General features: G+C 40.6%; 2 protein-coding genes, 1 long non-coding RNA gene and 1 pseudogene across 7 annotated transcripts; 3 read left to right on the top strand and 1 right to left on the bottom strand.

The window, feature by feature from the left end:
- The first annotated feature begins 1,019 nt into the window (after window positions 1-1,019).
- Window positions 1,020-152,022, top strand: PPP2R5E (protein phosphatase 2 regulatory subunit B'epsilon). 3 transcript variants are annotated; one of them, XM_086709587.1, is made up of 14 exons: window positions 1,020-1,153; window positions 3,386-3,549; window positions 84,390-84,586; window positions 108,294-108,395; window positions 114,974-115,066; window positions 130,125-130,255; window positions 130,374-130,433; window positions 131,416-131,524; window positions 132,942-132,995; window positions 133,098-133,148; window positions 134,936-135,055; window positions 139,699-139,826; window positions 141,866-141,967; window positions 147,179-152,022. In XM_086709587.1, the coding sequence occupies exons 2-14, from the start codon at window positions 3,393-3,395 to the stop codon at window positions 147,276-147,278; spliced, it is 1,404 nt and encodes a 467-aa protein (XP_086565713.1). In that variant the 5' UTR covers window positions 1,020-1,153; window positions 3,386-3,392; the 3' UTR covers window positions 147,279-152,022. The 3 variants fall into 3 exon arrangements, with proteins under 3 accessions (XP_086565713.1, XP_086565715.1, XP_086565714.1); XM_086709589.1 differs by having other exon boundaries at window positions 141,866-141,952; XM_086709588.1 differs by having other exon boundaries at window positions 3,389-3,549.
- A 13,344-nt stretch (window positions 152,023-165,366) lies between these two features.
- Window positions 165,367-192,526, top strand: LOC147579915 (uncharacterized). Of its 3 annotated transcripts, XR_015252318.1 has the most exons (4): window positions 165,367-171,128; window positions 175,125-175,813; window positions 186,669-186,829; window positions 191,293-192,526. It is a non-coding gene; the product is annotated as an uncharacterized LOC147579915 (long non-coding RNA). The 3 variants fall into 3 exon arrangements; XR_015252316.1 differs by lacking the exon at window positions 165,367-171,128 and having other exon boundaries at window positions 174,164-175,813; XR_015252317.1 differs by lacking the exon at window positions 165,367-171,128 and having other exon boundaries at window positions 174,164-175,813; window positions 186,672-186,829.
- A 5,282-nt stretch (window positions 192,527-197,808) lies between these two features.
- Window positions 197,809-203,100, top strand: GPHB5 (glycoprotein hormone subunit beta 5). The gene is made up of 2 exons (XM_025919508.2): window positions 197,809-198,015; window positions 202,790-203,100. The coding sequence occupies exons 1-2, from the start codon at window positions 197,812-197,814 to the stop codon at window positions 202,976-202,978; spliced, it is 393 nt and encodes a 130-aa protein (XP_025775293.1). The 5' UTR covers window positions 197,809-197,811; the 3' UTR covers window positions 202,979-203,100.
- On the bottom strand, window positions 201,220-201,715 carry LOC112855042 (large ribosomal subunit protein eL21 pseudogene; annotated as a pseudogene).
- Window positions 203,101-214,307: the final 11,207 nt, after the last annotated feature.

The following is a 214,307-nucleotide window of genomic DNA, read 5'->3' on the forward strand; positions in this document are numbered from 1 at the left end:
GCTTATTTCAGCGCTGGTTCCCGTCCTAAGTGGGGGTCCTCCACCCCAGCCCAGAAGGACCACCCTAGGCGCTGAAGGGCGCGGATTCCAGGCCCCGGGTTCCCCCACCCTTAGCCGACCCTTGCCCTTGGACTCCTCTGCTTGAAGTCGACCGCCGCCCAGAGAAGCCGCATTGCGTGGAACCCCCTCCCCCCCACCCCCAACCCATTGATCTATCAGTCGCACACCTCCCGGCTTTTCAGGAGCTCCGCACAGGCCTAGCGGCTGTCGTACCCCCCTACTTCACCCTACTCAACCGCCTAGCGGAAGCCGCAGCGGCGCGGCCGGAGCTCGCGGCTGCATCCGGGTCCTTCTCGCCTCAGCCCAATCCTCGGCCTCCTCTCTTCCCACCCTCCTGATTCTCCGCCCCCCCCGCCGCCAATCCCAGATCTGCTCTCAGTCGAACCTGCTGGCCTGGGAGTGAAGGCGGAGGCAGGCCAATGAGGACTCGCTTCCCGTTTGAAGCCTCCAGTGAGTGGGCGCCGGAGGCGGGCGCTGTTGGCCAGAAGGTTCGGTTGCGCGTGTGCCATGGACTCAGCCGCCCGGTGATATTGACAATAGGAGAGAGAAAGGGGCATTGACGGGGACCCACCGCGGGTACCAAAGGGCGGCTCTGGCAGCGGCGGCTCCAGCTCCAGCGGCTCCTCCTCCTTCTCCTTCCTTCTCCTGCTGCCGCTGCGGATCCAGTCTTCCTCCCTCCCTTCCCCCCCTCCCCACGTCGTCGCCGTCGCCGCCGGGTCCGGGGCAACGAGCAGAGGCGCCGCCCGCCGGGAATGTGAACGAGGAGCCACCGGCTGAGCCGCTACGGGGTCGGTGCCGATTTGATGGGACGGGCCCGCGGGGGAGGATCTTGAGGCCGCCGCCGCCGCCGCCGCCGCCGCCGCCGCCGCCGGAGCGCTGAGGTTCAGGTCCGGCCGTGAGGCCTAGAGGCGCCGCCGCCGCGGAACCGGAGGGACGCCGCGCCGGACAGCCGTCGCCCCGGGCTCCCTGCCGCTGTCCGGACCTCCCCCCGCACGTCCCGGTCCCGCCACCCGCCCCCGCTGCGGCCCTCTCGCAGGTCTCCCGCCCCTCGAAACCACAGATCATCTTCGGATTCTTCCCCAGAAGCTTCAAGGTAACTTCGTCCCTCCAGCACCTCGGCTCGCCGCTTCCTTTCCTCTTCCCTGTCCTGAGGAACCTGCAGGACACCGGTCTCTGGAAGGCCTGGCCGGGGCAGGCGAGGGGTGCGGTGGGGTGGGGTGCGGGAGAGGAAGCGCCCGTCCCACTTGTCCGATTTACCTGCAAATGCTTGTGATGATGCTTCCCATTCACTCTACCCTCCTCCCTCCTTTTCCCCTCACCTTCCGGCATTGGAGGCATATTCTTGTCCCCCTTTATCCACTGACGGGGGGCGGGGAAACACGGGGGGGGGGATTGATGTAGTGTGGAGGATTCAGTAACAGCTTATCTTCTCCAGGGCTTGGGCGGGTGGGGTGGGGTGGGGTGGGGTGGGATGGGAGCAAAGAGTAATTTAGCATCCCCACAAGGAAACCCATTCCCTGTCTTTCTCCTCCACCCTGGTACCCCCTTCCACACCGCCCCCCCCCCCCCCCAACGGCTTGGATTATCCTGAACCCTGGAAATGCCCCGTGCCCGCCGCTTAGATGACGATAAAGCTTCAGACGTCCTGGTCCAGGGCAAAACCTGTTTCCCCGGGCTTTGCACGGACCCACCGCTACTGCAAGTTCAGTTCTGCAGAGCTTTAGGGTTGAGATCCTTGACGTTTATTCTGGGCCGCGGGCAGAAGGGGCAGATGATAAAAAAAAAAAAAATACTAGCAATAAATCATCTTTAGAGATGGGAGGTGAGGAATAAAAACGAGACAAAAAGAGTGATGGAGGAACAGGATTTACTGAAATCTTGCATTGTTAGGGTTAAGTGAAATTTAAATAATTCACATACCAGATTGGAAAAGCTGCCCCTAAATTTACAACATACAAATGTGATGTGGAGCTTCTTGCTGATGTAGTCATTGTGAGAAATTTTAAGTAATCTTACTTCTATAGTCATTCATAGCTTGCAATTCCATTTTGAATCTGTCACATGTTTTTTATGGTTAAATTAGATAGATTTCTAAAAACTTTTTTAAGAAAGACAACCTAACGACTTCAAAAATTCCAAACCTCAAGATCCTGTGGTTTTATTTGTTTTCTGTTTATGTTTTTGTTATTTTTACCTTGTCGGAATCCATATAATCCAGATAACTTTTTGTTCTTACATGTTCAGGAAGAAACTCCCTTACTCTTTTATTTAGAGGTTAAAAAACACTTGTCTTATGTATTGGAATGACAGGTGAGTAATTACATTTCAGTATTTCCCCCATATGCATTACTTTTATTCAAGTCTGCCATTAATCTTGAATGGAGCCTCAGTGCCACGGAAATGATGGCATCTGTTTAAATTGGAATATGAAATTGAGCTTACGGCTTGTGACTTTTAGGAAATAGCCTTCATTTTAATAATTTGAGAGGTTTAAAATCTCAAAGAACTGTTCAGTTCTCTCAGTTTGATGGAACGAAAACTAGTATTTGATGATGAACTTAAAGGGAACTCAACTTGGTTGTGTAAGTAGGGTGTGAATTTATGTTTTCATTTCAACTTCGATGCACGACTTCATCATAATTTTGTGTATTAAGCTTTATTAACTTAAGATGGCTTCATTCAAAAAGAAGACTTCTTTGAAATGCTTTTAATTATGCCCTTTATGTGTTCTGTTTACAGTAATCTAACCTGTCCTTATTTGTGGTGTGGTTTAGTTTATCATAGCTAACACAGCACATTGCATTAAAAGTCATGCCTAGATAGTTTCAGTAGTTGTAAATTTCACTTTGCTGTGATACATTGGTGTAGACTCTTGAAGTACATTAAGGGTTTTAACTCCAGAACCCATTCATAATATTAAATATCTTGTGAAAATGTATCGATGGAAGTTTTCCAGTGGCAGAGTAGCTCTAAAATTACTTCAGGAATCTCAAGATGAGAAGAGCTTTGCAGTCAGAAGATGAATAGATGGCTGAGAAGAGTTCTTCAGGTATAAATGAGCATCTTTAATGCTCATTATCAGAGTGGCAGCAGCACAGCACATTAGAACTATAATATTGCTTATGTGGTACCTCTGTTACTTCTGTTTTTTCCAAAATTTCATGTCCCCCGTTGAACGTACGACTTTTCTTGATTGATTTTATTTGCTTTCTTCATCACATAATCCCGTTTTCATGAATATTGTATATGGGGGTTTTAGAATTTGTATAATTCACACGTATGCTTCCACCCTGGGGATATGTTTATGATGCCTCTTTCTCTTCAGTAGGGATATGTCCTCAGCACCAACTACTCCTCCATCAGTGGATAAAGTAGACGGATTTTCTCGGAAGTCCGTCAGAAAAGCCAGACAGAAGAGGTCGCAAAGTTCCTCACAGTTTAGGTCTCAAGGCAAGCCTATTGAGTTAACACCTCTGCCGCTGCTAAAAGGTAAGGCTCGTGACCAGGTGATGGATTCCTTTCCAGTTGATCTTTTTGTATCCATATATATAATTTTCTTTTCGTGGTATTTCATATTTGTTAAAGTTATGTGTTGCACATTGAAGGGATGGGAGATTTCAGACACGTTGAAGTTACAGCCTTTTTAAAGGGCTCAACTTAATATAAACAGCTGTGGACACATGAAAAGAAACTTATTATCAAGAGGATCTTTTACACTGATAAATAGAAAAACTGAATGCCAGAGAAACCCGAAGAGGCCTAGGTCTGTGTTTTTCATTTTTTCTTCTGTTGACCTTTAGATATATACATCATATGTGATAACAGCTACATATTGTACAGTTTTAGTCACAACAAGTAGACCTAGTAGAGGAGATGGTACCATTAACTTATGTATAGAAAATGATGTTTGAAAGAATTCGGTTTTAAAAATCAAGAAAAAAATGGTCAGTTAGTAATTGCTTACATGCATTCTTGTTTTCAGATAGTACAAATAGGAAACATGATGATCATTGTTCAATACTACTTTTCTCTTTCCTTTGGAATGAATTCATATTTTAATATGAAACTGCTTTTCCTGAATAGACTTTTCAATTTTTGTTTGGGTATGTGGATACTTTTTTTTTTGTTCCTTTTAATTTCCATCTGTTTGCTTGATGTTTATGAACAGGCGTGTTTGAAGAGCATCAGAACACAGCATTTATAGCATGGAAACTATCAGAATCTACCTCTGAAGGTTGATTTCTGTTTGCTGAACACTTGAGAGTGAGGAGAGAGGGAGCACGAACAACATAGTGAACTTTCGTGGCTCAGAGGAAGTCAGAAAACCTGGTGTGCTAGTTCATTAATGAACATTTACTTCTGTAACAAGTTTGTGAAATTAGAAGGTATTATAAGAAAAACTGGAGATCGATTAGAAAAGGTCCTCAAAATGTAGCCTAAGATATTTCAGGCTTCTGTTTTTCCCCATGTGAACTTTTTTTTTTTTTTTAAGTTTATTTATTTATTTTGAGAGAGACAAGAGAGAGTGAGTGGGGGAGGGGTAGAGAGAGAGGGAGAATCTCAAGCAGGCGCTGTGCTGTCAGCACAGACTCCTATGTGGAACTCTAACTTACGAAACTGTGAGAACATGACCTGAGCAGAGAAATCAAGAGTTCCACGCTCAACTGGCTAAGCCACCCAGGTGTCCCCTCCCCCCCCCCCCCCCCCCGTCTTTTTTCTTAAGGAGGGGAGAGTTGTAACTCAGATTCTCATGTTTGTACTTGAAACTGGTGGAGACTAAATGAATTCTGACGACTATAAAGATGATATATCTACTAGTTCCTAAAGATGAGCTCTTATGAGTCTGATGGGGGAGAAAATTTTAGCTAAAGGTTTTGCTAAAATGGAGAAGTCTTTCCGAGATTTTAGAAGAACAAGGAAAAATTGTAGAAATGAAACTAATCATGCTTGAAATACAAAGTTGAGAGGTGCATGGATTCCTTAGTAATTTATTTAATCTGAACTAGACATATAATAGCAATTAGCATCTTTATCTGGCAATGGACCTTTTTCTGAAGAAGTAGATTAAACTTTTTTAGGTTTAGAAAGAATTTTAAACTTTATTGTTATACTCATTTCTTGGGGCTTATGGTAAATATTTAAATTAGAACTGAATTGACCACTCGTTGGTTTTGTGGGTAGTGAAGAGGCATGCGTGAGAAGAATTTGACACATTTTAATATTTTGTTATTCCTTTTATTGTGGTAAAATACACCTAACAAAACATTGACCATCGTGGCTATTTTTAAGTATGCGTTAAGTGTGACAGTTAGTACATTCATGTTGTGTGCATCCATCACCACCATCCTTCTCCGGAACTTTTTTGTTTTCCCCAAATGAAGCTGTGTCCCTTAGGGGCACCTGGGTGGCTCAGTCGGTTAAACGTCCGACTTCAGCTCAGGTCGTGATCTCACAGCTCGTGAGTTCGAGCCCCGCGTTGGGCTCTGTGCTGACAGCTCAGAGCCTGGAGCCTGCTTCCGATTCTGTGTCTTCCTCTGTCTCTGCCTCTTCCCTGTTCAAGCTCTGTCTCTCTCTCTGTCTCAAAAATAAATAAAACATTAAAAAAGAAAAAAAAAGAAACTGTATTCATTAAACACTAACTCCCCATTCTCCCCTCCCCTCAGCCCCTTGGCGAGTAACCACCATTCTACTTTCTGTCTTTGTAAATTTGCCTACCCTAGGTAGCTCATATAAGTAGAATCATATAATATTTGTCTTTTTGTCACTGGCTTATTTTACTTAGCCTGCTGTCCTCAAGATTCACCCATGGTGTAGCACGTGTTAGAATTTCCTTCCTTTTAAGGCTGAATAATATTCCACTGTGTGTATATGCCGTCAATGGACACTTGGATCATTTCCATCTTTTGGTTGTTGTGAATGCTGCTATGGACATGGGTGTACAAGTGTTTTCTTGAGCCCATGCTTTCACTTGCTCTGGGTACATGCCCAGAAGTGGAATTGCTGGATCATATATTTAATTTTTGGAGGAATTGCCAGACTGTTTTCCACAGCAGCTGTACCATTTTACGTGCTTACCATCAATGCGCAAGAGTTGCAATTTCTCCGTATCCTCACCAGCATGTTATTTTTTGTTGTTTTTTTTGTTTTCGATAATAGCCATCATGATGTGTGTGAAGGGGCATTTCATTGTGGTTTTGATTTGCATTTCCTTTATGGCTAATGAATGATGTGGAACATCTTTTCGTGTGCTTATTGGCTATTTGTCTATCCTTGTCTCATTTTTAAAGTGAAGTCTGGTCATATTGAAAAATTTCCAAGAGCTCTGCTCTCCAAGAATGGAATTTTTGTGAACTTGTGTATTTTGCCAGTGTGGGAGAATTGGAGAGTAACAGGACCATACAGTATTAGATACAGCCACAGCTTACTTCCAGACGGACTAAAAGCGATTGTTGTGTAGTAATCACGTAATGGGGAAATATTCTGGAAAGCATCCCACAAATTAGATTTCCGTATCTATAGAACAACAAAGAAGTATAGTCAGATACAGACTTCAGAAATGTTCCTGATTTTTATAAAATGCTCCTGATTTTTATTACAAATTTGTTAAATGACATTTGATTGTCTTGTAATGGATTGAATTTTATTTGTGTGTTGTCTTCTCACCAACTTTAGGAAGTAATTTATGGAATGTAAAGAAAATACAGGAGGAATTTCTTTTTTTTTTTTTTTTTTTACCATTTCCTTAGGAGAAACCAGAGTAAATTATGTGTGCCTACCAAAGGATAGTTACTGATTTAATTCTGTAGTATTGCTTTGACCACATTGGAAGGTTTGAGTTAATTTTATTTGGTGGTATAATATAAATGGCAGTTGGATTTTGTGGGTTGCATTGTAGAATAAAGTAAAAATCATGTCCTCAAGATCTTTAATTTTAGGGGAGTTTGAAAATGGAAATTGTGTAATTTTGTTAGTCATCCTTTAAAAATGTAATTTTTGAGAACTCACACATTAGGCGTTCATTAATGATCACTTGTTTTGCATGTATGCATTATCAGAATGGTTATTATATGCATCGTATTTGACTGACTTGTAAGTAATACTGCCATTAACTCTTAGCGTTGTAATATTTATTTTTTGGGAGAGCTCAAGCAGGGGAGGGGCAGAGAGAGAGAGACAGAGGATCCAAAGTGGGTTCTGTGCTGACGGGCTGACAGCCGCAAGCCCGATGCGGGGCTCAAACTCCTGAACTGGGAGATCATGACCTGAGCCCAAGTCAGGTGCTTAACCAACTGAGCTACCCAGGTGCCCCAGCTCTTAGTGTTTTAAAAAAGTCTCTTCACTTGCAGAACTGTAACAAAGCGAAAGGAAAGTTTCATCTATTTTGCCTCTTTTCTAACAGGTGGGGTTTTCAAATTTATATCAATGATGTTATTTTCTACAGAAAGCAATGCCGGCATGTTTTTCTGTATATATGTGTGATAAGTTTCCCGGCTTTTCCTCCGCTGTTTGTAGTGACATTGTAGAATAAACCTTTGAAATAGAGACATTTGAATTTTCTCCCTCTTTACAGACTTCTGAAAGTGTCTGCAGAGAGTCCTAAAGTTTTTGAACTTGAAGGACCCTTACTCAAGGGAAATTCAGTGAAGGTTTTAGTGCCTTTGTGCTTGATAAGAAGGTAAAGACTTGGACGCTTTCCTTGTGCCTACACGGCATGACACGAAGCAAGCTTTGATGGTTATCTGTCTCAATAAGGACGGTTAAACTAAACAGGTTGGGGATAGACACGCACATTTACAATAATAATAATAGTAATAATAATTAGTAGTAGCAACAGTAGTGTACTATCTGGTTGGGTGATTTGTTCTCTCCCCACCCCATCCTCCTCCCGTGCCCTGTTTCCTTTTTTGACTTTAAAAGATTACATAAGTTTAGATTTGAGTGAAATGTTTTTGAACAGTACTGCCTCTTTGAAGATGGGGTTATGATGAGAATGACGTCATCATTTCTAGTCTCATAATTCGTTATACGTTTTTGAGGCATTTTGCTAATAGTTTGGACCTTCAGTATTAAACATTCCAAAAACTATAACGACTTGAACGTTTCAGCAGAAATTCTGCCTCTTGGTGTTAAAACTTTTACATCGGTAACATTGTGTTTCTACAACATTCTTTCTTTAGTTAAAATCTTTTTTTTTTTTTTTTTTAAGCTCTAGGCTTGTGATTCAGCTTACATTTTTATTTTTGAGGGTGACAGCCTGTGAGGACTTTATTCAAAAGTTTGTTTTATTTACTTAGAGAGTGCTTGTGTGGGTGTGTGAGTGGGGGAGGGGCAGAGAGTGAGGGAGAGAGAGAATCCCAAACAGGCTCCGTATTGTCTGTGCAGAGCCTGATGCGAGACTCAGTCTCACAAACCATGAGATCATGACCTGAGCCCAAATCAAGAGTCGGATGCTTAACTGACTGAGCCACCCAGGGTCCCTAAGGACTTTAAAAATCCCAATTTAAAACTAGTTTTTGTGGGGGCGCCTGGGTGGCTCAGTCGGTTGAACGTCTGACTTTGGCTCAGGTCATGATCTCACGGTCTGTGAGTTCGAGCCCCGCGTCAGGCTCTGTGCCGACAGCTCAGAGCCTAGAGCCTGTTTCAGATCCTGTGTCTCCCTCTCTCTCTCTGACCCTCCCCCGTTCATGCTCTGTCTCTCTCTGTCTCAAAAAACTAAATAAACGTTAAAAAAAAAAAAACAAAAAACTAGTTTTTGTGCTTTTCTAATTTTTGGATAGGCTGATTCTTTTTCATCCATATGTGCCTTGTGTAGTGTAAAGAAGGAATAGGCAGAAATAGTTCTCGATTTTTATAATGGGTTAGTGCCCTAAAGCGTATTTATAATGAGACTAGTTTCTTAAGGAATGGCGTCCTTTATTTTAGTGTTTACCATCTTCCTTGTACTGTGCAGTGTCCCGTGGGGAAAGTACTTGGGCTTTGCTACCTGCCAGAGTCCTAGCTCACTCACAACTTGTGTTGTCTGGGGCAAGTATGTCAACTCCTGAAGGCCTTGGTTTTCTTGTCAATCAAAGGGGGGTGATGATAATAATCAAGAGCTGTGGCAGTGCCATATTCAGTAAATACTAACTATTGTTATTTAACTGGGATTTGAGAAGTTAAAATGTGAATAGTGTGGAATTATTTCACTTTTTATATTTTTTCAGCAAAAAGTTGGATTGGAAATTTCTCAGAAAATTATGAAACAAGACCATAGTTTTGCAGTGATGAACCTTTTCCACGAAAAAATTGGAAGAAACAGTTTACCAATGTATTGAATTTGGTAGACTGGTTATTTTAAACACCTTTGGAGATTTTCACCTAATGCATTGGTATGCTGCTACATTTTTTAGCGTAATGCTTTTATTTTTAATGTATTCATTTATTGAATAGATAATACAGTTAACATGGTTCAACTCTCAAAAAATACACAAGGATGTATAGTGAAAAATCTTCTTCCTGATTTGGTTCTTCCACTCGCCCTTCCCTGGAGCAACCAGTCATGATATTCTTCTATAGAAGGTATAGACATTCTTAAACCCGTGATTGAATATGAAATGTGTTTTGCAGCCTGAAATTATATGCACATTTTGTATGAGTATGTCCATTGTTTAAATGGAAGGATTCTGTTATATTTTTCAGATTCTCAAAGGGGTTTTTGAATCAAAAAAGGTTAAGAACCATTGATCTAGTTTGTATCTTAGATTAATGATGCATGTTTTTAGACAACTAAATTGTCGTGTGTGTGTGTGTGTGTGTGTGTGTGGTTTAAAGAAATAATCATAAGCTTCCCTTTTAAAGTGGAAGCATGTCTGTAAGTTAATAGGTGTTAACATCCAGCTTCGCAGCCTTTGAGACAATGTGGCAATGTTTTTCTTTTGGGGAAGAAATTATAAGATCTTGCAGAAAACCGAGTGTCAGTTGCACTGTTTTCATGTGTGAAAGATGATATACTCAGTTGTAGTGAGGAGGTATTTCATTCACTCTTTAGGGAGAAATATTTTTTCTTTACCTGATAGTTTATAGCATAGAGAAAATTCCCGTACAGAGTTGTACGTGGGCCAAAAGATATTAACAGTAAGCAGGGGCACCGGCGTGGCTCAATTGGATAAGCATCCGACTTTAGCTTAGGTCATGATCTCATGGTTCATGAGTTCGAGCCCTGTGTCGGGATTTGTGCTGACGGCTCAGAGCCTGGAGCCTGTTTCAGATTCTGTGTCTCCCTCCCTCTCTGTCCCTCCCCCGCTCATGCTCTGTCTCTCTCATAAATAAACTTAAAAAAAATAAGCATACCTGATTTATTAATCATTGAAAAGTAGGATAGCAAGGTGCCTGGTTGGCTTAGTCGATTAAACATCCGACCTCAGCTCAGGTCATGATCTCACCGTCCGTGAGTTTGAGCCCTGCGTCAGGCTCTGTGCTGACAGCTCAGAGCCTGGAACCTGCTTCAGATTCTGTGTCTCCCTCTCTCTCTGCCCCTCCCCCACTCACACTCACTCTCTCTCTCTCTGCCTCTCAAAAATGAATAAACATTTAAAAAAATTGAAAAAAAGTAGGATAGCAAGTTACATTCATATCACATTCTTTTTGAGTGTGATAATTATTGTGTAGTTCTTAACCTTGGGTTCGTGGATTTCTGGTTGGGGATAGGATGTGTGCATCATGAATGGACTTTGGGGTTCTTTTTTTAATGTTTATTTTTGAGAGAGAGTGCATAAGCAGGGGAGGGGCAGAGAGAGAGGGGACAGAGGATCTGAAGTGGGTCTCTGTGCTGATAGCAGTGAGCCCAATGCGGGGCTCGAACTCATGAACCGTGAGATCATGACCTGAGCCAAAGTTGGACACTCAATTGACTGAGTCACCTGGGTGCTCTGGGCTTTAAGGTTCTAAGACCCTCCCAAAATTTTATGTAAAGTTTCTGTGAGTGTGCATTTTGTTTTAGAACATAGTTCACTGCTTTCCTCAGATTGTGGAAGATTTAGCCCTACCATTCTTGCTCTTTACTCATAGGTAAGAGCTTTGGAGTTAGACTAAAAGACTGGGAATTGTTAATATTTTCTGAGTATTACGTTAGCTGTACATGTAAACATATGCTTTATGCACTTAACACTAAACGTGATAAGCTATAAACAGAAGTCATCATAACGTGGATCTCTCCAGGATATAACCCAGCCCAGGCATAAAATATTGAGGTGCCAAATGAATCTTCTCATAAGCTGAAGCGGCCTTTTGTACCTAGAACTTTCTTCCCCCGACTTCGTGTCATTCTTCAAATTTCATCTCACATGGAACCATCTTAGGGATCATCCTTCCTGACTCTTAAGACTGATCTTCTTTGAAGTTGCTGTCAGTTTGTTGTTTCTTGTTTTATATTTATAATCTGAAATTATTTTTTGTTAGTTGGTTCACTTGTATGTTATCTGTTTCTCCTCCCGCATTAGAATAGAATCTTCAGTGTAGAAACCTTGTTTTTCTTATCTCCAGGGCTTAGATCTGTGCCTAGTACATAGCTGGCCTTTGATAAATATTTGTTAGCAAATTAATTAACATTGTTAGTTGACATTTCAGTTGTTAGTAATGGTAGCATAGGCATTTGTTTTTTCTTCCTTAAGTACTAAATTATTTTCCCTGCAAATCCAGCTCCTGCAGATTTTGTGTTAGCTTTTAATTTATACAAAGTCATAGACTTGTTTAATGAAGACTTTTTATTTTTAAAGGATCAAATTGCCGAGTGTTCTCTTAAAATCCTGAGTGAGGCTTTGTACTTTGATATTTATGCATGTTTCAGGTTAGGAACAGAAGTAGTATCTGGTGAAGGGAGGATGCAGTGGATTTTAATGTATGACATACTTTGAGTGGTTTCTTTTACTTGGAGGATTCATCACTTGCGTGTTACAGCAAATGTTAAATACAGTGGAATGCCTTTTTTCTGCTGATGTTTGAGGACTGAAGTATGGGCTAATCAAATCACCAGCCTTTCTTTCTTTACATAGTTTAAGAGGGAGTAGCATATCTGAATATCATAATGGATTTTCAGAGCAGGGTTTTATGGTTAAATTTCCTCATCGTTCAAACTTTTATTTATTTATTTATTTTTTAAACGTTTATTTATTTTTGGGACAGAGAGAGACAGAGCATGAACGGGGGAGGGGCAGAGAGAGAGGGAGACACAGAATTGGAAACAGGCTCCAGGCTCCGAGCCATCAGCCCAGAGCCTGACGTGGGGCTCGAACTCCCGGACCGCGAGATCGTGACCTGGCTGAAGTCGGACGCTTAACCGACTGCGCCACCCAGGCGCCCCTCAAACTTTTATTTTGTAATAATGTTAGCTCTTAATATCAGATGTTGTAGTGCTTACAAAAGAACAGTGAAGTTTCTAGATAGTTCTAAAATGCTGGCTAGGGTAGTTCTTTGGTTTGTTTGCAAATGACGTCATGATGTCCTTTTTCACTACTTAAAAATACTTGTCTGCCCATTGTATTTGAAGATTTTCTGAAAACAAATATGGGATCTTATTTTTATGTTACAGTAGAATTAAGCCTATGATGAACATATTGCTTGGACAATATGTTATTTTTGCCTAATATGTAGTAATATATTCCATATATATATATATATATATATATATATATATATATATATATATATATATATAACATATATTACCTAAGTGGGGACTTCTAAGTGTTTTCTTTTATCTTCAAAATTGGGAGAGTATTATAGCCTACCTCATAGAGTCAGATGAAGTGCTATAAAGCAGATAAAACATTTATCTCAGTGTTGGATACATGGTAGGGGTTGAAGAATATTAACTGTTAATATAACTGTATAATAACTACAGAAAATACAGAAAAACTGTATAATAGAAAAATGCTTCTTGGGGGGGCCTGGGTGGCTCAGTTGGTTAAGCATCTGACTTCAGCTCACAAGTTTGAGCCCCATGTCGGGCTCTGTGCTGACAGTTCAGAGCCTGGAGCCTGTTTCAGATTCTGTGTCTCCCTCTCTCTCTCCCTACCTGACTGGCCCTCTGTCTCTCTCTTTCAAAAATAAATAAACATTAAAAAAAAAAAAAAGGAGAGAGAAATGCTTGCTAGTGTTTTTCAGTTGATTTTTATTCTCTTAATATTTTACATGGATTATTTCCATTTAAGGAAGAAAAATATGGAGCATGTAGAACTGTGAGAATCAGACTTTTAAAACAAAAAGAGCTAGTTTCTTATGGAACATTCTCAGCATTACTATTTGGTTAACATCTGTTTCAAACTGGCTTCTCATTTCAGGAATAACATAAGGGGGGTGGGGTGCCTGGGTGGCTCAGTCGGTTAAATGTCCGACTCTTGATTTTGGCTCAGGTCATGATCTCATGATTCATGGGTTTGAGTCCCACATGGGGCTTTGTGCTGATAGTTCAAAGCCTGTGTGGAATTCTCTCTCCCTCTCTCTCTGCCCCTCTCCTGCTTGCACGAGCTCTCCGCTGTCTCCCCTCCCCCATCTCTCTCTCTCTCTCAAAATAAATAAATAAACATTAAAAAAAAAAAAAACGAACATAAAGTGGCTAATATAATTATTTCTAGAGGAAATTCCATTTGTAGGAAGTCACCAGGTAAAATTTTTGTCTGATGAACTTATTTTGGAAGTCATCTACTGGGACAGGATCTCCAAACTTTTTTTTGTAATTGTTTACTCATATCAGTAAAAATAACATATATATTTGTTTATACATGTATACATGTGCTCTTATACAAATATATAACATACATTAAGAAAATAAACAAGTACAGAAACTTAAAAAGCATGATAATGAAATATAAGATGTATAGATGTTTTAGTATTTAATTTTGGTACCTCCTTTTCCCTTACCCATACCCCCAACACCTGCACTGGCTCTGAGCACATCTTTGTTTTGAGATTTTGCTTTGAAGAGATAACCACTTCAGCTTCAGAGTCTCACAGCATTTTGTTTTAAGCCAGAGAGAGATGTGAAGGGTGGAACGAGAAAATCTTCTTTACATTCTTGAGGTTTTTGTCCAGGTTTCTGAATTTCTTGCACCTTAAAGAAACAAAATCTGAATTTTGCCAGTTTAAGAAGTATCATAGATCGTTCTTTGTCGAGGGCTCTTATCTTGCTGCTAATGGGTGGCTTTCAGAGGGCCCTTGACTCTCTTGAAATTCCAAGCTATATTTTGTGTCTCTGGGCAGATTGTCGTTTTTCTGGGCAAAGGGTTTAGATCTTTCATCAGATTCTGAAAGAAGTTTCCCCCAAGGCTGGGAGCCACTGCTTTGGGTGATGGGCATTTGGTTCCTCACTTAGAGCAGAGAGAGAGAATTTGTCATATAGTCCCTTTCTGTAGAAGGGAGATTAAAAAAAAATTTTTTTTTTAATGTTTATTTATTTTAGGGTGAGGGAAAAAGCGAGAGACAGAGCATGAGTGGTGGGGGGGCAGAGAGAGAGGAAAACACAGAATCCAAAGCAGGCTCCAGGCTCCGAGCTGTCAGCACGGAGCCCGACACGGGGTTCCCACTCACGGACCGTGAGATCATGACCTCAGCTGAAGTCAGACGCTTAACCGACTGAGCCACCCAGGCACTCCTAGAAGGGAGATCTTTCAACAAGAAGTTTCTTCTGTGCGTCTCTCCTAATTTTTAATTCTTTTCACTACCAAACAGAATTTTTAAAGGTATTTGAAGATAGAAGTTAATTACATGACTCGAGCCATTGTGGTTGTTTGGAGCTTTTTGATCCGTATCATTTGAAAAGTTAAGCTGAGTGAATGAATACTATCAATGGTAAACTTGAATGTGCCTGTCAAAAAGCATTTATTCTGGAGTAGCTGTGGACCTGGAAGAAGCCAGGAGGAGAGACCCAGATTTTCTTTGCTGGTAAAGAAATTGTTGAGCAACCAATGACAGAGAAGAGAAGCAATGTCTATAGTTGTGTACCAGGTGATGTATTATTTGGTGTCACCTTGAAGCTTCCCAAGAAACCAAGAACAAGGGATGTTTGTTGTTAATTGAGGGCTGTGTAACTTGCCTCCCCCTTTATACAGAGCCAGGGTCGGGACCCCGGGCCTGTCTGGTTCCAAAGCCAGTGTTTATGGGCACGAACGTGGGTGAGCCCCGGAGCTAACCACCATCTTGATCGTGCTGTGCTGGGATGATCTCCCCAGTGAGCCATTTTACTGCCTCTTGCAAAGAACCTTGAAAATTGTGAGGAGACTGAAGTGGTGAGAGAAGTGGAGAAGAGAAGGGGGCGAGCAGCCAGGCCAGCAGCAACACGGGGGGTGGCGGGTGATGATGGACGGAACCGTGGAAGAACAGCCGGCTTCGGAGTTGGCTCCTTTGAAAGGCCCGTCAGTGCTGCCAAGAGGCAGACAGGAAGGGTCACCGACACTTCATGATGGCAAGGGCTGGGGTGGGGAAGATGCCACTCTGGATCCTGCGGGGTTCGAACGCTGTCATGAAGAAGTCATGCCGGTCATGGAGTGGTTTGGGTTTGGTAAACTGGTGACCGTGTGGCAGTGGTTTTCTTTATCATCTGTCTTTACGTCTTTGGGAAGTAGCTTAAGTAGAGGAAAGGGTGTGGGTTCAGGTCTCGGTGATAATCCTGGCTTTGTGAACTGAGGTTAACTTATTTAACATCTCAGAGCTTTAATTTCTACTTTGGTAACATGGGGCTCACACTTGCCAAGGTGGTTGTGAGGAGTGTGATAATGCGGGGAGGCTGCCTAATGTGTGGTTTGTTGTGTGAGAAATAATTCCTTCCCTTCTCTTTCTGCCATCGATCTTTCTTTGAGTCACTCCAGAGGACCTGGATCTTGTTTCAGATCTTGTGAGGGTGGAGATCTGGCAAAAGTTCATCCATTTATGCAGGGCGTCATGACAGACTTTCACCTTATGGTGATGTTACATTTTTTGGATTTAATTAATTCATGGTTGCTGGTGCCTGGAACATTGTTCAAACATTAAAACACATGGAGAAAATGGGGACTTGGCAGCATTTCAGGAGAAGTACCATCTTTGAATAAGGTAGATATAGGCTTCGGATTAGCCTTTTACTGAAGCGCCTTCAGAAGACGATGTCTGGAAATGGAAGGAGATCACTCCTTTGCCGTACGTTGTAAGGAATTCAGAGTGGGTTCGGGCTCCTGAGGAGCTGTCTTATATTAGCAGGTGGGAAATCACAGCAGAAAACAGTTTTCTTTTCAAATGAATGAGTATTTTGAAATCAAGGACGTTTTGTAGCAGAAAGGAAGTTCCTTTTGAGAGTCAGAGGGCCTATTCAAGCTTTGTCTCATCAAGTTAATTTTTCAGAGTGATAGTGATGCATCCAGAGGTCTGGTGTTTTTCCCTGATTTGTGAGCAAAAGTCAAACTGACTTAAAATAAGATGTGTACAGAGGACTTTTTTTGTTTTGTTTTGTTTTGTTTTAAAGGTAGGCTCCCTGCCCAATGTAGGGCTCAAACTCACGACCCTGAGATCATGAGTCACGTGCTCTACTGACTGAGCCAACCAGGTGCCCCTATACAAAGGATTTTTGAAAATTAAAGGGAGGTTTTAGTACTCTGTTCTGCCCTGTCTTCATGCATCCTTCTACCTTTGCTTCTTTAACTCCGTCTACAACTGCTGTAACTGACTAGTATTCTTGATGGTAACCAGCCATCTAGAAATAATATTCATTTCACTTTAAGAAAACGTAAAGACATCATTTTAATCAAAAACAGTTGAGTTGAAGTTCTGAAACTCGGTAGTTGTGAAATTTGTCTGGCATGTGGCTGGATCTCAATGGGGGAGAGCATTGCAAGGTTTCAGGTAGGAGTAACTTCGATGGAACATTTGGCTGCTGAGGAGACTGTTTTACCACCTAGATTTTTTACCACCTAGGTAGGTTTTGGATAGAACTCTATTTTTGTTGTATTTAGATTTACATTGTCACATCATAAAAGGCATTTCAACTGATGGTGGAATTTATTTAGGCTTTTCTGGTTTAGTAGGATGTTCTAGAAATGGTATATACTTTAGACACCATTGGGCCTAGGAGTGGTAAGACTCTGTACTCACACCCCTGAGTTACGATGAGGCTTACATGAAATGAATTGTGTGCAAATGCTTTTCAAAGTGCGTGGGAAGCAAACGCATAGCTCTGAAAGGAGTCTATATATGACCTGGCTAAGTAGCCTCCTCCAAGGGCCTTATATTCTCGTTTTTGTAATTGGTCTGTGGGTTGTGTGGTTCAGTTCATTCACTCATCAGATTTCTACGAGCGGTATGATGCACCAGGCACTTCCCTGGCAACGCAGTGGTGAGCGAAAGAGGAAGGTTGATGCAGTTCTTCTCAAAAGGCCATTGTAGCTGGAGGTCAGAGATTGATGGGGCTACTTAGGTTGTTGGAACCAAAACCAAATCATTCTGGTTGGGTTAAAGTTTGTCCTTGATCCTCAGAGCATTTTTTCATATCTGTAAATATGTGATCACTGAATATATCAATCACCCATAAATTCCCTACTCAGTCATGAGGAATAATATTTTCCCTCATGTTTATATATTCTTGTGTTAGGTGTAATTTTGTTGTTTTTTTTTTTGGTCTATATGATACCCGACAGTATTATGATTACACCGAGATGGTCTTACTGTTGGAGTTGGAATTTTAAAAAGTTGTCTTGTTATGGTAACATTGTTATTTTATATAATACTGAGCCAAAACAACATAATCATTGCTTGCTTGAAAAAGAAAATATTACCAATTTACTTTTAGGCTATAAACATGAAATTGTACAAACTGTAAAAAGCATACCAAGTCCCTTTAAAAGTGAGTACGGTCCATCTGTGGGTTCTAGCTCTATGCTCTCTAGACGGCACTGTGTAATTAAAGTACACGATCTTAAGTCTTCCTGGGTTTTAATTCACTGTTTTATGAACTGCTGCTTAGGAGAGTGGGGGACATAATACAATAGATTTAATTCAGTAAGAGAATAAAAGTTGAGAAGATTAGAGCTAGAATTAGTGGCAGCGCCAATTGATGTTTATTAACTGAGAATACAAGCAACAGTAAAACCACAGTTAGGCAAAACAGTGAACACTGGTGGTGTTATGGTTACTGTGAACACTGGAAAAATAAATAATTGCAAGTATTTTAACTGTGGCAAATCGAATGAAGTTAAAAATTGAACCCCCCTCCTTGTCACTGGCTAATTTTAAAATTTCCCGAGCTATTGTGATTTAAATTATTGAGCCTTATCTGAGCCGCATTCTGTGGGCGGTAAAAATTGAGTGGAGTGTGCGCTTTTGGAACCAGTGCTGGAAGTAGAGCTGGATTTGTGATGGTTTACATAAGGAGGAAAGCATCATCTAGGATTATCTCAGACGCTGACCTGTGGGAGAGTCCAACAAAATAAAAAGACTGTATTTAGAGAGAGTTTGGAGTTCGTGATGGTCAGTACTTAAATGGCCACCCTTGTACCTTAACGGTTACTGAATTTCAGAATGATTTCAGAATCATTTCATGGTCAGTCAAACAATGTGCATTCCTACGAGTGCATATCTGTATTTAATATTGACAAAATCTGGGTGAAATCATATTTCTTTACAGTTTTACTTAATGGAGTATTATTTTTCTCTTCTATGTAGGGAGGACACTACACCTACATTTCTTGGCTAGAAAGACATTCTCTGACCCCTTTTTTGAGCCAGGCTGTTTGTAATATTGTACCGTTTATTAAGAGAATAATTTCTTCGCATTAGGGTATCATAGTTCATGACCAATATTCTTTTGTCTCCATAAATGCAAGGATAATTGAGTAGTTACTTGCTTCTTTCTTGGTGAGATGGTCATGAAGTTTTGCTTGACTCATTTGCAGATGAGAGATCAAGAACCTCTCTATAGAGTGGTTTTCACGACTGCATGATTTAATGTAGCTAATGGTTAGAGTGGGACCCAGATCAGAGTAAGTGTTATATACATGTTAACTACCTTTGTCATTGTTGTTGCTGTTATTGTTACGTATAAATGCTACTTAATCTGTATCTTATGACTTGGATCCTGTAAAGATGATCTGTTTTTGTGTACCCTGTTTAGGAAAATGGGTGAGTTTTAAAATCCATTAAGCCTATTCATAAATTAAATTGTTTACGTAAAAGAATATATCACTATCTATTACAGTTGCTAATGAGCTTTAAAAAGCATTTAGAAAGCGTTGCTGAGTGAAAGTAACATTTGGAAGCTGTCAGAGTCAGTACGTTTCAGAACCCAAGGACTAGTCTAGGCAAGTGTGAGTTGTGTTGCTTTATGACGGATGTTAGAGTGTTGTGTTCACCTGTCTCCCCCAGCTGGAGTGTGTGGTGCTGTGGGAGATGGGGGAGTTGGATGTGTGCGATGACTCTGAACGTTGTCACTGTGAGACATCGGGAAGGGCTATTGGTGGCCACTAAATGTATTTAAGAGGTTGCTACCTGGACAGATAGGACGTGGCCATTAACCTTACATCTTTGATTAAGTGGCAGCATTGAAAAATCTTTAAAAAAGAAAAACAATTTGCAGGAATTTCTAGGAGTCTGCAGAAGTATCTTTGGTGCAGGTGGCTTACAATATGAATTTCATGTGTGTTAGAAATTTTTTCTTCATCTGTGAGTTTTTTACCTAAAGCTATTTTTATCAACTCCAATTATGGATTTGTTGTGCGCCTGTAATTTTGATTGGCAGGGAAGCCTGCATTTACTCTTTATTCGGACCCAGAAAGGTTTTTTGTTTCCTTTTTGTCTCTCATGGGAAGTTAGTCCGAACCACTCATTTCTCATACTTAACCTCAAGATAATGAGTGTCGTCGATCTGTCTTCAGTTTCCATCGAGACAAGAAAATGTATTCAAGCCTAGTGCATTTTTTCTTTCATGATGAGTTTAAAAAAATAAGTGACTGAGTGAATATGTTTACAAAAGCAACATGTACACGTATTTGAAGTAGGTACGTAATGAGGGAAACCAAGGTCCCAAGAAATAACTGGCAGATCAGAGTTCAGTAAGTACAGTTGAATAGGAATGTCAGTCAGAATTCTCTCTTCCAAGTTATCTTCTTGAGCTGGTAGATGATGATGTTTCTGTCGTACCTTGAGTTCTTACATTTTATCCTAGAGATTTTAAATAAAGACTCAAAAGGCTGAACAGTGAAAGCTTCAGTCAAGGCAGGGCACTTTAGGTGTGTATACTGTTTGACGTTAGCTGTACTGAAGCAAGAGATATAGTCCCTTATGGTTATTATTTTTTTCCCCTTCCCATCATTTAGCGTTTTCTTTAAAATGAATTTTTGACATTTTTTTCTTCTCTCTGTATAGTAGCTCCTCTAAACTACAGATAGTAATTAACTCTCTATATATGTTTAAAATTTTTTTTTAAATGTTAATTTATTTTTGAGAGAGAGAGAGAGCATGAGCAGGGGAGGGCGGAGAGAGAGGGAGACACAGAATCCGAACCAGGCTCCAGGCTCCGAGCTGTCAGCACAGAGCCCGACCCAGGGCTCGAACTCACGAGCTGTGAGGTCATGACCTGAGCCAAAGTCGGAGGCTTAACCGACTGTTTTTTTTCGTATACCTGCACACCTATGGTTAAGTTTAATTCATAAATTGGATACAGTAACAGATTAACAGCAATAACATTTATGACAACATACCATAACGAAAGTTATGTGATTGTGGTCTGTCTCTCAAAATATCTTTGTACCGTGCCCCCCCCTTCTTGTGATGATGTGAGATGGTAAAGTGCCTACATAATTAGATCAAGTGAGGTGAATGACGTAGGCTTGTGATGTAGAGTTAGGCTGCCGTTGACCTCCTGATGATACGTTAGAGGGAGGATCATCTTCTTCTGGACCACGGTTAACTGTGGGTAACTGCGGAAGGGGAAACTGGGTAAGTGGGGACTGCCATACAGGTGGGTTTGCTTAGGGCCATTTAGAGCTGTGGCCAGGTCAGAAATACAGAGGTAGCATGGGAAGCTCGGGAGGCTGACGATTTAGACTCAAAAGAAGTTGCCTGTCCAGCAAGGTAGAGTTATGGAGAGAGGATAGGTTTGTCAGCGAGCTAGCCAGCCTTAGAATTCCAGCCAGTTTTCCTTGCAAGCTGGGTGACTTTGGAGAAATGATCTTCTTAGAACCTCAGTTTGCTTATCTGTAAAGTGATGATAATATCGTCTGCCTTGCAGGATTAGTTTGAGAGGCAATGTATGTGAAATGCCTAGACCAGTACTGACATGGCAGATACTTGGTAATTGATAGTTATCATAATATTTCTGTCCTTGAGGTCAGAGACCATGTCCATTCATGATTGTATTCCCATTGGGCAGGATTGTGTCCCCCCCCTCACATCTTTACGGCTCAGAGGGTACCTGCTGACTGAAACCATCCTTTCAGGTAGGAAGGGAATTCTTCATGTATATGAGGCACTGCTGACTCATAATATCACTTCCTAACTCAATCCTTTCTTTTCTGATTTATGTTGTCTTAAATATTCTTTTAAAGAATATATTTTTTTAAATGAAGAGAGTTTTGTAAAGTTTTTTTTTTTTTTAATTTTTAATTTGAGAGAGAGAGAGTGTGAGTGGGGGAGAGGGGCAGAGGAAGAGAGAGAATCTTGGCTGTACACTCAGCGCGGAGCCCGACACAGGGCTTGATCCCACGACCCTGGGATCATGACCTCAGCTGAAATCGAGTCGGATGCTGAAAAGACTGAGCCAGCCAGGTACCCCAAAGAGGAGAGTTTTTGTGTGATAAACCGAACATAGCTTTAAAGACAAAGGTTTATGATTATGGTCTGCATTGCCTAGCTGAAAAGGTGTTGCTTTGGACAGAAAACAGCCTCTGAAAGGCCCGTGATTATCAAAGGTTGCCAAGTGCTTTGAAAGGCTCTGGGCAAAAGTTTTCATTTCCGGTTTTATCCTCAGTCTCTTGTGCCGCGATGGAGAGCTGGCAGAGTCTGGAGTGAAGGAGACATGGAATGAGTGTTTACTGAGTGAATGGATTAATATGGTGATTATTCAGATCTCAAAATTCAGTGGGGTCTTTGTCGGGTAGTATTTATTTGATCAGCTTTGGAGGGCAGAAATAGTATACAAACGTTAAGTGGATTTTAGTGAGTCTTGACAATAACAGCAGCTGGGTTTGCTGTCACATCTCGGGTTTAGACCAGAGACTTACTAGTTCACAAGAATCGCAGCTGGCACTAACCTGGCACTTTGCTGCTCTCTCTTCGAGGTACATCATAGAAAACTTTTCACTGGGCGGGCACCCAGGATCCGAAAATCAGCATTAACTTTGTGTAAATCTCCTCTGGGGGGATTCGCGGGGGATGTGTAAGTAGAAGAGTAAGCTGCCGGAGAGAGTGAGATAGTCTAGTCCTTTCTCTTGCTCTGGCCCCCCTTGCCTCATGGGGATTTATGTCAGCTCAGAGGCAAGTGGTTTTGGCTCAGCACAATTAATCAAAGATGAGTGCTAAAAAAGTTACTACTTTGGTTCTCTGGGTAGTTTCTCGTTCTTCTTAGATGGGCTTTTCACCCAGTCTGTCTTTACTTATTTGTTTGATGTGTATTCAGGAGATTTAAAAAGCTTATTTTAAATCTAGCCTTCAGCAAACGTAATTAAAAAGGAAAAGTTTCTGTTTGCTGTTGCAGGAAGCCTGCTTCCCTTCCCCCTCACCCCTACAATTGGTACATTTCTTAATACTCAGGAAGAAGTGAATTTTAGGTTATCCGTGTTTCTATCCCTTCATTAGTGAGTATAATGAAGAGGTGCAAGGATTTGATGTGGTTTGCCAAATTTTTAGGGAACGCAAAAAGCACACACTTAGTGGTTCATATTTTTGAAAATCTTTGTACAGTATTTGGGAAGATTTTCTTTTACTAGAAACCTCATTTTCTGGGCTCTTCATTTTGCTATGCATAATTCGAGAAGACTATCTATCTATCTATCTATCTATCTATCTATCTATCTATCTTTGTCCTTGGTATTTGAGGGATATGCAGTATATATTCTGAATAGACCGTCATGACCCTGGGAGGCCTTTCTTTGGTTAAGTGTATCTTCAGAAACAGAGGTAATCAAGATCTGTCTCCAGGAATTTTCTTTCTTTTCGAAGCCTCATTTTCACATGTCAAATATAATAAAGGCCTATAAACTCTGGCGAGTGCTTTCATTTAACCATCCAAACAGTTTCTGTTTCAGTTCCAAAAAAGGTAATTTCTCCTCCTCCAATTAAATACTTAGGTTTCTTTCTTTCTTTCTTTCTTTCTTTCTTTCTTTCTTTCTTTCAGCAGAATGGAGTCATTCATTGCTCTTGAGTTCTCTTTGGTGTTAATAGATGGGGTGTTTCAGAAATCAATCCATTTAGCATATATAATAAATACCAGTGTTAGATTTTTATGGAGTTTGGAAAGCTCTTATAGAAACACATATAGGTAGGAGTCTACTTGATTTATTGGGGTGGCTTGAAAGAATTATAAATGTTTTGGTATTAAAAGTTGCCATGTCAGACATAAGACTTTGAAAAGACTCATAAAGAGATGCAAAGAACCTGTTAACGGTGGATATCTTTGGGCAATAAAAATAGGTTTCACTTTCTACCTTGACATTAAAAAAACTAATTAAAAAACAGAAGGGTAGTCATGTGTCTGTTTTCCAAACTAATGGAAGTAAGTAAACTGCTGGGAATAAAATGAGCCATTGACCATTGATGATCATTAGATTAAGCCTTTATGGAATCAGTTGGAACATGAGGAAATATACACAGGATTCTTTTCATACAGCATAAATGCTCAAAGTAACTAATAAAGTATTAGTTGACGTATGTATGTTTGTCCTTCTATCTTTCCATCTTCCGTTGACCCATCATTATTCTACCCATTTGTGATGCTCAAGGAAAAGAAATTTAGCTTGTCATCTCTTTAGTACAATTGGTTTCTTTTCGATAAGGAAAGAGCTTTAATTGCTCATCTATTCAGATAAGCTTGAAAAAGCATTATTTTTGATGTTCAGCAGGAGGGTAAAGTACTTAATTTTCAGAAATGGTATATGGGGTACTGAAAAGGTAAATTCTGTTGGTGTAAAGTCTTTTATTTTCACTGTTTTCTGAGATACAGTACTTATCTTCGTGATTTTATTGTGCAAAGAACTCCGCTTCTTGGCTGTCATACACCACACTTTAATGAGCTAGAGCTACACAATAATTTGTGACTTGCGCTATTTCCTTTTCTAATCAACTCATCAACTCATCAATATCATGCCCATTCTGCATCAGTTTACTCTGGAATTGACAAATTTTTTTTTTCTTTTTTTTTTGTATTGCCATAAGAGAACCAAGAGAGCTTAGTGGCTTGCATTCCGTTTGGGGGATAAAAAAATATTGAATTGGCTTTTGCTGCTTAAACCACTCCAAAACTCGGTGGCTTAAAACAACAGACAGCCATTTATTTAGCTCCGCATCCTGTGGTTTGGCAGTTTGGACTGGGTTCAGCTGTGTGAGGGTCTTGGTCTCTGCTGGACTCACTCGTGCACCTGCAGTCAGCTGGCGGCTGACGGTCTCATTCACACATCTGATCATTGGCTGACTGTTGGTTGGTTGTGGGTACCAGGGTGTCTGGGCCGTGAGAGTCTCCTCATCCAGCCCGGTAGCCTGCACCTTTTTACGTGGTGGGTTGTGGGGTTCTCTAGAGCAGTAAGAGAGGGCAAGCACAAATACTTTTCAGGTCTGTCCTTGCATTGTGTTTGCAGTTATCCCCTTGGCCAAAGCAAGTTACAAGCCGGTTGAAATTCTAAGAGTGGAGAAAGACTCCATCTCTTTGTGGGTGGAGCTCCAAAATTATACTGCCATGGCATGAATACAAGGAGGGGAAGAATTTGTGGCCGGTTCTGCAACCTGCCATGGATATTCTGAGGACTTCAGATCTTGGTTCAGTGGATATTGTCTCTGTTTTGAAATACATCTAACTACTCACTTTATCTTGTGCTGCCTTCTGAGTCCAAACCACTCAGTGTGTGCCTCCTTACAGGTTCCCTGCTTCCCACCCTTGCCCCCTGTGCTCCCCACGGCAGCCAGAGCAAACTTTTCAAATTAGAAGTCAGCATGTTCAAAACCTCCCATTGGCTTCCCATTTCATTCAGAATAAAATTTAAATTCCCTACTGAGGCTGCAAGACTACCTGACATGGCCCTTTCTTTGACCTCATCTCCCCGGACTCTCTCTCATCCTGTCCCAGCTGCTCTTCCCTCCTTGCTGTTAGTCAGACACGCCAAACCTCCTGCCTCAGGGCTTTGCATTGGCTGTTTTCTCAGCCAGAAGTTCAGCGGCTCCCTCCTTTCCTTCCTTGGGGTCTCTCTTTATAAATCACTTTCTCAGAGAGGCCTTAGTTGATATCCCTGCATAAAATAACATTCTTTCCTCCCAATTTCTCGCTTGCCTTGTTGTACTCCATGGCACGTATCACCACCTGACATTTGTTTATTTTCTATCTCTTCCATGAGGGGTGGTGACTTTGAGTGTTATCCCCAGTGCCTCCAACGGGGCCTGGCGCAGAGTTTATGTTCCCCAAGCCTCGGTGGAATGACTAGTTTATCACCTCGTCTTAGTGGTGGCTCTTCTCTAGAGCTGGTGAGGTCTGTGTTCCATCAGCCTTGGGCTAGAGGCAACCTGTTTTCCCTTTGCCCGATGCTCAGCTGGACTGGTGTAATGATGCTTAATGAGGTGTTCGTCCTACTCCTCTTTAAAAATTTTCAGCAATTTTAATTCGGTGATTTTGGGATCATTTTCCTTTATAGAATAGATTTAGAAGTATAATCATTCTACTATATGCTGATGGTTTGTGTAAATGCACAGCTATACATATGTATGGTTTTTTTTTTGCCCAAGAGTGGCACACAGCAAACCCTCAGGCTAGCCCTGGAGGCTCAGGTAGTTGTGGTCTTAACACCGTCTTCACGTACTCTTGAAATTCCTCAGTCCCCCAAGCCTCTTTTACTCAGACCTATGTACCAAATTGCTGAGGCCCCACTGGGCCTCTGACTTCCTCTGAGCAGCTCTGAAAGGTGCTATTCTTCAAGTGTAATTTGTGTCTCGGATGGCTTTCCTGTAGCTGCTTCTCAGGCTTGGAATCTGAGTTCTGTTAGTCCACGGGAGCTGACCATTGCGGGTATATGTTCGTAACAGATAGTCAAACCTCTAATTTGGAAAAATGAAATGGGACAGAAGTGAGTAGGAGGAAGGGCAGTCTAGCTTAGTAAAACCCCTGAATCACAGAATATTTAAAAATCAAGACAGTTCTATGATTTTTAAATTACAGTGCACATGATAGACTAATACATAACTGGGACATAATGAGCCATGTAAGCAGCAGCAATGGAAATATTTACAATTCACAATAGGCCTACTGAATAAGCTAAGAAATTTAAGCAGCAAAGTCTGGGTAAGGGTTATTTGACTCAGAATTTGAGGGCTAATCCAAAGAATGTGAGGAGTCAGTAACTTCTTGAATGCTTCGATTGCAAAGTGTTGTCGATTTTTATATTGCATTTTCCCAATTGGTAAGGACCTAAAAATGTGCAGGTGCGGACTGACTCGTGCTTGCCTAGAATCACGTTCTTCTAAGTTTAGAGTGGAAATATGGAAGAGGAGCTGAGACCTGCTTTGGCTTTTACCCTCTGGCTGTTGAGGTTAGCATTTCAGAAACATCTTCACCCATCCTAGAAAGTGGATGAGTATGTGTTCATTTTTGTTGTCCCGATGCTGATTGATTTAGAAAGCTGGGAGACAAAGCGATGGGGTTTCAAATAATTTAGTGGAAAGAGAATGCTGATAAGTAACAACAGGGATTGTGGGACCATTCTGGATTCTGGCCATCATGACAGGAAGGGCCGGGGTTAAGAACATGCACTTTGGAGGCAGACAGGCTAGGGTTTTGGTCTAGTTTTTGCCATTTACTATTTGAATGGTCTTAAATAAGTTATTTAACCTCTCTACATCTCAGCTTCCTTTGTGATAAAAAAGGTCCTGGGGGCCCCTGGCTGGTCAGTCGGTGGAGCATGCGACTCTTGATCTCTGGGTTGTGAGTTCAAGCCCCACTCTGGGCGTGGAGCCTACTTAATTAAAAAAAAAGGAGGGGATGCTGACAGAGCTTGTCTCTTAGATTTGTTGTAAGAAATAAAGGTTATGTATGTCAGAGGCTTAATACTAGAAAAGGCATACAGTAAATGCTCAGGAAATGTTTGCTGGAGAAGGCGTACTTTCTCAAGAATCTAGAAAAATGCTGGTACCAGAAGGGCTTAAATTGGCACCAGGGCATAGTCTTGTGTGGTGTTCTGGCCCCTATGAAAATACTGAATACATGCAGTCTGTGAGAGGGACAGGATGGGGGTGACTGGCAGAGGCCATAGCATTCCTAAGGACTATAGCTTGGCGGGGTGTGGGGAGGGTGGAGCTAGTGAGTGGGGTGGTTTGGTGAGGAATGGGCAGGGCCTTTCACATGTGCACAGCAGCTCCAAAGAGAGGAGCGTGAAGTGTGTGAGGAGGGAAAAGCATATACCTGGTAGCGGAGGCCAGAGCCACGGGAGCAGGAAGAGGACACTGGTGTGTACAGGAGAGTGTTGGGGACAGGGGTGCCTGGTGAGTGGAGTGAGGGCTTGCAGGCTTCAATTTGGCAATTACATTTGTTTCTAAGGCAATTAGGAGCCACTCAAGCTAAGCCTCTGCAGAGAGAAAGGATATCACCAAGGCTCTGGAAGAATAGGGTTCTTCCTGTTGGGTGTCTGACAGTTTCCTAAGATGATGCTCAAATTTATCCACTCAGGTATCCTTAGGAATAAGAGAATTGCCAAAATCCTGCAATTTCTTTGAAGTCTCGTATTTCTGCTTTAAAAATTCATAGATTTTTGCATTTCATAATATATTAGCTTCATTCTACAAGTTGGTGTTTTAGTAAACGTAATGGCTCTGTTTTTATCCCGTGGCTTCTGGAAGGTACTCACACTGCTGTCCTCCCGATTCATCCAGGAGCAAGATAATTAGCAGGTCGGGTATTTAGACTGCCAGGGCTGAAGGGCTTTAGTAGGTGCTTCCTACTCACAGCCGACAGACGGGCAGAAGGTGCCCCTTGTTACTCTTTGCCCAGTCCTTGTGGGCCCTAAATCCTTTCTTTCTGCAAGGCATCTTGGGAGTTTTTGACGGCCCCATTAACAACAGTCGTTTAGCGCTCACTGCTTCCTCATCTTATTTTTTCTCTTCCCCTGGCCTAAAATACCTAACTTCTTACTGTTTTTTGTTTAAACAATTTCATTGAGATATCATTTACACACCGTACCATTCTCCCATTTAAAGTGTTCAGTATATTTGCAGGGTTGTGCAACCATTACTGCTGTCTACTTTTAGAACATTTTTGTTCCTCCTAAAAGAAACTCTACTCGTTACTGGTTACTTCTCCTGCCTCCACCCCTGTCACTCCTAGCCCTAGGTGACCATAATGTACTTCCTGTGCACAGATTTGCCTATTCTGGACATTTCATATAGGTGGAATCATATACTGTGTGGCCCTTTGTGACTGATTTCTTTCACTTGGAATAATACTTTCCAGGTTCACCAATGGCGTAGCATGTATCATTCCTTTAAATTGTTGAACGAATAGTAATTGTGTTGTACCACATTTTGTTCATCCATTCATCAGCTGGTGAACATTCAGGTTGTTTCCACTTTTTGGCTATTATGAATAATGCTACTTTGCTTTTGTGTGGATGTGTTCTCCCTTCTTTTGGGTAATACTTCAGGAGTGGAATTGCTGGGTCATATGGTAATATGGGTCTATGTTTAACTTTTTGAGGAACTGCCGAGCTGTTTTTTTCCAAAGTAGCTACACCACTTTGCATTCCCACTTGCAATCTAAGGGATCCAATTTCTCTACATCCCTGCCAACACTTGTTATTTTTTGTCTTTTTGATCCTAGCCATTCAATTGGGTATGATTTGCATTTCCCTGGTGGCTCATGATGCTGAGCATCTTTTCATGTTTTCATTGGCCATTTGTGTATCTTTGGAGAAAAGTCTGTTCAAATCATTTGCCCATTTTTGGTTTGTTTTTTTGTTATCAAATCGTAAGAATTCTTGAATACAAGTCCCTTATCAGATATATGATTTATAAATATATAAATTTATATATATATTAAAAAAATTTTTTTTTACTGTTTTATTTTTTTTGTTGAGAGAGAGAGAGAGAGAGAGAGAGAGAGAGAGACCGAGCATGAGTGGGGGAGCAGCAGAGAGGGAGGGAGACACAGAATCCCAAGCAGGCTCCAGGCTCTGAGCTGTCAGCACAGAGCCTGACGTGGGGCCCAAACCCATAACGATGAGATCATGACCTAAGTGGAAGTCGGACACTTAACCGACTGAGCCACCCAGGCACCCCTATGTAAATTTATATGTATATAAGTATATATAAATCTGCCATTCAGCAGTTTGTCTTTTCACTTTCTCGATGGTGTCCTTAGAAGCAGAAATGTTTTTGGTCTTGATGAACTCCCGTTTATTTTTTTCTTTTATTGCTTGTGCCATTATTACTGCTTTTTAATCCCTAGCTATTCTGCAGAATATTGGGCTAGGAACCAGAGCACCTGGGCTTTGGTTTTGCCACTAATAAGCTGGTTGAAATTGGTCAAGTAACTGCTTGCCCTGCCTACACCATTTTTTCCCCCACAAAAGTGATCGTTTCCTAATAAATCCAAGTTGATCATATCACTTCCTTCTTCCTAAATGCTTATTGGTTTCCTGTTGTCCATAACTGATAAAATCTAAACAGTTATGTTTGACATTTAAAGCTCTCCCACAAGCTGGCTTGCTCTTTTTTTTAGCATATGCTCTCTGCACTCTACTCCAGACATGCTCACAATTTCACACACATAGAAATCTCTCATACCCCATTCTTAGTTCACAACTCTACATGTGCTTTTTTCTTGGGGAAGAATGCCTTCCCTACCCCCTACTCTGCTTTATGTCATAAGCTCCCCATTTAGTCTTTGAGAATCCAGGGCAAATGTTCATTGTTGTGTCCATGCGGTGCCTGGCAGATAGTATATGCTTAGCAAATCTTTGTTAGGTGAATGCACAGTTGAAGAAACACTGCCTTTTCTTGATAGCCTTGCTCGGCTTTTTATACAAAGTTGTCAGTTGCTCTCTTGGATTCCTACAGTATATACTTTCTCATACCTGTTACACTCCTGCTCTCTTTTGTAGTTTGCTTTACTGTCTTTATCCCCTGCCCAGTGATTCCTTGGGAGGCAGGTGCTATGTCCATTATGTTCCAGGCCTGAGCTTCTGGCAAGTGTAGTAGGGTGGTAAGTATAACTGTTGGCCTGTGAATGGATGAGTTTCTTTGGGGAGTTCTGGAAAGTGAAAGAGGCGATGCATCTAGTCTAGATTATTGGTTTTCAGCTTTCCTGAACCTGTTTAGATAAGATTGTAGAGTATATGCAGACGGACGTGAGGAGTTAACCTGAGGAGTTTCTGAGGAGTTCCTCAGAAAAAGAGATTTTCTAGGTGCAGTCTAAACTCTGACCGAGTGGAGATAGGCTGGCTCCATGACCTCTGCTTCCCTTGCCTGATGTTTTGAGTGTGGGGGGATGGTGTGGGGAGAGCTGATGAACGGTGAAGGATTGAGTGTGTGAGCAGGTTGTTCTTGCTTTTTTTTTTTTTCTTTTTTTTTTTTTCAACGTTTATTTATTTTTGGGACAGAGAGACAGAGCATGAATGGGGGAGGGGCAGAGAGAGAGGGAGACACAGAATCAGAAACAGGCTCCAGGCTCCGAGCCATCAGCCCAGAGCCTGACGCGGGGCTCCAACTCACGGACCGCGAGATCGTGACCTGGCTGAAGTCGGACGCTTAACCGACTGCGCCACCCAGGCGCCCCTGTTCTTGCTTTTTCATAATACCCACTGTCCATGTGGATTTCCTCAGTTTTAAAGTAGTTACCACCCTGTTTAATTCTCTTCTTAACCTTTGAGGTGCAAAGCTGCTTTTGGCCTCTTTGGAATTGTGCTTGTGAGTTACCAGATTACATGATTCCACTAATGCTTAATGCTGTAAGACTTCTTGCAGCTCTAAGATTTCATGGTTCAAGACGTTGTCTTCCCCATGAAATATTTCTTGATGACTTTAGTCCTCAGTGATTTCTCTTTTCTTATCGTAAGTCATGTAAGACATATTCATGTGTACTGCACCCTTTCATTCATTCATTCATTCATTCATTCATTCAGCAAACACTGTACTAGGAACCTGGAAATGCTGGAGTGACAAAGGTGACTATAATAGCATTCATTTGAGTGTTTAATGAACACATATTTTAGGCTCTGCCCTGCGGATTATAATGTGAAGAAGACATGTGGCAAAGTCTCTTGCATTTCGAAAGTTGCTGCTTTTCATGGGTGTTGGTTTTCTGTCCCCAATTAGACTATGTTTAGACTATGTAAGCTATGTTTTTTTTTTTTTTCAACGTTTATTTATTTTTGGGACAGAGAGAGACAGAGCATGAACGGGGGAGGGGCAGAGAGAGAGGGAGACACAGGCTCGGAAACAGGCTCCAGGCTCTGAGCCATCAGCCCAGAGCCTGACGCGGGGCTCGAACTCACGGACCACGAGATCGTGACCTGGCTGAAGTCGGACGCTTAACCGACTGCGCCACCCAGGCGCCCCTGTAAGCTATGTTTTTAATGTAATTTTAATTTTAATTTTTATGGGGGGCGGAGGGGCAGAGGGAGGGAGAGAGAGATGGAGAGAATCCCAAGTAGGCTCCATGCTCCGCACTCATTGGAGTCTGATGTGGGGCTGGATCTCATGACCAGAAGATCATGACCCAATCCAAAATTAAGAGTCAGACACCCAACTGACTGAGCCAACCAGGTGCCCCTAACCTATGTTTTTTATATTTCATTCCCCTGATCATTTTAATATGCCATATAAATAGTTCTCAAGAATTACTTGATTGACTTCTTGGATGGGGTTCTTTTGACTGCCAAGAAAAACCTCTGTTGTCAAGAAAATATGAGGCCTGTTTGGTGGAATCAGAACTCTGAAGTTTATAATCCATATAATATGTACAGGTCTCACAAGTGGTTACTTGAGGAAAGTGGTAGTGTGGCTGATTTCTTTTTTTTTTTTTTCCTTTTCCATTTGGAAGTAGATGGGAGAGTTATTTAGAACTAACTTCTCATACTCTCTATTCATTTCTGAGTAATGAACTTACATATTACAGTTTTGAACTTAGGATGCTGGCTTGTGATTTTTGGTACTGCATGCTTAATCAGAACTTCAAAGAGTTTTTCTATTTTGTTTTGTTTTTGGAATCAGGACTGTGCCCTTCCTCGTAAAGCAGAATTTTGTTTGTTTGTTTGAGTTGATAGGAGTTTTTTCCAAGTGGTTTTCTTCACATTCTGCCATCTGAGCCTTTGTAATAAAGGCGTTCAAAGCCCTCATGCAATTCTCATAGTTTTACTTCATGTAGAGGAGTCTACTTCATGTAGACTATGATATTTAGATGAGAAGCTCATTAAAATACGTAATACAGTAACATGATTTTGGAGAATGAGAGTAGTCAGGAGTATTAAAACAGTATCTTTTAAAACAGTTGTCTTCCTGGGGCGCCTTGGTGGCTCAGTCGATTTAAGCACCTGACTCTTGATATCGGCTCAGGTTATGATCTCACTGTTGGTGAGATCGAGCCCCGCGTCGGGCTCTCTGCTGACGGCATGGAGCCTGTTTGGGATTCTCTCCGTCTCTCTCTGCCCCTTTTCTGCTCATGCACACACTCTCTCTGTCTCTCAAAATAAATAAATAAACTTAAAAAAGAAATAAACTGTCTTCCTTGCAACATTTAAAATGTGACTTAAATGTACCGGGTTTTGCCCTTACTGCTTTCATTATGTTACTTCCTTGCTGGGGAACAGTTGTTTTCAAACTTCAGTGTGCCAAAGAACCACCTGAGGAGTTGGTTTGTCCTGTCACTTCTCCCCATCTCTCTCCAGTGGTTCTGATGAGATCTCTTCTGGACACCTGCAGGCCAGATGGTTCGGAGGCTGCGAGCCATGACTGGACAGTGGTTTGGAAGTGTCACAGTGTTCCTTTCTAACCTCTTATCACTCCTCCCACACAGGCCAGTTGGCCTGTCCTCAGCCTGCTGCCCCCTACCCCATGTTCTTTAATGGCCTCAGTGCCTTTGCCCTGTCATTATTACCCAAGTTGGAAATGCATCTCCTGTCTTTCTCTCTTTTTATTTTACATATGTATGTATGTATGTATGTATGTATGTATGTATGTATGTGTTTTTATTATTTTTTTAAAGACTGTATCTTTTTTTTTAAGTTTACTTATTTATTTTGGGAATGAGAGAGAGCAGGGGAGGGGCAGAGAGAGAGGGAGAGAGAGTCACTAGCAGGCTTCCCACTGCCAGTGCAGAGCCCCATGTGGGGCTTGAACCTATGAACTGTGAGATCATAACCTGAGCCGAAATCCAGAGTCAGATGCTTAACTTGACTAAGCCACCCAGGTGCTCCTCTCTTTTTTATTTTTAAAGATAGTATTTTAAGTAATGTCTACACCCAACGTGGGGTTTGAACTCACAACCCCCAGAGCATGAGTCGTATGGTTCACTGACTGAGCCTGCCAGGCACCCCCTCCTGTCTCCTTAGAGCTCAGCTTCTAAGCTGAGGTGGGCTTCCCGATAAGCTGTCTTTTCTAGTTTAGTCTACCCTAATGGTTCCTTCCTCTAAACTCCTGTGTAGATATGGTAGTTTTAAAAAAATTGCCAACATTTAGATATCAGGAACTACTTATAAAAAGTATTTTTAACTCTCATGGTAACGACTGGTTGGAGCTGATTTGCAACATTTGTTACTTTACAGTTTTTAAGTCTTGTCCCCTTACCTCCTTCATTTTGGACAAGGGTCATTTGTTGTTTACCTTCACATTTGTGCTGCTGCCTTATTTTCAATGAGCTGGTTTTACTCATAATCTTTCCTTATTTGGCTCTTGTGAATATTGAGTGTGTAATTCTTGATTTACGGTCCGTGTTGCTCATTAGACCATTCCTGGATATTTGCCTGCCTTACTTAGTATATCTTTCAGGGCTCCCATGTACAGCTTCACAGGTTGTACACTGCATGATAGTATGTGCTGGCCCTGTGTGTCTTTTAATGTAAAAATATTCTATTTCTCAAAATAAGATTTTAAATGCCTTGAAATAGGAATAATCCTAGGCTTCCATATTCTCCATAGCACACAGTAACTATATTTCAACTTACTTCTTCTAATGTTTGGTGTCAATTTCATATACTAGAAAAAATGGTGGTACTATTTTGTCTCTTATTTAGAAAGGAACTGTCATAAAAAATGATTTAAGATTAGCTACATAGTCTTAAACTTAATGAATGTTCTTTTTTAATTTTTAGAGTTATTTTTCTGCCACTGCTTTACGTTATAACTTACTAAGTTTGTGATAAGTAATATATATATTTTTAAAGTTTATTTATTTTGAGAGAGAGAGAGAGAGAGCGAGAGAGCGCACGCTCATGTGTGCATGTGAGGGGTGAGGGGCAGAGAGAGGAGAGAGATAATCCCAAGCAGGCTCCAGTGTAGAGTGTGACATGGAGCTTGATCTTACGAATTGTGAGATCATGACTTGAGCCAAAATCGAGTCAGATGCTTAACTGACTGAGCCATCCAGGCACCCCAGTAAGGAATATTTTAATTTAAAGTACTATTGATTGACTTGTCTTAAGGAATATACAGTTGCTAAAGGTGATTTTGATGTAAACATTCCATTTATTTTATTTTTCTTGAGAGTTTTATTTTTTTAACTCATATCCAAGTTCGTTAGCATATAGTGAAACAGTGATTTCAGGAGTAGATTCGTTAGTGCCCCTTACCCATTTAGCCCATCCCCCCTCCCACAGTCCCTCCAGTAACCCTGTTTGTTCTCCATATTTAAGAGTCTCTTCTGTTTTTCCCCTTCCCTGTTTTTATATTATTTTTGCTTCCCTTCCTTTGTGTTCATCTGTTCTGTGTCTTAAAGTCCTCATATGAGTGAAGTCATATGATATTTGTCTTTCTCTGACTAATTTCACTTAGCATAACACCCTCCAGTTCCATCCACATAGTTGCAAATGGCAAGGTTTCATTCTTTTTGATTGCCGAGTAATACTCCATTGTAGATATATACCACATCTTCTTTATCCCTTCATCCATTGATGGACATTTGGGCTCTTTCTGTACTTTGGCTATTGTTGATAGTGCTGTTATAAACGTTGGGGTGCATGTGTCCCTTTGAAACAGCACAGCTGTATCCCTTGGATAAATACCTAGTAGTGCAATTGCTGGGTCGTAGGGTAGTTCTATTTTTAATTTTTTGAGGAACCTCCACACTATTTTCCAGAGTGGCTGCACCAGCTTGCATTCCCACCAGCAGTGCAAAAGAGATCTCTTTCTCTGCATCCTTGCCAACATCTGTTGTTGCCTGAGTTGTCAATGTTAGCCATTCTGACAGGTGTAAGGTGGTATCTCATTGTGGTTTTGATTTGTATTTGCCTGATGATGAGTGATGTTGAGCATTTTTTCATGTGTCGGTTGGTCATCTGGATGTCTTCTTTGGAGAAGTGTCTATTCATGTCTTCTGCCCATTTCTTCACTGGATTATTTGTTTTTTGGGTGTTGAGTTTGATAAGTTCTTTATAGATTTTGGATACTAACCCTTTATCTGATATGTTGTTTGCAAATATCTTCTCCCATCCTATCAATTGACTTTTAGTTTTGTTGATTGTTTCTTTTGCTGTGCAGAAACTTTTTATTTTGATGAGGTCCCAGTAGTTCATTTTTGCTTTTGTTTCCCTTGCCTCTGGAGATGTGTTGAGTAAGAAGTTGCTGAGGCCAAGGTCAAAGAGGTTTTTGCCTGCTTTCTCCTTGAGGATTTGATGGTTTCCTGTCTCACATTTAGGTCTTTCATCCATTTTGAGTTTATTTTTGTGTATGGTATAAGAAAGTGGTCCAGGTTCATTCTTCTGCATGTCGCTGTCCAGTTTTCCCAGCACCACTTGCTGAAGAGACAGCCCTTTATTCCATTGGATATTCTTTCCTGCCTTGTCAAAGGTTAGTTGGCCATACGTTTGTGGGTCCATTTCTGGGTTCTCTATTCTGTTCCATTGATCTGTTTGTTTTTGTGCCATAAACATTCCATTTAGTAGCCTTGTAAACACACACACACACACACACACACACACACACACACACACAAATTGTTCATATGTGAATAGTTGAATGTGTTTTTGGTCTTTTTCCAAAAAAGAGGAAAGGAAACTTTTTCTTTTTTAAAATGTTTATTATTTTTGAGAGGGGGAGAGAGAGTGCGTGCGTGTGTATGCATGATGTGGGCTCGAACTCATGAACCACAGATCATGACTTGAGCCGAAGTCAGACATTTAACCAACCGCCTGAGCCAACCAGGTGCCCCAGGAAACTTTTGTAGTTATAAAAGTCATGCGTGTATTATCACAGTATATATAGATTAACATTATGAAAAGATTAAAAAAAAATCATCCCTACTCTCAGCTCCAGAGATATTTCAAACATTTTGGTGTGTATTATTTAAGTTTTTTTTAGGGCGGTAGGGGGTAGGGTTGGTGGCGGTGGCAGCTGTATTTGTATGATTCATAGTTTTGAAAATAATTCTGAATTTATTTGTTAATAGTCCAAATGACTTTCTTTTGGAAGGGTTTAGTTATTTCCTATCCCAGTATTATAACTAACCTGGTGAACGTTTTTTTTTTTTTTTTTTTTTTAACTTTTTTAATGTTTATTTTTGAGAGAGAGAGAGACTGGGGGAGGGGCAGAGAGAGAGGGACAGAATCTGAAGCAGGCTTCAGGCTCTGAGCTGTCAGCATAGAGCCTGACGTGGGGCTCAAACTCACAAACCATGAGATCATGACCTGAGCCGAAATGGGCCGCTTAACTGACTGAGCCGCCCAGGCGCCCCTGACCTGGTGAAAGTTTAGCAAGTTATCATTATGGATAATTTATATTAACTTGCCTTTTTATCATGTCAAATTGAGTAATTGGCTTCTCCAACTGATAGTACGTCTCCTGATTAGATTAGTGCCTGTTGAATCACAAGACTGAAATACAAAGAATACAAAGTCGTGCTCCTAGAGTATTGGGTGGTATGTGTTCCTGCTTCAATCAGCTGTGTATCTATTCAGTTTGGAGACCCACTGAGGTTTTTTTTGTTTATTTATTTATTTTTTCCCTTGTGAAAACTGAGCCCGAGCATTACTTGCTTGTAGTTTGAGGAAGGAGAGTGTTCATGTTCGGCTTCCCTGCGTTTTGAAGAATCATGATTTATGACACAATGTGTACTTTTCTGCGGTTCCCTTCTCATCCTTTCCAGCTTCCAGGTAGAAAGAATCAAAATAAGTGCTGGCTAGTGGCAATAAAAAGGTTTCTTGTGTTCATAGAAGAAGCATGATAGAGTGAGTGGAAGATCACAAGCTTTTGGGATATGCGGCTTTTTACCTGTGTGTGACCTTTAGCTTAACCCCTCTGAGTCACAGTTAGCTCACCTGTAAAATGGGAATAAAACTCGAAAGATTAATTTGGCGGATAAATGAGATAACTACTTTCTCCCTAAGTCTCTAGTCTTATCCTGCGCCATTCCCCGCTTCTTCTCCACACCCCACAACGGACATACCTCCTTTGTGATGGCCAACAGACATGAATCGTCCTGAACTTTGTGAACTTTCTGCCCTGTCTCTCATCTTGTGTGCATCTAAGTGTTTCCCATCTTATTTCAGTGGAGAAGGGGTTCAGTTCAGTAAATTCATTTTTCCGTCTGTGCTCTGGATTTATCTCCCCTCTTCTAGTCTTTGCTCCCTTTTGATCATTCCTTCTGTTATTCTGGCTCTTCTTCCTCCTCCTTTTCTTCTTGGTGGACTCTTCTCGATCTGACAAAGTGTAGCTCAGATGTCACCTGCAGGAAGCCTGTGACCTCCCTGGCCTCAAGGAGATACCCCCACTCTGTACTCTCACAGTGTCCTCAACGTTCTTAGAGCACTTGGCATTTGGGGTGTGTTTGCCTGGTTTCCTCATTACAGGGTAAGTAAGTGCCCTGAGGTTCACAACTGTATCTTACTTGCCTTGCGTAAGGGCCCCAGTGAATGAGTCGAATAAATGAGTCTCAAAAAATGTTAATCATTTTCGTTTTCAGAGTAGTGTCCGTACTGGGTTAGATTAGATTATGGACTCTGGGGCCAGCGTGCTTAAATCCATACTGCAGCTCAGCTACTTGTTAAGTGTGCACCTTGTGGCAGGTGCCTCGAATGGGGCTAATAATGGTAGTGTTTATCTTCTAGGCTTGTTGTGAGAATTAAGTGACGCAACAGATGAGTAGTGCTCTGAACATTGTGGCACACAGTGAGTGCTCACTAAGAATTAACTGTTTATTATTATTACGCTATTACTATGTTTCTTGAGCTCTCATGTGCCTTTTTTGGATAATTTTCTTGTAATCTTTCACTGATATTTTGATTTTATAAAATCTCAACATGGTAACATTTATTCTTCCTATAGGTGGCATTTGATTATTTTAGAAGCATTTTCATTACATCATGTTTCATTTGGTCCTTTTGGCAAATGAGGGAATGAGAATGAATATTATCAACCTCATTATTTACATAATTTATAGAAGGGAAGTTATGGGCGTAGGGCCAGGACTTCCTGCCTCTAAATCTGGTGTCTTCTACTCTATGCCGTTGTTGGTTTCATTAAAAAACAAAAAACAAAAAACTCAAAACTTAAAAAAAAAAAAAAAATTTATATTTAACGTTGCAAAAATGGAGAATTCAAACTGCTTTCCTAGCAAGTTACATTACTGTCATCTCCATTTTTTTTCCTATTGAGTGTGGTTCAGTTTTGAATATATCTCACCACCATTTTAAAAAAGCAACAACACAGCTTTATTGAGATATAATCATGTACCATGCAGTTTACCCATTTGAAGTGTACAATTCATTTGTTTCTAGTATATTCACAGATTTGTGTAGCCATCACTATAGTCTAATTTTAGAACATTTTTATCACCTCAGAAAGAAACCCTATACTCATTAGAAGTCATTGCGCATTTCTCTCTCTGCCCCTCCAGCACCCCCCCGCCCCCGCCGTCCTCCTCCTTCAACCTCAGGTAACCACTAATCTTTGGGTTTGCCTCTTCTGGACATTCGTGTAGAATTTACACCATCTTTATATCTTGTTAGCGTTTTCTATGCAGACTCTGGAGCTCCACTGCCTGGGTTGAAATCCTGGCTCTCTGATGGTGCACTTGTGATTTAATTTGTCTCTTTCTTGGTTTCCTAGTTTGTAAAGTGGGGATAATAGTATCTGCATAGGGGGTTGTAAGAAGTAAATGAATTATCATGTGGAAAGCACTTAAAGCTGTATCTTTCCCCAATAAGTACTCTGTAAATTTTAACTGTTGTTATTTTGTGATGATCATATTTCTAATTAATTCATTGTGTAGTTTTCCATATGGGTATTTACTGTCTTTGCTTTGTCAACAACTAACCTTATACGTACATAAAAATTATTTAGGTCCATTTTAGTATTGTGTCCTAAATCTTGAGCTTAGAATTTAGTCATTATAAACTTTCTCCTGTCATAAAGACTTAGTTGGTGAAAAATAGCATTTGGCAGTGTAATTGTGCATCTCATTTGGCACCTTGGTGTATTTATTTGAATGGGAGATGATACACCCAATCTGATTTAGTTCAAGTAGAAATAAATCTAGGGCATTGGCTTCTGAAAACCAAGTCGTACTTTCATTAACGTAAGTTTGTTTCTTGAAAAGTTGCACTTGACACTGACTTTTTAAAACACATTTATTTGTCTTAGACTTCCAAGATCAAAGAGGAGATACGTTCCTGTAAGAAAAATTCATAGCACCCAAAATATATCCACCACCACCTCCATAGATGGGAAAACTCTGAGGATCTGTTTAAATGATCTGCAGGATAGTAAAATGAAGTGTGAGAAATGTCTGTTCAAAATAGCTAGCACCGTCAAAATAATTTTCGACATAAATGCGAATCCCATCTAGATTAGGACACAGGAGAGGCATTGTGAAATACCAGGTAAGACACTGGAGATGCTGGGCTGGGAACCGGAAGTTGGGGCTCCTGGACTTCCGACCTGTCAGCCGAATGCCCTCCAGCAGCACGCAGCTCCAATTCTTTGGCCTTCCGTTTCCTCACTCGTAAGATGAGGCAGTGGCACTGGGCCAGACAAATGGTCTCTGGGGGCCTTCCCAGAGTGGAAATTCTTTGGTTTATTTCTCAGAACCACAAACAAGATCTACTGAACATCAGTCAGTTCTCTCTGCGCATTAGTGAGGGAAGGATATGGAAGAGAAGTCTCTACATTTGTATTCTTACTGCTCTTTTTCCTGTTCTTTCATTACTGCCAGGACCCTTCTGGTTTCTCAGTGAGATTGCTGTTTTACTGTTTGTACTTTTGCATTTCTGCCACGTGTATTCGTCTCTTGCAGGCCACTCTGACCTGTGGTACCTCCAAAATCTTACCAAGATTTTAGTTACAGATGCTCCGGCCGAGCTCGAGACTAAAATCAGCCTTCCCTCCGTAGTGGTGGAAATGGAAGCTGCATGTCCTGTGTTCTCGTGTGTCCCGAGGCCTTTTTATGAGTAATTGCATTTTTTTTTAAATGTTATTTTTTTTTAACTTTATTTTTTATTTTTAAAAATTTACTTCCAAATTAGTTAGCATCTAGTGCAACAATGATTTCAGGAGTAGATTCCTTAGTGCCCCTTACCCGTTTAGCCCATTCCCCCTCCCACACCCCCTCCAGCAACCCTCAGTTTGTTCTCCATATTTATGAGTCTCTTCTGTTTTGTCCCCCTCCCTGTTTTTAGATTATTTTTGTTTCCCTTCCCTTATGTTCATCTGTTTTGTCTCTTAAAGTCCTCCTATGAGTGAATTCATATGATTTTTGTCTTTCTCTGACTAATTTTGCTTAGCATAATACCCTCCAGTTCCATCCACGTAGCTGCAAATGGCAAGATGTCATTCTTTTTGATTGCCGAGTAATACTCCAGTGTGTGTGTGTGTGTGTGTGTGTGTGTGTACACACACACACACCACATCTTCTTTATACATTCATCCATCGATGGACATTTGGACTCTTTCCATACTTTGGCTATTGTTGATAGTGCTGCTATAGACGTGGGGGTGCATGTGTCCCTTCGAAACAGCACATCTGTATCCCTTGGATAAATGCCTAGTAGTGCAATTGCTGGGTCGTAGGGTAGTTCTATTTTTAGTTTTTTGAGGAACCTCCATACTGTTTTCCAGAGTGGTTGCGTCAGCTTACATTCCCAAGTAATCGCATTTCTTAAAAATTGTCTATGAGGGAAATGTTTGTGTATAAATGATTTTTGTGACTAATTTTGATTTTAAATTTGGCATTGTAGTTTCATAGGGGAAAACATAATGGCATCTGACATAATAGATTTTCACTTAAGATTCCAAGTATTAAACAAACAAAAAAAAAAGATTCCAAGTATTATTTTAAAGAACCTTTCTCTTTGTTAACTAGGCAGTTTTATATTTCATGTTCTTTGCCACTGGCTCTCAATTGTGGGCTCTGAAACTTGGAGAGGTATATACAGTTATTGTAAGATGTTTAGTCATCTACACGAACCCCTCACACTGCAGACTAGATAAAAAATAGACCTGGGGCATAAATATACTATTGTTTTTCAAATGTATGTAGATGCTTGTGGTTAATAAAGCACAGATTTATTTAAAAGCACTTAACTAAATTCCTGAAAATTTATTGTCGCTGTATTTTCTTTAATGTTATCAGTGATAATCTAGCATGTAATCTAAGAACACTTAAAAACTTTCCAAAGGCTTGTATGTATGAAGCTTAGAAACATTCTTCTTTACAACTATGTCAAGAAGGTAGTGAAATGGTCAGAGGAGCCACCTGATGTTAATACATTTGTTTAGAAGCATGTCTATATTAAGTAGTTTCTGTTTTGAGTAAAACTTAAGGAGTTTAAGCAATCTCTGCTCTTTTCACTTAATAAAAACCGCATTATTTTTCTCTTTAATGAATTTAGGGCATTGGGTTTCAAGGCAAAATGAGTCCAAAAGCCCTCAAGATTTGGTTGATCTTGAAGCAATCGAACTCACAAGGAAAGGATAATTGACTTTATTTCTGATAAGATGATTAGTTTGGCTGACTGACTTGTCATCCTGCTTAAAATAAGACAGAAGCTACAGAAACGGAATTCAGCTTATTGCCAGTTCACCCAATACATTACCTTCTCCTATGTGGATAAGAAAAAGAGATTTATTGATATTTGTGACAAGAGAAATACTGAGCAACAGAAGTGTGTGGTATACCAGGTGGTGCCACTAACTCGAGTGTGTTCCTGGCCAGGAAAGGAATAGTGTTCCGTGACAGCTCGCAGTGGTCATTGATCTACCTTTTAAGATTCTGGGTAAACTTTGAACAGGCTCGTGTGTTCATACCCAGTTCCTTACTCTGTATACTATTAGTTGGGCAGTTTGGAAGGGCAAGGGGTGTGGTTTATTCAGGCATGGTGCTTGTCAAGAAAGAAAAGCATTGTGGCCTTTTGATGTGGAGCCAAGTTTTCTGAAATCCCGCGGAGACAGGCTTCAGATCCAGGGTTCTAATTGAATAAAGACCTTCAAGGTTCTTTTGTTGTATTGTTCCTTCAAAGGAAAGGAAGTACTATCACATTCACATTTATGTATCCCTGTATAAAGTGTTTGGAAATAGTTACATATGGATATTGTATATTTGTGATAACTGCCTTTGTAGAGGTTAAAATGTCATGGAAAAATGGGGAAACTGAAGCAGGAGGAAATAGATAAAGTTTATTTTTAGTAATTTAGAGTGTTCTGTTTAAAAGCAGCTCCACAGGCTGGAGCTGTGGGCAGGGGGAGGGGTGCTAGGGTAGTTTAAAGGCCATCGCTATTATGGTGAGTGTCTGACATTTTGTTTTGAAGTATGTCTGCTCATTTATTTTAGAACCAGGGAAATTTTTTGGAAAATTGCCTTTTTCACTGCACACCCTGATAAAATAGTTATTCCAAATGTAGAATTGAGAGTGTAATTTTTATTAATTGTCAGCTCTGTCATTCTTCCAGATGTTTGACTTCTTTGGTTATTCATTCAAGATTTCAGTGGGAGAGGAAAACCCACATCAGTAAGTTGTGATCATTTAGATCAATAAGTCAGTAAGTTGTGATCATTTAGATCAATAAGTTGAAAAGGAGAATCAGAATCCTTTAAATATGACTGTATATGATCAGATTCGGCTGAATTAAACAATAAACATATTAAATATTTCTTAAAAGTAAGCATTCTACTTACTAAAACTACTGCTCTCGGAATATGTTCTTAAGTCGTTGATTGGTCATGCTTCAAGAGGGCAGCTAGGTAAGGTTTCCTAACTGTCTGAAATTGTTTGGCAAATTGAATTAAGTCTTACGTGATTCATTTGAAGGCTCACCAGTGTCAGTGTAATTAATCTTGGTGGAAAAGTGGTGAACACCAACTGTTACATCCCAATATATGGTATGAAATTATCCACAAACCTGGATTTATAGAAGTGACATTTATAAAAGAAAGCTTTTAACCCTTAAATTTGAGAATTGAAGATAGCCAAAGTCCACTTTTAAATCCATGTCTTGAAAAATATTGTTAACTGCTTAAGAAAAACACATACTTGTCAAAAGAATGAAAACAAATTGGTGTGTATTCCTTTAGACTTTTTTGTCTACATCTACATATGTTATGTATATATTTTTAAACAAAAATGGGACCTTATTCTCTCTCACTATATCTTTATCTTTGAACATTTATTTCTCACTTTTTTTGTTATATTGTTGCTTTTTTAACAGCTATACAGTCTTCCAAGGTGTGAATGGATAGTAACTTATTTAAAACCATTTCCTTATTAATAACGTTTGAAGTATTTCCAGTTTATTGCCATTATAAATGTGCTGTGGGACCTGTTTAATACATACCTCTCCTTGTGCATAAGTGAGTCTGTCTGTGGGACTGATTCCTGCAAGTGGAATTTTTAGTACAAAATAAAGTCTGGTGGATGCTGCCGAATCGTTTTACGAGGAACAACTTAAGTTCCTGGCAAGGGTATCTGAGAGTACCTGTTTTCTCACAGTCCCTGAAAGTTCTCAGTCCTGTTAATCTCTGCTAATTATATAGGTCAGAAAGTGGTATCTTATTTTTATTTTAAAACTCTATTTCTTTAAAAAAAAATTTTTTTTTCTTAATGTTTTTATTTATTTTTGAGACAGAGAGAGACAGAGCATGAGCAGGGAAGGGGCAGAGAGAGAGGGGGAGACACAGAATTGGAAGTAGGCTCCAGGCTCTGAGCCATCAGCACAGAGCCTGATGCGGGGCTTGAACTCACAGACTGTGAGATCATGACCTGAGCTGAAGTTGGATGCTCAACCGACTGAGCCACCCAGGCGCCCCTAGAACTCTGTTTCTTAAAAATAACAATCTGAGTTTGGGAGTTGTAACCTCCTGTCTTCTGAGCAGTTGATCCGATCATTACTGGTTAATCTGCTGGGGGGGAAAAATGTTAACCAACTAAATTAGTACTGAGCCAGGAAGCTTTGCTTCTACTGGAGTTGAAGAATCTTGTGCCCCAAGACATTCGGCTGGTTCAGTATCCCTAGAATACTTCATTATGTTGTTACCTATATTGTTCGAAAATATCAGAAAGTTTGTGAGAAATGTTTCTTATCAGGTGTGCAACCAACTGCTTGAATACAACTTGCTACCCTGGATACAGTGTGCCTTTGCCTTGGCTTGCTGCTTGCAAGTTTTTTCAGGTGTTTTTTGCTCTGAATACCATTGATTCTCAACCTGGGGCAGTTTTGCCCCCTCCAAGGGGCATTTGGCAATGTCTGGAGACCTTTTTGGTTGTCAGAACTCTAGGGGTGGGATTGGGTGCAGGAAGAGAGGTTGTTACTACCTGTGTCTAGTGGTAGGGAGGCCAAGCATGCTGCTAAGTCTCGTGTAATTCCCAGCACATCTGCCCACAGTAAAAATTGTCTGGGCCAAAATATCAGTAGTGCTGAGGTTGAGAAACCTGTCTCTACACAAAGAAAATTAGGGTGGTCAGCCTTACGACTTTCTCATTCCTTCACTTACACTGATTCTTCCCCATTTCTTGGAGCCACATGCCAGCCTTATCTGCGGTATGTCAGGATTCCTTACCTAGAGTGACTGGCAGGTGACTGTGGCTACCCTTGATTACCTTGGGGACTTTGTTGTTAGAATTTCTAGCTTTTCTCACATTTTGCTCAAGGGTAGAGACAGACAGAGTTAGATAGGGCTTGGCAAGGAAGGCCTGGTATAAAGACTCAACTTCTGAAATCTGGTAAGGATTCTGGTAATTTCTGGGCCAGAAAAAGTGGCTATTACTATTTTGCTAGTAAGTACCTTTCCACTTAAATGGAGAAGTCAAACAAACACTTAACCTCCTTCCCTCCAAAACAAACACCCACTCACCCACCCACCACCCAACCAAAACAACAACAACAACAACAAAAACAAACCCCCAAAAAACCCCAACCCAACAAACAAAAACAAAATATCTGATGAACAAGAAGAACCTAAAGTAATTTGCCTTATTCCGCATTTCAAGTTTGTACTTGACCTGGGCTAGCATAAAGAAAACTAACTGGTATGACTGTCCTGAGTGCATTTCCAGTGAAGAGCTGGGAGAGTCCAAAAGAATGTTTTGAGTCATCAGATCCTTTTAAAATGCCAGATTCTTTCCGTGGGGTTAATTTAAACCTGTTGTAACCCTTTAAAAATCTTCACAAGAGGCCTCAGGAGCCATAATGACATGGAATACTGCTTGTGTAGTGGAAATCTTTCTAAAGGGCACCTTTATATTTGGCCATAACTTTTATATCATCAGCCATCATGTAAGAGAAAAACAGATAGGAATTTTTGGGTCCTTAACAGGAAAGAATAGCTGCTTGGGGCAAGAGATTCTCGTGAAGTCATTTCCTTCTGAATTAGAAGGAAAGCTCTCCCGTTGGAAAATAAGGTATATTCTAATTTCTTTTTCCTGAGAATTTAGGTTTGGGCTAAGCATATGAATTGTATATTAAGGTGCAAAAAATTCAGCGTGCTATTTATTTAAGATCTGCCTGTAATTCTTGTTCAGAGGTAGTAAGTTGTAAGTCAGGTGATGGAGGAATAAAGGATGATGATTGGGTTTCTTGTATGACCACAGAGTGAGCTATTCCAGGGCCCAGCAAACAGGAAGTGTCCCCTTTGTTTTTGTTGTCATCCTTTGCTCCCTTTGTTTCTTTGTTGTTATAGTTTAGTGCTCATCCTCAAAAATGTGATGCAAGCCACCTATATAATTTGAGGTTTTCTAGTAGCTAGATTTAAAAAAAGTAGAAACAGATGAAAATAATTTTAAAGTTTTCCTTAACTCAGTATATCTAAAATACCATAATTTCAATATGTAACCAATATAAAAATGAGTTATTTTATATTCTCTTTCTCTCATACTGAGTCTTTGGTTTAAAAAAAAATTTTTTTAATGTTTATTTTTGAGAGAGAGAGAGAGACAGAGCGTGAGCAGGGGAGGAGCAGAGAGAGAGGGAGACACAGAATCCAGAGCAGGCTCCAGGCTCTGAGCTGTCAGCACAGAATCCGACGTGCGGTTTGAATTCAGGAATTGTGAGATCATGACCTGAGTTGTAGTCAGACACTTAACTGACTGAGCCACCCAGGCGCCCTTCTCATACTAAGTCTTTGAAATCTTATGTGTATCCCAGTTAGGATTAGTCATATTCCAAGTGCTCAATAGTCATATGTGTGTTAGTGGTTGCCATATTGATGTATGACTGACAAATAAATATTGCGTATATTTAAAGTTTACAGGAGCTCCTGAGTGGCTCAGTCAGTTAAGTATCCAGCTCTTGGTTTCAGCTCAGGTCATGATCTCGGTGGTTCGTGAGATCCAGCCCTCCGTTGGGGTCTGCACTGACAGTGCGGAGCCAGCTTGGGATTCTCTGTCTCCCTCTCTCTGCCCCTCCCATGCTCATGCCCTGTCTCTCTCTCCTTCTTTCAAAATAAATAAATAAACATGAAAAAAAAAGTTTACAACACGTTTTAATATATGTATGTATACAATCGAGCTAATTAATGTATCTGTCATCTCACATTGTTACCATTTGTGTGTGTGTGTGATGAGAACATTTGAGATCTACTTACCAGATTTCAAGTATGTGATACATTATTTTTAACTATAGTCTGTATTCTCTATATCAGGTCTTCAGAACTTACTCATTTTATAGCTGAAACTTTGTTCTCTTTGACCAACATCTTGCTATTTCTACCACCCTTCCATACAGCACAGTCTTGTACATTAAAAAAAAAAAAATTTTTTTTTTTAAACATTTATTCATTTTTGAGAGAGACAGAGTGTGGGCAGGGCAGAGAGAAAAGGAGACACAGGATTGGAAGCAGGCTCCAGGTTCTGAGCTGTCAGCACAGAGCCTGATGCGGGGCTCAAACCCACGAACCATGAGATCACGACCTGAGCTGAAGTCTGAAGCTTAACCAGCTGAGCCACCCAGGTGCCCCTCGTACAGCACAGTCTTAATTGGTCTGTTTTAATTCTGCAATAATTGTTACTACTGATGAGTTACAGGACATTCAGACTAAGGTGTTTGTATACTAACATATAATAATTTAAGAAACAAATTGTACTTGGTAACTTCAACCACTCTTGTTTGTTATTTTTTTAATTTTACTGGTTTTTGAGAGAGAGAGAGACAGAGACAGAGAGAGACAGAGCGTGTGTGGGGGTGGGGGACAGAGAGAGAGAGAGTGAGAGAGAGAGAGAGAGAGAGGGAGAGAATCTGAAGAAGGCTCCAGGTTCCTGTCTGTCAGCACAGAGCCTGATGTGGGGCTCAAACTCACAAACTGAGAGATAGTGACCTGAGCTGAAGTAGGATGCTTAATCAACTGAACCACCCAGGCACCCGTCAGCTACTCTTGTTTAAAATCAAAATATGTCATGTTTCAGCATTGTAGTTGATGGCATAGATTGGCCCTAACTTCATTGTATTTGTGGCTGCTCACATGCCAATTTTCTAGTGACATGTATTCTTTGAAAACAGGCTTATAGCTGAGAGAAGTGTCATCCAATGAAAAAGAAAATGACTTTCACTTGCATTAAGTTGTAGTGTATTCTGATAGAAGCATTCTAAACCTAAGTGCCATCAGGAAGCTTGTTGATAATTGACGTTAAGAATTTTGGTATTTGGTGACCAACATTGAGTGAGGTGCTATATGAACCCCATGAAGAAGAAAATGGGCTTTATCTTTATTAAAAATTGACAAATTGAAGAGGACTAAATGGGATGTAAACTAAAACTACAGTAAATGAAACTCAGTTTTGAGAAATACAGTTTCTATTGGGTGAGGGTATATGAGAGACTGTGACACTTCAAAAGTGAATCAACAGGGGTACTTGGCAGGCTCAGTTGACTCTTGCTCTCGGGGTTGTGAATTTGAGTTCACACCATGTTGGGTGCAGAGAGATCACTTAAAGATAAAATAGTCACTGCTATTTCTTAAAAAATAAATATAAGTGAATCAATATTTTATGCTCACTTTTTAACTTTTCAAATGTTTGCCAGTGAGCCTGTATTTTTGTAATCAGAAATAAACTACCCCCCCAAAAAAAAATTAAAGAAAAAAAGAAACTAAAGGAAAAAGGAAGCCCAAAACCAACAAGCCAAACTCACCAGTAGTACACAAAAGTGAAGAGATTTGAAGATCTGGATTCTAATCCTGGTTCTGTCATTAACCATCTATATGACTTTGGGCAAGTCAGTTAACCTCTACAGATTTCTTCATCTGTAGAACCTGAGATTACAATTGATTAGGTTCTTTGGGTCTTTTGATCATATGGCAATGCAATTCCATGATAGTTTTCACGTGAGACTTTTGGAGAAGTTTTCAGAAGGAATACATAGCTTGCAGAGAGTCTAGGATCTTCTCCTGAAATCATACACTGAATGAATATTTTATAAGATGCCGCCTAAGAGTCCAGCAGTGTCCCTTAGCTCTAAAGAATTTGAAAGAAATTGTCCTAAGAAGGGGTGGGGGTTGAAGTGGGGATGGAAAAAAGGAATGAAGCAAAAAGATGAGAATGAATAATAGAAATAAAGTGAGTCTGTACATAGTATGGTATAATTTAAAAGGTGCTTTCCTGTTTAGTATCTCATTTAACACCATTTAATATTTTGGAGACATGAGGGAAGTATATAAGGAAGCAGTTGGGATGACGTGAAAGATAAATAAGGAAGAGGAAATTAACGAAGCCTTGAGAATACTATAATAAAGCGGTATTTAGAAGAATGTGAGAAAAGGATATTTGGACTAATTCTGAAAGTACTTAAGAAAATGTGATTGGGTTGCAGTGACATTGTGAATATGGAACCCCAAAATTAAGCCTGAGTGTTAGAAACAACAGGAAGGATTCTTTGACATAGTAAATACACAGAGGGTATACAGTTGAATTTGTTGCTGGGTTTAAAGATGTTTTGAAAGCGGAGTGACCAGTTTTTAAAAATTATTTATTTTATTTTGAGAGAGAGAGAGAGACAGACAGACAGACACGGGACGGAGAGAGAGGGAGACAGAGGATCTGAAGTAGGCTCTGCACTGACAGCAGACAGTCCGATATGGGGCTCGAACTCTGGAACTGTGAGATCATGACCTGAGCCAAAGTCGGATGCTTAACTGACCCACACGCCCCGCAGAGTGACCAATTTGTAAAGTAGAAAAGATTACAAGTTTGATAAGACCTTCCAAACACAGCTATTCCTCCTAGGTTTATGTTGCAGTCTCTGAAATGTTTTTCAGAAGCCATTGGATTGATTTTCAAATGCTCCCATCATTGGCCCTGACCCTATTTCTCCGCACTTATTCCTGTCCTTCCCTTCTGCTTTTGAACAATTTTCAAGCTCCTTTTCAAGTTCCTTCTCCAAATGACTAAGCTGAAGGAGAAAAAACATCTGTTGGCTCTGGAGAAAGACCAAACAGAAGAGTTTAAAAGAAAGGCAGGATAAATTGTTGTAATTGTTTAATTCTTTTATTTTTTAAATCTGATTTCCTAGTAAAATGTATCATTTTTCTGTTATTTTAAAATGTCTTAACAACTTGAGCTAATATTTGTTTTCACTTCAAGTAATGTGTTTAGTTGATGGAAACCCAGGCATTGTGTTAAAATACTCAGAGACTGGTTTCGTATTACTTTTTTGGACGAATGACTTCCTCTGATTCTTTGTAAGGTAGGAACTGTGCTTGTTAAAGGGCCTGAGTACAGGTGGGGCTTTATGGGCAGCTGTATTTCTATTAAGTTATTTGTTAGAGAAACATGTGGGTTTGAGACAGCTCAGCTGTATTCATGTTATGTGTTGGTCTGTGAGGTGCTACAGGAATACAAATATAATTAATTTTTTTTTTCAACGGTTTTTATTTATTTTTGGGACAGAGAGAAACAGAGCATGAATGGGGGAGGGGCAGAGAGAGAGAGGGAGACACAGAATCGGAAACAGGCTCCAGGCTCTGAGCCATCAGCCCAGAGCCTGACGCGGGGCTCGAACTCATGGACCGCGAGATCGTGACCTGGCTGAAGTCGGACGCTTAACCGACTGCGCCACCCAGGCGCCCCCAAATATAATTAAATATAACTCCAGGAGGGCAGATATTATTGGGTCATGTAATCTAGTTAAGTGTGTAAGAGAGGAATAAGCAAGGGACCCTTGCAGCTCACAGGTAGGGAGAGATCACATCAGGCCGCGAGGGTCACCAGGAAACGCTTCATGAAAGAAGTACCATTTGAGAGGGACCTCTAAGGATGGCTGGAGGTAGAGGCTGGAGGGGGAAGGGGCATCTGAGAGGACCAGAGCAGGGAGAATGAAGGCTTGCATAGATCATTTAGCTGAGCCACGGGTAGCAGTTTGAGTGGGGCTTAGAGTCTGAAAGAAGGAGGCAGGAAAGCAAATAGGCTAGGAAAGAAAATGGACAGAGAGGGAAATGGGGGAGTACCGTGGATCTCCTTCTTCTTGAGTTTTATATCCTGGTGTGACCCAAGTGATGGTGTTGCTAAATACTTTGTGATGAGACCGTGTGCAATTTAGCGTACATTTCAAAGTAAGAATATTGGCATATGTACATAATAGATCCTTATGTATGAGCGTGTGTAATTTATTCTGGAAAAGAGTGTTTCTTTTGGGATTTGTGGAGAACCCGTCATTTGTGCAAATGTTTCCTCTTGTGAACATCGTGGAAAAAAAGAATCCTTCCTGGTGGAAGAATCTGTGTGCACGTATGTGTGTGAAACGGAACTAGAGGGGAGGAGAGGAAAGTTGGGAGAGGCAAGGAGGAGAGGGGAGGAGAAGAGAAAAGTGAAAAGCGGTGGGGAGAGCAGAGCTAGAACTATATGTAATCAGGGCACATGTTTGAGAGGAAATGCCTTTGGGGAGGCTTCTCCATCACAAATGTACAACCGTGCAGATTGCAACAAACAATTCCAAGTTATATTTTACTAAAAATGAAAATGCCTGTAGATTTTTATGTCTTTTTTTCTTCCTTAAAAAAAGTAAGAAAAACATGGAAGAGGGCATACATATTTCATAGTTCATCTTGTTGCTAGTATGTTTTTATTCGAATACCGTAACAGTACTCGCTCTTCTGTGAATTAGAGAGAGCTCAGCCCAGAAATCTACAAAAGGAATTGATGCTTCATTTGGATAGAACATTTACTTTTGTAAAAACAAAGCAGGTGAAAAGGCTATTTAAAGAAACAAACTGTTGAGTGAAGATATAATTGCTTCGGGAGAAAGTTTTTCTTTTCCTTTTTCTTAAAGTGCCCAAACGTTATTTATTTTTAAAATGAGAAGCACTGTCACATTGTTGCTTCCTATTGGGAGTTGTCAAAAGTGCACCCTCCGAGGAGAAATGAGCAAACTTGCCCAGTTTGCTGGGAATAGCTTTTCTTTGCTTCCTTGGCCTTCTGCAAATTTATTTATTTATTTATTTATTTATTTATTTATTTATTTATGTTGATTTTTTTTTTCAACGTTTATTTATTTTTGGGACAGAGAGAGACAGAGCATGAACGGGGGAGGGGCAGAGAGAGAGGGAGACACAGAATCGGAAACAGGCTCCAGGCTCCGAGCCATCAGCCCAGAGCCTGACGCGGGGCTCGAACCCACGGACCGCGAGATCGTGACTTGGCTGAAGTCGGACGCTTAACCGACTGCGCCACCCAGGCGCCCCGCAAATTTATTTATTTATTTATTTATTTATTTATTTATGTTAATTTTTTTTTTTCAACGTTTATTTATTTTTGGGACAGAGAGAGACAGAGCATGAACGGGGGAGGGGCAGAGAGAGAGGGAGACACAGAATCGGAAACAGGCTCCAGGCTCTGAGCCATCAGCCCAGAGCCTGACGCGGGGCTCGAACCCACGGACCGCGAGATCGTGACTTGGCTGAAGTCGGACGCTTAACCGACTGTGCCACCCAGGTGCCCCAAGCCTTCTGCAAATTTAAAAGAAATGATTGGCTTATATGTTTTCGTTGTGAATTATTGAAATACTAGGCTGTAAAAATTGAACTCTGTGGTGGCCTGGTCATGTTTTTGAACTTCTCTTGTATCTTTTACTACCCTGAGAAAATTCTGAAGGACTTAGCAAATATACTTGGCCTAGGTTTAGAACCTTTTTTGTGCCTGGCCTTCCTGATCTTTTTTAATGGGTTCTGAGTACTTCTGTTTGGTTTGAATTATACCATTGTTTCTTGTGGTTCTGAAAACTATCTGTAATAGCCTCATTCTTGTCATTGGCTCATTTTTAGGAGCTGCTTTTTGCTTTTGGGCAATCGTGGGCATTTGATGCAGTGCATGTTTGGGACATATGAAAAATATTAATCATAGTGTTGATGCAAGCTAGTTCTTTCTGAAAAGGGGAATGATTAGAAATCCTCAGTGGTCTTTTTTATACTTGATATCGTGTGTGTGTGTGTGTGTGTGTGTGTGTGTGTGTGTGTTTGTGTGTGTTTGAGTGTAAGAAAGAGAAAGGGAGAGAGAGAGAGGGAGAGAAGGAGAGAAAAGGATCACCTATTCTGGTGTCTTCCACTCTCTCTGAGTACTCAGTCTTTATTTCCAGGCTAGCATTTTCTCCAGTCCAGACCTGCGTTTCTGGCTACCCCTTGGTTGCTCTCACAGGCACTTCAAATTCCATGTGCCCGAGATCTCTCTAGAATCTCTTCTTTTTGAGTTTCCCCATTTTAGTGAGTGGCACCATCCCCTCCTTTGCGGCCCAGGCCCTGTCTGTTGGAGCTCCGACAGAAAGCTGGAGTCTTTCTACCTCCAGCTGCTTAATAGCTTTTTGAGTCTGTCCTGCCTTCTCCTTTCCCCATCGCTGCTTTGCTCTTTGGTTTCTTGCCTGGTTTCTTGTGAAGTCACCTTTTAGAGTTACCTGCGTGAGCTCTGTGTATCACAGCTCTGTGGTAGAGAGCTCCATTGGCTACCCTCCTCCCGCATAGAACATGGAAACCTTCTGATTGGACCCCTGCCTGCCTCTCTCCTGGCTGCCTCCTCCCCCTTAACATTCCTAGGCTCCATCCAGGGGACGCTGCCTCTTCCCAATGTTCTGGGCCTTTGGTCTTCTGGGTGCCCTCACACGTGCTGTTCTCTGGGCGTGGAGAGCTCTTAGTCCTTTGTGCCTCTGGTCAGCTTCTCTTATTCTTTTAACCATTGGCTCAGATGTCACCTCCTCCAGGAGGCAAAATTAAGTCCCTCCTCCTCCACATTCTCAGGGAAGCTTGATCAAATCTTATGTGGTACTTATCCCCTTGATGTCATAATCATGTAAATGGCTATCTTCTGGCCCCTCTTTGTGTCCCTTTCCTTGCTTTGCTTTTTCTTTTTCCTATTGCTGCTTAACCTCTTTTAACATACCATATAATGCTCTTATTTATAATATTCCCTATGCCCCCATGCTGGAATTCCACTGGGGTAGGGATTGTTGTCTCTCTTGCCTGATACATAGAAAATATTGAGAAATATTTGGTGAAGGAATGTGTACTTGTATGTCAGCGCCCAGCTCACAGCAGGCAGTGGATAAATTAAACTGTTGATGAGCAGTTTATTCCATTAGACTTTCTAGGGGGTGTGATGCTTTGTACCTTTGTCTGGTACTTAGATGTAAATTTAATTAAATACTTTTTAGGATTTTCATGTGTTCAAATAAATGTGTCCTTTTGTAAAGGGTTGGCTTACTCTGTGTATCAGTTTCAGATATCCTAGTCAGCTAGATGTCTTTTGTGCCCCACTTATATCACTGCCTTTTCTTAGATAAGCCAACACTCAACAACTGAACAACTGAAAATATTTCATCAGAGTTTAAGCTTTCAGAATACCGTCCTTGTAGAGTCCAAAATCATACATGCCCCAAGGCAGCAGTTTCGAACATTTTTACTCATATAAGCTCGAAAGAACTTTGTAAGACAATGAATTTTTGCACTGATTCGAGAAGTTTTTCTGGTATGTTTAGATAATTGCATAGCATGTAACTTCCAGGATATGGTAGATACTGGCATTTAGAGAATGTCAGAGAAGCTGGGTGGTGCATTCAGAGAAGGTACGTGGGGGTTCATTATACTGGTCTTTCTACATTTGAATGTATTTTAATATTTACATAACAAAAAGTAAAACAAGACAAAGCAAACATACTTTGTAGAAAGGGTTCCCACGTGTTTTCTGATTTGAGGCCACTGTCCTTTGATGCTACTAATAACATTAGTCTTAGTGCTTTTAGCGAAATAAGGCATGCTTTTATGTAGAATCAAGTGAAATTTCCAGTATTTGACCATCTTTAACCTGTAAAAATGACAGTTTCATATGATTCAACCTAATAATATTTGATTGGATGTATTGGTTTTTCCCTTTGCATCAGTTTCGTTTCACTCATTGGAACAGAGCTTGGTGGTTCAAGGAGAATTTTTTCAGGCTCTTTAATCCTCAAACACTATCTTTTTTAGTTTTGTCAAAAAGCATTTTCATTTGCTGTCAGTACAGTGTTGGGTGCCATTAAGACCGAGTTAAACATGCAGCCACTTCTTCCTTTATTGTATCAAAGACTTAAGTTGCATTTTGTTCAGCTCTTTATTCCTAAGTGTGGGCAAACAGACCGGTCAGTTAATGTAGTGACGTGTTGAGTGAACAGAAGAGAATGTTGGGGCCAGACAGATGGAGCTGTCACCTGAGTAGTACCTGACAAGTTGACTTTAGAGAGAAATTAATCTTCTAAAGAGCTCAGAATATGTCTCTGTGTTTTTGTCTTTGTTGCGAAGTATCGGAATGACAGACTGGGGACAGATACTTAATGTTTTTTTTTTTAGCAGAAAGAGGTTGGGATCTAGAGAAGTTAAGTGATTTAATCTGCTGTCATGGTAAGTCAGTGTAGAGTCGGGTTCTCGTGAATTCTCGTTCATGCCACATACCCTAGACTAGTCGTTCTCAAAATGTGTTGCCCTGGCTGGCTTGGCCGTTGTCACCCAGAGTTTTCTGTCCCTCTAGTTACATGTGTTGATTTTATATTTGTTAATTTAATAGAGAATATTAAGCATTTAATGTACTTTTTGCTGAGTGAGGCATCACCCACCATAAATTGCAACAAAACTCTGGCTCCTGTGTTAAATAGATCTAACCTCTGAATGTTCTTTTTGGAGAGCTCAATGAAGAGTTTGTCCAGGGTACAGTATGCTTTGATACTTCACCCTCACTATAGAGAACCTCATATATATGTTCTACAATTATTTTATGGTGACTCACAAAGTAATTATGATGTTTGGAAATGGTCTTGAATTCATAGTAATTTTTTTGTTTTGAGTGGGAAGAGAAAAGCTGCCATGGTTTATCACTACTAAGTTGTGTGATTTTAGTTTCACCTGAGTTTGGTAGGAAGACTTTCTTGGTGCAGTTCTGGATGTATGTGTCAAGCTATGGGTTTCATGTAGGTACCATACCAATAGATACAATTAAGGCTGGGCAAAGATTTTTCTCTTTTCATGATTTTTGATACAGATATATGTACATCTCAGATCCCATTTAGTTAACATACCTTTATTTCACCTTTAAGGAAATATGCAAGATCACATTACAGTAAGACTGTCCTGGAAAATCTAGGATGCTGTTTTTCTGATTGGTGCTACTTGCAGTAAATTCATTTTACATCCTGACTCCCAACACACACACACACAATTGCAAGGGTGTACATGTAACTAGTATTAAAGTTAAATGAAGTAGAACATAATTGTACTTATTATGTTAGATGCACTTGTTTCTTTTATGTTGTATTCTCTCCTACTTCATTAAAAAAAAAAAAATAATGGCGTTAAAAAATAAAAAAAAATATGGTGTTGTAGCTCCCTGAATTGAGTTTGAAAAAACAATGAAACAGGACATATTGTTATTGTACGTATGGCATAAGTGCCTTCTAGAAGGAATTTTGGCAAACTGTTGAATATCATTTCTTCTGCTGATTAATTCTGTATAATCTCTCCTTTGTTCTTCCCTTCCTCTGGTATTTAAGGGCTAGTCTGTGCCAGGCCCTGTACTCAGTGCCTAAGGCAGATACAGTCCCTACCCCCTAGGAGATTGTATTCATAATCATGACAATGATAACTGTCACCTACGGAGCCACCCACAAGGAGATTATAGTAACAATACCAATAGCTACCACTTATTAAGTGCCTATTACTTGCTAAGTGTCGCACATTCTGTTTTATTTGTCACCAACGCTTGCTAGGAGGGTGGTATAATTCTCCCATTGGTGAGGAAAGGAGGCAGCATTTAATCAGTGAGGGAACCAGGATTCTCCTCCAAGTATGTCAGATTCCAGTATGCTTTTTGCTTTCCACTGGACTGTTCTGCTTCCTTGTTGAATTTCTCTGGGTTTCAATTTCCCTGTTCTCACAAAAAGAAAGATTGGGTGTTGGATATTAGGTTGCTAAGGACTAGAGGTGGTCATTTGACAGGCTGTTGTTTAACAGGTTGTTTGAAAACAGTAGTCTCCATGTTCAGTGCTACAGGGTAGGTATCTACATCATAAAAAAAAAAAAAAATCAGTTTGCCCTTCTTTGGTCTCCTTATTAGATGACCAAGTATCAAATGAACCAAGTATTGAATGAAACTGAGTCATGTCTTGTTTTTTGTCGCTATTATTTCCACATTTGAGGCAGGAAAACCGCTTAAAATGCGTATCAGCTAAATCATAATGATTCATTTGCCCTTGTTTTGCTTAAGAGCAATCCTAATTGAAATTTATCGTTTGTCTTACATAGATTTTTTTTTGGTTTTTAACTGTAGCGTATGTGTTTATGGAGCACTTTTTCAGTAGGATCCATAGTAGTGGATAGGTTAGAGACTCCTGGCCTGCCTTAAAATGAAGATTTGCGTTTATTTGGCATTTGATTTTTACAGATAGATAATGTGTTAACTTCTCTTTCCCTCTTTTTCCTTATTTCTTCTTCTCTGATCCCATGTCCTTTTCCTGTCACCTCATTTTTTTTTTTTTAAACATAAATGAATCCGTAAAATGATAGAAAAATATATAAACACAAAGACTATAACACAAACCTTTGGGCAGCTGTCATTTAACTTGCTCACTCTTTCCAAAAGCTTTGAGTTTCTTTTTCTTTTGGAAGTATTGCCTGTTGATCTATTTCCTGCCCTCTTCCCGGTTTTCTTTTGCTCTCCTCATTCTGTTTTCCACCGTTTTCATTTTACTGGATTGTTGTGAAGATCGAATAATACCGGTAGTAACTACCAGTATTTATGGAGTGTTTATCATGTGCCAGCCGTTGTTCTGAGCGCTTTACTTAAATTAGCCCATTTCCACCCGCAAACGGTGAAGAAAGGCTGGTGCTGGGTTTCTCCCTAGCTGCCACTGTGACTTTGGGCAGAATAGTTGGTCTCTGTAGTTCCTTCACTTGTAAAGTGTGGTGTTGTGAGATAACTTCTGTAAACCACATAGAACATTGCCCGACTCACCATCCAGGCTCAATAAATGCAAGCAGCCGTTATGTTTTTTGTTGTTACTGTTGAAGCAGGTTGGCAGTTCCTGGAATGTATTGAATGCTCAGTACGTGGTAGTTATTCATATTATTTAATAATACTGCACTGCATATTTGCTTTTAGAGGATGTATTGAGTTTGGCTGAGACAGATGTGAAGTAGTAATATTCTTATAAGCTGTCTTAATTTCTAATGAGAATGGTTTTCTTTTTTATGAAGTGATACTGATGCTGATATTCCATGGCTGTGATCCAAATACTTAGTAGATATTGTGGACTTTCATAAAGGATGCTTGAGAACAGCCCATTGTATTAAATGAGGAGTGGGGAGAAGATTTGGTGCTTACAAATAAGCATTTTCTTTCTTTATTTCTTAAATATTTTATTTTTATTTATTTATTTATTTTTAAAAATTTTTTTTTTCCAACGTTTATTTATTTTTGGGACAGAGAGAGACAGAGCATGAACGGGGGAGGGGCAGAGAGAGAGGGAGACACAGAATCGGAAACAGGCTCCAGGCTCTGAGCCATCAGCCCAGAGCCTGACGCGGGGCTCGAACTCACGGACCGCGAGATCGTGACCTGGCTGAAGTCGGACGCTTAACCAACTGCGCCACCCAGGCGCCCCTTAAATATTTTATTTTTAATGGGGCACCTGAGTGGCTCAGTCAGTTAAGCGTCCGACTTCGGCTCAGGTCATGATCTTGCAGTCTGTGGGTTCGAGCCCCGCGTCAGGCTCTGTGCTGACAGCTCAGCTGGAGACTGCTTCAGATTCTGTGTCTCCCTCTCTCTCTGCCCCGACCCCACTCACGCTCTCTCTCTCTCTCTCTCTCAAAAATAAATAAACGTTAAAAAAAAAATTTTTTTTTAATATTTTATTTTTAAGTAATCTCTATACTAAAATGTAGGTCTTGAACTCACAATCCTGAGATCAAGAGTCACATGCTTTACCAACTGAGCCAGCCAGGCACTCTGAATAAGCATTTTATTTTTTTAATTAAAAAAAAAAAAAAGCTGACTTATTTTTTTTGAGAGAGGGGTGCTTGGGTGGCTCAGTCCCTTAAGCGTCTGACTTCAGTTCAGGTCATGATCTCATGGTTCATGGGTTTGAGCCCAGTGTTGGGCTCTATGCTGGCAGTGAGGAGTTTACTTGGGAATCTCTCTGTCTCCCTCTCTTTCTGCTGCTCCCCAATTCATACACTCTTTCTCTCTCAAAATAAATAAACTTAAAAAAATAAGTATTTATTTTGAGAGAGAGCTTGTGCACACAAGTGGGGGAGGGGCAGAGAGAGAGGGAGAGAATCCCAAGCAGACTATGTGCTGTCAGCACAGAGCCTGATTCGGGGGCTCTATCCCACAAAATGTAAGATCATGACCTGAACTGTAATCAAAAGTTGGACACTTGACTGGTTGAGCCACCCTTGCGCACCCCTCTAAATAGGCATTTTAAAATGGAGGTGTATTAGGGGCACCTGGGTGGTTCAGTCGGTTAAGGGTCTGATTACGATCGGCTCAGGTCCTGATCTCACGGTTTGTGAGTTCGAGCCCCACATCGGGCTCTGTGTCGACAGCTCAGAGCCTGGAGCCCGCTTCAGATTCTGTGTCTCCTGCTCTCTGCCCCTCCCCCACTGTGTGTGCATGCTCTCTCTCATGCTCTCTCTGTCTCTCAAAAATAACTGAAAACATTAAATTTTTTTATAAATTCTGTTTTAAAATCATTTTTTATGTTTAAAAGTGTTTAATACTTCGCAGTCTGAATCCATTCATCTTGTTCTTTAATGTATCATAGAGTATCTTTTTACTCAGGTTAGTGTTAAATATAGGATCTTATTTATGAATGTCATGAATAGGTAACTTATACATTGCCTTATGGCTACTAATTGTCAGTAGGTTTGACATCCATGGAACTTCTGAGATATGATGGAAACACAGTGACCACTAGCAGCCTTATAATGGGATCTGTGTACTCATTAAGGAAAATACTACAGTGACATAATGAATGAAATGTCAAAATTGGTTTTCTAGTAATATATCAGTATAGTAGGACATCAGGTGCCTTAGAATTGGTAATCATAGTATGATTAATATTAATATAACTTGAGTGAATAGTTGAGTCTGTTTTAAAGGTCCAAATGTGGTATGTGATGTTTGAACCAATTCCAGCAGGGATTTGAAACCCCTTTATCAAAGGCTGTATTAATATAAATGTTAGTGGAAGGAGCAGCGGACTTCTTTTAGTGCCTAAGACCTAGATTTGAATGTGGTCGTCGTGACTCTATGTATGATTTTGTGCAAATCACGCATCTTTGGCGCAGTTCAGGTTCCTCGGTTGCAAAATGAGTGTCGGACTTAGCCAGCCTCACTCATAGGTTTGTTGGGATTGTTGAGTGAAATAATACCTTTCGAGAATGCTGGAGAAACTTAGGAGTACTCTACAGATGTAAATTAGCATCAGTTCTACCTTCAAACGTAAGGGCATTGTTTGCGGAGTGCTCTGTCTCCAGCTTGTGTTTATGGTTTTACTTTTTTTTGTTTGGGTTCATCAATGGTAAGTACAAGCTTTAAGAATCATAATCATCTATTTTTTTGACCACTAATTGAAGTGAATAATGTATGCATTTGTGTCTAGCTGTGTAGACATAGGCATATGATAACAGTGCTGTTCATGACACTACGGTCAAGCATTTGTCAGAGTTTCCACTGTAAACTTCCTTCTGGATGTTTTTTCATTTTAGCTTGGCTTTCCTGTGGGATAAAATTACAGGGCCTGAATGTTTTGGGATGGAAACTTTTTTTCTTTTTTTAATAAGGAATGAATGCATGCTACTAAAAACTATGTGCGTTTTCTTGCATTTTATAACATTTTATCATAAAAGTCTTAAAAGTACTGATATGTATTTTTTCTTTCTTTTTTTTTTTTTTTTTTTTTTTTTTCAACGTTTATTTTTATTTTTATTTTTTTTTTAAATTTTTTTTTTTCAACATTTATTTATTTTTGGGACAGAGAGAGACAGAGCATGAACGGGGGAGGGGCAGAGAGAGAGGGAGACACAGAATCGGAAACAGGCTCCAGGCTCTGAGCCATCAGCCCAGAGCCTGACGCGGGGCTCGAACTCACGGGTCGCGAGATCGTGACCTGGCTGAAGTCGGACGCTTAACCGACTGCGCCACCCAGGCGCCCCTCAACGTTTATTTATTTTTGGGACAGAGAGAGACAGAGCATGAACAGGGGAGGGGCAGAGAGAGAGGGAGACACAGAATCGGAAACAGGCTCCAGGCTCTGAGCCATCAGCCCAGAGCCCGACGCGGGGCTCGAACTCACGGACCGCGAGATCGTGACCTGGCTGAAGTCGGACGCTTAACCGACTGCGCCACCCAGGCGCCCCGTATTTTTTCTTTCTTTAGTGATTAAAAATGTATTAGATGTTGTGACTCCATACTCATAAAGTTTTTCTTTGGTGTTGGAGTTTCTCCTCTTAAAATGACCACTGTCTTCAATGTATTTATCCAAGTTAAAAGGATGTAAATCATTTTATGAGCTACTGGAAGATACAAAGAGCAATGATATCTTGAATGAACATATGGATACCTATACCAAGTTAAGAAAAAATGAACTGCTTATAATTTATACGCTTAATCCTTAGACCTTCATTAGTAAATGTATTCATTGGTCTTTGTTTTAAATTTTAGTAAAGTGTTTTTGGAGACAGGCCAAGACTTAGAAGACCCCTCATATCCACTGACCGTCTTCTAATGGATGACTGGTTTCTTGTCTCTGGTCTCAGATGACTGGACTGAGTGGCCACTTGACCCAAGACGATCCGATCAATAGGCAGGCCTTTGGTTTTGGCAGTAATCTGGCCCAGAGACTCTAGTCAGCAGAGATGAGAGTGACTTGATGTACCAATCAGAACACTAAGTTTGACCTTGGCATAGAGCCATTGAAGGAAGGAATAGAAGCTGAAGACACAAGAAAAAAGAGGGTGTGTTAATGCTGGGGTCATAGCATAGGATTCCGCAAATTCTTGCTGTTATGTGGTTCTGCTTTTACCAATGCTTTACTGAAGTGACTCTTATCAAGGTCACCTCCAAATCTGATGGACTTATGTCTGTTAGCAGCATTTGATACTTATCTGCATTCTCTTTGTGGAAACCTACTCTTCTTTGGCTTCTGTGATACTACTTAGGTTTTCTTTCTACATCTGGTGGTTTCTTCTCATTCTCTTTGATAGTTCTTTCTCCTCTCTCAACTTGTATGGGTTGGATTTTTTTGGGGGGGAGGGCTCCCTGTGCTTCATTTTCTGCACTCTCACCATGGGTGATCTCATTTATCCCGTTGGCTTTAAGGCCATTTATATACCGTTGGCTCTCATACTTCTGCCTTTAGCTTTGACCTTACTTACTTCAAACTTTGGTCTTATATATGCAATTACTGACTGGACATCTTTAGGTATATGTTTCCCAGACATCTCCAACTTAACACATTCTCAGTGGAACACTTGATTTCCCCACCAAACTATCTCTTCTTTTACTTGATAACTCCTCTATTCACCTAGCTGTTCAAACCAGACAGCTGAGTCATCTTTGAGTCCTCTGTGTGTCTTGCCTTCTATTCACCGTCATACTTTGCCCCAGAATCATTACTGTCAGCAAGTACTGTTGCTTCTGCCTCCAGTAGTTATCTCTAATTTGTCCACTTTGCCGTTATTGTGACTCTGTAGCAGTAGTCCCCAACTGGTTTCCCTGCTTCCCTTGAATGAATTGAGTTCATTCAGTTCATAGCAAGCAGAGTGATCTTTTTAAAAACACAAATCATATGCTGTGTCTCTCCCTCAGGTTTTAATGCTACCATGTTTTTTCACTGCATCTACAGTTAAACCCAAACTCCTGACCTTTTAATATTCTCTTCATCTTGGCTTTTTTCACACAATTTTCCTGACATTGCTAATTAAAATTTAATATTAAAATCAAATGCGTATGGGTTTATACTTCTGAGTTTCCAAAAACTTGAATGGACTTGGTTTTTCCCCCTTTTATCTTTTCTCCTTTTTCTTCTTATTCTTTCTCCTAATTTAATAAAATCACACCTTCCTTGGGGCACCTGGCTGGCTCAGTCAGTAGAGCATGTGACTCTCGATCTCAGGGTTGTGAGTTCAAGCCCCACATTGGGTGTGGCGCCTGCCTACATACATACATACATACATACATACATACATACAAAAGTTACACCAAAAGTGAATCACAACTAGCTCTTAGCTGCCCAAGTCTTTGAACTGATTAGGTATCTCTCAGACCTCCTTGATAACTGGATTGTTTCATTAGTGTCAGGGGAATTTCTTCAAGGCTACTGGAGAAGTTTTTCTGATTAAATAGGTCATACACTATTATCATTGGAAGAAGCATGGAACTGTGTGTGTGTGTGTGTGTGTGTGTGTGTGTGTGTGTGTGTGTGTGTGTCTTTAAGTAGGTTCCATGTCCAGTGTGGAGCCCAACGTGGGGCCCAAACTCATGACCCCAAGATCAAAACCTGAGCTGAGATCTAGAGTTGGATGCCCAACTGACTGAACCACCCATGTGTCCCTACTTTTTGTTTTTGGTGACCATTCATTCACCTTCTTGGTTCTGTGTCCCATTACACACTGAGCTTTCTGCCTCATTGTCAGGTTTTCTTCATTTTGTCTCTAACTGTCCCACGGTTCCATTAAAAATTTTATTTTTTTAATGTTTATTCGTCTTTTGAGAGAAAGAGAGAGTACAAGTTGGGGAGGAGCAGAGAGAGAGGAAGGAGCAGAGAGAGGGAGACACAATCTGAAGCAGGCTTCAGGCTCTGAGCTGTCAGCACAGAGCCCTACGTAGGACTCAAACCCACGACGGCGAGATCATGACCTGAGCTGAAGTCTGATGCTTAACCAACTGAGCCACCCAAGCACCCCCACCATGGTCCCATTTTTAACCTTCTGTTCTTTGTTGTCCATTTGGTCTGTTATTGTTGTATCTGTTATTTGCTCTATTCCTTTGACTTTCACCTTACTAGGAAAACTCTAAAATCTCTACTCTCAGAGGCGCGTGGTGGCTCAGTTGATTAAGCATCTGACTTTGGCTCAGGTCATGATCTCACAGTTTGTGAGTTTGAGCCCGCATCAGGCTCTGTGCTGACAGCTCAGAGCCTGGATCCTGCTTCGGATTCTCTGTCTCCCTCTCTGCCTCTTCCCTGCTTATTCTCTCTCTCTCTCTCTCTCTCTCTCTCTGTCTTTCTCTCAAAAATAAATAATAAAATATTTAAAAGAAAGAAAGAAAGAAAGAAAGAAAGAAAGAAAGAAAGAAAGAAAGAAAAAGAAAAAGTAAATCTCTCCTCCCTAGGTTATAGCCCCATGTTGCCAAAACTATCTTGCACTAATCTGCACAAACTGTCTTGTTAAACTGACTTCTCTGTCATGGGCTTCCATTTTTACTAGCGTATCATCCTCCAAACCTGGAAGCATTAGTAATTTTTGACTGCCTTTCCTTTTCGTTACATCTGATATGACAAAATATCCTCTTGCTTTCATCTTTTAAAGGTATCTCAGACTTCCTTTTCTAGTGTTCATCCACTGCCATCAGCTTAGGATAGGCCCTTGTAATTCTTCACGCTTGGCTTTGGTGACAGTGTTTTCGCACATTTGACTGCCTCCCTCTGAAGCTCCCTACAGCACTTACTTACTACTAGCCCAACATATCTCTGTGGTCACTACATGAAACCTAGATTAGTCCGCATTTTTTAAGGTCCTTCATGGCCGGGTTTGTTTGAATTCTTCACTCTTGTTTCCTCTTACCCCCAGTCCACTGTCTCCTCTGCCTAGGCATGCATATCTTCTCACATTTCACCTTGTAATGTGCTCGCTCTTAACCTCCAAGCTCTTCCTGCCTAAGATGTCTTCTTACATGTCCTGTGTTTATCCGTTGTCCTAGTCATGCTTCCCTTCAGTCCCATTACTGTCTGGGAGCAGTTCAACCTACTGCATGTCTTCTTGACCTTAGGCTGTGCCAGTGACAACAGTGGGTTGTTATCAGAATGTAGAGGGGATCAACAGATATCAAGTGTTCCAGAACAGTTAAACAGCTAAACCTCTGTGTCCTTACATTTCCTTTAAGTAAATTAAATCCAAACAGAAAGAATGTTGAAGTCTTTACATAAAGTAAGGCAGGTTAGGCGCAAAGGAAAATGTTGGAAGGCCATAGAAGACTTAAAGTCATCAAGTGTTTGAGAGACTTACCACCGCCAAAAGTATTAACAGAAGTAACAAGCCAGCTAGAGCATCTGTATAACCCCTAGTAGCTGCATTTTACTTGGTGCAAAGTGGAGGGAGATGACTGAACTCATGTCTGATTCTGTTTGTATCATAGGCTCTATTAGGAAGATTAACCTTTCCAGATGGTCCCTCTAGTGTATGTTGTAGGTATTAAATGAAAAAACAGCAGTGGTTAGTGATAAGCAAACTCATGTTACCCTTTAGCAGAGGTGATAGAGTTGTACAAGTTGCAGATCGCCTGGGTCTGAGGCTCAGCAGGGCCCCTTTCTAGCTATGTGAAAGTCACGAAATACCTCCAGGACTCAATATACGACACGTAAAGTAAGGATGATAATAAATCCCACTTCGCGGCACTGTGGAGAGGATTAAATGAGTTAATACACGTAAACTGCTTAGAACAATGACTGTCTCAGAGTACGTGCTTATTAAGTTTTTACTATTATTACGTATAGATGATATGACTGGGAAAAGATGACTCATTCCAGATTTTCAGAAAGGACTATTTGTTGTGAAACAGGAAATGGCTCTTCCGAATGTGTGTCTTTTTTTCATGCCTGATCTGTCCTTGGTGCCCCTTGTTTATTTTGACTTATTCATTCATTAACAAATATCTTGTAACATTGTTTATAGTGTTGCAGATCCTTAAAAGAGCAGGTTGTAGAAGGTCGTGGTATTTTCAAAGAGGACAGATGCTGAAAAAGACTGTAGTGAGGGTTGTGTGAATGAGGGTGTTCTGGTCCAACTGGAACCCCCCCCCCCCCCCCCCCCCCCGCTAATATCTGTTGATAAAGGTGCCTTATGATCCTGTGAAAGTAGATTAGTTGTCGCTTGAGGGGCTGTAAGTAATTTGCCCATTTTATGTCTGAAATTCCCATGGTTAAAATTTGGCCATCAGATGAAGCTATTTTGTTATTGTTTCTGTGAAGTCTTTGCAAAATTATAAATACGTTTCTTTGGAGGGATAAATGCATTGTCCTTTTAGCAGCCAAGGTAGTCAGCCAGTCATATTTTCAGAAAGCAAGTGCAGATTTTTGTAGGTGTGGAAAGGACATGAGCACAGGTGTGATTGTGGTGGAAATACTGGGTGCCTTGTGGGGGAAGGGGGTTGGAGGTGGGCTGTAAAAAGGGAGGTAGAGGAGGGGGACATTCATTGCTCTGACGCCCACATGCCTACTGCCACCTGTGTCTGTCTAAATCAATGTCAAAGAACTATTTTATTTGATGTAAAATTTACTGTACTTTCTGGTTCTATGTGATGCAGCTGCTCTACACCATTGCTAATAAAACTAAATCCCATGCCGCCTCAGTTTTTATATCTGTAAAATGAGAATATTAATGCCTACCTTGCGGGATTTTTATAGGGCTCCAGAACACTGTAGGTCCTCGCCAAGAGCTTTTTCCTTTCCTGTCTCTCAACTTGGTCCGTGAAATTTAGATACTTAATAGCATTTTCTTGCTCTTATTTATATTATATATGTTAATCTTACTGCCCACCAGACTGTAAATTTCATTGTGGATAAGTACCTTTTCTTCCCCCTCCATTCTGTGTCTCATGTGCTCTTATAGTGCCTTTTACTTTTTTTTTTTTTTCCATTTATTTTCCTTTCATTCTTTCATTCCTTTTTTCTGTTTTACAGTAATTTATATGACTATTTAATTAGATTTTCTTCCTTTTTGGTCTGTAAGCTTCCTGAAGGCTAGTATCTTATTTGATTTTGCTGAGAAATGTAAATTACGGCCTAGACCCATGCCTGGCATGCAAAAAGTGTTCTGTAAATATTTGTGGAATAAATGAACGGATGATTGATCATTAAGTTAAACATAGTAGGTTCTAAGCAAATACTTGTTCTGGGAAGGTTGAAACTACGTATCATACTCCTTCCAGACGTAGCCTGAAGCCTTGTAAGAGGCTGTAAAAATTTTGCAGAATTTTAGCTAATGCCTTAGATCTTTAAATAACAGGGTGTGTGGAAAAGAGAAAAGGTTTACAGAATACTTTGAAGTGGTTTAGTACTTCATGATATTTTAGTGGGAGGTCAATAATGTTTGTTATGAATATGTTGTTATTATAAGAAACTCTTAAGTGTAAATTACTATTATTTTAGTTAAGATTTAGAAGTATTTTTTTTTTTTAATTTTTTTTTTTTCAACGTTTATTTATTTTTGGGACAGAGAGAGACAGAGCATGAACGGGGGAGGGGCAGAGAGAGAGGGAGACACAGAATCGGAAACAGGCTCCAGGCTCTGAGCCATCAGCCCAGAGCCCGACGCGGGGCTCGAACTCACGGACCGCGAGATCGCGACCTGGCTGAAGTCGGACGCTTAACCGACTGCGCCACCCAGGCGCCCCCCAAGATTTAGAAGTATTAACATCTTTGAATGCTAATATGAAAATTTAGATTCGAAGGACAAAGCTGTCAAACATTGTTTTGTTTCCTTTGCAAACTTTGCATCAGCCTGATTATATCTTTAAAAAGTTAAAAAATATTTTTTTAATGTTTTTAATTTTTTTTTGAGAGAGAGAGGGAGAGAGAAAGAGAGAGAATATGCAAACGGAGCAGAGAGAGAGGGAGACAGAGAATCCGAAGCAGGCTCCAGGCTCTGAACTGTCAGCACAGAGCCTGACGCGGGGCTCGAACTCCATAACTGCAAGATCATGACCTGAGCCGAAGTCGTACACTTAACCGACTGAGTCACCCAGGCACCCCTGAAAAAGTTTATTCTGAAAGAGAGAGAGAGAGCATGCATATGCACGAGTGGTAGAGGGACAGAGAGAGGGGGGGTGAGAATCCCAGGCAGGCTCTGTGCTGTTAGCAAGGAGCTGTACACAGGGCTTGATCTCATGAACCGCGAGATCATGACCTGAGCCAAAATCCAGGGTTGAACGCTTGACCTGCTGAGCCATTCAAACGCCCCCAAACCCGATTACATCTGAAGTGAGGTTTGAGGATGTCTGAGAACCGGGTGTGACCTGATCTTGGCAGTGCTTCTCCAGACTGTTGAATTCTTCATAAATGTTTGCTTTTCTGTTCCGAAGACTCTGTTAGTCTGTCATTCATTCATCCAAATGCTACGTCCCTTCGTCCTCCAGGACTCTGGCACATTGCTGGTGCATGTCCTGGCGCCCGAATTACCCACACATCAAACTGAGTCAGTGCCTTCACCTTTCCTACAGTCACATTACCGTTTTACTTGGAAGTAATCGCACTGGATATTAGTAGGATGAGCCCAATCTTTTTTTTTTTTTTTTTAATGTTTGTTTATTTTCGAGAGGGAGAGAGCGAGAGAGAGAGAGAGAGAGACAGAAAAGGAGAGAGAGGAGAGTGTGGGGGAGGGGCAGAGAGAGAGAGACACACACAGAATCCAAAGCAGGCTCCAGGCTTTGAGCTGTCAGCACAGAGCCTGATGTGGGACTGGTTCTCTCATGAACCATGAGATCATCACCTGAGCTGAAGTTGGACACTTAACCAGCCGAGCCACCCAGGTGCCCAGGTTGAGATCAGTCTTATTTTTTTTTTCAATATGGCTTGCACAACTGGATATATATACAAAAGAAGGGAAGAAGCCCTATATGCATCAGCACTTGCTGTTGTTTGTTTGATAAGTGTTTTTTTTTTAACCTGACATTTATTGAACATTTTCATGTACCAGGCACTGTGTAGAACATTTTATGTATGTATTATCTCATGAAATTCTCAAGCTATGTCTGTGACAGAGCTACTATTCTTAGACTCATTTTGTAAAGGACACAAAGGCTCAGCCGTGCTTTTTAACAACAATTTACTAACTGAAATTTATTGAGCACCTAATGCGTTCTGAATGTTATTCCATGTGTTTTTATTTTTATTCACTCACTTAACCCTTAAGTCAACCAAATGAGGTAGGTACTGTTATTATGCCCTCATTTATACACGAGCAAACTGAGGCACAGAGATTCACCTATGGTTTCCCAGAAGGAAGTGGCAAAGCCAGGCTTGGAATCCAGGCAGTCTGCTTTTGTAGCCCATTGTCTTTCACTGTCACACCACGTGCCCCAAATTGTCTGGCTGGTACATGGTAGAGAGTGTTTCCAGCCCAGGCTCCCTGACTTTAAAGTGTGGGTGTGTGTGACCGTAAGAAGAGCTTCAGCCGTCTGGAAGAATGCAGAATGGGTTTACATTTTTTTTCAAGTTTCCCAGTTGTGCTAAAAGAAATTGACCTAAGTTGTAAATGTTTCTGTGTTTCTCCAGGATAACAACGGACAGACTTTTGAGATAGTGGACTTCGTTGCCCAGCTTAGTTTGCGTTTTATTACTCTTAATAATGCCAGATCTTATTTTTTATATTTGGTCTGGCTTCTTAAGGAGGAGATACAGTTATTGAATATGTTTTCTGAAAGGGAAAGTCATGGTGCAACTGAAGAGAAAATGTTTGGGGCGCCTGGGTGGCGCAGTTGGTTAAGCGTCCGACTTCAGCCAGGTCACGATCTCGCGGTCCGTGAGTTCGAGCCCTGCGTCGGGCTCTGGGCTGATGGCTCAGAGCCTGGAGCCTGTTTCCGATTCTGTGTCTCCCTCTCTCTCTGCCCCTCCCCCGTTCATGCTCTGTCTCTCTCTGTCCCAAAAATAAATAAACGTTGAAAAAAAAAAATTTGAAGAGAAAATGTTTGTACTATCTGGTGGCATGTTTAGCTAAGCCCTAGAGTACCACATTGGGCATAGAATGCGGACTTACATCAGGCTTCAGAAAAAAGGCTTGTGTTTGGAATCGCCTGATTAGCATGCAGATCTTTAGATTTCAGTGACTTTTTCTACCCTTGCTGACAGCCGGTTTGTGGCCAGGAAGGCAGTAGCAAAGAAAGGACTTAAGTTGTGGACATGCTGGCTTACACTGGTATCCTGTCTTACCATTCAGTGTTTTAAAATGCTTCTTTGCTCTGAAAGTGTTAAGCTTTCCAGACACATATTCTTTGTCTTTTATAAAATGTTTGTATTACTGTTGTTTAAGTTTCAGTTTTGAAGTCATACACTCACAATTGTGCATACCTGTATAACACATCCATAAATACATACTTGTAAGTCTCCACCTTTCTACCGCTATTATTTTTATACACCCTGGAAAAATAAGGTTTTAAAATGGACTTCATTTTTCTTAGTATGATGTTTCAAATGTGAATTTTGGATTTCGTCAATGCTTATATGTGGGCTACGTTTATGTTTAATTTATATTGTAGTATGCCTTGTATGAAGCATACACGAATTCCACAGTAAGTGGTGTCTCCTACATGCTGTCCCTGGGTTTTATTGCCCAGATTATGACTTTAATTATAAATGTACACTCTTTATTACTCTTGGGATTAGAGGTCATTCCATCAGTGTAGTCCCTCAGTCCTGTCACTCTCAGGAGCTTAAGGGCTCATATTTAAAACTCCCAACGGAGGTTCAGAAATAGCATCTCTAAGCTGGCATTGCAGCATTGGATTGACTCTTTTTTATGCTTTAAATCTTTTTTTTTTAAGTTTAAAGATTTTGTTGGTGTCAACTTACGTTGTGAAATAATAGGCAGTGGGCTTAATTGATGTTAATGTGATATCTGTTTCTCTATGCATCTATCTAATTTGTTTTTAAACCTTGTATCATATTGTTAAAGTAGCTGCAGGTTCATCCCATCCTGAACTGATTCACATTGATGTTAATCCTCAAAACAAATGGAAAGTACACAGGCCATTTTTTATCCCTTGTAGAAGTAATCTCTGGGGGAGGGGAAGCCCTCAAGTACCTGAAGTACTTGAAAATAATGTGATCTTTTATTTTATTTTTCTCTCTTTCTTTATTCCTTCCTTCCTTCCTTCCTTCCTTCCTTCCTTCCTTCCTTCCTTCCTTCCTTCCTTCCTTCCTTCCTTCCTTCCTTCCTTCCTTCAGCGGGAGTGCTTGCCGAACATTTGTAATTCCATTAATTTATTTCTTTACCTTATAACCACAACATAAGTAAAAATAGTCTTTTTGAAGGTTTTTTTGGCTCATACTTTGGAACTCAGCTAGAACAACAATGTTGACTCTTGTGTACATCTTGGGAGTTTGTTCTATTAAGTTCATTTTTTAAAAAGTTTTTTTATTAAAAAAAATTTTTTTAATGTTTATTCATTTTTGAAAGATGGAGACAGAGCACAAGTAGGGGTGGGCAGAGAGAGAGGGGACACAGAATCTGAAGCAGACTCCGGGCTCCGAGCTGTCAGCCCAGAGCCCGACGCGGGGCTCGAACCCACGAACCGTGAGATCATGACCTGAGCCGAAGTCGGATGCTCAACTGACTGAACCACCCCAGGCGCCCCCTGTTAATTTCTTTTTATCAGATTATGATTTTATGACTTTCTCCTGGTCTCAAAAGCCAAGTGCGGAAGAGAAGATGAATTATGGTGTGTGAGGGTTTTAAATACTATAGATGGCCTTTGTTTGATTAAAGTTTGATATTATTAGAATAAAATTTCAACAAAAATTTAATATTTCTAGAAGTGCTTCAGAATTTATTAAGTGGTTTAAAAATAATTTTAAAGCTATGCCAAAAATGCTAAATATATTTCTATACAGAAAATAGTTTTAATGAGAACTATGAAACAAGGAATTGATTCTATGCTGTATGTTATAGGTACTTGATAGATGTGTGTCAAATGAGTGACAACTTTGTGAACAGCATTTTCCATCCTACAAATGGCTTTTTCACTTAATCCTCACTCAACCCTGTGAGGTACATTTCCTCAATTTTATGGATGAGGAAACTAAGGCTCAGAGAAATAAGTGGCTTGTCCAGTGTCACCTAGTAAACAGTAAAGATACGATTCCAGCTCAGGACCAGCGTCGAGGCCAAAGTCTAAAAGCGATTCACAAGGCCCAAGATGACCTACGCTACTCATACCTCACTCTTCTGATCCATCTCCCCCACTTTTCACTTTTCATGTGGATCCAGCCACGTTTGCTTCTTTGCAGATGCTCAGATTCACCAGCTCGCTCCCTGCTGCAGAGTTCCTTTGCACTTTCTACCCCCGTTGTTGGGCCCGTTTTCCCCCAGATGCCCTTTGGGCTGACTGCCTCACCTCCTTCAAGTGTTTGCTCAGATGCTGTCTTCCAGGTGAATACTGTCCACCCTCAGCATACCACTGCTCAGCATACTGGTTTCCCCCATAGTGTATACCATATAATGTATTCATTCGTTCATTCATTCATTTATCCGTTCATTTTTTTTAAGTTTCTTTATTTTGAGAGAGAGAGTATGAGCAGGGAAAGGGCAGAGAGAGAGAGAGAATCCCCAGCAGGCTCTGCACTGTTAGCACAGAGCCTGATGTGGGGCTCAAACTCATGAACCAGGAGATCGTGACCTGAGCTGAAACCAAGAGTCAGACACTTAACAGACTGAGCCACCCAGGCACCCCGTATTTATTTTTTTACTTGCAGTTATTTGTCTTCTTGTGCTAGAATGTAAAATTCTTTGAGGGAAGGAATTTTAGTGTCTTCGTTATGTTATCCCAGCAGTGCTTGGCCCTTCGTGGGATTTCATTGAATATTTGGTGAATGAATGAGTAAGTGAATGCAAAGCCTATGCCATTTGCACTAAACCTTCCAACTTTTCTTTTTTCTTTTTTTACTATTTATTTATTTTTGAGAGAGTGTGAATGAGGGAGGGTCAGAGAGAGACGGGGACAGAGGATCCGAAACAGGCTCTGTGCAGAGAGCCTGATGCAGGGCTTGAACTCATGAACCATGAGATCATAACCTGAGCCGAAGTCAGATGCTCAGCTGACTGAGCCACCCAGGCACCCCTAAACCTTCCTCCTTTTCATTTATTAATGGCACACTTGGCAAAATTATCAGGTTATTTTTGCTGTGGAGGGCATTCCAGATTATACCGTTTCATTAATGTTGTACATTCATCTTCATTTTGAGTCTTTTTCTCTCATCCTTGAGTAAAAGCTATCCTGTTTATTTTAGAAATCAACTAAATTAAAAAAAATTTTTTTTAATGTTTATTTTTGAGAAAGAGACAGACACAGCATGAGCAGGGGAGGGACACACACACACACACACACACACACACACACACACACAGAATCTGGAGCAGGCTCCAGGCTCCGAGCTGGCAGCACAGAGCCCGATGTGGGGCTTGAACCCATAAATTGTGAGATCATGACCTGAGCCGAAATCGGATGCTTAACTGACTGAGCCACCCAGACGCCCCTCAACTAAATTTTTTTAAAAGAAATTTTGCCGACACTTTGCCTTTTTTTAAAAAAAATTATTTATTTATTTTGACATAGAGAAAGCCTGAGTCAGGGAGGGGCAGAAAGAGAGGGAAAGAGAAGGGGAGGGAGAGAATCCCAAGCAGGCTCCGCACTGTCAGCACAGAGCCTGACAAGGGGCTCAAAGCCATGAATTGTGAGATCATGACCTGAGCTGAAGTTGGGTGCTCAACCGACTGAGCATCCCAGGCGCCCCCCAACTAGATTTTTTTTAATGAAGTGTTAGAAAAGAAGACATTATTTTATTAGATTGGTAGGGGGAGGTGATATTTTCAAGAAACTAAGGACCTGCCTTTTTTAGCTAGTTTTTTGTCAAGGAACCTGGCCTATTATTTCCTTTTTATGCTCATAAATATTGTATCATTAAAAACCATCCTTGTCTGTCTGTCTTTTCTTCCTTCTCTCATTCCTTCCACCTTTTTGGAAACGTAACTGCCATGTAACATTGTATAAGGTGTGTAAGCATGTGGCTAACACTTCCATCTGGTCACATAATTACTATTTCTTTCTTGTGGTGAGAATGTTTAAGATCTCTCTACCTTTCAAGTGTATATTATATACATAGATCCTGAAACTTACTCATTTTATAATTGGAAGCTTGTTCCTCTTTGACTAACATCTCTCCATTTCCCTCACCCTCGAGGCCCTGGTAACCACCATTCTGGTCTCTGTTTCTGAGAGTTCGGCTTGTTTACATTTCACATATAAGTGAAATCATATAGTATCTGTCCTTCTCTGATTTACTTTGCTTAGTCCATCTTTCCTTAGGTGTTTTTTTGTTTGTTTTGTTTTGTTTTGTTTTGTTTTTTGAGAGAGTGCGGGGGCATGAGTAGGGGAGGAGCAGAGGAAGAGGGAGAGACGGTCCTAAGTGACAGGAGGCTCAGTCTCAATCTCAGGACCATGAGTTCGTGACCTGAGCCAAAATCAAGAGTTGGGTGCCTGACCTAGAGTGAGCCACCCAGGCACTGCCATTCTTACCCGGGTGCCCCCATTCTTATTTTTTAATTTTCATTTTATGACTTGGTATTAAAATATTGGAATAATTCATTTTATTTAATATTCATATTGAACCTCTCCCTCTATCCTGCAGTATAATTTTATTTCTAGAGGAATAAAGTTCTAATTTACAATTAGAAACATGGAGAAAGAAGATTCAATATGTAGAATTTATTGATTAAACCTGTGTCTGTTGTGTACTTACCATATTCTAGAAACTCCTCCTTGGATCTGGGTATTTAAAGATAAACAAGACACGTGTTTGATTCACTGGTTTAAAAAAAAAAAAAGTACCAGTATAATGTGGCAAGTTCTTGACTGGAGGCGTGTATAAAATTTTGTGGAAATTTTTATCTTACGTAGTTTCTAAGGACTACATGGCTGCCGTAAAATGAAAAGCTCTACTATTGTGGGTATGTGTTATCTTCTCGGCTTTTCTGGTCATCTAAACACAGTTGAAATTGGTATGTCAGTATGGCTAGAACTCTGTTATCCATGCTACAGACAGGTGTTGGAACAAAGTGGCGATACGGCCCAAAGGTCCCCAGATACAGGCTGTGGGAAAGTTGTTCCTGGTGCCCGGCAAAGTGAGCACTAAGTAGAGGGAAGGAAGGGCGAGGCAGAGAACACACGATGATCTGTGCCTGGGCACGTGCCACCGTCCGTTTTGAGGAAGGATTGTCTTTTATTCTGAGATTGCCCTTCTTTTATTATTCAAAAGAGCTTTCTGTTTATGAAATTGTAGTGAAAATATGGTGGCTGCTTACTGTTTTCATGACTTTATCTGAAAAACAATGTCAGCTTGGTCTTTTTTGTAATTTTATTGATATAGAAAAATCGTCAAAAAAGGGAATCATTGACAAAGATACTTTTGAACGCTGTGTCCTGCAGCCCTTTTTTGGGGGTGGGGGGTGAAATAGCCCAGCATGCTACAGGAGTTTCTTGTGTTCAGAGGCCCTGGTTCCATCTCTGGAAATAAGCCCTTAGGTGATGAATTAATAATAGACTTATGGGGTGTCTGGGTGGCTCAGATGGTTAAGCATCCAACTCTTGATTTTGGCTCAGGTCATGAGCTTGCTGTTCATGAGTTCGAGCCCAGCATCTGGCTCTGTGCTAACGGTGTGGAGTCTGCATTAGCCAGAGGCTTTGGTGGCTTTGGTCCTGTGGGTGATTTTGGTGGCAGGAAAGTAATCTACACCTATAATTAGGAATTGATCAATTTTTTTTTTAATTTTTTTTTTTAATTTTTTTTTTCAACGTTTATTTATTTTTGGGACAGAGAGAGACAGAGCATGAACGGGGGAGGGGCAGAGAGAGAGGGAGACACAGAATCGGAGACAGGCTCCAGGCTCTGAGCCATCAGCCCAGAGCCCGACGCGGGGCTCGAACTCACGGACCGCGAGATCCTGACCTGGCTGAAGTCGGACGCTTAACCGACTGCGCCACCCAGGCGCCCCGGAATTGATCAATTTTTAAATGTTTTATTTCTTGTCCTGACAAGTTTCAGTGACTGCCTTGGCATTAGAAGGTAAAACATGAGGGATAGCTAATATGAAGGGTTGGAAACAGAAATATTTATTAGAAGTTGTGTTCAGGGGCGCGTGGGTGGCTCAGTTGGTTGAGTGTCTGGCTTCAGCTCAGGTCATCATCTCACACTCCGTGAGTTCGAGCCCTGTGTCGGGCTCTGTGCTGACAGCTCAGAGCCTGGAGCCTGGTTCAGATTCTGTGTCTCCCCCTGTCTCTGCCCCACCCCCCCACTCATGCTCTGTCTCTCTCTGTCTCAAAAATAAATAAAAACATTAAAAAAAATTAAAAAAAAAGTTGTGTGCGTATGCATGTTTTGTATGTGTGGACATGTGTGTGTGCATGTATGTTTTTCTCTCTTCTGATTGGAACATAGTGTCAAAATAATATGAGAGCCTTGAATCCTGTAATTTTGCTGCTGCAGCCACTGGTTTGCATCAGTGGTGACCTTTGGGTTTTGCTTATAAGTGGAGAGCAGGTATTTGTCAGCTTTTGGGAAAGGAAAACTGGAGAGATCCACGGAAGAATAATAACAAATACATGTTGATTGTCCAAGCTGAGCAGAATAATTAATATATTGTCATTTAGAACGTTAAGTTACCTATCTACCATTGATCACTAGTTCGGTTCTGATTTTATGCTGTTTACGTTTTAAAATACCTAAATGCTTGTAGAAAAGTCCATCAGATTTTCCTTTGCTTTTTTTAGATTACAGCTCCTCTTAAACAAATGTCTAACCGTGACAGCTTATCCGTAGAGCTCCAGTGGCGGTGGTGGTATTGATCACAGTCACCATCACCACCATCGTCGTCGTTACTGGTGTGGGCTCTGGGGTAAGACGACCTGGATTCGCATCCCAGCTGCAGCCCTTAGTAGTGGGTAATGTGCAAGTGATTTAGCTGTTCTGGTCCCCAGTCCTTTCTTCTGAAGAACTGGGATATTAATAGTGGCCACTCATAAGGTGTTCTGAGGATTAAAGGGGGATGATTCCTGTAAGGAGCTTAGTATAGTGCTTTGCACTAGTCTGTGTTCATTATCATTGTCATTCTTTTTACCTTGAAGCATCAGTACTGGCCTTTTCTGCTTTTCAGTTTATTGCTTAAACTTGTTTAATACTCACACCCTGGTCTCATTTTTTGGATACTGGATACTGTTTCATCTGTGTAGCCATTCTATGAGATGTACTTTTTACTTATTTTGTTTTTTAAAGTTTATTTATTGATTCATTTTTTTGAGAGAGAGAGAGAGAGAGAGAGAGAGAGAGAGAACGTGGGGGAGGGGCAGGCAGAGAGAAAAGGGAGAGAGAGAATCCTAAGCAGGCTCTGTGCTGTGGGGCTCCCTCTCACGTGAGATCATGAGACGTGTTTTGAACCTGTGGGAAAAGCACATGCTAGTAATCAGCCAAGTGTTTCCTATCTTATTAATAAATTGGAAGGAGTTCTAAAAGCAGCCAACTGTTCATTCACTTCTTTACGGCCCAGGAGAGGAAGGAATGCTTTCACTGTTGTAGATATTTCCAGGGACCTTCCTTTTCTTGGAAATGGCAAGTTTTCACAGTTAGTTTTTTTGTTTTTTAATTGCTGTTTTTATCTTTTTTTTTTTTTTTTTTTTTTTTGGAGAGGGAGAGAGTGAGTGGGGGAGAGGGAAGAGAATTTAAGCTGGCTCCACGTTCAGCCCAACATGGGGCTTGATCCTATGACCCTGGGATCATGGCCTGAGCCGAAATCAAGAGTGAGATGGCTGAACCGACTAGTCACCCAGGTGCCCCTCACGGTTAGTTTTCAGTGAACTAAAAAGAGAAATAATTTCAAAGGTGAAGAAGATGAGAGAAGGATTTTGTAGTTATTACTTTAAAAACTGGCCTCACATTGAAATCACTTGGGATGCTTTTAAAAAATACAGATATATAGTAGTGGAAATACCACACCACCACCACGGTCATCAATAGCAGAACACACGTTTTTGAACCCACTGCTTTGAATACAGTAATAAAGTAATTGGAATGGTGAAGTCTTCACTACTTTAACTACTGTGTTAGTTTCTTTATGTTGAAGTAGCTTGTGCAATCAACATGTTACAGACTAGTTCATAAGACATGAAGCCTCATATTATTACTTGGTTCATTAGAAAGACTTAGAGTTTTCTCTCCCCGTTTTGATGAAATATAGCTGGTTATATCTGCAATTTTGGGGGTGTCAAAAACAATTCCTAATTTAAGCATAGTTCACTAATAAAATAGAATTCCATTTAGTTTTACCAAAATATGTGCTACGAGAGGAGAATGCCTCTCGTATCTGTGTTTAGAAGTAAACTAGGTGGCAAGGGTTTGGACAAAGCACATGGACAGTCAGGCAGGCATTTTACTGCTGGTACTAACATGCCATGCTTCAGTTCATCAAGGACTAGTTTTCTGTAAATGCAGTTTCATATGCTTTATGCAAATGAAAGTCTCGTTGACTTTATTGAAGTTTTAGAGAGTTGTATGTGACAGGGGTGGAGATTTACATACTTTAGGGAAAGTTGTAAGGGTTGAGGTGGGAGCTGGGATCAAAGACCATGTTTATATCCTCTATGTTGGTAACTTGATTTTTTGTGAGAGTGGGAGAACTGGATGTAAAAGGGCTGAGGAATGGCTTAGGACATTTTCAGGTGAAAAGCATTCTTAATTCTTAGTAGGATTTTATTGCAGATCTTTTGAATTAACATAATTGGTCATAAATATTTTTCATCAGGAGCTCAAATAATGTTACTGCTGAAGCTTCCAATGCAAACATCATTTTAGAGAAATGTTTTTTCATTATATTTCCACATTCATTTTTTTTTTTTTATAAATTTTTTTTTTTCAACGTTTATTTATTTTTGGGACAGAGAGAGACAGAGCATGAACGGGGGAGGGGCAGAGAGAGAGGGAGACACAGAATCGGAAACAGGCTCCAGGCTCTGAGCCATCAGCCCAGAGCCCGACGCGGGGCTCGAACTCACGGACCGCGAGATCGTGACCTGGCTGAAGTCGGACGCTTAACCGACTGCGCCACCCAGGCGCCCCTCCACATTCATTTTAATAGCCTATGTGTGAGTAAGTTACCAGCCCATGTCTTTTTTTAAAATGAATTTGCATTTTTTTCTGTGATGATATGACTAATAAATGTTATAATGATGTAAACCTTCTTTATTTGTTTGATTGGCCTGTTTGCAAAGTGTGAATTTAATGTTCTGATTTTCACCAGCTTCAGTTGAATGGAGTCTTAGAGCACTAAACCCAAAGGACACCTAGTTTATGTTTTATTTCTTGTACTTTTGCTTTTTTTTTTTTTTTTTTGCTTTGCAAAGTCCTGAGTCAGGCCCTGCGGGAAGATGGGCCGATATTGGATCCATGATCCTGTGCCCCAAACATTAGTTGGGATGGAATAATGGAAGCTTGTTGACTAGGGAGGAATGAGTTTATTTTGCTAATTACAGACAAACACTAATAAACCGTCAGCTCTTGAAATCATAGTAAGGGTGAGGGGAGGTTCATGTGTGTGTATGTGTGCCCGTGCACGTGTGCAGGTAATGCGGAGGTGGGAGGTTGGGCTGTGTGGCTAAAGTGTATTTACACTCCTGTTGACTGTTCTTTGGACACAAGGAGAATCTTTGTCTCTTAATTTGAGCTTGCATCCTCCCTCTACTGTGGAATTCTATGTTCGTTTTCCCATTCCTTCTTGTTACTTGTCGATTTTAAAATTATTTGGGTATGAACACCTTGGAAGTGGGAATAGTCCTTTTCCCTAGCTTATTGATGAAAATTGGTAGGAGGATGCTGGGAGATGCAATAGAAAAGGCATATGGGAGAAAATGAATGCTAAAAGAAAAAGAGGGACAGTACAGGGAATAATGTAACTGCCAAGTTGATTGACCACTTAGCTGGTCACTAAATTATTTTCTTGGGTGAGAAACATATTCTGGAAAGCAACATAATTTTGAGAGTTGTTCCAGAGCAGTAGAATCTGATTTTATGAATCTTATCCAAAACTATGAGAATTGATTCGGTTATCTCCTTTTTAAAGAAATACTAACATTGGTTGGATGGGTTGTTGTGCTCATGACCTTCATGGTATTATATAACCGCTTATTGATTCCTCATTATTTATGGTTATGATTCTGTGGAATTCTTCTCCTGGGGGCAGGGACAGCCTGTGTAGACCAGAGGTGTCCATTAGAAGAGAGACGACACAAGCATCCATCCACTGCCTGGTCTGCTTTGGGATTCTAAGATGACCTTTAATTTTTCTAATTTACATTTATTTCTGAATGTCTGTAATTTGTAATTTGTTTGTTTTCCTTCAATCTGAGTTATTTCAGAAGTGGTTAGATTCTCAGGTGGCTTGCATTTGGGAGGTGGGTGACTTTGAACTGTTAAAATCTAGTGTTCTTACATTATGGTTAGAATGCATTGCCTATGTGATTTCTGCTTTTTGTCATTTATGATCTTCTTTTTCCGACCTAGTACCTGATACTTTTGATTAACGTTTCTTTAAAAGATATTTGTTATCTGCTTCTGGGACCGGTTCCATAAGACATTAAACTTACATCATTGAAACCTTCTGGGCTACTCAGAGTGTTTCTTTTCCGATACTGGCTTGTTCTACCTTTTCACATTACCCGTTTTCATAGCCCCCTGGGATTAGGGAGATGAGGGCAAGGAGGTTGAGAGCAGCACAGCTATTTGAGGCAGTCGGAGGACCAGACAGTACAAGAGCCCTTTGCTCAGGCTGATTTAGGTCCTCCTTCAGTGAGAAGGAAAAGAAAATTTTTTTCAATTGTTGCTGTAATCGAATTGTCTCTTTCAGGAATTATTGCTGTGTGTGTTAATCTCGGGAATGGGCTAGAGGGAGGATAGAGAAGGGGTTCAGCCTGATCCTTTATGAATGGGGCATGTTGGAGATTACTTGTTGATTTCTCTCTGTGTTCTTCCTTTTCTTATCTCTTTGCACACACCCCGTTTTATGAAGTCTGATATTCCTCTTGTCTTTTATCGAGTTTCGTGGTTGCACGATGATGAACAGTCCTTGCTCTGGAGCCAGTGTGCCTGGGTTTGAATCCTGTCTTTCTGCTTGTTGGCTGTAGGATTCTGGGCAAGTCACTGAATTTCCTTGTGTCTTGAATTTTTCATTTGTTAAATTGGAAATAGTACCTACTGCATAGAACTGTTGTGGTATTATGTGAGATATAATACTTGAAAATGCTTAGAATAGTACACAATAAATGTACCCAATAGTGCTTAGTAAATGAAAGCGATTATTATTCCATTAGGCAGATGGATAGCCTGCTTCACATTTGTCTATGACATTACGTCAATTTGGATTAAGAATAAATTTCAACTGCCTAACATAAAAAAAAAGACCAAATGTTAATTGCCTGAATTTTAAAAGTAGCCAAATATATGAATCTCTTGAGGTTTTTTTGCAGCGACCACAATGATTAATCACTGTTGTCACTACTTAAATGATGGTTTACTTTTTGGAGGAAAGGCTGTCACTTATAGATGCTTTCATAATTCGTATGTGCTGAGTTATGCAGTTCTCCATGTAAATGGTCTGGTTTTCAAGCCTTATTAAAGTTACTGTATCAAAAATAGGATTAATTAAAATCTCCTTTAAAGATTTTAACCTTAATGTTACATTAATAAGATTGTTTTGTTCCCTGTGCAGCATCAAAACTTCCATTCAGCTTTGAGGTATGAGGTCTGACTTAGAACTTGCAGGACTATAGTACTTAACCATCATGGTCCTATGCATGTAACTAGTCATTGGCTATGGATATATAGCCATTTTCATAAGCTGCTTAGTTTTGTTTACTTATTAATTAATTTTGAATGCTAAAAGCAGGTAGCAATTCAAGAGAAATTAAACTGATTAAACTCAGTTCTTATAGTCTTTAGACTAGTTTTAATGGTATTTATTTATTTATTTATTTATTTATTTATTTATTTATTTTTGAAGGAGAGAGAGAGACAGAGCATGGGCGGGGGAGGAGCAGGGAGAGAGGGGGACATAGAATTTGAAGCAGGCTCCAGGCTCTAAGCTGTCAGCACAGAGCCCGATGCGGGGGCTCGAACTCACGAACTGTGAGATCATGACCTGAGCCGAAGTCGGACGCTCAACTGACTGAGCCACCCAGGCGCCCCAGTCTTTAGACTAGTTTTAGACTAGATTTAGACTAGACTAGTTTCAGCTAGATTTTTTTTTTTTTTTTTTGAATGTGATTAAGTCTAGGGACATAGAATAAGATATCTCACAGCTTAAATCCCAAAGTCTTTGTAATACATTAGGCTTTTAGGGACCCATGGGGGTGGTGGCAGGGGAGGAAACTTACAGGTTAAGAATAATTTCTAAATTTATAACTTGTTTTCACTAAGAATAGCAGTGATGCTCTACATACCTTCAAAAATACTGACTACTTCTTGTTCCTTTGTATCTGGTAGGAAAATCCTGTGTTTTCAGGTGTCCTGCCCACTCTCATCTAGGCTTACCTGAAAGTTGATGTCAGCAGGCATTGTTTTGGGAGAATTATCTCTGAGGTCCCGGGTACTTGGACTAGCACTTGGGTTGTGGGGTGTGAGCAGGGGAAGAGGGTTGTGGAGAGGAGTCACGTGGACCCTTTAAATAGGAGCCTGCCCTCACTGCCTTCTGCTAGGGCCGCTGGTGTTGTCAGGTGAGTGCTGCTAACTGTCGCACTTACCTCAGAGAATAGGTGGCCTGTGCTTTACGGCTGCTGGAAAGCATTTACTGGGAAGCTGGCAACTGAAGGTGCTTGCAAGTGAGTGGCCAAACATTGTTAAAGTCCTTCTTGAGTGGTACAAAGGGAGTGTGGAAATGTGGTGGGAGACCTGGGCGCTGGGCCCAGCTCCGTAACTTAATTCATTGTGGGACGACCTCAGTGATAGTCTCTAATTTTCTTTTTGGGAAAATAATATCATGCCACCTGCTTACCTTTAAGAGTGTTTTGAGGATTAATGAGTTACGTACCTTGGATGAAGGCAGGAGCCTGGTCATAATTTCATTGCCTTTTTAGAGAAGATCCAGTTTGGGGAATAAAGTAGTGAAAATAAAGGAATGGAATGGGCTGTCTACAACTTGATGTGTTTCACGTCCAGCTGTAAATCAGGTTTTCATTCTCACTGAGGAATTTTAACTTGAAATTTTTATATATTTTTTAGAAATGACACCAAACCAAATGTCTGACCTGCTGTTTGTGGGAAAAGAACAGATGTTTATTCTGAGAACATACTAATGAAGATGTTAGTGGTTTTCTCGCACTGTTAAGGGAATAAGATGGGTCATAAGAGAGAGCATAGATTGAAGTATAGTTTGCTCTTATTGTCCCATCACTGGTGTGTTCTTTTTGAGAGAATTGATATTACTTCATTTTGTTGGTTTTCCAAGTTTCTTTGACAAAGAAACTTCATAGATGTCAAGCCAAAACAAAACAAAAAATATAAACACACATACAACAGTTGCTTTAAATACCAAGGATGTCAGCGTGAAATTAAAATGAATTTACTGACATTTCTGCTTTGAAATTTTTTTAGTAAAACTAATTTAAACCAAGTGAAAACTTGTGGCTTTACCTTATAATGGGAAGTTTGACCTTTTTCAGTGCTTTTGGCTCAGGGGTTTTGACATGGGATGTTTTTGGTTAAAATTTGCTTCAACTTTCTAATGGCTCTTGGGATTTTGGTCTATCTTTGGTTGGAATAGATATTTGGAATAGCAAATGCTGTCTATTGTGTTGGTACCACGTAGCTTTCAAAGACAAGGTCTCCTAAGTAGTGGCTATGGTATCCCCTCCCGCCCGTGTGTAATTGTTAAAAAGAACACTGTTGTCATGTGAATTCTTATTTTTTTGAGCTTGCCTTTGAAGTAACTTTCACAGAGAATTCCTGTTACCTAGAAATTGATGACAGACTTACACCATTTCCTTTTTTTTTCTTAGACGTTCCGTCCTCAGAGCAGCCTGAACTGTTCCTAAAGAAACTTCAGCAGTGCTGTGTCATTTTTGACTTCATGGACACGCTATCTGATCTTAAAATGAAAGAATACAAGCGCTCCACTCTTAATGAACTGGTGGACTACATTACAATAAGCAGAGGCTGTTTGACAGAGCAGACTTACCCTGAAGTAGTTAGAATGGTGAGTTTCTTTGTTTCGCCGCGGACACTTTTAAGCACCTTCCATAGCGACGTACAGGTGTAATTATTGCAGAGTCAGGTCACTGGAGGTCACCTCCACAAATGAGAACCAACCTTCTGAGAGCTAAGCTAAAGTAGTCGGAACAATACTAGAATTTGAAGAGTATGATTTCATGAGAATGAAATCCACAACTTTTCACCTACAACAGTACTGGAGGAACCAGCGACTTCAGAGTATGAAGCCAGGATTGCCAGGGTGTTCTTGGATTTCTGGCGTTGGGAAAAGAAAAGACACAGGAGAATCAACACAAGTTTTAGATCTGTGTTTGAAAAATACTCAAGCCTGTTGGATGTCTTGATTTTTTTTTTTCCCCTCCCTGTTCACTGTGGTAATTTAGAAATGGCTTTAACCTCAATAAAATTGTGATTTGTAGAATCTAGTTAAAGCCTCTCCTGGCTTTATAAACTAATCATTCCCATTATAATCTTGAAATCTGGGGTGATGTCTTTCATTATTTTTGAACAGTGTCTTGCACTTTGTGTGGTCATTAGGAGTTAAGAGAAGAAACATTATTAGCATAATAGAAGTAATTATGTTCTTTTTGGGTCAGTAATTATATTCGTTGTTTTTTTTTTTTAAAGCTGAGCCAAAATATGGTTTTCTGTTGGATTTCTATGGGAAGCTTGCCTTCCTTGGCATCCCAGAAGATGTTGGATCTAGAGAGTATGTGCTCTTTTGGGGAGGTGGGGCTCTTCCACTAATTGGTGAAATTATGCTGCAGAAATCCAGAAGGGTCAGTGCAACCACTGGGAAGCCCCTTGGAGAATCTGGCCCATTCTCTCTGTACTGCTGAAAACTGTCTAGCTTTTCAGTTCAACTTTTATCATTTGTATTCAACAAATACAGAAAAGAGACCTCTGTGATGAAGTAGATGTAGTTAAAAATGAATAGTTCAGATTTGGCAAGGGATGTGAATGATCATAACTTGAGAAACTGTGACTGATGTCTGAAGATCATTTCAAAACAATGTCCAGTGTATCCCTCAGATATGTGTTTGAGTTTATGTTGCATTTGTTTTTAATTTACGAGAATATACTAGTAGAATGTTTCGTAGGTGAACTATTAACATTGTAGCTCTTGAGCAGTGGTTCTCAACTAGGGGTGGTTTTGCTTCCCAGGGCACTTTGGCAATGTCTAGAGACGATTTGGCAGTCACACCCAGGGGTGGGGAGGGGCGTGCTACCAGCATCTACTGGAGAGAGGTCGAATTGCAGCTAAACATCTCATGATGCACAGGACAGCCCCCTAACAAAGAATTATCTGGCCCTAAATGCCAACAGTACTGTTGTTGAGAAATCCTGCTCTCGAGTTTGCATGCTATCTGAACCTCTTAACCTGACACCTAAGGTTTTCTCTAGGCCATCTGCCTTCTGCAAGTTTTGGTTTTAACCTACCCATTGGTTTTAACCTACCCCTTGGTTTTAACCTACCCATCTCCTCAGCCAACAGAGGTATCCACCGTGTATAACTTCCTTCTATATCTCATTCCATGGATTGTCCGTTAATATGTAAGCACATATAAGCATATAGATATAAATACACAAGTCGTGGCATACTATACACACTTATCTGCACCTTGCGTTTTTCACTTAGCAATATAGACTGTATATCAGTGCACATAAAGCTGTCTCATTCAGTCTTACAGGTGTGTAATACTTCATTGTGTGGGTGAACCATAATTCATTTAACCACTATCCTATGAATATCCTTATATACCCGTCAGTTTACCTTTGTGTGAGAACCTTTGTATGTTTACTGGTTTGTTTTTTTTAAATAGCCTTTCTTTCCCCCTGTTTCTGGACCTTCATGTGTTTCTTGGGTCCCATCTCTGATTCTCCCCTTCCTTTCAAGACTTGGCGTCAGGTGCTACTGCTGTTTCCTGAAAAGCTCAGAGTTGTCCCATACCTTCTTTTCCGTCATCTCTTGGCAATTCATCCTTTTGGAATTTGTTCACTTGCTGCTCTTTAATTTTTCACACCTTTATTTGATTTTTCTAATTAGACTATAAGCACGTCTAGGCAGGAACTATGTCCTGCACATCTCTGTGGCCTCCAGAATACCTCCTAGTGCAGGTCTATCAGGAGTTCGTTGAACGAGTGAATGAATTCCCTCTTAAATGTGAGTGTTTCAGGCTCTCAAATTATCTCAAATTAAGATATTGAATGTCATTGGGTTATATTTAGTTTTTAAACCCAGTATTTGGCATAATCAAAAAATTCTTTTATTCCTGTGAAACCAGCTTGGTTCTGAATGAGCTTTGGTCTCTTAACGGAGACTATTTTCCCTTCTCCCCTACCCTCCCCCAACCCCCTTCCAAAAATTGTTTTTAAAAGTCTCCCGTCAGGTGAGTTGTGTATGAATGTGCATTTTAAAATATACTGGAGGCCTACCTTAGGAGATGTTAAATCTGTAGCACGCGTACTGTTCTAGGGCATTAGAAAATTAACTTTCCAGATGGTGGTTTAGGGTTCTCAGGGGCGTAGTTTATTTTTCAGATCTCATGATTTGTGAAATTGTAACCATTAATTTTACATGGTTCTTAGGCAGTCTGGGGCATTTACAGAGAAGGAGTTAGTGTGGGAGAGTCTGAGAGAGAAGAGACTTTGGAGCCACACAGACCTGGGCTCAAGTGCCAGCTCTGGCCGCACTTACTTGTTTCATCACCTTGGATGGAGCCCTTCCTCTGGGGCCTCAGTTTTTGTGTGGTGCTAAGAGGCACATGGGATCAGGCGAAGGGTGACCATAGTCCTACCTCCGCTGCTCCATGAATACTCTGCCTAAGTAAAGTGCTCTGCACGTAAAGTCCTCACCTCCTCAGATACAATCTTGCAATACAGTCTAGCAAGCTGGCCGCTTAACCACTCCGTAAGAAGGGTTGGAACCCAGTCCCCACTTGTTGCCCTCTATTCCCTTCCATTTTGCCACCTCGGAGGCCCCTTCTATATAGAAATTCTGGTGCTGCCGCTGCCCACCTTCCTCATCTGTATCACACCTGCCTTTTTCTGGCCTTTGTGAGGATTGGCAATATCTGTGTACAAAGCTCTTGGAATAGTCCCTAACATATGGCAAGCATTAGTTCAATAGTGCTATGCTTGGACGATTCTGTTATTATATACTTGATTTTACAATCATTGGTGGAACCCAGCATTCCTTTTGTGGACTTGAGGTGTTGTCAGCTGGATGTGTCGTATTCCATTGCCTCGATGGTTCTCGAATTCTGTAACTCCAAGATGATCCTGCCTGTTGAACAAACGTCACTGTCCCCACCTATTCTTTCTTGTTATTGTAAAATGCAACCACTTTCACTAGGATTAGTGAAGGAAATGGTGGTGCTTTTAGTGAAATATCAGTAAGTGATAGCCAGGTTTTATAAACGAGGATGAGTGATGACTTACAGCGACAGGTTCTGGTGTTAGCACTATTACCAAAAGCCTTTGATCCAACCTGAATCTGTTAGGGGAAGGAAAGAGTGACCAATAAAAGTAATCTGTGAGTTGTGGAAGCCATTTTTAGCATTTAAATGAAGTCTAGATACCACCTCCAGGCTGCTGGAATTAAGAAAGCAAAGCAGCTCTTGATGTGTAAACAGGATAAAACAATGTAGTGTGTACCTTCCCTGCGGGAGAGTTGTGTGGGCTGGTGGAGAGAGCCCGAGACCGAGAATGTGGAGGTCACCGTCCACTTGATTGATGGTGAGGTCTCGGGCAAATAATTAATTTCCTCTCAAGCCCCGGTTTCTCCTGTGTATAAATGGAGGGGATCGGTGACGATTGCTCCCACCTTCCAGCTCTGAAAACCACTGGCTCTTTCAGTCAACACAGTCTAAGAAATTGAGAATGGGTTCTGCTTCCAAAATAGTAGCTTAGGTAAGTGGTTTGTTTTCATGTATTTCACCTGAGGGCAAATCTGATGGAAAAAACGAGAATCAGGACTTGTAGTTCCTTGAGGCTTTGGCTCATTCTGCTTTGTATCATCTCAAGTGTCAGGCTTCTGTCCTTGAGTCAGTATTTTTACCACATTATGCTAATGTTTTTTCTCTTTGGTTCTGTTGCCATGCATCCATTTGAAAGACTTCTTAGAATTTCTGGCTCTCCCAGTAATCTTGTGCTGGTTTTTTTTTTTTTTTAACCCAAACTCGAGCTTTTTGTATTTTATGCTCTTTATATGTGCACATCTTCCTTTTCAAAAACGTCACTTTTGGGTATAGTTCGAATGTGAGATGGTATCTCATTGGTGAAGATGTTATTTTAGCCAACTCCAGGTAAAGTTTACTGAATGACTTAGAACCACACTTTTACATTTTGATAATAAAAAAAGGCTGGGTCCTGCCCTGTCAGCAAACTTAAAATCAGGTAGAAGGGATACTCATGAACAAATATAAGAAAATGTCATACGTGTATTAATAGAGGTGTATATACAAGGCAAGAAAGGAGTACAGAGGGTGAGTAGTCTGAGGTTAAGTAGAGATGGTTAAGGAAGGCTTTTTACAAAGGAAGTAAAGCCTCAGTAGGTGTTAAAAGGTGAATGCGTGTTTTCTAAGTGGCTGAACTAGTGTTGAAATGAAGAAGAGAATTACATGATGCAAAGGGATTTCCCAACCCCATGATAGATTCAGAGAAGCACAAGTAGTGTTGTCACAGCATTGTGTGTGTGTGTGTGTGTGTGTGTGTGTGTGTGTGTGCGCGCGCGCGCACGTTATTGGGGAGTTCGAGGAGGTGAATGGTGGCAGTTGAAGCTGCAGGTGTGGGCCCGTTCTTGAAAGAACCTCACAGACAGTGGATAAACATTGGAAAGTTTTAAGCAGTTGAGTGACATGGTCAGATTTGTATTGCGCTGGCAGTGGGCCAGATAGATTGGAGGGCGCCAAAATTGAAGGCGGAGAGGAATCAATTAGGGAAGGGGTGTTTTAGAGAAGCTGTGAAAGCCCTAAGGCAAACACAGGTATGAAAGTAGAGAAGGAGAAGAAAGGATGGCATTTGAGACTCACATAATATTGAAGCCACTTGGCATTTGTGTGGATGTTTGCAGTGTGAGAGAGAGGAAGGGGTGGTGAGGATAGCTTTGGGAATTAGGTGGTTTGTTATGCCACTGTTTGAGAAAGGTATAGCTGGAGGGCGAGTGGGTTTTGCGTGGAAACCGAGCAGTGGACTTTTGGTGTGTTAACTTGGAGGTTATGGGAGACCTAGATGTGGAAAGGTGAAGACGGAGATTGGGAATTGTCGGTGTGGGAGGAGAACAGGAGAAAAAAAGAACGATGATGGAATTGCCGGTGGTACAGGGAACCACTGTGCTTTCGAGCAGTGGTGCAGGTGGGAGCTGGGGGGTTGAGGAGCGCTCAAAGTATAAGGAAGTTGAGATGATGCCTGTAGATGGTGATTGCACGTACACTGATGGAATCTTGGGCATACTGCCTTCGTTAGAATACAGTCTTATGCCTTCTCTTGCAGACATTATACCTTGTTGCTGTGGTTGTTTGCCGTTATTTATTTTCATATTTTGTCTTTATGTCTTTACTTTTATTGGTTTCAAAGTCTGCCCTGCTCCTAATCTGTGGTTAAATTTCTGTATACCTCCCATTGTAGAATATGTGATTTTTCCAAAGGTGATATAGTTTTAAGATAAAATATTTAGAACATTTTTTTTTCTTTTCTCTTGAAGTCTTTCCTTGAGTCCTAATTATTGTTTCTTGGCCACCATTAGCTTTGTTTTTCCTATTCTCAAATTATACCCTGTCATTTGGTTATCTGTGTGTTGTATCTTTTATATATCCTTTGATTTAACGGGAGATCACAGCTCTGGTTTGCCTCTTAATAGAAAAATACGGTTCTGTAGAAAATAATGAAGTTGCAATTAAAGGTCTCAGAGTCTGCCTACACAGACTTATAGGAATGCTTTGTTAATTTCACTACATGCTTTATTGGCTGAAGGACAGACAGAGTTTCTTTTCATAAAAGAACAACTATCTAAAAGTGCCTTGGGAATGATAAGTACCAGGGGGAAATGTGAAATTTCCATTTTTCATCTTCTGGCATCTGATAAGGAATGTAACCATACATCCTGGCCAGGATTTGCCTTCGAGGTGACTCTTGAGACTGGAAGGAGATAAGATCTGACCCATGTGGAGGTGCCTGGGTGGGGGTGATGGTGGTGGAGATGGGCTGCCTACGCTACTGAAAATATAAATAATGGAAGAGAATTGAGTGATGTCTGGGAAGGGCATCTAGGAACTGAAATTATTGGCAAATTTTGAGAATAGGAACAGGACCTGAGAATTAAATTGGAAAGTGAAGGATTCCTTGTTACTCAGAAAAGAATTTAAGGTTACGATAATGAAGATTATCAACAGACATTTTTAGAATGAGATCCGGAAGAATTGGCCGCTCAAGGTTAGGAGCATATTGTTACCATTTGTAATTTATCAGAGGGTAGAGAGACTGGCAGGCACTGTGTCCTTTCTTTAATTACTGTAAATCTTAAACAACTGTACTGTGCTTCTTTAGTTAATGCCCACTTAATAATATTCATGTAGCATACTAGGGTGTCTGTAGATTGTTTTTATAGTCAGTGGACCTTCTGATGTTGACTGCAGAATTTTGGGTATTTTGTGTTTGTGTGTTTGCTTGCTTGTTCGTGTATTTATTTATTTAATTTTGGAGCATGAGAGGGGGAGGGGGCAGAGAGAGAAAGAGAAAGGGAATCCCAAGCAGGCTCCATGTTCAGCATGGCAGACTCGGACACAGGGCTCCATCCCACAGCCCCAGGATCATGGCCTGAGCTGAAATCAAGAGTTGGACGCTCAACTGACTGAGCCACCCAGGCACCCCTGTTTTGTGTGTTTTCGTGGTAGAGGATCCATAGCTTTTGACTGACTATTCAAAGACATACCTGACTCCACAGGGGTTTAAGCTTGATCTTACCACACGTGCAATGCTCTGCTAGATGCTGCTCTCTTGGAAAATACACGATTGGAAAGGAGCAGAGTCTTCCCATTCATGGCAGTAACTGCAGATGAAAAATGAAGTTGTTAGAATGATTTCACCAGTGAAACCATCTGGGCCCGTAGTTTTCTCTTTCAGCAGGTTTTTTCTGGTAGTGCATTCAGTTTCTTAAATACATGTCTGACTCTAGATTTTCCGTTTCATCTTGTGTCAGTTTTGGTAGGTTGTTCTGATAGTTGCACAATTTACAGTTGTAGTTGTATACTTAATCTTTACAGCATCTTCGCAAAGGTGTGTGCTCATAAAAGATCACCAGCACTTGTACAAATTCCATGGTTAGCAGCACAATTGTCTGCAGCACCTACCGTATATGAGTTAATTTAGTCTTCACAACAACCCTGAGAGATCGATAGTAATATTATGTATATTATTTTATAGATGATGTGAAGGAAGTAGAGAGAGGCTGTGGAACTTTCCCAGAGCTACTCACCTGGGGAACAGGCAGGGCGGATTTGAATCCAGGCTGTTTGGCTCCAGAGACCATACTCTTAACTGCTGTGCCTAATGCTTTCCTGGAATCATCCTTTACTATAGGAATGAGGACTAAACCCCAAAGATTGGACTCCTGCCTCTGAACTGTGTCCTTTTCCTTGAGCTCTTCTAAATAAATAGGTAATAAGGGTTTTGAATAGCCTTTCCCTGAATCTTGCTGCTCCTCACAAGGCCAAACCAAATAGCAGGCTTCAGGATTAAATGTTCATTGTTGCTTAAGAAACAGCTTCCCTCTCCCGCTCTCTCCCCTCACCACTTCACTACCCCGCCTTTGTGTTATTCTTGAATTAAGAGTGCTTCTCAACCTTGTTTTCTCTGCTCTCCCCCTCCCTTCCAGTATGGGAGAGTGAACGATGATTGGGAGGTGAAGAGGAGCTCAGGAGGAGGGCTGTGTAGTTCAGAACTCTCCTCTGTTCCACCCAAAGTACAGTTCTTGAGATGATCCTATCTCCTGAGTTCATGTGCTCCCCCCATATCTCTTTTGTCTGTCCCACCATTAGAAGCAGGTAAGCTCTACCAGCAGTCAAGGCATCCTTGCGTTACTTGCTTAGCTTGAATTTGGAGCAAGGGAGTTAGATGATGGGAACATCCCTCCGTCTCCATGATGGTCCCCAATCAGCGCTTACATGGGTACAGTCTCCTTTTTGTTGCCCTTGCTAGGTGAGTCCTGCCACTTAGACGAGTCTTCACCTTTTTAAGCGTGTGATGTTATAAGGTTGTTATGATGTCATTATCGCTGTCATTAGTCGTGATACCACCTCTACCACCCCTGTTAGACTCCCCTTTTTCTTTAGATGGTTTAATCAGTTTTTCTAGCTAGCTACAGTGAATCTTGAGAGGCTGAAAGCTTTTTTTTTTTTTTTTATAAGTCTCTGTAAGGTAGCTTTCCATATCTTTTCTCTGTTGACTTAAAATTTTAATTTTTCATGGGAAGTTTCATCTCCAGGTCTTTTTTTTTTTTTGAAGACCCTGTAAATCTGCATGTGCCTGTGTGGTTAGAATTAGATATACATGCATATGTATACAGCCCTTAGTTTACCTGAATAAGATTTTTTCCTGATACACTTGCATATTCATGTCTCTACTATATTAATAATTTACCATTTCTCTCCAGCAGACATTCTCTCTTAAGGAATCTGACAGGGATTTTAATGGGTTTAGTTTTAATTTAAATGTACAAAGGAGTGGGTTTTTACTCAGGAAACAACTGAGCTACTCATGATTGCTATTTGCTTCATTTACAAGCTGTATCCTTCTGGCTTGACTGCTTTACAGATTGTTCAGAGTTTTCAGTATACTTAAAATTGTTTGACAGCTGTGACTTGTCTAGCGCTGATGTATCCAATACTATCCTTTCTCTGTAACGAGAACGAGAACGCCCCCTCTCTCTTTCTTTCCCCCTCCCCTGAAACTGGCTGCAGAATTGTGCAGGATAAGTCACAGAAGTGCATTCAGGTTTTGGTTTCTCTTTTCTCTTACCTTTTCATTTAACCTTGAAAATGAAAATATGATTAGAGGTGTAAGGAATGCTTCTGGAAAAATCTACCGAGGAAAATATGTGATAAAAAGGTTGGGAAATTGTTGCCTGTGGTTTCTATATAAGTAGGTCTTGGATAATTCTAGCACTTGCTGTTAGTTTATGTAGTTCAGCTGTCTCTCTACTGAGGACAGAAGTGAGAGAGGAAGGGACTTATTAACTGATTCTCTAAAGAGAAAGCTGGTTATACCCCAGTGATGCATTATGAGCAGGAAAAAACAGAGAAAATGAGTGTCCCCAATGTGGAATTCTCTGAGACGGTAATGCCTGAGGCAAGAATTTGGCAAGAAAACAACAAGCAGGTCATTTCCAGGAGGTAGCTGGCTTCTGACCAATATTAAAAGCCAAACTTGATCTGTAGGTGAAAACAAGAAGAAATACGCTATCCAGTGACTTCTGTGGAGGAAGTTGCCTCTGGAAAATGAGGATAAGATAAGGGACTTCTAGAGTTAAAATGCAGTTTCAGGAATGAATAGAGAGACGTAGGGATTTGCTGAGCAGTGAAGGGAAAACTAGAAAGACCAGAGCCTCAGGCAGCTGCGGGTCCTGGGCAAGGAGCAGCATTGCCAGGAAGGCAGGGGTGACACGTGGAGGAGAGGATGTTTCGGATGTTTCAGGATAAAAATAGGACTGGTTATAACAATTTGGTGAGTTGGAAAGCAAGTTTATCTTTTAATAAAATGGATAAGCAAGCCATGTTGGAGTATATAATGTCTCTTCATTCTTCAGAGATGTGGGTATCAGACAGGGAGTGGGGGCTGGGCAGATAGTGTTAGGTACTTACTAAATGGGCTGCTTTGAAATACTGTGGAATTTCCTTTCCTGAAGAAGGTAAGGCCTTTATGAGAATAGGGTAGAACACTCTGGAATAATGCAGCCCTCTTCCTTTTGTGGGGACTTTTGGCCTTTTCTCTAGAAGTATTTGTTGAGTTTAGACAATAGAGAAGGTGCTAGAAAATTGAGTGTGTATTTGTGCTGTCCATCAGGTACAAACTGGGGAGCCTGTTGTGCCCTGTTCTGGAAAGTAGGAGGAGTAATTTGAGGGGTAAAATAATCAGAAGGCAATGATCTATAAATACACATTTAAAACGGAAGCTAACAGGGTTGGTGGGCAGTTCCTGTCCCGAGAGCCCTTTCTTGCTTTCTTTCTGAGGCACTTACACCCACACTCCAGCCTCCCCTCCAAGATGAGGCCAGCATGCCTCCGTGAGGCCCGTGAGGCGGGTGAGGGACGGTTGTCTGCCTTGCCCTCCCTTGGTGGCTGATCTTACTCAGTTCGTTATGAAGTTGTGTGGGTAAAGAGTGATGTTAATCTGTGATCATGTGTTCAGGTGCGTTTTTGTTTTCATAGCTCACCAGCTAGCTCAAGGTTTGTTTTACTAATGAAGGGTCACAGAGACCGAGAGACAAACCAGAATAAGGGACAGTGATAGCGTGGGCAGTTTCCTGTTTATTTTTAGTGATTTCAAGTAAGAACACATACTCAATAGCCGGAAACATACCTCAGAAGCCTCAAGTGCTTTGTGTGTTTTTAAAATTCAGAGTTTAATTTTTCTTTTAGCATTAGCTGATTTTGAACCGAGTGTTCAAAGCAGATGTTAGAATATACGTGTCCTCAAAAAAGCCCCATGTTGTTACTGTTTTATTAACTTGTGCACTTTGGATTTTACAGAAACCACTTAATTTAGCAGTTTTAGTACTTTTCTAGGATTGAGGACCCAAAGTCCATGCACAGGAACACGTGGTAGAACCCTGCTGTTGCATGGCTGGCCTCTGTGTGGGGCGTGCGCACTCGACTGCAAGCGCCAGCCAGTACGAGGGCCTGCTCTGCGCTAGGACTGTTGCAGTGTTTACACCTCTATTTTTGGATTCTAAGATTTAATATCAACAGTCTTCACTTTTGGATCCACTGCTACATTTCCAGTTTTGGAGACAGTGTAATGTAGTTGTCTCTGTGTGTGAAATACCATTTCCCTGTGATGATTTTGTGCGGGGCTAACAGACTAGAGAGAATTAATTTAACATTACCGTCACCACTTCAGCAGGTAAGAAGCTGCCTCTTATTTTGAGCAGAGTTTAGTCTCGAAATAGAAGCCTGATGGGAGTGGAGGGTTTCATGGTTGGAATTTGTGAGTAATAGGGGGAGAGGCGGGGATAGGTCTAGATTACGGAGGTCTTGGCAAGCCAAGTAAAGGAGGTTAGACTTAATCTGAGAGACTGCAAGCGGAGAGCTGCTAATAAGGTTTTTGAATGGGAGGTGAAATGTACATGATACTAGTTTCCTTTCTCCAGCCCCCACCTAGAAAGTCTGTACCCTTCTGCCAGCTCCTTTCAGGGGGTGTAAGGCTGGCAGATTTAACCCAGGATGGCTGATGGCAGAGAGCTGTTGTCCTACCGTAGTCAGATGGTGACAAAGAAAGAGGAAGTGGAGAGAATATATAAAGAACTCCCCATCCTCCTGTATTTTCTCCTGTGCTCATCAAAGAAAACTTGAAACCAAAGAGAAAAGATTATCTATAGTTTCATTATTTAAATGCAATCAGTGTTCACATTTTAGCCAGTTTCCTCCTAGCCTGGTTTTTAAATGAGGCTTTCCCTTAAATTAAAAAAAAATCCAGATATACTTAACATCAACACAGATTTTAAGAACAGATCTTAGGCAGTGAATCTTCAATGAATTTAATAATTCTCTGTACTCATACAGCCGTAACTCCAGATCTAGAACACGGCCATCACTCTGGAAAATCTCCTTGTCTTCCTTTCCTGTTTTTCTGTATTAAACATTTTTCCCCCTAAGGGAAAAAAAAATAAATTATTTCATACTAATCTTGTTATACAATTACTTATGTTACTATATGTATAATTTGAACTAAATTTTTTTTCTTCAGCATTGGGATATAAACATGCTTTCACGTAATTAACTAAATTTAAAAGCATCATTCTAATGGCTGCCATAATGTTCCATTATGGGGATATATGATTGTCTGCTTAACTATTTTGGGACATCAAAACTATTTCCAGATTTCCACTATTAAGTATAATATCACCATTAGCACCAAAGAGATATTGTGAAGGCATAAATCAAATGACCTGTTGATAAGCTGCGTAAAGCAGATAGATACAGGAGAGGAAGAGTTAAAGGAAATTCTAAAGGCTTAGACAGAATGAGGAAGGTGAGAAGAGAACTCTCTTCTAGAGGGAAGTGGAGGTCAGTGAGGATGAGATTGGTTTTGACCAGATTGAATTTGAGATCGAGGGAGATGTCAGAACTGCTCTGTATATAGCTGGAAAAAACAGAATTAAGGACATCCTAGTGCCTTGGAAACAGAAGTCATAGAAGAAGGGACAGAGAACTGAGTATTGAGAGAAGAGCATCATGCCATAAATTCAGCTTTGCTCTACCTTGAGTTCTAATGCTGACTTTTTTTTTTTTTTTTTTTTTGTAAGGATTTGTGTTGTTTGTTGGGTGAAGTGATGACTTTGAGACATTCGTTTAACTTCTGTATTCACAGTCTCAAGATCCAGAATGTGCTTTACTTTCTATTTTGCTTCACACTCAGACCTGTTAACATGGTTGGTGTTAATTCTGAGAAAGAGAACTGTAGTGGGAGTATCGCTTTTATCAGGTTGGCACAACGGCCATTTGGTTTTCTGGTGGTTCTGCTGGATTCTTTCCCACTAAAAGGGATTGACATGTTTGCATAAGGAAATTAAATTACTTGAATTAGTAGAAGCTACTGGAGAATGGAAGAAGTAATTTAATAGGAAATAATTGCTAACTTTTGAGTTAAATGGGGAGACTTGAACGCATGCATGTATTTATTTACTTTTACCCCCCGAGATCAGACAGATTACTGAAAAGAAATAAAACCCACAAAAACAAAGCAAAATGGAGAGGAGATCTCAGAGTCCGCATCTTGGGAACTAGCAAAGCACATGAACTGGTGGTCACTGCGTTGGCAGATGAGAAAAAGCGGAGCTGTAAGCAGCAGCAGGGAGAGTCTGGAAGTAGCCCACTCACACCACATTAACTGCGGGAAGCTTCAGAAAGATGCCTTTCTAAAAGTAAAGGTGTACAGAGGCCAGAAGAGGAGCCTTGGTGGAAAGTCTGTGTAAGCAGTAGTCAGAACTCCTGATCCCACCTCACTCCCCCTAAACCAGGCAGCGAAGAGACTGGAGGTTTTCTCTCTGGAGAGCCTACACTGGAGGGAAGCTGGGCTCGTGGACATCAGGCACTGCTGACAACAGCAGGCGCCTTTCTGAAAGTAGCGGAGCACGATGAATGGGAAGATCCTCAACCCTCTTACCACTCAGCGCTCAGATCCCTTATGCCTGTAATCAGGAGAGGGATGTTTCTTCTTTGGAGAATCAGATAAGCTCAAAGGAAAGACCTAAAGGCACCAGCTAAAGGAGAGGTCTTAGGGGGAGGGTGGTAAGGACGTGGCCCAGCCAGTCTGCCCACAAGCCCACTACTCTGTCACTCAGTGCCACCGTCTCATACAGAACTCCCATTTTAAGTACGCCTGGATGTGGCACTGTCACAAAGGCACAGACTTTCTGGGTTTGAATCCTCTCTCCTGACACTGCCCTGGCGTTAATACTGTTAATTAGTTTTGTATGATTTTGAACTTTATATAAATGTACACGGATGAGACTCAACTCAGATAGATGCCTTCCATCTTTCCCTTGCATCCTTACCCTGTGCTCACCCCATCTCTTTTCCTGCCCCTGTGGCACTTTCTCATCTGATGGGCGTACAGTAGGTGAAAGAGAGTGGAACGGAAGACAGAGTACTTTCTTTCACACATTTTTCTCCTGTTTGTCTCCTTCTAACTAAATGTTGATGTACTCCTCAAAACTGCCTTGTATGTACTTGGATCTGTACTCAGATTCTATTGATTCTCTGTTCTTGATCTCATGGACAGATTCTTTTCTTCCATACAGTTGTCAGTGCTCTAATCCTTCTAGAAACTGAACATCTAAAGGGATCCAATTATTTTCAGAAACAATCAGTTTTTGTTAAATACAGTTATACCAGTTGATGATAACAGTTATCAGCGGAACCAACCGCAGCGGCAGCAGCAGTAATAACGACAATGAAAATGGATTGTTTTAGTCTGTATAAATCTAAACGGTGTGCATAACTAGTAGATTTTGAAAGAAATACTTGCTAAGGGAAATATAAGTAAAAATGACATCTTTGTGGAATTAGGAAAATAGCACATGCCCAAGATTTCTCTGACTTTAATCTTGTCTTTCAGATTTGACTTGATGTTTTAAAATTCTAATTGGGCAACATAAGTTCTTAAACTTCCTGTTTTGTTTGTTACTCCCTTTCTCCAAAGGATTGCTAAGCTGCTTTTGTCATTTTAAGATGTTCCTTCTGCCTCATTTCAGAAATCAGTTATCATAGAACAGTGCCTATGTCCTAGAAAGCCCGGCTCATACAGATTAAATGTGCAACAGTAATAAGGTTGAAACCATCAACTTTAGAAATCATTTAAATCCTCTTCTGGATTTCCGGATGTTGTAAAACAGATCAGCTGTCACAAGTGCATGTTTCCTAATCACATGAAAACAGTGACTACTGTCTTTAGTTCTGGTTCAGTGACTCTCTTCTCCTCAGTATAGAGCGATGTCCAGAAAGGTGGTTTTACGATAAAAATGTGGGCACCCTTGGTGGAGTAGCTTGACCATACCTGTGTGTCACAACGTTCTCGCCCTCCTTGGGTTGTCGCAACCTCTGCTTGTGACAAACAAGAGCATTGTGGCGATTCTTTTGCCTCAAGGAATTGTATTTAACTCAAGTGAACGTGTTTGTAATAATAACTTCTGGAAATTCTTGCCTGAAATTTTTAATTATATTGATAATATTACATAGTAGTGACAGTTATGTATTTAGTGCGTTAGAGAATAAAGGTAGACCTGCAGTGGATGCCTCATAACGTAAGAAGTTGTCATACTGATTTCGTTAAATTTCTCTTTAGATTTAGTGCTAAGGACGTGTCCTTTTGTTAGAATAAGGGATTTTAATGGTTTCACGTGTTCAGATAACTTTTAAACAGCTGTGTTCATTCACATTGATGGCGATGGCGAGGTTTAAAAAGAGACTAGTGGCAACTACAGTAAACTTATTATGATAATTAAAAGACATGGTTTGGCTTTAGAAACAAATTACTGGTTGAACAAACTGCCAGTGAGTTAAGTGCTAATTGAAAGTTTTAAAATTTTGCCATTTGTTTCTTAAAGTACAAGCTTAAAAGATGTATATCTGCTCTGATTCTAAGTTTCTTGAGCATAATTACAAAATGTTGGGAGTTTTCTCCTGGTTTTATATATCAATAATTATTTATAATTACTTTACAAGGGGCTGAGAGATTTGATGGGGCGCCTGGGTGGCTCAGTCGGTTGAGCGTCCGACTTCGGCTCAGGTCATGATCTCACGGTTCGTGAGTTTGAGCCCCATGTCAGGCTCTGTGCTGATGGCTCAGAGCCTGGAGCCTGCTTCAGATTCTGTGTCTCCCTCTCTCTCTGCCCCGACCCCACTCACGCTCTCTCTTTCTCTCTCTCAAAAATAAATAAACGTTAAGAAAAAATTAAAAAAAAAAAAGGGTCTGAGAGTCAGATTTGAAACGTTCTTTATCACTGGGACTATTAAGAATTCTTAAATTTGGTGTTACCAAAGGTACCTTGACATTATATGTGGGTTTAACATTTATTACTTTTATGTTCTAAAGCATAAATAGCATAGCAAGGTATCTAGGCATATCTGTTAGAATTTTAGTTCTTTTTCTTAGAGTTTGAATATGTAATACTAATTCTAGTGTGTTTGGAAATTGTCTTCTCTGTACAAATGTCTGATTTAGAGATTTAAAGTAACTTTTGCTTACTTTTATACGTTTCGTCATGTTTATTTGATACATTTACTTTGGACTAACACAAAATACTATGAGAATAATGCATGCTGACATAGTTTCAACATTGCATTTACTGGGGCTTCCCTCTGGTTCTAAATGCTTGAGTAAATAATTTTGTTTCTTTTCAATACATGATGGATTATAGAATTAACGAATGGATGAACTGGATAAAAAAAAAAAACTGAGGGATATCATTGAAATGGTTACTTGCATAAGATCTTAATACAAATAGTGCTAGAGGAATAATGGCACTTTTCAATTTGCTTGGATGTTCTCTATTTAACGTCATTTGTATTGTCCTTTTTTTTTTGTTAGAAAATCTACCTTGTAGATGAAATTTCAAGAAAATTCATTTTATAGCTGTGATGTCATTATTTTTGTATTTATAGTCAGTATACTTGCAATATTGCATGAAATTGCAGTGTCACAGATAAAAGAGGGAGAAATGTTCATGAGGTCGACTAGTTCATCTGCATTTACCCAAGATGATAACCTACTCATCTAGAAAGTAGTATTGTAAAACAGAGGCAAGATGATTTAAGTTGTTTTGTTATACTGTAGTTACAGGTGGTTTTCCGAGTACATTATATGTCTGATTTTACCCAGACCTTCGGTACAAATGGTGCTTACAAATACATAATAACTAAAGGGAACCGAAAGTATTCATTAGTTGTGTTTTTTTTTTTTTTAAATAATTCACTATATTGTTCTTACCTTTTGTTTTGTTCATTGATAATCTTGGCAGATATTTAATAGTGAGTAGCTCACAGGTACTATCCACATTCTGTTCTTTTATAATGTGCTAGTCATTTTCCTTAAACAACAGCAAAATGTCAACCAAAATCAAGGTGTAAAATTAGTAGTAGCATTTCCATGGAGATCAAGATATTCAGGAAAGTGAGAGGTTTTTTTTTTTTTTTTTCCTGCAGTAGCTTAAATAACTATTTAAAAATATTAAGAGTTGTATTTTGATATTGTAAGTCAAGAAACAGTAAGATGTTTGTTTAATCAAAACCTGATTAAGATATGCCTAGACACTTCTTCTTTACTTATGGGGCCAGGCACTTAGGATCCTGTTAAGTTGTCTCTTTCACATTTGGCCAAGACGTTGAGATTTACTTATTTTTGCACTATAGTTAATGGTAATCAGCAATAAACTAAAGAGTTGAAAAAGAAGAGAGCAGCTAGTCCCCCAGAGCAGGCATCTGTTGGTGCCAGGCCTGGCCTGAGGCAGTATCCCCCTCCTTCACCCCCCATCCCTCCCCGGGTGCTATGGTGCGGGTGCTCACCGGGTCACAACTGAGTTGTATCCAGTATGGGTTCTTTCTTAATATTAGTGTTATTTTAGAGTTGTCAGTTTTAGCAAATAAAGACACAGGGCACCTAGTTCAATTTGAATTTCAGATAAACAACGAATACTTTTTTTAGTCTAAGTACGTCCCATACGACATGTGGAACTCTAGCTCGGGGAGATGAGAAGAAGGGATGTGAGGAATAGGAGCACCGGAGAGGGAACTTGGCAGTCAGTAATCAGGACGTTTGAAGATGGAGGTCTGAACCAGACGGTGAGGCTGAAGACATTGTTCTGTTTTTCTTCTAATGCTGAGAAAGGTCAACATAGTTCTGAATGTTCACGGCGGTGGGGGGAGACAGTGAAACCGTGTCCGTGGTTGCCATTGAGGGCCACTGGAGGGAGATCATGGGAAAAGAGAGATGAGCAGTCAAAAAACTGATAGAAAGAAATGTGGTGGGGGAATCAGAGGAGAAAGAGAAAGAGACGAAGAAGTCAGGTCCATGCATGGTCTTCAAGGATGGGATGGAGGTGGTGTGCCAGAGAAAGGACCCCGAGAACCATCCGTGCATATCATGGTGCTGTGTTACCTTGCAAAACTCACAAGCTGTTTTCTTATTGGTAAGAGGAGGGAGCTGGATGAGAGAGAGTCTCTAACATGATTGGATTCTAGAAGCAACATGGAATTCCTAATCCTAAATTTTCTATCTTTAAGGAGGGGTTATTTAGATTTTAATACGTGTTTCTCCTCTTCCCTCAGCCTTGCTTTCTGTCCTTATAGCCATTTTCTAGAGGCCAGTCCAGTGCCTTCAGACTTGTAGTTCGATTCCAATATTCAACATTTATTGTATTATAATGCCTTTGGAATGAAAGTGAATCAGATTATACCTCAAAGACACTTATTTCTTAAACTTCTTTTTCTTCACATTGATACCAGTGTAGATAAAATAAAATAGTTGGAAACCAAATCCTTGTAATGTACTGTAAAAATTTCTTTTGTTCATTTTGGAGAACCCATTCCTGAATAAATAAAATAGACAGCCTACGACTAGAGCCTCATGCATTTAAATACATAATAGAGACGGTTTTCGAGACCTTAGCGATACCGTGTTGCATTTCAGTGTAGCCACATAGACTCCACAAAATTGCTCTGTAGTGGGGAGTGTTGCCCGTGGCTACTTGTAGTCATGACATGTTTGCATAAGCATAAACCTGCTGTTGGCTATTTAATAACGTTACCTATTTAGTAATCCCTTTAAAGCCTGGACTAGAAATCAGAAGTGGCTGTCAGTGATAAAAAAAGATTTAATGGAAGCAAATTTACCATGTTGGATAGCGGTTTGTTTTTTTTTTAATGTTTATTTTTTGAGAAAGAGCATGGGGTGGGGAGGGGCAGAGAGAGAAGAAGATGGTGGACCTGAAGAAGGCACTGCGCCGTTAGCCTGCCAGCGCAGACTCACGTACGGGGCTCAGACTCCGGAACTGTGAGATCGTGACCCGAGCCCAAATCGAGTCAGACACTCAACCGACTGAGCCCCCGGATATTGGTTTTTAACCATTTTTCGATCTTGGAAATCGTTTGAAAATAGGACCAGGGCAACTAGATCTTTTCCTAGCTCGGACTCACACATGTTAAATGTTGCGGCAAAGTCAGGGGATTTGGAGGACCACCTCCCCTTCCCCACTTCTCGCTGTGGATAAACCAGTTTTAAACTCCCGATTTTGGAGTTCAACGGTATAGTTACACTGGTCCATTCATTGAGTCTTTTAACCATTCGTTCCTGAACTAGGCTCTAGGCATTGTAGGAAGCTCTGATTTTTAACTCTCTCCTGACAGTAATAATCTCATTCAAACAAATTCAAGAGCCCGTTTTCATATTGAAATTAAAGGCATGACTTATATACCGTATGTCTCTTGCTTAGGCCTTCTATAGATTTAGGAATTATTTCGTGTGCCTCAAGAGGAATGACAGCAACTACCTAGTTTATCATCCATATTCCTCTTGCTTTGCTACAGCTTTTTAAAATTTTCCTTTAGATATGCATTTCCATCCTGTATGGTTAAAGTCTCATCATTTTCAGTTGTCTTCCCCCTAAATCTTTATTTATAAACATTTCTTTGTGCTTCTGTATGGCCATCATCTTTAATGCTGCACAGTATTCTGAGTTGATGTACCTCTTGGATGTTGGACATAAAGATTATTTCTAATTTTACACTTTTTGTAGAATGTTGTCAATGACTACTTTAAGTGGTTTTTTCAGGAGTGCCCTGGGTGGCTCGGTCAGTTGAGCGTCTGACTTTGGCTCAGGTTGTGATCTCACAGTTCGTGAGTTCGAGCACAGCATCGGGCTCTCTGCTGTTGGCATGGAGCCTGCTTTGGATTCTCTGTCTCCCTCTCTTTCTGCCCCCCATCCCCAACACATGCTCTTTCTTTCTTAAAAATAAATAAACATTAAAAAAATGCAGAAAATACTTTTTAAAAAGTAGATTTTTCAGACTTGTCTTGGATTAGTTTTTCACAATAGATTCTCAAGGATGAGAGCCATGGTTCGTCCATTCATGACATTTTTATTAAGCACAGTGCCAGCCTGGGTCAAAAGCTTGGCCATTTCCGTGACACTTGATATGCTTTGACATTCTTTCCAAATCTGCTAGCAAACTACCTAACCGACTGAGTCAGCCTGTAATTGTCCAGCCCATTTGATCTGTGCTTCCTCATTATTCATGTGGTGAATATTTAGAAGTAAACTGAATAAAGCATTATAAGGAAGGCAAATCTGAAGAAACAGCACTGTGTGGCTAAATGAGATGTGCATGCCTCTAAAACCACTCGGTGTTTGGATTATTTCCATACCTGACATTCTTTTGATGTGATAATTGAGAGATGAAGCTTTGACCAAATTAGAGGTTTAGATGAACTCTGTACAGAGTTAACCATTTTAAGTTAAATAATCTAGATTTATTTAAATTACTCAGAAAACTTTAAATTGAAATTTTAAAAAGCAAAACCAAAATACACAAAACCAAAATGTGTCCAAGTTTTTATTTTGTGCACATTTATTGGATGCCTCGTATGTGCTAGGAAAACAAATATGAACGTGACATTGCATACTCTTCATTAGGGGAGAGAGACAGACAGTTATGTAAACAATTGCTGCAGCACGTGATGGGCACTTTAAGAGAGTGTATATGTCCAAGAGTATAAAGGAGCAGAAGTTTCTGTGTCCTTTTAGTTTTTACTATACAGAGGCCCACTCGCTTTTTAACTTTTATGGTTTATTTTCACATTTTGGAAGAGGAAAAAAACTGTTACAGAGTACAGTAAATATGAATGATTTAGTTGGCATGAAAATTCAGTTTTTGAAATTTATGGTTTCAAAAGCAAGGAACTGAAAGACTTTTGCCCCTTTGTGTGTCTTGTTTCTTAAATATTATTTATTTTGAGAGAGAGAGAATAAGAGCACACTTGCACAAGTGGGGGAGGGGCAGAGAGAGGAGAGAGAGAATCGCAAGCAGGCTCCGCACTTGTCAGCACAGAGCCCTACAAGGAGCTCGAGCTCCCAAACTGTAAGATCGTGACCTGAGCCAAAATCCAGAGTTGGACGCTTAACCAACTTAGCCACCCAGGTGCCTCTGCCCTTTTGATTACAGTGTGGCTGGCTGGTTGCAGAGAAGTCATTGGTTGATGGCTTTCTGAAAACTCACTAGTTTCTTTGTAAATGGAATTCCTAATAATCATTGGAAGGGACAAAAATAACATGATAGACCTACGCGTGCTGTCATTGGCTGTGGCAGAAATGGTATAATCGAATGATTGTTTTCAGTCATCTCAGCTAAAGTAGAGCAAAAGAAGTGGTCTGCCTACTTTTCTAGAACACTGCGGTAGAGCCTGACAGCCTGGGTTCAGTTGTAACTGCTGGTTACTGAGTGTAACCTCAGATCTTCTCAACACCTGTGTTCCTACTTCCTCAGTGGTAAACTGGAGATAATCATAGTATCCACTTCATAGAGCTGCCGAATCCGATAGGTACTGCTCTATGTACGTCTCAGTCAACCTCAGAGCAGCACTTGCTGCTGCTGACGTCTTTGTCCTTCCTAAGATACCCTTAGCTCCTGAGACCCTAAACTAGTTCTTTTCTTCTCCTACTTTCTTTCTGTTCCTTTTCATTTGTGTTGCCTGGTGGTTCTTTCCTGTCTCATTTCTGAGTGTTGGATGCCTGAGGGTCTTTCTGTTTACTCCTTTCCACGCTGATCCGTTAGTCTCACGGCTTTAAATATCATCTGTATGCCAAAGAGTCCTTATATGTCTCTAGTCCTGACCTGTCCAGCTTGGAAGTCCAGATTCATATGTTTGATCGCCTCCTAGATATTGCTTCTTTAACGCATTCCTAACTGGATCTCTGGACCTCTCCACCCACACACATAAACAAAAAAAGCTTTCACTTTCCCAGCCATCTCCATCTTGGGTAGATGGCCTTGCATCTATGACTCATCCTTGATTCTTTCCTTTTCTTCACCCCATATATCCAAGCCAACAGCAAATATTACCTCCAGAGTATATTTAAAAATTTTTTTTTTCAACGTTTATTTATTTTTGGAACAGAGAGAGACAGAGCATGAACGGGGGAGGGGCAGAGAGAGAGGGAGACACAGAATCGGAAACAGGCTCCAGGCTCTGAGCCATCAGCCCAGAGCCTGACGCGGGGCTCGAACTCACGGACCGCAAGATTGTGACCTGGCTGAAGTCGGACGCTTAACCGACTGCGCCACCCAGGCGCCCCCAGAGTATATTTTGAATCGATCTATTTCTGTCTCCTCTGCCACCATCCCAGTCCAAGCCATCATCATCTCTTGCCACCTTCAGAGGCTTCTAACTTGTCCCCTTCCTGTCTGTTCAATACAGAGCTACCAGAATGATTTTTTAAAAAGCAAAAATCAAATCATGTCACATTCCTGTTTAAGATCAACTAATGGCTTCCCATGACACTTCAAATCAAATCAAATCAAATCTCTTTTCCATAGCTTATACATCTGGGCTCAGTTTCCATAGTGAGGAAATTGGGATACTTAGGGGTTTAAATAAACCATAAGCTCCTAGAGGGCACAGACTTTTTTCTGCTTTGTTCATTGTTATTTTTCTGGTGCCTGGAACAGTGTGTGAACATGATGGGCATTTAGTAACTATTTGTTAAGTAAACAAATACATTTGGATTAATGGGACCCCAAAAGCCTCTCTTCTTCTCTCTTCCAGAGCAGCGTGCTATATTTAGTATTTTCTGCATTATACAGAAAGTCCAGCAAAGGCTTCTGGTGCAGTCTCCTTTCTTGCCTTGTACACATTTTACCCCACTGACACCTCCTCTCCCCCCTCCTCCCATTTTTTCTTCACATCTGAGCATATGTTTGGGTCATTGAGAGAGGATGGATGACTACGTGGGGCAAGAAACAAATCAAAAAGGAACCTCAAGAATAGTACCAGCCGCAGTTTTAAATTATTTTTTTAACGTTAGAGAGAGAGGGAGAAAGAGACAGACAGAGTTTGAGCCGGGGAGGGGCAGACAGCTAGTGACAGAATCTGAAACGGGCTCTAAGCTGGCAGCTGGCAGCATAGGACCTGACACGGGGCTAGAACCCACAAGCAGTGGGATCATGACCTGAGCCAAAGTCGGACACTAACCGACTGAGCTACCCAGGTGCCCGCCGCAGTTTTAAAATAAGCATTTTACTACAGAAATCTTGGAACATGTGCAGAAATAGTAGACTGGCATAATGAGTCCTCATGCCTTCATCACCCAGTTGCAATAGTTATCAACTCCTGGCCATTCTTTGAGCAACCAGCATTTAATTTGGAAATTGCCGATGGTAACGGAATACCTAGTCAGTTCACAGAGATTTGTGTCACAGATACAGCTTACTCAGGGCATCATTACTGCTTTGTAAACCAACTGAGAACAGGTGAAGGATGATTTCAAGTATGTTAGGTTTGGAAATATCTTTTCTGATTTGCTTTTTGTAAATGCCTGGGATTTTACCATTAGTTCAACTGTTAATTTGCAAATCGTGAATAAACCTGGAAAGGGAAGTACATAAAGCCCATTAGCCCATTAATTATTTCTATCTTAGAAGCATGCTTGCCGGGTAAGTAAGCACGAGCAGGCTTTGATGGGAGGTCTAAAATCAAAGGGGCCTGGGCAAGGAGTACTGTTCAGGAGGGCTGGAGGTGCTGCTCTTCTACTTTCTGGCTTTGCCGAGAGGTGGTCTTGGCCTCAAAGCCCGTGGAGAGAGGTCCCCGTTCCAGTTTGATGGTGTTCCCATCATCTGTCATCTGGGTTCCCTTTGGCTGGCTGCAGACCTTGTGTACGGCTGCCCAGGAGGTGCTTCCAGCTAACTCTGCTGCTTGTTTATTTTTAGGTGTCTTGCAATATATTCAGAACTCTCCCTCCTAGTGACAGCAATGAATTTGATCCAGAAGAAGATGAACCTACCCTTGAGGCATCATGGCCACACTTACAGGTACTTTGAACTACCATTTGTTATAAAAGAAAGATCCATTAACTTATTAGCTGATTAGCATGGGAGTTTCTCGAAGGCCTTTATTCACCCGGAAATCAAATTAGAGTACATTAGTTGAAAGCTTAGAGAATGCTTTCTGTGTTTCTCACTCTTGATAATTAGGATGCCAAAAGAATAAAATAATAAGTTTCGGTGTAATGCTTTAGTGCGGTTTCTCCCAGGTTGCACAGTTCTTGTTCTTTTATTAGAGCTTCTCTGTGATCCTGCCTGCCGCAGCCTCCAACAGGAGCTGAGCTGTTTTCACATTATTAGTTAGATGTGATTAGGTCACAGTCTATATCTCATTTTCAGCAGCAGGTATCCTGGGGACCTTGAACTCCTGTCTTCGTGATAACCACAGATGTGTTTCTGTAGCCTAGAAGGGCAAAAACGAATTGCAGTAGCTGCTACATCGTGCAAGAAAGAGCAACAGCTGATAGAAAGCTTGTGTGAAGGCCAGTTTTGTTCTCTTGCACTGAGAAGGCCATGTTTTCCAGTCCTACGCACGTGCCGGGACAAATCAGGGCCGTCCCCGCATCTCTGCTCCCAGCACCCGGCCCATCTGTACTGTATGTACTATTCCATACTGGTCTCCTGGCTGCTCGCGCTCCAGGCCCACGTTTCTCAAAGGAAGAGAACAAGGAAATATGAATGGAATGGTCCCCAAGGCTATCTTTCCATCGAGTTAGGATGTCCTCAGAGGCCAGATGACAACCAGCCAGGAGGGAAGGGATGGAGAGAGGGAACAGAACCTCGTACATCAGTCACGCAGAGGCAGAAGCCCGATATCGCATCTTTGAAGTGTGCTCACGGCTACTAGTTGACTTTCTAAAGAGCAGAAAACTGTGCAGCAGCACGATGAGGCCTAGAGATATTCTACAAGTTTATTTTTTCCCCACGTCAGAATTTTTGACATCGATTTGCAACTTTCCCTGTCTTGCTTTGGCAACTCAAGGTCGCTACAGATACATATGTATGCTATTTCTCCTAGTTATGAGGAGAGCTTTCAGGGGCTCTGTTTTCTCAACTCTTACCCAGGCATGTTATACATATGTATCCCTGCTATCAATGCCAGGATTGAGTAAATTAGTTAAAACAGTGTAGCTGATTTCCTGTTTTAGCTGCTTGATATTTTTTTTTTTTAAGGTGTCAGACATACTATCTGCGATCTAAGAAATTTGGAAAATTATTTGTGCTTTTCCTGGTACATCCCAAATGGTGACAAAAATTAAAAAAAAAAATTCTTTCGAATAGGTCGACTTCTTGTCCTGTCTTATTCGTAATGCTCACCAGTCATAGAAGTACAGTATAGTCTGGAAGAAATTTAAAAAACAAAACAAACAAGATAATCTCAGGGAAGCCCCATGTCTCACCGTGGAAAAGACAGAGAGATGTCTTCAAAGCTTCAATTTGTCTTCTCTGCATCCCAGAGACAGTAGACCACTCTGGCCATTTGCAAGAGCTTTTTGAATACTCTAAATCGTGATCACCAAAGGTATAAATTTCTCCTAAAGCACAGTAAAGTTTAAGTATTTCAGTTAATCCTTTCTAAGCTTAATGACTCTATAAAATACAGGACCAAATTAATTTCTAAAGCTATTAAACTAAATTCTGCCACCAAAAATCTCTAGCTTACCCTGTGTCATTGCTACTGGAGCATTAACTGTTAGTTCACCTGAAACTCGAAAACCGAAGCAACGGTGAGGAACAGCAGGGAGAGCTGTCCCCTTCTGGATGTCAAGTCACAAACTGTATCCCAGAACGGTGTGGTTCCATCTGTGTTGCCACTCTGTTCAAGCCTATAATCGTCTCATCCCTTCTTTAGCTCAGGGGGAAATATGACTTAAGTTGGATCAGATAAAGGAAACCTACCTTTAAAATTCACAAATTGACGGGGCCTCTGGGTGACTCAGTTGGTTAAGCGACTGACTGCAGCTCAGGTTATGACCTCGCAGTTTGTGAGCTCGAGCCCCTGTGCTGACACCTCAGGACCTGGAGACTGCTTCGGATTCTGTGTCTCCCCCCTCTCTACCCCTCCCCTGCTCACGCTCTGTGTCTCTCCATCTCTCAATAATAAATAAGCATTAAACAATTTTTTTTAAAAATTCACAAATTGGCCTTTATTCCTAGTAAAGGTCAAATCAGTGGGCACCCTCTGTTGCCTTCAGCAACTATTCCTTTATGGAAGTCTTTGTACTCAAGATTCCTGTGTTTTTCTTATGTATTCTGACTCCACAAATTCTTCACCTTTCCATTTTCACTGATAGGTGGTTTTTAGTACTGACGAGCACTCTCTGAAGGTTCAAGAAATCTCTTTTTTCTGTTCATGATAAGTCATGCATGTTATAGTATAGTAAGTTATCACGAAATTTAACATTTGACTTTTTCATCGATTCAGCTATTTTTCTGACCAAAACACAGCTCCGGCATTTATTAGCTCCAGCTTTGGCAGCGTGCTTCTTCTTGTGGACCACATTTTATAAGGAAGCAAGGTGTTCATTACCAAATATCTGATAATAGTAGAGAACAACCAAATTGCATTGAGATGTGGTTATTGATTGGGTAGACTGCTTCTGCACACATCTTGTCTGATTTAAATTTGTGGCCCATACAAGATTACTCATAACAAATCCTGGCTCTTTGGAGAGATTTAAAAACAGAAAAATGTTTAAATCCAAATTTTTAGCTTAAATATATCAAAAGTTCTACTATATGTATGTTACTTGATCTTTTCCGTTACCTGCATTGGTATCTTTTAAACTGGTATGCCACAGTTACCATGGTTATTCTTTGTGTATTTTCTGTATTTGGGTGTGTATTTCCAGTAGAATATGATTTTGCAGGACTTCCATTTGCAATCAGAGGGTTGTTTTTGGCGCCTCTACACTTGAGACTGAAAAATAGAAATGCTACAGTTTTTTTACTCATGTTCCTTGGAGAATTCATTTATGTGACCTTGAAAAGTAAATTATTCTCAGTCCCCAGTCTGTCTTTCCCTTTGGGAATCCAAGAGAGATTTTTGATTCTGAGGTAAAAATCTGTCTCGTAAGTGTAGAGAACATTTATGCTTATTAATAAATGTGTCTGAAGTGTTTCCACCCAAGTGTTTTAAACCATAACTGCTTTCAAGGGACCAGAGTGGGGAGAGCGTTTTGCCAATCTTGCTGGAAAGTCCTGCCAGCCCACAAGTCAGGCCTGCAAGATGAGAATCTCTCCACTTGTGGGAATTAACCCCCCTTTTATGGTTATTTGAATAAGGCCGACATTCTGTTGTGAAAGAGAGTGGAAAACCTAGTGTATGAAACAAGAACAATTCTTCTAGAAGGTGTCGGGACTCAGTCACATTATGATGCCAGAAGTGCAGCTTGACAGAGGCACCTACCTGGGTGGCTCAGTTGCTTAAGCATCCAACTCTTGATTTTGGCTCAGGTCATGAACTCACGGTTTGTGAGACTGAGCCCCACATCGGGCTCTGCGCTGAGAGCACGGAGCCTGCTTGGGATTCTCTCTGTCTCTGTCTCTCTCTTTTTTCTCTCTTTCTCTATCTTTCCCCTACCCCTGCTCTCATGTGCATGTGTGCTCTCTCTCTTGCTCTCTCTGAAAATAAACATTAAAAACAAAAAAGAAGTACAGTTTGATAATGTTCAGATCATTGGGCAAGAAGTTTTTCCAAATTCAGAATTTCAAAGAGAAAAACAGTTTTTTACTTTAAAGTAAAATCCTAATGTGCATACCTAATTTAAGCGTTAAGCTAAAGTCTAAAGTCGTAGGTAAGGTCACTGTATGATGCTTTTAAGTTAGTGGTCTCAGCAGTCCCTTGGGGGGACCCTGAGACCCGATTTTCAGGCCTGCAAAGTCAAAACTGGTTTTATAATAATACTATGCTGTTTGCTGTTTTCACTGTGTTGACATTTGAAATCATATTTGCAAAAGCGTTGGTGGTTCAAATTGCTGCTGCCTTAGCACAAATCGCAGCGGTTGTGGCACTTTGGCTTAGTAGATATTCTTCACTGACATGCATTGACAAAAAACAGCCAGTTTCAATTAAGAATGTTCTTGGAGAAGCAGCAAAAATTATTAAACTAAGTATCATTAAGTCTTGACTTTCGAGTACACATTTTAAGAAATATTCCCTGTGACAAAGTGGGAAGTATGCATAAAGCCCAATGACTGTATACTTAAGTATACTGATCGTCTTGTGTGCTAAAACATTTGTGTGATTGAGCTACAGGCTACACTAGCTGTCTTTGCATGAGATGATCAGTTTTGCCCACAGGAATGTCTAGCAAACTGTGCTTGCTCCAACTTGGGTATTTGGTAGATGTTTTTTTTTGAAAATAGACAAAATCATCGCCAGTGCTGATTAAATTAGAGCATTCCAGCAAAATTTAGAATTAGAATTTTGGAAAACTTGTCTTTCTGCTGAACTTTATAGCTAATTAAAGCTTAGACTTTTTGATGAAATTGGAGATATTAAGGAATGTGACTTTTTGATACAATCTAGTAAAATTTGTCACCATTTGAAAAACGCATAACTCAGGGAACCAGTATTTTCCAGTGAATGATGTTAGGAAACCATACATGGTAAAGACCCATTCAAGAGTACATGACAGACCATTGGAATTTAGTGTAACGAAGTATGAAAAACTCATTGATTCTGGTTTCAGATTCTGCAGAGCAACTCCTATTTGAGAAACAACTGTCAAGTTTTGGTGTAGTATCAAAAAAGAATATCCACAATTGTGTGAAAATACTATGAAAATACTCATCCTTTTTCATACTGTTAGATCTGCATGAGGCTCAATTTTGTTTACATACTTCAACCATGGTTTGGTTACATACTTCAATCCATGTCACAATGGATTGAATACTGAAGCAGATATTAAACTGTTTTCTAATATGCAATTATAGATTTTTCAAAAATAAAAATAATGTTTCTCAGTAATGATTTTGGAAAATATGGTTGTTTCCCACAAACATACATTATTTATGTTAATGTGTAATGTGTTGTTTTAAAATGAAATAACAAATACATATTTGAAATTTTCTCATAGTTTTTCTGACTTTATATATATATGTGTATATATATATATGTTTTTCATATTTATCATATAAACAAAAGGTTTTGGAGTCTTCAACAATTTTTAAATGTAAAGGAGTAGGACTAAAAACTCTTGAGAATGCTATTTTAGGTAATAGTGATAATGGTGATATGTATTAGTTACTGTGCGCAGTGCTTTATATATATTATCACATTCGGTCTTAGGGATTATCATCCTCATTATTCAGTTGAAGAAACATAATTTTAGAGAAATTAACTTGCCTAGGGCTACACAGTAGGGGACAGAGCTAGACTCCCAACACAGTGTCTGTCTGCCTCTTACAAGTTCTGTTTTTTATCAACTGTTGTATATTATACCAGGATCTCATGTGTACTTTTAAAAAATTTTTTTAATAAAAAAAATTTTTTTTAATGTTTATTCATTTTTGAAAGACAGAGAGAGACAGAGCACAAGCAGAGTGGGGCGGAGAGAGAGGGGGACACAGAATCCGAAACACGCTCCGGGCTCTGAGCTGTCAGCACAGAGCCTAACGTGGGGCTCGAACTCCCGAACCGCGAGATCATGACCTGAGTCAAAGTCGGACGCTCAACTGACTGAGCCACCCAGGCCCCCTTATGTGTACTTTAACATAGATTTATTTTGCCAAGAACATAAACAATGATCTTCTACTGTTTATTAGAACAGTTATTTCAGATTGATTCTGCAGATGAGAATATTCTCATTCCTTGCAGATGAGAGTTTTCTGCTAAACCATCATACATTGCTTAGAGGAGTGTAAATTGCCATAGATTTTCTGAAAGGAAATGTGGCAATAAATGCTGAAAATCCTGAAATGTCTGGATATCTTTTACTCTAACGTTGCCACTTCTAGAAATATTTCCTCATGCAATAATTGAGCAAATGCACACTGATGTATATTACATGATACACAATGTGGCATAATTTGATAGAGAAGTAATTGAGAAACTATTTAAACGCCGAAGCATAGGAGATTGGTTAAATTGATTATGAATAATGGAATTATTCATTTAAAAATTATGTATAGTGGACTCTGTAGCTACTAAGAAAGATGGCTTAGTTATTATTGACATAAATTGTATATAATATATTGTTCAGATGGTAAAAGTAGTTTGAAAACTATATAAAAATATATTTATAGTTCACTGGTATGTTGTAGAAGTATAGAGAAAAATGAGGAGATTCGTACATTAAATAGTTGACAGTGGTTATCTCTGAGTAGTGAGGCTGCGGGGGAATTTCTATTTGCTTTGTTTGGCTGTATTAGATTTTTAATTTGAAAAGTTAAAAAACATAATAGCGACTGTGAACCACAAGAAGGGCTGGCGTAGCTTGTAATTGATATTAAAACTCAGTTTTCTAAGCCCTGTCAGTTTTAGTGTTACAGACTTTTTATGGTTTTTGATACTATGCTCAGTGAAGTACAATTTGAAATTAATTATAATCTGTTTGTTGCAGCTTGTATATGAATTTTTCATACGATTTTTGGAAAGCCAAGAATTCCAACCCAGCATTGCCAAAAAATACATAGATCAGAAATTTGTATTACAGGTAAGCACATTTTTGTGGTTGCCCGAATTTGTCATTCAATTGCTAGCACTTTATCTTATTTTCTCTTGATTGTTAAAAAATCTTTCAATGACAGTTATATCACCTTTTAAACAAATGTATTCTGTATATATGTTAGTTCCCATTATTACCTGTTAAAAGTGACAAGTACCTGTTTAATTTATTATTTAATTTATTGCTGGACATTAATTACATTTTAAACAACAAGGAATGCTAATGCCTAACTCCCTGCAGTTTTCTTGCTTAAAATTTAATTATAAAGGAATTTCGTGAATATAACTCTGGTTTGTGTGAAACTTTATGTAGCTTGAAAACTCCTATTTGCATAAGGGTTCTTAAAGAACCATTGCTTAGGTCTGTTAAAAGTGAATAAGCATGGCCTAGAGCAGAAATAACCTTCAATAAATAATCAAAGTCAGATACTGGTGAGCTTTCGCAGTAGGAAATAGCACAGCCTGACAATTTAAAATTCCCATAAAGGGATTAACTCTCACCTCTCTGTTTGGAACTTCTCAGGGTATGTATTCTTCCTGACTTGCCACTTTACATTTTATAACTATAGATCACATCTTCCTTCTTACGTGGGACTCGGGAATGTTCATGACATTGAATTTTTAGGTAACGTGTTCTTGCTCCTGTTGTTGACCTTCCTCTCTAAAAATGGGTACTTGAGCCAACTGGTGTATGGACTGGTGTAGCTCCTTTCTGAATGATTAATGAGCACCAGGGGAAAAAAAGAATTAGTATCTATCTCCTAGTGAGCCAGTAAGCAGAATTTAAAATTGAAAACATTATTTTAGCAAGCAGTTGATCTTCTGTGCCTTTCCTGGAGAAAGGTTGATCACCTTTGTGATGACCTCATTTCCCCTCCTTAATTAAATTAATACATTTAGAATTCTGGATATATTGGGTTGAGAGGCTTTGGAAAAGTGAGGTTTGAGTTAGAGACGGAGAGGTAGGTAAATAGGTGGATACATGGAGCATTCATTGGTTGGGCAGATAGGTAGACTGATCCAGATTCTTCTACCAAGGAAGCAAAATGCATTTGAGACAAAAAAGCAACGCGTAATCAGTCTGTGGTGTTTTGTACTGGAAGGTCCTTGCATTTATATAGCACTGTACAATTGTCAGAGCATCTTTACATGCATCGTTTAATTTAGTCTGTACAACAGTCTAGAATAGACACAGCTAAATTTTAGTCCCATTTTACAGATGAAATACACTGAGGTTTGGAAGATTATCAAGTTTCCCCAGGCAGTTTCCTGTTCTGGTTTTCTGTCCATTATGCCATGATGCCTCCTTGTGATTCCCCTCACTATAACTTGGAATGACTGCAGGGCAGGAGTAGTCCTCACTTGTCAACACTAACGAAATATTAAGGTTTCCTTATGTTTATGGTAAGTTAAAGTACCCAAGAGGATCAGATAGTGAAGCCCGTGTTCAGTTGACATGGAAATAGTACACCAAAAGCTTGCATGGCCCAGCTCAGTGTGTTCTTCATGGTAGATGGGTACTGATGATAATGAAGCTCATTAGATGAAAACATCAGAGAAACCCAGACTTGAAGGGATGTTTTGCATGTCTGTTCTAGCTCTTCCCCCAGTGAATTAGTCTCCTTTGGGACCCTGAAAAGGGGTGACTCCCATTTATTCTTTTTTAGTGAAGGAGGACCATATACTTGGGCAGATTATTCTGTTTTTGTTAGAAAGTTCTTTTTTTCTTGACCCTCCCTATACCGTGTACCCTCTGGCCTTATTTCCCCAGAATAGTCCTTTATTACTCACTGGCTCAGACACAACAGTTCAGGTCTTAGACCACAGCGTTTGTGTTTACCTCTTGGCTCTTTTTCCCTAGAACAGCAGTTGTAACTCAAATGCTTCTAGGCTCATTTATGGCAAGTATGGTGGCCAGGTGTCAGATAATAGGAGGTAGACAGAGTTCTACTAAAGGGAGCTTTGGCTACCCCTCTTCTTTCAGTTATTGGTAGACTTTTTTTTTTTTCTTTTCTTCCCTCGAGAGAAACAGAAATCCAGATTATTTGTGAAGTTTTCTCATAGTTCTAAACTCCTGCTCAGGATGAACTATGCCCATCCGCCTTCTGGATCCAGCGAGCCACTGTCCGTATGGTCTCTGTTCTAGACTTTGTCTTTAGTTCTGTGGACCCTGTCTCATTTGTCAGTTTTGGAAGGCTTCTGTCTCTGTCAGGACATAGTGCCCTGAGCCTTGTCAGTCCAGCACAGCTTAGAATTGGGTTCTCCGCGGGTGCCAGGTTTCTTAAAGGGGAAGAAGTCTCATTAGCTCTTCCTGCTGTTCCATGGCACTGTTAACTTGTGTTAACATAAGTTGTGTTAACTTGTGGTCTTTAACTGATTTCTAATTTAGCTTTATGCATAATGTAAAGCCATGTTTTCTCTTGTTCTCGTTCGTTGTACGATTTGCTGTAGGATTTGACATGTATTTCTGCAGAATATCATTTCGCCCCAGACTTTTGAAGTCTTTCTGTATCTTGAGCCTGTCATCCACCGCATTCATCGTGCCTTCCATCTCGATCACATCTGCGACTTTCTTAACTGTGCTAGTAGCTATTGGCTTCATCTCAGGTCATTGACTGAAGAAGTTGTGAAAACAGCCAGCACTGATGATAGAGGCCTTTGGCATGCCTTTAGCGACTTCCCTTTATTTAGCACAGATTCATTAATCAACAGTCTTTGAATTCCATCCTTAAACCCGTTAGAAATTTACTCTAGAATGTCATCATCCTTCTTTCATTTTAAAATTTTGTTCATAAGGAGAGTGTAGAGACTTTGTCAGATGCCAGAGTGAAAGCCAGGACTGTGTGCTTACAGCATCCCCCTCATTTATGGGCCATGAGACTTTATCATAAAAAGGAATGCCATTCATCTGCCATGGGACATTAGTGAACTTCTAGGGGCTCCTGCTCCTTATTGGTAATGATACCCTCAGTACTTAACAAACCATGCGATTGATCATCTGTCTCCCGAGTTTTTGCAGAGACGAGAAACTGAGTATACATAGTGAAGTCCATGTACTAATGCTTTGTTTTCAGCCCTTGCCTCATTTCTACAACTTTTGCCTCCTTTACCTTCCCTCTGCTGGGTCTGTTGATGAACTCAACCTTCACATGAGGGCTCACCGCAGTTCCTGAATCAGTCAGCAAAGGGACAGGCAGAGTGTTGGCAAAATCAATAACACCACCGAGTGGTGCTTGAATGTAATCCTGTGACTAAGCAGAGCATTAACTGTCATGTTGGGGATAAGCTCTGGGTGCCAATTAGCTGCCATTTTCCAGAACACCCGTTCGTTCTTGTTGCTAACCTGCAAAGCGGGCCTCCTGCCTCTTTTCATACCCCTTAGTCTGCTGATGACTTACCCGGGATCCTAGCACCTTGCAGGAGTGGGGTCTCAGTCCCCAGTGTGATTCTCCTGAGCTCCCTTCCTGGGTTGTTTGTTTCTGACTTGGGACCTGCTTGGCCTTTTGGAGCTTAAGGCATCGTGCTGAGATTACGCCCTGCCCCTACACGCCCTCCTTTTCCTCCCGCCGCCATGCCTCAAGTATCCTGGAGCTGGCAGCTCCTTCATTTGTGTACCATGTAGTTCGCTCATTCGTTATTTACACCCCCTCTTCCCCCTGCTTGTATCTCTCCCCACAGCCTCCCGTGGCGCCACCTAGTCCTGGCGTGTTTTGTACCTAAGCCTGGTCTTCTTATGACACGGGAACCCTCCTACCTTTCTCTTTTGCAAATCAGGATGACATTTACCGCATTCCTTTTCTTGGAGCAGATGTTTTATTCTCTGTAGATTCTCAAAGGATCTCAGAAGGGATTTTTGGTCATCTCAACTTAAAACTTTTTTATTGAGTTAGGCATAATGTATCCTAGCCATGAGATTTCAACCTATTTTCTATAGCAGCTAGCTGTATTCTTCACAGTCTATTTTGATTCTTGTTTCTCCTGTCAGTAAAGACACAAGCAAAATTAAGAATTGAGCTATTTTAACATAAGGTAGTGGAAAGAAAGTTAGCAAGCTGTGTATTTGCAGCCTGACTCCCCTGTGTACTCTAAGTAGTAGATTATTGGGCTAAAATATGCACCGTGGGGTAAGAAGGAACTGCATTAAAATGGGCTTTTCTGCCTTACTTGGCAGTGTGGTCTTCAGCCAGTTAATACACTTGCTGTCCGAGCTTGAGTCTCCTCATTTGCAACATGAGGTAACAGAAAAAATGAGATTTAAGTACATAGGATGTATACCCAAACTGACAATTGTTACATATGCTTGATTGAGTTGGCACTATGGATACAAATATAGGCTCCCTCCCTTCAGTTGTAAGCATGTACTGGAAAACTCCGGGCAGATTTTTTTTTACTCTTCTGAACCTCAGTGTTGTCTTCTCTAAATGGCTGTAATGTGGACCTCTCTTACAACAAATTATAACAAGTAGGCTTGTTATGATGATAAAATGGTATGACTTATAAAAACTGCAGATAATCATGCATGGATTATAGTAGCCGCTCATTAAATACAAATTCCTCTTTTTATACCTCCCTCATATTATATTGTTTACCCACATTAGTAGTCTTATTTTTTTTATTCCAATATTAATTTTAAAACCTCCACCTTTTGGGGGCACCTGGGTGGCTTGGTCAGTTAAGCATCTGACTCTTGATCTCAACTATGGTCTTGATCTCACAGTTCATGAGATCAAGCCGTGCATTGGGCTCTGTTCTGGGTGTGAAGCCTACTTAAAATAAATAAATAAATAAATAAATAAATAAATAAATAAATAAATAAATAAATAAATAAAATCTCCACCTTTCGAAATGAAATTTAAAAGTTTATGTGAGCGGTGCCTGGGTGGCTCAGTTGCTTAAGTATCCAGCTCTTAATTTCAGTTCAGATCGTGATCTCACAGTTCGCAAGATCAAGCTCCGTGTTGGGCTCTGCACTGATTGCAAGGAGCCTGTTTGGGATTCTCTCTCCCTCCCTCCCTGCCTCCCTCCCTCTCGCTCTCTCTGTCTCTCCCCCCCCCCCCAACTTGTTCACAAGTGTGTGTGGATGCTCACTCTTGTTCAAAATAAATAGACATTTTTTTTTTTTAAAGTTTATGTAAAACTTACAAGAAATTTTTGCAAAGAAGCCTTGAACAAATGACATATTCCTAGATGGGAAACTTGCCATCATAAGGATATCCATAGAATCTCCAAGTTAATATACACATTTAGTGCAATTCTAATTACAATTTCAGGGGTGCCTGGGTGGCTCGGTCAGTTAAGTGTCCGACTTTGGCTCAGGTCATGATCTTGCGGTTTGTGAGTTCAAGCCCCGCATCGGGCTCTGCGCTGACAGCCCAGAGCCTGGATCCCGCTTCAGATTCTGTGTCTCCCTCTCTCTCTGTTCCTCCCCCACTCGCACTCTGTCTTGCTGTGTCTCAGAAATAAAGAAAGAATAAAAAAAAATTTTTTTTAGTAGTTTATTTGAAAATTTCAAAGTTCATGAAATAAATTTTTGAAATAGAAAACTAAAGATCCTTTGCCTATTAGATATTTATTCATAACCATGAATGTACTATATTAAAACTATAAAGGCACATGAATTAAAACAGTGTGGCATGGGTACAGGAGACTGGAACTTAGCAGAGGCTTGAGTGGAAAACATAAACCATAAATAATGTACCAATGCATTGGTAAAAATCCTCCGGAGAGGAAAGCTGGGAGGATTCTGTTGGCTTAAATTTTATCCACTGAGCAATTCCATGAGAAATAGTCAGGTGTGTACACAAAGATATATGTACAAGCATGGGGAATGCATCATTGTTAATATAAATTGGAAACAGTTTAAATGTTCCTCAGTAGGGTGTTGGTTGAATAGACTGTGGACATTCATATAATGGGATATTCATCATTTTGTAGAAAGAATGAGATAGAGCTACACAAGATCTGTTTTGAAGTGAAACATGCATATTATGGAACAGTATGATGTTTTTGAATTTGAGTCTCGTATTTTAGGGAAAAGGAATATTTGTATATGCACTTAAAGTTTTGGAAGGCAAACTGTTATTAATTGCCTGGTAGAATGTGATTAAGTGTGAAGAACGTTACTTTCTGATTTTTTGTATTTCTCTAGTTTTTACATTTTAAAAAATGAACATGTATGTTATCAGCAGTGATTATAATTACGTTAGTAATTTTTAAATTTTATTTAATAAAATTATAAATAAGGTATTTACTAAGTCTCACTTTGTTGCGTTGCATTTTTCATCAACCTCAGCTGACTCTGTGCATTAGCCTTCGTAAGACTGTTTTTGTAAGACTACACCATTCATTTATACTTAACATTTGTTTTCATCACTTGTATGTGTCCTTTTAAAATCTGACGCTCAGTGGAAAACTTCCAGTGTTGCCCCAAGAACCTTTCTCAACGCTACTCAGTTTTCTTCCTCATCAGGAAGCAGTATAGATAAGAGGTGAAGTGGATAGACTGGTTTGAATTCAGGCTCTGCCATTTTTTAGTGCATGACCTTGGGCAAGTTATATAACTGTGTTGCCTCCGTTTCCTCATCTGGAAAGTAGATGCAAAATATCCACAGCATAATTGTAGTTTTGTTGAGAGGTGGTTGTGGAGATTTATGAAGTGAATACATGCACAGGCACTTAGAACAGTTCCTGACAACACTAAGAATCTTCTTTCATCATATTTTCTAGAATAGCCTCAGTCCGTGAAGTCACATGGTATTTGTCTGTCAACATCTTAACCCCCATGTTATGAATTTTTTTTTTGAAATTCAACTTTTACCTTTATAAAAGTCAAAAAAAAAAAAAAGAAAAAACCCTTTGGACTCTGGCTATTGAGATTTTTTTCAGGTGTTAAATGTGGTCTCTCCTGTCCTTGGATTCATTTCACCAACTGATTTCTTCCAGTGTTAGAAGTGAATGTGTATTAGTGCCAGGAGCATAGACTTTTAATAGGTGAGAAGAAGCAGAGGTGCCTGGGTGGCTCAGTCGGTTAGGCGTCTGACTCTTGATTTCGGCTCAGGTCGTGATCTCACGGTGTATGGGATCAAGCCCCACATTGGGTTCTGTGCTGATAGCGTGGAACCTGCTTGAGATTCTCTCTCTCTCTCTCTCTCTCTCTCTCTCTCTCTCTCTGTCTCTTCCCTTCTCCTCCTCATGCTCTCTCTCTCTCTCAAAACAAATATATAAACTTAAAAAAAAAAATAGGTGAGAAGCAAAGATAGGACAACTAAATATTTATTGAGGCCAGACAAGTGGTACAGAATGAAGTAGTCTGAGTGTGACAGGAAGGAGTGATGGAGACAGCAGTGACCTCAAGAGGTCAAGAGAACCCAGAAATCCAGATTTTTGTACGGGCCAGACAGAACTCTCTGTAACTTGTACCTTTGAAGGGTTTGCTGTTTTTTATTTAAGAATGGTATGACTGAGTGGCTTGCTTAAATTTCACTGTAATTTTTATTAAATCTAGATTTACATAACCTTTAGCATTTCTTATATACTTAATCTAAGTCTTTATAAAAGAAAGCTGTCAGATTGATCTAGAGAGTCACTTGATTGCATAGTACACTTGTGTGTCTATGGTCATGTTGATTTTAGACTTAGCAACTGCCTTGTAGAGCTACAGGTGTGCAGGCTGACTTTGGCTTATGGAACACACATGTCTATTCCCAATAAAGATAATTTTCATCTGTGTTAGGACAGTTGGGAAAGTGGTTTCTTTATGATCTCTCCTTCCACCACCTGATCAAAAAATGAGTTGCCAAACCTTGAATTATTTCGTTGGGTGTATTATCGTGGCAAGAGTTTAGTAGCATATTTCTAAAGACTGCTTTCAACCACTCTGCAAATCTGAAAAGCAGTCAGTGGTTGCTAAGAGACATACTGTTCAAGTGTCCCCGTAAACATATGTACTGCTGGAGATTGCAACTTAGTAATTTGTATTTCACATTTGCAGTTACATTTAAGCTGAAAGGTGCGATAATTACCATGCAAATTATGCAAATCATTTACCCTGTCCTTAAAAGTGACGTTTCGTTATTGTGTTTTAAAAACTCAAGACAAATTGGACGTGACACACAGCAACCTGTTAAAAACTTTTAAGTTTTAAACGAAATAAATTTCATGAGGCCTTGAACGTCAGCTCTGATACAAAGAGCTATTTTCCAAACAAGTTCCTTGAATATGCCAAAATGTTTACATTCTCTCTCAGAGGCTGTAGCATATAAAGCTTTAGAGAATTTATTTCTATCAGGAATTTTATCAGGTAGCCATTACCGATGAACGGTAAACTACCTCTTCACCTCATCCCCTCCAGTGCAACCTGTAACTTAAGAACCTTGGGAAAGGGCTTTCCTGCCCGGACTCCTGCATTCAGAGCCAGCTTTCTGGTTGTGCAGCTTGGGCGATGACATGGGCCCCAGGCTGAGAAGGGCCCTGCTCTTGGTTTAATGCTTTGCCATTGTGGTCTTGAAATTCTTAATGGTTTTTAATTTTTTTTAATGTTTAATTTCTATTTTTGAGAAAGAGAGAGAGAGAGAGAGAGCGAGAGACAGCGTGAGCAAGGAGGGGCAGAGAGAATCTGAAGAAGGCTCCTGGCTCTGAACTGTCAGCACAGTGCCCTGACACTGGGCTCGAACTCACGAGACGCGAGATCATGACCTGAACCGAAGTCGGTTGCTTAGCCCACTGAGCCACCCAGGCGCCCCAGAAATTCCTACTAGTTTTTGAACAAGGAGCCCCACATTCTCATTTTGCATTGGGCTCCACAAATTATGTGGCTAGTCCCTGCCTGCATCATTATGTAGAGCAACAGCTCTTTCTTGAAGTGCTGACCAAATTGATTGTCTTAAGATTTTAAATTGCAAGGTTTTGTTGAGGGAGAAAACAATGGACTTCTCTAGTATGTGGGAAGAATAGAAATTAGGAAGAAAATAAAAGCATATGACTTGACAGAGTTGTTCGTGTTTGTGTGACTTCCACCTTTGAAATATACTGAGTTTCCATCAGAGTCTTGAAGTCAGAATTGCTAGAAGCTTACAGCGTGCAGCCTTTCCACCCCTTGTCCCCACCGTGCTTTCAGTGGTGCCCCCGGATGAGCTCATTTCATACGTTGGTCCTCTTGAGTTGTTCTCATTCATTGGAGTCAGGCTGCTGTTGGCTCTTGTTGCTTGGTTCTGGGCTGTTTTCTCCACGTGCATTACCCGGTCACGGTAAAGGTGTTCAGGAGATACCATTTTTCAGGTTGTAGAATAGCTAAAGTTAAAAGCAAAGCCAGAAATTTGGAGACCTGATTTTAATTTGGATGAAAACATTTAGAATACCAATTACATTGATTGTTCACTTGAGCATTTCTGATATTCTTTACATTTAATATTTCTTTACATGGAATGGAGGGCAGGGTAGTTGCTTCTTTATCCTAGTAGAGGGCAGTTGGACGTTTTGTTTCAAACCTTTTGCCCTGAATTTTGAAAAAATAGTTTTAATTAACAAAGTAATGCCTATTAAGTAATTCAAATGTATTTATATGATTTATAAAGAAAAATAACACTCTTCTGACTCATCCTTCCCCAACCCAGAGTCTCAATCCCTAGAGGAAACCACATTCAAGTCTTCTAGCAGTTTACATGTATTTCCTTGTATGATTTCCATTTCTCTAAATTGCATTCTTAATGCTGCTGTTCCTTGATTTTTTAAAATCTTTTCCTACTGTATATCTTTATATGTCTCCCTCTCTATCTCTTCCTTTATATCTCAACAATGTAGTTGTGTCACAAAATTTAATGAAATTGTAGTGTTTGCATTAGTGTACGTGTTGTTCTCAGCCAAGGCACATGTTATGCTATAATTGTGTTTCTTCTCCTGTAGAGCTTTTTTTTTTTTTTTTAACCCCCTGGAATTAATAGTTGCCTTATTTTTCACATGCTTGCTTTTCTGGGTATTGGTTACTAGTTCATCCCTCCGTTCTTCTCTGAGTGCAGTGTACAGCTTTTCTCAGTCTGGCCCACACATTGGCTAGTCTGTAGTTCCATTGTTTTCCCTGAAGGTCTCCTTCCCAGAGCTGGAGCTCTGGGCATCTTGCTCTGGTTGGCACTGGTGGCTTCCTCTAGGCTGTATCCACCGTAGTTATCCTGGGATTTCGCTTTGCCACTCTTCTGCACTATGCTTCTGCACTCTTTGCTTGCTTATCTCCCTCTCTTTGATTTTGGCAGAATACATCTTCTAGATGCTTCCTAAGAAGGTATGAATGGGTTGTAAGTTTTCGAGACCTGCTTCTCTGAACATGTCTTTATTCTACCCACACACTTGATTGACATTTTGGCTAGGGATAGCTTTATGGGTTAGAACTCATATTCTCTCAGATGTTTTAGGGAGTTCTAGATTGTCTTCTACTTCCAGTATTGGTATTGAGAAGACCTGTGCCAACTGGGACTCCTTATCCTTTATAGTGACCTATTTTCTCTCTCTGCTTTTGAGATCTTTTCTTTGTCCCCCGTGTCCACATGATTCAAACTGATGTGCTTTGCTGTAGGTCTTTGTTTATTAATTGTGCAGAGAACATACTGGCCCTTAGCGGTATCGAAACTCATGTCCCCTTTTCCTGGAAAATTGCATTGAATTCTTTCTTAGATAATTTCATGTGCTTTGTTTTTGTGTCTGTGTGTCTGTTCTCTGTGCCTGTTTGGAACGTGTTGGACCTTCCAGATGGATCCTCTAGTTACCTTCTTTCTTCTATATACTATCTTCTTCTATACTTTCAGGATAGATTTGCTCATTGTAATGTTCCAGTTCTTCTGAAAGTTTTATTTCTGTTACATCTTGAATTTCCAGAAGTTCTTTTTATTTTCTGAATATCCATGTGTAGTTGCTCTGTTTTGTTTCAGGGATCCAATAGGTTTGTTTATTTCTGGGGATAAGTTCTTTTTTGCAGGTTTTTTTTTTTTTTTTTTTTTTTGGTTTGTTTCTTTGCTTGCATTGTGGCTCTTTCCTCTGATGTCTTTATGATTGTTTGTTTTGGTCTCTTTGTGTTAGAATGCTGGTGATCCTTGGCTTCATAGTTACATGTTAGTCATCAGAGAGGCTTCTTAGAACCATTGAAGAGCCTTCTTAGAGCGCGCATGTGTGTGTGTGAGCACGCGTGTGTGCATGCATGCACACAAATGGGAGACACTTAGCACATTGGGCAGAGACCTTGCTCTTTCAATGACAAACCCTCAAATATCTGTATCAACAGGTGTTTCCTCTTGAGGCTGTCAAGAGGCTGAGGCTGAGGTCCCTCAAAAGGGACCTTCCTATCTCCTACCTCATCCAGGATTTTGAGGGCTTAGGCAAAGGGACCGGCAGAAGTCTCATGCTTCAGCATGCTGACTGTTATTTAATCCCCCCCCCTTTTTTTTTTTAATTTTTCACTTAGCTGTGTACAGTGTCTTGAAGATGAGAGACTTGGGTGCTTATTCTCTCCAGATTTTGATTGTAAATCTTTAGTCCACTGCTTGGGACACGGATCTGGGAGGTCTTGTTACTCTTTCGACAAACTTTCAACCAGCCCTCCTGTTTTTAGCTCCCCACACCCTTGCAATCAAATATATCTGGTGTCTTCAGTTCTTAAGCCTTTTAAGGGTTCTCTAGTGTGAACTGGCTTGCTTCTTGTTGGCTCCCTTCCTTGCTGGCAGGATGGAAAAACACTTAGCAGAGTGGAGAAAGAGGAAACCTAAGATAGTTACCCCTTGCCATCCACTTTCCATCTTTGAAAAATGTGTAAATTTGTCTCATCTGCTCTCCATTCCTCTTTGCCCCGTGGGTTTCTTCCATTTTTATTCTTTTATTCTAATCTCAGGGGGGACTCAGGAGAGAGTTTCAGTCTCCCATGTCTGATTGGGAGACCCTAACTGCCTTTTTCATTTTGCCCTTTTCATGTCCCTGGAGATTTATGATTAGGTTCAAAGGAGGGTTCTTTGGCTAAATCACTCCCCAGTTCATCCCTGTTTGTGAGCTTCAGGAAAGCTGGCTTTGTAAACTAGGAGTCAGCATGTTGACAGGTCTATCTTTGCTCTGTAGTCACCTTGGAAACTCTCCAGCTTTTCTCTGACAACAAGTTGCCTGCTATATTGTAGGGAGTGCAGTTCACTAGGCATTTACAGATGCTGGATGAGATTTCTCGTTGCTTTTTTGTGGGCCGTGTCTATATGACTAAGCACAAGTGTGTCATTTTGTTTTGGAAAGCAGAGCTCATCCCTCTCCTCCTTTTCTCAACTTGTGTGTTGTTATACTTTTTCTTTTGTCTTTTATATCATGAACTCACCAAAAATGTGTTCTATAGAGCTGCAAAAAAGTAATTTATATAATGTAATTTGTCTTTCTTTCTCATAGGACATCATATATGATGATACTATTTGTGGCTTTGTAAATGACTTAAGTTAGATGCCTGGTAATGCATGGTTTTTTGAGTGCCTAATGAAAACACAAGTTAAATAATTTTTGCTTAATTATATTTTCATTAAACTCTTAAGATTAATAGTGCCTAAGCATAGTTGATTCAGGTTTTGCTAACAGTACACCCCCTCAAACCTTCTCTTATGTTGGTTGCAAATTACCCATTAAACCCTTTTATAACACCTAAAAATAGAAACCAGATTAAAAAGTAGAACTTAAAAGGTTAATTATTTCCATTAACAAGGAGTAGGATGAGTAGGTTAGAGATCTTATGTCATTTTGTGTGTGTGGTAGATAAGAGATACTGGGCCCCTGGGACCTTTTCGCTTATGGGGCCACATACCTTTCCTTCTTAGAGTGTTCCCTGTGGAAGTGTTTAGTCGACTTGCTCGTTGCTTTCCCTGTGGGCTCCCAAGTTTTTCACTAGTGTGTGTGTGTGTACAGTAACAAGGACAGTTCTTGGCATGTGCGGACATTGATTGATTGGTTGATGGACTGCATGGCTGACGGGGCAGAGAGACGGCAGCTGTCTTAACAGCTTCTATTCTGATGGGCTGCTGGTGAAGGTATGTGCTGTTGAGCCTGCCATGAACGCTCTCCCTCCACTTCAGCCTTCTCATTTCTTCATGGATCTGTCTGGATGTCACTTCCTCCAGAAGCCTTCCCTACCACTCCACTTCTCCCCAGTAGAGTGGATTTGTCTGCTGTGTGTTCATATAGCATCCTAAACCACTTATGCTGCCTGTTCACCGGTATCGCTCGTTTAGACTTGGCTTTGTGAAAGCTGATTGTGTCTGTCTTGCTCACCGTTGTATCTCTGACACCTTGCCCAGTGGCTGGCTCTGAATAGGCAGACATATTTATTTGAGGTACTTGATTTTTGAGTGGACAGACAGGTGGACGGATAGATAGATGGATGACATTGTGTAGCCAAAAATTGCATTTCTGTCCCTGCCCAATTTTGAAGATTCTCCTTCAGTTTGTACTTCCTGCCGTTATTTGAAGGGCCATTCTTTGTCTGTAATTGTGTCTTTGTTCAACGAAAAGCACCAAGCAAAAGCAGATAATTTATTTGATTACTGCCCACTGAGTTATTCTTCTGCTGTCAGCCTCATGTCTTAATCACCTGAAATCATGCTTACGTGTGTCTTGATAGCTTTTTTGGTAATTAGTGTAGTCTGTGTTCATTTGTATACTGTCAGTATGCTCTTGAAATGTTTTGCTGTAAAGTCAACTTTAGTATAAACTGTGAGTCTTGTTTTATTGCGATGATAATGAATGTATGAGGAACTCTGTAAAATTCAAACCAGTCTTCAAGTTTGTTCTTCAGCTGGAGGAACCTGTCCACTGTCATTTAAAAAAAAAAAAAAGAAAGAAAAAGAAAAGCTTTATTGAAATATAATTCACATACCATAAAATCCACCCTTTTAAAAAAGTTTCCAACTTAGTGTTGTTTAGTATATTCACCAAGTTGTGTATGCGTGACTGCTATATAATCACAGAACGTGTTTTAGCATCCCTCAAAGAAACGCCATACTCCTTAGTGGACATTCTTCATTCTGCTTTCTGTCTCTGTGGATTTGCCTGCTCCTACAGTATGTGGCCCGTGTGTTTGGCTTCTTTCACTTAGAATGATGTTTCAGAGGCTCCTCCGTGTGGTATCAGTACTTCATTCCTTTTTGTGGGCTGAATAATAGTCCATTGTAGCACATTTTGCTCATCCGTGCATTAGTTGATGGCCATTAGGGTTGTTTCCACTTTGCGCTATTGTGAATCATGCCGCTGTGAACGTTCATGTACAGGTTTTGTTGTTGACATAAGTTGATATCTTATCAGGATTCAGTTACTGACTGTAGATTACAAGTGAGTGGAAGTTCAAAGAATGTCATCCATGTATAATAAACATACAGAAATCATAAATGTTCACCTCAGTGAGTGTTTACAAAGTGAGTACACCTGTGTAACAAGAACCAAGCTCTACAAAGAGAACACTGCCAGGATCACTGGGGGCTTTTAGATGTTGGCTTTGGTTTAGGTTGATTCATTTACCTGCATGCTCGGGTAGAGCTGAAGGCTTATCCTAACTGTATGTTTGGAACATGAGCTCAGTAGGTAGTTTGTTATAGGAGTGCGGCAGCTGAAATCACAGACTCTAGGGCATCGGTTGTTTGGTTTCAAACCCCAGCTTTGCCATTTATTAGTGTGAGACCGAGGGCAAGTTGCCCAACGATCTCTGAGCCCCAATTTCCTCATCTGTAAAATGGGGATAACACTACTTTATAGGAAGGATTAACATAAGTAGATTGCTTAGAAAGTTGCATGATAATCGTGCTAAGTGCAGTATGTGTGTTACCTCTTACTGTTGTTATGATGATTATTATTGTGTTTATCTCTTCATTAGAATGTAAGCCCCTTGTCTGACTGATTTATCTTTGTATTTCCAAAGACTAGCATTGTGCCTGGCCCATAATAAACTTTTGAGGAAGGAAAGGAGGGAGGGATTTTAAATCATGAGTGGCAGAACTCCTAAATCCTTTCCTGAAACCACTTCTGACTTCTACTCTGTCTTTCATTTACAACAGCTTTTGGAGCTATTTGACAGCGAAGACCCTCGGGAACGGGACTACTTAAAAACAGTCTTACACAGAATTTATGGCAAATTTCTTGGTCTTAGAGCATTTATCCGAAAACAGATTAACAATATTTTTCTAAGGTAAGTGAAGGGTGGGGGGGAGGACGAGTAAAATTGGTGGTTTCATAGAAGTGTTAAGTAAACATCAAATATTGAACATCATGTACTGACTTTATTCTTTCTTTCCTTTTTAAAAAAGGTTTGTTTATGAAACAGAACACTTCAATGGTGTAGCCGAACTGCTGGAAATATTAGGAAGGTAAGCACGTTTTTAGCTAATTGCTAATCTCAGGTGAATAACATTTTGCAAATTAGATTCAAGTGGCACAGGGCAACTCTGACCTAGATCTCTTGCTGTATGTACATCGGGTACTCTAATTTGTGCCTTAGCCTATTTCCCAGCTGACCCTACAAGACGTGATTTCTTGTTCCCCCTTGTTCCACAATTAGGCATTCCTAATTCTACCAGAATGACTGAAAGAGCTAACAGTTTGTTCATTGCTACAGAGACAGTACATCTGATTGCAGCCAGGCCAGTTACTCCCAAACACCTTATTCTTTCTTGTTAGTTTCTGGGCTACCTGTCCTTTGCCGTATCTTTTGACCACAAGTTCAGATAAATTGGAAGGATTGCCTTTTTCACAGGAGCCATGTACCCAGGTGTAGTTCTTGAACAGCTGCTGCCTGGACGAGTGGAATGAATTGGAAAGAGACAGCTGTTGTGTAGGTTTCTACACACAAGGGAGGTTAATGTAACTGGACAATGTGATTACTTAGTCTCTCCCCCTAATAGGAGGAGAAAAAGAAGGTGGAGTCCCATGGTTTTTTCTGTGATTTCCCCAGGCTGGGCTCTATATCTGTGGTATTCTTGGTCTGAGAAGAAATTCCAGGAATGATGTCTACAAACGGAAAGGGTCATAAGTGAGCAGTTTTAGGGGGAAGGAAAAATAAAGAGTCTTTGATCGAACAGCTTTCTGTTGCTCAGAATCATTTACTCGGTTTAAGAGCATGAGAGCCCATGCCAGGAGATCATCAGCAAATTTTCTTTAATTTCCTTCCTGCTTAAATGTGCTCTTTGAAGTAACTGGGAAATCTTGGATGCCGCTGGGGTGGGGTTTAGGTTGTTCTGGACCCAACAGAAACTGATTCCGATTTAACCTGGTCCTTCCATGAACAGGTGGTCTCGGTTTAGCTGGTTGTGATCACGCTGCTAATTCATGTTTCTTTTTTCTTTTTCCTAGTATTATCAATGGCTTTGCTTTACCTCTTAAGGCAGAACACAAACAGTTTCTGGTGAAAGTGTTGATCCCTTTACACACTGTCAGGAGCCTATCACTCTTCCATGCCCAGGTAGAATTTTATGCAAGTTCTTTTGGAAGCAAAATTAAAAGTTTATAAACTCAGTGTTTCTTTGATATTGATATTTCCTTACATAAACAAACAAACAAACAAACAAACTCGTTCAAGTATAAAATACTTCCCAAGGAAAATTAAAATGTGTGTTAATGTTTTCTATGCATAAGGGAATCATGGGAGTATTTTTCAAGAGGGAGGAACATCTATTCCGCCATCTCATTTTACAGAGAACTTTAATGACTTGACTAGTGCACAAAATTATATATTGAACATAGAATAAAATATGTGTGTTTTCCAGATTTAGATCTCTGGACTTGTAATCATTTTTGAGTGTTCTGGAATATTTGATCTCATCCTCATTTGCATCAGCCTGTCACTTGCTCTCTGCCCCCTCTCTTGGTTAATTCACTATTTCCTTCTCACTTTCTCCAGGCAAATAAGCACACTCCCAAGTAAACAAATCAATCAGTACTTTCACATCTTTTTATTTTTAGCCTCTATGACTTTAAAAAGCATCCTCTGTCTTGTCCCAAGTCTGGTTTCCATGCTAACACTGCCTTGCGTGGTACGTGTGTCCCTAGGGGACAGATAAATGATGTAGTGGCATTTTAATTTTAGTATTCCAAACCAATGGGAATGTTTTGAGTTTGCATAAAAATGTCACACATTTTTCTGAGCAGTGTTCCTCTTTAAATGTGAAATTCTGTGTTTCGAGGAAAAATTAGTCCATATGTTTCCAATTTCGAACACCATCAAAATGTTGTTTCGCAAGGGTGGATTTCTTGTCCAAAAATCTTTACGAGCCCTTTTACAAATCTTGCCTCTGGTTTTTGAAATCACATTTCATGATCATGTAAAAGAATTCTTACCTAGTTGGGCTAGCATCAGATGTAAAACTTCACATTTCTCCCGGTTCTAACTGTGGCAGGTACAACCTTTTACTCTTCATGAAACCGCTTCAGCCTGCATGGGCCACTTTAGGCGGTCAGCAAGAAGTTTAGTAAGTGCCTGCCTTTCGTGTAGGACTCTTCTGGAGCCACAGTAAAACCCCGTGCTGTTGATGTTGGCACAGAGAGAAAGGAAGCCCATGCGATGTAGCTTAGACTGTAGATGAGATACTTTCAGAATATACTGAATGTGATATTTCTGCTTTTCATTAGCTGGATACTTCATGTCTCAGTATCCTTTTTTTTTTTTAACAAAATTCCCCTGGGGCGTTATTAGTGTCAGTCTTTGGCTTGAAAAAGTAGCTTTTTATTTCATTTTATATATATTATATTTTTAGGATGAATTGAACATGAAATTACTAAAACCAGAGTCTAGAAACTTTGTAGGAAGTTTTGATGTATCTTTGAGCCCTTTTGAGTATATAGCATTTCCAATTTTGTCTTTCATTTTTCTGTTTCTCCAGCTGGCATATTGCATAGTACAGTTTCTGGAGAAAGATCCTTCACTCACAGAACCAGTAAGTATTTTTTCCATAATTTCAAAAGACTTCAAAATGACTACTTTTCATAGAGTCTATGTGGACAATTAAGTACCATTGTTTTTTTCCTTTTCATTTTAGGTTATTAGGGGGTTAATGAAATTTTGGCCTAAAACATGTAGTCAAAAAGAGGTAAGTGCTTAATGTCAGCGTGTTAATAACTTACTAAATACTTTGTAGAGTGTCAGGCTCTGAGCCGATAAGTATGTGTAAAAATCCATGATCTCGTCTAATCTTCATTTTATCTCTGTCAGGCAGGTCTGTAAATATTCACATGTTACTAGTTTTAAAATGGAAGCATGGAGAGCTGAAGTAGCCTGCCTGAGTAGACGCTAAGTGGAAGGGAGTGGGTCAGAATCCGCCACCCTGATTCCTGAGCCCTGAACTTTTATCACGCTCCGCTCAGTCCCAGGGAAGCCCAAGGCAGGCTCCGGTCACGTGCCCCACTGTCTAGCTTTATCGAAGTCACCTTTCTAGTGGCCACCCTCATGGTGTGGAGGTTTTGGTGTTGCTGTAGATAGGTGCTAAAGCCACCAGCCCAAATACTCCCCATTTTAAAATATAGATGGGATCTTACTGTCTACAATTGTAATCTGTGTTACAGACCTCTAGTTCCAGCTCTTCAGAAGTGGCCCTGGAAATCCCTGACCTTCAGTCATTTGTACTTTTGCTAAGACCTAACCAGCCATGTGCCCTGTGAGGAGGTTGTAGGGGAGGAAGTCTCTTAGCTTAGCTGTGAGCCTAGCTGGGTGCCAGACCTGCACTCACTCTTCTATAGAAACCATGTGGAAAATGGCCCAGCAGGAAAGGTCATCTGTTAGCTTGACATTTTGGGAGACTTGGGGGAGAACTCCTCTATGTGTCTTGACAAATGGCAAGAGTCAGCTGCCTACTTTGTATTACTTTTAACAGAAATACCCTCCTTTTCAAATCAGTTTCAATTCTCCAAAACCCTACTTTATACAATTTCAAGAAGTCTTCTGACTTTTTAATACCTGTTAGACAAAATTAAACTCTACATTGCTGCCCAGATGCACCTCAAGATTTGAAAACGTTGTCATATGTCATATTTTAATTGCATAGTTAATTTTTTTTAAGGTAATTATTTTTCCGTGCCTAAATGGGTAACTCTTTTTTATTTCTCTGTAAGTTTTCCGTTGTGTTTAAAACAGTCGACTGTGTTATTGATTTGGCTCCATTTTGTGATCTAAAAGCTCAGTTTCTTGAGACACATAGTGCCAAGGCTGAGACTCGTTGTGCTTTATGGTGGGCAGTTGTGCGCGCTTACGTGTGTGTGTGTACGTAAGTGTGTGGAGGCGTGGAGATGGGCTCAGTGCGTGCTAATGGGATTAAAATGCTACCTGCATGTGGGTGAACCTGCTCATTTGTGTCTCTCCGTCTCTGTTAACTGGTGAATCCTACGGGAGCACCTAGCACGTAGCAGGGGCTGAAACACTTAGCAGATACCTGCATGCGCCACTGTGGACCTTTGTTCATCATGCAGGACGACTGCTTTTCCCACTGTTTGAAAAGTAAGAATAGGGAGGCAGATGCTAGCTAGGTGAGAGCAAAAGAGGGGAGAGCCCCAGGGACATTGCTGTTTCCCAAGGGCCCTGCCGCCACATGTAAGTGCTCCCTCCCCCCCCCCCCCCTTCTGGGTTAGATGTAGCACGTAGAGGAATTTTTCCAAAGTAAATGGAATCATATTTTCAAAGCTATAGGGACTTTGCTTTTCATAAGTACCCTCTGGTGAATTCTTTATGAAGTGAACATCTAACGTAAGACAATGCCTAATTTTTTCCTGTTTGGTTTTATGTGTAAATTTTTCTTAAAACATTACAAACTCTCATGACTTCTCATCATTCATTTGGATTTTTTAACGAAGTACCTGAGGTTTTGCGTTTTGTATGTACTTACAGGTCATGTTCCTTGGGGAGCTGGAAGAAATATTGGATGTGATCGAACCCTCCCAGTTTGTTAAAATCCAAGAACCTTTGTTTAAACAAATTGCCAAATGTGTATCTAGCCCCCATTTTCAGGTTAGTAATAGAGGATGAGCCAGAGTGGCCTGTGCAACACATGTTATTTGGTAAAATTTTATTTGTATTGAAAGAAATGTAATGGACACTAGCTACCTGTGGTTTTTTATTTGCTATTTTCTCCTATGATAATAATTTTAATAATGACCTCCTCTATGTTGAACACCTGTAATAGGACAGCCACCGTGATGATGCTTTCTGTCTAGTGACTTCAGTGTTCATGATCACTCTGCAAGGAGGGCATTACGAGTTTTACAGATGTGAACACTGAAGTTCGAAGTGGTAAAGTAATTTGTCTCCAGTAATATGGCTGAGTAAGGGGTGGACTGGTAGGGTTCCTGCAGAGTGTAAGAGAGAATGCGAAATAAAGCTTAAGAGACAGAACACACACATTCTGTACTGTGCTAGATGCTTTACATGCATTCTTTGTAAACTTCAAATTATCCTACGGGGCTCTCCCCACCCCCTCACCCTCCCTGCCTGCTGTGTTCTAGAAGAAAAAATTGAAATTCAGAGAATGATTTGCTCAAGAGTTCATAAGGAGGGGAGTCCCTTCAGTGTAGCTTCTTGTGAACGTTGGTGACCTTCCCGTGGCACCAGTCTGCCTCCTTGTGGCCACTCTGGGGGAATCACAGGGAAGCGAACCCAGCCACCTTTTCCTCAACTGGGCCTATTGCCGCAGTGCTGCAGAACCCACACAAGAGGGAAGGGGGTGACCTGGAGCGAAAACATGTTAGGTTTTATGCCCTTTCACTGTTTCACCAAGGTCCACATCACACACCTTGAAGATTAACTGTTTAGGTGCTGCCTGTTGACCGGAACAGATTGTTCAGATTGTAGCTGGTAGCACAGAATCATACACTGTTAACATGGTAGACTTGATGGTGAACTTTTCCCCTGAGCTGTCAGTATTCTGAGTAGGTAGGAGACAATTGGCTGTAGTTGTCGTTTTAATTTCTGACCCAAAGACATGTTAGTATGTTAAGGCAATGATCCTGTGACAGTCTAGCGATTATACCACAAAGCCAACCCAGAGAAAAAAAAAGTGGAAGCCATTTATATGAACCGTTACATTGCATTCAGATGATACAACACATGTCCAGAAAAACAGACCAAAACACAATTGCAGGATACTGTGTCGGTGTTTGCATATTACGCATGGCCTGAGTGCTCAGGCTTCTGGATTGTCTAACTTACTTTTCAGATTTCATCAGGACGTTTGACATTGTGGAAAGCAAGGACCAGAACTGACTGACTGACTCTCTCTCTCTCTCTCTCTCTCTCTCTCTCTCTCTCCTTTTTTCTTTTTTCTCCCCCCCCCCCCATGTCTTTTAAGATCACCAGGGAGCCTTAAATGATGCTCAGAAGCTTTAGAAAGGAGACAGTGTCTAGTCAGCTACTGCTATGTCCATTCAGGCTTCTGTAACAAAGTACCACAGACTGGGTGGCTAATGAACAGGAGAAATTTATTTCTATGTTTCTGGAGGCCGGAAGTGTGAGATCAGGGTACCGGCGCAGTTGAGTGAGGCCTCTCTTCGGAGTTGCAGATTTCTTGTATCCTTACTTATCAGTGCTGTTGTGTAAGCACTAACCCCATTCATGAGGGCTCCATTCTTACAACATTAAGTACCTTTCAAAGGCCCCCTGTATTCATACCATCGTCTTTGGGGGTTAGGATCTCAACATATGAGTTTTGTGGGGACACAGGCATTCAGATCACAGGAGGCTTCTATAACAAAACACCACAGACCATGTGGCTTAAACCACAGAAATGTATTTCTCACAGTTGTGGAGGCTGGAAGTCTGAGATCAGAGTGTCGGCCTGGCCTGCTTCTGGTGAGGGCTCCCTTTCTGGCCTGCAGATGGCTGGCTGCCTTCTTGCTGTGTCCTCACATGGCCTTTCTTTGGTGTGTGTGTGAGGAGAGAGAAGATCTCTCTCTTCCTCCTCTTAAGACCACCAAGCGTATTGGATTAGGACCCCACCCTTATGACTTCTTTTAACCTTAAGTACCTCCTAAAAGTCCTGTCTCCAAATACACCCACACTGAGGGTTAGAGCTTCAACATATGAATTTGGCCGGGGTGGGGGGTGGGGGGGGGCAGGGGGAGGCAGTGTAGTCCATAGCAGAAAGAAAAAATAATTCAAAATTATTTGACAGAAGTAAGACTTAGAACTAAAGAAAGAAGGACAGTAAAGAGGTTCTTCTTTTTCTTTCTTTCTTTTTTTTTTTTAAATTTTTAAAATGTTTATTTATTTTGAGATAGAGTGCGCACTTGCACACGAGCTGGGGAGGGGCAGAGAGAGGGAGAGAGAGACAGAATTCCAAGTGGGCTCCATGCTGTCAGCGCAGAGTCCAACTCAGGGCTCGATCTCACAAACCATGTGATCATGGCCTGAGGCTGAAACCGAGAGCCGGACGTTTAACCAACCGAGACACCCAGGTGCCCCAAAGAGGTTCTTATTTATTCATTTCCTAAGTGTTCCTTGGTGTATCCAGCAAACATTTTTCAAGCGCCACTGTGTGTAGTCACATGCCTTTCACTACTTGCCCACTGTGTGGCTTGGAGGTCAGACGGCTCCCACTAGAGACCACTCCATGTGCAAGGAGGACCGTGGGTCCCAGGAAACTAGTGGTTCTGTCCTAGTGTTAGACATGCTAATTTTTGCTTTGCATAAGCATTGCCTTTCCTCTTTAAGGGGCTTTGCTGGATACTGACTTTCTGTAAGTGATTTTGCATAGTAACACATACATCCATTAAAATACTTGTTAGCATTAAGTAGCAGGTAAACATTAGACTTGTAATTGGGTGTAGGAAAATCCTAGGTTTCTCCTTCTGTACCAGCATCCTCTGGTGGGCTCTTCAAAAGTTCTTCCCTTTGGTTGTAAGTTTCAGAGCAGCCTCAACCCCGTTCCTCCTCTTGTCCTTGGCTCTGCCTGCCTCAGCCACGCCTTATGCTTCACGGTTTCTAGACCCATCGTCCATGTTAGCACTTCTGCCGTCCTTTCCTGTGATTCCCTCCGCCTGGAATGCCTTATCCTTCTTTGCTTCATCCTTCAGAGCCCCATTTAGATGCTACCGCCTGTGTTACATTGCTGCTACTCCTTCTCAGGTCATCCAGATTGTTCATTCCACTCTTTCCTCGGGCTCTTTGTTTCTTCTTTATTGGTACAGCATCTGTCACAGGTTACATAGGATAGGCCCGTAGATCCCCCCTTCCCCTGCTGGCATATGAGCTCCAAGGGAATAACAGAGTAAAGAAGTTAAGAGCAGGGACTTTGGAACCTGCCACTTGCTAGCCATGCGGATTTGAGGCAATGGCTTATATACTCTGGGCTCTATTTTCCTCATTTGCAAAATGGAAATGATGGCGCTTGTGCCATCGTGAGGTCGTGAGGATTCAATAAGGTCATGTGTGTGTGAAACACGTAGCACGGTGCCTGGCATGTACTAAACATTCAATAATGACTGTCTTCTTTGTACTCTCAGGGTCTAGTGCCTCATGAGGCCCGGGATTTTTTTTTGAAGCAAGTTGAATAATGTAAATGGAAAGGCTTAATTTCTCAGAGTCTATTGGTGGGTACATCTTGTACCATTTCATTAAATTATTAAATTTAAATTTAATGTAAATTTAATTCATTAAATTAGAATGTAATTTTTTAATCCCTCTGAATGAAAGAAGCCACTCTTTTTTTTCTTTTTCTCCAACTCTAAAAAGCACCCTTGTCAAGATTTTAGCCTTTTTGAGATTTGGGGTTTGGTTATTCTTATTTTAGGTTCCTTTTGAGATTGTTTAGGTTATTTTTTTTTTGCCTTCCTTTGAATTCATAGAGTCCATTGGCTAGCATGGTGGTCAGAGAAAAGGGACCCGACATAGCAAGCAGGTGTCTGCGCAGCCAGTGTCCCTAAGTCCAGGAACTCAGTGACTTTCTCCTGGCTGATGCAGTTCAAAGGAAGGGACCAGAAATAAACTGTGGAAAGAGTGTGGTCACGAGCCTGGAGTCCCAGTGCTCACCATTTACTGGCAATGTGAGCTTGCCAGGTTGTTAGCCTCTCTGAGACTCAGTGTCTCCATCTCTGCAAGGAGCACACGACCTTACTCCTCGGACGGTGGCAAGGATGGGACGTCCTGTGTGCAGTGTTGGCACAGTGGCTGGGCCAGGGGACGAGCTGAGCAAATGTGACTGGCCTGTGGGGACGGGTAGCTGGGTGATTCTCAGCAGCTGGTGGCCGAATGTCAGCCACGTGCCGGGCCCTGGGGTTGGTCTGAAGTGTGTAGGATGAAAGAAGGGAGCCAGAAGAGAGTTGAAGACTTGAGGAAGGCAGTGTGCATTAGAGAGGAAAGGTGTTTGGAGTGTTGGGAGGGAAGATGTGAGCTCAGATGAAATGGGCAGTATTGAAGGAGAATACAGAGAAATAATAGGTAGGGAAACTTTTTTCCTTCCCCTAATTGATGAACCTTTTGGGAACTCTCTAAAAGATTTGAAATCCACAACAATGTAAAGTGTGATTAATACTTAATTTCACATTTGATTGAATGATATAAAAATAGTCTTAAAATATTTTTGTTTGGAGAGATTTTAATTTTGTTTTATCTGTATTTTTTGCTCTCTTAATATTTTCTTTTTCTTTTCCTTTTTAAAGGTGGCGGAAAGGGCACTGTATTATTGGAATAATGAATACATCATGAGTTTGATAGAAGAAAACTCGAATGTCATCCTTCCCATCATGTTTTCCAGTCTTTATAGGATTTCAAAAGAACATTGGAATCCGTAGGTTTTCAGTTTCTCCCCTCTTCTTCCTATTCTCCCTCCTCGCCCTTCCCTCTCTCCCTCCCTCTTTCTCTTTTGCTTAATAAAGTCTTGCCATGTGCCAGATGCTGTGCCTGTTGGTGAAGACAGATATGTGAAAACTCCTGTCTTTTAGAAATTCACTAACTGGTTGGGGAGACCCACAAGTAAACATATTTTATAAAACAGTGTTTTTTAAGTGCAGTTACATTAAAATCTCTGCTTCCATGAGGGGCTCCTGACTTGTCTGTGAATGTAGCAGAGCTTTTTGGGGGGTGGTCTAAAGTGAGAGGAGAGGGTTGCTGACATTGACGAGGGGGTAATGCTCAAAAGGATTCTTAAAGCAATGTGGCAGGTGGATGGGACGGGGAAGCCTTTCATAGTGAGTCTCATCATCACATTAAAAGGCACGAACACATAAAAAGCACCTGTCAGGTTCTGAAACCTGCAAGTTTGGGAGGGCTAAATTACCAGGTCTTTGGGGGAGGTGGCTAGAAGATGGGGTGGAAAGGGAGAGTTCACCTCCCTCCCCACATGAACCTTCACCAGTGGATGATAAGGAAATACTAAGGAGTCCTAAGAAGGAAAGTGCTTTGAATTGATTTGCATTTTAGCACGATCCATTTCTTAAAAACCCAAGTCTGTCATTACAAATGTTCTCTAGGAAGACAAGTTTAAAATCACTGAAGGATATGTTTAACATCTAGTCCTATGAAGGTTAAAGCATTCTGTATTTGAATGGCTTTACATGTGTCTCTGGAATAGAAAGAAAATTTAGTGTGGTATTAGATATTAGTAAGATGTAATTAAGTATATTCTTAGTATGCGTTTAGAAGTTTTGCATACAGCTGTAAAATATACATTTCTTATTTTTCAAATTTGCCAAATTTTGTTATTAAAACTCATAAAAATAAAGAACTGGTAAATAATTCTCATTATGCAGGTAGTCTCTTGGGGATGTAGAGAGTGGTTTTGGCAAGTGTCTGTAGCTGCTCAGTGCACTGTATCTGGCTCTTGTCCATCACTATCCATTGTATGTGAGAAGGTCATTTCCCTCAACAGAAGGGAGCTTAAGTTTTCCTTTTAATAGGCACAGGGCAGAACGACACAGCAGGTACATTTATGTTTTGGAAGCATCAAACCCACGGTTTTTTTTGACCTATGGCCTGACTTTTACCAGTGCCTTCTTCGGTGGTGTTGGTAGCAGATTTGTTGCAAAACAGAAGTAATGGGCATTTTTGCAAAGGGCAGTGCTGTTTAGACTCTAGTCTGAAGATATCGAGCCCGTCATGGGCATAGTCCTGAAGACGTCAAGAGCTTATTCTTCCACTTGATGAATCTATGTGCCGCCATTTTGGCCATTTAGCTATGTTCCACAGCTAACGGCAGCCATCACCAGCTTGCCGGTCACCTCAGCAACACATGTGTTAGGTTGGCAAGGGAACTTAGCAGGAGTGAATGGACTGAACTAGATCACAACTAGAAACTCAACTCATTAAACTGCCCAACTTACAGGGGTTCGGTATCCTGTCTTTGAATATGAATAACATACATATTTGTTTCCATGAGAACAGCTTTTGATTTTGATGAATTATGTATATTATCACTTTAAAAATAAAATTCTGTGCAAATTCTGGTCTCTAAGGTTAGTCCTACCACAGGTGCTCCTTTTTAGGGTGAAGTTGCTTTATTTTTATTCTTGCCTTTGTATTAAATGAAGTTAACAAGTGCCCACAGACAAGTCTATTCTGGGTACCAATAATTAGAAGGGCAGAATTAGATTTTTCTTTCTCTAATCCTGCCAACCCCTCCGAAAGATATCTTGCCCGGAACAGTGAAGAATGGAACTCTCTTGGTGTGGAAATGAACTGTAGGTCGTTTCTAGTTGTGGCAACTGAAAAGGGATGGAGATTTTGCAGTACAAGGAGCTCGTTCAGACACAGGTTCCGCTCTCCCTCTTTCCATGCAGCTCCCATTATGTAAGACTAACCAACGTGTTCTCTTGTCTCTGTGCTTCCCAGGGCTATCGTGGCGCTAGTGTATAATGTGTTGAAGGCATTTATGGAGATGAACAGCACCATGTTTGATGAGCTGACAGCCACATACAAGTCAGATCGTCAGCGGTAACTTTTTAAAGCTTTTTTGTCAGCTGTGCACAAAACTGTTGAGTTCTCTCCTTGCTCTTTGCCGCAGTTGCCCGATCGCACCCGAAATCATAAGCAACACACGTTTATTTCTTTCTGTGTTCACTTTTGCATGCTCATTTGCTGTGTCTTTATTGGTGTGCCACTAGGGAGCAAAGGGTCAGTTTGAGAAAGGCTGCTTTCCTCCTTCCCTTCAGTCATGTGTCTCTTCTGCCTCAGAGTTAAGGGCCTGGCATGTAACTGGTATTTCGGGCCCATTTAAGGAATCCATCAGGTAGTTTGCCATCCGGGTTCACTCCCATTCTGGACTCTTTGAGCTAGAATTGGGCAGATCTTGTATACTTCGCTCCAGCAAGAGGGGTGAGGCACCATTTTTGTTTAGCTCTTTGGCCCAGAACTTACTTTCTGCTCTAGAACACAACAAATTCATTAGGACGTAAAGGACAGTGAAAAGAACATGGAGGTGAAGAGTCTGGTATTATACAAATTTTGAAATGTTTGTGACCAAAAGGGAGCAAAAACCAGTTGAATTCTTTACATAAATGCTTATGGCTTAGTAAAGCCCTTCTTGATTTCATTTATATGTGATTTTTCAACTTCATTATTTCTTGTTCAACATGTCCGACTTTCTAAAAGGGTTTATCTTGGTCCGTTTGGTTTGCTCTAACAAAATACCACATATGGGTGTTTTATGGGTAGCTTTTTTTTTTTTTTTTTCAATTTTTTTTTCAACGTTTTTTATTTATTTTTGGGACAGAGAGAGACAGAGCATGAACGGGGGAGGGGCAGAGAGAGAGGGAGACACAGAATCTGAAACAGGCTCCAGGCTCCGAGCCATCAGCCCAGAGCCCGATGCGGGGCTCGAACTCACGGACCGCGAGATCGTGACCTGGCTGAAGTCGGACGCTTAACCGACTGCGCCACCCAGGCGCCCCTATGGGTAGCTTATAAACAATAGAAATGTATTTCTCTGAGTTCTGGAGGCAGGAAGCCAAGATTATGGTGCCAGCATGGTAGATAAGGGCCCTCATTTCTGATTCATAGCCAGCACCTTCTCACTGTGTCTTCACATGATAGAAGGGACAGAGAATCTCTGTGGGATCTTTTTTACAAGGTCACTAATACCTTTCATGAGGGCCCCGCCTTCATGACCTAATCTTCTCCCCAGAGGGTAGCTACTGAACCCATCACCTTTGAAGGTGAGGATCTCAACCTAAGAATTTTGGGCAGGATGGGATGCAAATATTCAGACCTTGACATCGATATACTTGGAGAACTTGAGGAAGGTCTAGAGAGCTTGTTAGTAGTTGGGCTTCTGGTTTCGCTTTGATCCAGAAGCAAATGTCAGCTTTGTATAGTATGGACTTTGTATACTATGGACTTTAGAAGATCCCAGGGGTGTGTACGAGCATTCAGACCCAAGACCTTGCTGAACCTCCTGAACAGAGCTTTGTGTGGTTCCCTTGCTTCTTTGCTTTGCCTGATTTTGCATGCGTTACTTACATTTTACTGATAAAAAGAGCAATGAGGGGAAAGGTTTGGTGGCGGGGCAGAGGACTATCATAGTGATTTTTTTCAAAAAATTACCAGAATGTGGTTATATTGAAAAGCAAATTTAATTATGGAATATGGCAAGTGGTTTACCTGTAGGCAGAAGAGGCTGGGGTATTTTATACAATATTGGGATAAATATCACTTATGGGATATGTTGTGCCGTACTTGTAATTTAAGGAACTTTCAATTTAACTGTTTACAGTTGTTGTAAATTATTACGTTTATAACCCTCCTTGGCTCAAACTCTTAAAGTCTTTATTTAAAAGTGTTATTTAAGTAGAGGAAATAAAGGGCCCATTCTCATACTGTGGCGTACCATTAAAGAGTGTGTTTTACATAATGTCCTTTTCTTTTATAGCAACTGAAAACCCGTAATTATTATCCTCTTTCAATAAGGATGAAATAAAAATCTGTAGAATCCCATTAAGAGAAATAAAGACCTTATTTCTAAAATATTCAAATTGAATTAAATTAATTCATATGTATTGAATTTTAGTAGCTTATCATTTAAACTAAATAGACCAAATCCTTGAAAAAGATACCTATTGACCAAGGGGCCCAGGAATAGACTTGGTGAAGTTGATTCTGAAGATCTGGTGTATTAGAGTGACTTACCATGAGCGGACTTTAAAAAAAAAAAAAAAAAAAATTTTTTTTTAACCTTTATTTGTTTTTGAGAGAGAAAGACAGAGCACGAGTGGGGAAGGGGCAGAGAGAGAGAGGGAGGCACAGAATCTGAAACCGGCTCCAGGCTCTGAGCTGTCAGCAGAGAGCCTGATGCGAGGCTCGAACTCGGAAACGGCAAGATCGTGACCTGAGCCGAAGTCAGTCGCTTAACCAGGCGCCCCCGGACTTTTTTTAATGAAAGAAGGACTTTTTTAAAGTAAGGGTAATGTTTTGTTAAACGATCAATAGAAGATTGTACTGAATAGATGGAAACGTTGGCTGCTCCCTGGATGTGAGACTAGGGAAAGGGAAGAAAGAGATTTATTTGCTACTATTAGAGAAGAGCTAAATGGAAGAGTTTACTTCTGGATGGCACCAAGTTTAAGTGTTTCAGTTTAGATAAATTTTTTAAGTATTACAAATCTGGAAATGGTGAGTGGAAGAAATAACTAACATTGTTATATGCATATGCTAACATTAGTGCGATGTGAAATTGAAATTGGAAGAGAATTTGACAGTAATCCTAGCATGACAGTATGGTTAAGCTTTAAAATTCCCACCTACAGAGAGAGAAAAAAGTAGGAAAGAATGGAATGACAGTAAACTACATCAGAAATATTTAGAATATTTGAAGGTAAAGTTGTCAGTATAAAAGATGTTAAATAAGTCAGCATAAAACTCATCTGGAAGAAAGCTCCACAGGACAAATTGTATTGAATGCCATAAAACTTTTATTTTTTTAACGTTTATTTATTTATTTTTGAGAGACCAAGAGAAAGTGTGAACAGGGGAGGGGCAGAGAGAGAGGGAGACACAGAATCCAAAGTAGGCTCCGGCTCTGAGCTGTCAGCACAGAGCCTGACCCGGGGCTCAAACCCATGAACCGTGAGATTGTGACCTAAGCCAAAGTTGGATGCTTAACCGACTGAGCCACCCAGGCGCCCCAGCCATACAACTCTTGATCAGAGATGTGAATGAAATGCTTCAGGAACAAGATGATGGGTGTTTTAATGACGTCAGCACTTAATTTAAAGTTCAAATTAGGACAGTGTGAACCTAACATATGTTTAACCTGTGTTTTAGTCAGAGAGAGTTCCTGGGACCCCTGGGTGGCCCATGGTTTTGTGGGTTCCAGCCCTGTGTCGGGCTCTGCACTGAACCTGAGGAACCTAATAGGAATTCTTTCTTTCTCTCTCTCTCTCTCTCTCTCTCTCTCTCTCTCTCTCTCTCTCCCTGCCCCTCTTCTGCTCACACACACTCTCTCAAAATAAATAAATAATTTTAAAAATTAAAAAGTTCCTAAACCCTTGCTTAACACCTTTTTCCCCCTCCAAATGAAAGGCCATCAGTGTTCTATGGTAACATTTATTTAGACCTAATATTATTCCTAAACCTTACTGAAAAACCAAAAATGATTAATTTACCAAACAGCTTACTTACAGTTAAGAATTTGGAATTCATGATTGGAGGATCATCTAATTTAGTCTCTATTGCCCTGCAGATATAATTCTTAGAGTCAAAATTACCGGATAGAGACCTGTTGGAAAAATTGTTATGCCCATTGGAATTCATATTGTGCAGATTGTATTTGAAACAGCTGACACTAGTCATAGTATAAAGGCCTAAATTATCAAAATATTAATTATGAAATGATAATATTAATTATTATACTACAGAATCAAATATTTCCTCAAGACTAGTAGAATGAGAATATAAAATTAAGTACTTCTAAAGATTGGGGTTAATTTGTATGGCCGTAGATATCAAATACTTTTTTAAAACTTGGGGATGACATTAAAAAATATGAGGCATTGGAATTATATACAGCTTTCACTTAACCTGTGTGGATTTCCCTGAGTGCATACTGTACTGTAACTGAGGTTAAGGCCTGGCTAGCTAAAGTGGCACAGGGACCATATCCCCGTGGCTGAGATGGCAGGGCCCCCACTTTCAGGAAGGATCAGATTCACAACTCTTACCTGAGTCTGCTGTTTACTGGTTCATCACAGTATGAGAAAGCTAGGGATAGCAGTGGTTATTTTTAATAAATGGGAATGTACTTAATTTACGGTATAGTCCTATATTCCTTGATTTTGTATTTTCTATCTGGTTGATGTTAAAATTAACATCCTTTCTTTTATCAAAATACGGTGATATAAAAGGTCCTTGGCAAAAAAAATGTGTTGACCCTATTTTGGACGTCCAGTTTTTTAGTAAAATTTATCAAATTTACCAGTCAAATTGGTAGTGAGCCAAATTTGAAGGCTTGGAACATTAAAAATTTGATTCATGATACTGTCAACGAAGTTCCTTCCAGATCGTTACAACTCAAGTCACAAAAGAAAGAACATTTTATTTGGTTGTATATATAGGTATAGAATAAGTTAATAACATGGATTTTGTGGTTGATTAATACTTGCAAGAACAAGATTCTGCTAAAGGATTTACTACACATGGTGTAGGGAAAATAGATAATAATAAAGGGAAAGTATATTTTCTTGACCTACTACTTGCTCTGCATCAGTATCATCCCTAGCATCCCTTTTGAGAAACTCTTTGGAGGCAAAGAGAAAATTAGATTTTAACTAGATCCCCAATAAAAATCGCTTAATGCGTCTTTGGACCTTTAAGATAATGGATACATAGAAGTGACCTCTATTTTTGTTTCTTGGTCGTTTTGAAGTTAACTTTCATTGTTAGGCTAAGTAAAAACGAATATTGATTTGAAATCTTAAAATAGTCTTGTCATCTCTTGCTCAGTACATTAATACAATGTTTCTGTGTATGTAAGTATGAAGAAAAAAAAAAAAGCAAGAGAAAAACCGAAATGAAGAAATACCCACAGGCTTAACACCAAACTTTTCAAAGACTACTTCTAAAATGTACATGGGGAAGAGTAGGGGCAGTTAGGGTTAGGTAATCGTTTCCGACCTTCCTAGTTGTTTACCTTGTATTCTGTTTTCTCCCCAGTGAGAAAAAGAAAGAAAAGGAACGTGAAGAATTGTGGAAAAAACTGGAGGATCTGGAATTAAAGAGAGGTCTTAGACGTGATGGCATAATTCCAACTTAACAGAAATAACGACAGCCGCATCACTAACCTGTGGAGTCACACATTTATGTAGTAGAAGATGGGAGGAACAGTTTTCTGTATTGTGCACCTTTGCAGTAGATTTCACATTTGTTTCATTATTACAACAGCACTGTATATACCTGTCTCTAAGTAAAGGAAAAGAAAAAAAAAAAAGGACTTCAGTCCAAAGTTTGGACAGTAGATGGACTTCTCAGAACTTTGCAAACATAATCATTGTTCTAACCCTCTTTAAAAAAAAAAAACAAAAAAACACAAAAAAACAAAAAACAGTCTTCAGAGATCTGTTGATGAAATTGCTATGTTAAAATTCTATTATCAGGAGTTCCTTATTTATCCTTAGCAGAGAGTATGAAACAATTTTCAAATGTGAACAATCTTAAATTTAGCTTGTCTTTCTGCTAAGCTGTTAAATGTATTTATAGTAATGGAAGAAAAAAAAACTGTCATTTCCTTATCAGTTTGTATAACATCCTCCTCTGGGTAACTTGACTGTAATTTAACATCTTTTCCTTTTGCACATCTTCATGAGTTGAATGTCCATGTGGAAGGGGGCCATGAATTGTGAAGGTCCCTGGTAAAAGTTTTGTTTACTGGAGTGAACATCTTTCCAGTAACCAGGTAGTCCTGGTACTCCTTTAGTTTTAAAATTAGGAGTAAAAGAGAAGAGGTGATAAACATAGTAGGGAAGGGAATTTTGGGTTCATGCATCCAGGTTATGGTGGATCCAAATCAATGTCTTGAATCCTTTGAAAACAGGTACTGGGACATCATAGGCTTCAGTACCTGACCAGTATTAGTTGCATCCATCATTGAACACACATACCAGAGATGTTTGAGAAATGTCAGAAAACATCCTTTTGGACCATTTTGTAATAAGAAAGACAAACACTAAACAGTACAACCATGAGATTGATCACCAGGATTGTGAATCTAATTGGGAAGAGAGTTGAGCAAACAGCTTGGACTGTTTGGAGTTGTTGCCTTACTTTTTAATATGTATTTATAAAGTATTCCAGCAAAAGAGGATGTAGCCTCTGGGAAAAAACAAACATATTACAGTGTTTTTTGTAGATTCTCGTTCTATATCTCATCATAGCGCCAGCCCTGTTTTTAGCCAGAAAGGATTCAGGATAAACATTATTATGCATTCTGAATTGGATGCGTATTCCTAACTACTGTATTTGTTACCAAAAGTGGTTCTACAAATGCTACTGAAAAAAAAAATCTGGAAATCCCTAATGTCCTGAGTATTAATAATAAAGTTTAAAAATGCTTTTATATCAAAGGTGCATTGTGACCAAATTGTTTAAGAAAAAAACAAAAACAAAATTTAGGGCTGTATTATAGATCTATACCTTATTGGCTCTCTGCTTTGTATTTAAAAGAGGAATCTTACTACATCTTGGGGAGATAAGATGCTGATGAAAATTGTGTCCAGTATGTACTTAACCTGATGCGGTTGCATTATTATGTACTGACAGATACGTGTTTTGGAATTTATTTTCAGGATGCTTTTGCTTGTTATGGACGTGGCAGCAGTGAGTTGATAATCCTAAACCTTCACCTCCAGCAGTATTCGTGGCATAGGGCTGATTCTGTGTTCATGTATTGAATTGTGATAGTAGCAAACATGAACATATGAAATGTTGTTGCTCTTAATAGAAATATAATATCAATATGGACTTGTATATTTTCTTCCTTCCACTTAAATATAAAGTAGAATATGCAGTTTTATCGTTTCCAAGAAAAAAGGAAAATAAAAGCCGCTGACCTTTCTCCCCTATTAAGTGTTTCAGGATTATCAGGTCACAGTTTGTGCGTAAAAAAAGTCTGCTAATTATGGATATTGTCATCTCAGTAACTTTGTAAAACAAAAACAAAACTTGGCTATGTTAATTCTGAAAAAGAAACAGCAGTAAAAGAGTCATATGCAACACCCAACACAACATGGTTTAATTGAATGAAGATTTTTTTTTTTTTTTTTTTAAAGAACATTAATGGGGATTCAATGTAAAGCTGGCAGAGGCTGCTGAAATGAAACAACTTACTTTAAAAGTGCTGGAGCAAAGGTGCAAGTTCAAACACTAAAGATAAAAAATAAATTTGTAACAAATCATCTCCTTTAGCTCTTTTGATTTGAGCCCCGTTAGTTTTGAGTCTGCATTACATTTGTTTTTGACAGTATAAACTTGTTTGCCATTAATTCATCTTTTTAGATAGAGGACGTTTAAAATCCCTGGTTCATGAACTCTCTGCCCATTACAACGAAATGCAGTCATTTGCGATGAGAAAAACGAGGATCCTGTCGTGCACCTCTCCCTGCCTCCGAGCAAAGGTGAGGACTGCACAGATACCCTTGATGTTAAATCTGGACGTTGACCATTCCAAACTGAGAAGAACAAAGCCGAATTTTAGACATATGTACAGAAGCAATTATAAATTTATGTCTAAAATGTATAGGGCAACTTCTGAGAAGAAACGCTGTCTTTCCTTTTTTAAACCGAAAGTGACAATGTGACATCTGTCATGTTGTGTCCGGTGGCGCAGAGTAACCGAGGTGACCTGACTGTTGCACTCTGTGACATAGTTAAGGCCGTACTTGCTGCATTCACAGCAGCCCCCTCTCTCTGTCCTTTCCCACATTTCTGCTGTTGTTGCAGCCTGACTTAATTGTGACAAATGCATCTTTGTGTTCTATTTTGTTGGCTTCATAATTTCCAGAACTATATATAAATATATTTTTTAAATAGCAAATATTGTAGTTAGTGAGTGACGATCACTCCAGCCTCATCCCTACCATATTGGTTTCAGGGATAGGATAAAGAGTGTCTTTGGAAGAAAAAAACAAAAAACGAAATTAAACCAAACCCTGTGGTTTTAGAATGATGCCGAGGTCTTAGGCTGCGGGCCTAGAACAACCATGTGAGTGAACTGACCCATCTCATACTTTGAATCAAGCATGCATTCCTTTTCTCGTTGTGCAAGTGGTCCCCAGTTGTTTCCCTCCCGTGTTGCGTTTTTGTTCCTTTAAATTTTATTATATTTTGCTCTCCCTGACATCTGACTGTTTTTTATAAAAAATAAAATAAAATAAAAAATAAAAAAAGTAAGAAATAACTAATACCCTCGATGCCGCTGGATACTCACAAGCAGGGTTATGCTCCTTCATCTTGGGCTTGCTTGCCTAAATGGAAGGGTTTAATTTATTTTGTACCTCCTTCTATGCGTGGGACAGTCCAGGAAAGAGCCAGGAATTGCTTGTAATTGCACCTGCTATACAGAAATGTATAGCCCTAGGCTCAATCACACTATGGAAAGAAAAAAAAAAAAGTATATTTAGAGCTTTAAAAGCTTTTTTATTTTTTTGTGGGGATCGGGGGGTGGGAAAGGGAAGATGTATGGATGTTACTGGCATTTTTAAGTCTTCAGAGTTTTTCTGTGTTTTTTTTTCCCCCTTCTGTTTTGTCCTTTGCCTTTAATTAGGTGCACTGAGCTGGCCCAGGAAGTGAAGAGATTCTCTCTTTTGATGCTATTACCAATGTTATCACAAAGTTGTGTCACCTGTAGCAAAAAGGTGGCACCAGACATGATCAGTGGTGTTTTATTTGCACATCAATATTTTTATTTTTATATTCTGGCTCAGCTGCTTCTCTGAGTGAAGTTAAGGAGTGACCCACAAAGGATTTTTGTAGTAGGCATATTGGCAACGTGTTTTATATTTCTCAGTATTTAATTTTGAAAATCTAAAAGGATTGTGCATCTTGAGAGAAAGTTGAGCAAATTTTGATCTAGTGGAATGTTAATTTGTGCTGCTTCCTGTGCACGATAGCAGCAGTAATCTCTCTCTTGGAAATAAACATCCCAGTTTATGATGTCTATGAATATAGGTTTCCTTTTCTTCCCTTCCTCCTTCCCACCCTTCCCCCGCCCCACCCTGCCTCCTTCCTGCCTTCCTTCCCTTCTACCTTCTCCGTTCCCTCCCTTCCTTCTCTTTCTTTACTTTTTTTTTTTTTTGAAATCACTTATTGTAAATAAGTTGTAATCCAGACCTCATGTATCAATGGGGAACTTTCAAATATAAATATTACCAATACATTTTCTGGTTGTTGTCTGATTTTTGATTGAGGTCTCGTGAGAATGACATATCCATTGGTTTTCGTTTGAAAATTTCGCTTTAGCCTCATCAATCTTTTGGTATTGTAGTATTCTGTTGTTTTAGCAGGAGAGGGCAGCAAAAGTTTATGTTCCCTGTTAGAAATGCCGTGGTTCGTATTGGTTTTCAATTTAATTGTGTGTGCGCGTGTGTGTGTGTGTGTGTGTGTGTGTGTGTGTGTGTGTGTGTTTAAAACAGCATCTGTTTGTCGGCAGAGGTAAAAATGAAACACTTTTGATATGAAAAGTTGCATATGAAAATTATAGACTGGTTTAACCAGACAGTGAAGACTTCTGATCCACATCAAAGTTCAAATGCCACAAAACAATCTTCCAGCTCTGGCTAAAATATGCTACTTCCTTTTCAAACACAACAAAATGCAAGCTGAATCTGAAACACTTGGAATTTAAGATGTCTTTCTTTGAAAAATGATTTACTTTCTTCAAAGTGGTAACAGAAACAAAAATGAAGGTGCTCCCAAAGAGAAATGTAACCTTCCCCTTTCACAGCCATGTGAGAGGCTCTGTACTGTGGGTGCATCCTAATAAAGCAGCGAAGAGTTTTCAGGTGCCTGGCGGTGTGTGTGTGTTTGTTTCTGTCCTCCGTGGCCATTTGAACCATACAAATAACAGATTTGATCCGCTTAGTTATGAGGCAGTGGGGTTGGTATGTTCAGGCTTTCATCTTGAGATGATTAGGGGGATGTAATGTTGGGCAGTGGTCCAGCGTCTTTTGCTTTATGGGCAAACTACTCCAAAACTGAGTGGCATGGTCCAGCAGTTCATTGTTTCATTCACAAGTCTACAGTTTGGGTGAGCTTGGCAAGGACATCTTGTCTCTGCTCCTCAAGTGTTGACTTGGGTTTATCAAGTGGGGCAGGAGAATTCACTTCCAACGTGGCTGGGACTCACATGGCTGGCAAGTTGGTGCTGGTTGTTGGCTTCGGGGTCAGCCAGAGGCCTCAGTTCTTCAAGACATGGGCCTTCTTGGGCTTCCTTATAGGGTGGCAACTGGGTTCTAAAAACGATTATTCTAAGAGACAGGAAATGTAAATTACCAATTCTTTGAGGCCTGTGCCCAAAGACTGTCATGGCATCACTTCTGATGTATTTTATTGGTCAAGGAGTCACAGGGTCTGCTCAGAATCAAGTGCAGGAGACATAGACCTCACTGTGATGTGACAAGAGGGGTGTCCTCTTTAATCAACCATGGTATACTTTGTAAAGCATTTGATTTTGATGTGATCTGCTCTCTTGGCTAATGAAATCAGATTTGGAACTATGTGGAGTTAGTTAATGTTTCATGTTCAGATTTGGGGAGGGAAAAATCCTTGTAAATTCAGCAATTTTATATTTCAAAACATAACCATTTGTAACATCCGAAGATCACCCTGTTGGTAAGTTACAAGGAAAAGAAACTGGTAACAAAGAATTTTAGGGTTCAAAGAAATCTAAGTTGATTTCAATGAAATATCTAATTCTTTGTATAATATTGCCTCCTGCCTGTAAATAAATATTTATAATAATGGAGGCAAAGTAATGTACAGTCCAATTCCTGTTTCACAGATCTTTATATAATAGTGTGTCCTGTTAGGGGTGCCTGGGTGGCTCAGTCGGTTAAGCATCCGACTTCGGCTCAGGTCATGATCTCGTGGTTCATGGGTTCGAGCTCTGCGTCGGGCTCTGTGCTGACAGCTCGGAGCCTGGAGCCTGCCTCAGAATCTGTGACTCCCCCCCTCTTTCTGTCCCCTACCCAGCTCATCCTCTGTCTCTGTCTCTCAAAAAAATAGATAAATGTTAAAAAAAAGAAAATAGTGTGTCCTGTTGTTTCTGTTAGATCAAGTTCACATTAGATTTGTTTTTAACAGGGACTAAACTATGGGATAGCTAGGGGAATTCAATTTTTTTTTCAATGTTACATGTTCATGATATAATTCCTTAAAAAGGCAGATTAAAAAAAAAAAGTTGCATAGCTGCTCCTCAAACCTAAAAGTCTGCTACAAGGTGTGCATTTGTAGATTGATTGGACCAGTGTTTTTTGATTGGCTCTGTTCATGGTCTCGCCCATACCCTGATGTTCATATTTTCTGTTTCTTCATTTTCTAATTTAGTTCACCTGTTTTGAAACCATAGTCTGAACTGGTCATATAGTTTGAGTCAAACTTTGCTGCCATTAGATGATCTAAGGCCTCAGAACCAGGATGGATGTCAGCCACAGCCCCCTTCATCCTTGCCAAATCTCTCAGGTAAGAGGTCTCTGGCTGGAGCACCCCACATGACAGCTGTGGACTTGGAAATCAGAGACCTTGGAATCGTTTGGCTTCTACTTTCAGCTGTGTGACTTTGGAAAGTTTCTTGATCTAAGCCTCAGTTTCATTTGTAAAGTGCAGGCAAAATGGTACTTTATAGTATTGTTGTATTTATTACATTAGATAATATGTATAAAGCAATTAGCACAAAGCTGGGCACATGGTAACCTGGGATTATTACCTGCAATAAATGCTTGTGTTATTTGCAGTAGTGACGTAACTATGAATGAATAACTACAATAGCTATCATTTATCAAATGCTATATGTCTTGTATTATGCGAAGAATTTTATATTTATCGTTCGGTTTTCACAACAATCCTGGCGTAGAAGTCCCCATTTTGTGGATAAGGATAAGATAGCTAAGGCTTAGAGAAGTAGCCTTTCTGAGGTCACACAACTACCAAGGATTGAAGGAAGATTCTGACTCCCAAATTGCTCTAAACAGTGATTGCTGTCCAGTAGGATGACTGACTTACTCTGAGTACAAACACAACATTTTATGCCCCATAACTTAAAAGATTGAAATTTACTCCCTTGCAAGAAAGAACCATATTTCCTTTATCCTTGCATTTCCACTCACCATCCTGTCCGTTCTAGGAGCTACCCCAAACTTCTTTTTTTTTTTTTTTAATTTAAAAATTTTTTAATGTTTGTTGTTTTGTTTTTTTTTTTTTTAATTTTTTTTTGCAACGTTTATTTATTTTTGGGACAGAGAGGGACAGAGCATGAACGGGGGAGGGGCAGAGAGAGAGGGAGACACAGAATCGGAAACAGGCTCCAGGCTCCGAGCCATCAGCCCAGAGCCTGACGCGGGGCTCGAACTCACGGACCGCGAGATCGTGACCTGGCTGAAGTTGGATGCTTAACCGACTGCGCCACCCAGGCGCCCCAATGTTTGTTTTTTAAGAGAGAGAGAGAGACAGAGTATGGGTGGGGTTTGGGGCAGAAAGAGCGGGAGACACAGAATCTGAAGCAGGATCCAGGCTCTGAGCTGTCAGCACATGGACTGACTCGACATGGGACTCAAACTCATGTACCATGAGATCATGACCTGAGCCGAAGTCAGACACTTAACCCACTGAGCCACCCAGGCAGGGAACTACCCCAAATTTCCGTGCCACACTCTTCATGTTCTTCATCCCAACCCCACCCCCTTTAATGTCAGTAGAAAATAAGATTACCAGCTGCAAACTTCTTTTATACTGACAAACTTAGCTGTTTTAGCCCCCCCCCCCCCCGCCCCCAGCCAAGGCTTCTGCCCAACACCCTAGGAAGACCTCCCTTCCAGTCTTGGCTCATACCCCCTTAGAGGGCCCCGCATCCCACTTTTGATTTTTTTGTTGCACTGTCAATTGTTTTCTCTTAAAATTACTGTTTGGGAAAATATTATATTCCCATGAAAATAATTCAAACATTATCTAACGTCTTTCCAGGCCTACATCCTTAGCCTCTCCCTTAATGTAGTCACTATTCAAATTCTTTTTTTTTTGTTCTTTGTTTTGGGAAAACCCAACTTGAGTGAGATACAGTTCACATACCATAAAATTCACCCATTTCAAGCAAGTGAGTCCGTGTTTTTAGGATATTCACAGTTATGCAACCACCACCACTAATTTCATAAAACTTTTATCAACTGAAGACAAAAGCCCTCAAAGTCATGAGCAGACTCACTCTTCATTTCTACGTAGTCCCTCTCCCCCCAGCCTGAGGCAACCACTACCTATTGTCTCCATAGATTTGCCTTTTCTGGATTTTTCATACAGATGGGATCATACAACATGTGCTCTTCTGTGACTGGCTTCTTTAACCTGACATAATGTTTGCAAGGTTCATCCATGTAGCATGTTATCACTGCCTTATTTCTTTTTATTATGAAATGATACTCCGTGTTGTGGATTTACCATATTTTGTTTTAAAGGTTTTTTTTTTTTTGTAGTCATCAAGAAAACTTTTAATGTATGTCTCAGCATAATTATACTCTTAAAAATCGTAAAAATGTATGCTGATGGGATCACACACATTGTTCTGCCTTTGTTCCCCATTCCCCAGCTTTTATTATGAAAAACTTTAACCATTCAATGAAAGCAAAAGAGTCTTACAGTGAACACCATATATTCACCCTTAGCATTTTACCATGTTTGCATTTACTGCTTTTGTATCCATTTATCCTTTATCCGTCCATTGATCCATTTTATTTTAAAAATACATTTCAAGGTAAATTACAGACATAAGTAAACTTTCCTCCAAAATACTTCAACATGTATATCAAACAGAATTTAATATTTGTTTATAGTTGTATTCTTTTGGAGTATAATTTACATACAGTGAAATGAGTTATGACAAACGCATACACCTGTAAAATCCAAATTCTTACCAAGATAGAGAACATTACCATCATCCCAGAAAGTCCCTTATGTGCCTTCCAGTTACTTCCGAAAGCTCCCTGATATGAGAGAACTATTGTGCCTTTTTCTCACCGTAGATTAGTTTTGCCTATTTAGAATGTTGTAAAAGTGGAATCATGAAGTGTGTATTCTTTTATGTGAGGCTTCTTTTACACATTGTATTTTTGAGATTAATCCACATTGATGCATGTGTCAGCTGTTTATTCCTTTATATTATAGAGTAGCATTCCATTATGTAAATCTAGCACAGTTTGTTTATCTAGTCTCCTGTTAATCGACACATGGGCGCATGGGCTGTTTACACTTTTTGGCTTCTGTGAATGAAGGTGCTATGAACATTCTGGTACAAGTTTTTTTTTGTGGATGTGCTGTTAGTTTTCTTGCAGATATATCTAAAATGGAATATGGGGGTCAGATAGTAGTGTATAAGACACTAGGACTCTGGGGGCGCCTGGGTGGCTCAGTCGGTTAAGCGGCCGACTTCAGCTCAGGTCACGATCTCACGGTCCGTGAGTTCGAGCCCCGCGTCGGGCTCTGGGCTGACGGCTCGGAGCCTGGAGCCTGTTTCCGATTCTGTGTCTCCCTCTCTCTCTGCCCCTCCCCCGTTCATGCTCTGTCTCTCTCTGTCTCAAAAATAAATAAAACGTTAAAAAAAAAAAAAAAAAAAGACACTAGGACTCTGGAAGGAGGGCAGAGTAGGGAGCATCAGGAATCTGTTCCCCCCAACCCCCACCCCACCCACCTAGACAACAATTGCGTTGGCAAAACATGAGGTAACTATTTTGGAACTCTGGAGCCCATTGAAGGCTTCTTAATCCCAGAGGAGGTTGTGGAGGGAAAATTACAGTTAGTTCTGGTCAATTTCAGCTTTTAGTACAGTAGTAATTACTCATCCCCCACTCCCAGCCACGTGACAGGCAGCTGTGCACATTCCTGGAGTAGTGTGCACACAGTGTGGGAGCACTAGGGTGGGAAAAGGGGGATCTGTCCTCCAAATGTTAGAGATCTGTATTCTGATTGCCAATTGCTGTTTCTGATCATGAAGTTGCAAAGAGACAGGCAGCCATCGTTTTTGCACACCTCCATTGTCCCTGCCCCCTCCCCCCCCCCCCCCCCAGCTGAAGTGACTTCCAGAGGATTTGAAGGGCTGGATCCCTTTTTATTGCTCTTTTATGTTTCATTTTTCTCCCTTTCAGGAGCCAGCCATTAAAAGCTCAGACTTTTTTTTGTTTATTTTTATTTTTATTTTCATTTATTGTGAGAGAGAGAGAGTATGAAAGCAGGGAGGGGCAGAGAGAGAAGGGAGAGAGAGAACCCTCAGCAGGCTCCACACTGTTAGTGCAGAGCCCCATGAGGGGCTCCATCTTACAAACCATGAGATCATGTCCTGAGCTGAAATCAAGAGTCGAACACCTGACTGACTGAGCCACCCAGGCACCGTATGTCATTATTTTTAAATGTCTTAGCCTTTGGGCTTGATTTCAGCTCAGGTCATGTTCTCATGATTCATGAGTTCAAGCCCTGCATTGGGCTCTGTGCTAACAGTGCGGAGCCTGTTTGGGATTCTCTTTTTCCCTCGCTATCTTTCTGCCCCATCCTCCATTCTGTCGTCTGTCTGTCCCTCTCTCTCTCAAAAATGAATAAATAAACTTAAAAAATCATGCTGTGTCTCTCTCCCAAAAATAAATAAACGTTGAAAAAAAAAAATTAAAAAAAAAAAAAACTTAAAAAAAAAAAACCTAACAATAACAACAAAAACCAATGGCATATATGGGAAAATAAGGAAGTGACCACAAATGCCCAAGAAAAGGCTCAGAAAAGACGTGAGAAGACATTAAGTTTCAAGCCAGGCTGATCCTCAGCATAGAAACAGCCTACAATAATTAAAATGACAACAACAGCAAACAAAAACTAATAAAATATAGTTAACCCTGGAGAAGGAGGAGAATCTGATTTCCAGTGTTACCACATCATTAGATACAAATGTCTATGTCCAAAAAAAAATTCCCAAAGCATACAAAGAAACGAAAATATGGCCCGCTTAAAGGAAAAAAATATATCAACAAACCTCCCAAAAAAGACCTAACAGCAAGTATACCAGGTAAAGAGTTTAGGGATGCCTGGGTGGCTTAGTTGGTTAAGAGATCAACTCTTGATTTTGGCTCAAATCATGATCTCGTTTGTTCATGAGACTGAGTCCTGTATCGGGCTCTGCGCTAGCAACACAGAGCCTGCTTGAGATTGTCTCTCTCCCTCTCTCTGCCCCTCCTTTCCTCTCTCTCTCAAAATAAATAAACTTAAAAAAAAAAAGACTTTAAAACAACTGTCTTCAAGGTGCTCAAAGAAAAAGAAAGATGTGGAGAAATTCAGAAAAATGAACAAGCAAAATGGAAATAATCAATAAAGACATAGAAAACTAAAAAAAGAACAACCAAAAAGACATTGTGGAGCTGAGAGTTAAAATAACTGAAATGAAAAATTCACTAGAGAGATACAAAAGTATTTTTGAGGAGGCAGAAGAAAGAATGAGCATACTCGAGGATAGGACAATAGCAATTATTAAGGCCAAGGAACAGAAAGAAAAATGATTGAAGAAAAGTGACTAGAACCTAAGGCAACTGTGTGGGTCACCACTAAGTAGACCAACATATGCATCATGGGAGTTCCAGAAGAGAAGAGAAAAGAGCAGAGAATATTTGAGGAAATAATAGCTGAAAACTTCCCAAATTTAATGAGAGATGTGACTATAAATATCTAAGAACTTCAATGGACTCCAAGTAAGATGAATTCAAAGGGATCTAGACTGAGACACATTATAATCAAACCATAAAAAGCAATAGAATCTTGAAAGAAAATATTGAAAGCAGCAAGAGAGAAGCAAGTCACATACAAAAGACCTTAACACAATTATCAGCAGATTTCTCATTGGAAACTTTGAAGGGCAGTAGACAGTGAGCCAACATATTCAAATGTTAAAAGAAAAAACCATCAACAAAGAATTCTGTATCCAGGAAAACTGTCCTTCCAAAGGGAGAGAGAAATTAAGACATTCCTGGATAAACAAAAGCTGAGGGGGTTTGTGACCATTATACCTGCCCTGCAAAAAAATGCTCAAGGGCATCCTGCAGGGTGAAATTATTGGTTTACGTTTGGGGTACACAATGTATGTAGCTAAAATTGTGTGTCATCAACAACTGAAAAGGGTGGGAACAGAGCTATAAGAGAGCAGTATTTTTATATTGTTGAAGTTAAGCTGGTATAATTTCAAATTAGAGTGTTATAACTTAAAGATGTTAAATGTAATCCCCATGATAACCACAAAGAAAATAGCTATAGTATATACACAAAATGAAATGAGAAAGAATATAAACAGTTCAGTATAAAAAATCAACTGAACCCAAAAGAAGATAATGCAGGAAATGAGGGATAAGAATGCTATAGGGCATAGAGAAATAAATAGCACAATGACAGAAGTAAGTCCCTCCTTATCAGTAATTACTTTAAATATAAATGGATTAAATTCTCCCCATCAAAAGACAGAGATTGGCAGAATGGATAAAAACATATGACCCAACTATATGCTATCTATAAGAGACTCACTTGGGAAACAAAGACACAAACAGGTTGAAAGTAAAAGGATGGAAAAAAGACATTTCATGCAAATAGTAACCAAAAGAGAGCAGGGATGGCTATAATATCAAAATAGGGTTTAAATTAAAAAAAACTTTACAAGAGTCAAAGAAAGACATTTTATATTAATGAAAGGTTCAATACAACAATAAGATGTAACAATTATAAACATATATGCATCTAATGGTAGACCACAAAAAGATATGAAGCAAAAAACTGACAGAACTGAAGGGAAAAGTTTACACTTATGAATAATTTTATGGCAAAAAATTTAGATAACCTAGACAAATTTATAGAAACACAAAATTTACCAACACTAAATTACAAAAAATAGAAAACCTGAATAGACCTATAACTATTAAGGAGACCTACCATCATCAAAAATCTCCCAACAAAGAAAAGTTCTGGTCCTAATGGTTTCACTGGGAACTTCAAACAAACATTTAAAGAAGCATTAGTATTAACTCCAGAATTAAATAATTATTAATTAATTCTAGAATTAATACTAATTCTTCTTCATTACTTCCAAAAAATTGAAGAGGAAGGAGGATTTTCCAACTCATTTTATGGCCAGCATAATCCTGATATCAAAGCCAGGAAAAGATAACTACAAAAAGAGAAAACTATAGATCAATATCCCTCATAGGCATTGATGTACAAATCCTTAAAAAAAATACTAGCAAACAGAATTCAGCAGTGTTTTAAAAGGATTATACACCATGACCATGTGGGATTTATTGCTGGAATACAAAGGTGATTAAACATGGGAATATCAATCAATATGCCAGATCAACAAAATGAAGGGAAAAAAACCACATGATCATCTTAATTCATGCAGAAAACTCATTTGACAAAATTTAACATCCTTCTTAATAAAAATACTCAACAAAATAGTAATAATAGGGAACAACCTCAACATAGTAAAACCACATATGAAAGACCCACAGCAAAGATGATACTCAATGGTGAAAGACTGAAAGTTGTTCCTCTAAGGTCAGGAACAAGGCAAGCATGCCCACTTTCACCACTTGTATTCAACACAGTACTGGAAATTCTAGCCAGAGCAATTAGGCAAGAAAAAGAAATAAACTGTATCCAAATTGAAAAGAAAGAAGTAAAATTATCTCTGTTTGCACATAATGCAATCTTATGTGCAGAAAACTCTAAAGACTCCATAAAAAATTTTTTAGAACTACTAAATAAATTAATACAAAGCAGAATACAAAGTCAACACACAAAAATCAGATGCATTTCTATACACAATGAACAATCTGAAAGGGAAATTATAAAACAATTCCACATACTGAATAACATCAACAAGAATCAAGTCCTTATGAATTAACTGAGGAGGTGAAAGATTTGTACAATGAAAACATAAAACATTGCTGAAAGAAATTAAAGAAGACATAAATAAATGGAAACATATACCGTGCTCATGGGTTGGAAGACTTGAATTTGTTAAAATGTCAATACTACCCAAAGTGATCTATAGATTCAATGCTACTACTATCAAAATCCCAATGAAATTTTTTTTTTAGAAACAGAAAAATTCTTTTAAAAATTCATGTGGAATCTCAAGGAATCCCGAATAGACCAATCTTGAAAAAGAACAAAGCTGGAGGACTCACACTTTCTGATTTTAAAACTTACTACAAAGCTACGTATAGTATTGGCATAAGGACAAATATATAGACCAGTAGCACAGAATAGAGAGCCCAGATATAAACCCTCACATATACGGTCAAATGATTTTGCCAAGGATGCCAAGACTATTAGATGGAGAAAGGACATTCTTTTCGACAAGTAGTGCTGGGAAAACTGAATACCCACATGCCAAAGAATGAAGTTGTGCCATTGCCTAACACCATATTAAAAAATTAACTCAAAATGGATCAAGATTCCAAATGTAAGACCTAAAACAAAACAACTCTTAGAAGGAAACTAGGACAAAATCTTCATGACATTGGATTTGGCAATGATTTATTGGAGATGATATCAAAGACACAGGTAACAAAAGAAAAAATAGACAAATTGGACTTAATGAAATTTCAAAAAAATTTGTGCATCCAAAGACACTATCCCCAGAGTAGAAAACCCACAGAAAGGGAAAAAATGTTTACACATTGTATATCTGATAAACAGTTGATAGCCAGAAAAGACAGAGAGCTTCTAAAACTCAATAACAAAACAAACAACCCAATTTAAAAATGGGCAAAAGACTTGAATTTCTCCAAAGAAGATACATGTATGGCCAATAAGCACATGAAAAGATGCTCAACATCAGTAATCATTAAGAAAATTAAGAAATGTAATCATTAAGAAAATTAAGCAATTAAGAAAATTGCTGTGGGTTTTTTATATACGGTTTTTATTATATTGAGGTCGTTTCCCTCTGTTCCTATTTTGTTGAGTATGTTTATCAAGAGAGTCCCAGGTCTTTCCTTATCTTTCATGACTGACACTTTTGAACAGTACCAGTCAGTTATTTTTTTAGGATGTCCCTCGATTTGGGTTTTCTGATATTTTCTCATGATGAGGTTGAAGTTATGCATTATTTGGAAGGATGCTTCAGACACGATGCTCCTCTCTTAGTGCATATATTATAGGTACATGATGCCACTGTATGTTACTAGGCTGCAGAGAATATTCACATAGTCTTATTAATGTAATCCCTGATTACAGATGCAATTAAAATGGTGATATAACTATGTTAGGAGGATGGGAAGCATACATAGGTCAGGCAAAGTTAAGCTAAATCATTATTACTAGTAATGTGTATAGAGTCGCTAAATCAAGGAATAGTAGTATAAAGAATTGGAAATGTGGGAGCAACCATTGACAGTTTAAGGAGTTCAAGTTAACTAAAAGTAGTCAAAAAGGATGGGAGAGAGTTATCCTACAAAAGAAGCATGACTGTCTTTCACCAGAGTCTTAATGCCTGAGAAATAGGTCAAATAAATCGTGTGCATTCTTTTTTTCAAAAGCCTAGTAAGACAGACCGCAGACAGCCTCAGCAGCAGATTGAGACGTGCCTGTTGGTATAAAAGGGGCTCTCTCTCTGAGGCCAGAGTAATTACGATGTGGAAGGATAAAGCAGATCCAGGTCAAGCATTACGGAGTAACATGTTGAGCCCACATCCCCCTAAATACATAACTTTTTTTTTTTTTTCTGAGTTTTTAAGAAGGCAAGCGTCAGGGATTGACCTGTGCCACTGTTTACTGTATCCCAGATTAGAAAGAAAGCTGGCACGCAGAGCCTTCTAGCTTGCTTGAATGAGGAAATGTGAACATCAGATGGTGTTAATTAGTTAGGCATTTCCAGGCTATTTCACGGACACAAAAAGGATATTATCACTGTTCCACACGGCACTGCAACACCTGGTGTGCTCAGACAATAGCGAATTCACATCCCAAGCCATGTGAAGTGTCAATGATTGTGATCAAACAAATCAAGCCCGTGGAATCTCGAAGGCAAGCCCTTGCCTTGTGGAAGCCCTGGGGTGGCTGCAGGAGGGTCTGAGAGGAGGCAGTTGGAAGATGGAGGGGAGCTTTCATTATCGCTTCCCCAGCCTCTAAATCTGAGGCCCCCAAAGGTCGCGAAGCATCTTTGTGGGGGTGTAGTCCTGCTCTCTTCTAATTGGCAATTTGGTGAGGAATTATCACAGAGGGAAACCTCTGGAGATTCATAAAACGCGGCATGAACAGATTAGCTAAATTACAGCAGTGGGAGAGGGAAGGGAATTGCTGGGCAAAAGCACTTTTAAAAGCTCATGAATAAAAAGCACATCAGTTTGGGAGGCTTTGTTTTCATTATGAAATTGCATGTCTCTTTTCATCTTTACTGCTTCCTATAGTATCACAGCTTTGCAGGAAAGTGTGCACGTCCCACGTGAACAGCTCACGGGGGTATTTACTGATCTCTTTTTAAAGATAAAAGTGAGAAACCAAAGTGAGAAGTAGAGGACAAGTTGGGAGAGACTGTATTCTGCCGTCACCATCCAGGGACCAGTGGCTCGATGCTCCGGGGTACACCAGGTGGCCAGGGGTGGCCGCACCTCTCTGGAATTGTCTCCACTCCTTGAAGGGCTTCACGCATGAGCCCCTGTGGGGATGCCCGCAGCTGTCGTCCTGCTAACTTCATGCTGCAGCCAGCAACACCTCAGAAGGTAGTAAAAGTCTTCAGGTGCGGCCTGAACAAGAAATAGGACTACAAACTCTTAAAAACTGAGAACAAACTGAAGGTTGATGGGGGGGGTGGGGTGGGGTGGGAGGGAGGGGAGGGTGGTTGATGGGCATTGAGGAAGACACCTTTTGGGATGAGCACTGGGTGTTGTATGGAAACCAATTTGACAATAGATTTCATATTAAGGAAGGAAGGAAGGAAGGAAGAGAGAGAGAGAGAAAGAGAGAGAGAGAGAGAGAGAGAAAGAAAGAGAGAGAAAGAGAGAGAGAGAAAGAAAGGAAGGAAGAAAGAAAAGAAAGAAAGAAAGAAAGAAAGAAAGAAAGAAAGAAAGAAAGAAAGAAAAGAAAAGAAAAAGAAAAGAAAGGAAGGAAGGAAGGAAGGAAGGAAGGAAGGAAGGAAGAAAGAAAGAAAGAAAGAAAGAAAGAAAGAAAGAAAGAAAGAAAGAAAGAAAGAAATAGGACAAGTGAGTAAAGGGATACATACAAAGGCCCTGCTGTGGTTTTCCCAGGAAACTCATGGTTTGTTTGCATCCCATGACTCATCACTGATTCAGTAAGTGAAAGAAAGCCTGAAGGAAAGCCAGTGGATTGTTCTGAATATCACTGTTCTGGGATCACAGGGAGCCATCTTTGAATCTGCTCACCACTGTCTGCCTCCTGGCTCCCAGTGGTTTACCCCCTTCTGCGTATCCCTCCCATACACAAAGTACATTCACCTCCTTCCAAGGGGAGCCAAGAGCCTCAACGTCCAGAATCTCATGATCTAAGTCAGGAACTATAGTCTTTGTGTGAAATTCCACTAGATTTATCAATTGTTTAAACCAGAGAGACAAGTTATCTGCCCCTTGCCTCTGTGACCTGCAATTATGGAATAGGCATAGATTAATACCTATGGACATTTCAGTTCAAAAGGCAGAAATGGGAGGTACAGAAGAGTGCTGGGAATAATTCTCCTTGGCTCTGCCTCCTGGGATCTTGATTCCATCCTGTCTTTTTAAATGAAAGAAAGGACATATTTACAGTGTAATAATGCCATCAGTCTGCTTCCTGCAAGTGGGATTTTGTGAGTCCAAACGCCTCTTTTCTTGGTACTATTTCTATCCCTTTCAGCCCAACGTGGTAGTATTTTTTTTTTTTTTTAAAGTTTATATTTTATTTATTTTTTTTTAATTTTTTTTTTTTTTCAACGTTTATTTTTGGGACAGAGAGAGACAGAGCATGAACGGGGGAGGGGCAGAGAGAGAGGGAGACACAGAATTGGAAACAGGCTCCAGGCTCTGAGCCATCAGCCCAGAGCCCGACGCGGGGCTCGAACTCACGGACCGCGAGATCGTGACCTGGCTGAAGTCGGACGCTTAACCGACTGCGCCACCCAGGCGCCCCCCAACGTGGTAGTATTTTTGATGAAATAACTTTCTCAAAAACTTTAGGCATCTTCCATGGATTTCACTGGGGCTCGTTCCATTCAACAAGAACCACTTCTTACAGATACTTTTGAGATAAGCCCTTTTGAGATACGCCCTTCTCCACCATCTCCTGCTGGGATGGCTGTGGGACCAGGCTCCTAAGCTTCCCCCTGGCCCTTTGATTTGATTTAGAGGATCTGGGAGACATAGCCTTAATGTCTTGAGAGGACCCTTTACGTGACTCTGCTTTTCTGGTCTGTCTTGAGATTTTAACAAAAGGTTGTAAAGTCACACTCTTGGTTTTTTCTCCTTGCCGTATTTTCCTGACAGTGCAAGGAAGCCATTCCTTAATTTTAACATCATTTGCCATCTGAGAAGTCTAATACTTTTCAAAAGTAAGTGCTGTTCTTTGTGTAACGGGTTTCCCTCAATTTATCTGTCATCCTTGTGCATTTTATTATTATTATTATTATTATTTTTTTTTTTTTAATTTGAGAGAGAGACAGAGAACATAAGTGGGGAAGAGGGACAGAGGGTGTGAGAGGGAGAGAGAAGCAGGCTTCACGCTCAGTGCGGAGCCTCATGTGGGGTTAAATCCCACGACCCTGGGATCATGACCTGAGCTGAAATCAAGAGTCAGACACAACTGACTGAGCCACTCAGGTGTCCCTTCCTGTACATTTTAATATGAGCAGCAACAAGGAATCAGGTGATACCTTCTTCACTTTGCTTAGAAATCTCTTTAGCTAACTAATCAAGGTCATTCCTTACATGTTCTGCTTTCAGTTTAGCTGCAGGAGACAACTTTGCCGAGCTATCTGCCACTACGTGGTAAGCATTTCCCTTTCTCTGTTTTCCAATAACATGTTCCCCACTTCCTTCTAAGACTTCATCAGCAGTGTCCTCAGAATCCCTTCTACTAACAATCTATTGAAGCCAGTTTAGGTTTTGCCTCTCATATCCTTCAAAATTCTTCCAGTCTCCACACAGTTCCAAAGTCACTCTTGTATTTTTATGTATTTGTTACAGCAGCGCCCCACCTTCACATACCAGTCCATATTGATAGGTTTTATGTACGTCTCCCAAGCTGAGTTAAGGGAAATTGAAGGTTGACGCACTCTGATTTATTTTATTTTATTTTTTATTTTTATTTTTAACATTTATTTATTTTTGAGAGACAGAGCATGAGCGGGGGAGGGCCAGAGAGAGAGGGAGACGCAGAGTCTGAAGCAGGCTCCAGCCTCTGAGCTGTCCACACAGAGCCCGACGCGGGGCTCGAACCCATGCACCGTGAGATCATGACCTGAGCCGAAGTCGGACGCTTAACTGGCTGAACCACCCAGGCGCCCCAACTCACTTTGATTTCTTAAGTGTTAAATGAAAGCTTAGCGAACTTCAGCAGCATGTTAGGTGTAAGAAAAACAATTTGATGGCAGTTACCTTTTTGCGAAATGTTGGCACTATTGTCCTGACTCTATTATTCCATCATAATAGATAGATTTCTTTTCTCTGCACATTTATAGGCCTGTGGGGTTCAGTCTCTCTTCTGAGTGGGTAGGGAAAATTTCCTTGAAGCAAAGCCACCGGGTAAAGATTCTAGGCTTAGCATCAAGGACAATGCATAAGTGGCTTAGAGGGTATTAGGGATGGAACATTTGGTGCTGGGTTTGTGTTTTCTGATCTCCAACCCATTTCAAAACATGGATTCCCCAGTAGGCCATTGGGCCACTGCCCGCATGTTTCCTCCAGCACCCTGACCTTTGAGCAGGATGAGAGTTCCTATGATGGCTGTCCCCTGGGGTAGCAGCCAAGGTACCCAACCATCCTGACACATGATAAAGAAGCTTCAGGCTAGAAAGCACTCCTGGCAACCCTGTTCTGCCTCTAATGAGTCAAGTTGGCAGTGAGATTCCATGACCTGCGTCCACTTCTGGGAATACACCCAGAAGCCCTGGGATCCCACCTGGGGGCTTCCCACAGCTCAATATACTGCTTGGTATTCATTCTTGGTCCCCACTAATCTGGAACATTTCCTGTAGCAAATACCAGGATGACAAATCTATAGACATCTGAATGCCCTAAGAATCATGCCTGTCTAACTTGGTCTGTATCACATGAGCTTAATTCAGCATGATCTCATGAGTGCCACGGGCACGTCCTTATAACTTAGTGTCCTTATATCTGAGTTGATTGAGTGAATCATTCTTCTGCATGGGAAATTGTTATTACACGTACGGCACCCATCTTTATAGATGTTTCCATTTCATCTAGGTCAATGTATTCCTCAGTTCTAACTAGGATCCTGTTCTCCACTCTCACATAAATATATTCTCTTTCTTCTTTGAAAGATTAATTTTTTACTTCTTATCTATTAGGGAAGCTCTCTCAGTCATGGGTGGCCCTGTCTTGTAATTACCTCCAGGAGTTTTCGTCCAACTTTCCAATCAGTTTTAATTAAACTCATTATCTGTTTTCCTTTTTAGGCGGATAGGAGGCAGAGTTCCCAGGAACAGAGTTGTATGGTAATAATCGTTTCAGTTGATGTGAGAAATAGGCAGTCTTAGAGTCCCTTGCTAAGCAGAAAATGCCAATTCTTTAAGAAGAAAAATACTTATAAAGGTAACTCTCGTTTTATTAATTATTTTAGAGTAGGTTCCTAGGCAAGTCAAGTTGAATCACATTATTTTTGATCAGTCCTGGAGTGTAAGTTGTCCACAGGCAAACAAAGGATAAGCTCGTTTGGTAGAGACAGGCATACCATTTCTTCATCTGTGCCTGTCTGCTCTCAAGAACAGATGGGCCCTTCTCTTTTCTCTTTGCCTAAGGTGTAGTGAGTTTAATGGTAGCCTCTAAAATATATGTTCAACCAGAACCTGTGAATAGGACCTTATTTGGAATGGGTCTTGGCTAATGTAATTATGTTAAGAATCTTAAGATGAAAAGAGTGCCTGGGTGGCTCAGTCAGTTAAGCTTTTGACTCCTGGTCTCAGCTCAGGTCTTGATCTCAGGGTCGTGAGTTCAGGCCCCACATTCGGCTCCACAGTGGGCATGGAGCCGACTTAAAAAAAAAAAGGATATTAAGATGCAATCATCCTGGGTTTGTAATAAGCTCTAAAATCAATGTCAGGTGTCTTTAGAAGAGAAAGGCAGAGGGAGACAGAGACACAGACACAAAAACATGAACACACAGAGAAGGTGATGTGAGGACAGAGGCAGAGATTGGAGATATGCAGCCAAGGGACACCAAGGGTTGCTGGCAGCCATGAGAATCTAGGAAGAGGTCAGGGAATGGATTCTCCCTCAGAGCTTCCAGAAAGAACCAATCCTGCCCACACCTAGGTTTTGAACTTCTGGCCTCCAGAATTATGGGAGAATAAATTACTGGTTTGTGCTAGTTTATTATTGCAGCCCTAAGAAACTAACACATATGGCATGTGGCAGGGATGTGGTGGATTACTATTTGCAGTATCTTTTGGTATCATGGGATAATCTGGGTTCCCTTCAAGAGAGAGATTTGGGGACCAGAAGGTTATTTGGAGCTGGTGGGTTCAGACTGGCTATTTCAAGGCCTTTGAAGTCAAAGGAGGCCAAGACAGGGGCTGGAGGTCTCCTGGCCCCATAACACCAGGCACTTGGCTGAAGGAGGATCAGAAAGGAGTCTACTTCTGTCATGTGAGACCAGTCCATGCTGTCTGGGTGGAAAACTAACACTTGCTGAGACAAGATTTATTTGGGCTTAGATAAGCATAAGGAGATTTCCACAGATTGTCCTCTCCTAGGCAGTACTGCAGGCCAGAAAAGAGGTAGCCAGGCCCATTCTGGGTATATTTGAATCTTAAGAAACACTAGCCTACACTGTGGAAAACAGTATAGTGGTTTCCCAAAATATTAAAAATATTACCATATGATCCAGCAATTCCACTTCTGGGTACATACTCAAAAGAATTGAAAGCAGGCTCTCAAAGAGATATTTGTACACCCATGTTCATAGCAACATTATTCACAATAGCCAGAATGTGAAAGCAACACAAGTGTCCATCCACAGATGAATGGATAAGGAAAATGTGGTATGTACATACAATAGAATATTGAGCCTTAAGAAGGAAGGAAATTCTGACATGTGACAATACAGATGAATTTTGAGGACATTATGTTAAGTGAAATAAGCCATTCATAAAAAGATAATACCTATATAATTCCACTTAGATGAAGTACTTAGACTAGTCAAAATTATATTTGAGATTTTCCTTGCTTTTTGAGGTAGGCTGTATTGCTATAAACTTCCCTCTCAGAACCACTTTTGCTGTATCCCAAAGATTTTGGATCATTGTGTTTTCATTTCATTTGTTTTCATGTAATTTTTAACTTCTTGGTTGACCCATTCATTGTTTAATAGCCTGTTATTTAACCTCTATGTATTTGTGCTCTTTTCAGACTTTTTTCTTGTGGTTTATTTGTAGTTTTATAGTGTTGTGATTAGCAAAGGTGCATGGTATGACTTCGATTTTTTTGAGATTTGTCGTGTGGCCTAACATGTGGTCTATTCTGGAGAATGTTCCATGTGTATTTGAAAAGAATGTGTATTCTGCTGTTTTAAGATGGAATGTTCTGAATATGTCTGTTAAATCCATCTGGTCTAGTGTGTCATTCAAAACCACTGTTTCATTGTTGGTTTTCTGTTTGGACGATCTGTCCATCAATGCAAGTGGGCTGTTAAAGTCTCCGACTATTTTTGTCTTACTACCGATTATTTCTTTTATGTTTGTTATTAACTCCTTTACCTATTTTGGTGCTTTCATGATGGGTGCATAAATATTTACAATTGTTATATCTTCTTGTTGGATTGTCCCCTTATTATATAGTGTCCTTCTTTGTCTGTTGTTACTAGACTAGTCAAAATTATAGAGACAGAAAATAAAATGGTGGTTGTCAGGGGCTGGGGAGAGGGAGGAACAGAGGAGTTAGTGTTTAATGGGTACAAAGTTTCAGTTTTACAAGAATGAAAAGATTTATGGATACAGATGATGGTGATGGTTGCCCAACATTATGAACATACTTAATATCATTGAACTGTATGCTTAAAAATGGTTAAGATGGTAAATTTTGTATAATAATATTTTATCATAAGAAAATAATTGGAAAAAAAAAGAAACACTGGACTAATGGACTAATGCCTTGGCAGAGTCCCCTGAGAGAGAAGTTGAGAGATAGTCTATTTGACATTTTATCAGTCAGGGCTCTCTACAAACACTGGCACATTTAGATCCCTACAGAGTAAAAAATAATTGGAAATAGCTAATCTTAATAGAGAAAGAGGAAAGAATGGCCACTCTCCCTTGCTGGTCACCTGTTATGGAGAATCTATAGACTTCCACTAGTGATGTCATCCTCAAAGCTGCCAGAGGGGCCAGAGGATCTGAGTTCTAACTGGGAGCAAGTTTGTGCAGGTACTGTCTTCACTGAGACAGAGAAAAGGGCTACACAGAGGGGAGAACAATTCACTCATGCCAATGAGACCTGGGTTCTAATTCTGGCTGTGCTGCTAATTTCCGCTTGGTATATATCCATTGGATTTTTGACTGCCAACATCTGAATCCCCTTCCTACCCATGGGAGAATCCACAGAGCTCATCTCCTGCCACTTTCCTGGGCTTTAGGATCTAGAAGATGCGTCCTTTTTTCATCCAGTGATGAGGGTCCACTGTGTGCATCCGGTGTCCAACGGAGAAGGTCCAAGCAGAGCTGGTCAATATTATGTGGTGGTGGTGGCGCCTGTGGTGGCTTGTGACTAGGTGGTCTCCCTGACCAGGTCATTCCTGCTTTGCTTGATACCTGAGCCTAGGCTCCAGCCTTTCTTCTCTTTTCTCTTAAGTCTATCAAAGTTGGTTTCTCCTGTTTGCGCAATAATGTAATTTTGTATAAATTAAACTTGCTGGCATTCAGTTTCAAATTAAGCTCCTTGGAGTTCTAAGATGAAAGATTGGAGCTAAAGGGATCAAGTTTTTGGCCATGGGGTTAGAATACAAGCATGCTTATACCTACCCCCGACCAGGAGATGAAAGGCTGGGTTTAAGAAGCAGTCACGTATGTGTTCAGTTATTGATTACGGCATGGGCTGGGGTAGTAGAAGACTGGCGACCGTGAAGCAATAGGGTATTACATATGGAATGCACTATGGCACCAGAATACGCTAGAGCATACCATACAGTTAGTAATGAAGGATGAGGGAGATCTCTTAGAACTGATAAGAAGAGAGCTCCAAAATACATCAATGGGTGAAAAAAGCAGTATTAAAGAGTTTATACAGCATACTTACATTTTTTTGTAATAAAAAAAGAGGGAAAAATAAGATTTATTTTTATTTTTTTTTGTATTTGCCTAAAGAAATATTGGAAAGACAAGTAAGAAATTAATATAAATGGTTACCTGTAGGGGCAAGAGCAGAAAATGTGGGAGCAAGACTTTTAATATTGGTCTGCTTTTTTAAATGTTTGTTTGTTTGTTTATTTTTTAAAGTTTATTTTGAGAGCTAGAGGGAGCCAGGGAAGGGCAGAGAGAGAGGGAGAGAGAGAATCCCAAACAGGCTCCACACTGACAGCATGGAGCTCTATGTGGGACCCAAGCTCATGAACTGTGAGATCATGATTTGAACCGAAACCAAGAGTCCAACGTTTAACTGATGGAGCCCCCTGGGTGTCCCTAATATTTATTTATTTTTGAGAGAGAGAGTGCGAGTGGGGAAGGGGCAGAAGCAGATTGGAGTGGAGGATCCAAAGGGGCTCTGCACTGACAGCAGACAGCCCAATGTGGGGCTTGAACTCAGAAACCATGAGATTATGACCTGAGCTGGAGTCTGACACTCAACTGACTGAGTCACCCAGGCACCCCAATATTGGTTTGTTTTTTAATTAATAAAATATGTAACTTTTTCAACAAAGGGTATGGATTTATAAGATTTAGGCTTTTTCTTCAAATATAACATATATCATATATATATAAATAAAATCTATCTCTATCTTTCAACTAAAACAGCTTTTTTAAAATCTATAGAAGTTTGATTTTGAGATTCAAGAAGAAATCTCAATAATCAATGCCAGTCCATATACTACTGACTTCATAACCATTAGTGAAAGCTAGTTGAAACTGTGTTGTGATGTATTTATTTTTAGTTCCACCATGAATAAGTGTAGGTAAAAAATGACAATGAATTCTAGAAACAAATTAACCAAAAATCAAATTCCTCTCTCTCTTGCTTCCCTCCCTCTCCCTTCTAGTTTCATTTTAGCCATCTTTTCTTGTAGGGTGGTGCTTCTCAAAGCATGATCTTTGGATTCTGAGATCCTTTTGGTGTTTGCAAGGTAAAAATTATTTTCAGAATAATATTAAGGTGTCACTTGCTCTTTTTTCACTGTATTGACATTTCCACTGAGAGTGTAGAATCAATGGAGATTAAAGTGCTGGCACCTGAGCATGAATTACGACAGTGGCACCAAACCATAATACAGTAGCAGTCATTGGCATTTTCACCCACGCATACTCTCAGTTTTAAAAAATGATGCCAGTTTCAATTAAGAATGTCTTTGGTAGAAAAAAAAGAAGGTCTTTGATAAAGCAGTATCAATGATTAATTTGACTAAATCTCAATCCTTGAATCATTTTAATATTTGTGTAATGACAATATGGGAAGTATACATAAAGCACTTTTGTTGCATATTGAAATATGACGTTGTTGAGGAACAGCGCTTGTATGATTGAGCTAAGAGTTGAGTAAGCGGATTGCTTTTCATGGGACACCATTTTTACTTGAAAGGATAACAGGCAAACTGGTGATTTAGAATTGGATATTTGGCAGATATTTTCTAGAAGATGAAACCAGTGATCTGTCACTTCAAGGAAAATAACTGGCAGTGTTGGTTGCCAGAATGAAATTTGAGACTTTAACGGAAAATGGGAATTTTGGAAAATTTGTATTCAGTACGGTGAGATTCTCAGCTTCCAAAAATGTAAAGACTTTTACAATAAGAGTATTGATGAAATTAATGAATGTGATTTTGTGATGTTGTATGATGAAATGTGCGAAAATTTGCAAGATGTGCACCATTTAGTGAGTTAATGGTCTCTAAATGATCAGTGCAGGATGTTACGATATCACGCATGGGTAAACAATCCATTCAAAGTGCAAGAGAGACCAATGGATTTTAATGTAACTCATTCTGAAAAGCTTATTCGTAGGGTTTCAAATTCTGCATTACAACCAACCTTTTAGAAACCACTACATGTTGACTTTTGGCTTAGTATCAAAGAATACACATTATCTGAAAAGGGTATTAAAATATTCCTCTCATTTCCAACTATGTATCCTTGTGAGGGTATATTTTCTTTATATACATCAACAAAAACAGCATATCACAACAGGCTGAGTATAAAAATATGTATGAGAATCCAGATGTTTTTATATGCCAGATAGTGAAGCAATTTGGAAATGTGTATAACAGAGCAGTTTGTCTCACTATTTTATTGGAAAAAAAAATATTTTCCACAAAATGTGTTATTTACGTTAATATGTAATAGGCAGGGAGCCTGGGTGGCTCAACTCGGTTCAGTGTCCAACTCTTGGTTTTGGCTCAGGTCACGATCTCACAGTTGGTGAGATTGAGCCCTGCATCGGGCTCTGTGATGACAGCATTGAGCCTGCTTGGGATTCTCTCTCCTTCTCTCTCTGCCCGTCTCTCTCTCTCTCTCTCTCTCTCTCTCTCTCTCTCTCTCTCTCAGTAAAATAATATAAACATTTAAAAATATGTAATAGGCTTATTGTTACTTAAAAATGAATTAATTGGTAGATATTTAAAACACATCCATGGTTTTAAATTCTGCTATGGTAAATATCCATGGATGAACAAAAGCTTTTGGGAGTCCTCAAAAAAAATTTTTTTTTTTAGAGAGAGAGAGAGGATGCAAATGAACAAGGGGCAGAGAGAAGAGGGATGGACAGAGAGAAAGAGAAGTGAGGCTCACCCAGGGCTCCTGCTCACCTGAACAGGGCTCGTGCTCACCTGATGTGAGACTCGAACTCACCAACTGTGAGATCATTACCTGAGTGAAAATCAGATACTTAATGACTGAGCCACCCAGGGACCCAGGAGTTCTCAAAAAATTTTAAGAGAATAAAGGGATCCTTAGACCAAAGCATTTGAGAACTAGTGGTCTAGAAAAGATTTGTGTCCATTCATGTGCACATCCAATGCTATTCTTGTGCTCAGTGATTTCATGTGCTAGTCTTTCATTTCAAAAGTCTCAGTTGAAATGCAGCACAAACTAATATGCACCCAGGATAGATGATGAATGAGATTTTTAAGATTTTAAATATCACTCTTGGCAGTTTATTATTTTCTTTTCCTGTAAAATAAGGTTAACATCACCCATTTCATAGGGTTGTTGCTGGAATTAGATAATGCATGTACAAGTATGATGTGATTCTACTTGTCCCTTGATGGTCTTGATTATAGATGTCCAACAATGCTTAAATATATTTACTTTATCTGGATCTTATATTCCTCTCTGATGGCTTTACTAGTACATTCCTGGGATATGGACAGTCCTATATCTCCCCGCCCCCCCCCCCCATTATCAAATGAAATTTCCATATTAAGAATATTTTAGCTATTTTTCTTGATGTCCCATAAGGAGAATGAATTCAAGTGGTAACCTCTAAGTAACGATTGTTGTTGCTTTTCTAAACAGAAAAAGTGATGAAGCCTGCCACAGAATATTCTTTATGGAGCGCTGAAAAACCCGCTATGACACCAGAGTATCCTAAAGCTATCCTGGAATGTTAGTGATCTTGAGTTACAAGTTCCTAAGAGGAAAGATTACAGAACTCTGTGATGCTTTGAAAAATTCCTACTCACAACCTTTTCTCTTTTTCCTCCACCTGACAAGCTATTCTTAAAACCATTGTCATTACTACTATTTTCTGTTTCTTCAGATTCACCTACAACCCCTCAAAAATCCTTGGCTGTGACATCTTGAGATTTTGGAACAATCTGGCTCATTATTGTGACTAGAAACCAGATAATGAATTTTGTGTTTGGCTTAATTACCAGGGAAAGGAGCATGGAGACATAAGCCACACATAGTCTTTCTAGTATCTTACTTTGATCAAATGTCAGGGTTATGAATAATAGAAATCCTGGTTTAGTTGGGGAGTTGACTAAATATCACAGAGTTACTATGCTATTCTAAAGTAAACAAACATGTCTTTTGTTGTCTTTGTCTTTTTTTTCTACAGATGTATTTTTAAAAGCTTTATATTTTAATAATGTGGATTCATTGCTATTGATGACATCTGATCAGTAGCTTACGAATATGAATTGGAAGATTAATTATCTAGGGGAAACTTTGGAAAGGGCTGGAGAATGTTTCATTAACAGGTAGGTATCCTTTCTGAAGGGAACTTTCCCAGTATCTAGTCATGGGAGAGGTGAGATAGAAACCCACTCAAAAGTATGCTAGAGAGAAATGGGATAATGGAATTGGAAGAAGTGGATGTAAAGTTGATTTTTCCATATTAGCTTTTTCTAAATTCTGAATAAGTTGGCTTTATTTGCCTAAGCCCTGACGAATTTATTCTAACGTTGGGTTGTTAAAGTCTCCTACTTTTCCGTCTTTTTTCTTTTACTTCATGATATTTTTGTGTATTTTATTACTTACAAACATTTACAACCAAGGATGAAGGTTATCACAGAGAAGAAATTTATGGCAAGATGGAAGTCTGATGGCTACTTTCTGCTTGCCCTTCTTCATTTATAAAATAAGAATGATAATATTTCTTACTTTCTAAGGCTGTTAGGATTAAAAAAGATAATATGTGTAAAGTGCTCAACACAGTGGCCTGTACAAAGTAAGATCAACAAATAAGAATTGCAAACCAATTTCTGTGAATTAGTTTTGTTGATTGAGAGGAAAAAGGGGGTCAAATTATTGGGTGGCATGAGACTTAGATTTTATCTCCGTTTCCATCAGTCTTTCTTGAATTAGCTGGTTAGAAATGTTATCAACAATATATTCATGAACCCACTCAAGTAATGGTGCAACTTTGTAAACAATTTTTATTTATTTGTTTATTTTGAGAGAGAGAGAGAGAGAGCAAGCCAGAGAGCATGCGTGCAAGTTGGGGAGGGGCAGAGAGAGGAGAGAGAGAATCCCAAGCAGGCTCTGCACTCTCAGCTCTGAGCCCAAGTCATGAATGGTGAGATCATGCCCTGAGCCGAAATCAAGAGTCAGATGTTCAGTTGACTGAGCCACTCAGGTACCCCAGTAATGACGCTTCTGAACTGCCTGATCTAAATGCATGAATATTTCATTTAAGTGACTTCAGTGCTGGGGCCCCTGGGTGGCTCAGTCGGTTAAACATCCAACTTTAGTTCAGGTCATGATCTCACAGCTCGTGAGTTTGAGCCCCACATCAGGCTCTGTGCTGACAGCTCAGAGCCTGGAGCCTGCTTCAGATTCTGTGTCTCCTTTCTCTCTGCCCCTTCCCTTTTCACGCTCTGTCTCTCTCTCTCTCACACAAAAACAAATAAACGTTAAAAAAAAGTTTTAAGTGAATTCCGTTCTACCTTCTCACCACAACAGCCTTTGTTCTTGGTCTCATTGTATGTTGTTGGGTGGGATGGGGCTGCAACTAACAGAAACCTGACTGATAGTGGCTTAAATAGTGAACATATTTAAAAATTCACATAATTAGAAGTCTGAAGTTTGGTTAACTTAGTGGAACAATGAGACCCGGGGACTTCCATCTTCTCACTTGCTGTCCTCCTCACGCTGGCTTTTGTTCTCAGGCTTGTCTCCTGATTGCTAGATGGCTGCCACAGCCTAAAGAATTAATCTTGTGCTTTCTACGGAAATGATGTGAAGCTACTGTTGACCCCATCACATGCTTAGGAAGGGATGATGGGAGAAAGTTCTCATGTCTCAGAACTAGGAATAGCTGTGATGCTTTTGAACGACTCGAAAAAAATTTTTTTAATTGAGTATAGTCGACACACATTATGTGAATGTCAGGTGCACAGCATAGTGATTCAGCTTCTCTATAGGCGATGCTCTGCTCCTCACAAATATGGCTACCATCTGGCACCATAAGACGTGATTCCAGTATCATTGACTAGATTCTCTTTTGAACAATTCTGTCTTGCATGTATCTGTATATATCCTCATGGTTAGGTCCATGTATGTCCTTAAGGGTATTTAGATCTTCACTAGATCTTTGCTTTGGATAAAAAAAACCTCAGAGCTGAATTTGTGTTTGACTATAGGACATGACCAGGAGTTTTACTGTTTGTATAGCAAGACACATCAGAAAGGACCTGGCTGCCCGGCTGAGGGAGAACTTTGCCACAGCAGGAGTAGTGTTGTAGCAGAAGGAACCCTGAGTAGGGAGCCGTCATCCTAGAGTCTGCTTTTAGCTCTGTCCCTTGCTGGGTGCCTGTTCTGGGGTAACTTGTATCCACTTTCTTGGCTGTGAATGCAACGCCGTGCGTCTTCCTATCTTACACTTTTTCCTTTCGTTCATTGCCAAATTGGTGGATGTTCTTCAAGAAAGAGCTTATAAATGCCGGATAAGGTTGGGGCTAGTGTCTTGTGAGTTAACAGAAGCCCTTTTGAAGATGATACCCTTGCAGGACAATTAGAAAGAGCAGGAAAGTTATACTCAAAGTCTTGTCTTTTCTGTGTTAGAAACTAAAGGCTTGTCTTGGCTGTGCATCGTTTGCAGCCTCTTAGCATTGGGAGTGGGGGAAGGAGGCCAACTTGTAACGGTGTTATTGTATCTAATGTTGAGAAAATGGCATTTTCAAGTCACCCCCAAATTTTTCCGTATAGTAAGCAACAACCCAACAGCTAATTAAAAAGACACGAATTATATGGGATTTAAAGCTTCTCAGTGAAGGAGTCACAGTGTAATAAAATGATCAAATATCTTTCAGGGGTGATATATTAGAAGTCAGTTTGTGCTTTTGCAGCAGGTGACATAGGATATTGTAATATTGATCAAAAGGACAGACAATACTTAAGATGATTTTCCATGTCTCCTTGTGGCTCTATTCCCTGGTAAATCACCCTGATGCAAGAGTTGTGCCCCGAGCAGTTTTTTAGTCAAACTATTTGTTTACCAATTCAGGGTATCTGGCTGGTGATACGTTCTCAGTAATTCACAGGATTGCCCATTTTGCTGACAAAATATTTTCTCCTGTGCCGAATTGCTGTCTCTATTCACTTTGTCTGAATGTGAATTAAATGACCTTTAATTACTGTGGAAGAATATTGTATTTTTGTGTATGCTTCATGTTTTGATACCGATTTGCAAGAAATGCTCTCCCGTGAAATGTGGTTTGCATTGCTGTTTCCATCTCCTTTTCCCTCCTACAAAAGGCATGTATTTGGTTCCCTTTCTCCCAGGGCTCAGGCTTTTCTGGGAGGAAAATTTTTGAGGCAGCTCCCTGATCTAAGAGGGGTATTTAGCTCAAGAAATATCCCAAGGAAACGATCATGTTTTAAGATCCCTAGAGGCCAGTTACTCTAGAGAGGGTTCCAGGGGCTTGAGGAGTTCCCTGAAGTCAGAGATTGTCGCACTCCCAGCTGGTTTTCTCTCTAGGACAAGCATTCATCCACTCCTTCCTCATTCCCATGGGAGGCAGTGGAGGCTGACTCAGCTCTTCTCCAGCAGCAGGTCCTAATTCACATGAGCCAAACTTGGAATTCGTGCCTCCTTTTCAGGGATTGGTTGTAATAAGGAGGCTCAATCAGACTGAAGGGAATGACTTTTATTCTCTGATAGGAGTGTGATGGTTAATTTTACGTGTCATCTTGAAAGAATTCTGACTAACACAGGGGGAGAGTCTTGTTTTCTCTCAAATGGACAGGAAAGAGAAAGCACATGGCTCCAGTTGCTAGAGCAGCCATCTTGTGACCCTGAGGGCAGCCTCCATATGAGGACAAAGATGACATTCAAAAAAGGGGAGAACCCAGAGAATTGCAGAGAGAAAGAGAGAGAAAGCCTTGGGCATCTAGCCTCGTGAGATAATAAATTCCTTAACTGCTTAAATCTGTACGAGTCAGAGCTTCTCTTGCTTTAGCAACACATTTAACGTATTTCTACGTAGCAGCTGTTAGGTGTGAGGTACTGTCCTAGGTACGGGCTGTGCAGCAGTGAACGATATGGTCAAAGTGCCTACCCTCATGAAATGTCCTTTCTGGTAGGAGAGAAAATACCACATGAATGTGTAATATGATGTCAGGTAGCCAAGCAGAGTATGAGATAAGGAGTATTGTTGGGCGGTCAGGTGTCTGTGAGGCATGCCATTTGGGCAGGGAAGTGAACAAAGTGAGGGAGCCAGCCATTAAAACATTTGAAGAAAGAACTTTCCAGGCAGGAGGAATAGCAACTTCCAAGTTCCCAAGGCAGGAAAGTGCTTGGTGTGCTTTAGAGAAAAACCTACAGCCGAGTGAGATGGAGCTTGGTGGTAAGAGGGAGGCAGTGGTGAGAACACTAGAGTGAGTTCCTAGAGGCTGTAGGAGGGACTTGGAGTCCCCTGTCTATGTGATGGGAAGCTATTGGAGAATACTGAGAATGGGGGTTATTTGCAGCTCAAGGCATCCTAACGGTTACAGAGTAAAGTAACTTGGACCCAAAGCTGCAATTTGCAAACACCAGGCCACTGTGGTACCAAGGCTTGCCTTTGAGCCTTGGAAAGGTGGTTACACTCACTTAGTCTTCAAGGAACTCATCAGATCAACTAACTGTTGCTGCATTTTTATAGTTCTGAATAACCAATAGCTATATATATAGGGGAATAACTATATACACATGGGAATATACATATGATATTGAGAAAGTACCTATTTTCCTATTTTACTAAGAATTTAAATACTACTTTAAATCAGGAATAATAGTGTTCATTTTATCACATGCTTTGGCAGCCTCCACCGAAATGATATCATGCGTTTTTCCTCCTTTGACCTAATAATGTGGAGAGTTATATGAACAGACTTCCTGTTACTGAATCATCCTTGCATTTTGAGAATGGCAACTTGGCTGTAGTATATTATTTGTTTAATATATTGTTGGAGTCAATTTGTTAATATTTCATTTAACATTTTTACATTGGTGTTCATAAGAGAAATAAGATTATAGCTTTCTTTTCTGGTGCTCTCTTGTTCTGGTTTTAGGATTAGTGCTTTTATAAAAAGAATTGGGGCATTTTTTTTCCCCCCTCTCTCTGGGATTGTTTAAATAGTGTCAGAATTTTCTCTCCTTGAAGATTTGAAATCATTCAGTTTTTACAATTGGCACAATCTACTCACCTCAATAAATTATTTGTATGATTATCCAGTTTTTGTCCATAGGCTTGCATAACTGTTTAACAGATGTAGTTATGCCATATATTTTTGCATTCTGATTTTTTTCCATCAACCATATTATAAATGCTTTTCTACATTCTACCGTATTTGTAATAACTTTAATTGATAAATCTCATTCCATTTTGTAATAATTTTAATTGACAAATATTATTCCATTGTGCAATAATTTTAACTGATAAATATCATTCCATTATGTGGATGGACCATATTTTAATACTTCCCTGTCCTGTGTGAGTAGAATATCTCTTGTTGCTATTTTTGTAAAATAATGCTGCAATAAATGCATATTTGATAAGTTTTATTCATATTTTAGAATTTTTTTTTCCTTAGGACAAATTCCCAGGAATAGGAGAGTAGAAAACTTTCAAAGACTTTGAGACATATGGACAAAGTGTTTTCCAAAGGTTTGAGCCATTTTATGCGGTCTCCAGAATCCATTTGCACAGCATTCTTATCAGTATTGGGTGTTTTATATATATACATATTTTTTTCTGCTATTAGGTATGAAATGGCATCATCAACTTCCCGATTCTGGTCTCAGAGGTGGGAGAGTGAGCGCACTTTCCATTAAAAGTTGACCCTCCTATTGAGATTCTGGAGTTGACTTAGTTGCTGAGGTTTCACGGTGCAGTGAGAGTTAGTCCTGAGCTTCTGAGTTTAGTCTGGGCCCCTCGTCTTGGCTCTTGGCTGCACTGTACTAACCGAAGCCAAAGCCAGAACTCGAACCTTGTCCCCTAACCTTGTCACCTTTTTGTTTTTATTTGTTTTGCTTTTTCATTTACAATATGCCCAGCACAAAGTCTTAACTTGCATTTGCTTAGTTAGTTGTTACCAAGCAGGACACAGCGGCTGAGGAACATGAAGACTTCTACAGGCAGATGGAGCAGGAACCTGCCACTGGTGGCCTCTTTTCGAAGACACAATGCCTTCTCTCTTTACTGTCTTTCAAACTTGCTAATTTAGTGACTGTAAACACAAATCATTATCTTCTAAATGGGCTGGCAACTGGCTCAGGGAGGGGGAAAAAAATCTTGGCTCTTTGACACTGAACTTGTGGTTCTTCCCTGGTTAATCTGTATAAAACAAAACACTACTTGCCACCTCAGCAAAGAAGACCTCTTATTTTTGTGAAATCAAAGCACTTTGTAACCATGACGAATTTCCAGTGTCAGTAAACTGTCCCAGGGAGAGGTTCTGATTAAAAAGCCTCACGTACTTTACCTTGAGCTGGAATTGTTACACACAATTCCACGTAGTGTCTCCAGATCTAATCCTGCCCACTAGGGGCTCAGATGATGGTTAACTGAGAGCAGAAGCCAATCGGAATTATTTCTGTGGTTTTTAAATTTAGTTTAAAATTTTTTAATGTTTATTCATTTGTGAGAGACAGAGCGTGAGGGGCAGAGAGAGAGGGAGACACAGAATCCGAAGTAGGCTCCAGGCTCTGAGCTGTTGGCACAGGGCCTGATGCAGGGCTCAAACTCACGAACTGAGAGATCATGACTTGAGCTGAAGTTGGACACTTAACCAACTGAGTTACCTAGGCACCCCTAAATTGAGTTTTAAAAGTGAGCTCAGGGAAGCCAGAAAAAGGGTGAGGAAAGGAAGCAAATGGTAGAGAATAGAACCACATTTTTGTTCTGAAGTGGGTAAAGAGAATGAGGGGCAGAGAGTAGAGGTGTGTTCTTAGATTAAAATTCAGTTGGCTGGGACGCTTGGGTGGCTCAATAGGTTAAGCGTTTGACTTTGGCTCAGGTCATGATCTCGGGGTTCGTTGAGTTCGAGCCCCATGTCGGGCTCTGTGCTGACAGCTCAGAGCGTGGAACCTGCTTCAGATTCTGTCTCCCTCTATCTCTGCCCCTCCCCTTCTCACACTCTGTCTCTCTCTCAAAAATAAGTAAACATTAAAAAAAATCAGTTGGTTAAGTGGATCAGTCAGTTAAGCATCTGACTCTTGATTTTAGCTCAGGTTATGATATCATGGTTCGTGAGTTTGAGCCCCACATTAGGCTCTGCACTGACGGTGCAGAGCCTGCTTGGGATTCTGTCTCTGTCTCTGTCTGTCTCTCTGTGTCCCATGCATGTGTGCGTGTGCTCTCTCTTTCTTTATCTCAAAATACATAAATAATCTTTAAAAAAATTCATTTTGAATGACATGCTAAAGCCTCATGTTTTCCTGAATTTGAAGCATACCAGACTTCCTATTTTTTGTCTCTTCCATAAACTATATGGAACTATATACAATCATGTTTAATAAACACTTATTGAATATGTTGTTGTGTACTTAACCCTAGGGATTCTAAATCAAATAAGAGTTTGTCCCTACCTTCAAGTTGATTGTGCCTAATTCAGGGAAAAAAAGTATGTGGACATAAAAATGAAGGAATTTAGGTCAAGGTGCTATGGGAATCCTGAGGAGATAAGCACTTTGGTCCAAGTGAGCCACGAGCCTCCTTATTTGACTTCTTGTCCCTTTTCTTTACTACACGTCTTTCCTGGGAGATCTCATTCATCCCCAAGGGCTTTCACCACCCCTGTGTGCAGATCACTCAAATGTTTTCTGTCTTGCCTAGACTTTTCTCTGGATGGCAGATCTCCGTGTTTACCTGTGAGTAGACATCTCTACTCAAAAGTCTGGGGGATATTTCAAAATCAAGACCAAGTGAATTCATGTGACCCCAAATCTCTGTGGGAACAGAGTCCCCTGCTGGCCAGTGGTACCACCACCTACTGACCCAGCAAAGTCAGACACTTGTGCCATCTGAGATGCCTCCCCTCCTTCATCCTTTATAAATAGATCTGGTTGGGTTAACCTCCCAAATAGATTTCAATTGCTCTCTCTTCTCTTTTATCCACACTTCCGTGTCTTAGTCCACACTCTCAGGATATCCTCCCTCATTACCTCAATGGTCTCATGTCTTCTCAGGGTCTGCTTTCTCCAATCTCTCCCTCCTTCCCTTACACATACCCACTTAAGTTCTCTGGGTCAGCAAGATCTATTGGAAACTCCTATCTAATCACATCAATCCCCTGAACAAAATCCTCCAATGTCTGCCCAGCAGAACATATCCTTGCTCTTCTCTGAATGTGCCCTCCCTCTCCCATCACTCCTTCCTATGCCCAAATGACTTTTCATTCCCTGACTCTTCTGAGTTCTAACTTCTGAACTTTTTCATACTCTTTCCTCTACCCAGAGTGTCCCTTTCCTTTCTCTCAACATGTTCACTCCTAAGTCCTTCACATGCTCACAAGCTCAAAGGATGCTTCATCCCAGGAAGGCCTTCCTTCCTCCTTGAGGATGCCTCAAGTGTCTTTCTTAACCCATAGTCTTCATGTCTACCAAAGCCCTTATCACTGATGAAATTATTGGATTAATTTGCAGGGTATTCCTTTAGACTAAGAGCTCCTCAATACAATAACTCTGACTATATTTTTCATTTCTATGCGACCATACCTAGAATGATGTTCAATAGATGATTGCAGGGTGAATGTTGTTGAAGAGGCGGCTGATACCCCACACATTCAAAAGTGTGGTCAAGTATTTAGGAACAAGTAAATAATATTCAAATCAGTCTTCTAGAGCTGACACTAAAACCATTGTTAGTTAACTTTTGGAAGCATGGATAGCATCAAGAGAGCCAAGAAATGGACAAATGTTGCCTAACTTAATAAAAAAAAAACCCAAACAGATGAATTATGGAATAAGACAGGTAAGATTGATAGGTGTCAAATACTTAGGAAGTATTTGACAAATACCCACTTCGGGCTTGCACAGTCTTGCTGGCTCTCTCTTCCCCTTGCAGGGCGTTCTGTAAGCCACGTCATGAAGATGGTGACATCAGCAGATGGGTTCTCTGCCCCTTCATGATTGAAGAACCCTGCCCTCTGCTTCTGCTGTGATATTGATTGATTGATTGATTGATTGAAGTATAGTTAACCTACAACGTTATATTAGTTTCAGGCGTACAACGTAGTGATTCAATAGTTCTATCATTATTTAATGCTCACCGTGATGTAAGTATAGTCACCATCTGTCATCATACAATGTTATTATAGTACTATTGACTATGTTGCCTATGCTGTACTTCTCATTTCCAAGACTTACTTATTTATCTTTTTAACTTTTTTTTTAACATTTATTTATTTTTGAGAGACAGAGCATGAGCTGGGGAAGGGCAGAGAGAGAGAGAGAGACAGAGAGAGAAAGGGAGACACAGAATCTGAAGCAGGCTCCAGGCTCTGAGCTGTCAGCACAGAGCCCGACGCGGGGCTTGAACCCACGAACTGTGAGATCATGACCTTGGTCGAAGTTGGATCCTTAACCGACTGAGCCACCCAGGCTTCCTGAGACTTATTTATTTTATACCTGGAAGTTTGTACCTCATTTTATCGTGAGTCATTGAGACTTGGGAGCTGTTGTAGTTGACCCTGGTTAATAAGTAAGTCATATGCCACTCTGATTCTAGTTCCTTCTTATGTGACTTGTTTTCCAATCTGTTTTTCTCTTTGGAAGATGAATGGGAAGTACACAGCAAGGGTATGACATTTCAAGATATTCCTGAAGGAGGAGTAGGAGTCTCCTGGACAGAAGGAGCCGTATAAGCTAGGTCAAGGTGGTATAATAGAGTGTGTTTGCAGAAGACTGAAAAGTCTGCCCAGGAAGTCATTCATTCATGCGTGCATTCTTTCAATATTTATGGTAGCATCTACTAGCTGTCAGATATAAAACTAGGGAATGAAGAGAAAATGGCTCTTATGTATTAGTGCAGAAATAGCAACGTAAACAAAAATTTAAAGAAATATTTAAATATGGTCAGAGAAATATAACAATGGTTAAGGGCATGGGCTCTGGACACAGGCTGCCTAAATTCAAATTCTGGCTCGACCACCTTCAGCTCTGTGACCTTGGGTACGCAGTTCATTCATATGTAAAATGAAGATGATCTAACAATAACAATATTCTTGTGGTAAGGGTTAAAAGAGACAACTAAATGTAAGGTGCTTTGTATATATTGAGCCGAAGTAAGACTTCTAAAATATTAGCTGTTGTTATTTGTATTGGGTATGTGTGGATGTAGAATGGTGATAGGCTGGAAAGGACCTTTTATAAAACTTGTCAGGGTTTTGGGGCTCTACCCTGTAGACATTAGAGGTTATTCTGATACAGAGATGAGGAGAGATCCATTTTTAGTGCCTTGTCATTCTGTTTGCCTTGCGAGGTGCCCCTTTCAAAGGAGCAGTGATTTTCCTAAACTCTTGTAAACCCATTACGTGGCAACTCTCAGTACCATGCCTGGGGCATGGTCACAAGTTCTTTTTATTATTAAACTGACACTGGCTTTAAAGTTCATCATTATTTACAAGTTTTCATTCCCTAAGGCTAATGTGAGTCAATGTGAGTCAAATTTCTTCTTTTCATAATATTTCTTAGGCTACTTATGATTTAATTCACTGCTTGGAGACATCTAAATGCACAGGCTTAGAACCAGAGACTTTCGGGGCTGGAAGGGGCTTTGGAGATGCACTCATCTAACCCCCTTGCTTTCCAGATCAAGAAGCTGAGGTCCAAAGGGATGGTGGTGGTTGATTTTCCCAGAGTCAACAATGCTTCTGGCAGTCGCGTTAGGGTTTGGGGGTGATAAGTAACCATGACCCTCTCCTTGCTCTGAGCTTGGAACTAATAGAAAAATAAGACACAGGAATCTGACAGGAGGAGGTAAAAATATTGGCTTTCTTACCGAATGAATTTAAATTGGAGAATACAACTTGATATGTAGGCAAATGGCCTTAGCTCTGAATATCAATACATTTGACAGGCACTGGTGATGATTTCCGCTACAAATATTCCTCACTTTTCTCCTTTGCCAGCAGAGCTGGGTTTCCACGTAGATGCCGAAAGCACTTCCATTCCCAGACCTCCTTATAGCTATGATTATGTGTCCTGATTCTGGCCAATGTGATTAAAGAGGAAATCAGCAGGAAACTTCTGTAAGGCCTTTCCTCTCTTAAAAGAGAAATGCTTGTGACAGGTACTTTCCTCTCCTTATTTCCTTTATTTATTATTATTTTTTGTCTTTGGACACTGTTACCTAAGGGCACTCAGTTTGGAGCTGGAGCAGGTCATAAGGGGAGGCATGTCGACATGCTCAGATGGCAGATCAGAAAAATGCGAAACACCTGGGTCCTTGATGACATTGTTGGGCAGCCACACCAATCCCTTCCCCCTGATTCTGGACTTCTTCTTCCTTAAACTTAAGTATGTTTATGCCACCTTCAATGGTTTGTACTTGTTACTTGCAGCCCAAACCATCCTAACTGGTAAATCTACCTGAACTTGGAATGTCCATGGTGTTGAGTCACCATGTTTATTCCCCAGTCACACCAACTGATCAGATAAGAGATTCATGGCGGGAGTGTGGAGTAGAGAGAGGGAGCCTGAAGTGTTCTAGGCATACTCTTCTCTCTTGCCCACTATGGGAAAGTGGGAATGGGAGATGAGCACCCCCTCTCCCCAACAAACCCTGATCATAGCGTTGGAAGAAAAAGATTAGACTAGAGTCCAAAAATAAAAAGGTTTTGTAATTCTTTAAGTTGAGGAATTAGATCCATAATTTTACGTGAGGAACAGAACTGAATTGGGTGTATGTGTGTATATGTGTATGTGTGTGTGGATTCTGACAGTACTTCTTAAAGCTTCACGCTTCTGGCTCAGTCTGCCTTAGGCCTCATCAACCTTCAAGGCAGTTCAGAAAGTGAAGCATTAACGACAGTGTTAGGCATGCCTGAAATATGCATCTTGTTTCCAGAGCGCTGGACATGAACAATGCCAAAAGGATGAATCTAGCGACTCCATCTTTGAGGCACAGTCATTTCATTGTGAAGTCTTTTTCTTTAATTTTGCCCAAAGAGGAGTGGATTATTAAAATTATGTCATTGCCCATCAGGCTGTCAGAAAAGCCTGAACTCCTTTTTTTCAAAGAGAGCTATGGAAGAGCAGAAGTAGGGAAGCAGAGAGCTGGCTGCCCGTCAAATCTAATTTCCATACTCCCCACATTTCTTTGATGAGATATTCCACGCTGCAGAAAGGGGAACTGTTTTTTCGCTTCCAAGTAATTGAAGTGAGTCATGAAACCCAAGCAACCAGACCGAGGTGCCAAGAAGTGCCAAGAAGTGCCAAGAAGCATATGTATGCCCTGACTGACCACTCACATGGAGGAATCTATCAACATGGGAGCAGGTGGCAGGGGGTGGGGTGGGGGTGGAAGCCACCAGGGTTAGTGTCCTGGGATCAGAAAGAAGATGGTGGGGGAGATGTGCACTGACCCACTGCCTTCTTATTTACATATGGGAAGGCAACTCTTGTTGGATTGACTATTTGCTGTTCTGGAAATATTTGCCAAACTTTCATGGAGACTGGTAAAGTTTTGAGTTGGGGGAAAGTGGGAAGAAGTGGCATCTGGCATTTTCCACAATCATTCAGCCATTTACTCATTTACTTCAGTGTTTATTGCCTACTGTGTGCAATCGTTGCCGATGTAGGAGCGGACCTGAGAGTTAGAGTAGGTGCTTGTAGCTGAGCATCTAGTAAAGGTTGGAGGCAAGCTAACAGTACTGACAGAATCCTGTGGTTGTATGTGGTGGCGAGTGGCAGGGTTTGGGACAGGGAAGAGCCTCGAAAGAATCTCGAGGGGTTTCATTCCAGAGATGGAAAATGCCAGATGAAGGGTTGGGGGTGGAAAGAACCTGGAGAAAAAAACACCCAAACAACTTTGTTTGGGACATAATGAGGTTGGAGTGTTCGTTTCTGTGACATCCTGATAAGGAGGTCATGTAGATAGTGAGGAAACCAAGGAATAGTATTAAATGATTATTAATATTCAGTCCATTTAAGCTTTATGCTCTGGGACTAGTTTGCTTTTTACCCATGACTTGTTAACTTAGAATCATGGGTTTGAGAGTTTTGCTTTGCTCAGCTCTTAAAAATCTGCTGATTACCTCCCCACCCAAACCTATTTATTATGAAATTCCTCTATCCCCTCGATTATATAAGTTTCCCTTCTCTGGACCTGATTGCCCTTGTGGCTTCATCACTCAATAAATGTCAGGGCCGTCTCTACTTAGGAGAGATATCTCTCTGTAATTTATTTTGATATAGGCTCTTCAGCGATGTTAGGTAAGAAAATACTGAGACTCTCAAATCATGTAATTAGGCCCAGCAGATCAGGAATCTGAAAAAAATAAGCATTTTGATAAATTTCACTCCCCCATCATCTTTTTTTTTTTAATATACTATTTACTGCTTTAAGTTTTGAAATTTCACATGCATCAGCCACACAGGCTCAGCTGGTGAGAGTTCAGATATTTCTGGAAGATTGAGCTAAGGATCCCCTCACTGTAAGAAGGTTTCTCACTGGAACAGCATAACAATGTGGCTAAAGCAGCTGGATATAGTAAAACTCAGCTGAGTTTGAATCTTCAAAAAAATTTTTTTTAAGTTTATTTACTTTGAGAGAGAGTGAGCACAAGCCAGGGAGGAGCAGAGAGAAGGAGAGACAGAATCCCAAGCAGACTCCGCGCCATCAGTGAACTGTGAGATCATGACCTGAGCAGAGATCAAGGGTCAGACGCTTAACCGACAGTGCCACCCAGGTACCCCAGCGAACTTGAATCTTAGCTCCATCACTGAGCACCTGGAAGGCCATGGTCACTTTTTTTTTTTTTTAACTTCTTTTGACCTCAGTTTGTTTCTCATAAAGAGTAGATAAAAATACTTCATAGCATTATCGTTGTCATGAGAAGTAATAGATGTGACACATGGAAAGAGTCTAAGAGTTCAGATAATTACTCCTTGCCACCGTGTAGCACGTCTGTGATTTAGACTTGTGCTGTCCAACATGGGAGCCACTACAGGAAGTTCTTGAGCACTTGAAATGTGACAGATGTGAAGTGAGATGTGCAGCCAGTATGTATCAATACAAATCAGTCTCCAAAGTCTTCGTATAAGAAAAAAAGGATGTAAAAAGAGCGTACAATATTCCATTAGTGATGGTTGATATTGATTACATGTTGAAATGTAGAAATTTTGGATATTGGGTTAAATACAATCTTATTCCTGGCACTTTAGTGGACACCCCCGCCTTGCATATAGGACTTAACCCAAAGGACTTCCAACATTTGAAGTTGTGAACAAAGTACTCACCTGGATCACCACAGCAGCCTCCTCAGCCAGTGTCTCAACTCCAGTCTATCTCTTCATTAAGCCCATGGGATCTTTCTAAAACACAGACTTGGCTCCTATTTGTTTTTAATTCTTTTTTAAATGTTTATTTTTGAGAGAGAGAGAGAGAGAGACAGCACGCAGGGGATGGGCAGAGAGAGAGGGAGACACAGAATCTGAAGCAGGCTCCAGGGTCTGAGCTGTGAGCACAAAGCCTGATGCCTGATGCAGGGCTCAAACTCAGGAACAGTGAGATCATGACTTGAGCCGAAGGCAGACGCTTAACCGACTGAGCCACCCAGGTGCCCTTGCCTCTAGTTGTTTTAATTCAATTTCTTAACAGTAATACTTAAAAATGAACTTCTTTGTTTTGCTTTTCTTAATGCAGAGTAATTCTTTTTTTCATTAAAAAATTGATATATAATTGATATAGCATTGTATTAGTTTTAGGTATATAATATAATGATTTGATGTATGTATATATTATAAAATGATTACCACATTAAATTTTGTTAACATCCATCACCACACATAGTAACACATTTTTTTCTTGTGATGAGAACTTTTACGGTCTACTCTGTTAGCAACTTTCAACGATACGATACAGTATTGTTAACTATAGTCACTATGCTGGAGAGTGCATCCCCAGGACTTATTTATCTTATAACTGGAAGTTTGTACCTGTTGACCACCTTCCCCCATTTTGCCTACACCCTAAATGAAATGTTGATTTATTTGTATTTATTTTATTTATTTATTTTTCAATCAAACTTTTGGTTTTGAGATCATTGTAGATTCATATGCGGTTGTAAGACATGATACAGAGAAATTCTGCGCGCCTTTTATTCAGTTTCCTGCAAGGTGTTTTATACTTAAAACTGGAGTACAATATCACAACCAGGGTACTGACATTGACATAGTCATCCACCTTATTTAGACTTAACCAGTTTTACTTGTGTTTGTGTATATGTGTATATTTCGTTCTCCGCAACTTTGTTACATTTTGATCTTCTATCCACACCACAGTCAAGAGATAGAACATTTCCATCATCAGAAAAATCCTACAATGTTGACCCTTTGTAACGACACGCACTTCCCCCCTTCCCTGAGTCTCCTGGAAACCATTAATCTCTTCCCCATTTCTATAATTTTGTGATTTCCAGAATGTTATGTAAATGGAATTATACAATATGGAAGTTTTTGGGATTGACTTCTTTTCGCTCAGCTTGATTTTCCAGAGATTCATGCAAGTTGTCATGTGTTTGTTCCCTTTAGTGTCGAGCGGTATCCTGTGGAATGGACGTGCTACATACAGTTCATTTAACTACTCACCGCTGAAGGACACCTGAGTTGTTTCCAGTTTGCAGATATCATGAAGAAAGTTGCTGCGAACATTTGTACAGATTTCTGTGTGAAGATAAATCTCCATTTCTCTGGGATAAATGCCCAAGAGAGCAATTTCTGGGTCATCTGTATGTTGGTTTATTTATCATTTTCACTGGAGTATTGACTCTTGAGGACAGGTTCTTAGCTCCATTTGGATTTGTGTCACATATACTCAGCATTTGTGTGACATATGGTGATACTCAATAAAAAATATGGAAGGGCAGAAGAAAGGAAGAAAGAAAAGATAAAGAAAGGGAAGGAGGAGAGAAATCTATCCTTCCCTTAAGTTGTTAGCTATTCCACTTCCAGACCTCCCAACATCATTTTTTTTTTTAATGAGTCCGGTAGCTCCAGGGCTGGATAGTGCCCAGCACAGAGTAGTTGCTTACTAACTATGTGCTACATTATGCAATGAATATTCTAGAGAGTAGAGCAGCTCTTCTCTTCTCTGGCCCCATCCTCCCTTTGCCCTGCTCCGTCACTCAAGCCCAAGCATGGGCACACAAAGGCACACGCGCACACTCTGGGGCCATATCCTAGGGATCTTTTTCTGGAACCAAGCCAACAACTAACAAATGAGGTGCTGTTGCTTCGAAGCTGAGCTAACAACAGCCTTGGCCTTGTCTGTGCAACTGCCTAGGAAATTACAAATGCAGGATTTGGGGACCCAGCAGCTTTGTGGACTCGTTCCAATGAGAATACAGGATGCACTTGAAATAAAGAATGCTTCTTTGTGACTCATTAAGCTCTTCTCCGTTCCTCTCTATTAGGCATGTGTCTGCCATGCCAGGCAAAGCTATGACCTTCAAAAGTGGAAGAGTCAGGCGGAAATAAAAACATTCCACTTCAGCGCCTAAACCATGTGCCCCTTAATCTGAAATAAATCTGTGACAACTGACAGCTACTTCTTTCAGACAGTTGTGGAGAAAGGCTTGACTTGTCCTAGTAAATCAGACACAGGCTTCATTATTTTTAGTCTCGTTAAAAAAAAAAAGTTACCATAGCAACTGCACCATCATCTAGGGCAAATATTATCTAAGTCAATAAAAAGAGGAGCTGTCCCAAATACCCAGTACTTTGAAAGGAAGAAATATCTTTTCAATAAAATTAATTTCTTCCAAGACGTCACCATTTGTCTTCATTTATAAACACAGATTTTCCCCCCTCTGAATAAGGGACATTAAAGGCAACATACAACTTTGTAAAATCTAAGGCTGACCTCTCTTGTATCTGTTTGCAGAAAATCATTAATTCTATTAATTCCTTGAAACACATAGCTTCATTTGTGGCTTTTTAATTCATTCACAGGAGGCATTAATGCTAATCGATTTGACCCTTGGTTAGAACATTGTGTATTCTGAGAGGACAATGAGGAAAAATGTATCAGAGCACGCACATCTCAACTCTTAAGAGATCATCGGAAGTTATACAGCCAACAACTCTGTGCCTGTTGGCCCTCACTGAGTAGCTGTGGAACAGAGTGGGTATTCAGTACACGTTGGATGACTTGGCTAATTTGACTCTGTTCCTGGTCAGAACTGAAATGGTTTGGGAGTCTTTATGAAGATTTATCCATATACTGAATTTTAGAAACATGGTAAAAAGAGTGTACCCCCAAAGTGTGAGATTTGGACCTTAAAAAACTAAATCTTACCCTGCAGACTTTTTTCCTACTGAAAAATGTGTTGTTAATTTTAGCGTCACATCAAAACACCATAGGCTGGCCGGGGAAGCAATTTTGGTGCCACCCCATGTCTCCTGGTTTCAGATGCTGGTGGGCTCTCATAGTCCCCAACGACTGCTTTTTCTATTCTCAGACTTACACTTTTTTCCTTTTTTCCACATTTAGTACCTTTGAGGTCAGGGTATGTGTAACACCGATTGGCGTCGTATAATTTCTTATTGGCAGCTTCTTATTTCTTAGAAGTACACACAATAATGACGGGAAAGAAAGAGAAGCAACATTTGTCGCCTGCTTATCGTGTAAAAAGCACTGAGATGAGCAATTTATAGGTGTCATTTTGTAGAATCGTCACATGAAGCCTCTGAAGGAGGCATTTTCTGTTTTGTAGAAGGCTGAGACCCCGGGGGTGACGAGACTTGTCCAAGATCACAAGTTGGCAAGCGTCAGGGTCAAGATTTGTGCACAAATCTGGACGACTTTATTGTAATAGGACACTTTGGGTTTTCCGTCTGACTTGCCCTCAGCTTGTTCTGTTCACAGAACACTTTAAATTAGTGTTAGGTGGGGGCGCCTGGGTGGCTTGGTCGGTTGAGTGTCTGACTTCGGCTCAGGTCATGATCTCACACTCCGTGAGTTTGAGCCCCGCGTCGGGCTCTGTGCTGACAGCTCAGAGTCTGGAGCCTGTTTCAGATTCTGTGTCTCCCTCTCTCTCTGCCCCTCCCCTGTTCATGCTCTGTCTCTCTCTGTCTCAAAAATAAATAAACGTTAAAAAAAAATTAGGTGTTAGGTGTTACCTTGGCGTTAGGAAGGACCTTATGAGTCATAGGGTTCAACCCCATCATGTTACAGATGAGGAAATTAAGGCTGAGGGAAGGGACCTGCCCAAGCCAGCTAGGAAGCTGTACCACTGAGAGGCAGCATGCCTGAGCCAGGGAAGAGAGTTGCCAGGCTCTCGTAATGTCTTCATCTCCTGCATACACTGCCCACCCCCAGACACTCCTCGTTTGGGGCTGTCTCCATGGGCCAGGCCTCGGTTGCTTAGTCTCCTCCTTAAGGCACTCAGCTCATTCCTCCTCTGTTGTCCTGCCTCCCCAGACCTCAAGACGATTGCTCATCTACGCCCCTTCTCCCCTCTCCTTGTCCCCAGTGAAGCTGTTTCTCGTCACTTATCCTCCAAGGTGACAATGAATCCATATGAAGTTGAAAATAAAGCAAGATAAGAAAAGGCTCTCCAGGGCCTGTGTCTGGAGACATCAAGTTACATCTTTGTTTGCTACCTCAAGAGAGTGACGTCAACGGTGTAAGTGTCAACAGAGGTAGAAGAGAAGGTGGCATATGCCCAGACTATGGCACCAAGATAGTCTGTAGGTATTAGAGCCTTGTGTAGCCTTTAAAATCCCAGAGCAACCTCTCGCTCTGCTTGTAGAGAGGCAAGTGGTGTGGCCTAGTGCAAGGATTGCAAAAAAGTGGCATCCAGACGTCATTCCCCTTTCCCATACCCGTGATGAAGGTGATGAGCCTCTGCCCTCCGCACTGTGACCATTCGGACGTCTTCTTGACACAGTGTCCCAGGCAGCACCTTCTGACACTTGGTTGTAGAGATGAAACAAGCTTATTTACCATCCCCAGTGCTGTCGAAGGCTTTGGAGAGGAGCAGATGACAAAATAACTGAGCCTCTACTTCTCCCAAAGGAAAAGGGAGAAAAGAATCACTGATTTACGGAATTATTGTAAGGCTGAGAGATAACATATGTGAGAACACAGCAGATTCCAAGGATCCTGGTACACAGTAGGTGCTCAGTGACTATAAACTGTCATTCTTATTAGGCTGATGCTGATGGGGAGGTAGGTGGGATGCACAGCTCTATACTATGAGGAAATTGGAGATTGTGAAAGAAAGGTGCTCTTGGTGTCTCTTTGTTGTCCTTCTCTTGTGACATTGCAGATGGAACTATGTATGTCTCAAGTCTAATAAGGGTTGAAGAGTCCTCTTTGGAAACATGGCTCAGGATGGCAACTCACCATTGGCGAACTCTAGGCCAAGCAGGTTAAGAAGATCACACCCGGGGGCGCCCGGGTGGCTCAGTTGGTTGAGCATCCGACTTCTACTCGGTTCATGATCGTGCAGCTCGTGAGTTCGAGCCCCGCGTTGGGCTCTGTGCTGACAGCTCAGAGCCTGGAGCCTGCTTCAGATGCTGTGTGTCCCTCTCTCTCTGCCCCTCCCCTGTTCACGCTCTGTCTCTCTCTCTCAAAAATAAATAAACATTAAAAAAAAAAAAAAAAAAGAAGATCGCACCGGGTAAGCAGTCTGTCCCACAGTACCCCAGTTCTGGTTATGCTACTCACAGGCTGAAGGGCTGAAGAAAGTCCTTTATTCTGAGCCCAGTTCAATTTTCTATTAAACACATAATAATCTGACTCTAGAGATAGGTATATTGATGGTATAGTGATGGATTCACTGAGGGTAGTTACATGTTTTGAAAAAAAATCAGGCTCTGAATGAGTAGTTTGTATTTAAAGAACACTTTTCTTTGCAGAAAATAAGAATTCTTTTTTTTTAAAAAACTTCTTTATTTAGTATTATTTGTTTAATGTGCTTCTTATATGTCTCTGGCTATGTCATTATTTGCTGTGATATGTAAACTCCTAAGGGCAGGGATGATGTCTGCTTCATTTATTTTTTAGAGCACCCAGAATAATGCCATGACCAACGAGGTTTTTAATCCATTTGTATGCTACTGTTGTAGATTGGAACAGAAATTGTGTCCCATGCTCATAAAGAATACTCTTTCATTCTTAGACTTTCCAGAGCCAGAAATCTAATGAAATATTTCTATTAGGACACCATTCAATATCATTACATGCAGCACAAATGTATACTTATTGGTTTATTTTAATTCCTGAAGTATCAATATTAATTGATTTTCTGTTATAAAAGCTGCCCAATGTAGAAAATGCGAAACATGCTGAAAACCATATGAAAGAAATGAAAAATCATCTTTAATTCCCATGCCAGAAGGTAATCACATCAAACATTCAAACTTTTTTTTTATATGACTCATTTTAAAGTGTTAATACTATCTAATACTTAACTGATTTTAAGACTTTCAAAAGGTTTCTTCCTTTTGGTTTCCACCCTTTCAGTTAGTGATCCTGTGTTCTTTCCAGGAAGAATTATCGTTTTGTTATTTTCAATGTATTGAAATGTTCTGTGAATTAAGGGAAAGCGTTTGCTGTCAGCTGCTAGTAACTGACTCCTGCTTCGAAGGAAAAGCTGTGGTGCCCGTGAAGGGAAATTAATCCATCTTGCCCCAGTGCATTTGTTCCCCTGAGAACCAGGTGAACTACTTTTGACTGTTTCCCTAGGATTATGTCACCCACCAAGGTAACTTTCTGTTTCAGCAGGTGATGTTAAGAAACAAAACAACACCCTGTAAGTTAATCAGTTTTGGAAAATAGAGACTGGCTTTATATCCCAAGGCTTTGATGTGTTTAGTGGTTCCTGTAGGGATCTGCCTCTCTTTTGTTTTGATTGACAAGACCCTTCCTATATATTTGAGCAGTCAAGCAGCCCAGTGACAGAGGGTAGAGACATTTACCCAGAGCAATCTTCTATCACTCATCGTGATTTTCAGGAATCTTGGGTGTAAGTGTGAACCTTAAAAGGAGTTAGCTCCAGCAAGATCAGGTAAGTGCTTCTCCATATTTGTAACTTCATTCCACCAGAAGGGAAGTCTGAAGAACCCTGCTAAGGTGACAGATCAGAAGTGGATGGGTAGAAGTGCATCAGACCGAGAGATCAGATTTCAAAGTAAATAACTTTGCAGCAATAATGAATGATTTTAAGCAACAACAAATTGAGGATGTTCCATAAATGCAGTGTCCACTCGCACTTTAACATCCAGGTAGGCTCTGTCCAGGGGGCCAAACGTGAAGGGAATGATTCTGGCTCCCGGAAAAGCACAGAAAATGACCAAGACCCAGAAAGAACAGACCTGACAGTAAATTGGGATTATGTTTTAAACACTTCTAATGCTTTCCAATATGTAGGTTTAAACTGAATCACAACTGGGTGCCTATTACAGGGGAGGCATAGAGCAGAGGCAATTGGTAGCTAATACGATACATTTTTGTGATGTCGCCAAGTCAGGTGCCAGGTTTCATAATATCTTGTGCGTACCCATGTTTTATGGTGGGTTGGGTTAGTAACCATACATCTGGGGCATACAGTTTTCATTTATCTACGCCCCTCCGATTTTCCAGCCACGACACTGAAAGTGTAATTTTGTGTAGGCAGGTAACATGGCACCCAGTACCCTAGATCTGAGCATAAATAATTTCATGTGTTATGTTAGGGTATGCATTACTTTTGGTGTGACTCATATTTTGAATTTATTTTGAAGAGACCATTGGAACAAACTTCTTGAACACATAAGTTAAGTCCAGCAGTTGGGTTGCAACACGGAAAAGCCTGAGGATGCCCTGGGAGGGTTGGGTGTCTAATGAGCACAAGGAGTCCATGGAAACCATACTGGAGTCAGGGAGAAGAAAATTCGGGCACCTGTGTTGGAGTCTGTGGGCTTTTACACATACTTGGCTCATTTCTTCCGAAATGCCAAGAGCAAGGTGCCTTTGACAATGACCATCATATCATTGGTCGCCCCCTGGAAGGACGCTGGCTCTGTTAATAAACTCTCTTCCCTTTCCCTTTCTGAAGGAACGCCATGAAGCTGGCATACCTTTTCCTCGGCCCCATGGCCCTCTTCCTCCTAGCTGGCTGCAGCTGTGTTCTCAGCACGTCCAGTGGGAACCTGCTCACCTTTGTGGGCTGTGCCGTGAGGGAGTTTACTTTCCTGGCCAAAAAGCCTGGCTGCAGGGGCCTTCGGATCACTACGGATGCCTGCTGGGGCCGCTGTGAGACCTGGGAGGTGAGTCTCAAGACAAGCCCAGGTAGCAAAGCCTTCAGGGTCGGCCGCCCGGGTTGAATCCTAAGTGTTCACTTTTTAAATAAAATGAGGTAGAGTGGGGCATTTCTGTGGAATTTCTTTAAAATAACAATTATTTGGCATTCTCCAAAAGTAATCTGAAAGAAGCATGATCTTGCCCCTGTAACAAAGCACTGATAAAATTAATATTTTTATTTTACACAGTGTCGTATATTTGGGAATCATCTTTAGGGGGTTATGATGTGCTATTATTCTATCCATTTTACAGATGGCAGGAGAAATTCAAGGAGTAAATGACTGCAAAGTTACATAGACAGTCAGTAGAAAGTTAGGGATAAATCCTTGGTTCAAGCATGTAACCCACACTTCTCTATATTCCTCTACCTGTGATACGGCCAGCCAGTCACCAAGAGGCAGGCCTTGGACTATCTAGCAGGTGAGGGCAGGTCCTCAATTCTTCCCTCAGTGGCTCATGCACAGCCCTGCCCTGCCCCAACTCCCCATTGCAATTCTTAGGGACCTCAGGGGTTATCATCCACAGATCCACGAAGTCCCTTTGTATTCAATGATACCCAGCCTTTTAAGAGGCAGTGCATTAAAAATGAGGATACAAATCTTGGACAAAGTTCGAACCCTATTGGGCTGAGATGAGGAGATGTTTGCCAGGTGAGCAGAAAAGAGGCCCATTTAGCACCCTATCCCATCATACCCCAGAGTGACTGTTGACTCTTTCTACTGAGGCCTGGCTTGGTTACTAAGCACAAGCTTTGATTCAAAAACCATCACCCTGGCTCAGAAACCTTAGATGACTCCCCACTACTGCAAATTCCAAAACCAACTTCTGAGGTCTTCAGCAATATGAAGTCTGCCCGTTTTCCTGGGGTCTGTACATATTCCGAGCCCTGGTCTTGTCAGACTGAGTTTGAAAAGGTTTATTAAGCACCTCTCATGAAATCTCACTTTTGGTCTTTTTCTCATGTCCCGTCTCATGTCTATCTGTCATTATGAAATAAATTCTTTGATGTTTGCGTCCAGTGCCAACTCCTTCCCCAGAGGTTTTCTGAGTTGCTGGCCACCCCTGACTTGTGTTCACCTGTTGCCTTATTTTTTTCCCCACCACACAATGCTAGGTTCTAAGTTTTTTGAGAGTGGAGTTTCATTCCTTTGCCTTTGCCAGCCCTTGTTGCAGTGTCATGTATGAAAAAGACCTTCAATAAATATTTGTTGAATTATGTGGGATTGACCTCTATCTGGAGGCATACACTTTTTTTTTTTTAAGTTTATTTATTTTCTTAAGTAATCTCTATACCAGACATGGGGCTTGAACTCATGACCCTGAGATCAAGAGTTGGATACTCTTCCAACTGAGCCAGCCAGGTGCCCCTGGAGTCATACATCTTTTAACCTAATTGATGCCAACTTAGAAGTCTGTGAACACCATGAGAGGACACTGCCATTGGAAAAAACAGCCATCCATTCAGGGACTCAGAGAGCAACCTGCTGTCACTTAGATAAAATTATGGCCCCATAAACGGATTGGGTCCTGGTGACAAAATTTCCAAATTACATAAAATGACTCCACCTAATTAGCTTTATTTTTGCATCATCCAGGGGCTTGAGACTTAAGAGCCAAATAAAAATTCAATTACTAAGGATACTGTGGCTATGACTTGACATCAAACTTACTTGGGCGGGGGTGGGGGGCGGGGGGCGGTTGGCATCTTCTCATACTCAGGGATCGGCCTGGCCATGCCTATCCCCACTCAAAGTTCATCTCTCTGGTCTTTGGAACTCTCTCTGGGCCTACATTTCAAACCTTCTTTCCTTCAACTCAGCTCGTTTTCGCTTCTCTTTAAAAATTGATGAATGTCTTTACTTGGATCCTTGTCACCCGCAAGAGGTCAGGGACTGTGTCCTCACTGGAGAAATAGAAGCACCAAGACCTTTAGACAACAAGATTCTCCTTAATGTTAGCCAGCTTTTATTTATGCCCTTACTGTACTAGGTACTGGGAGGTTATGTATAGAAAATTTAAGATAAGAGGCCAAGATTTATTTTCCCAGTAATCTAAAAGTTTCTGAGATATAAAGTGCTTATTTTTGGTAACTTAACTGGAGAGCATGTCTGAAAATGAGGATGTCTGTGACAGCAAAGCAGCTGGATTTACCTCAAAGGTGGAACTATTGCTGAAAAGAGCCTTTGTTCACGGCCTGGGGTTAAGGTTGCCCGATTTATCAAACACCAAGTCAAACCAAACCATGATTTCACTTAAATGCGAGTGTCACATAAACAGCAATTGTTTTTTGGGACCCAACTGGTCCCAAATCGAGGCCTGGCAGGGAGGGAGGGGAGGGAAGAAAATACCCCAGTCTCACTGTTGCTCGTTGATTCGGTCCATAAATATTCAACCTGGGTAGGAGGTTGAGTAAGAGCGGAGAGTGGGTCTGAGGGAGCTCATGGGTGAAGTCCAGCATAGCTATCTTCTGGGGTGCTTAACCAAGATGCCACAGGCAGGGTTGTTGGCTGTGAGAGTCATAAGGCATCTGTAGGCATCTTATTACCCATGCAATGAGTAGAGCCATTCTTTATACTAAAAAAAATTTTGTTGTTTACTTGACATTCAGATATTACTGAGTGTCTTAGATTTTACCTGGCACCCCTGCTTGAGATTCCAAATTACTGAGGGTAAGAGGATGTGCAGCAAACTGAGGAGGGTAAAATGCTACCTGAAAAGTAGGAGGAGGCAGTGATATCGGATGGAAGTCCTTGTCAAAGGCAGAGCCATTATTCCCGCGACAGTCACGTAAGAAGTTCATCCGGGGCCTCCGTTTAACATATTTTATTTACCCAATACAGGGGAAGGCGTTGGTTTTTGAAAGCTTGTAAGTTGTTATTTTTATTGTTACTTCCTTATCCTTGCAACTACCCTGATCAGAACAATAGATTACATTTACTGAGCACTTACTTGGTGCTGGGCCTTGTGCGGTGTGCATGTCATCCTACCGTATCTCCACAACACGGCTGTGAAGTAGAGATTTTGTTTCACAGAGGAGGAATCTGAGGCTTCCAGAAGTCAAGTGGACTTTCCAAGGTCTTCAGCAAGTGGAAGAACAGGGGCTCAAGGTCAAGGGTCTGACCGCAGTATTTGAGATTGTTTTTTTTTTACATGGTCTTTTGGTTATTTATTTATTTATCAACACTCATGGCCATGAATTCATAGGGAATGGGCCCCAGCAGCTCAGGCTCCTTCCCACTGGTTCTCACAAGGCGTGCTACTCTGGGCAGAGCAGGCTGGCGCTTCAGCTGGACCCAAGGACCTTTCTCTTTGGCTTCCTTCTGTTTCTGATCATTTTCCTTCACGCACTTCAGGAAGCTGTCTCAGCAATTTGAGTGCTTAACATGCTCAATACGTACATTAATTTTCTTGGCGAGAATATTGCCCTTAACTTGTTTGCTTACAACGATGCCAAGAGTTTGCTGGGTGACACCGTAGACTCTGCCAGTCTTGGCATAGTTAACACTTGTGAGGCACTCTGTTTTGAATAGCGCCCATTCCCTTGATGTCCACAATATCACCTTTCTTGTAGATTTGCATGCAGGTGGCCAAAGCAACTCCATGTCTCCTAAAAGGCCTAGAGAACACATAGCAGGTGCCTCTTCTCTTCCCCTTCGTGGTGGTCATTTTGGTGAATTATTGGAAGACGGGGGTTCCGCTACAGGGTTTGGGATTTTAACTACTACTTTGTGCCGATTTCCTGATCTATATGCTCTTCATGAAATTATCTTTGAATTCAAGATTTACGAGAGTTGAAGGCAGGAAGTGAATCCTTTGATTATCAGAACAGCGCACAGGGCATTCCAGAAGCTGCCTTGCTGTTTTCTGTCATTAAATCAACAAATAGTTATCGAGAACCTCCTGGGTGACAGGTACTACTCTGGGTAGTAGAGGCGCAGCAGTGAGTAAAATGGGCAAAAATCCCTGTCCTGATGGAATTTGCTTTTTAGAGTGGGAAAAATACAACACAAATTAATAAAATAATGTAATATGTCCCGTGGTACTGACAGGTGCTATGCAGAAGAAAAAGCAGGAAGAGGGTGGGAAGTGGCAGGGTGTGGAGGTGGGATGTTGTGATTATAAATAAGATGGTCAGGAAAGGATGTTCTGGGCACTGGGAATAGCAGGCCAAAGACTCTGGGGCGCTGCTGTTCTTGGTGGATCTGGGGGACAATCAGGAGATACTGTGGCTGGAGCAGAGTGAGGAAGCCAGCAAGACAGGGTGGCCGGAGACATAGCAGGGGGTACAGGGGTGGGGAAGATGATGGAGGGTCTTGAGGCTGAACGTCTTTGACTTTTACTCTGAGTGAGATGGGAAATCATTGGGGCTTTGAGCAGAGAAGAGAGAGGAATCTGACTTACATTTTGAAAGAATCACTTGGGGCTGCTGTGCTGTAAATTGACCGTAGGGGGTGATGGTAGAAGAGAGACCAGTCAGAAGGCTTTTGCAATGATCAGGATTATTCATTTGCTAAATATTTATTGAGCACTTGCTATGTGCCATGGGCTCTTTGGGAGCTCAGGATATGGTACAGAAAGCAGGTTGCTGCTCTCAGGAATTTGCTTTCTGTTGGGAAGAGACAGACTCACAAGTAAACAAATGACTAACGAGTTAATTTCTGAAAGTGATTAATGGTACGGAGGACAAGAAACAAGATGGCATGTTCTAATGGGTTCCCTGTTTTCTACCCGTGAGGATAGAAGCCCATTCTGGAACCCCCCTACATTGAAGCCCATCATCGAGTCTGTACCTACAACGAGACCAGACAGGTGACGGTCAAGCTGCCCAATTGCGCCCCTGGAGTGGACCCCTTCTACACCTACCCCGTGGCTGTCCGCTGCGACTGCGGGGCCTGTTCCACTGCCACCACGGAGTGCGAGACCATCTGAAGCTGGCGTGGCCTACAGAACACAGCTGGCAGCTTTGAGCTTCACGGACCCAGGTGCACGGGCAGCCTGAGCAGCTATACCCCCTGGATTCAAGGACTGTTTAATTCTGACCACCTGTGGAGGAGGTTATCCGTCTCCCTTAGGCCCAACTCCGGCCTAAGGCCCAGAGGCAGCATGCTGATGCTAAAAATCCAAAACAACATTTGTGTTTTCGCTGAAATAATTTCTCTGGTTCACACACTTGCAAATTAATATATCTTTGCCTTGAATCTCAGAACATAATTTGTATATACCACAATCCTCCTCCAATCTGGATTTATAATACGCCAATAGTTTAAGGGCAGTGGGAGTAATTAGGAAATGGGTCTAGAAAGTCTTTAAATTCCCATCTCTTATTTAACAATTGGTCTTCAACTAGATTTAGGATCAAAGGGCCAGATATTAATAAAACCAAGGCTTTGTCCTCAAGCCCCCAAAGAAAATCCAATTGCAAGCTTCCTTAGAGAAAATACTCCCTCCTTCTTTTAACTGAGCACTTATCACAGGTTAAAAAGTGCTCAGATTAAAAAGAGGAGGGCAATAGTAGCTCAAATTGAAACGTGTTTGGTTCTGGGTGATTCTTTTCCCGAGCAAAATTCTTGAAGCTCCTCCTTAATGAAGAGGCCCCTTTGTGATAAAAACAAAAACAAAAATGAAACAACACTCAGGAGAAAATGTGAACTGGATCCATCACTTAGGTTTAAAAATGTACAGAACTAAACTCTGGTTTTAGACTCATGGGATGCTCTCCCAAAGCTATGGCCAAAATGATTAATCACAAATATTCTTTCCCATTTAGCATATTTTAAATTTAAGTTGTAATTTTTTAAATTTGGAAATTTTGCATGTTTATAGGGGTAAAACTGCATTGCTAGCTTGGGGGAAAGTCCGTGATCATCTAGGCCTTGTGCTAAAATCTTACAGCAGCTGATTCTCTGTGACTTTTTTTTTTTTTTTTTTAACTCTGGTATTGTGCAAGTGTCTTTAATTCCGACATTTTGAGGGCTGAAATGAACTCTGTTCCTTTTTTCACAACACGCCAGGAAAATCTGTGTTAATGCCAATAAAGCATGTTCTTTGTCTTTTGGATTCATGAAAACTTTCAAAAAAGTCTTTTTAGTCTTTAATAGACTTGGAATAGCAATAGCAAGCACATTCAAAACGAATTTAGAATGTCACGTTTAGTAAGAGACACAGACAAATGACTGGAATGGTAAGTCCCAAGGTGGCTCCATCTGGACTCACATCCTTGGCATATCCCAGCTGGGAGCCAGGAGCCCCCCTTGAGAGAGGAATTGGAAAAGTCCTCATGAAAACAGAAATGTGACTGTTGGGGTTGACGGTCAAGGACTGGGATGCTGAGGTGAACACCTGGGAACAAAGAACAGGAGCAAAGTCCACCCCAGTCCTTAGTGCAGATCTGTTGTTAGGCAAAACACTCTAACACAAAAAGTAGTGGGGAGCCTGGGATCTCGGCCGGACAGTGGGTGGCGATTGGGAGTAACCCTGGGTGACACCTCACGAGTGTTTTCAACCCATCCCTAAGAACTTCCCTCAGAATTTTCTGACAGAAACGGCGGCTTCTTAAAGAAACTTAGGGAAAAAGGGCAGAAGCAGTAAGGGTTTGCCACAATTTGAGAAGTGACTACAGCATGAGTAAGGGGCCAGGCAGGAAACGAGGGATACACTGTAGCCAGACACTGAGGACAAGTGAATGGAGTCGCTATTTATAAATGTGCTGGCAGAGTTGAGGAAACCAACAAGGGGTGATAAAACACTCTGAATGCTTGTTTAGAAGCAATGAACATCCCTAGGCTGAAGGCGAAGAAGAGGAAGTGACCATCAGACCCCAGAGAGAGCTGTGACCTTCCTTTCTTAGGACCCAGCTGGTCCGGAATCAAGGCCTGGTAGGGAGGGAGGTGGGGGAGAAGATACCCAGTCTCACTCTGCTCTGTGCCCTGATCTTCTGCTGAAGTACATGGGAAGGAGGAGAGCACCGGAGCTCGTTGATTCGGTCCATAAATATTCAACCTGGGTAGGAAGTTGAATAAGAGCGGAGAGTGGGTCTGAGGGGGCTGATGGGTGAAGTCCAGCATAGCTATCTTCTGGGGTGCTTAGCCAAGATGCCACAGGCAGTATTGTTGGCTGTGAGAGTCATAAGGCATCTGTTGTATCACAGTCACTAAGACTCCTTGTGATGAATTGGGACGGGATACATATGGAAAGGTATGTACTGGCTAATCAATATCTTCAACATTGGAGAGATGTGGGAACAATGATAATTGTCAGGACTGTGGGATTAGTTAGTTGTTAAGTACAATCGAAGCACTCAGGGGATGGTGTAAAAGCCACATTTGAAGCCACCCTCTTCTCCTGGAGCTGAAGGACAGACTGTGCTGAACAGCAGGCCTCAGACCTAAGCCGGAGAGCAGCTGAATTATTAAAAAGGCTTGGGGCATGTGGGCGGCTTAGTTGGTCGAGCATCTGACTCTTGATTTCAGCTCAGTCATGATTCCAGGGGCGTGGAATGGAGCCCCACGTGAGGCTCTGTGCTGAGGGTGGAGATTCTCTCTCTGTCTCTCCCTCTGCCCTTCCCCTCTCGATCTCTAAAAATGAATAAATAAAGAAAATAAAAAAGAAAAGTCTGGATCCCCAGCCGTCTTCTATCCTTAAGTCAAGGTCCTCCTAGGGAAGGAGTGGGACAGGAAGACCTGGAATGGGGACAATTAGTGGATGAGCTTGAGGTTCCCTTACAGAAGGGGCCCACTCCTCCTTGCGAGAGATCAGCCTCCCCTTGCTGAGACCCGGCTGAGTCTCCATCCACAGAAGATGTTTTATATGATAATACCTGCCTTCCTCAAATACTGCCCATGACCTCTCATGGATAATTAAGGTCAAGTCTAAGGATGACTCCACTGGGGAAGGACTCTCTGTATGATGGGAGAACAAGATCTTCCATTGAAGCTTCCTGAGGACCTGATGAACGTAAACAGAGATGGGGTAGAACACAGTGAGGATGGACCTGGAGGGCGTCAAACTCTCTTATCTCAATGGATGAGGGGGAGGGTGGCAGAATATAAGACAGGACAAGAGCTTTTTAATGGGGACGTCGACCCATGAATCAGCATTTAACATCTTTACCAGGGCACGTGGATCTGGTCCCAATGCGCTATTGGGATGGCTCTTTAAAGTTTGGGGGAAATGTGGCTTATATTAATGGATAGAAGATGCCAGAACTGTCCTGGAAGGATATTTGAGGATAAAAGGCTCAAGGAAGTGGGCCTGCTAGAATGGATTTATTACATAAGACCCGAGAACTCACCAGTGGCTATGTTCATCTGGAGGTTCAATGGACTCCCTTCGCTAAAGTGCTAAGGAATGCACCTGTGAAGCTCCATGGTGGTTGTCCTTTGCAGACTGGGGTGGAAGGCGGGAGAAGCCGCCATGGAACCAGGCTTTCTGGTCTTGGCAGAGATGAGTGGGTCTGGAATAGCAGAGACCCAGCAATGACATGTAGCTCTAAGGGGCAAGGTAAACGTAATTGCTGTAACAGGCAGCACAAGCACAACAGCAATCAGAAGACTCTCATCCGCAGGCCCTGTGGTGCTGGGTAGTATTCCACGATGTTCCTGGTCCTTGGTATTAAAAGACCTTCTGCAATAAATATATATTAGAACTAAAAAAGCTATTAATGAAAAAGAGTGGCTCAGTCGGTTGAGCGTCCGACTTCAGCTCAGGTCATGATCTCACGGTTCAGGAGTTCGAGCCCCCCATCAGGCTCTGTGCCAACAGCCCAGAGCCTGGCGCCTGCTTCAGATTCTGCGTCTCCCTCTCTCTCTGTCCCTCCCCACTCACACTCTGTGTCTCTCTCTCAAAAAATGAATAAACATTAAAAAAAATTAAAAAATAAAAGAAAAAGAGTGAAATACCTCTCTCAATGCTAACCTCGAACCTTTTTTCAAAGCTCTTTCTTCCCTCTCCCTTTCCCTCCCCTTCTCTCTTCCCCATCCCTCACTTCCACAAATATTTTTTTTTCCCACAAATACTCATTACCCCTAATTTTGTGCAAGGCACTGTTTGGGAAATAAAGATATAAATATTATTACCATTTATGGACTTTTTTCACTCTGAGCAGGATCCTCTCTGTTAATTCTTCGGAATTCTTGCGTCGCCTATGCTCCTAGTCACTGGAATGGCCATGTTACCATTACCACCTTACACCTGATGAAAGCGAAGCTCAGAGAAGTCAACTGACTTGCCCAGGATCTGACCGCTGATAGGCAGCATGTGCAGGTTTCACTGCACACTCTTAACACTAGAGCATGATGCCTTTTTGGAGTGCTCCTTCCTAGTCGTTACTGCTTGGGGAAGTCTTTGAAGTCATTGATGTTAGACTATCTCTTGCCATTGGTTAGCGTGTTGGCAGCCCCTCCTGGAGGTGGCTCAGTGCAAGCTTGGGTTGTTTTATGGAGATGGCAATTTTTTTCTAATTTCCTGTATAACCTTTAGGAAGATCATGCTTTGCGGTAGCCCAAATCAAAGCTTACAACAGGAGAGCTGAGGGAGAAAAGGATTGGAGCCTCGAAGGGAAATTCAAAGACACTGCTGTGGAAGTGAAGGCTATGTGCTCTCAACTGATTTCACAGGCACTGGGAGCACTGGGTGCAGAGCGATGATGGTTCAGTGCCTTTAGGCGAGCTCTAGATAAATGCTCAGAAACTCCTTACTCTTGGAAATATGTTTATTTTGCAATAACAAAAGGTGAGGAGAAGGGGGATTTCCTGAAATTTTTTTTTCTATGGGAACGCTTTGAATGAAAACTATAAATTCTCACAGCTCATTCTACTTCTGGGTTTATTAGCTCCATTGATTGAACCAGTAGGTCATGCTTCTCTTCTTTCATTGATTGGGAAGTGAAAGGGCCACCCGGAGAGTACCAACTTTTGCTGCAGTGACCCAATGAACACTTCAAGCTATTTAGGTTTTAAATGTAATAAAAAGCATTTCTGAGATAATAAATGAAATGTATATCTAATTGAAAACAATGCGGCATTAATTAATAATTGTTATTTCACAAAGTTTGCCAGAGGACTACTTGTATTCTTCATCCAGGAGATGCTTCCTATAAAATAATGTGCGCCTTATCTTTTTAGTTTTCTTCAAAACATTAAAGCAAATTATTAAGAAGCAACTTTGAAACCATTCTTTTGCAAATTCTGCAAATTTTATTTTCTGTGCAAAATTTCTACTAGTGAAAGTTTACTGGAGTAGAAGAATTTTGGTCGTTATTTGCTAGATGAACCTTCTGGCATTTCTTTTACAATGAGTTTCCTTTGTTTTAATGAATGGGATTGTTTGGAATTGTGTACAGGGAGATCCAGAAGGCTTAGTGCCTTGTTGTTGTGATCCCAGAGTATCTGAAAGGACGCTGAAGACCTCTGAAGAGGTGATGTCTAATAGCTCAAAAAAGAAACAGAGAAAGGATGAGAAAAGAAGGAGCAGGTGCAAAGCACTGTAACTGATAGTGTATGGCAGAGACTTGTCTCTAGTGTTAAGGAGTTTAGAGGGATTATATTATTCTCTCCTCTGTGTCCTCCGTTCCTGGTCCTCATTATCAGAAGTAAAGTAAACATTTCCTAAGCTCTTTGGCTTTATAATTGACTCTAAGTTCCCCCAACTGTACAATTTCTTTAGCATACTGAATAATTGAGGTGTTTTTTTTTTAAAGGCTTCCCAATATACAGGATCAGTTATATGCTTCAACCTTGATTGTGGACCATTGGGGCTTCTGGAAAGTCATTCAAACCCCAAATACAATCATTCCCCAACAAACAAACAAACAAATAAACATACCCCAAAAGAGAAGAAATTTTGCTTTAGCAGCAAGATGAGAATGGTAATATTCTTTTGGTGATGTGGAAGATATGATTACCAGCAAGAAATAAAAATAGCTATCCCTGAGTCATAAATAATATGCAACATGAAGTTACTTAAAAGAGCATTTATTCACTTAAAATAAACTTAAAATATACATACACAAAAAAGGTTATGATGAATTATTAATTGCCATTAATGGCAATTATCTTGAGGAAGCATACATGCAGAGCTATGCACTTAAAATAGAAATTTAATCCTGTGACTTTGTAGGTTCTTTATACAGGAAATGTATGAGCTGATCATGCTTTCTTGGCCTCACTGTGTTGCTCATGCAGAGATTCCCAAGGCTCTACACTACAGTGAGGTACACCGTCTAAGGAAGATGATCCAAGCTTCCAGGCTGTTTTGAACCTCCATCTTCTTTTTTTTTTTTAATTTTTTATGGTTATTTATTTTTGAGAGAGAGACAGAGCACAAGCAGGGGAGGGGCAGACACACACACACACACACACACACACACACACACAGAATCCGAAGCAGGCTCCAGGCTCTGAGCTGTCAGCACAGAGCCCCATGAGGGACTCGAACTCACAAACCATGAGATCATGACCTGAGCCAAAGTTGGATGCTCAACTGACTGAGTCACCCAGGTGCCCATGTTTTGAACCTCCATCTTCTGTCTCCCTCTTGAAATTTGCGTATCAAAATTAAAACATGGGTGAGGCGGGGAGCCAATTTTACTGAGTGGAATTAAGACATCAGCACTTACAAATATGTTGGAAATGCTTCGAAGAGGAAGATTTTGTTCAGCTTTTAGCTCCTGCTTGAGCAAGCTCGGGAAGCTAGTGCTGAAACATTTCCCTATTGAAACATAAACATCAGTTAATGAGAATAAAGTCCAGTTGAAATGGGCTGCAAATTTCAGCATTAACAAAACCTGAGCCAACTTCAGGACAGAGCCCAAAGGAACTAACGTGCCATCGATCTGCTCATGCCAATCTCTACGGCATAACACGGTAGACAAGCGGAGGAGTAGAAGCAGGCGGCCTCTGAGTAGGGGACTCTCTTCTTCAGCACTTGATCATTTCAATGTGCTTAATTTAGTAGCAATGTTTTTATTCCCACAGGGGGAGGCTTTCAGATATCTCAGACTGGTATTTTCCATTAGCTTTGCCATGAAGGGACTGGAAATCAAACATTCAAAAATGACGAGTAAATGGATTCTTGACGAGAGATTGGTTGTTGATGTCAGTTTTCTTCGTCTATTAGTTTTTTATGAAGAAGAGAATATGGGCTTTACTTTGTGGCCTGGTGAAGGAAGTGAAGGGTGGGTGTGCAGGGCTGTGGTGGTCCCTGGTGTAAGAAGCACTTTTTGGCAGCTTATACCAGTGGTTATGAGCAAGAAATCAGGAATACATTTACAATAATGAAAACAATCTTTGGTAGTATTCTGTTTTGGGGTTTGACTAGACGCCTCCAAGAATGCTAACCACTTTGGTAGCCAAACTACTCCCACGTGTAAAAGCTGTCCTAGTTAAAATATATTTTCAGTGTTGGGGCGCCTGGGTGGCTCAGTCAGTTAAGTGTCCAACTTTGGCTCAGGTCGTGATCTCGTGGTTTGTGGGTTCAAGTTCCGTGTCGGGCTGTGCTGACAGCTTGGAGCCTGCTTCGGATTCTGTCTCCGTCTCTCTCTCTCTCTGTCCCTCCCCCACTTGTGCACATGCTCTCTCTCTCTCTTTCTCTCTCTCGCTCTCTCAAAAATAAATAAATCGACCTAAAAAAAAGCGTTTTCAGTTTAAAAGTATCTTGGGACACAAATGGGTTCCTGCAGCCTAGAGCGTGAAGAGAGACCCCTGATTTTGAGCACCAAAGTCAGAACTCTGTCAACAGTGGAAGCAGGAGGTGGTCCTTTGCAGAGGTGGCGGTCCCTGAGTGACTCTGTTTGCACAATGGCATCAAGTCCTTATTCTGGGATGGAATCACTGATGCCCTAGTCGGAAAATTAATAAGCCATTTGCAGGTATAATTTGCCTTCAGGACCTCTTCAGCAACAATGGGATTTGAATATGATACATTTCAGTGTGTGTGTGTGTGTGTGTGCATGTACACGCAATTTTTTAAAATGTTTTTTACTTTGTGAGAGAGAGCGCGTGTGTGAGTGGGGGAGGGGCAGAGAGAGAGGGCAGAGAGAGAATCCCAAGCAGGCTCCGTGCTGGAGCACGCAATCCCGTGCCGGGCTCCAGCTCACGAACCATGAGATCATGACCTGAACCAAAATCCAGTGGGATGCTTAACCGACTGAGCCACCCAGGTGCCCCCTGTGTGTACAATTTTTAAAGAGCTCTTATACACTGGGGGTGTGTGTGGGGGAAAAAAAGAGTGGTCCACGGTGATGTTCAGTAAAAATACATTGAATAAATGTATACAAGTCTGTCTGTGCTTAGGACTGAGGATATAAATCTGTGGAATGCCCTGTTTATTTTATTTATTTATTTTTTAAAATTTTTTTTTCAACGTTTTTTTATTTATTTTTGGGACAGAGAGAGACAGAGCATGAACGGGGGAGGGGCAGAGAGAGAGGGAGACACAGAATCGGAAACAGGCTCCAGGCTCCGAGCCATCAGCCCAGAGCCTGACGCGGGGCTCGAACTCACGGACCGCGAGATCGTGACCTGGCTGAAGTCGGACGCTTAACCGACTGCGCCACCCAGGCGCCCCTGGAATGCTCTGTTTAGAGGACACGTCTGTCGTCCATCCTTATTGTGGTATCTACCATGCTCCCATCTTAAGCAATGCAGACAGAAGCTTCACCAAGAGTTTATGCTTCAGAAATTTGTTTTAGCTTCATTTTTATAACTTCCTGTGATATGAGTTTTTCTCATTTCTTCCTGGAAAACAGTTTTGGAGGGCATTTTTTTCTCTCTCTTATAAACACCAAAAAAAAAAAAAAACCCTTTAAGAACAGAAGCACTTCAGATCTTTCAAACCAGATGCTCTGAATTTCTGCTTTGAATTTCAAAATATGCTTATTCCTTTAGTGCAGCTGGGCAGCACATGACGAGAAAAAGAAAGGACTTCGGGAAAGCCTTTTTTATTCATCCAATAAACATGAACAACTCAAATATTAGCTTAAGGAGTAGGCAAAGGGTAGTATCACAGAGACAAGCAAAGCTGATGGTTTCTTCATCAGGCAGCTACATGCATGGATGTAAAAACAGAGAGTAAACTTGGTCATCTCATAGATCAGTACCTCTCAAATTTTAATGTGCACACAGATTGCCCGTGGGTCTTATTAAAATGCAGATTTGGGGGCACCCGCGTGGCTAAGTTGGTTGAGCGGTCGACTTTGGCTCAGGTCATGATCTCACAGTTCGTGAGTTGGAGCCCCACATGGGGCTCGTTACTGTTGGAGCAGAGCCTGCTTCGGATCCTCTGTCCCCCTCTCTCTGCCCCTCCCCTGCTTGTGCTCTCTCTCTCAAAAATAAATAAAACGTGAAAAAAAATGCAGATTCGGATTCATTAGATCTGGAGTGGGCCCAAGTTTCTGTAGTGCTAACTAACTAGCTCCACAGGAATGCTGCCAGTTGGATCCTGGGACACACCTTTCAGTAGCAAAGGGCTAGACAAGTTCATTCTAACCGAGGCCTTTCTCAAGTGGCTGATGAAGACACCCTCAGATCACTCAGAAATGAGAGTGAGGGAAAAAAAGACTATTTAAATGACGTAAAAGTCAGAACATGGCATAAAACAAAGTGCAAGGTTAAAGAGTACATGAAGTAATATTCCATTAATTACAAAAGCGTACATAGAACAGCCATTCTATAAGAAGCAGGTTGTAAGAAAGCCAAAGTTATTTCCCTTGTCTATCATTTCCCCTGTAGCGATCACATGGGGAGGCACATGGACTCTTTTCAGTTGGGATAAAATTCTGCTGAGATGGACTGAGCCAGTAATTACTGTTTACTCAGAGCAAAAAACAATTTAAGCCAGGCAATGAGAAGAATGCAGAATTCATTAACCTTCTTGCCCATGGTTCCTCTAGGAGAACAAAATCCGATTGCTTTCAAAAACTTGCTTCAAAACATGGCAGGTGGTGGTAATTTTAGGTGTGTGTTTGCAAAGCTGCCCCAAACATACCATCATGCCATGAAAGTATTACTGTTTTCTCCTGCAAAGAATTAACATAAAGTCTGAAGAAGACTGGTGTGTGCGGGGTTATTGGGAAGCTCAGGGAGCTAATATGGCTTGTGGGTGAGACTCAGTTGTGGGCCTTGGGGACCATCTCCTCATATTGCCCCAAACCTCCTGTCCCCTAAAACACTGGTCAGACCGTGTTCACCAAAGATAACTGCATATACCGAGAGGCTTGGAGAACATGGCTGAAAATACAACAAAATCACTCTGCCTATAGCAGCATGAAGCTCAAGGACACAACGAAATTACCGGGGTAGAACATGTTTAAAGCACAAATGCACAAAACAACTTCAGATTTTGACATAATATTCCCTGGGGAGAAAAAAAAAAATAGATTGTGACCAAAATTAATCATGTAGCTTTTATTTTAATCTCCTGTCATGGAAGTTAAAAGCCAAGAACTGAACTAGGGGTGCCTGGGTGGCTTAGTTGGCTAAGCATCTGACTTCAGCTCAGGTCATGATCTTGAGGTTTGTGCGTTCGAGCCCCTGCATCAGGCTCTTTGCCGTCAGAATGGAACCCCCTTCGGATCCTCTGTCCTCCTCTCTCTGCTCCTCCCTCGCTTGTGCTATTTCTCTCTCTCTCTCTCAAAAATAACTAAACATTTAAGAAAACAAAGCCAAGAACTGTTGCTGAACTTGCATCCCCGAATTCACAGATGAGCCAAACCCTCCTTGACCTATTCCTCCCCTAACCCACATGGATCTGCAGTGAACACCACCCAGCCTCTGATGCCTGAAGTACCTCTGTCTAGAGCTCGGCATTTCATCTCATTTCTCAGCTTTGTTGACCACGGAGGCACCATGAATTGTTGCTTATCTCATGTGTTTGTGTTCCGTTATTGTCATTTTGCATGTCAAATGCCATTGTTCCATTCGGAGATATTCCACTGAAGATGAATAAATGGCATTCCTACCAGTAACTGTCTTTCCAGATATCATTAAGTCACCCTTTTCCAGATATCTTTCCAGATATCATTAAGTCACCCTTTTACGTCATGTTAGTGCTTCAGAAACTTTCAAGATAATTTCTTCACTCGTATTCCTCGGTAAGTTTCCCTTTACTGTCTGCATGTGGATGGGCAACCGTGATGACCTGCCCGCATTCCTACTGAGGACCCAAAGAGCATTGGCCAGAATTTCATCATTTTTCATGAATGGTGAGGTGGAATTATCTAGAATTATCATATGATTAACCCTGTTGGCTGACTCTGGAACGC

Source organism: Puma concolor, chromosome B3 (assembly GCF_028749965.1).
Source record: "Puma concolor isolate L17-30 chromosome B3, mPumCon1.1.hap2, whole genome shotgun sequence".
Classification (NCBI taxonomy): Eukaryota; Metazoa; Chordata; class Mammalia; order Carnivora; family Felidae; genus Puma; species Puma concolor.

Bases quoted from the DNA above. Each gene is read 5' to 3' on its own strand.
- PPP2R5E (XM_086709587.1), top strand. From the start codon at position 3,393: ATGTCCTCAGCACCAACTACTCCTCCATCAGTGGATAAAGTAGACGGA. The intron at 108,396-114,973 runs GTACTTTGAACT...TGTTTGTTGCAG, and splicing joins CATCATGGCCACACTTACAG to CTTGTATATGAATTTTTCAT. The intron at 132,996-133,097 runs GTAAGTATTTTT...TTTTCATTTTAG, and splicing joins ATCCTTCACTCACAGAACCA to GTTATTAGGGGGTTAATGAA.
- GPHB5 (XM_025919508.2), top strand. From the start codon at position 197,812: ATGAAGCTGGCATACCTTTTCCTCGGCCCCATGGCCCTCTTCCTCCTA. The intron at 198,016-202,789 runs GTGAGTCTCAAG...CCGTGAGGATAG, and splicing joins GCCGCTGTGAGACCTGGGAG to AAGCCCATTCTGGAACCCCC.